Genomic DNA, 288,358 nt, shown 5'->3' with positions numbered 1-288,358 from the left:
ACTTAAACATTGTGATCTCAGTGACAAAATTACATAGGATGTAGAGCTTACAGTTCAATTTTCAAATGTTAAAATTCAGATCTTTAAGGCAACTCAAATCAATGCAACATGACTAAAACACTTGAAATCACATCCTTTATTGGATAAAATGGTGTATGTGTGTACATACATAAATGGATAATCATACATCCAAATAGGTGTGTATTCTATGCACCCACATCAACCAAAATGCATGCACTATAATCAGCTAAAAGATAAATAACATGCAAAGTTTCTTGCTTTCTCAATAGAAATTATTTATTTTCACAAACACACTTCCCATTGGCTGCTAACAAGTAGAGAACAATTTTTTTGTTTATAAAAATTGCATATTGATTTCATTGACCTATTCTCTAGTCACACACTAGTAATTAATAAAGCTGAAGTCACTTTTCTAAATAGTGCTATTCAGGCTGGTCTTGGTGTAACTGCAAAGATCCACTCAGTTCCTTTGTTGTAGTCCATCTTGGCCATAGTTTGTCCTTAACTAGCTCTCTGTTTCAAGTAATTAAATTTTTACTTTATTTTCTGTACCATATATCCCACTATCCCATTGTCCCTGAGTCAACTTGACTCTCTGCCTAGTATCTCAGTACTCTGGATTTGTTATCCCACTTCACTTTGCTCTTATTTTTTTGCAGAAACAAAGATATAGTCCTTGGTCTTCAAATCTAAGCCTGAATCCCTAGTATTAGCTGCTTGAGCCACATAATCTTTATTGTCATTCTACCTGACCTCACTCATTAATTTATGGATCCATTCAATCATTCATTCATTTGACAAACATTTACAGATCACATATAGACCAGGCTCTATGTGAGGTTTTGAGGATATAACAATAAAGAGACCAACCTTGCTTTTCTACAGTAGCAATAGCCATGAAATATGTAATTATAAAACTTTAAAGTACTGTAATAAAATATATTCCATTATTCTTGTAGATCAAGAAGACAGTGACAAACTCTGATTAAAATGATTGGGAAAGACTTTATGATAGAGCTGACAATGCATCTGGGACTTGAAGAATGATTTGAATTTCACCTCAGGGTCATGAAAGGAAAGAGCATTCTGTGGAGTAGAAATAATAATATTTAAATATGTGGAAATATAAAAGCTCTTATGCATCAAGATCCTACTGTAGACTGAGACGGAGAGAGAGAAATTTTTAAAAAGGGAAAAACAAAATCTATGGGACCAAATGATAAGATAAGGTCTGAACTTTTTAAAAAGTGAGAAAGGTGATTATTTTTAATTAAACTGGTTTACTTGACTTTTTCATTTTCTTTTGGCAAACTATGAAAAATAATTAATAATAAGTTCAGATTTGTGTGTTATTTCAGGAGACTTAGATTTTTTTTAAAGAAAAATATGAAATTCACTGAAGGAGTTTACAAAGGGAGTAACATAATGATTGATAAAGGTTACTTAAGATCACTTTAACAGTCATTCAATGGATTAGTTAAAAGCAAAACTAAGCAGAGAGACCAATTAGAAGAATATTACAATAGTTCTGGAAAAAAATAATTAGATCCTGCATGAAGCTGAGACAGTGGCAATAGATAAGAGAAGTGGTTGGGGACAAATGTAGAAAGTAAAAAGGTAATTGTTCTAATGGGTGGAGCTAACGGGCTATGTAAGAGAGGATGAGCAAGGGAGACAGCAGGCTTCATGACCCCCCTTAAGGTCCTAGATTTGATAACAAAATGGAATTTTGGTGCAATAATTATGAGAGAAAATGTAGAAGGGGGCAGAGGTCATCGAGGTATAAGGTTTGAGCAGAGCTAATGAAGAATTCTGCACAGGAAATAGCGGCTAATGTATCTGTAGGTCATTGTTTTAGGTGATTTCAAAGAAATCGTTACTAATCCATTCACACAGAGCAAAGGAAAAAAAAAATGAGCCATATTAACTTCTGGACTATTTGAGAGGAGGAAGATAAAGAAAGAAGGAAAAAGAAAAGAAAATACCAATTGCTGATTATCTCTCTAATCTCCCAGTTTTTGCCTCAAGTTGACATAAGTTATCTAGCTTCTCTTTGGGGTCAATATGGCCAGGGTAGACTAGGCTTGAGAAACAAACAGGTCGTTAGCAGAACTGAGAGTGTAGGCGGAAGGAAAGCAGGTAACCTCACTTCAATGAAGTTCCATCGTCTTTTAATCTTTTGTCTAAATGACTGTTAAGTCCAATTAAGTAGCCCAGACCTTCCTTCTCAGTACCAGAACAATCTGTCCCACCATTTAATTACCATTTACTAGAATGCTATTCATTTATGATGATATGTCCTTGAGACATGATAAAAGATCAGCTGTGTCCCTTTGCATGAAAAATTTTCTAAGAAATATTGTTGTTATTATGTCACCTTGGGGAAAAGAGAACTTAGGGTCACATAAAACATATTTTGGTTTTAATATACTGCTTTGAGAGAATGGCATAATTCTGTGCTAATCCACATAAAAAATTAAGTATCTAATATTAGTCAGAGTCTCCATAAGCAAGGCAAATAAATCTCACTGGTAAAAATTTCTACAACTTAGAGTAGGTCTTAAAAGAAAATAAATAAATGAAAAGTAAACATTTGTTTCTGTGTTGTGGTATGTGGAAGTAAAAAAAATCCACTGCTTGAAAGGTCTACATGGGAAAGAGTGTCCTCAAGGAAAAACTTCACTTCAGTTAATGTTACACGATGAAAGAAAGATTCACAGAAGTGTTTAAGAACAGATGGTCCCAAATCAGATGATGGGGATAGGGTTGTGAATATTGCAACAGAGAGAGTTGGATGATCTCCAAGGAGCACATACAAATTTCTAGGAGTCCCACCTGACTCCTCCTAGATAATTATTACTCCAAGTGAGTCTTTGAACACTCTTTTCATGCTGGTAGTTGGGTGGTCTTATTCCAGGTGCAGGGATTTCCTTTGATTTAAGAAAATGTGTGGGTGAATAACCTAGTATCTCAAAATCTACTTAGCAAATTTCATGAAGCTGACTTTCAATGATAGCTTGTTGTTCACTATAACCACAACTATGTTAAATAATTGTTTTAAAAATATTTTATTGAGATATAATACACATACTTTTAAAATTATACAATTCAATGATTTTTGGTGTAATCACAGAATTATGCAACTATCACAACTTTAGAACATTTTCATCACCTCAAAAAAATTGTGTACTCATTAGTAGTCACTCTACATTTCACCCCAGCCCTTGACATGTGCTAATCTGCTTATCTCTATAGATTTTTCTGTTTTAGACGTCTCATATAAGTGGAACCACATAATAAATAGTCTTGTGTGTCTGGTTTCTTGAACTTAACATTATGTTTTCTTAAGGTCTGTCTATGTTGTAGCATGCATCAGCACTTAATTCATTTTTTATGGCTAAATAATGTTCCATTATACAGTGCATTGGTTTCCTTGGGCTACTATAACAGAGTACTACACACTGGGTGGCTTAAGACAACAGAAATTTAACAATTCTATTCTTTGAAACATTTTCTACTTTGTACAGCATACCTCTCTAACTTATCTGACTAGACACAACACCATCCCTTGTCAGTTATAACAATCTACTGTTTATATGGTTTATTTAAGAGTAATCAGACCCACATAAATGTATCTAAGATCCCCCAGTTTACACATGTAATGATATGGCTTTGTTAACTCAACAAAATTGATTTCAGATTCCAGGATGTAAAGAGTGTTGACAGTCCACTGGGAACCAGGTGCCACAAAATATAATGACTGAGAATCAGCAACAGTAGTGATCAGGACCTATTCCAAGACTACAAGATTGTAATTATTCCATTGTCACTGAAAATTGTGTTTTATATCACACTTGATGCAACTGTCAATACTGAGTGAATAATAGCATCCTACATACATATTTATGGAGTAATTTTCCTAAGAATCTCAACTAAGGGAAGCCTTATTTTCATCACCTGTCAAAACAAAGTAGAACAATTAACAATAAGAACAATAACAAAAGAAGTGTTTTACAATTGTTTTACAGTGATAGGCCTAAAACATATTCAAGATTCTTGGTTTTTTCATCTAACAAATATTTAGTGAGTACTTGCTGTGTACTGCACACTTTTTAGGCTTTGTTAGGGAGCAATACTGTCCTCCAAGAACTAACAACTTAGAACCTATAAAAGCGTTCAGCTTGAATACATCTCAAAATTCTCCTGCTACCTTGCCAATCTTGGGCTTATTATACTGGTTGTTTAGCTTAGTTCAGCCTTGCATAATCAGGCCACATCTGCGCAGATGCAGTAATTAATTCCTATCTGTGGCCTGCCACAAGGAGACATAAATATTAATAGAGCCTCTTATCCATAATTTTAGAAGGTAGCACTTTGGGATTTCTGAGCCCAGGAAAGCCATACCAGAAAAAGAGAGCACAAGGTCAGGGGTACAACTGGCTGGACTAGAAAATCCATCAGGTCAGAATAAAAGACTTAAGAAATATGTGTGTTTTAGAAGCAATCTTCTAAATGCCCTTCAGAAAATCCTCCTCAGGACACTACTCTTTTTAAGCACTGAATTGATTTCCTCCTTATCTTTGGTTTAGTTCCAAATTATTTCATGCAACTCTGGAGACCCTGCTTATTTCATGGGCAGGGCCTGACTTTGCCTCTGAGCCAGTTTTTTTTGCTGTTCACCCTCCCTGAAATAGTCTTCTCTGTTTCCTCAGTTGGATAACTTATCCTATCTTTCAGGTATGAATGTCATCAACTTCCTCTAATAAACATTCCGTGAACCCCTCTCCACCAGGGAGTAGATTAGACAACTTTTTATTTTTTTGCAAAAGAATCCTGTATTTTCCCCACTCTAAAATCATGCTGTAGTATGATTGTCTGCTTATTTTTCTGTAATAAAAGGGTTCATATACGTTATTGGCCAAACAAGATAATTTTGAGATTAAAAACAGCATTACAATAACTATAATCTTATACATGTTTAAAATAAGTATTTACTAACAAGTGGGGTTTGGGCCTATGGAAGTGTTATAAAATATTTTTGAAGTAAAATGTTTCTTTAAAAAAGCAATATCTATTTCATCACACACCGGGGCCTATCATGGGGAGGGGGGCGAGGGGAGGGATTGCATTGGGAGTTATACCTGATGTAAATGACGAGTTGATGGGTGCAGCACACCAACATGGCACAAGTATACATATGTAACAAACCTGCACGTTATGCACATGTACCCTACAACTTAAAGTATAATAATAATAAATAAATTAAAAAAAATATTTAAAATGGGGCAAATATTTAATTTTCTGTAAATAAACAAAATGTAAATTCCATAAATTGAATGATTGGTAGTGTTTATGGAACATTAAAACTTTACCTTAATGTAAAAAAAAAAAAAAAGCAATATCTATTTCTGTTCATAAAAGCAAAATAATATTTGTTTTGATTATCAACACATTAAAAATAAGTAGTATGATTATTTATATTATATATTCATATAATTTAAACACCATCTTAGTTGTACAAGTAATATTGGTCATTTTACTTGTGGACAATGTATTTTTGAAATACAGTTCTATTGTTTTCCATTTTTTCATAAAATTGCCTGCAATTGTTTTCGAAGTTGTACTTTATACTAATAAACTTGAAATTGTTGAAACCTTTAATTGACTGGTCTCTGTAGAATGCATTACTTTTAACTGAGAAAATACCCTCTCTACATGCACTGAAGTACCTAGTAATCACAAAATATTTTTTGCTAAATACAGCATATTCTCAGTTAGTGGAAGTATACTGCATATTTCAAAAAAAGCTAGAGGAAAAGAATTTGAATATCCTCATCACAAAAAAACTGGTAAATATTTGAGAGGATGAAATTCTAATGACTCTGATTTGATCATTATACAATCTCTCTATGTATTGAAACAACGCAATATACCCCATACCTATGTATAGTTAGTATGTATCACAGCTTTGTATACATATTTTAGTCCTAGTTTTTAATATATTTTATTGTATGTATTTGAGGTTTACAACATAATGTTGTGGAGTATATATAGATACATTGTAGGATATATAATGGTTCTAGAGAGGAGCAGATTAATATATTTGTCATCTCACATAGCTTTTTTTTGCTGTGACAAGAACAGAAAAAAATCTACTTAATTAACAAAAATACTTAACACAATTCAGTTTTATTTAGTCTTCATGTTTGTTGTACATTAAATCTTTAGATTTGTCTGTCCTACCTATCTGCTATTTTGCATCTTTTGACTTACGTCTCCTTATTTCCTCTCTCCCTCTCCCACCAATGGTAACCACTGTTTCCCTCTTTATCTCTGTGTATTTAAGCTCTTTTATTATTTTATATTTCACATATAATTGAGATCATGCAATGTTTTTTCTGTGTGTTTCTTATTTCACTTAGCATAGTGTCCTCCTGGTTAATCCATGTTTTGACAAATGGTAGGATCTCCTTTTTAAGGCTATATAATATTTCATTGTGTATAATATACCACATTTTCTTTATCGATACCTCCATCAATGGGCATTTAGGTTCTTTCCATATCTTGACTACTGTGAATAATGCAATGAACACGGGAATGCCAATTTTAACAAGGTGGTGATATTTCCTTTTGGTATATACTCGGAAGAAGGATTTCTGAGTCATATGGCAGTTATATTTTTAATATCTCTAAGAACCTTCATATTTCTTCCCATAATGGCTAGATCAGTCTATGTTCTCACCAATATAGTACACTGCAGTTACCTTTTCTTCACACCCTGGCCAACATTTAGATCTTATCCATTTGATAATAGCCTTGCTTACTGGTATAAGGTGATATCTCATAGTGGTTTTAATTTGCATTTCCATTATGATTAGTGATGTTGAGCTCCTTTTCATATACCTATTGTCCATTTTTATGTTTTCTCTGACGGTCTACTTATACCCTTTGTCCATGTTTTAATTTTTTTTTCTGCTATTGAATTATGTGAGTTTTTAAAATAAATTTTGGATATTAGCCATTATCAGATGTATGATTTGCAAAAATTTTCTTCCAGTCTGTAGCCTGCATTTTCTTTCTTTCTTCTTTTTTTTTTTTTTTTATTGTTTTCTTTGCTGTGTAGAAGCTTTTTAGTGTGATGTAGTCCCATTGATTTATTTTTTCTTTTGTAGCCTGAGCTTTTGGTATGACATCCCAAAAAAATCATTACCAAGACCAATGTTGAGGAGTTTTTCCCTGGTGTTCTATGAGTTCTATGGCTTTAGGTCTTACATTTAGGTATTTTATCTATTTTTAGTTGATTTTTATCTATAGTGCAAGATAAGGGTCCAATTTAGTTCAAATATCTTAAGAGGGCCCTTGTTTTTGCTTCCATTCAGAGTACTTTTCTTTGGTAGATTTTTTTTATCAAACAAAAGTCATCACAGATGTCTCAATTTATGACTATTGAGATCATGCAAACTTTTTTGTAAATTCTATCTTTTTTGGTATATATTGCAAGTTTATCCAATTAAAAATAGGAAATTTATCAGACCACATCTCACGAGTTTAAATATTCTGGAGTCCAATACTATAATTTAAAAATTAAATATTTTACGTAGTTTTGCCTTTATTATTTAATTGGTTCCGTTTCTACAAGGATCAGTTTCAATGTCCTCCTCTTTACAACCTTTGTTTTTAAGAATTGGAAATTGATAAAGCTTCACAAGCTAAAGCTTTTTGACATCACAATTGTTAAATACTTTTATTTAAGCTGAGTTTCATAGTACTACTTCAAGTGCTCATACACATCTAAATCTAATTGTTGATGGCCAGCACAGAGAAAAACTACATAGCCACTAGCACAATTTAGAATACGTTTGTACTGAAAACGAGCTTCATCACAAAAATACTCTAGTTTAGCTACCCTGACAACTAGCATCTCTATTTTAATTAGTAATTATGAATAATTAGTAATATTATATGTAATGTATATAATAGAATAATTAGTAATATTAGCAATTAGTAATTATGAACAATTATGTGCACAACGAATTCCAAGAACATTTCTACTCAGAAATGTTCAAAAAACTTTTTTAACTTAGTAAGATTATTGTTTCCATTCTGCATGCTTGGTTTCATCAAACTTTGTTATTCATACTATAACAGCAAAAATAATAATTTTCAGTGTTGAACTTTAAACTACTTTACAATATAATTCACAATAATGCAAGGTACTTAACAAAATGAACTTTGAAAGGTGTTATTTCACGTTTACGACTTTGAGGAAAACTCAATCTATTAGTGTAATTGACTTATTTTCTATTTGAAGCATCATTTAACTGCTAGTTCATCTGTTAATGGAAGTAACATACAAAGAGTTGTTGTTTTATACCTTATACATGCAAAAGATTTCTTAAAACCAACAAAGAGTAAATTACTTTAGAAGAGCAATCATATAATCTAAATGAAAAGTCAGGCCTTAAGAAGAAAGATGTAGGCCAGGCACTGTGGCTCATGCCTGTAATCCCAGCACTTTGGGAGGCCGAGGTGGGAGGATCGCTTGAGATCAGGAGTTGAAGACCAGTCTGGCCAACATGGCGAAACCTAGTCTCTACTAAAAATACAAAAATTAGCCAGGCATGGTGGCGGGTGCCCGTAATTCCAGCTGCTTGGGAGGCTGAGGTGGGAGAATCACTTGAACCTAGGAGGTGGAGGTTGCAGTGAGCCAAGGTCACCCCACTGCACTCCAGCCTGGGTTACAGAGCAAGACTTCATCTCAAAAAAAAAAAAAAAATGTAAATACACCATCTGAAGTTGCACTGTTAAATTATCAACTTGTGCATAACTAAATAACTGTAGGTGCTAGTGATTTGGGGGATGATATACATCACGTAGTTTCCACGGGGTCAATGATATCACTACAGACTCAATTGTTATAGTAAAATGTCAACAAATAGTTTGTGTAATTTACACATTTATCATCAACTTTCTTGAGAAATTGAAGTATTATCTTTAAATTTTCATTAAATGTGCATTTTTCAAAGAAAGAAACATTGTTTTGGAAAGGATAGTTGCTGAATTAAATATAGTAAATAATAAACTACTTTGTATATATTCCATGGTAAGACTATTCAGCCTCTATTTCTCACATATCTCATACACAACCATGATACAATTAGCTGGTTCACCAAATGACCAAGAAGCAATAGCTTCCAATATTTCTCCCACCACCACCACCAGGATCCACAAGAAGTTGGTCATCTCCAAGTCACAAACATCAAACAATTAGTTATTATAATGGCATTATTGAGATAGAATTTCCATATCATAAAAGTAACCCATTTAAAGTGTATAATTCAATGGTTTGTAGCATACTCAGAGTTATGCAACCATCACATCATTATTGTAATTTTATAATGTTGTTATCATTCCAAAAAACCCATATTCATTACAAGTTACTCTCCATCCCTTCCCCCAGCCCAGCTCTAGGAAATCTCTGATCTATTTCTACTTATAGTTTCCTATTATGGACATTGCATATAAATCTAATTACATAATATGTTACCTTTGTGACTGGCTTATTTTATTTTGCATAATATTTTCAAGGTTCATACATTTCATAGCATGTAACAGTACTTTATTTGTTTATATTGTTAAATAATATTTCACTGCATCGGTATGCCATATTAAGTTGGTTTATTAGAGAGTATGATGAACACTGTTCTTTTCAATGCATCAGAAAAGGGTGGGAGAAAGGGAAACAATTTACTGCTGATTATTTCTGAGATTCAACCACATGTTAATCTGAAAACTGTTCATTGCATGCATCTCACACATTACTAATTAAGATGGTGATGAAAGTAAAAAATGAAATTCTATCAAAACCATTCCAGTTGAAAGAAAACATTAGTAAAAATATTTCTTTAAAATATGAAAACTCAAGAAAAAATCCTATACCATATGGGATACTGAGACCACGCATGTAAGTCAGGCATACAGCAGGATTATGGTTACCCTATCTGTTTCTCATACTGGAAAATTATATGTTTTATGAGAACAGTAGATTAGCATAATGCCTGGCATATAATAGACTCTCAATATGAATTTTTGAATGAGTTATTGAAGATGTTTTCCCAATAAGTATGTTTATTTTAGTTCTGTGAATTTTTAAATGTTTTTAAATTTGTAAGTATTATGGATACATAATAGCTGTACATATTTATAGTGAACATGTGATGTTTTGATAAAAGCATACAATGAGTGTAATGACCAAATCAGGGTCATTGGGTTTTCTATTACCTCTTACCATTTCTGTGTATTAGGAACATTCCAATTCCACTTTTTAAGTTATTTTGAAATACACAATAAAGTATTGTTAATTATAGTCTCCTTATTTTGCTACTGAACACTAGATATTATTTATTCTATCTAAGTATAGTTTTGTATCCACTAACCCTCCCTCTTTATCGCCCCCACCGCACTACACTTCTCAACCTCTGGTAACCACCATTCTACTCTCTACCTCCATGAGATCAATTTTTCTCTTTCTTGCCTCCCACAGATGAGTGAGAACATGTGATTTTTGTCTTTCTGAGTCTGGCTTATTTCACTTAACATAATGTCTTCCAGTTTCATCCACGTTGCTGCAAATGACAGAATTTCATTCTTTTATGGTTGAATAATATTCCCTTGTGTATATATCACATTTTCTTTATCCGTTCATCCATTCATGGATAACTAAGTTGATTCTATGTCTTAGCTATTGTGAATAATGCTGCAATAAACATGGGAGAGCAGATGTCTTTTCACATGGTAATGTTCTTTCTATTAGATGTATACCAAGCAGTGGTATTGCTGGATCATATAATAGTGCTACCTTTGTGGGTTTTTTGTTTTGTTTTGTTTTGTTTTGTTTTTTGAGGAACTGCCATTGTTCTTCATAGTGGCTATACTAATTTACGTTTTCACCAACAGTATATGAGGGCTCCCCTTTTTCCCACATCCTTGCCACTATCCATTATTGTCTGTCTTTTTAATACAAAGCCATTTTAACTGGGATGAGATGATATCTTACTGTAGTTTTGATTTTCATTTCTCTGATGATTAATGATGTTGAGTATTTTTTCATATACCTGTTGTCCATCTGCATGTCTTCTTTTAGAAATGATCATACAAATTTTTTCTCATTTTTAAATTGGATTATTTATTTATTTTTCCAATTGAGTTGTTTGAACTACTTGTATATTCTGGTTATTAATCCCTTGTCAGATGGATAGTTTGAAAATATTTTTTCTCCCATTCTGTGGATTGTCTCTTCACTTTGTTGATTGCTTTATTTGCTATGGAGATGCTTTTTAACTTGTTGTGACCCCATTTGTTCATTTTTCCTTGGGTTGTCTGTACTTTTAAGGTCTTAACTGAAGAAATCTTTGCCCAGACTAGTGTCCTGGAGTGTTTCCTCAATGTTTTCTTCTAGTAGTTTTATAGTTTCAGGTCTTAGATTTAAACCATTTTGATTTGATTTTTACATATGGTGAGAGATGGAGTCTAGTTTTAGTCTTCTGTGTATGAATATCCAATTTTCCCAGATTGAAGAGACTGACATTTCCCAATATATGTTATTAGTACATCTGTTGAAATTTAGTTGCTTGTAAGTGTGTGAATATATTTCTGGGTTCTGTATTCTGTTCCATTGGTCTATGTATCTGTTTTTTATGCCAGTGCCAAGCTGTTTTGGTTACTATAGCTTTGTAATATAATTTGAAGTCAGGCAATGTGGTACCTCCAGCTTTGTTCATTTTGCTTGGGATAGATTTGGCTATTCTGAGTATTTTGTGGTTCTAAACAAATTTTAGAATTTCTTTTTATATCTGTGAAAAATATAATTGGTATTTTGATAGGAATTTCATTGAACCTGTAGATTGTTTGGAGTGTTATGGATATTTTAATAATGCTGGTTCTTTCAATTCATGAATATGGAATATCTTTCTAGTTTTTAGGTCCTCTTCAATTGCTTTTTAAATTATTATTATACTTTAAGTTTTGGGATACATGTGCAGAACGTTCAGGTTTGTCACATAGGTATACACATGCCATGGTGGTTGACTGTACCCATCAACCCATCATCTACATTACACATTTCCCTTATGCTATCCCTCCCCTAGCCCCCTACCTTCTTGACAGGCCACAGTGAGTGATGTTTCTCTCCCTGGGTCCATCTGTTCTCATTGTTCAACTCCCACTTATGAGTGAGAATATGCAGTGTTTGTTTTTCTGTTCCTGTGTTAGTTTGCTGAAAATGATGGTTTCAAGATCATCCATGTCCTTGCAAAGGACATGAACTCACCCTTTTTATGGCTCCATTGTATTATATGGTGCATATGTGCCATATTTTCTTTATCCAGTTTAGCATTTATTGGCATTTGGGATGGTTCTAAGTTTTTGCTATTGTGAAGAGTGCTGCAATAAACATACTTGTGCATGTGTCTTTATAGTAGTATATATAGTATATATATAGTATAGTGTCTTTATAGATTTATAATCCTTTGGGTATATACCCAGTAATGGGATTGCTGGGTCAAATGCTATTTCTGGTTCTAGATCCTTGAGGAATTGCCACACTGTCTTCCACAATGGTTGAACTAATTTACAATCCCACCAATGGTGTAAAAGTGTCCTATTTCTCCACATCCTCTCCAGCATCTGTTGTTTCCTGACTTTTTATGATCGCCATTCTAACTGGCATGAGATGTATCTCATTGTGGGTTTGATTTGCATTTCTCTAATGACCAGCAATTATGAGCTTTTTTGCATATGTTTGTTGGCTGCATAAATGTCTTCTTTTGAGAAGTGTCTGTTCATATCTTTCACCCACTTTTTGATGAGGTTGTTTGTTTTTTTCTTGTAAATTTGTTTAAGTTCCTTGTACATTCTGGCAATTAGCCCTTTGTCATATGCATAGCTTGCAAAAATGTTCTACCATTCTGTAGGTTGCCTGTTCACTCTGATGATAGTTCCTTTTGCTGTGCAGAAACTCTTTAGCTTAATTAGATACCATTTGTCAATTTTGGCTTTTATTGCCATTGCTTTTGGTGTTTTAGTCAGTCTTTGCCCATGCCTATGTCCTGAATGGCATTGCCTAAGTTCTGGCCAGGGCAATCAGGCAAGAGAAAGAAATAAAGGGTATTCAAATAGGAAGAGAGGAAGTCAAATTGTCTGTTTGCAGATGACATGATTGTATATTTAGAAAACCCCAACGTCTCAGCTCCAAATCTGCTTAAGCTGATAACCAACTTCAGCAAAGTCTCAGGATACAAAAATCAATATGCAAAAATTGCAAGCATTCCTATACACCAACAATAGGCAAACAGAGAGCCAAATCATGAGTGAACTCCCATTCAGAATTGCTACAAAGAGAATAAAATACCTAGGAATACAACTTACAAGGGATGTGAAGGACTTCTTCAAGGAGAACTACAAATCACTGCTCAAGGACATAAGAGAGGACACAAACAAATGAAAAAACATTCATGCTTATAGATAGGAAAAATCAATATCATGAAAATGGACATACTGCACAAAGTAATTTATAGATTCAATGCTGTTCCCATCAAGCTACCAATGACTTTCTTTACAGAATTAGAAAAAAATTACTTTAAATTTCATATGGAACCAAAAAAGAGTCCGTATAGCTAAGACAATCCTAAGCAAAAATAACAAAGCTGGAGGTATCATGCTACCTGACTTCAAACTAAGGCTACAGTAACCAAAACGGCATGGTACTGGTACCAAAACAGATATATAGACCAATAGAACCGAACAGAGGCCTCAGAAAAATGCCACATATCTACAACTATCTGATCTTTGACAAACCTGACAAAAACAAGCAATGGGGAAAGGATTCCCTATTTAATAAATGGTTTTAGGAAAAATGGCTAGCCATATGCAGAAAACTGATACTGTATCCTTTCCTTACATCTTATACAAAAATTAACTCAAGATGGATTAAAGACTTAAACGTAAGACCTAAAACCATAAAAACCCTAGAAAGAGAACCTAGGCAATTTCTTTAATTAATGTTTTATATCTTTCTTTGTAGTGATCTTTCACTTTCTTTAGTCAAGTTTATTTTTAGGCATTTTATTTTATTTGTAACTATTGTAAACAGGAATAATTTCTTAGTTTCACTGCTGGCATATAGAAATGCTAGTTTTTTTAATGTTGATTTTATATTCTGCAACTTTAGTGAATTTATCAGTTCTAGTCACCTTTTGTTGGATTCTTTCAGTTTTTCTAAAGATAAGATCATATCATCTGAAAATAAGGATAATTTGTCCTTTTCCTTTCCAATACTCTTTACTTCTTTCTCTTGTTCAACTGCTTCAGCTAAAACTTCCAGCTGTATGCTGAATAACAGTGAGGAAAGTGGACATTATTGTAGGGTTCAAGATATTAGAGAAAAGGTTTTCAGTTTTTTCCTGTTTAGTATGATACTAGCTGTGGGTTTACTGAATATGTTTTTTATCGTGTTGAGGTATGTTCCTTTTATACCCATTTTTAAGAGTTTTTATTATAAAGTGATGTTGAATTTTATTATCAAATGCTTAATTGACATTGATTGAAATGATCATATGGTTTTGGTCTTTCATTCTGTTGATGTGATGTGTCACGTTTTTGATTTCTATATGTTGAACCATCCTTGTGTCATTTTGATAAATGCCACTTTATCATGATGAATGATCTTTTTAATGTGTTGCTGACTTCAGCTTGCTAATATTTTGTTGAGGATTTTTACAATTATGTTCATCCGAGATATTGACCTATAGTTTTCCTTTTTCTTGTGTATCTGCCTGGTTTCAGTATCAGGATAATACTGGTCTCAGAGAATTAGTTTGGAAGAATTCTTTTTCCATTGTTTTTTTGGAATGGCTGGAATGGAAATGGTATTAGATATTTAAATGTTTGGTAGAATTCAGCAGTGAAGCCATCAGGTCCTGGGTTTTTCTTTGATGGAAGACTTTTTATTCCTACTTCTGTCTTACTTGTTATTAGTCTATTCGGGTTTTGAATTTCATTCTTGGTAGGGTGTATGGGACTTGTAAATTATTAATTTATTCTAGGTTTTCCAATTTATTGACGTATAATTGCTCATAACAGTCTCTAATGATCCTTTGAATAATTGTGGTAACAGCTGTAATGTCTCTATTTTCATCTCTGATTTTATATTTAGGTCTTCTCTCCTAAGATAACTTTGCCATAATAAGATGATGGCGCTTTATCTGAAAGCCACTAGTACAAATAATGACTCCACCCCATAATTTATGCCTTATACAAATGTTAACTCCATATTTATTTCTTTGAATTATAATTTATAAGGATATAATATTATACATAAATTAAGATAACAACACCTACTTTTGTACATTATATTTTTTGAAAGTAAATGATTTAAAAGTATTATTTCATTTAATTCTCACATTATTGGTTTTACAGAGAGGTGGTTACCTCTTCCCTGTCACAGGTTGGCTTCCCTAGGAAGCTGACTCTGAAACAGAGATTAGAATACAGGATGTTGATCAGGGAGTATTATGGGTATAAACACATGGAAAAAGAGGAAGCAAAAACGGACAACGAGAGAGTTGTAGTCTTGATGCAAGATACAGGTGGTCTTATGGGAAGTTCTAAAATTGACATGACCCTTTAGAATTGTCTCAAGTTGTAGGAGAAAGGCAGACTTCATTATATTTCCATGATGAGTCATTGGGTATGGGCTGCCTAAGGAAGGGGGCAAAACATTGGGCAAGGGGCATGTCTCCAACAAAGACATTTTCTGTAGCGGGCTGATAGCGGTGGCCTGCCTTAGGGAAGTGCTTATGGAAGTTGGGAAAACAAGCCCTTTATTTCTATAAGGGATCTGGGCAGCACGCTCTCTATGACAAACACTTGCCATTAATTCCTTTTATTAGCTCAGAGTTCAGTAGGTCAGAAGTCCAGCCACATTTCAACTGGGTTCTCTGGTCAAAGTCTCACAAGGCTGAAATCAAGGTGTCAGCCAGACTGGAGTCTCATTTGCAATGAGAGTTCTTTTTGCAAACTCATTTAAGTTGTTGGCATAATTTAGTTCCTTGTAGTTTTAGGATTGAGACACTCATATCCTAACGATGATTCACCTTCACAGAAATTCAAAAAATAGCTATATGCTTTCTTGTTTTGAGGCATAGGGAGAAAGTCTCTCTGATTCTTTACATTTTAAAACTCTAGATCCCCATTTTATCCTCACCTGAGTAGGACAGATTCTCATTAGATAATTTCCAATCTGATTAACTTAACTGAATGTGGTACTTTAATTATATCTGCTAAAATCACTATTGCATGTAATAAAACAAAATGATGAGGTTGATAATGCATCATATTTACAGGCTTCACCCATACTCAAAAGCAATGCATTATACACAATGGGTTAAAAATCTCAAGGATTGTCTTGGAATTCTGCTTGCCATGGGCACACAGAAAACCTCAGTGACAAAGAGGCTGTTGGAGGTAGAGAGGTTGGTCTACTGTGTTCTGTCATGTAATAACTCTTAGATACAGGAAGGACCTTGTAATTAAACATGTGGCATCTGAGATTAACACAGAAATCCCTAACCAGTAATTCAACTTGACAAGAACAGATTAGATATTTTTCCTGTGCTAAGTATAGATTAGAGTTGTGAAATGGAAGACAAGGGAAATTTAGAAAAATTTGGAGATTCAAAGTGTTCAACCTTATTGCATATGCCACAGTATTTCCATCCTATTTCCTGGGATTATATTATTTCCCCAGCAATGGTTTCTTATTACTTTGAGACATAACTGAATTAAGTATCTAGTTGGCATTGCAACTGCAATTTTGAGAGTCCATTCCTGATATTGGTCCTCAGTTTATCTGCTCTGTCACTTTAGGAGGTAAGGGATTTGTTCAAAGTTACCACCAAGGCTTTCTCATTTTCGATTTATATTCTGAGTTGGAATTTCACAGTCTTTGCTTCCTCTTTTTCTTGTGTAAGCTCTGTAGGACATTTAGTAAAAGGTAATGTGTATACAATATTAATAATCACTATTGTTTTTCAACCCCTTATTATCCATGAAGTTTGTGGTTGCTTATTATGTTCCCGGTTACAGGCTGTTGCAGAACCAGCCACTGCCAGGGTCACTTCGGTTCTTGTGTTCAGCTCCAGTCACCCACACCAGTGACCCCCTTCTCTGAAGGTGAGCACCTTTTTGGAGTCATTGATATTATTTCTTACCAAGGGACCTGATCCAGCCCACTTCAATTCAACAGAAATATTTGTATAAGGGGAAAGATCAAGGTTGGTGTTCTGCTCCTCCCAAGAGAAATCCTAGTCCCTGTGTAAATTGCTCACTTCTTGCCACAGGGACAACTCCTTATATCAAGTGGTATTGCCATCTTTTCAGGCCACAGAAGATGCTTTTTCAACCTGCTGTGGAGTAATGACTTTCATAATGGCTTATAATATTTTGAACAAAGAAAATCACTTAAGTGATTAAATAAAAGTTACAAAAATTAGTCCTAAGGTGATTTGCAACTCTCTCTTCACACACAGAAGATATTGGTACAATGTTCTAAATGTTCCTTCTTCAGGCATCTATCTTACACACAAATGTGATCATATTCTATCTATTTTGCATCCTGCTTTACTTCACTTAATATTCAATTATAATATTTTTCAATGACTTTGTAAAATATAATAATAAATTTAAATGGCTGAATAATATATAAAATCCTTTCAAATTATACTTAACAATTTCACATCTAACTGATATCATTGAATTGTTGGTATAGTAATTTTACTGTTGATATTTAACTTGATCATGTTGTGGCCTCTTAAAATAAACACACTGATATATGGAGATTTGGAGGATTTTTTTAAGTACTAAAAAAGGAAAATTTATATAATAGAGGAGAAGCTACACACTCATGGTACACTTATAGCCCATTTTCTGATAAAGTAGGAGTTTTTATGTAACATTGCGATGGACTTATTGACATAGGTAAGCTACAGTCACAAGTTATTCAATCAAATACTAATTTAGGTGTTACTGTGATGGTAATTTATAGACTTAAATAAAGTCAATACTCAGTTGACTTTATGAGACATTATCCTAGATAATTTAGCAGAGCCTCATTTCACCAGTTGGAAAGCCTTAAAAGCAATACTGAAGCTTCTCTGAGGCAGAAGAAATTTAACTTGTGGCCAGAAGCTGCAGCCCATAACCAAGAGTTCCACCCGGCCTTATGGATTTTAGACTAGCCTGATCAGTCCTCACAATCATATAAACCAATTTCTTGAAAAAAATAACCTTACAATATATCTCCTACTGGTCTGTTTCTCTGGATAAATGGTGATGGATACAGACATTGCTTTCCTGACATTGTTCTAGAGCAACATAATCATATGGATGAGTTTTCTGAATTGTTTCTGGGGTTTGAGAATTTGGTTCCCTCATGTGATTTTACATATATATATATACACACACACACACACACACACACACACACACATACACATACACATACACACATACATGTACATATATATACTTTTTGGTTTTTTTGTTCTAGAGCAACATAATCATATGGATGGATTTTCTGAATTGTTTCTGGGGTTTGAGAATTTGGTTCCCTCATGTGATTTTACATATATATATATACACACACACACACACACACACACACACACACACATACACATACACATACACACATACATGTACATATATATACTTTTTGGTTTTTTTGTTCTAGAGCAACATAATCATATGGATGGATTTTCTGAATTGTTTCTGGGGTTTGAGAATTTGGTTCCCTCATGTGATTTTATACACACACACACACACACACACACACACACACACACACACATACACATACACACATACATACACATATATATATTTTTGGTTTTTTTGAGACAGAGTCTTGCTCTGTCACCCAGGCTGGGGTGCAGTGGTGCGATCTCGGCTCACTGAAAGCTCCGCCTCCCAGGTTCACGCCATTCTCCTGACTCAGCCTTCCCAGTAGCTGGGACTACAGGCGCCGCCACCACGCCCAGCTAATTTTTGTATTTTTAGTAGAGACAGGGTTTCACCGTGTTAGCCAGGATGGTCTTGATCTCCTGACCTCGGGATCCGCCTGCCTCAGCCTCCCAAAGTGCTGGGATTACAGGCGTGAGCCATGGCACCTGGCCCTCATGTGATTATATTTAAAAGCACTAATGACTATTTCCAGTGATAAAGAGAACACCAGAAATCCATGGCATAATATGACAAAAGAGGTATGGAAAATATAACTATTGAATACTTGTGATCAAATACCTGTAGAAGTTGAAGTTATAGGTCACCATTTATTTGCTACCCTAGAATATTTTTATCAAACTTTAAGAGTATAGTGGAGCTGGTCAGTTGCTCCTAGCTGTTCCAGAAATAAAAGAAGAAGTGTGAGACTTCAAATTCCAGCTCAAGTTCCACCTAAATAATGTAATAGTCTCTTTTTTATGCCCTAAAAGTCACCCTTATCTTTTCTACCTACAGGTCTGAGATTTCTGAAAATTAAACCCCGAATCTCCCTGTGATTGACTGAATTACAAAACAAATTGAATTTCTAACCTCACAATGTGTTTTCTGTTAAAATGATTGGGAAGGAATGGGATCCTGAAAATTGGAATGAGGGCATATTGACACACCCCAGTGAAGCTGGGGACATTGAACCCTTGAATTTGGGCAATTTTCTTGCTAGGAGAAGCAGCCATCCACTCCTGTCTAAGGAGGTTATCTGTTCTTCCTAAAGAATCCGTAATTGCCCTGCAAGGTACTGCTGATTTTTCTTAGGACCTATCTCTACCACCCTTCTCTGCATCTAGACCTGCAAATAGACTTAAGTCTCAGCTGAGCCCAAACTGTAAGGTACAGTAAAAGAACTGCAAGAACAACAGAATGATTTTTCCAATTGATACACACAGAAATCTGGGGAAATAGGTGAGGGAATGGGTCTTAAGAGTGTGGCATTATGGTGGAAGGAATATAAAGTTGGATTAATCTGATGTATTACTATGGCTCACCAAGATTAGTGGTCTAGGAAGGGCTCTAACAGTGTGTTTTGTCCATAGTTTCATGTTTCTCATGAAACATGAAACTAAAGGTGGCCTACAATAAATGAAGTTGAAATGTCAGAATTGCCTTGGTATACTATGGAGGAATGCATCTAAAGTCTTAGGGAGGTCGAAATGTTTGAATAGATTTATCATGTAAGAACTGCTTATCCAATTGGAGAGTCCAGAAGACATACCTTTTACCACAATTGTGAGACATAAATTTATAAGGGGAGTCCTAGCATCCTTGAGACCGCTGTCTTTATTCTTTTCTGTAAGTCAGAAATTACAGTGGAAACTGCCGCTATTTAACTGGGATCATCAAAAACCAGGTAGTCACCGCAATAAACTGCAGAGTCAAAGCAGTAACCAGAATATTGTAACTCACAAAGACGTATGGCATTAGCTAGTTGATAATTATGTCACTAGAAAAGAATTAGATGGACAGTCTAATGAATGATGTGTATAGGTGGAAAAGTTCCAGGTCTAGTAAGCAGAAGTCTAATTCAAATCACCAAAACAGAGAGACATAGCACCTCAGTCAATTTCCAGGCTTAGACAATTTACCATCCCAGCACCCCTTAAATGAAAGGGAGGCTAAGTCCTTTTGAGGTCCAGTGCACTGCCAAAAAATGTGTTTATACTATTAATCTTTCTTCTGGTCTTTCCTAAAGAGATCTAGTTATTTTACCAGTGAGCTTGTGCTTTGGAAAACAGAAATAATTAGACCTTTGGAAGATTACTGAACACTGACTAAAATGACACTAATTTCTGGACACCCAAAATGTCACTGTGGAGGCATAAGAGAGGCTTATGAAGGTCAGGTGATTAATTGATCAATGGAATTTTAGTTCGTAGCTGTCTCACAGTGGGTTCAGCATGTGCCTGAACAAGTCCTGTGATTATTTATCCAGTTCCAGAAGCATTATTGGAATAGACACATTCAGAATGCAACAGAATCTCTACATTGGTTTCCTGACTTGTGAAATAAGGGCTATTATAGAAATTAATATATAATAATCATTTAAGAAAATTAATTGAAAGTCATTATAACTGCCTCTACCTAGGAAAATAGTAAGCTAAAAGTAATGCTGCAATCCTGGAGGACATAAAACATGTGAGCATAGTGACATCCCACCACAACCACACTCAATTTATCTATTTGGCCTGTGCACAAAACAGATGGATCTTGGAGAATGACAGTGGATTATTGTCAGCTTAATCAGGTGGTGATTCCAATTAGAGCTGCTGTTCCAGAGGTGGTTTCATTGCTTGGACAAATTAACACATCCTCAGGTATTTGGTATACAGCTCTTCACCTGAAAAAATGATCTTTTTGCTATATATGTTAGTAAACATCATTAGAAGCAGTTTTATCTCAGTTGGAAAAGCCAGCAATACACCTTTACTGTTCTACTTACAGGATGTGTCCATTATTCAGACTTATATCATCATTTAGTCCACTGGGACCTTGATTGATTTTCCTTTCTGCAGAAAATCAGTCCGTTCCATTGCATTGATGACATTATGCTGATTGGACCTGGTAACCAGAAAGTAGCAACTGTTCTGGACACTTGTGTTTCAGAGGGTGGGAAATATAGTTCACAAAATTTGAGAGGCCTTCCATATCAACTAAGTTCCCAGGGTCTAATGGTGACAGGAAGGTCAAAGTATTCCTTCCCAGGTGAAAAATAAGATTTTGTATCTCGTTGGTCCTCCTATAGCCAAAAAAGAAGCACAATGAATAGAGGGCCTCTTTAGATTTTCAAGGCAGCACATAGTTCTTTTTGTGTGTACTGCTCCAGCCCATTTACTGAAGGACCTGAAAAGCTGCTAGTTTTGAGTAGAAGCAAGATCAAGAAAGAGCTCTGCATCAGGTTTAGCCTGCTGTGCAAGCTGCTCTGACATTTGGGCCATGTGTCACCAACAAGCCATGATCCGGAAGATCTGATGACATTTAAAATATCAGTGTCAGAGAGAGATGCTTTTTGGAGTCTTTGGCAGCCTCTTATAAGTGAATCATGACACAGACTCAGGATTTTAGAGTAAAATTCTACTATTTTCTGCAGATATATAAAGTAAGTCCTCACTTGACCTAATCTACAGGTTCTCAAAAACTGCAACTTCAAGCAATATGCATATTTCTGGTAACAGAAACATCACCCAACTTTTAAATAAAGATGAAAACACCTCTAATATTAAAAATTTAAATAAATGTGGGCTACACACATATTTAAGAAAGATTAATGAAAACAAGTGAGATAACTGTTTACCCAATTATTCCAGTTCAGGGTCACAAGTGGCTGGAGCCTATCTCAGCAGCTCAGGGTGCAACCCGGGCAGGACCCCATCCATCACAGGGTGCACTCATGCACACTCACACTCACTCCAATGGGGATGCTTTAAACACTCCAGTGCACCTAACATGCACAACTTTGGGATGTGGGAGAAGACAGGAGTCCCTGAAGAAAACCCACATAGACACGGGGAGAATGTGCAAACTCCACACAGTCGGTGGCCTGAAAGGGAATCGATTTTTTTTTTCTTATCAACATTATAACAAAATGACATTATTTGAGGAGAGGTGTATTCTATTTTTAAGAAACAGTTTTTGGCTTTGTCCCAGGTCTTAATAGGGACCGAAAATATTATAATGGACTACCAAGTTATAATGTGATCTGAGCTGTCCATCAGGAACTGGGTGCTGTCTAATCTACTAAGCCTGGAAGTTAGGCATGCACAGCAGCACTGTGCCAGTCAATGGAAGTGGTATATGTGAGGCTTGAGGAGGCTTTCAGGGCAATAGTAAGTTACATAAGGAAGTGACTCAAATGCCCACGGCCCTACTCCTGCTACATTATCAGCCCACACCAATGACCTCATTGGGAGTTTTTATCAGTTAACTGAGAAAGTGAAAACTCAGACCTGGTTTACAGATAGTTCTGCACAACATGCAGCACCAGCCAAAAGCAGAAAACTCCATCACTCTAGCTCTTTTCTGGGACATTTTTGAAGGACAGTGGTGAGGAAAAGTTCTTTCAGTGGGCACAACTTAGAGCAGTTCACCTCATTGTTCACTTTCCTTTGAAGGAGAAATGGTCAGATATATGACTCTGTATTATTCAGTGGGGTGAGGCTGATGGTTAGGAACTTGGAAGAAACATAGTTGGAAAGATTGGTGACAAAGAAGTCTTGGAAAGAGGTGTGTATATAGATCTCGCAGAATGAATAAAGCGGGTGAACATGTTGGCATCTCTTATGAATCTTCAACAAAGGATTACATCAACAGATAATGATTTTAATAATCAAGCAGATACGAAAAAATGTGTGGATACCAGTCATCTCTTTCTTCAGACACTCCAGCCACTAACTGATGAGCTCTGAACGAATTGGCTATGATGTCAGGAATGGAGATGATTCATGGGCTCAGAAACACGGAATTATACTCACTGGGGCTTTCCTGACCTAAGTCTATACTCTGCCAGCAGCAAAGACCAACACTGAGTCCTCATAATAGAACCACGCCCCAAGATAACAGCCAACTACCTGATGGTTGCTTGATTACAGAGAACTGCTCCCATCATAGAAGATACATTGTTCTTACTAGAACAGACACTTCTTCTGAACATGGACTCTCTTTCCTCGCACACAATATTTCTGCCAAAATGAGCACCTGTCCACTTAAAGAATATCTTATCCACCATCACAGTATTATACACAGCTCTGGTCAAGGAACTTACTTTGTAGTGATTAAATGTGGCAATGATCTCATGCTCATGGAATCCACTAGCCTACCTTCCAAATTGTCTTGAAGCAGCTGACTTTCTAGAATGTTGGATGGTCTTTTGAAGACTCAGTTACACTTTCAGCCAAATGGAAATGTCTAGAAGGAGTCAGGAGAGGGGCAATTTCCTCTAGGATGTGTTAATGCTCTACATCACCATCCATTACATGGTGCTGCTTTCTCTATGGGCAGGGTTTATTTGACCAGGAATTAAGGAGTGGAAATGGGAGTAACTCTATGCACTATTACCCTTAATGATCTATCAGATATATTTTTGCATTATGTCTCCTCAGCTGTAGCCTATGATGGTGTAGAGGTCTTTGTTCCAAAAGGAGAAATACTTCCACCAGGAGACAGAACAATGATTACAGCAAAATGGATGTTGAGGCTACTACCTGCCCACTTTGGGTTCCTTGTCATTCTTAATCAATATGCAAAGAGGAAGTTAATCTATTGTCTGGGATAATAGATCCTGATTATTAAAGGGACACTGGGTCTCTACTACACACGACTGGAAAGATTTTTTAAATGTAAGAGATTATTTGTGATGTCTCCCACATCCTATAACTAAAACCTGTATTAGTCCATTCTCATGTTGCTAATAAACACATATCCAAGTCTGAGTAATTTATAAAGGAAAGAAGTTTAATTGACTCACAGTTCAGCATGACTGGGGAGGCCTCAGGAAACTTGCCATTATGGCAGAAGCAGAAGCAAACACATCCTTCTTTACATTGTGGCAGCAAGAAGAACTGCAGAGCAAAGTTAGAGAAAAGCCCCTTATAAAACCATCAGATCTCGTGAGAACTCACTCACTATTATGAGAACAGCGCGGAGGTAACTGCCCCCATGATCTACTTACCTTCCACCAGGTCCCTCCTGTGACACATGAGGATTAGGGGAACTACTATTCAAGATGAGATTTGGCTGGCAACGTAGCCAAACCATATCATTCCACCCTGGCCCCTCCCAAAACTCAGGTCCTCAAAATTCAAAACATAATCATTTCCTTCCAACAGTCCCCCAAGATATTAACTCACTCTAGCATTAACTCAAAAGTCCAAGTCCAAAGTGACATCTGAGACAAGACAAGTCCCTTGTCTTACTAGGGGCCTGTAAAATCAAAAGCAAGTTAGCTATATAATGGGGACAGACACTGGGTAAATACATCCATTCCAAATGGGAGAAACTAACCAAAACAAAGGGGGTTCAGAACCTATGCAAGTCTGAAATTCAACGGGGCAGTCATTAAACAGCAAAGTTCCAAAATGATCTCCTTTGACTCCCTGACTCACATCCAGGTTAGACTGATGCGAGAGATGTGCTCCCACAACCTTGGGCAGCTCTGCCCCTGTGGCTTTGCAGGGTACAGCTCCACTCTTGGGTTTTTTCATGGCTGGCGTTGAGTGTCTGTGGCTTTTCCAGGTGCACAGTGTAAGCTGTCGGTGGATCTACCATTCTGGGTTCTGGACAATGGTGACCCTCTTCTCACAGCCACACTAGGCAGTGCCCAAGTGGGGACTCTGTGTGGGGGCTCTCACTTCACATTTCCCTTCTGCACTGACCTGGGAGAGGTTCTCCATGAGGACTCCACCCCTGCACCAAACTTCTCCCTGGACATCCAGACATTTCCATACATCCTCTGAAATCTAAGCGAAAGTTCCCAAACCTCAATTCTTGTCTTATGTGCCTCTGCAGGGCCAATACCAACACCAAGACCCAACCCAAGAGTTGGGTCTTGCACCCTCTGAAGCAATGACCTGAGCTGTAACTTGGCCTCTTTTTGTCACCACTGGAGCAGCTGGGACACAGGGCTCCGGAAACTTACAATCATGGCAGAAGGGAAAGCAAACACATCTTTTTTCACATGGCAGCAGCAAGGAGAAGTGCAGAGCAAAGTGAAGGAAAATTCCCTTATAAAACCATCAGATTGGGGCCGGGTGTGGTGGCTCATGCCTGTAATCCCAGCACTTTGGTAGGCCGAGGAGGGCGGATCATGAGGTGAGGAGATCGAGACCATCCTGGCTAATATGGTGAAACCCCGTCTCTACTAAAAATACAAAAAATTAGCCAGGTGTGGTGGCAGGCGCCTGTAGTCTCAGCTTCTCAGGAGGCTGAGACAGGAGAATGGCGTGAACCTGGGAGGCGGAGCTTGCAGGGAGCCGAGATTGTGCCACTGCACTCTAGCCTGGGCAACAGAGTGAGACTCTGCCTCAAAAACAAACAAACAAACAAACAACCATCAGATTTTGTGAGAACTCACTCACTATCACAAGAATAACATAGAGGTAACCACATCCATGATTCAATTACCTCCCACCAGGTACCTTCAATGAAATGTGAGGATTATGGAAACTACAGCACAAGATGAGATTTGGGTAGGAACACAGCCAAACCATATCAAATCAATGGATACCCACAACCCAATCCAGGCAGAACTGCTAGTGGCCCAATGCTTCAGGCATGAAAGTTTGGTTCAATTCACCAGGCAAAGAACCATGACTAGTTGCGCTGCTTGCTGAGGGCAAATGGAATATCAAAAGAGTAGATGAAGAAAGTAGTTATAAATACCAGTTACAAGAGCATGACCAGTTACAGAAACAAGGATTGTAAGAGTTACAGGTATTCCTTCCTTATTTTATTTTGAATATGTTTGCATATTTATATTAACCATTTTTTAAAAGTTTCTTCCCTGTCTTATTCCCTTAAATGGTAGTTAACTTTATTTTGCAGTAAGTTACAGGATATCAAAGAAGAGTGAACAACATCCAAGGATTTGTAAAAAAAAAAAAAAAAAAAAAAAAAAAGCAGACTGGGCACAGCGGCTCACACCTGTAATTCCAGCACTTTGGGAGGCCCACGCGGGCGGATCACCTGATGTCAGGAGTTTGAGACCAGCCTGGGCAACATGGTAAAACCCCGTCTCTACTAAAAATAAAAAAATTACCTGGGTGTAGTGGCAGGCACCTGTAATATCAGCTACTCAGGAGGCTAAGGCAGGAGAATCACTTGAACCTGGGAAGAGGAGGTTACAGTGAGCCAAGATTATGCCATTGCACTGTAGCCTGGGTGACAAGAGTGACACTTCATTTCAAAAAATAAAATAAAATAAAATAAAAACAAACAAAACCAAAACAGAACAGTTGCACTAATTTAGGTGGATCCATGACTTTGTTACTCACTTTATTTAGAGTTTGACTTTAGGAATGTGTATAGGTGCCAGATTGACAGGTGGGCTATGATGGTGATTTACTGTGTCAACCCGGCCAGGGCTCATCCTCTAGTTATTCAAATACTAATCTAGATGTTGCTATGAAGCTATTTTGTAGATGTTATTAAATCCTGAAATCAGTCGACTTTTAGCAAAGGGGATTTTTCTAGATAATCTGGTGGGTACTGATTTAATTAGTTGAAAGACTTTAAAAGCAGAGTTGAGGTATTCCTGAGAATAAACTTATGCTTGTAGACAACCACTTCCACTTCTGCCCAGTAGTCCCATTCTTCCCTTACTGATGACTCACCCTATGGATTTTGGAACTTTCTAGGCATCCCCCATAAGCTAATTTCTTGTCACAAATTTCTCAGTATATATCTCCTAATGGTTCTGCTTTTCTGGTGAACTAGACTGTATTAGTCCATTTTCACACTGCTGATAAAGATATACCTGAGACTGGGAAATTTACAAAAGAAAGAGGTTTAATAGACTTAGAGTTCCATGTGGCTAGGGATGCGTCACAACCATGGTGGAAGGTGAAAGGCTCTTCTTACATGGCAACAGCAAGAGAGATAACATGTGCAGGGAAACTCTCATTTTAAAACCATCGGATCTCATGAGACTCATTCACTATCATGAGCACAGTGCAAGAAAGACCTGCCCCCATAATTCAATCACGTCCCACTGAGTTCCTCTCACGACACGTGGAAATTGTGGGAGTTAAATTTAAGATGAGATTTGGATGGGGACACAGCCAAACCCTATTATAGACTAGTGTAGACAGATATCACCTGTCTGAGACTACTGAACTTGAAATGGTGATGAGAAAAACTCAAAAAAGGAGAAAAGATTTACTAACAACATATTCCTCTTTAAATGTTTGGTAGAATTCACCATTGAAGCCATCTGGTCTTGAGCTTTTTTTGTTGGGAGACGTTTGATTACAGAAAAAATATCCTTATTCATTATTGATCTGTTCAGATTCTCTATTTATTCATGGTTCAGTCTTAGTAGCTTGCATATTTCTAGAAATGTATGCATTTACTCTAGGTTGTCCAATTCATTTGTATTTGATTGCTCATAATAGTCTGTTATGATCATTTGTATTTCTATAGTATCATTTGCATTCTCTTTTATTTATAATTTTTCTTGAGTCTTCTTTTTTTCTTAGCCCAGCTAAGGATTTGTCAACTTTGTTTGTCTTCTCAAAAAACCAACCCTTCAGTCTTATTGATCTTTTCTATTGTTTTTCTGGAAATGCAAACCCAAACCACAATGAAATATCACCTCACATCTGTTAGAATAGCTATTACTAGTAAAAAAGAAACAACAACAAAAAATAACCAGTGTTGGAGAGAATGTGAAGACAAGGGAATGCTTGTATATTGTTGATGGGAATGGAAATTGGAGCAGCAATTATGGAAAACAGTATGGAGTTTCCTCAGCAAATTAAAAATAGAACTACTATACAATCCAGCAGCCCCTCTTCTGGGCATGTATCCAAATAAATGGAAATTAGGACCTTGAAAAGACATCTGCAAGCCCCTGCCCATTGCAACATTATTAACAATAGCCAAGATACAGCAACAACTTAAATGTTCATAGATAGATTAATGGATAAAGAAACTGTGGTATATACATACAATGAAATATTACTCTGCCTTTAAAAAAAGAAAATCCTGTCATTTGAAACAACATGGATGGACTTGGAGGGTATTCTGTTAAATGAAGTCATCTAGACACAAAATAAACAGATACTCTACAATTTCACTTATGTGTGGAATCTAAAACAAACTCATAGAAGGATAGAGTAGAATGGGAATTGCCAGGGTATAGGAAAGCGGGAGAATTGGGGAGGTGATAGTTAAAGGGTACAAAGTTCCAGCTATGTAAAATAAGTAATTTCTGGAAATCTGCTATATGGTATAGTGCCTATAGCTAGCAAAACTCCATTTTATACTTAAAATTTGTTGAGAGGGAAAGATCTACCTTATGTTAATTGTTCGTATCAAGAAACAGTGACGACAACAACAACAAAACCTCCAATAATGATAATAAAGGAGCTGGGAGGAAACTTTGGGAGGTGACAGATGTTCTATGGCCTTGGTAGTGGTGATGATTTCATGGGTTTATACTTATCTCGAAAGTCACTGAGAGATTGTATATAAAATAAGTACAGTTTTTAAATGTGTCAGTCATACCTGAACAAAGTGGTTAAAGACAAAAACAGTATATTCTTCATAAGCAGTTCCACTTAGTGTGGTTTTTTTTTTTTTTTTTTCTAATATGAGAGCAATTCTCCAGAAACTTCAGCTGTGGGAAAATAAGAAAATCCCTGCCAAAGATTTGGCCCATTGCCTTACAAATTACTGAATATATGGGTTATTAAATTTGTATCCTACAAAACCATTTCTAATATAACTTGGCCTGCCCAGCATAGAGTTAAGCTTAGAATAATATTCTAGCTAACAAATTTCAGGAAGGATTTGATTTTATTTGGTCAATTATGGAGAACAACCAGCTGTATTAGGATTTCATTAAAGTCCTCTGAATTTCATGAGATTTCCATAGTTAGAAATGAATTTTTAAAGTCTTACTGAGGTTTTTAAAAAATGATACTTTATTCTGGTGGTTTATCTGTTGTTGACCTTAAAGTGACCATAATATACTTTTTAATATTTTCTTCAAAATAATAATGATAAACACAATACAGTATTTTTAACTACAGGCACTTAGCTGTAGAGTTGATCTCTAGAATTCATTCATGTAGCATAATTGAAACTTTGTAACCATTGAACAACTCCTCACCTCTCCCTTAATTTGCCTCTGACAACCACTGCTATATTCTCTGCTTCTATGAGTTTGACCATTATAGATACCTCATGTAAGTGTAATCATAAACCATTTATCCTTCTGTGAATGGCTTCTTTCTCTTAGCATAATGTCCTTCAGGTTTATCCATGTTGTCTCAAATGGCAGGATTTCCTTCTTTTTAAGGATGAATAATTCCATTGTATACTACACTTTCTTTATGCATTTATATGTCAATGGAAACAGGTTGTTTCCATATCGTGGCTATTGTGACTAATTTTACAATGAACTCGGGAGTGAAGATGTCTTTTTAAGATCCTGATTTCAATCCCTTTGAATATATACCCAGAGGTGGTATTGCTGGATCATATGTTAAGAAGGTAGATTTCCATGTTAAGTGTTCTTCCCAAGAAAACAAAACAAAACAAAAACAAAGGGACACACAAAAAACTTGGAGAAGTTGCATACGTCTATTACCCTGAGTGGGGATGGTTGTATGGGTGTTTGCCTATGTACAAATTCATCAAATTATACACGTTGAATATGTGCAGTTCTTTGTATATCAATTATATCTCAATAAAGCTGTTAAAATATATATAATAAAATAAAAAAATAATGATGAAGCCAACACCTGTTAAGAATTTATAATATGCAAGGCATTCTGAGACTCTCATCACAAAGATTACCTCATTTAATACGTGGTCCTCTGAAGTAGTTGCTATCATTATTCCAGTTTACAGATGAAGAAATGCAGGCACAGAGAAGGAAAATATTTGGCCATGGGTCACATAGCTAACGGACTTAGTTCTGTATAACTGTAGAACTCATACTGTTAGCAACTGTGGTTGTCTGTAATTAATTTAAAGATAGAATAAATTAATTCTGGTATTTTCATTTCATAGTGGTTAATGTCCTAATGATTAATTTTTAAGTGTATAAATTAAATGTGTGTATTATTTTCTTCAAAAGCAAATAAAACAAAGCAAGCATTTTTTCTTGCTATGACTCCAATTTTTTCTCCTCTACAAAATTGATAAACAACAATACAGTGTTCTCATTCCTGATTTATAACATAATGCAAAATGTATTGTTTTCAAATTTCTAAGAGAAGAATAAAGTTATTTTCACAATTAAATATTTTAGTAGAAGAAGACTGGTATTCGGGTGTTCTAAACTAATAATTGGCATTTCCTTATTTTCCTTCTCTCCTTCATCTTTCCTTACCTTTGCCTCTTATTAGTCCACCTTTTACATGCACGTTTGGGTGCTTCTTTCTCAGGCTTATAATCGCATAAAGCTTTCTGTAATTCAATATTACTCTAAATAGTCATCCTCATTTGAGTGAGACTGGCAAACAGGTGAGAAGAACAGCATTAGTCATTATTTCCATCTTCTTGACTATTCTTCTTCTCCAAGCATCTCTTGCTTACCTCTTTTAAGAAAGAAATTATGGATATAAGTGCACTTTAATATGTTTACCTAACTGGAGGTTTATGCCATAGCAGCATGGCTCAGTGTCTCTTCAGGAGGTATATTCCCTGTTCCTTCCTTCTTTATCTCCTCCCCTTCCTTTCATCCCTGTGCTTGTATTTGTATGCAACTCTTCCTCTCTCTGACCCCTTCTTGTTTAACGTTCATTCTTCTCTTCCATTCAAGAAAGGAAATGTAGAATGGGAACATAAAGTGGCATTGGAGCAAGACTAGAAGTGCTATGTTTCTCCAGGGAGATCATGCGGCCAATCGAAATACTTCAGTGCTGGTGCTTCTTTATTAGCCCAGGGAAGTATAAGGGTATTTCAACCTGCTCTTTGTAATAACTCCGGGGAATAGTAAACAGGGAAGATCAGGGAGAAGAGCCGCCATGTTTGATACGGTAAAGCATGCAACGGGATCCGTAAAATTTGCCATCTCAGTTTGGAATGTAAGCCAAATCTGGCAATTGGAGATGGCACCCTACCCCTCCGATTCGTAAGATATCCGCTGGTATTTAATCCAGTCTAATTCTGACCCTGAGTGATTCATGGGAGAGGAGCCCTTAGTTGCCAGGAGTTCCCTTTAGAACACTGTCTGATTAAATGCTCTGTTTTACTATGGTAGAAAAAAGGAATTTAAGTAACTGGCACCTTGAAATGCCCCGCAGCTAAAGATAGCTCTAAAATAAATGCATAATTGTGAGCTCCCATGAAATGTACAGCACAAGGTGTTCGAGTGAAGATTCGAAGTCAGGTGCCCTCACAAACATGTAAGAAGGAGTGTTATTTCCCAACCACACACACCCCATGCAATTTCATTCAGTGACTAAGAGCTTAGGAGCCAGACTACTTGGTTTCAAATCCTGGCTCAGAGGCCTCCAATTGTGTGATTGCAACCACCCCAAGCCTTGATTTTCTCTTCTGTATACTTGTAATAGCACTTCGCTTATAAAGGGGCAAAATTTGGTTCTTGATCACACTGCCCAGCACATACAAATGAGTCAGTAAATGTTAAGAAAGGAAGAAGATTTAGAGTAGCTGGCTTTCAACACTGGGGGATATGATTGTCTTTAACCTGGATTAGGGCAAGTTTGTGAGAGACTTTAAAACAACTATAGCAGTTGGTAGTTACCCTGGGGCTCTTAGCATTCTAGTTGCTTTTTCACTTCTCTGTATCACCTTCCTCAATTTCCCTTAGCGAAAACAAGGACTCTCATATTTTCCTTATCACCATTATGTATATCACATAGTAAACATTAAGAAATAAGGTGAACGGACTATTTTGGTATTAATTACTCATTTTATTCTCTAATCATAGTTCATGATTCCATCTCTTCCAACAAAACATCAAGGCCTCTCATTTCTTCTATCAGCCCACAGAGAACGCATTGGACCCACACACTGGTGGACACATAATGAGTCCCCGAGTGGAATAATCCTATCCTCTCTTTGTTATTCTTTCTACTATATGTGTTGTTCATCCTTGTGAATGAAAAGAGAATTGAACTCCAATTAGTCTGGAATTCAATGCTGCAAGAGTTGGCTTGGAAATCTGTGTGTCCAGCAATGGAAGACCTTGGAGTCCATGAGATCAGATTTTTCTCTCATTCTATAAAGAGATCAGTTCAGGTACAGCCTCTCCAGACAAGAGAAGGAGTGCCCTCTCTCTACTCCTTACTGGCCCCTGATAGCCTGTTGTCTAGGTAGCTCAGAGTGAAATAGAAACATCACCCCAAATTCAGGGGCTCACTGGATCACATTCACTTTAATATATATTGCATAATTAGTTCCTTTAACTCCTCCCCAGATTTAAAAAAAAATCATTTTTATTTCAAATTATTAGTCATAAAGGATGTACTTGAGTCAATATGTAAAATAATTAGAGGGACTTGATAAAGTAGATTTTCTTTAAATCTATCTTACAAATGAAAATTAAAACAGTTCTTTTTTAAAAAAATAGTAAAGTCACACAACCTTATGACAGAGCAGGGAGTGGGATACAGGCTTGAACTGCAATGCCAGGTCTTCCATTGAAATGCTATATACTGCCTCTACTGCAAGATGATAATTACATTTTTTGTGAGTTTCAAAAAAATGCTATTGTCTTGTGTCTTAATTATTATAGCAGACCATATAGATCTGATTATTTCTTTTTAAAATATTTTGTCTTTATCATGATGGTGAATTCTTTATTCAATGCTACTGCCCCAAATTAAATTCCTGCTAAAACTTACATCATTTAACCGTAACAAAACATGTACTCAAAATAGTACTTTAGTACTGTGTAAACAAACTAATTAACAGATAAAGATAAATTTCACTGTTCAACTGATTGTCATGAGGCTGTGCTGACTGAGTCAAAGGAAAAGATAAATAAATAAAGCAAAAGACTGACTTCAGTATAAATGAATATTGTCTAGAATCAACATGCAACACAACACTTATGCATTTACCAATAAATATTTACCACATTTTGTATGTTATTAGGAGGGCTGAAAGAAGACTCTTAGTGCACGATTGCTGATTAATTGGTGGTATACATGGAGTGAAAGAATCCCAAGGTAAAAAAAATGAGTTGGTGATATGGGAAAACATACACACACACACAAAGAAATATTCTATTAAATACCAAATCTCTCTTTGTTTCTGGCATAGATGTGGCAACAACCTATAGAAAATTTGGAAGTGAACTGGCAATATTTAGAAACAAAAACAATAGCCCTGCTAAGAAATATCCTGATCCAATTACTGAGTTTATTTCAGAATAAAATAAAGTTCTTAGAAAACAAAGATGTAACGTCTTGGGAATAAAATTGTATGTGTGAAGGTGTGTGTAAGCAGGGTAGAGAGAATACAAAAATCTCTTCGATTCTAAATGATTAGTTGCAATAAACTGTCTTTTGCTGGTGAATATAATAATGAAAAGGCATTAATGAAATTGATTTTTTAAAAATACTGATTGTCACAAAGGAAATCATTCCATTTCAAAAGTCAGCAATGCAGAAAAGAGAAAACCAACCCATAGTTAAACTGCAGAGGTCAGAGGCCAAGTCTTATCTTCTCTGTATGTGCCATAGCATGTAATTGGAAGAAAATACCTGACAAAGGCATATTTCCCAATGACCCTACTGAGAAGAAAATACCTATTGTGTCTAGAACTATTAAGATAAGGAGGCTTTATAGCAATATTTATTCACCACAGATTAAATTATGAAAAATCAATATATTTACTTATAAAGGTAACAGAAAAAGTATATTGTTTTATAAATCTCTATGAAGATTTTCAATAAAGGTGCAAGTTTTTACCCCACCCATTTCCAAACACACACACACACACAAACATACACACATCCATCTTGTTTTTAAGTGCATGATTGTCACCTACTTTAATCTATGCCAATATCCATGCTAGACCTAGGTGCTCTAATTGGATACAAAAGCAATAATTGTAATGGGATGTGGTTAGCCTCTCAAAGGCCTGTAAGTTCACTCAGCTGTGACAGCTGGGGGAAATTAAAGTAGTTCCAATAAATCACTCAAAAGCAGATAGAAACTGCTAATAAAGAACTTTAAAGAAAAAGAAATTTCTGATAAAAAATGCTAGCATTAGATCTATCAATCTATAATTTATTTAAACCTTACTCTGGCTTCTGTTCCTCTCTAGTATCTTCCATAAAGTATTCTAAAAGAGCAAGCTTGAATTGAATTTTCCTAAATTTGAGTTTCTCTTCTATGGGATTTCTGTGATGTTTTCTTGGCTCAATATTGACCTGATAGTAATTTTTATTAAGTTTCTGTGCTTAGTATCACATATCTCTCATGTGCCTTTATATGCATGTATGTGCACATACATGCACACACACAGACTAAAAATTAGTATCACATATCTCACATGTGCTTTTATATGCATGTAGGTACACATACATGCACACACAGAGACTGAACATTTAAAATAGACCAGTATTATAGTGTCGACTCTCGATATTCACCACTTTAGCATCCCAGACTTTCACTATTCAAAAAACAAAAGGCCAAAGGTCCATGAAATCTTGTGATTTTTGATTTAGTGGAAGCCAAAAACCTTTTTAAGACTGTTTTGCATTGCAAGAGTAAGTTATGTAGCTCCTGAGTGAACTTAGTTAACAATCCAATACCCTGTTTATATATTTTAGATGAGAAATATTAAGTTATATTGAGGTTAAATGATTTGTTCTGGGACTATCAGTGGTGGATAGATGTGTTGCATTTAGTCTAGATCTCCTGAACCATGCCTAGCAATAGCTGAAATTATAAATATTCCTTCAAAATTACTTTAAAGCTCAATGCCAAATCCTCTTTTTAAATAACTTTCCAGGTTTATTTTGCACACTGGGAAACAAAAATTTTACTTCAAGTTGAAGAGTTGAATTGTTTGAAGCACAGTTAAATGATAATTTTATGTATTTTATACATTTGTGAACTCTATATAACTTGGAGTTATCAACAAATGTTATAGTTAAGAATTCTTCCTGAACTTTGCAAGTTATCTTTATTCAAGACAGAATCTGCATATCAAAACATTTTCTGCAATTGGCATCTTTTCTTTCTCTAGAATTCCACTGTGACATGATGTCAGAGTTCTTCGGGGTCCCAAAACAGGACGTTCTTGACCACTTGCTGCCTACTGTCTTTGAGTAACCCAAAATCCACAGACAGCACTAAACTGGGGCGGTGGGGGCAGATTATATGCTGATGAGTGGAAGAGTTCCCGCACCAACAGTTGGGAGGGAAAAGACTGCAGCAAGCACACCCCACGAGGCTCAGGCAGTCCAATCCTAGTGTCAGCAAAGAGCAATCATTTCTGTTCCTGGAAGAAACAACCACATTTTCCCTACATGGAAAAAAGTCAGAAGCCTTACTCACAACACTAAAAGGAATAATGTCTATAAATCATCATCATCAACAACAACAATAGCAAAATATAACTTATTTAAGGTATTAATTCATATAAGGAAAGAGAATCAAGTTGTAAAAGCAAAAACAGATAGCTTCCATTGGAACAGAACGAATACCCAGCATTTTGGGCGGCTGAGGCGGGAGGATCGCTTGAGCCCAGGAGTTACAGATTATCCTGGGCAAAATGGTGAAACCCCATCTCTATTGAAAATACAAAAATTGGCTGGGCGTGGTGGCCAGCACCTGTATTCCCAGCTACTCAGGAGGCTGAGGTGGAAGGATCACCTGAGCCTGAAAGGCAGAGGTTGCAGTGAGCTGAGATCATACCAGCCTGGGTGACAGAGTCAATAAAAATGTCTCAATAACAGCGTCTCAATAATAATAATAGTAATAAATAAAACTAATGGAAGAGATGGACAAAATCTTTAAGCAAAAGATGAGGGCCTTCTAAGAGACAATTACAGTTCCAAAAAGACTTTCTAGAGTTAACAAATATGGTTTCTACTATTTAAGAAGTTAAATTTTTAAAATGAAAGGAAAGAGAGAACGATTTATGTTAATAAACAATTTAGGATTTTCAAAGATTAAGAGAAAAAAGTCACAACAAAAAGTGAAGTTCTACAGAGCTGGAATTTATGGGTAAAAGAACATTAGGCAGGTGAACAGATAATATAATAGGTGTCCTCAAAAGGGCTGCCAGAGTACAGATAGGAAATGAATCATTAGACAAAAGTTAAAATAAAAAAAGAGGAGGAAGCTACCATAATTTGTTGAGTGTTCAGATCAAAAGAGTAAATGTGCCCGGGGCGGTATTAATGGACACAAACGCGCGCGCACACACACACACACACACACCCCTTGACATTGCATGTTAACATTCCAGACTTGCAAAGAGAAAGAGAAAATGTTTATAATCTCCAGAAATAAAATTACAAAAGAAGGCTAGATAACATTTTCCAAATCATCTTTCATTAAGAGTAACTTAATATTTAAAAGGTATGAGTACTAGGCTTAATACATGGGTGATGAAATAATCTGTACAACAAACTCCCATGACAAAAGTTTGTCTATGTATCAAACCTGCACTTGTACCTCTGAACCTAAAATAAAAGTTTAAAAAATAATAATAAAAATGTATTTGACAAATCCATCTTGAGCCATGTAACATAGGTTAATTAGAAATTGTGGGGCAGAGGGTACTTGATAAAGTGCCTTATTAACTCTGATAATAATGAGAGAATAACTTGATGAGAATAACACATAGTAATACTTTATGAATATATAATCCATTTACTACAAAATGGGTTAATTCACTGAATTACTATATTTACCTGTAATATCAGCTGTGAGAAGGTAATGCGTGGTATAGACCATTTCCACCACAAAATGAAACTGGTTTGAAACAAAATACCAGCCTTGACCTAATGACTTCAGCTTTAAATATTTGTCTATAGCTTGCAAACTGAATTGCTTAGAAATTACTAACCCAGTTTACTTTGGAAAGACTATTCCCTGGTGTCATCACTGAGAAACTGTAGTGTATGTGGGCTAGAGCACAGACTCTGGCCCCAGACCTGCTGGATTTGCATCTTAGATCCACCTCTTATCTGTGTGGTCTCCATATCCCATCCCTTACTGTAAATCCAGTGTACTGAAAGCATTCACCTCACAGGGTGATGGGGAAGGTTAAATAAGTATATAATGCACTTAGAACGGTGTTTGTCACCTGCTTAGTGCCACACAAGCATTTACATTATTTTCATTGCTGCTGTAGTTAATGCGTAGTTGGCAGTCATTCAGTGTACCAGTATCCGGCACCAGAAGCAGAGTGGACCCAGCACCCTTCCCAGGAGATCATGGGCCACCTCTTGTCAGGACATTCAGAAACTGAGCTTTCTTGGCTTGAAACATTAGTCTAAGGCCAAGGTGAATGAAATAGGGTCAGGTGAAATTTAAAAAATCAAAACAAAAAACAAACAAAGAAATGAAACTTAAAATACTTAGATTGTCAGCCATTAGTCTTACAGCTACCTGCCTGTTTGCCTCCAGAAATTGTTTCCTGACCTTCTTGTCCATCCTAATCTGCTATGGATTAAAGTTAAAATTGTTTCTAAAATAAGAATAAATAATGTCTTGGCAAGAGACATAAATAATCTAAGATGGATAGAATATAAGAGCTTAATTTTTAAGATATGTTTGTTTTGGAACTACTCAACTGTTTGCCATAAAATTCCTATTTGTTTATTATTGTGGTTTATCTATTTTGGGGGATGAGGGAATGGGTTATATTTTAGATAGCTGCAGTAGTTGTACAGGTCTTCTGATAAATTAAATACAGCTAAAGAAAAATTTTTTTCCTGCTAACCAACAACCCTTTCCAATCTCCCTCACTCTGAACTTGGAATAATCTCTTTTCTCTCAACTCTTTTAGTCACCAAATCCCAGCCTTTTAATTGTGTCATTTATAGACTCTTCTCCATGTCTTTCGCCAATATTGTCCTTTTTGCTGATGTTTTTATCATAGCAGAATTACTATCAGTCTCCTATCTTGATTTCCTAATTCATCACCAATGCATCCAGTTTCAACAGGAACAAGGGACTTTCTTCTCTCAACATAATTTGTCTTTTCTTTTAACTTCTGAATTGCTCAAAAACAGGGACCTGGCCAAGTTGTGGTGGCTCAAGTCTGTAATCCCAACACTTTGGGAGGCCATGACAGGAGGATCACTTGAGTCCAGGAGTTTGAGACCACCCTGGACAACACAGCAAGACCCTGTTTCAAAAAACAAACAAATAAATAATGTTAAAAGGACCATATTATATTCATCTCTATACTTCCAGATTTTACCAGTTTTAATACCTGATATACAACAATTTTAGGGTATAGGAGAGTGGATATGGGAGTTTTTATTTTAAATTTTTCTTCCAGGGCTAAGAGTGTTGCTATTAAGCTAAGTGCTTTTACATTAGAAAGCTTAGTTTACAAAGCCCTTTCGGGTATCATGTGCTTGTTTAGGAATCATTGGCTTTTTTTATTTTTGTCTTTTCAACCTTTTCAAATGTCTATTGCATGTGCCAAAGGGAGAATCTAAATCTCTGGATATCATGTGTGACTACTTGAAAACCTGTCTCTCCAACTGTTAGAAACAAAAAGATTCTCTGTACTATATATGTATATATATAGCCTGAAGATAATCTGATTTTAATACTGGAAATAACAATTTCGATGAGTAATTTATGCTAAAGGAAAAAAATATTACAAGTGAGTCATTTCTTTGATGAAACAACAGGTGGCAGCAAAGGGGGTAATATTGGCATCCCTACTTTTCAGAATAATTGGAACTGAAAATTGCTTTTGGATGTCCATTTTGAATCCTGTCTTAAAACCAATAAAATTTTTAAAATATCAGTATACAGATTTTTAGTAATTATGTTATAAGATATTCTGCTTTTTAAAATAATTCTGTTTGTAGGACAAATGGGCAGAAATGTGGATCTTTTAAGAGTTACCTTGGAACTTTCATTTATAAAGAAGGGTCACTTTTTGGTAGATCTAAAAAGAAGAAAAATAAACCAACTAAACAGATGCTTGACTTCCACACAAATGCTCACAGAACCTCTCTCTTGAATTGGCCAAATTTTCTCTTCCTATAAAGCAATCTGTCCATCACAGCAACATTTCAATGTTTTCAAATCACCAAATTTAGTTATTATAAAGTTTGGTATAAGTTGTTTTTTAAATTCTGAACTAAAATATTTTGACAGGAAATATTAAACTTGAATAAAGATAATTAATGTAGTATAATAGGTATCAGGATTTATTTGGAAAATTAAAAGAGCAATAGCATTGATTCTAATAATTCCTGAGCTTAAAGTGCACTTTGTTGTGAATTATCTGCATAAACTAATATGTTTTTCCTATTTATGCAATTGTAGCAGTGACAACAGCTCTTTCTTTCAGTAAAATCCTCTTTCATGTGTAGTCTTGTTTGTAAAGGAAGCTAAGGTCTGAGCGGGGAAGAATTCTCTTTTTACCCAAAGGGGAGCAGAAAGAAAATAGTGAATAGTTATACCAAATCACTGAAGTAGCTCCAGATGTACCAAAAGTAATGATGGTTACAAGTCACACACTGAAGGCTACACTCAAGTTTAATTATCAGTACAGTTCTGAATACATTTAAGATTTCCTATCCACTTATACATGTAACTCTCTTCTTCTTTCTTTAAAATAAATAACCTGCACTTATAGAAATGAATTTTAGAGATGGCTTATAGCAACTTTATTTTTTACTTTTCTTTTATTTATTTTTTAAAGATTTTTATTTATTTGTTTATTTATTTTTATTATACTTTGTGTTCTAAGGTACATGTGCACAACGTGCAGGTTTGTTACATATGTATACTTGTGCCATGTTTCTGTGCTGCACCCATTAACTCGTCATTCACATTAGGTATATCTCCTAATGCTATCCCTCCCCCATACCCCCAACCCACTACAGGCCCCAGTGTGTGATGTTCCCCTTCCTGTGTCCAAGTGATCTTATTGTTCAATTCCCACCTATGAGTGAGAACATGTGGTGTTCGGTTTTCTGTTCTTGCAATAGTTTGCTGAGAATGACGGTTTCCAGCTGCATCCATGTCCCTACAAAGGACTCGAACTCATCTTTTTTATGGCTGCATAGTATTCCATGGTATATATTTGCCACATTTTCTTAATCCAGTCTGTCATTGATAGACATTTGGGTTGGTTCCAAGTCTTTGCTATTGGGAATAGTGCCACAATAAGCATACATATACATGTATCTTTATAGCAGCATGATTTATAATCCTTTGGGTATATACTCAATAGTGGGATGGCTGGGTCATTTTCTTTTATTTTTTAAACTGGAAGTGTGAAGAGAGAAATTTTGCCAGATAACAAAGATGATTTCAGGAGAGGTGAAGATCCATTCAATGCTACAAAATAAATTAATGCATTTATAGTCCCCAGATTTCCTTTTATCATCTCATCCTTTCCTCCTAGTAATGCCACCACTACCCACCTCAGGCCCACATGCCTTCTTAGTTCTTCTTTCTCCTACTCTTTAAAACTTACTTTGAGATCCCACATTCACACACAACATAAATACCTTGTAACAGAGGTCAGAGCTTTATGTTAAAGTTCTACTGAGCAGAATTTCACGCTCCCAACTATCAAATGGAGCAGGACTTCAAAGACATGAAGTCGCATGGGAGAGCTAAGGGTACTGAACTGAGACTAAATCATGTAGTTGCATCTTTCTCTGTTTCCACATACAACAGGCTGAAAACATTACAATTACACACAGTTAAACTCATTTCAGACATGGCCATGGTATTTTTCTGCAAGACACATGACCTCTACATTAAAATAATACACACACACAGAGCCAATACAAGCTGAAGCTTATAATAGACACACGCGGCCAATACAAGTGGGAGCTTTACAATTCATTTGAAATGATATGAAGAATACAGGTTTACAAATGGCAAAGTAGATCTTCTCTAATTTAGCAATCTTAAGGAACAAAGTCAACAGCAACATTTATGCTTTTGAAGACTTCTTCTCTAAAAAAAAAAAAAAATGATCTAAGGTGGCCTTGGCGTGTTTGCTTCTGTCACACAGCAATGTCTCTCTCCCAAATGGAGAAACCTTTAAAGTCAAAACATGACTTAACAACAGGGGAAAGATAATAAGACCAGTGAAAATAGTGGAAAGGCAATCGACACACGGGGAGAAAGAAATGAGAGTCACAATGAAGGAATTTTGTTTTCAGAGCAGGAAGAATCACATGCACCAGGATTGTCAGATTCAGTCGAAAACATGTGGAAAATATGTCCTCTAGTCAGCCCAGTCTTGGCAATGAACCATAACTGTGAGTGTTGGGTCAATATCAAGTTCTCCTGAATACCACGGCTTACAAACAGGAAAAAAAGGAAGCATCTGAGTCAGGTCCCAAAAAAAAAAGGACAACAGTGTGTATGTCCTCATTGTGTTTGGTTATCTCTAAATGAAAATAAATGTGGTGCCCCCTGGATCATCGCCAGAACAAGGTGATGATCTAGGGATGGATTGATTCCACTTTCTGTTCTCTTGTAACTGTTTTGGGAAAGAAAAGTTCTTAGTGCACAATTATATCATTAAAAACAAGAGCTGTAAAGCCCTCATGACAATGACGTGACGGATTCCTCCCAGATTGAGAACAATTATGCTTCAAAGCCCATTAAAATGTTGGAGAAACCACAGTTTGTGAGATAGAAATTAAGCCACACAAAATAGAAAAAACTATACTGAGCAAAAAGGACAAAATTGGAGGAACCAGACTACCTGACCTCAAATTATACTGCAGAGCTATGGTAATCGATACAGCATGATACTAGCATAAAAACAGACACATAGACCAATGGAACAGAACAGAGAACCCAGAAACAAGTCCATACATGTACAGTGAACTCATCTTTGACAAAAGGGCCAAAAACATCCATTGCAGAAAGAACAGTCTTTTTAATAAATGGTCCTGGGAAAATCGGAAATCCATATGCAGAAGAATGAAACTAGACCCCTATCTCTCACCATATATAAAAATCAAATGAAAATGGATTAAAGACTTAAATCTAAGACCTAAAACTATGAAACTACTACTATCCTCCACATTTTACCACATTTTACAGCAAGGCTCAATACAATTATACCTGAAAGAGCTGCAAGAGCTCTTTGTGGAAGACTTAGAGAATCCCAAAGTAAAGAAAGACACTTTCTAGCTCAAATTTTTTATCTGATACCCAAAACAGATAGAGACATTACAAGAAAAGAAAACTACAGACCAATGTCTTTCATGAATATAGTGCAAAAATACGTGACAAAATATTTTAAATCAAAACTACATATTAATATATTAAAATATATATATCATCACAAAGTGGCATTTATTCCAAGTAAAAAAAGACATCTGAAAACTAATCAATGTCATCCACCAAATCAGAAGCCTTAAATAATTAAATCACAACATTATATCAACTGACAAAGAAACAAACTCCAACACCCATTCATGATAAAATCTGTCAGCAAAGTCGGAATAGAAGGGGAAATTTCTCAACTTGATAAATTACTTTTATTTAAAATTGCAGCTAATATCATTCTTAATGGTGAGAGAAAATACATTTTCTCCCAAGATCAGGAACAGGGCAAGGACATAGTCTCTCACCAGTTCTATCTGACATTGTACTGCCAAGTTCTAGCTAATGCAATAAAACATAAACAGTAAATAAAATGTATATGTACTGGAAAGGAAGTAATAAAACTGTCTATATTCACAGATGGATTTATACGTACACACACACATACACACACTCTTGGAGCTAATAGTCAAGCACAACAAAGTTAGAGGATACAAAACCAATATGCAAAAGTTAATTGTTTTCTTACATATTAACAATGAACAATTGGAATTTGAAATTTTAAAAAATGTACAATACCACCAAGAAATACTTACATACAAATCAAACATATATGTATAGTTCCTGTATATAGAAAACTACAAGACATTGATGAAATGAGTAGACTAAATAACGGAGGGATTTTCTATGTTCATGGATTAGAAGATTCTATATTGTTAAGATGTCATTTTTTTCCAACTTGAAGAATACACTTAATTTAATTACAAAGTCCCAGCACAGTAATTTTTAGATATCATCAAACAGATTGTAAAATATATATGAAAAGTCAAGAGACCTAGAATGCCATACACAAGATAGAAGGAGAAAAAAAGCCATCGGAAAACTCAGACTAACTGATTTCAAGACTTATTTTAAAGTGACAGTAATTGGTGAGAGAATAGACACAAACATCAGTGTAAGAGAATAGGTAACCTAGAGATAGACCCACCCAAATACAATAAACTGGATTTTGACAATGAAAACTCAGGTAAGAGTAGGTAATATTTTCAATAAACGGTCCTGCAGCAATTGGAGATCCATATGCCAAAGGGGAAACAAACGACCTAAATGCAGACAATACACATTACACTAAAATTAACTCAAAATGAATTATTAACCCAAAGAAAAATGCAAAAACTATGTATCTTTTGGAAGAAAATACACAATCTTGGGTTGGATGATGAGTTTTTAGTTATACCACCAATATCACAATCCATGAAAATAATTGGTAGGTTGAACTTCATTACATTAAAAAATATTTGCACTGGGAATGGCATTGTTAAGAAAACAAAAAATACAGTGAGGACTCAGAAAATACTTGCAAAGTACATATTTTATAAAGTGTGAGTATCTAAAATAGAGGGGAAGACTCTTACAATTACATAAGAGAACAAATAAACTGATTGAAAAGTGGTAAAAAAAATTTGAATTAGGCACCTCATCAAAAAATTTATACAGGTATCAAAAAAAGCATATGAAAAGATGCTCAACATCATGCTGTTAGATAATTGCAAATTGAAACCCTATTAATGTATATTTATTAGAATAGCTAAAATCCTAAATAACTGACATAACAATTGCTGGCAATGATATAGGAAAAAGGAAAAGACTGTCATTGCTTGTGGGAAAGTAACATTCTGCAGTCACTTTGTAAGACAGTTTGGCAGTTTTTTTTTTTTCCAAAGCAAAATAGTCTTATTATATGACTCTGAAATCACACTTATAGGCATTTACCCAACTGATTTGAAGATTTATGTCCACAAAGAATACTGAATATAAGTGTTTATAGCAGCTTTATTCATAGTTACCAAAAACTGGAAGTAATCCTTTAATAGGTAAGTGGATAAATAGACTGGATGTATTCATATAATGGAATACAATTCAGGGAAAAAAAGGGAATTAACTATCAAGTCATGTAAAATCCTAGATACATCTTAAATAAATAAGACATTAAAAGGCCAGTCTGAAAGGGCTATACAATATATGATTCCATTTTTATGACATCCTAGAAAGGAAAAGTTATAGAGGCAATTTTTCTTAGGAGTTTGGGGAGGAAGTGTTGAATAGAAGAACTTACAACATTGTTTAGAGTTGTGAAACTATTTTGTGTTTTATTTTGATACTGTAGTGGTGGATTCATGGAACTCTACATTTATCAAAGCACACAGAAGATTACAGCACAAAGGATAAAACTTAACGTATGAAAAAATATCATTAGGATATTGGGGTTTTCCAAGGTAGAATGATAAATGTGACAAAAGAATAAAACTATATTACCCATTTATGACATATCCTCACTGAATGGAGTGAAGGAAAGTGTCTTGAGTCACTAAGTAACTGAAAATGAGTGGAGACTGTGACTAAAGTCAAAAGGAAATGTACATAAGCACTGTGTTTTAGCTGATAAAGTTATTTTCCATGAGGGTAGAGATTTAAAAATCTGAAAACACTATATACATACATATATCCTAAAATATGAATATATACATATTCATGTTTTATATATACATGAATTCATGTTTTATATATACATGAATACACACACACACACACACACACACACACACATACACACACACTCTCAAAGAGAACAGGCTAGAATGATCCAGGTGGTAATGGATTAGAGTTGGAGATATCAGTGGGAAAACTCATTTAGATTAATACAGACACAGGTAGTTACAGTCAGTGAGTTCAGGCTGGTATAACAAATTGTCACAAACCAAGTAGCTTATAAACAACAGAAATTTATTTCTCAGAGTTCTGGAGGATAGGAAGTCCAAGATCAAGGCCACAGTGGATTTTGTGTCTGCTGAGGCCCACTTCCTGGTTCATAGAAGATGTCTTCTTGCTGCATTCTCACCTGGCAGAAGGGACAAGGCAGGCCTCTGGGACCTTTTTAATAATGACACTAATCCCATGCATAAGGCCTCTTCCATTGTGATCTAATCACCTCACAAAGGTCTCCGCTTTCTAGTATCAGCACATTGATGATTAGATTAAAACATATGAATTTTTAGGAAGCATGAATGTTCAAATGATAGCAGTTAAATGTAGAAATATTTGTAGATGTGTGTATATATATATGGGTTAGTATAAATATATTTTTCTTTACTCTGTCATCTTGAAACCCTAGGAAAAAATTCCAATAACAGTGAACACACATTAGCACCCAGATTTTAGTTTCTCATTCTTCAATATAAGGATCCAGAGATCATTAGAGGAATGACTGATTCTAGGGTTGGGACAGGAGATATACATGATGAGACAAGTGACAGAACTCCCAATGACCACAGTTACAATCATTTGAACAAAATAAAGTGATATTAGATTATAACCCAAAGTGTAAAATAAATTTCCTTGATTCCATAAGCAAACAAAAAGAAAACATAAGGGAGAATAGAGACACCTCCTGTGCAGACATATTCCAAATAATTTATGTAGATACTCCACCCTTAATGAGATGTAATATAATTCCTCACTCCTAAAACATGAACTAGGTATAGTGACTTCCTTCCAAATATTATAAAATGAGGAATGGGGGCGTATCTCCCCACTACCTCAGGGGGTCCGTTGCTGTCACTCACTGTCCCTGAAATAGCATCTCCCCTCTCCCCAGTCCTTTGCATTGCTTACCCTAGGTTCAAACTACGGTGTTATAATATCTCATTGGCCACACCAATATCCTTCCAAGTGCCTTCTGAAAATGCCTGTTGAGGCTATGAATACCATCTGCCACTAACATCTGCCCTGTCTATGGTAGTTCACTTTTTTCCCAAGAGCCAGGCTCCGCTTACAGGTAACCGAGTAGAAGAAGCTGCCTAGGTAGTCACTGAAGACACCGAAGGAATTTAAATGAGGATTTGACATCCAATATCAAGGAAGCATTCCTAAACTATAAGCCACCTACTGTTTTGTGGTAAACGAAACCACTCATATATAATTGCCTGTAACTCAGGAGTACCTGGGCCCCCGCTGACCGTGTTTAATGAAGGACATAAAGCCTTACAATTCCCAGATGCATGAACTTGAATCAATATTGTTTCTTATTGAGTTCTCATTTCCTAAAGGAGGGACCATCTTATCTTCAAGACAGTGTTTCCCAGAATCCATAAGAAAGAAATACCAAACCTTCACGGCAGTTGATGAACACACATAAGATTCTTCACATTACCCACATGAAATGCTAGCACAGTCTCTCCTTGATATCTTGTTTTCCTTCATAAAACAAATATTAATACAGTAATTTCATGCTTTCTCAGAAGACAGACACAAAATTATGTATTTAATAAGCAGCTGCTATTAAGGAATAAGGCAGAAGAAGCCTATAACAATTGGAATAAGACAACACACAATAATGTGTCATAGGAGACCTAAAGTATTCACAACTTTTTTTGTGTGATAGAAAAAACAATGTTTTCTTGGTGGGAGGTGGGAAGGAAAACAGAATAGGCTTGGGAAGAACTTGTTGTTTTCTTTGCTGCAGAACTGAGTAGGAAATAGTTCCAATGACTTAGCATGTGACAGGCTCTTAGTTATTATTCAAATTAAAGTGAGTTTCTGGAGCATATCATGTCTGTAAGCCTGACATTTTTAGAAATGACAGTGTGTCTGAGAAAAAGCTTTTAGCATATTCTCAGCAGTAGCTAAATATGAAATGCCAGACTTCTCCCTGTTCTGCTGAATGAATTTTTATGGAGAACTGATGGATGATTATATTATTTTGAGGGTGAAGGAGAATTTAGGATGTCCTTAGTGTATTTTGCTTTAGTGTCCCCTTTGTCCCTATTCTGCAAAGAAGTGAAGTTTAAAACTTACAGAAATGCACAACAATTATAGTATTATATAAATTACAGTGTCGTAGAGTGCTAAAGTAATAATAATTCCACTGATGTAGAGAGGGGGAGATAACATTTAGGCAAAAGCAGGTCTAATATACAATATCTTAAGTACAACGTGAAAAACATGGTATGATCTGTAAAAATATATGTCACTTACCAATATTACAGTTACAAGTTTCTCATTCATGCTCACATGAAAACTTCTCAAGTGCTGTCCCATTACAGAAGAACACACAACATTATTAAAACTCTGTGCCTTGGGGCTGGGCACGGTGACTCATGCTTTTAATCTTAGCACTTTGGGAGGCCAAGGTGTGAGGATTGCTTGAGGCTAGCAGTTCGAGGCCAGCTTGGCCAACTTAGCATAACCCCATCTCTGAAAAATAAAAATAAATACTTTTTAAAAATCCTATAACTAGGACTCAAAGCACCAAATTCTACCTCTGTGCTGTCATGTAAGAGAAAGTCACTCCTTTGACAGACTCCAAGAGCCCTTACCAAAAAGCCTAATCTGACTCAGCACTATTGAGGTAATCGTAGTGGTGTTTGCACGGGTTGGGCTAGTCTTACAAATGTAAAAAAGTAAATTATAGCATTCTCAAATGGGAAGACACCATACCCATCAATCTTTCCAAGTTTAAATGGCCATATTGATGGCATTGGTAGAAGAGATTATCTGCTTACCAACCTGCTTTGCTGGAAGTTTACAGAAACAACTACCTTTTGTTCTGAATTAACAAAAGCTTTGATTTTATTTTAGGACTATTTCATATGTACTTTCAGAGTCATTATTCAGAGATCTGCCTACGTGCCCCCTCTTTCTACAGATATGAAATAAGGAAGAACGTAGATAGGAGGGATAAGTGTATGTTCTCTCCATTGCAATGCCTGTTGTGAAGCGGGGAGGAAAGAGATGTGAATTCTATCAAAATTAATGGAATGCTATTTTCATGTCAGCTGATAGAATTTCACGGGGGCTTTTACAAACAATTTAAAACACATCCGCTTTGAGTGTGCATGTTATTACAGGTTGTTGAGTCTGTATGGCTTGTCATTTGAGGCCAAAGCCCATTCCTTATTCATTCTTCCATGCCCACTGCCCTCCACAGTGCCTTGCTAATAGGCTCATACTTCACTTATTAACACTTAATCAAATCTGAATGGGTAAAAGAAGACATTGGGATCTAGATTGTCATAAGAACTACATTTTTTTTGGCTCAATTTTCCTTCTTCACAAATAATAACAATTAATGTATTAGCTGGTTTCACATGACAGGCAATATTCTCACTGCTTTGGATTCTAACTTATTGAATCCTTATAATGACATTGGGACATTCTACTATTACTGCCACACAAATGTGTAAACTGAGGCAGAAAGAGATTAAGTAACTTGCCCAAGATACTGCAGTTATTGTGTGTATGACCCATAACTTGAACTAAGGCAGCTTGGGTCTGGAGCTGGGTTCTTAAACATTTCTCTATGGCATTGAAGGCACAAGTGAGTTAAAAGAAGAATGGCAAAATTGGCATCTCTCAAAAATTTTTGGAAGTTTCAGTATCTAAACAGTTTATTATCTCTTATTACTTTAGCTTTTCACTGAGAGCACTTTACCGAAAATTAACTAGACTTCTCATCGTCTAATAAATTTAAAACAAATCTCTTTCCCATAGCACACAACTTTGCAAACTTTAAATACCTCTAATAATGAGAGATAGGCTCTACTTTTTTAAGATAATATTTTAAAGCAGGATTTCTATCAGTCCTTTTGGAAATCCTAGTATATGAGGGATATAATAGAGTGAAATATTTGAAGACATAGTTAAATATATCTTTTTATTTATTTATTTATTTATTTATTTATTTATTCTATGTGTCTAAAATACAACTCAATATTTTTCATTGCAATAGAAAGAACAACAACTGCTTCCATGATAAAGCCCAGCCTTTAACTGGCACCAGACCATGGTCAGCATGCTCTGGGTATTAAAGCACCATCCCTTAGTATATGTATGGATTGAAGTGGAGGATGGGGTGTCAGGGACTGGGTTCTGAAATCCTACTTACTCTTCTAATTTTCAGTTTCTACTGGTAATAATTACATTCATTTAAAACTCCTTGTAGCATTTAAATCTCATATCAGATTAAAGTGGTGGTCCTGGTGGTTGTGGTACTGTCTTTTATTGTTTGCTTTTTGTTTGACTTTATGTAGGGACTAATTTCTGTGCTGCCACCTTTCCAAAGTTCGCTTCGAAAACAATTGCCATTTCCCAGTCCAACTGGATAGAGCAGTGTTGTATTAATGTTTTAAAAGCATTGACTATAGTGTGTTAGCACATATGCTTTCAACTACCACATATTTTAGGCGTCACAACCAAATCACTTGACTTCATTTGCTTTGTGCTCCTTATTTGTGCTATGGATATCATGCTAGTCCATTTCTTACAGAGTTGTTTCTTCATTCATTAATTTATTTTGCAGGTCAACAAAGAGTTCTTGAGCATCTGCTGGGTCAAGCACAGTTCTAGACATCAAAGAACCTACAATGAATAAAGTTAGCCTCTTTCTTCAGGAAAATTACAGCATAATGTTGTTGCAATTAAGTTTTTTTTTCATGCATGTAAAACCCTCGTGCATACATTTTTCTGATACATACTGAACTCTAAAAACACATTACTACCCATTTTAGTAATTAACATTTGGCATTCACCTTGCCTGTGAGAGTTTAGAAGTATGAAAGAACTTATTTGCAGCTCTTAGGCCCTGATTATCTCTGGGGGATCACAAGGACTACTAACTAAAAAAAAATGAGGAGTGGGAGAGTGGAGGGAAATGCAGTGTGGGTGATTAATAACAATTTTGCTTAGAACTCTGTGAATAGCTGCATAGAAAAGGTATTTAATATCTGACATTTGAGCAGAATGTGAGGAACAAGATTTGACAACTAGATAAGAATGTAAGGAGTAACCTGGGCGGAAGGAACAATATGAGCACAAGCTGAGAGGTGTGAAGCTTCAGGGCATGCGTGGAAAACAGCCACAAAACAGTCTGACAGGAGTAGAGAGCACCAGAGATGGCACAGGCAAGGCAAATTATGGCAGTTTATAAACAGCTTCAAGTGCTATGCTAGGTCAGAAGCTGAAAATCATCCTAAATATAATGCAGAAAAATATGAAGGTTTTAAGTCAGGAAATGAGAGAATCAGGTATGCACCCTAGAAATTTAACAGTTAGCCATACAGATTGGATTGTGTAAGCCTGGAGATGAGCATGTATATTATGATTTTACGTAATAATTTAGGTAAAATATAAAGAAGTAGCACAGTGAGGTGAGAGGGTAGACAGATTACAGAATCATTTCGAAGGAGGAGAAAAAAGAGAATTTGGTGAAAATAAGTAGGTGAAGAGACTGAGGAAAGCAAATCTTTCCAAATCACCTTTTAATTTTCATTTTGGAGGTGATATTAAATATTGAAGGGGTCAAGAGTCCAGAAAGACAGTGAGAGAGAGAGAGAGAGAGGTAGGAAGAAAGAGAAAGAGCAGAGGTTGAGGGGAGGGAAGAGATGTCTGGAGATAGATGGATATGATGCCAGTAGTTTGGAAATTAATAAAATTATATATTTTATATATATATATATACACACACACACACACACATATTACTATACATACACATACCATTTGTCATCATTTTGAGAATGTCTGTTAAATGACTAAGTTGTTATAGTTTTTTAAACTTAGGAACTCAAATAAATCAAAGACGGCACATGCAGAAGGAGGGTACGATGAAGAAATATGGTTCAATTTCACTAAACACAAATAAAATAGATTCACAGACAGAGAGGGCACAAAGAGGGACTACAAGTGAGATTAACGTATGAGACCTGAGAACTGAAGACTTACAACTGAAAATGGCATCACAGAGAGAAATACATATTTTTCTCACACATTTTAGTACATTAAATAACAAATATAACCTAAAAACTAGGAATTAAAGAGGCTCAGTGAAACAGGCAATTATGATTCTGCTTTGCATATGAGAAAATTAGGGCTTAGAGAGGCATCATTGCCGATAAAGAGATCTGACACTCAAACTCCAATCTCTGTCTCTTTTGCTTTGAAATAATTTGAAAGACCTTTCCATTGTATCACTCTTTATCTTTTAGACATCAGTAAGATAACGTACTTAGTGATATCATAGAATACTGACTTACTGTCTTATAGAACGAAATGGACTTGGTAGGATACTAATGGAAAGCAATTGAGTTTTTACTTACCATTCCCGTTAACACTAGCTACTGCATAATAAAGAATTATTAATATGACCAGCAAAGTCCAACATTAAAACTCAACTTTCTGCCAATTAAAAACCTCTGCACTCCTCAGCCTGGCCCTGTCTTAGGTGGAAGGCACTGGCTTGTTGTTTCTTCCTTACCTGCTCTAGTTTCTGGCGCCTTCAGAATGAGTAAATTGGGGTGGCAGGGAGAGGGTAGGGGACAGCAAAGGTACTAAGAGACTGGAAGGATTTTAATTTGGTCTTCTGGCTCTTTCTCTCATAAGGTGCTTTTGTGGATTTCTCAGGAATATCTATCATCAATGGGGATCTCTCATTACAGTTTCCTGGAGGTGGAAATGCCTCCTTCAGGCTGGCTGACAGCTTATAACAGCCCACCACCTTTCAGTTCTGCATCTGGAAATCTGTTTCCAGGCTCCTTTTGAAGCATTCCCCTCACTCTGAGTGGGATCATCTCAAGACATCTCCCTCCGTCATCCATCATTGGTGCAGCTGTGACTGACTCCCAGTGTGGTCTCCTTACTCAGTTACCAAGAAACCAACCTGTCTAGAAGTTACCATCTGTCATGTGCTCCCCAAATCACAGGGACATACGTCCCAAATTCTGTGATAGCTTCTCACGAAGCATGGGTGTACCTTGAAACACCTTCTTTCCCATATCCAAGTAAGAACAGAGGCTGTTGAAGTCAGCTTGTAAAATGACCTCCATTAAACAACAGGTCAGTTTCCCTTCACCTCCATATTTCTCAGGGAAGCTTCCCATTTCTCAGCCACACACATACATACACATTTTACATCAGAAGCTAAAAAGTCTGTATTAATTCTCTGCTTGTATGTGTGTGTGTGTACTGATTGTCCTACAGCAAATGATGAACAGTTATGTTTGCTTTCTTTATGGGGCAAGGGGCATCACAGGAAAATGAAACAATGATGTTTGGTGTCTCAAGTTTTAATCTGCACCAAATTCACACTTTATATAACATCTGCCATAATAGGAAAACCAGAAACGAAATATGTAGTCTGTGTTTATTCAAATATGCACTCCTGAAGCCAGTTATAACAGAGGTTCTCATTCTGCAGCTCCTCTTGTCAGTACATTCTGTTCATCACTTCTCCCTTCTTCTTCTTGCCTAGCCTTTTCCTGACTCCCATTCATTCCACTTCTTCTTATGACATTAAAAATAACCTTTTCAACTGTCATCCCTGAAAAATGATTATTATGGTGGGTTCATAGATCCATTTTTGTTGTAATTTAGTCTGTTTCTCTGGTGCATGACAGTAAATTTGTTTTGGAAGTAATTATATTACATGAGCTGAGTCAAGATCCAAAGAGAAATCTGCTATTCCTTGAACCATCTCTATCAATAGCTTTGCATGGGAAACAATATTCAGTCAATGCCATCTTCATGCATGATAGACAGCTGTTATCAATTACAAAAAGAATAAAAATTATAAAACATTGACATATTAGCTTGAAAAAAAAGAAAATTTGCTAACAAAATAATCTCTGTATGGGATATGCATTCTGCATTCATCAATATGATGATTCAGCATATTTTCAAAGAGACAAACAGAAAGTGATATTAGTATTGCTAGCTGGTTTTTTTTTACTTTTTAATGTAAACATACAGCTTATAAATTTTAAGAAATAAAATGTAATACAAAACTACATTCTTATTCTCAGCTCTTGATTTTAGCTTTCTTGTCTTTTGTCAGTAATAACAATATGACCTACCAACCCCCCAACCCCCAAATACTCTAGGCCCATTGCACTTCACACAGTTTAATGAACAGGACTGCTGGGCTCTCCCTGGCCTTATAATGTTGGTCATCATGCCAGGCAAGCTTTCAGGTCAACTGTCTTCCCTACCACCCCTTTCCTCCTCCATTCCCCTGAATACATGCCAATACTTGTGCATGCATACAGTCTACATGAACAGTGCTTCCCAAGTGCTTAAAGTTTATTAAACAAACAAATGAATGAGTGACTGAATAAAGGTATATTATGGATACATTCTTGAATTGCTACATAATGAAATTGAAGTTCAGTAATAAGCACTGTGATTGACCACCTTTTATTTGTGGGCTAAATTTTTCCTTCAGCTGCTTTGTAAGAATGGTAGTTGCAAATGATCTCTCTGTTTCCTTCCTCCTCCACACTATTTCCAAATTCTGTTTGATAATCTGGCATTGACAGACGTTACTTCCTTTGTTCTGGAAACTACCTTCTTCAAACAAAAAATGTCATTCCCTCTTTGCATGACCTTTCATTCTCAGCCTCTTAAATGTGGCTACATTTACTATCAGACAACAAAAATTGTTCTCATTAAAACCAACAATAACCTTCCAATTGCTAAATTCAATCATCTATATTCATCTATATTCAGTCCTACAGCACTTGGCACTGTTCATTGTATCTCCCTCTTTCTAGAAACTCTATTTCTGATATCTATATATTCTACTCTCGACATCATCCAGCAATCATTTGGCCATTCCTGCTCTTTCATGTTCTTTGTACATCCCTTATATGTTGGGGATCCCAGAGCTATGACCTTCTAATTGTGGAAAAAATGCTCTCCCTTGGAGATATACTCCCATAGCTTTAATTATATGCAGATTTCAACTATGCCTTTAGCTTTCAACTGTTTTCCAATCTATAAGCCAACATTTCTAATTGTTTACTGGAACAGTAAACTTTGAGATTGTACAGCTCCAACTTAATATTGACAACAAAATTCATAACACACACACTATTCTACACATACTTCCATCACAGAGGAATTCTGTTTTGTGTTCACTGGCATGGACTCTGGAGTCATACTGCTTGGGCTTAAATATTGGCTCTTGCATTGCCAATTGTATGACTTTGGACAAATTACCTCACCTCCTTGTGCTTCAGTTTCTCACATGTGTAGTAAGAATCATAACAGCTTCTCCTTTTTAAAAGTGTTTTCAAGATTAAAAGTAGTTCATGTAAAATATTTAGAATAGTGTCAAGCACATAATAATCACTATAAAGGTTGGCCATTTTTAGCCATTATTGTAGTTACCACAACATAATTAACTTTCAAATCTATATAGCCCCACCAAACGGTGCGTTCTGTAATGGTAGGAAATATTTCTCTTTCGTAAGGTTCCTAAGTAGGTCCTGAAACATGAAGGATATTTAATGAAAAATGTGTTGGATAAATGAAAACCTTATCTGTATTTTATGTTCTCAAGTTAATTTAATGACTTCACACTACAAGAACCTCGGTTCTACTGTCAACTCCCCTCTCACTCAGTCACTGAAATCTGTTGAGTCTGCGTTAGGGACCTCTACTCCTTGTCTCCACTGCCTCTGAAAATCTTCATTTTACCTACAATGAACTGAATGTTTGTGTGCCCCCAAATTCGTATACTGAGCCCCTAATCCCACTGTGATAATATTTGGAGGTGGTGCATGTAGGAGGTAATTAGGTCACCAGGGTGGGTCCCTCACAAATGAGATTATTATGACCTTACAGGAAGAGGCCAGAGAGCTCTCTTGCACTCTTTCTGCCATGTGAGCACACAACAAAAGTCAGTAGTCATTAACGAGGATGGCAGCCCTCAACAGAATATGTCCATGCTGATGCCCTGATCACACATTTCTATGAAATGTGTGAACTATGAAAAATAAATTTCTGTTATTTATAAATGACTCAGTTTATGGTACATTGTGAGAGCAGGCTAAACTGAATAAGACATCTCACTTGAACTATCACAATTACTCCTTAACTGGTTTCTGTGATAAGACCCTTATAGCTATCATCCCTAGGTTTCTTTCTTAAAAAGAAAAAAAGCAAGCATGTAAGCATATAACTTTCCAGGTTTAAAGCCTCTTTTGGTTGCCTACTGCCCAGAAAATAAAATCCAACCTCCCCAGGTTGACATTCAAGACTTTAGAGACTCTGGTTCCAGCATATACCATCTCCTGCCACTTCCCTCAAGGCTTCTGCCATACCAAATTTCTAAAATTTCTAAGTGTTCATCAAACATGCTAGGTTTCTGTAGCCTCCAAGTCTTTGCATAAGCTTGAAAGATTCCTTTTTTCCACTTTTGTCCATTTTTATAATCCTAGGACAGTCTTAATCATCCTTTAAGGTCCAACTCAAATGCTAACATCTCTACAAGCCTTTCCTGACACCCCAAGAGAATTTCTCATTCTCTTCTCAAAGATTCCACAGTGCTTTGTTCCTATCTCTTAATGACATTTATCATGTTACACTGTTTTTATCGTTTACCTGTATGTCTCTTCCATTAAACTACAGCAAACTCTTATCACAGTAACTATCTGTCTCCCCCTCCTAAAAAGGCTGACCAGTGTAGGTAATAAAAAAATGATTACCAAACTCATCATCCAATCAATCCACTCACCCATCAGATAGTTTAGCACCTACTCTCTATTTGATATTGTATTATCGTTTTAGCTTAAAAAATAAAATGTTTTTCTATATAAACTAAATTATAAGCTGGCCAAATAAAAAGATTTCCTTCATTTTTTTTTTCAATTACAGGAAGTAGGTTGATTAAAGAGAACAAGATTCCTGGGAGGTTGGTTAGGAGTGTGGAGAGGAGGTGATAATGAGATTTTTTTTTTCCATGGAAAAAGTGAGATTACCAAACTTGGGGATATTTTTTAGTCCCCTGAAGAAGTGTGACTTCCAGAAAATGAAAAGCTAGTGCTATGAACTCAAGAGAATGAATTTATATCTAGCCTGAGATGCCAACTATTTCCAGACAGGCTTAAAAAATTGCTTCCCAGGGTCAATCTTTCCTTTCTCCTAACCATTTCCTATATTTTCCCTCCTGTTTTCCCCAACTCTCAGTGCTGAACATCTTCTGTAGAAAAGCAAGATTAGGCAAGGAAAAGAGGAGATATGGTAGGGAAATACTTCATGGATTACAATGAAGGAATAATTTGTGCTTGTTTATTTTGCATCAGTCAATGAGATTTTTATCCCCAGTTGCCTCAATGAAAGGCACTGGCTTAGTTTTGCTGTCACACAGTGGTGCCACACACAAGGACACAGAGAAGAGCTACAGAGGCAACCAGGTGCTTTCCACCTTCCCTATACTTAGCAATAGATACCAAAGGAGTCCTTGTCTTCATTCTGCATTGCCCTTTTAGGAAAGAGATGAGACAAATTCAAGGTAAAGTAAATTAACAGAAAGACTTATCTACACAAATTCATAATAAATGAAATGGACAAATGTAGTAGTGGAATGGAACCTAGATTAACTTCCAAGCACTGTTAACCAACTGTGAGATCTCAACCGAGGCCTTTGTTTTCTTCAGGTCTCAGTTTTCTTCTCTGAAAACAAGGAAAGTGGATCACATGGACATTCCTTTCTGCTTTAATCGGGGCTCAGGTCCGAGTAAAGTGCAGAATTCTACATTTCTTTAAAGGTAGCACATGCCAGAAAAAAATAACACAATAAAGTCCAAGCTTAGGCAAATGATAATTAAACACATAATTGCCATGTAAAAATGCAGGTAGAATTCTCATTCTTTCATTCTTAAATTACAGTTCATGCTCATGGTTATTTAAGCAATAATGTAGCTTTCAGGAGGAAATTGAATTATTTCCCACTGTAAAGACTTTTTCAGATGGCAAAATAAAATTAATCATGCCAAGATTCCTGTTTGTGCTTAAATATATGCATGACTCCATGTCATTTTGCAGTGCCTTCCTGTCCTTGACATAATTTTGTTTTATATAATTAACACAATAAACTCTTTCATAGAAAGGGGAAAATGGCTGCCCCTCTGGAGAAGCAATTATCTAAACTGAGCCCATTGTTATTTCCACAAACAAGTGGAGGAATTATTGCTACATTCCTTAACAATTACAGACAGATAATACAATGTTTCAGGTCTTTCACCTTTAATCCACCCCTTTCTTACCCCTTGGGAAAGCCAAGCATTAAAAAGAGCACCTACTGGTTACACTTTTCACTTTTGCCCCCAAGACCACCTTCCACCTTGGTTGTTGGGTTGTTGAGTTAGTCCTCAAGGTCTCTATCTGCAAAGTCGCACTTGATAACCAGCTGAATCTATAGCCCGCTAAATTTGCTTGTTCTTATTTTTAGACATTAGTTCCCTAAATGAAACAAATGAGCGTAATATTAGTTACATCAATGACACCACTAAAGCATTCATTGAGCTTCAATAATAAGAGTAACAATAACAATAAAATTTTATGGCTTCTTTTCTCAAAGGAAATTAGAACACTTTACCAACATTATTGTCTCATTAAACCTCATGTCTTTGAAAAATGGTGTAGCATTGTGTGGATGGAAGGGTATAAGCCAGGGAGTCAGACAGAACTGTTTTCCATTTACCTACCTGGAAATCATTTAGGTAATGAGCAAATGAGATAATGTACATAAAGTACATGCCTGCAGGGTAAGTATTCAACACATAATTCTCTTTCCTTCTCTATCTCTCTGCCCACCAGCCATTCTCTCCCTCCCACTGCTCCTGCAACCTCCTATTCCCCATTTTTTCATTATAGAGTAATGCAAGTTGAGACAAGTTTGTCAGATTTTGTGGGGGAGTTTTAGGTTGTTTTTTGGCCCAATAATATTCTGATCCCTTCTGAGGAAAAAAAATGCATAAAAGTGTACTATCCTTGTCCATCTGGTATGCATGGGCATGTTCCAGCTCCTAGCTTCAGTAAAGTCTCCAGAGGGTAGGACAAGTAACTCCTCTCTCAGCATTATTCTCACTAGGCAGGTTTAGAAGAGTCTTAAATTTGAGGCATCATAATATCTATACTTTGGGCCCTGGGTGGAAGAAAAAAATCTTTAAGTAGAGTTTATTAGTCTGTTCTCAAGCTGCTGATAAAGACATACCTGAGACTGGGTAATATACTATTTTTTTTTTTTTTTTAAAAGAGAGATTCAATGGGCTCAGAGTTCCATGTGACTGGGGAGACCTCACAATCATTGAAGAAGGCAAAAGTCGTGTCTTACACGGCAGCAGGCAAGAGGGATTGAAAGTCAAGTGAAAGAGGGAACCCCTTATAAAACCATGAGATTTTGTGAGACGTATTCACCACCATGAGAATAGTATGAGAGAAACTGGCCCCATGATTCAATTATCTCCCACCAGGTCCCTCCCACAACATGTGGGAATTATGGGAGCTACAATTCAAGATGACATTTGGGTGGGAACACAGCCAAACCATATCATAGAGACAGGCCAAAAACTAACATGGAATGTGATCTACCATTCCAATAATTCAAGTTGTAATCCGCATGCCTGATTCTCTGTGTGTATGTCCCTGTGGTTGTCCAACAGTCTTTATTAAAGTCTTATCAAAATGTTGCAGCCCTTCCCTGGGGCATTGTGAGACAGACTGCATGCCCATGCCTCAGCAGGAGGTTAAACACTGAGCAGTGCAACCACTTGCGGCCAGCAAAATGGCATTGTGGGTGCTAGTGGTGGGTGGAGAAGGAATAATTACAAGATCATCTCCACCTTCCAACACACAGCATCTTGGAATCAAAATCAGATCTTTAAGTTCAGTTGACTTTGGCTCACCCTAAAAACCTGAGTGGAGATTCTGTCTCCTTTCCCTGCCTAGGAGAAGTAGGGTTTTTGGATCTGCAAAATGTGAAGTTTTATCTTCCAGAAGATAGTGTAATACATGGCATTTTGAAATACACGTAAACAAAATTACTTATCCAGAAAGAGTCAGTCATATAGCTTTGCTCATGCTTTGCCCAAGAAGTATTAAACAGGGTTTCTTCAGACCTACAATTGTGTAACCTCCCAGTGAATTCTTCCTGCCTACTGCAAAAACAAAATCAGTTCATGGAAACCATAGCATTGCAGTAAAGAAAGAGTTTAATTGACATGAGGCCAGCCACTCCACATGGGAGATGGAGTTATTACTCAAATCAATCTCACCATAGGCGCAGAGTTTAGGGGTTTTTCAAAGATACTTTGGTAAGCAGAGGGCTAAGGCATGAGTGCTGATGATTGATCGGGGATGCAATAATAGGGAAGTAGAATACAGTCCTCTTGTGCTGGGTCTGCTTCTGAGTTGGGGCCACAGGACTGGTTGAGTGACAGATCTGGGTGGGGTCATTAGGTAGTCAGAAATGCAAAAGCCTGAAAAGACATCTCAAAAGCCCCGTCTTAGATTTTATGTATTTATTTATTTTGAGATAGTGTCTCACTATGTTGCCCAGGTTGCAGTGCAGTGGCACAACCATACCTCACTGTAGCCTTGACCTCCCAGGCTCAAGCAAGCAAACCTCCCACCTCAGCTTCCTGAGTAGCTGTGACTACAGGCTCTGGCCACCATGTCTGCTAGTTACTATACTACAACGGTGATGTTATTTACAGGAGTAATTGAGGAATTTGCAAATCTTGTGACCTCCTGAATAATGCCTGGTAATTATTTAGCTAAACCTACATCATAGAATTCAGGCCCTTCTCATCCTCCTAACTTGGAGGTCTTTCATTAGTTTTACAAGGACAGTTTAGTTTTGGGGAGGGGCTATTATCGTTTGAACTATAAACTAACTTTCTCCCAAAGTTAGCTTGGCCTATCCCCAGGAATGAGTGAAGACAGCCAGCCTGTGAGCCTAGAAGCAAGATGGAGTCAGCCATGTCAGATTTCTCTTTCCGTCACAGTTTTGCAAAGGTGGTTTAACTTGGGCAACCTGACATACCAGGAACTGGTTAGATTTGTGAGATACTGAACTTGATGGTGTCCTAGAAACTTGTGTAGGAAAATAAGTAATGGCTGTAGGAGTTATCTGAATCTTAATGGAATTGTGATATCCAGTCACTAGCTTGAGAACCACTTTCATTCTCTGTAAGAATTGAGCAAACTCCTTGATTCTACAAACACACATGAAAAAAAATGAAATTACAAGAAACACAGCTTCTGACCAGGGTAGATGGGAGTGTAATGAATAACCCTTTAGAAAATCACTACATGGTACAATGGTGACTGATTAACATAGTATTTTAAGATGCAAATTGCATAGCTTGGCTCAAATAATTACAAAGACAGACAATAATGTAATATTACAAGGTTGTAGGTTTTAAAGACGGGGGAGCAAAAGAATGTGTGGCTGCTTTTTTAAAAGATATAGCAAAGCAGAACAATGTGAAATTAGGCAAAAGAAAAGCTGGACTGTTCTCTATGACATTTTCTCAACAGGGAGATGTATTACTGAGGACTAGAGTCTCCCCAGGGCTCTGGTAAATGCTTCACTGCATGTCATTTCACACAAAATACATAAAGCTGCTATAGGAGGTGGACAAGGTGACCTGACAGGTCTCCTGTCTCTAATTTCTGTGATTTAAAGGTTCTGTGCTATTACCCAGCAAGATGCATGACTTTTTAGTGATTCCATTTGTAAAATAACCCTACAGTTTTTTTCTCTTAACTTCCACCTTTGCAGAAATCATTTTTTCTTTCACCTATACAGTAAAACTCAAAGATTATAGTATGCAGCATCACAGGACTGGAGAATGGTGCAGAAGGAGGGTTAAGCAGAATTAAATGTTTGCTTACAAGGGAAAAACATTAAGAGTGAAGGAGTTTGGAGGAAAGGTGAAATGATCATCACACATTATTTTAAAAAAGCACAGTTTCCCTGCATCTAAATGGAATTTTGATTTAGACACCATATTCCTTTTAAGAAAAGCTGTACTGGGTGCAGAAAAAATGCAATGCACATTAATCTTCCTTTCAACAAGACTGAGGAAAAACAAACAAAGGTACTAATTGAACACTGGCTTATTGAAGTTCTCTGATAGTAATTTAATTCTCTAAGGAGTCACAGGGTAGTGAAAACCTTTGGATGACACTGAACATGTCCAACTTGTTAAAAGCCTTTTAATGGCAATTCTGGAATGTAATCTATGTGTTTCATTTACATGATCTATGAAAAGCTTTATCTTTTGGTCCAGATGGACTTGGATTCACAGTATGTAAAACCTTCAGAAATCAACCCTTGCTGTGTTTCAACTGTAAGTGCAAGACTTAGTCTGCATCTTTTCTTTCCTTTTGTAAATGGGGCACAATGTGGATAGTGTGTATCAATGATAATTGTGGGTTGCCAGAATAGTAAATTTTTACCTGGATTTCAATGCTGTAAGCAAGACAAGAACAACATGCGGGCTTCTCCATTAATTACTTACTAAGACAATATTCTACTATAGAAGCATTAGGTTTCAGGGATCATAAAAGCATTCATGATAAATTCCCTGGTTCTGGGATGCAGAAGGAAGAAAGAAAACAACAATACAACATCACTTCTTCTTACCCAGCCCCCTATCCTCTTTCCTTTTCTGTCTGCTACACTCTCAGATATTGTCTTAGAAGCATCAACCAACTTGAAATCCTGATTGTAGCAAAGCAACCACAGGTAACCAAAAACAAGAAGAGGCAGAGCAATGGTTGTTGGACTTACTGGGACACATGAAAGCCTTCGTTTTCCACAGGACCTGGATGGAATAAGAAACCCTGAGGGTTCGATGAAGAACAAAAGTGTCATTTTTCACATCAATATCAGTTTGCAACCTTTGGCTCTGCTGCTATTCTTCACTGTACATTAGCTATAATGGGCTGGTTCACTGATTCGCATTCTCTGTTTCCTTACTCGTGGGTGTAGTTTTCCATATTTTTTCCCTGAAAACTTTGTATATAGCTCTTTGTAGCAGTTATGGTGCAATTCTGTAACTATTAATGTGTGTACATATTTATATCTCCACAAAGAATATATAATGAGTTGAAGTTCATCCCAGAGTTAGTGACTTCTTAAAATGTTTGCTTAATGAAGAAAATAAATAAATAAACCTGTCAACAGATGTATTGATGCTTCCCATTATTGTGAGTAAAAGGAATATCTATCTAATCCTGTGAGTACAAGCCAGGGATGGGATGGTTCTGTTTTTGAGGTAATCTTGAACTATTCTTACAATATTCTTACCAAGAAGTTGACAAGCAATTGCTTGGAAACTTCTTCCAGTAGAAATCCTAAGGCTTTACCAGATAGCCAATTTCTTCTGTGCATGACCATTATAAATTTTATATACATGGGTCTGATATACATCTCTTAGAAATGTCCACAGATTGAAATTAGTTCCAGTATATGAATCCATTCACGAAATAAAAGTTCCCATTAAAATCTGAAACAAGACAAACATGCTATAACTGCTATTACTTAACATCATATCAAAAGTCCTAGACAATATAATAAAACAAAGACAATAAATAATAAAAAGAAAAATACAAAATTGCCCTTCAGATATACAGTATTCATAAATGTTCTATACAAATATATTATGGTATTTGGTTGAAAAGGAAATTCAGGAGGCTTCCTTGTAAAAAGATCAACATATAATCATCAGTATCAGTATAAATCAGCAATAAATGCTTAGAAAATACAACTGACCAGGGATTTATTTACAGTAGGCACCAACGATAAACAAAATCCTAGTATCCAACGGCCTTGTCTACAAAGCAGACATCTTTTCCATCTTCCTTGCTAATAGAATTCTTGTGGTGTTCAGATTCTTATCTCTCAAAGCAGAGGACACCATTCTCAGCTCAGCAGAAAATCCTATAGAAGACTAAGTTAATCATTGACTTTTACCTTTCTTTTCACACACGATTGGTTTTTGGGTAGCCAGTGAGACTGAGAAAGGTAATGGTGTTCCTCAGAAAGATTTGTTGCTTTTAAAATGTTACACTAGCAGCTTTTCAACTAGTTCTTTCCATGTCGGTATGTGATGCCCATGTGGCAGCCACCCAATTGCAAAGAAGGGAACAAGCCGAAGGACAAAAGAGAAACACTGAGGCTGACTGAGCTGAAAGGTGGAAAGAACCCAGATCCTGGATGATTATGGAAATAATCAACAGAGTTGACTAAATCCGTAAGATATCTACTCTAGAATTCTTGCTGTAGACGAAAATTATATATTATACATGTTCAAGCCTTTTGAGGTTTTTACTTCCTTCTGGATCTTCATGAAAAAGACATCCAAAACAAATAAAGAAAGAATAGCCTCAGGATATTATTCGTGATACGTCTAACTATCAAGAATTATCATCCAGAAACAGAGTACTTATAAATTATTTAAAAACTATGAACAATCCAATAGAAAGATCAGCAGATGATATAAACAGGGAATTTACAGACAATGGCAATAGAATATTCATGAAAATAATGTAAAACAATGCCCAACTCAGTAGAAATAAGAGAAATGCAGAGTAAAATAAAGTGAGTATTTTTTCCAACTCATCTGACTGGCAAGAGTAAAAGAAGTCTGACAAAATTAAAATCACGTGGATGATGGTATGAATAATTATCAACTCTGGAGTCTAATGGGAGAATGAGTTTATGTAGCACATATAAAAACAGTTATGCCATGTCTGGCTGAAGATGTCCATATCCTTCAATTCAGCAGTTTATCATCCAGATATAATTCTTAGTGAAACTCTATCATAGGTGCACAGAAACACATATACAATAACACCTGTAGCACTTTGTGATATAAAGAGCAAACTGCTTAAATATCTGTTATAAAAAGAATGTAATAATAATATTTATTCAATGGCATAGTATACTGTAGTTGAAATAAATAAAAATGCATAAAAAACTCAGATAGATTTTATGCAATATAATAGTGAGAGACATAAAAATGCAATACTACCTATCCAGTGTAATATCCATTAATAAGGTTGAAAATATGTAATATATGCTCTGTTTTGGATACACAGTTACATGGAGAAGCAAAAAAGACACATTGGGATGATAGCACTACATTAAGGGGAGTAGTTTCTTCTGCATCATACAGAGAAGCTCCAAATTTTTGTAATCTTTTGAAGTCTTTTGAATTCTTTTGAAATTCCACATTCTAAAAGTTAACATTTCTAAAACTGATCACTTGATTTTCTGAAAAACAGCCCCCCAAAACGCCTTAAAATTTTAAAAATTAAAAACCTCTCCTTTACCAACATTCCTCAGAATTCATTATTAATAACAAATCCTTTTGTCCAGGTGCACAAATGAAAATCCTTGGTGACACCCCCAGCGTCTTGCCCAAGATCATTTACAGCCAGCTTCATGGCTGTGTAACCAATGCAGTTGCTTTGAAAAGAACCCATCTTTTAAATGGGTCCACACTAACTAATGCTGTACTGTTGCTGTCTCAACATTAATACATATTGAATAATGTGTCCTGCATTTTAATTTTGTATTAGGTTCTTCAAATTATGTAGCTAATCCTTCTTGGATCTGAAGCTGGGTTGTCATTCTCTGATAAATTCATTCTTAATCAGTGCACTCTTCTACTTCTCTTTCAAGATAGGCCGGGCACTATTATTCATTTCTTCAACAAATATCAGCTGCATCTCTGCTGTGTGTTAGACACTATACTAAACACTGAGAATACAATTGACATGAATAAGGCAATGTTCCCACAATCACGAAGTCTATTTTAGTAGAGACACATATAATAAATAAATTAATAATCAAAAACATAGGATAGTGATACATTCTATGAATAAAATTAAACCAAAGTAATAGGGTTGAAAGTAACTTGTAGCTGCTGTAGATTGGTCAATGAAGGATGACATTTAGAAACAAGATCCATTGCCCGGCACAGTGGCTGAGTCCTGTAATCTCAGCACTTTGGAAGGCTGAGGTGGGAGGATTGCTTGAGGCTAGGAGTTCAAGACAAGCCTGGGCAACATAGTAAGACCCTGTCTCCACAGAAAGTAAATTAAGTGAACTTAGTAGGGCATGGTGGCACATGCCTGTAGTCCTAACTACTCAGGAGGCTGAGGTGGGAGGATTGCTTGAGGTTGCAATGAGCTATGATTGACCACTGCACTCAAACAGAGACAACATAGCCAGATTCTGTCCGTAAAAAACCTTTTTTTACAGAAAATCTGAGGAGAAGGCGCCACTTATGGGAAAGTCTGAAGGAATAATGTTTCTCTAAGTTCTACTTTTGCTCTTTATCTTCAGATGAAAAAGAATTGACCAAACAAAAAAAGAAAATATTTATTAGTCTAGGAAATGAATTAATGTTATAACATTCTCTTCCTCACTATAGACGCTTTGAAAAAATTTTTGGTTTCTGGTTAATTTATTTTTCAAAATGGAAATTATATTTTAAAGATTATTGAGAGAGCTTAGTATCTCTCATACTGAAATGCCAAAGGAATTTGTCAGTGATTTATGTGTATGTAAATTGAACTCGGTATGCTTAGTAAAATCTGGCCGTTATGCTAATTAATTGCAATGAGAATAAGATATAATTGATTAAAATACTGACTTATCAAATCTGGGTTGCCATGTGCTCTACCTAAAAAGTGGCACCTGGACTCATGCAATGCAGCGTCATTGATCAGAAATTGACTTATAGCATGTGCTTTCCAAAATCAGTAGAAATATAAAATATTATAACTTAGAGGCTTTATTTTATAGACAAGGAAAGTAAGACCCAGTAGTTTCCTTAGACAGTCAAGGCAGTTCAGTTCTTGCCTGGAGATTTTTTTTTTTAATTCAAAAGCAAGAATAATCAATTAAAGATTAGATATCATGGAACATTTCTATTGAAAATGTGAACCATGGAGCAAGTCAGGAGTGCCTCAAGAAAATTAGATTTTTTGAAATGCTGATTATGTCCCACCTGATACACCCTTACCTTTACCACATGGAGACCCTAATTCTACCTCTGCACGGAACCCCTCATGCACACCTTATTAAGGATGAAGAACGTAAGATCCTTATTTAATACTAGTGTTTAAAATTTTATAATTAAAACAAGGACCCATTAATGAGATCATTTTATTCTTCCTTATATTCCCTGCATTTCTTAAGAGTTGCAGACAGGCTACACTAAATTTCTCTTCACAAAAATAAGGGAAAGATACTATCAGCATATCTTGCTCAATTAATAACAATTTCTTTCACATGATTTTTTAGGAAAAAAATGTTCTCTTATATTGATGATCAATTACTTGTAATTGGAATCTACTTTCCTTCATTTATCAAACTCTACAGTACTGAAAATAACAACCCCTCAAAATTTGAACAAACAACTAGCACAGTCAGAAATAGGAAAATCCTTGTTTTTTAAGTAATTTGGGAAAGTTATACTCTTGGATTTCTAGTTAGAAATCTCAAGGCGTGTTTTCACCTATTTGGAAACTCATTGGCTCCAGCTTCTTAGGAAGCCATATTTTTGACACTGGTTATTCATAGATAGAAAATAATTTCCTCAAACTCAGTTACTTTCTAAAAAATCAATGGATTTTTGATGACAAATAGAGGAAGATTTTTAAAGGCCCAAGAATTGGGAGCTGGGTGAGACACCATCATGGTTTTCAAGCCAAAGACCCAAGGTTCCAGAGAGATCCCTCAGCAACAGGATGCCTGTGGGGATGGAGATGGTGAGGAGTAAGGAAAAACTGGAAGGAGCACCTGGGAGGGTACACAGCTCCTCCTTTCATCATAGTAGACTCTGCTTATTTTTTTCTGTATATTGGGATTCAGAGAAAAGTATATATTTTAAAAATTTAAATGATGACAAATCTAGTAAGCCACCCCTTTCTTCATCAAGATTTTTGTTGTTGTAAGAAACATAAATAAATTTTAAACAAGTTCAAGATGAATACACTAAAAAATAATAAGAAAGAAAAAGGAAAGCAGGAAGGCAGGGAGGGAGGAAGGAAGGAAGGAAGGAAGGAAGGAAGGAAGGAAGGAAGGAAGGAAGGAAGGAAGGAAGGGAAGAAGGAAGGAAGGAAAAAAAGAGAAGAAAGAGAGTAAGGTAGGAAAAGAGAGAGGGAACTGGGGGGTGGGGTGAAGAACTTGTTGAAAGTATAATAGAGTTTCTCATAGAATCCCAAGAATACCAACAGTCATGGCGTGAGTAGGGCAAGGGCCATGGACTGGAGAGCTACCCCAGAGCTCCTGATTTTTTTGCCTACATTTCAATAATTCAGCCTGTACAGATCAATGGCTCTTGGTACCCCAGTTCCAAATTCCAAGGAGAATATGACCAACATGGCTGACTGCTGTGGAACAGTGAACTATGGACAAGGGGAGCACGTTCACAGGGCACAAAAGTGACTCCATAAAGGAGCAGGTCAACTGAAAGAAAAGTGGGACTGGAGATACCCCACCGTCCGTCCCAGCACTGAGGTTGCTAGCAATTCAGAGAACAGCCATATCACATTGTTGGGTATGCAGCCAAAGGTCATTGCTATGGGCTGAACTGTGCTCCACCAAAATTCTTATGTTGAAGTTCTAACCTTCAGTACCTTAGAATGTGACCTTAATTGAAAAACAGGATTTTTATAGAGGCAATCAAGTTAAAATGAGGTTGTTAGGTTAGGCCTTACTCCAATATGACTGTAGTCCTTATAAACAGGGAAAATTTGGATTGGACATGGATATGCACAGAGGGAAGATGTGAAGATACAGGGAGAATGCCATGTGAACATGAAGGCAACCGTCTACAAACCAAGAAGAGAGGCCCAGAACAGATCTTTCCTTCACAGCTCTTAGAAGGAACCCACCTTGCCAACACCTTGGTTTCTGACTTCTAGCCTCCAGAACTCAGAGAAAAATTTCTGTTGTTTAAGCCACTCAGTTTGTGGTACTTTGTTACAGCAATCTTAGCAAACTGGTATGGTCATTATAAGAGAGAGTGTCTCTGCAGGTTACAAAAATTCATCCCCCCAAAAAGAAACAATTTGAAGAGTCAAGTCACTTAAACTGCTGTGTTATTTCAGGAAAGCCACAAAAATGTTCAGAGTCCCAGTTTCTTTGCCTCATGGCTTCCCTGATGCTTCAACTATGTCTAGTTTGGTTATGAGATTTTTGAGGAAGAACTAACACATTGTATTTGAGAGTTCTCTAAAGAATGTGAAGCAACCTTAGAATATCTTTTTAGTTCTATGAAAAATCAACAAAATTGCATCTAGTGGTCCAATAAGATAATATTAATTTGTTAATGGGAAAATTTATAATAGAAATATTTTAAGCATTATTACTTTCACAATTATACATTAAAGAGGTGAAAATAAATAAGACATCTTCAATTCACAGTGGTAAAACAACCTAAGTTAATAGAATCACTTACTTTAAAGCTTAATTATGTTTTTCAGCTCAGTAATGATTGCTTTTCCCCTTATTTCTTAAAACCTTGTCATTTTGCCTAGTGAGAATTTAATAGCCAGTCCAGTGATTAATAAGAATCTTTTTAATATTCAAAAACTTGGAAATATATTGTTATATTACCTTATATTTAAGTATACTATAACATAGCCAAGATAGAAATATTATTCTTCATTAAGCCTAGTTTGGGGCTATTTATGATAACTATTATACCATAGTTTGGATTTCAGCTTCATAAAGCTAGTGTACATATAAACACATACACACACATGCAGCATGTGCTTGATCTAATTTAACAGCTCTTGCTGACCTATGACATGTTTTTACTGGTGTAATACTAGATCAGAAGCCATCCTATCTCCATGTTGGATAAATATGCAATTATTGAGTCTGTTGCACTTGGCATCATAGAACTTGGCTTAGAGATTTTTGTGGGAGATTGCTTTGTGGCAACTTCTTTGAAATCCGCTGTGAAACTTGGCTTTCTGCTATGTATTTGCAAACACTCACATAAATAAAATGCAGTTTCATTAGTTACTAAGTTGACTTTACCCAGATTTCACATAACATACTAACATAATTTTTTCTGAGGAGGTTTTTTTACTATACATTCACTGTATTTGTTAGGTTAAAGAGACAAGCTGGATTTTTTGAAAACTGATCTTATAAAAACTACAAATCTAGCATACATCTTTTGAATGGTCAAACGATTTCTAGTTCTTTGTAAATAATAAATTAGTTCAGTATTGACTAATTTCACTGATGTCATTTAACAAATGATCTATATCTACAATTTAAAAAAAATCTCTCCTTACGTGTTCTTCTCATTATTCTTTTATATTGAATAATTGAAGCAAATATCTAATAGAGATACTGACAGAAGGACTTGACAAAGCAGTTTCTTTGTTGTAACTTTCCTCATACTCATAGCTTCTCTACATAGCTGTTTAATCTGTGTCAGACAACGTGCTAAAAACACAATGCTACATGTGACCTGACATAAATAGGTAATTTGACTTATACCTTTCCCTAAATTTACTAATATTTTATATGTGGTGCTAAAACACAGATTGATTTGTAGTTTATACATCACATAAAATGTGTAGATTAACTTATACTCCATGTATCCTTACTAATAGACATTTAGCCAATGACCTTTTTACATTAGAGCTCCATGCTCAAATTCCAGACCGTTTCTGAAATTATGACAAACTTGCCTTCCATTATTTACATTAGGAGGCTCAGAGTCATTTTATTATATTACCCTTTCTTGATCGTCCCCAATTCAAATCCATTTATGAAATCTTTCTACTTTACTTTTGAACATTTTTAGTCCTTTTTGTTCTCAGCACCTCTCCATAATGAGGCAACCTTCTTTATTTCTCATCTGCATTAGTATAATGGCTGCCTAACTAGTTCTTGCGGCTTGTCTATCTTCTCATCCATCTCTACAGTCAATTTCAATCTGACTTCTATACATCCACCAGATTGTCTTTCTTAAAAGGAAGACATAATCTTGGCATTCTGTACTCAAAACGTTGCACGGATCGCTATGCCTAACAAACTGCAGATTCCTTGGTATTACATGCCTTTTAAGTTTTGTACCCTAACTTTTATTCCTATACCTTACAACTCTAACCTCCTACTCTCCTCCTACTTCAGCCTATTCAGTATTCTCTGGACATGATCTTTCATGTCTCCAAACCTTTGCTTATGCCATTTTTATATCATACATATACATATATACATATATATGATATATGTTAAACTTTTATAAAATTTTATAAAAATAGCAGAAAGCCATGTATGTTTATAGATGTATATACATAGATGTATATAAAAATATGTTTATATACATATACATATATGTGTATATAAATATGTTCATATACATATACATATATGTGTATATAAATATGTTCATATACATATACATATATGTGTATATAAATATACGCACACACATGCATACATGTGTAATATATTAATATATGCATATACATATATGATATACATGTATGCGTGATATGCATACATGTATAAATCATATATACATATATTAACATACATAATATATACATATATTGATATGCACGATATGTATATCACATATACATATATTAATGTATGTGGTATATGCATACATGTGTATATCACATGTACATATATTAATGTATGTATATATACATGCAAGTGTAAATCACATATACATGTACGAATATATGCATGTATACCTATATGAGTTTATGAATGTATACATAAACACATATGTATACATACATGTGTATGCATGTATATGTATACATATACATATATGTATGTATCACATATACATATATGTATGTATCACATATACATATATGTATATGTATACATATACATGTATTAATGTATGTATATATACACATGTATGTATATATCACATATACATATATTAATATATGTTTATATACATAAGTGGTTTTCTGGTATTTTTATAAAATTTTAACAAAATATATCAAGAGCATTCAGTAAATAAACCAACATTTTTCTAGTAGATTTTAATTCTACATTACAAATGAAGTTTCCCACATAGATACAAATTTAAATTTCGACTCTCTAATCTGAACCGTAAATCTATTTGTCATTTTTGTGTTAATAAAAAGCTGTTCAATTGCAATATATTTATCCTACTAAATTGGAAATTCTTTAATGAGTATACTATTGTCTGTATTATGTAATTTAACAAATGACATTTAACATGTATTTGTTATATGCTTGTATGATCATTTTATAGTTTTTCCCTCTAGATTGTAAGATCAATGAGAATAGGAAATGTTCTCTTTTGCTTGCTCTGTGTCCCCATCACATAGGGCACTGCCTGGAACATTGAAGATACTTAAAGACATATGTTAGATGAATAAACAACAATTGAATGCACATATAAATTTATAGATTTTAAAGAATATGATGCGGAACATTAAAATTATCATGCCATGGGCATTTCATTTCTTTATACAGAAACAAATAATTGGCAAAGTAATCTTATAGAGTCACTTTGTTGTATCATTTTAGGGCTTGTTTGTTGATATTGATAAAATACAGTTCCCCTATGCACATGACTAATATAAATGAAAGCAACTTAATAATCTACAGAGAAAATGATTCTGTGTCCAAGAAACTCTTCTCATTAAAACAGTCAAGATTCAGAGTTTTTAAGATATCCTTCCACTCGCTCTCAAAACGTTCACTATTTTATAGTGGCTGCTTTTGTCTGCAGGTCTTATGATAACCATTTTCTGTGAAAAGAAAGATTAGCTATTTTTAGATAACTGACATCCAACTGCGTTTTCTCTTTGATAACCAGAACTCAAATTGTTCTGAAAAATGAGGGTTCTGGATAGAAAGTCATTACCTGTTGAAAACATTTTATTTTGGAATAAATGTTAACACAATTTGTCTAGTCTAAACACCTCTAAAGTCCCACTGGCTAGGAAGAACAAACATTATCCCTGTATTTTTCAAACCAATTATCTCTGGTCATTTAAAGTCCCAGCCAAAGTGATTATTCAGCACTTTTCAGCACCCTTCCTGCATTTGTGGCATGGGCCTTAATGTATTCTTTATAACACTACATTATATAGAAACAAGAAATGAAATATTGAAATACATTTAACCTCTAAAGTCCAGGTAAGTATTTAACCTATGATATTCAATCCAATAGTGAGTATTTTTCAAAAATTTTAAATATATAATATTTGTCATTATAAAACAGTAATGTACTGAATTAATAAACGAGTCAATCAATTAATCATCTGATAATTAGCCGAGCAGTCAATGAAGTCAAAGCCTCCGTTATCTGGAGCCAAGTTTTCTAACTTGGCTTAGTACACTTCTTCCTTTGCTGACATTGATGTCTCTCATGGAATGTCTTCCATCATCATTTCTGTCAGTTGCAAGCCTCTCCATCCTTCAAGTTGCAGCTGAAAGTCAGTCTGGCACAATGACACAGGCTCAAGTTCTGACTTTAGACAAATTTAGTTTTATGTACTTGCTTAGTCACTTTCAAACTCTATGAGCTTGAATGAGATTTCTAAACAAACTTTCTAATCTATAAAATACAGATAATAATTGTGTTAACCTGATAGATTTATTTTGAAGATTAAAAGACATAACATGTGAAAAATGTTTCCAACATTGTAGGTTTTCAATATATATTAGCTTAAGAACATATTGGATAGTATTTACTTTATGACTCCTTCCTTGAGTACCAGATCCCTACAGCATAGTAAAGTAGTATTCTCCAAACTTGTTTGTATCTTAGAATCAAATGTAGGATTATAATATCCAGGATTGGGGGTGGGTGGGACAGAGCCATTTATAATTTTTAAAGTTCTTTCAGTATTCCAATGTACAGACAAATCTGGGAACTATGGCAAGAGTTCCCCAAACTGTTTGATCATAGGAATCAACTGGAATTTGTATTAAATAATGTTAAAAGCCTCTACCCCAGATCTAAGAATCTGAATCTACAAGACAGAGACACATGAATCAGTATTTTTGATTTATCATAAGTAAGTCTCATTATCAGGCAGGTCTGGAGACACGCTATTGGTAGACTGGATGTACAGCTATGTGCCCCATAATGACATTTCAGTCAACAATAGGCCTCATATAGGACAGATTTTAATACTGTATTTCTACTGTACCTTTTCTATGTTTAGATATGTTTAGATACACACACTTACCATTGTGTAACAATTGCCTGGAGTATTCAGTACAATAACATGCTGTACTGATTTGTAACCTAGAGGCAATAGGCTGGACCATATAACCTAGGTGTGTAGTGGGTTATACCATCTAGGTTTGTGTAAGTACACTGTATGTTCACTCGACAATGAGATTACCTAACGATGTTTCCCAGAACATATCCCTGTTGTTAAGCAACCGAGGACTATACTTCTATATTAGATTCTCTTACTAATTTATGAACTCTTTTCAGTGCAGGGGCAGTGTTTCTTTTAACTCTATATTTCCTAACATACTGGTTGCACATATTAGTCATGCAATAAATGTTTGGAGTTGAATTAAGGAACATGAAAGTAGAGTAAAGATTATAATTATATCTCCTAATTGAGACATTTATAATTTGTATCAAAGGGTGGAGACGGAAATTAGTATTCAAATGCAAACAGGTGCACATAATCTGACATCTCAAAAGTGTTGTCATTAGTCTAAACTTTGCCACCACTAAACTTCAGGACCTTGGAAAGCCACTTAGCTTCTCTGGGCCTCAGTTACCTTATATGCCTAATGCTGTCTGTATGCACACAGATTAGATTAGATGAGATCTCTAAGTTTATTCATACTGAATGCCAAGCTAAGTCCACATTTATTAAGTATGCATGAGGAGAAATTTAAGCTACATTTTCCTATTTTAAAGTGCCTCTCCATTATTCTTCCTGGAAATAATTCCATCACTTTTCTACAGCAAAACATTCATTCACGTTTTATGGGGCTTTTTAGTATCTGCAGATGAAATGTGCTCAGAGCCCTGATGCCATTGCCCATCCTACAGTGCCGGCAGCCTCTGCTGCCACACTCTGCCATCTACTCATAATGTCCAAGCTTATTTTTATTCAGGGGCTTCTCTCTCATTGTCTGGTTTGTGAGTTATGTGTCTGCTTTCTGCTTCCTGCCAGAATGTTCGCTCCTCACCACTTGATCATTTTTCATCAGTAGAGATACATAATCATCACATTCATTGATAATTCTCCCTCCACACCAAATGAAAAACATTTAATTTTGTTGTATTTAACTCTATTTCTTCTCACTTTTCAGTGAATCTAGCTTTAAGATTAAGATGATCAAATTAAGAGAACACATAAGTGATGTTAGTCTCTGGTCTTCCTACTCACATATTATAACAGAATCAACCTCTGAAAAAATGGAATTATTAACTTGATTTATTTTTCATAAGTTATATGGAAAAAGTATAGATACTGAAAAACATTTGATCACAATAAACTTATATGACTATAACAGCACACACATAAAGGACAATATATGTGATACATATATGTACAATTTTTATTTAGCATAACTAAAATTGCTATTGTCTTCATTATTTGGTTAATAATGATTTACTTGTTTTAATATTTAGGATAAAAGGGATATTAAGTGAAATTCTAGTGATTAAAATATAAGTAATCTCTGGTATCAAAATATTTTTAAAAGAAAAATATTATAGAAATAGAATCATGATATATGTTTTATATAAGAACCTACTTTTCTTCAGTGTTGCCTTTTGAGAAAATGTAATTGAAAACATTATCAAAAAAGGTACTAAAATTTTACAACTGAGTCTAACCTGGTCTTCATATCAACACCCATTTCATTTCATCACTTGGCAGACTGATTGTTAGGTGCAGGTTAAATGTCCATGGCAATTCTGCAGGAAACTCAAATACCCACAGTGACAATTAATCATATAATATAATACCAGGAATACAAATATTTTATGGTGGTTATATTTCTGTATCTGTGTGAAACTAGAGGAGAAATTTTTCAGTAACACATCTGTAACCTTATATTGGCCCTAAGTTTTAAAAAATTAATAAATCTCTGTTCAATATTGCTACACATGTTAGAAGATAAAGAGGAAGATGAAGAAGAGCAAAGAATAACTCTCATTTCAATTTTTAAAGTACATATTGAGGACTGACTCTGCAGTAATGGCAATTGAAGATACAATGGTTTTAATAAACTCAAGAATTATACATCTAATTGAGTTCTGTTCCTACATTCATGTGAGTGCCATCCCTCGGGGTAATCACTTTGAACAGATATACAATACTTTCTATAAGTGACATTGCTCAAAACAATTTTGAAATATCTCTTTTGTTAAAGATATGCATCTTCCATATGACAAATTTACCTGTTAGTGGTGAGCTCTAATATTTTATTGTTTTTGATAATATATGCTATTAGCATATATGTATCCATTGCAAAGTGGCTAAAAACAAAGACTGAGTCCAAAATACCTGTGTTTAAATCCCAACTCTACCAATTTTGACCTGTAACACCTTGAACGAGTAACTTATCTATACATAAATTTATTCCTCTCTAACTCTGTACATAATTTTCAGAGAAGTTGTGAGTAGTACATTTACATACATATAATCATTTACATATCAATATGTGTGTATACTATCATTGTATATATGTAACATGCTATATAAATGTTTACCATTATTATTATAATTAATTACAGAACATCCTTCTCTTAATGTTTTTTGATGAGAAACTTTCTCTGAACTTATTTTACTTTTCGCTTTGTAAATAATATCTTTAACCATAAGTATAGTTTTTTAAAACTTACAATTTTTTGTAAGCATAGTTAATATAATAATTTCAATAAAATTCTTGGTATGATAATCTCAGTATGGTGAATAATAATTATTGCCTGTTATTTCTTCCACATTGTTTTAGAATCATTTTGAAACGACTTTTAAGGTTTTATATAAATTTGAGAGGGGTGGAGCTAGACGGTGAAATGGAAACCTGTACCACTGATCCTCCCCACCGGAACAGCAGATTTTAACAACTATCTGCACACAGAAAAGCACCTTCACAAGAACAAAAAATCAGGTGAGTGATTACAGTACCTGGTTTTAACTTCATGTAGCCAAAAGAGACGTTGAGGAGAGCCGCAGAGACAGTCTTGAATCACCAACACCAACCGTCCCCCATTCCCAGCAGTGGCTGGGCAGCACAATGAGAGATTCTTTGCACTTTGGGGAGGGCGAGTGCAATGACCGGGGTCTTTATATTGAACTTAGTGCTACCCTGTCACAGCAGAGAATAAAGTCCTATGTTTCTCAGCAAGCCTCACCACTATGGGCTGAAGGGCTCTGGGGTCCTATGTAAACTTGAAAGGCAGTCTAGGACACAAAAACTGCAACTTGGAGGCAACTCTTAGTGCTAAGGTGTGCTTGGAGTCAGATAAATAGGGTAGCATGTGACCTCAGAGATATCGGCTGGCATGGCTAAGAGAGTGCTTACACCATCCCTCCCCCAATCTGAGGCACTGCAATTCACAGCAACAAAAGTGACGCCTTCCTTCTTCATAAGGAGAAGAGAGCAAAGGGTAAAGAGGACTTTGTCTTGCATCTTGGTACCAATTTAGCCACAGTAGGATAGGCCACCAGGAAGAGTCATAATGTCCCCATTCCAGGCCCTTCCTCCTGGACAATATATCTAGACACACCCTTGGCCAAAAATGAATTCATTGCCTTGAAGAGAAGGACCAAATCCTGGCAGGATTCATCACTTGCTGTCTAAAGAGCTCTTGGGCCCTGAACAACCAGCAGTGATACCCAGGGAGTATGCTGTGGCCCTTGAGCTCTGAGTTGTGCAACTTCCAGAGTGCCTTCCCTGCTGTAGTAACTACAAGACTCTTTCTTATTTGAGAAAAGGAGAGGAAAAAGAAAGGAGACATTTACTTGCATCTTAGGTACCAGCTCAGCCACAATGAGGTAAAGCAACAAGAAGGCTTTTAGGGTCCCCAAGTCCATGCTAAGGCTCTTGCACAGCATTTTTGGACATATCCTGGGACAGAAGGGAGGGATCTACCCTGAAGGGTGAGTCCCAGGCATGGCAGTATTCACCACAAACTGACAGGAGAGACCAGGGGTTTTAAATGAACATCAGCAGTGACCTGACAAAACCCCTGTGGATCAGTGGGGGTGGTGGCCACAGGAAGAGGCTCCTCTTCTCATGGAAAGGAGAAGAAAGAGCAGAAAGAACTCTGTATTGTGGTGTGAGTGCCAGTTTAGATGGAGTAGAATAGAATATAAGGTAAACTACTAAGATTTTTGACTCTAATCTCTGGCCCCCAGACAACATCCCTGGATGTGCCTGGGACCTGGGGGATCTTACCATATTAAAGGGTGGGGCCTTGAGCAAGACCTAGAGCTATGCTTAATTCAGGTTCCACCCAGTGCAGTCCAAGGGTTGGTGGACACATGGGTGCTTGCAGCATCACACTCCCAACTCTGGGTGGCTCAGCACCAGTGAGAGACTCCATTTAGTTGGGAGAAAGCAAGGGAAAAGAGCAACAGTCTCTGCCTGGAAAGGTCAGGTCACCTACAAAGCAAAGCCTATCAGACTAATAGCAGACCTCTCAGCAGAAACCCTATAAGTCAGAAGAGACTGGGGGCAAATATTCAACATTCTTAAAGAAAAAAATCCTCAACCCAGAATTTTATATCCAGCCAAACTAAGTTTCATAAGTGAAAGCCAAATAAAATCCTTTCCAAACAAGCAAATGCTGAGGGACTTCATCACCACCAGAGCTGCCTTGCAAGAGCTTCTTGCAATTTAGTAATGGAAGCACTAAATATGGAAAGGAAAAACTGCTACAAATCACAGCAAAAACACATCAAAATATAAAGACCAATGATGTTATGAAGAAACTGTGTAACTAAAGTGGAAAATAACCAGACAGCATTATGATGACAGGATCAAATTCACACATAAATGTAAGTGAGCTAAAAGATACACACTGGCAAATTGGATAAAGCATCAAGACCCATTGGTGAGCTGTATTCAGGAGACCCATCTCACGTGTAAAGACACACCTAGGCTCAAAATAAAGGGATGGAAAAAATTTACCAAGCAAATGGAAAGCAAAAAAAAAAAAAAAAAAAAAAAAAAAAAAAAAAGGCAGGCATTGCAATCCTAGCTTGTGACAAAACAGACTTTAAACCAACAAAGATCAAAAAAGACAAAGAAGGGCATAACATAATGGTAAAGGGAAAAATTCAACAAGAAGAGCTAACTATCCTAAATATATATGTACCCAATTCAGGAGTGCCCAGATTCATAAAACAAGGTCTTAGAGACCTACAAAGAGACTTAAACTCACACATAATAATAATGGGAAAATTTAACACCCCACTGTCAATATTAGACAGATCAATGAGACAGAAAATTAACAGGATATTTAGGACTCGAACTCAGCTCTGCCTCAAATGGACCTAAGAGACATGTACAGAAATCTCTGCCCCAAATCAACAGAGTGTAAATTCTTCTTAGTGCAAGATGGCACTTATTCTACAATTGACTACATAATTGGAAGTAAAATACTCCTCAGTAAATGAAAAAGAGCTGAAATCATAACAAACAATCACTCAGACCACAGTGTAATCAAACTAGAACTCAGGATTAAGAAACTCACTCAAAACAACACAATTACATGGAAATTGAACAACCTGCTCCTGAATGACTCCTGTGTAAATAATGAAATTAAGGCAGAAATCAAGAAGTTCTTTGAAATCAATGAGAAGAAGGAGACAACATCCCAGACTATCTGGGACAGAGCAAAAGCAGTGTTAAGAGGGAAATGTAATGCACTAAATGCCCACCTCAGAAAGCTAAAAAAATCTCAAATCAACACCTAACATCACAATTTTTTTTTTAAGTTCAGTTTTTCTTTTTTTTTTTTCTTTTTTTTTATTATTATTATACTTTAAGTTCTAGGGTACATGTGCATAACGTGCAGGTTTGTTACATATGTATACTTGTGCCATGTTGCTGTGCTGCACCCATCAACTTGTCACAATTTAAAGAGCTAGAGAGGCAAGAGCAAACCAATCCAACAGCTAGCAGAAGACAAGAAATAACTAAGACCAGAGCAGAATTGAAGGAGAAAGAGACACAAAAAAATCCTCCAAAAAGTCAATGATCCAGCAGCTGGGGTTTTTTGTTTTTGTGTGTGTGTGTGTTTTTTTTTTTTTTTTTTTGAAAAAATTTTAAAAGAAGATAAACCACTACCTAGACTAATAAAGAAGAAAAAGAGAAGAATAGACACAATAAACAATGATAAAGGGGATATCACCACTGACCCCACAGAAACACAAACTATCATCAGAGAATACTATAAATACTTCTGTGCAAATAGACTAGAAAATCTATAAGAAGCTGATAAATTCCCGAACACATACACCATGTCAAGACTAAGCCAAGAAGAAGTTGAATCCCTGAATAGACCAATAACAAGTTCTGAAATTGAGATAGTAATTAATAGCCTACCAACGGAAAAAAAGCTGAGGACCAGAGAGATTCACAGCCAAATTCTACCAGAGATACAAAGAGGAGCTGGTAGCATTTTTCTAAAACTATTCCAAACAGTTCAAAACCATGGACTCCTCCCTAACTCATTTTATAAAGCCAGCATTATCCTGGTATCAAAACCTGGCAGAGACCCAACAACAACAACAAAAGCTTCAGGCCAATATTCCTGATGAATATCTGTGAGAAAATCCACAATAAAATACTGGCAAACCGAATCCAGCAGAACATCAAAAAACTCATCCACCATGATCAAGTTGGCTTCATCCTTGGGATGCAAAGCTGGTTCAACATATGCAAATCAATAATACAATTAAACACATAAACAGAACCAAAGACAAAAACCACATGATTATCTGAATAGATGCAGAAAAGGCCTTTGGTAAAATTCAACATCCCTTCATGTTAAAAACTCTCAAGAAACTAGGTATTGATGGAACCTATCTTGAAATAATAAAATATATTTATGACAAACCGACAGCCAATATCATATTGAATGGGCAAAAGCTGGAAGCATTCCATTTGAAAACTGATACAAGACAAGGATGCCCTCTTTCACCACTCCTATTCACCACAATATTGGAAGTTGGGCCAGGGTAATCAGGCAAGAGAAAGAAATAAAGGTATTCAAATAAGAAGAGAGGAAGTCAAATTGTCTCTGTTTGTAGACAACATAATTCTATATTTAGAAAACTCATCATCTAAGCCCCAAAACTCCTTAAGCTGATAAGCAACTTCAGCAAGTTCTCAGGATACAAAATCAATGTGCAAAAATCACAAGCATTCTTTTACATCAACAATAGACAAGCAGAGACCCAAATCATGAATGAACTCCCATTCATATTTGCTACAAAGAGGGTAAAATACCTAGGAATACACTTACAAGGGATATGAAGGACTTCTGCAAGAAGAACTACAGACCACTGCTCAAGTAAATCAGAGAAGACACAAACAAATGGAAAAACATTCCATGCTCATGGATAGGAAGAATCAATATCATGAAAATGGCCATACTGCATAAAGTAATTTGTAGATTCAATGCTATTTTCATCAAATTGCCATTGACATAGTTGGCAGAATTATAAAAATAACTACTTTAAATTTCATATAGAATCAAAGAAGACCCTGTATAGCCAAGAGAAACCTAAGCAAAAAGAACAAAGCTGGAGGCATCACACCACCTGTCTTCAAACTATACTACAAGGCTACAGTAACCAAAACAGTATGGTACTGGTACAAACACAGACAAATAGACCAATGGAACAGAACAGCTACCTCAGAAATAGCACCACACATCTACAACCATCTGATTTTCAACAAACCTGGCAAAAACAAGCAATGGCGAAAGAATCTTCTATTCAATAAATGGTCCTGAGAAAACTAGCTAGCCATATGCAGAAAACATAAACTGGACCCCTTCCTTACAATTTATATGAAAATTAACTCAAGATGGATTAAAGACTTAAATGTAAACCCCAAACCATAAAATCCCTAGAAGAAAACGTAGGCAATACCATACAGGTCATAGGCATGAGCAAAGACTTCATGACGAAAATGCCTGCCACCAAAGCAAAATTGACAAATGGGTTTTAAATAACTAAAGAGCTTCTGCACAGCAAAAGACACTATCATCAGAGTTAACAGGCAACCTACAGAATGGGAGAAATTTTTTGCAATCGTCCCATCTGACAAAGGTCTAATATTTTGAATTTACAAGGAACTTCAACAAACTTACAAGAAAAAACAAACAACCTTATCAAAAAGTGTGCAAAGGAAATAAATAGACACTTCTGAAGAGAAGACATTTTTGCAGCAAACAAACATATAAAAAAGCTCAACATCACTGAACATTAGAGAAATGCAAATCAAAACCACAATGAGATACCACCTCATTCCAGTCAGAATGGCAATTATTCAAAAGTCAAGAAACAATAGATGCTGGTGAGGCTGTGGAGAAATAGGAACACTTTTACACTGCTGGTGGGAATGTAAATTAGTTCAACCATTGTGAAAGACAGTATGGTGAGTCCTCAAGGATCTAGAACCAGAAATACTGTTTGACCCAGCAAACCCATGACTGAGTGTATACCCAAAAGAATATAAATCATTCTACCATAAAGTCACATGGATGCATATGTTTATTGCAGCACTATTTACAATAGCAAAGTCATAGAACAAACCCAAATTCCCATCAACGATAGACTGAATCAAGAAAATGTGGTACATATACACCATGTAATATTATACAGCCACAAAAAGAATGAAATCATGTCCTTTGCAGGGACATAGATAAAGCTGGAAGTTATCATCCTCAGCAAACTAACACAGAAACAGAAAACCAAACACCACGTGTTTTGGTTTGAATATAGTGGGAGCTGAACAATGAGAACACATGGACACAGGGAGGAGAATAACACACAACAGGGCCTTTGGGAGGATGGGAAGGTGAAGAGAGGGAACTTAGAGGACCAGTCAATAGGTGCAGCCAACCACCATGGCACATGTATATCAATGTAACAAACGTGCATATTCTGCACATGTATCCTGGAACTTAAAAAAAAAAAAAAAGAAAAGATAAGAAAAGTTGGCCAGGTGCTGTGGCTCACGCCTGTAATCCCAGCACTTTGGGATGCCAAGGTGGGTGGATCACAAGGTCAGGAGATTGAGACCATCCTGGCTAACACTGTGAAACCTCATCTTTACTAAAAATAAAAAATAAAATAGAATTAGCCGGGCATGGTGGTGGGTCCCTGTAGTCCCAGCTACTCAGGAGGCTGAGGCAGGAGAATGGCATGAACCTGGGAAGTGGAGCTTGCAGTGAGCCGAGATTGTGCCACCGCACTCCAGCCTGGGCGACAGAGTGAGACTCCATCTCAAAAAAAAAAAGAAAACACTGCCTAGTATTCCAGAGGATTCTTCCATATATTATCCAAGACTACCAAAGTGGTATCTCTACAACTATGCAAAAACCACAGTGTTATACAGTGTTATGGGCCTTGGAGCCCAAGTCCCTTTAGTTACCTGTAAAACCTTCTCAAGAAAGACAGGCACAAAGAAGCTCAGGCTGTGAAGACTACAATAAATATCTAACTCTGCAATGCACAGACACTGACAAACATCTACAAGCATCAACAACATCCAGGAAAACATTACCCCAACAAATGAACAAGTAAGGCACCAGGGACTAATCTTGGAGAAACAGATACATGATTTTTCAGACAGATAATTCAGAATAGCTCTTTTGAGGAAACTCAAAGAAATTCAAGATAACACAGAGAATTAATTCAAAATTCTATCAGATAAATTTAACAAAGAAATTGAAACAATTAAAAAGAACCAAGTAGAAATTCTAGAGTTGAAAAATGCAATTGACATACTGAATAATGCTTCAGAATCTCTTAATAGTAGAATTAATCAAACAGAAGAGTTAGGAAACTTGAAGACAGACTACTTGAAAATACACAGTCACAGGAGACAAAAGAAAATAGAGTAAAAAATAGTGTGAAGCACACCTACGAGATCTATAAAATGGCCTCAGCAAGGCAAATCTAAAAGTTATTGTCCTTAAAATGGAGGTAGAGAAAGACAGGGGTAGAATGTTGATTCAAAGGGATAATAACAGAGAATGTCCCAAACCTAGAGAAAGATACCAATATCTAAGTACAAAAAGATTATAGAATACTAAGCAGATTTAACCAAAAGAAGACTACACCAAGGCATTTAATAATGAGACCCCCAAAGGTCAAGGACAAAGAAAAGGTCCTAAAAGCAGCAAGAAAAGAAACAAATAGCATACAAGGGAGCTCCAACATGTTTGACAACAGACTTTTTAGTGGAAACCTTACAGGCTAGGAGAGAGTGAAAGGACACATTTAAAGTGCTAAAGACGAAAACCCTTTACTCTAGAATAGTACATCCATTCAAAATATTATTTAAGCATGAAGGAGAAATAAAGAGCTTCCCAAACAAACAAAAGCTGAGGGATTTCATCAATACCAGATATGTCCTACAAGAAATGCTAAAAGGAGTTCTTCAATCAGAAAGAAAAATATGCTAATGAGCAAGAAGAAATCATCTGAAGGTACAAAACTTACTGGTAACAGTGAGCACATAGAAAACCACAGAATGCCATAACACTGTAATAGTAATGTATAAACTACACTTGTCTTAGGTAAAAAGACTAAAGGATGAACAAATCACAGTAATAACTACAACTTTTCAAGACATTGACAGTACAATAAGATATTTAAGGAGAAACAACAAAAAATTAAAAAGGGTAAGTATAGAGTTTTTATTAATTTTGTTTTTACATTTTTTTAGTTGGTAAATGCAATCAGTGTTCACCCATCATCAGTTTAAAATAATGGGTTATAAAATAGTATCTGCAAGCCTCATGGTAACCTCAAATCAAAAAACATACAATGGATACACAAAAAAATTAAAAGCAAGAAATTAAAGCATACCACCAGAGAAATATCACCTTCACTAAAAGGAAGACAGTAAGGAAGAAAAGAAGGAAGAAAAGACTGCAAAACAACCAGAAAGTAAAAAATAAAATGGCAGGAGTAAGTCCCTATTTATCAACAATAGTATTTAATGTAAATGGACTAAGCTCTCCAATCAAAAAACAAAGTGGCTGAATGAATTAAAAAATAGGACCCAACGATCTGTTGCCTACAAGAAACACACTTCAGCGATAAAGATGCATATAGACTAAAAATAAAGGGATGAAAAAATATTTTATGCCAATGGAAATCAAAAAGGAGTAAAAGTAGCTTACTTATATCAGACAAAATAGATTTCAAGACAAAAATGTAAGAAGAGACAAAGAAAGTCACTATATAATAATAAAAGGGTCAATTAAGTAAGAGGACATAACAATTGTAAATACATATGTACACTATAGTGGAGCACCCAGATATATTAAGAAAATATTATTAAAGCTAAAGAGAGAGCTAGGCCAAATACAATAATAGCTGGAGACTTACCATTCCAACTTTCAGCATTGGACAGATCTCCCAAATGGAAAATCAACAAAGAAATGTTAGATTTAATCTGCACTATAAAACTCATGGATCTAGTAAATAGTTACAGAACACTTCTTCTACAGGCTGCAGAATACACAGTTTTCTTCTCAACACATGGATCCTTCTTTAATACTAAGGATAGACCATAGTGTGGGACCCTCCCGGCCAGGTGTGGGATATGATCTCCTGGTGTGCCTGTTTGCTTAAAGCGCAGTATTGGGGTGGGAGTTACCCGATTTTCCAGGTGTTGTGTGTCTCAGTTCCCCTGGCTAGGAAAAGGGATTCCCTTCCCCCTTGCGCTTCCCAGGTGAGGCAATGCCTCGCCCTGCTTCAGCTCTCGCTGGTCGGGCTGCAGCAGCTGACCAGCACCGATCGTCCGGCACTCCCCAGTGAGATGAACCCAGTACCTCAGTTGAAAATGCAGAAATCACCGGTCTTCTGTGTCGCTCGCGCTGGGAGTTGGAGACTGGAGCTGTTCCTATTCGGCCATCTTGCTCCGCCCCCCCGGGTACTAAAGGAAGTCTTAAAACATTTGAAAAAACTGAAATAATATTAAGCATCATCTCTGAACACAATGGAATGAAACCAAAAGTCTACAACTAAAGGTATTTTGAAAAGCATACAGATGCATGGAAATTAAACAATACGCTACTGAATGACCAGTGAATCAATGAAGAAGTGAAGAAGAAAATTGAACAATTTCTTGAAACAAATGATAATGGAAACACAACATACCCAAACCGATAGAATATAGCAAAAGCAATAGTAATTGGGAAATTTACAGTTATAAGTGCCTACATAAAAAAGAAGAAAAGTTTCAAGTAAATAATCTAATATGCATCCTAAAGAACTAGAAAAGCAAGAGCAAATCAAACACAAAATTTGCACAAGAGAAGAAATAATAAGGATCAGAGCAGAAATAAATGAATTTAAAATGACAAAAACAATACAAAAAATCAATGAAGCTGAGATCTGGCCATTGCACTCCAGCCTGGGTGACAGAGCGAGACTCCGTCTCAAAAAAAAAAAAAAATCAATGAAACAAAAATTTGGTTTTTTGAAAAGATAAACAAACCTTTAGCCAGACTAAGAAAGAAAGAGAGAATATTCAAGTAAGTTAACTCAGAGATAAAAAAAAAAAAAGGGGAATATTACAACTAATACCCCAGGAATTTAAATGGTCATTCGTGGCTATTATGAGCTACCATGTATCAATAAATTGGAAAACCTAGAAGAAATGGATACATTCCTAGAAACATACAACCTATCAAGACTAAACCATGAAGAAATCCAAAACCTAAACAGACCAACAAGAAGTGAAAAAAATCAAAGCTGTAGTAAAAAGTATCAAAAGAAAAAAAACCTGGAACCTAATGTTTTCACTGCTGAATTCCATCAAACATTTAAAGAATAACTAATATCAATTCTACTTAAACTTTTCCCAAAAAAAAGAGGAGTAGGAAATACTTCCAAACTCATTGTATGAGGACAGTATTACCCTGATGCCAAAACAAACAAACAAAAATATCCAAAAAGGGAACTATAAGCCAATATCTCTGATGAATACTGATGAAAAATCTGCAAAAATGTACTAGCGAACTGAATTTAACAATACATTAAAAAGATCATTCATCATAGCCAAGTGGGATTAATCCCAGGGATGCAAGGCTGGTTTAACATATGCAAATTAATCAATGTGATACATCATCTCAACAGAATGAAGGACAAGATCCGTATGTTCATTTCAACTGATGCCGCAAAAGCATTGATACAGTTCAACACCTCTTCATGGTAAAAACTCTCAAAAAACTGGATATAGAAGTAACATAACTCAACATAATAAAAGTTATATATGATAGACCTACAGCTAGAATCCTCCTGACTGGGGAAAATCTATGTCTTTCCTCTAAGATCTGGAAGCAGATAAGGAGGCCCACTGTCACCACTGTTATTCAATATATTGGAAATCCTAGCTAGAGCAATCAGACAAGGGAAAAAAAATCAAGGACACCCAAACTGGAAAGAAAGAAGTCAAATTATCCTTGTTTGCAGATAATATAACCTTCTATTTGAAAAACATAAATTTGATGGAGACTTAAAGTTTTTCCTAAACACTCCACCAAACAACTGTTAGAACTTATGAATTCAGTAAAAGTTGCAGAATACAAAAGCAACATACAAAAATCAGTAGCATTTCTATATACCAACAGTGAACAATCTGGAAAAGAAATTTAAAAAGTAATTCAATTTAGAGTAGCAACAAATGAAGTTAAATACCTAGAAATTAACTTAAATAAAGAAGTGAAATTTCTCTACAATGAAAACTATTAAACACTAATGAAAATAATTGAAGAGGACACTAAAAAATGAAAAGATATTCCATGTTAATGGATTGAAAGAATCAGTATTATTAAAATGTCCACATTACCCAAAGCAATCTACAGATTCAAGACAAACCATATCAGAATAATAATGGCATTCTTCACAGAAATAGAAAAAAATTCTAAAATTTACATGAAATCACAAAAGACTCAGAATAAGCAAAGCTATCTTAAACAAAAAGAGCAAAAGTGGAGGAATCATATTACCTTATTTCAAATTATACTACAGAGATATAGTAATCAAAACAGCAGAGTATGGCATAAAAACAGACACATAGACCAATAGAACAGAATAGAGAACCCAACAGTAAATCTGGACAACTACAGTGAACTCATTTTCAACAAAAGTGCCAAGAACATACACTGGGGAAAAAATAGCCTCTTCAATAAATAGTGATGAGAAAACTGAATATCCACGTGCAGAAGAATGAAACTAGACCTCTATCTCTCATCATCATTTTTTTAATACAAAAGTCAAATCCAAATGGATTAAAGACTTAAATCTGAGACCTCAAACTATGAAGCTACTATAAGAAAACATTGGGGAAATTCTCCGGGAAATGGTCTGGGCAAAAATTTCTAGAGTAATACCCCACAAGCAAAGGTAGCCAAAGCAAAAAAAAAAAAAAAAAAAAAAAAAAAAAAAAAATGGACAAATAGCATCACAACAAATTAAAAAGCTTCTGCACAGCAAAGGAAACAGCCAAGAAACTGAAAAGACAACCTACAGAATGGGAAAAATTGTTTGCAAACTACCCAACTGACAAAGGATTAATAACCACAATATATAAAGGAGCTCAAACAACTCTATCAGGAAAAAAACCTAATAATCCAGTCAAAAAATGGGCAAAAGATTTGAATAGACATTTCTTGAAAGAAGACATATAAATGACAAACAGGCATATGAAAAGCTTCTCAACATCATTGATCATGAAATAAATGAAAATCAAAACTACATGAGATATCATTTCACCCCAGTTAAAATGGCTTTCATCCAAAAGACAGGCAATTACAAATGCTGGCAAGGAAGTGGGGAAAAAGGAACCCTTGTACATTGTTGGTGGAAAGATAAATTAGTACAACCACTGTGGATAACAATTTGGAGGTGCCTCAAAAAACTAAAAATAGAGCTTCCAACAGCAATTCCACTGCTGGATATATACCCAAAAGAAAGGAAGTCAGTATATCAAGGTGATATCTGCACTCCCATGTTTGTTACAGCAGTATTCATAGTTGCTAATATTTGGAAGCAACCTAAGTGTCCATGAACAGATGAATGGCTAAAGAAAATGTGGTACATATACACAGTGGAGCACTATTCATCCATAAAAAATAATGAGATCCGTTTTTTGTTTTGTTTTGTTTTGTTTTGCAACAACATGAATGGAACTGGAGGTGATTATATTAAGTAAAAAAAGCCAGGCACAGAAAGACAAACATCATATTTTCTCACTTATTTGTGGGATCTAAAAATCAAAACAATTGTACTCATGGAGATACAGAGTAAAAGAATGATTACCAGAGACTGGGAAAGGTAGTGGAGAGATGGGTGGGAAGAGGTGGAGATGGTTAAGGGATACAAAAAAATAGAAAGAGTGAGTAAGACCTACTAATTGATAACACAACAGTGGGGCTATAGTTAATAATAATTTAATTGTACATTTTAAAATAACTAAAAAAGTATAATTGGATTGTTTATAGGACAAAGAATAAATGATTTAGTGGATGGATATTGAATTTTCCATGATACAATTATCACTTGTACCAAAACATCTCATGTACCCCATAAATATATAAACCTATAATGTGCACATAAAAATTAAAAATTGGAAAAATATAAATATACATTTAGGAGAAAATAGTTATGTGATAGTTAATCATTCTACATAAGTACCTAGCTTGTCCATTTTCAACCTTTCTTTTAATGTTGCTCATTAATATTTTGTAGATTACTTTCTATTATTCACAAGTATTTTACATTTTTGCTGCAATTTATTATTAATAAAATAAATTTCCATCACATTTTCTAACAGGCCATTGCTTATGTCTTAGGCTCTTTCCCCCAAAAGCAGATGCTGAGCAAGGATTCATGTGCAAGTAATTTATTAAGAAATTGTTCCTGGGTAAAACCAGTAAAGGAGTGGGGAAAAGGAAGGAAGGGAATGGGTCAAAGACAAGCAAGGATAGAATCTCAGACCTGCAAAAGATAACTTCCTCTTGATCCTGCAGGGAACTGTGGAGTGTCAGCTGAGAGTCATGGCAAGGAAGCTAGAACTGTCCTACCTCAATATGTGTCAATCAATGATAAATGGATGTACCCACAAAGTACACATCCCCAACCAATTCTGGATGTCCATTCAAGCAAAGTAGGCATCAGTAACCTGAAGGCTGTTACACAAAAACAAGTGCTACAAATGCTAACTTTTAGAGGCAAAAGCACACTAAAGCCACGGCATATAAAAATAGTAAATAAAAAATATTAAAGGGGTCTTTGCAGAATACCCAAATTGTCCACTTCAGTCCAAGCCTTGAACTTCTTAGATCCACTCCCATAATATATTAAGTCCACTCCATCCAAAACAGATTCTTCAAAATCGTGGCTGATCAGAATTTCTAAGGAAAAGCTTAGAAAAAAAAATCTGCATTTGGAAAAGGAGCGCAATTGTGATTATCTCCTGATGTGGTTTAAAATAATGTAGTCCTTTTCAAAGAACCATCACATTTTATATAGGCCAATAGGAAGATATCAAAGAGGATGTGAACAGCATCACTGCCCTGCATCTTTGAGGTCTTTCATGGGCTACAGTTATTTCTGCAATTTCCAAGAGTACAATGTTATTTGGGGGTTCAATATTCTGCCTGTGAGAGCTGGCAGGGAGGGGGAGTTCTGGCAGCTTTCATTTATCCTTTCTGTACTAATAACCCTCACTCCCTGGCTTAGAGAGCCAGTCTGAGGATACTGCCAATGTCAGTGCCAAGTAGGTCCATTTTAATTATACATTTAGGGTATAGAGACCAACGCAGAGTGGGTCCATGGACTTACTGGACACTGGGTGATTCATACTTGGTACACACCTTCATTTCTTATCTATTATAACTGCACATTGGTATTGTGAGTACCCCAAAACTTATGTCAGTCCCCAAAAGTGTGGCTATGCCATCTTCTCCAATGCAAAATCACCCTAATAATTGTCCTCATGTCACTTTTGACAAGGTCAGAGGAAGAGAAATGGCAGATTCCTATGGCAGTAGAGCAAAACTCTCCTTCAGTCAAGAGGCTTGAGTTCTGTAAACTGACTTAAGTCTAGAATTAGGGGAAAGGATGTGGTTCTTCATTGCAGTGACTCAAATCATGGATTTGACCTTTATCCTGAAAGTTTTCTTATTATGTATATCAAATAATGTTTTACTGGGTTGAACATTTACTTTATTTTAGGCACATGTGATTGACCTGATAGAGATCTCTGTGGATAAAAACTTCAACCCCAGAGCACATTATACTTAATGTGCCCACCTAGCCTCTGGCGGTTAAATGTTGCATTATCTTTATGGAAAGCTCAACTGAATGATGGCATCTCCCAACATTATACCTGACCTATAGAGGGCATCCCCATATTTCAAGAAGATGGACATTCCCCTAACTAATGAAGTTTCTCAATAACTTAATGAAGGGGGCGCCCTTTGGGCCCCTTCAGGAAAAAACAAACTGTGGGAAGAACTAGTTGCATGTGATAAAGCCATTTCAGTTTGCCTATTTTTCTAAACCTTTGGATTAATTCCTCTATATTACATGAAGGAAGTTCTTGTGTCTCAACATCACACTCAGGTAAAATGTTAGAGCCTCTTTCAACTGACAAACTAGTGCATGAAATTCAGACTCTGTTAGATGTACCTGTGTCAATATATTTGGCCTTACCCATTTGTATACATTTTGCAATTCATTTTGGAGTACAATTTACTTCCTTCCAAGTCACTTTGTACATAACCTCCTGGGGCATGCTGAAAATTGACACTAATCATAAGATGCTAAACACAGGAAAAAGGGCTGCTTCCACTAGCAAAGAAAATTCAGAATGATCCAATTCAATGCTTAATATCATCCAAGTCTTCCCAAATATCTCTATTCCAAGTCTCAGGGTCCTACTCCTTCTCAATCAATGCCCTAACTTCACGAGTCACTTTAATGAAGGTGCAAACTCACCCTCGGCAATCCATATGATTAATTTTAGTTTCTTTTTTTTTTTTTCAGAGATATTATCATAGCACGTAAAGAAACAAGAGATAAATTTAGATTTTCCATAGGAATTATCTGTTTCTACTAATGGGACCTGTCTGAGAGTCCCATCACCTGAAAGTTTAAGGATGTGAGATATTTTATTTCTAAAAGTGCTTCCTTGCACTGAGGAGCAACCATCTCATGCCACAATATTTTTAGTAATTATTGCAGTCACAAGAGTTAAACACAGCAGGCTTCAAGTGCGCCACACACTTGCTTCACTGAGCACTTCACCACCATCAACTGAATATGAAAAGTTTGACAATAATATGTCCTGCATATCATGACTTATTTGGATACCATTTCCTTTCAGTAAGGATCTGAGCACCTCATTCAAGCTTAGTTGAAAAGAAAACTGAACCAATCCCAAACACAATACAAATGTTTGAAAAGACAAACACATACTAAGAGAAAACATTTGCAATGCATTTAACTATAAATGGTTAATGTCTAGATTAGAAAAATGAATTTCAACAATTTATAAAAGAAGGACAAACAACAAGAGAAAATAAGCAAGGCACGTTAACTGCCAGTTGTACACAGGGAACTGGCCAAAATACATGGTAACATGATTTACTCAGCATTTAATATTTAAGTGGTAGTTCTCTTTATTTCTACTTTTTGGCTTAAATGTAATTTGTTGATATTAATATGTCAATATTAAGTTCTTTTGGTTAATCTCTTCTGGGTACTTTTACCTTTTATCATCTTTTTTGGAACCTTAAGTTATTGGGTTTAACTTGCATATAGCTGATAATTTTTAGCATAATCTGTAAATCTTTTTTCAGTGGTGAGAATCATCCATTTATATTTATTGTGATTATTGATATATTTGGAATCTTTCTACCGTTTTATTTTGTGTTTGCTGTTTGTCCTGCTTTTATAGCATATTTTATTTCCATATACATTTGTCTACGGTTAATTTCTCTTCTTTTCTCTCTTCTTTCATAATTTATGCACCCTATTTCTATTTTTCTAATGGTTTTCCTCGAAAATTTTAATATGAAAATGAAATTAGTATTTTCTTTTTCTACTCTTTCGAACAACAAAAGAGACCTTACAACACTTTAACTCCGATCACCTCCAACTCATCTTTCATGATACTGTTGTGCAGCATTTTATATCTGACTTATTTAACACAAAATTAGACATTATTGTTTTATATGTTCAATATATGTCCTATACGTTTATTTATACTTGTTATATTTTATATTCTTTAGCATGTGAGGTTCTTTTTTCTCCATTTGATATTGCATCTCATAGTCTTCCTAGGATAATATTCTTTCTTTTTGAAGTACATCCTTTTCAAGGTATTTTAGTGAGTGTCTATTAGAGATAAATTGAGTCTTTATTTGCTCTAATGTTTTTCACCATCATTCTTGAAAAAATAGGGGATAAAAGTGCCAGATTATTTTCTCTCAACACTTAGAAAGATTCCTCTATTGTCTTCTGGCTTCTATTGTTAAGAAATTTGCTGTCAATTTTATACATGTGTAGGCTCATTTTTTCTGTGGCTTTTTAGACATCTCTCTACTTTTGGTGATCTGTTAGAAAACAATGATGAATTTCTGTATAGATTTCATCTTTGTTATATCTGTTTAAGACTTATTTAGGTTTCGTCTATGGATGGAACTAGGGGCCATTATCCTTAGCAAATTAACACAGGAACAGAAAATCAAATACTGCATGTTCTCACTTATAAGTGGGAACTAAATGATGAGAACACATGTACACATAGCAGACAGCAACACACACTGAGGCTTTTCAAAGAGATGAGGGTAGGAGAAGGGAGAGGATCAGGTAAAGTAACTAATGGGTATGAGGCTAAATTTCTGGGTCATGAAATAATCCGTACAACAAACTCCCATAACACAAGTTTAACTACGTAACAAATCTGTACTTGTACCTCTGAACTTAAAAGTTAAAAAAGAGTCATTTATGCTTCTTTAATACAAAGATTAATGCCTTTGATTGATTAGGAAAAATCTCAGGCTTTATCTATTTAAAAAGATCCTCTCTCCCCTTGTCTCAATTTTTTTTTTCTAAATGTCCTATTAGATAAATGTTCAATTATATTTTTCATTACAAGTTGTTTTTGGTTTCTTTATAAAATGTTTTTATTGCATATTCTTATTTTTCATATTTTCCATTGCAGTTGTTCTCATTCAGTGGGCTAATTTTGTGTATGTGTTTTAATTTTGATTGTGAATTTATATCCAGTATAACTTTTCTGTGGAATTTCCACCAGGCCTAGAAAAGGCTACAACTCTTTTCAGAAGATTTACATTTTCCTTCTAATGTAATTCAGCATCTTATTTCATGATGTTTATTTTGTTCTTTCTTTCTGTTTTTCTTTTGCTATGCATGCTATAATTCTATTTGCTTTTGGAAGAACTTAAGTTCATTTCTCAACTTGCGTTTCCCTAATCCACAGAAATAGTTCAAATTGGAACACCAAACCAATGTGGTTACACACTCCCAGAATCTTTTTATTGTTCGCCCACTGAAAGTAGTAATCAAAACAAATAAGTATTTTTGTATTCTACCTTTCTTCCTAAAAGGTTTTTCTTTTGTTGTTTTTGTTTGTTTTGCTTGGCTTTTTTCCATCTACTCTTTTATTAATATTTTAGCCCTTTTAATTTTCAACTTTCTTCAACAGCTTCATTTTCAACCTCTCTTTTTGCCTAGGTCCAAGGCCTGTTCCCCTGGGAAAGCTTCCTGTGTTTCTGAAACTATTCTGCTGGGTAGTTATAGATTTCAGTTCTATTTCCCAATCAGTTTGCTAACTCTGTTTTTTTGTTTTGTTATGTTTTTTGTGTTTTTTTTTTTTAACTCACAAAGATCCCCTTACATTATAGTGAACACACTGAAAAAATAATGGTTTTACTTTATCCACATAGAAATGTGCATTGTAGTGAGGCTTTTCCAGACGTGTATTCTGCATTATCGCCAGAAAAAGCAACCCTGCAATTTTAATTTTAAGTTCATCTTTGATTCAAGAGTTCCTTAGAGGATAACTTTTAATTTCTAAGAAGTTGTGAGTATTATTGTTTGATTTTGAGTTTTATTCAAGCGTTATTCTAAACTATGACCTGCACATTTCCCAAATTGGGGAATTTATTGGGATTTCTTGTGTGGCCTACTGATACAGGAGTGCTGGGAAGGGAAGAGGGTGGTGCGTTTAAATGATACAGAAGGGGAGAAGGGAAGTGCTGGCTAGAGGAGAGCGTGGTCGGCAGCTAGGACCTAGGTGAGGACAGGCACTCCTGCCTTCAAACCCGACGCTGAATTTTCCAAGACCAGCCTGGCCCGCCACACCCCATCCTGGGCCTATAAATATAACCCGAGATCCCAGTGGGCAGACACACAAGCAGCTGGACGTCGTGGGGCAGATCCATAGGCAGAAGAAGACACAGGCGGCTGGACGTTGGAGGGGCGCACACCAGCAGAAGAGCACACTACAGACACTGGAAGGCAAGCAGGCCATCAACAGGGGGAACTATGCGGAGTTTGGCTGGTGTAGTCAAAGGAGAGTCCAGCCCTCAGAGAGGCCTCCAGGGGAAAATCATCTCCCAATGGCTCCCCCATCTGCTGAGAGCTACTTCCGCTCACTAAAACCTTACACTTAATTCTCCTAGCCCAGGTATGATCCGATTCTTCTAGTACACCAAAGCAAGAACCCAGCATATAGAAAGCCCTCTGTCCTTGCGACGAGGTAAAGGGTGTAATTGAGCTGGTTAACACAAGCCTATAGACAGCAAAACTAAAAGAGCACCCTGTAACACACGCCCAATGGGGCTTGAGGAGCTATAAACATTCACCCTTGCACACTGCCATGAGGTCGGAGCCCCACAGCCTGCCCGTCTGTACACTCCCCTAGAGGTTTGAGCAGTGGGGCACTGAGGAAGTGAGCCAGTTCCCCTGTCGCACACCCTGAGAAGGGCACAAGGGAACTTTTTCCGTTTCCTTACTACTGTATCATCAATTTGATAAACATTTTAAGAAAAATGAAAAGGATGAAACCTTTTTAAAGAAAGAAATGTCAATTGTCATTCTAATAATTAAATCTATTATATTATGTATGCTTACTTATTTTATGTCTAATCACCTGTCAAAAATTCAAAGTGGTGATAACATGTCCTGAAATGATTGCATTGTTTTACTTTTTTTCCTTCTTCTCTAGCAGTTTCTGTTCTGTATATGTCAAAACCATGTTATTTGCTCCTTGGAGTTTGATTCTATTATACCTTCAGTGTGGATAGTAACTTTTATCTTTCTTCCCTTTTCTGGTTTTGTTTTGGAATTATGTTTAATGAATATTAATAGTCTCACTCCTTTATTTAGTTCTTGTTTGCTGAATATACCTTTGTCCATCCTTTTATTGTTTACTTTTTGGTTATTTTTGTTTTGGGGTAACTCTTGTATATAATGCATATTTAGATACATTGGAGTTGCCACATTTTAACTTTTGTAATTTAATAGTGAGTTTAATCTTTAAATTTATGGTTGTATCTGAAATATTTAATCACATGAATATCACTGTATTTCATACACGGTTTATTTTGTGGTTTCTCTCTGTTTCCTTTGACTGGTTTTTCCCTATATGGATATTTTGTTTGCTTAATTTCTATAGCAGTTTAGAAGCTATCGTGTTTTATGTTTCTACTGATTACTTAAAAATTTAATATTTAAAAAGTATACTGTAATGTATACATTTAAAAATTTCTACATCAGTACAGAAGTGTTATCTATTGACTTCCTCCTGTGATAGATGAGAAATGAAGCATGCTTTACTTCCTCTACCCAAGCCACCAACCCAAACCCACTTGTTAGTTTTAATAAACAATATTCTGGATTATTAGGTTCAATTCAATATTAATGTATACAATGTATCTTTTTGTTTATACTTGTTTTTATATTTACATGAATTTTTATAGCTGTTGATTAAATACAACAATGTTCAAATAGCTTCAATGCTTACCAGCTGTATACTATAGCTTCCTCATTTTTGTGATACCTATTTTAATCTCGTGTTTGGTGAAATATTTTTTTCAAAAGTGAATGTGGACAGTGTATTTTCTGAGAATCGTCATGTGATAAAAGAACTTTCTGTTGCCAAAGCACAAGACCAATAATTTGGCTGGGTATAGGGTTTTTCAGTGGTAACATTTTCTCTCGAAAAACACTATTCTATTTTTTTCCGTGGTACATTTAGTAATGAAAGGACAATTCTGATGTCAGCGTTTAAATAATTTTGTATTTTAATGTGATTTTAAAACTATCAGATCAGAGATCCAATTGTCTTGAGGGAAACAGTGAAGGTATCAGAACCCTGCATACCAGCCTTTGCCTCTCTTCCATTTCTTCTGTTGTCTTCTCTTGCAAAACAAACAAGCCTTCACAGGATGAGGCTTTTACTATACGCATAGCTGCCCACACCAGAGAGAAGGCGTGGTGCCACTGGGGCGGGCCCACCTATGTCATCCTTTATGCTCTTAACTCTGTGCTTAATTTGAAAACTGTCTATGCTAGAAGGAATTTCATCAGCCCTCTAATTCTACTGGTGACACCCAGAATAATACGTTCAACAAAGAGAAAAGCAATCCAAGTTGTCTGCCGCCTGAAAACTACAAGTCTACTTTGCCTCCATCTTTCACTTCCTAGTTTAGGTAATGAAAACTATTTTATTCCCCATCCCCAGTCTTCCATATTCATGTATACTTATGAATCCAACTTTTGCTCTTCATAAAAGGAGATGCATAGCCCAGGCTCTAGTCTTGCACTAGTAGCACAAAGCAAAAACTCCTTAGCATAAAAGCAGATCACACAGATCCATGGAATACCTTCCGAATGGGTCTGTTTTGACTTTTGCTGAACTACACTTTGGTTTTCTATGCCATCTGCCTTTCTGAAGGACATTAAAGGAAGCCATTCTATGAAACTCACACATTTATTTGTGATAAGATATTGGTGACGGTAGTGTTAATTATGCTGCACAGTAAGGCTATCACCTGCGGGTCCGGCTTTAACCTAGATTTTAAAACCTATCTTTTCCTTAAGCAGATACATTTTAAATCCTGTTCTTGTGTTATGTCTTAACCTTCAATTTTACACTATTGTCTTGTAACTCAATTTTAGTAACTGAATCATGCTCTAGTAAGGCTATATCTTTCCTAGCAGGTCTTTGTTCTGTCTTGTCCTTACAGTCTTCCTGGGTGTTAGGGTACTTTCCATAAACTCAAAATTCTGTGATAGTATGGTTTCTATCTGCTGCTAGAGGGACTGCCCTGAGATTAGCCCTTCCTGGCCGGTATTTCTCAGCTTCTCGTTCTCCATGCACTTCTTGCTCATTGGCTATAGCTTTCATCAGAGCCTGCTCATTTCCTACCAAGTGCCCACTGCAGGGGATTTCCCACCCAGTGCCCACTGCAGGGGATTTCCCAGACACTTTGTCATAACTCAGTGGACTTAATATGTTCCTAAGAACTTACATTATTAAGTCCAACCTGTTCCGCCATCCACCAAGCCCTCAGTTCTAATATCACACTTTTTTTTTTTTTTTTTTTTTTTTTTTTACCAGAACTAAGGCAATTTTCAATTATCTGGATTTGCCTATGGGTATCTAAAATTTTATGCAGCAGCAATAAGTATTTGCAAAGGCATTAACTGAATGTATGAGGGGAGGTTTTTCAGGCTCATTTCCAGTCATCTGATACTAAAATCCAGTTATCTGATACTAAAATCCAGTTTACTAAAATTGAGATGGTGCCTACTCCACACCAAATGCTTTTACCTGCTTTTAGCAATTGACTTGTGCTTAGACAAATGTTTTTCATTTTCCTTAATCATTCTCACAAAGGAAACGATAAGTGCTATTCTTCACCACTGAGTAACACAAATAAGCAAGAAACAAAAAAGTAGCTCAATCTCTTTTGTTTACCTCTAAGTAAACCTTAACAATATTTCAACAAGACTTTCCCAGTAAGTAGAAATTTATTGTTATTTTTATTGTATTTAAGTCAAGAAATGTCTATAAAACCCTGGAGGGATGAAATTTTTCAGAAATTCTCTGAATAGTCCCTTTAGAAAGTATGAATTGAAAATATTTGAATCTGATAATAAAAGGATAAAACAATCTGACCCTTTCAATAAACAATTGTTTTGTTTCCATGTTAGTCATTTTATCTTCTTGAATCTTGAGCTTATATGATGACTTTGCATATAGTTACTTCTATTTATCAGTGAGCATTCATTGAGTGCCTTGTACCAGTAAGATCCTTTGTTAAGGACTTCATTTATGCAATCTCACTCCATTTCACATTAGACCTCCAAGACAAGATCATCATCACCATTTTCTAGATGAGAAAATCAACCCAGATAGCTTCCTAATGCCTTTCACTGTCAAATGGAACTCTAACACAAGCATTCTGGATAGGTAAGGAAAAGAGACCCGATCACTAATATGGAAATATTGACCTGGAGCATAGTAATGCTGTAAAAAATATATATGTTTTATTTTATTTAAAATAAAACCTTCAGGCACTGTTCTAGTTTTTAATTAGTGGGCATAATTTATAAATAGTAACTCATTTGGTCTTCATGACAACAGAAGTAGTATTATTATCTCCATTTTAGACAAGAGAAAACTGAGGTACAGAAAAATTGAGTAACATGCTTAAGACAGGAAGTGGTGAAGCAGAATTTCAGATCCCAGCAGGTAGGCTTCATGGTTTATCCTTGTCTTCACCATGCTAAAAACAATGTTAGGATAACATAGGCAAGTCTGTGCAGATTGATAACCGGTCATAATATTTCTTCATAATCTTTCCCACAGATTTGAGAATTTTGAATTTTGCCTGTAGCTCTACTGATAAAGAATAACAATGTTTTATGAACGTTTGTCAGGTCTTTTAAAATGTATAGTGAAGGATAAAAATCATTGACTGATAAAGGAAGTTAAAATGAATGTTCATAGTGCTTTTTCCTTTGGAAAAGATACTTTCTAAGACATGCATTATTCATTTCGGGGATCATAACAAAGCTGGGACATTTGAATGGAACATATTCATAGAATTATTGAATTTGAAATACAAAATGTAAAAAAGAGAACACTAACCATAAGTTGTTTTCTGCAGAAAAATTTTAAATCACCCTAGCTTTAAATCTTATATTCATACATCTTCAGCAATAATGAAGAGTTGTTTATTTGTAAATAAGTGAAATAAACCCCATCTCATGATATGCAGTATTAAAGGCGGCACCAGAATACATGTTTTAAATTTTATTTGATTCATTTATATTTTGCATTTTTGTATCTCCCTGCTTTTCCTTAGGAATTTATTTCTTGGACCTCTTTTCAGTCAGTGTCTGCCCCCTGTGGTAAGCTGAGGAGGCAGCAGTCAAATGCCTATGTTCCTGCAGGTTACAGTGTGTGTGAGAGCCCCTGCAGTTCAGCACTGAGCCAACCCTCTGGTTTTCTTAGAAGGTGTGGCAGGTTCAGTGCAGGACTAGGGGAGGGGAAAACAGCAGTTGAGATGCTCCCTGAAGGGAGCTACAGCATGGCAGGGGCTGACACTGGCATCGTTTTGGGGCATCTGTGATTGCAGCTGGGAAACACACTTGCCCAGGAAACAATCACGATGGAGTAGAGCGGCTTGCTGTTTCCTCTTTGTGTCTGGGAGACCACATTATTGCTTAGGCTTTTAAGGTTTGAAGGGAAGTGAGCTCATTTGACCTGGCAGAGACCATAATTTATCAATCTGCCAGATACATATTTGTTAGAGAGTGGTTGTGCTCTGTAGAAAAACATAAGTCAGAATGGTGACTTCATATATTTAATATTTTACTTTATTTACAAATAGCATGTTAATTATCCACAGAGAGATATACATCTAGTTAAAATGCACAGTTATGCTAACACCAAATAGAAAGTATTTTTCTTTGTTCCCGATGCTGATATTCTGGCAATGTGTTTACTACGTTTTTTTGTTAACACATTGAATACGTTTGTAAGCAGCCTGGAGAAAATAAGAGGTTAAAGGAAGTGAAGAAAGATGGAATGTGTTAACACTGACTCTGAATGAATATATTTCACCTCTATTCATTGCTTATAATTCATTTTTTCTGTTGTGACAACATCCTAGTTATGGAAATACTGCTGACTTCAGCTTAGAAATGGAAATTTAAATACCTGACTTTAGTCAAGTGTGTTGGGAAGAAGCAGGACAGCTTGCAGCCTTGTCAAGCAATGGAAAGCAATATATCAACTGAGCAGTTATGAGTCCTGGATCCACTCCCAGGTCTCTCACTCATCTGCTCCATGGCCTTGGGTAATTTGCTTAACCTTTGTGCCTGACAATTTCCATAGCCACAAAATGGGGTTGATTACATTACTGTGTGAGAAAACTTTCAGATGCTTTAAAGTGGGGTACAGAGACAACAGATAAACACAGTGATCCCAGGGACTGCTCCTCCCCAGATCATTCTGCTAAGTGCTTTTACCACACAAAAAAGGAAGTGGTTGAGGGGACACACGGAAACTTTTGGAGATAATGGATATATTTATTATCTTGATTGTGGTGATAGTATTGCCAATGTATACATACGTCCAAATACATCAAACTGCACACATCAAACGTGCAGTTTTTTATTTATCAATTATATCTCAACAAAGCCATTTAAAAGAGGAGAGACAGAACTCAGTAAGCTATGAAGAAACATGAATGGGAAGGATACTTACAAGATGCTAGACATTTAAGAGGTGGGATGTTCTGGGAGATACAAAACTCATCATCACTGAGGGCAGCCTGCTCTGTAGGGACTTGCTCTGCCTGCAGGAAACAGTTGGATAATTTCCTTCCTTCCCCTTCCACACGCACATAATATTAGTGAAAAAAAAAATTGGAAGACTTGATTTTCCTAGGGGGAGTATTAAATCATAGATGAGAGAAAGAAAATATGACCTCACAATATTATACCCACTCTATATGTCATACATGTGTAAAGCAACAAGCAGTCATTCTCAAACATGAAAGATATCAAGGATTCTAGAACCCAAAGACCCTTCTCAATAAACTATTTGACAATAAAATTTAGCAAGTCAAGCAATACATCAAAACAAACATGAAAAGGAGATGTGTCAGTATTGAATTTGTGGTTACAAAGAAGAATATAAGTTTTATAAATTGGACAATATAAAAACACAACTTAAGAAAAATTGGGGCCTAAGAGAGGAGGTCGTGAAGTATAATTATATTTGCAAAGCATGTTGTCAATCAATATTGTCCAAAATTAAAACATAAAGTTAAAATAACACAATTACTCAAACTTTAAAAAAACATAAAAACAAGATTATTATTTCATAGCTATTAATTAAAATGATGTGGCGTCTATAGTAGGATAAAATTTTAAGCATTTGATATACGAAGACCCAACATGTGATCCCACAAAACCATGACACACAGCTGACTAAATCTTTGATTTTCAACCATAAAACATACAAAGCTGCCTACTTAATTACTTTACTCCTTCCCTTTTAGAATCCATATATTTGGGAGCTCCCTCTGGTGGTTGAATAAAATATAATTTTCATATTAGTAATGCTAAAAACGTTTAAATAAAATAAAAAGCTACGATCTACATTGAAATTACTTCCTGTAGAATATGAAAGTCTTCTTATTTTTAAGATATGATACCTTGTGGTATGGTGATGACAGTGATTGAGGATGATGGTGATGATGATGATAAAAAGAATTCTTTTTATTCAACTCTTGACTCGTGTTTATTGCCACAATAGTAGATAATACGGTTGGAAACAACCTGGCAAAACAAGCAGATAAGGCAAAACTCGTTAGAAACAAATCATGTATTTTAAAAAGTGCAAAATTTAAAATTAAACTCTAGAAAGTAAAACGGAAATTGAGAAAACATCCTAGGACTCACAAACAGTACAAAGTATAACATATATTCCAAAGTATAACAAACGACAAACAAACAGGGCATCAAAACAATGAAGGTACTACATAATAACATTTTCATTATTACAACAAATGTGTATCAACAACTTATTGTTTTCCCTAATTCTTCTGTCTATTCTTCTGCAGAGTAGCAAACAGAATGAAGTATTTCAGTGATACACTTCTTAACCCTAAAATCTCTTGGGGGAATCCTAAAGAGACTCTGTCTGTTTTAAGACAGAGTTAAAAGCCTCTGTCTTTTAACTGGATCAGGTCTTGTCATTGCCTATAGGCCTCTACCATTACTACCTAGGACTGAATACTCACAGAATGATGTCAGGAAGTACTTTGCCATCGCCAAGCCCTGGTGATTGATCATCTAAGCACAGGATCTGATTTTCTCCTGAAATGCTGACTCCCACTCCATTGTCTGCCTAACACTTCATTTCCCGCTAAGGTTTGAAGACTTTTCTGAACTCTGGGTCATGTGCCTGAGTCCAGAGACCATATGTAGGTCAGTCCCTTTCTTTTTGCGTCGGTGCCATAGGACGAGGGTCCTGCTATCAAGGTTTAGCTCTCTAGGAAAGACTGACAGCCTGGCACCACCTTTCCAACCATGCTGCGAATCTCACTTTTTGTGACTCCACTTGTAGGATGGTATCACTTGGTGTGCATACCTCCAGAGTTAGGAATGAGAGGGATTCAGTATTCCAGTTACTCCGGTCACAACTGAACACCCTCCAGTGGGGCAGTTTTGACAGTGAGGTCAGTGTTCTCAATCAGACTCTGGCAGAATCCCCAGATTCCAACATGACCTCAGCCAGCCTAATGCCAAAGAGTCAGTTGGGATACCTGCATCCAACCATGTAACTCCAAATTATTTCTACCACAACAACATTGAGAGTTAGTATGAGAAAAACATTCTACAAACTGTAAAGCCCATGTACATTACATATTAACAGCAATTAGCTTTGCATATCCATGAATACAGTCCTATCAATTCTATTTAACATTGTGTGTTAAATAGAATCTGTGGGTCTTCCTGAGATTCTGAATATCATGACTGAATGTTGTTTTTCAATCAAAATGTGCTAAATCCTGAAGCAGCCATTGGCAGAGCTCACTCCCAAATAGCCAGTCAAACTGACTATCAAAGCAGTAGCATTTGGTAGAGCTCATTCCCAAATAGCCAGTCAAACTGACTATCAAAGCAGTAGCATTTGGTAGATGTAGGTAAAAGGTGCTTTGTTGCAACATGTTTTCCAAAGAGAAAGTGTGAAACAATAAGATTCTGCCATCATTTTGACATTTTTACTGTATCAGAGAATATCTGCCAATCAAAATAAATAAGGGGCAATGGAGAATTAGCATACAATGGGGAATTAGCATACAAAGTTCTACTTGGCTTTGTATTTCTGATGTCTGCAAGAGACTATGCCCTAATGAAATCTGTACAAAGGGGTTGTGCCATGTCACAGTTTAATGTAACGGGCTGCTAATATGTATGCACAATGCCCTTCTTTTTCTGTCTAGAGGCACTTAGGTTAGTCAAAGTATGGAACAAGTCTGCCCTTAATCACAAAGTTTGCTAAAATGCAATTAAGTAGAAAAGTCAGTGTGCCTTTATGCCTTTAAAAACTGAGATTGGCATCTCTGCAGTAGATGTGTGTATACGTGTGTTCACATCTATTTTTCAGTATTGTCTGATTTCATCCTCACAGGCCATTCACTTCAGCTACCTTATAAATTTTCCCATATACAAAATTCTTTAGCCCCCTGAAAACAAAAAACAAACAAACAAAAAAACCTTCTGTGGAAAATGTGGCCTAATGGTTTCTGTTAACATGAACTTATGCAAACAGAAATTGTCTTCTAAAAATTTTCACATTCTATTCACAGAAAAATATAGTAGCCAAATGAGTGCCTTCATCGGGACTACTGGTATAAGGGTCAGATTTTCTCCTAAATCATATTCTCCACCAAGAGCCAAGTGACACATCCTACTATGCAGCCTCACAACATATGTGACTCAAAGGCATGTCTCAGCAATATTACCAGTCACCACATTGGGCAATTAGGGGGCTGCTCTTGATTTATCAAAACTATGACTGTTTGCTGCTTCAAGGTGGAGGGTTCTGCTGCTTTAATTCACAACCTTTATGGGCTACAGCTCATATGGTGTCTTAGTTCATTCTGTGCTTCTATAACAGACTATCTGAGACTGAAAAATTTTTAATAAACAGAAATACATTTTCTTAAAGTTCTGGAGGTTGAGAAGTCCAAGATGAAGAGGCTGGCACCTGGTGAGAGCCCTCTTGCTGCATCATCCTATGGCAGGAGAGCAAAAGAGCACTCAGGTGAGAGAGAGGAAAGGAGGCCAACCACATCCTATGATCAGGAATACACTCCTGAAATAACGGTATTAAACTACACATGAAGGCAGATTCCTCATGGCCTAGTTTCATCTTAAAGGTCCTACCTCTCAACACCATTGCATTGGGATTGTTTCTAAGAAATGAACTTTGAGGGACACGTTCAAATCACAGCACATGCTAAACAGCAACAACAAAGACATTCCATTCCCAGGTCAATTTCCAACAGAGTAGTTAAAACTTTTTCCCTTTTCCTCCCACTTGAGAGATTATATCAGAAATCAGTGACAATGACATCATAATAAGCATAACCTAGAACACGTTACATTTTGTATTTTATAAAATCATATAATATCACAAACTTAGAAATATTAGTAACTTGCAACATATCTCACAATGATTCACAATACATCCGTATATTACAACAGCATGTTTTAAAACTGTTGGTCTATAGGTTTCATTGTAAAGCAATGGGATTTTTATAGCACTTTACATGCATTCTTCATTCAATTCTCACAATATCCTTATAAAGTAACAGGTGAACATACCATTTCCCTCGTATTAAAATTTCCTTTCACACATTTATGGGATCATGAATTAAGCATGGGCCAAATATTTGCTGCATGGATACAGGAAAAGGGAGGCAGTGATTACTTTTATAATGAAATTTGCAAGGCTAACATTTAGAAGACTTTTTATTTCTTCTTAACTGCTTCACCTATAATTAGGAAATGATGCTGTTATACCAGTAATTTTTGGTGTTTGTTATACTAACTTATTTTTCCTTTCTTATAATTTATAGAAAAAATAAAGGCACTAAATTAAATAAGTTATAGGAAATACTGCATAGTATGTCTGTCTTATAAGTTCACAATGTTCTTTTGCATACTCATGGTGTTGAAAAGTCCTTCAGTAAGAAACAACAGACCTGGGGTCTACTTGAGGGTGGAGGGTGGGAGGAGGGAGAGGAGCAGAAAAGATGACTACTGGGTCCTGGATTAACAGCTGGGTGATGAAATAATGTGTAAAACAAACTCCCGTGACACCTGTTTACCTATGTAACAAATCTTCATATGTAACTCCAAACCTAAAATAAAGGTTAAAAAATTTAAAAAAAAAATAACAACCAAGCTCCATATCTGAAAAAAAAGTCCTTCAGTAAAGAATTACGTTGAATTTTGTTTCACTTCCGTTATTAACATTTTTTTGACCATGGAAATTTTGCTCCTATAAATGCTGTTAACATGATTTGGAACTGACTTCTGTAGAACATACTTTGAGAACTGCTACATGAGATGTTAACTGTCTCAGGGTTCAAATAATCAAGCGTCCTATAGATGTTTTACTCACTTGTTTTTACATAAAATAAAAAAATAAGTTACTTCTTATGAGAATTTCTTATAAAGGATTCCTCCAAGAAACTGAGAGATAACCAAACGTAAATACAAATGAGAAAGAACATGTTCATCAATTCTAAAACCAGTAAATACTGCCAATGATACACAAGTTGAGCATCCCTAATCCAAAAATTCAAAATCCGTAATGCTCCAAAATCTGAAAATTTTGAGCACTGACATGACACCACGAGTGGAAAATTTCACACCTGAACTCATGTGATGGGTCACAGTCAAAGCACAGATGCACAGCATACAGTTTACCAAGCATCCTCAAGAGAAAAAAGACACCCCCCCAGCCTGCTTCTGCTGCAATGTATCTTTTCTGAGCACATCATGACAGTTACACCAAACAACCACAGATTGTCTATATGAATGGCTGAGATAGTGACACCTTTGCTTGCTGATTTAATGTACACAAATTTGTTTCATGTACAAAATTACTAGGAATAATGTATAAAATTACCTTCAGTCCACGGTCATGGGGTGTATATGGAAATATCAATGAATTTTGTGTTTAGATTCAGGTCCCATCCCCAAGATATCTCATTATGTATATTCAAATATTTCAAAATCCAAAAGAAAACCTGAACTCTGAAACGCTGAGGTTCCAAGCATTTCAGATAAGGGACACTTACTCTGTATCACAACTTTCTGGCAGGAATCTCTGCTAGATACACTAAATTTGAATCAGCATGAAGAAAAACACCAGATTGATATGCAACTTCCCTTCCTGAAAATGTGCAGTTTTCAGGGAAGTAATTAGAGCAAATTCTGACACTTCTCACTAACAGTAAGTAATTGCAGAACAGGCTGGAAGCACAGGCAGCTTTGGGGGAAATGGGTTTCTGCCATAGACTGTTGTTGTCCCAAGCTAATCAAACTCAGGAAAATGGACAACCACTCCTCAGTACATTGTTATTGTTTGTTTCTTCGCTGATGCCGCTCTTCTTAAAAGTAACATATTTTCTCCAACATGGCAATGGGAAAGGGATCCTCAGAATCTAGAGACTTTTAAAGCAAGGTTGAACAATTTTCACAGAGGTAAAAGTTATTATGCAAGAAACACGATAAAAAAATGTAGCCTCAGCACACTGAAAGCCGATAGGACCCAAGACTTTTATCCAACCTGACTTCTAATCTAGTTAACATACCTGAATAATCCAAAATCAAAGGCATACTCCTTAGTACCTTCAACCCAGGCTACACACAACCCACTCCCCTCTTCTCCTCCTAGCTCCCTCCACCAACCCACACACACTAGAACTCACACAACACACTAGAACTGAAATTTGGTGCATTCTTTCCCAGAAAATATATAGAGAGAAAAATGCAGAAATAAAGCTTTTCATGGCCACAAATCTTTTCCTACCTGCCCAGGTGCAGCGTAACTGAATTTATATTTAAATTTGAAGGACGAATTAAAATGGCAGCCAGGTAAACAGGAGAAACCATGAATGATCTATCCATGCTATTTTTGGAACAAAAGTTGTCTTGTACAGTCTTTGTTCAAAGATGAGTACAAGCAAAAAAACAAAGAAAATGTTTTAAAAACACAGAAGAAAGTGCAGCATGGGAAAGAGATTAAGCATATTCTTTGCAAATAGATTTATTTCAGGAAAAAGGAGAAAATTTTAAGGAGGAACTGTAGTGTCAAGGCAATTACAAAGCTATACAATAATACAAACTGTCATACAATTATCATACAATTCCCCATTTTTCAAGTTCTCAGGAAAGCTATTAACTCTGTGTAAAGTATTCAACCCTGTGCATATAAGTTTAAAAATCTGTTTGAAAGACATTTTTCTTAGAAAAATATAAGTGAACCAAAATAAATCAATAATAAAGCCGACAAAGCTATTATAGAACAACAAAGTGTTATAGAAGAATTCTTTCAGATTTCAAGGAATTTACTTCTATGAGCTCAGAGGAAGAAGGAAGGCATCACATAATTTTATACAAAATCCATGTAACCCTGAAGCAAAACTCAACCAAAACAACCTACAAGTGATAAAACCCCAGACCCATTTCAACATAAATTTAACAGCAAAATTTAGTAATAAGATGTTAATATTTGTAATCCATTGCTGTACTGAAATTCTATTAATGACCAACTGATGTTCATTGCAGAATATAAAAATGGTTTAATGCTAGAAGGTTTGTTAATATAATTTCTCCCATAAATAGACAGAGGAAAAGAATCTGTAGTCACCATATATTCTAAAAAGTCATCAAACGCCTATTCAATTTTTTTTAAACTTCTTAATAAAGACCTTTAGCATATTTTTTAAAGAAAAAAAAACTTAACAGCCAGAAATTTTCTCTCTCACCATTACTATTAATATTCTTCTAGGAAAGCTAGCCAAAGGAATCACTAAAAAATGTTTTCTAAGAATATTAAGTATAAACAATCAAAAGGACTCAAATTTTGTTAAATTTTAACAAAATTTTAATAAAGACTCAATATTTGTTGTTTTATTTGTAGACAAAATAGTTTGCTACATAAAGAAAACAAGAATATTGACTAAAAGTAACTTAAGATAGTGTGTTCAGCAAAGACAATCAGTTAAGAAATTAGTATTTTTAAATGGAGCTTTTCTATAATAAGTAAACAATTATTTAAAACAAAACAAAGATATTTCATTCACAATAGCAACTGTTATATGGTAGCCTTACAGACATGAAATGTTACTAGGGAGAGATAGGACTGGATGTGCTTTCTTCCTTCACTTTCTTATTGTTTAGATTTCTATATTTTTTTTAAAAAGTGTTAATTTTATTAACAAAAACAAAACATATTATCAAAAACTAAATACCTATTTTCCTTAAAAATTAAAAAAACTAGATACATTAAGATAAACATCAAGATATTTTATCATATTTTAATAGATCAAACAATTTAATAAAGATTAACTTGATAGAATTACTTTTTTATGCTAAAAGAGTCTTTAGAAGACATCTAACTCAAGCCTGCATTTTCAAATAAGAAGTTCAGGGCTTTACTGGTTACAGGATTTGTTTAAGGTTTCTAGGCAATGGCAAAACCAGGATTAAAACTCAGGACTTCTGACTTTGAGTCCATAGTTTCTTTATTTTTTCCTGACTTCTCTTACCCATTCTACTCCTCATTATATTTACAAGAGTAATTCTTAGCTATTCATGATCTTTCTTCAATCTGACTTGGATTTTAGAGTATTAATGAAACACTCATTTAACTCACACTAATATGTTGAACTTGGAATCAAGATCTGTCAGTGACTATTTAGGGATTCCGTGGAGCTTGGCACTGCAGATTCTTGCATTTAGCTTTGCTCATCTGGCACTGACTATTCCGCCATAGCCATAAGGCGTTTATTTTCTGCTAAGTTGATAAAAGTAAGAATGGGAAAATGCTCCTCTTTCCAGGGGCTCCTCTAGCCCTCACTTTCTTTCCTGTTCAAATAAGAACAGAATAGGTACATTTCCTACACATTCACAAAAGTATATATCCTTCTTGCCCATTCATTAAATATCCAGAATAAAAGGTTTTTATGGCCAGATGCTATCTATTGCTTATTTTAAAATGTTTACATTAACTTATAATCAAGTCTCCATAATTCCAATCCGCAAACTTGATTCAGAGACAACAGTTCCTTATTTTAAATCTAGTTATATATCCAAGCTTAGCCAATCATAACCTCCATGGACAACATCAATTCTTAATATAATAACTAATAACAGTAAGATACAAAGTATGGACAACTGGAGACAAGGATGGTATATAAATCACAGGAGTGCAAGCAGCTCAGTTTAGGTAGAAAAAGAGACACAAGTTCTGGCTGGACTTCTTGGGAAGCAGAGGCAGAAGAGGATAGAGACTAAGAGTAGAACTCTACTAATTTTTGACCAGCCTAGAAGTACTGAACTACCCTGAGCAACAATGGTCAGAAGGACACCCCTCATGCAGCCCCACCTCTACATTATTTGTACGTGCTGATTATCTAATCCATTCTCTGGATGACTATTTTCATAAATGTCTTTCGCCCTCCTCATGCTCAACACCTCTCCTATTGTCACTCTAACCCAATGGCTCTGCTTTCTACTTTGCTCCAAAAAAAAAAAAAAAAAAAGAATAATAAAAATAAACTGAAGCAATCAGAAGACACTCTAACAAGCTCTCATCATTATATTTGCACCTAATAACTACCTTCACTCTGTTTTCCTTTGTTATAGATAAACTGCCTGCATTCTTACCCAAGGGCAAACTCCTCAATCATTCACTATATTGCCTTAGGTTATGGTTAACCTATTCAAGGAACCAGCTCCCCAAATCTCTCTTCTTTCTCTTGCAACATCAGTTTCCCCACCTCTATATTTTATCACTTCCATCAGCATACAAGTGTACTGTTACGTCTACCATATGAAACTTTCTCGGCTAACTGCAACCTCTGTCTCCCAAGTTCAAGTGATTATCTTGCCTCAGGCTCCTGAGTAGCGGGGATTACAGGTGTGCACCACCAGGGTCGGCTAATTTTGTATTTTTAGTAGAGACAGGGTTTTACCACGTTGGCCAAGCGCATCTCAAACTCCTGACCTCTGGTGATCCACCCTCCTTGGCCTCCCAAAGTTCTAGGATCACAGGCGTGCGTCACCTTGCCCAGCTGAAACTAATTTTTTAAATGAAACATAATCATTTATCTGTTCCTTGTACCTTCATATCCTCCCTTTCTCCTACTCTTGTCACTCTACTGAACCATGGCTAGATCAAAGTCTTCAGTGATGTAGATATTGCTAAACCACTGGCAAATTCTTAGTTTTCACCTTATTTGACTACCTAGAAACATTTTAAAAGGTTCATTACTTGGCTTTCAAGACAGACTCCTTATTTTCTTCTTCCCCTACTGGTTACTCTTATTCAGTTTCCTGTGTAAGCCCTTCCTCTTCTCCTAGACATTTTAATGCCCAAGTGCCCCACAGCTCGGTCCTTTAGCCACTCCTCTAACTACCTTCACTGCATTGGTCATTTTATCCTGACTCCCAATTTTCAACATCACCCAGTCATGGACAATCTTCAAATTTCTATCTGCAGCTCACAATTCTCCCGTGAATGCCACATCCATATATCTGAAGGCCTAAAATGACACCTACATGTTGGATGAACATATCCAAACAAACATTTTCTTCTCTCCCAAATGCTGCTCCCCTTTCTCATCTCTGTTAATAAAATTACCATCACTCCACTGCTCACATATAAAACCGTAGACTTATCCTTGACTCCTCTCTGTTCTTCACACCCTACATCCAATCTGATAACAAATTCTGGTTACTCTACCTTCAAATAATCATAGGATCTGGCCTCTTCCTAATATTCTCACTATTACTACCCTGGAATAAGCACTAACTTCTATTAACTGGATTAGCACACCATTTTCCAAACTGGTTTTCCTGCTTTTCACCATTTACCCACTCCAGCCTGTTCTCAGCAACACAACCAGAGTGATCAGTTTAAAGTGTAATATCGTGTCATTCTTCTGGTTAAACCAGTGCAATAAATACCTCCCCCCTCAAATTCTTACAATTGCCTAGAAAGTCCTATATTTCCGGCCCCACCATTACCCCTCTGATCTCCTCTACTAATTCTCTTCCCTTTGATCTTTCTTCTTCAATCACAATGGATTTCCTGGTGTTCTTGAAATAAATGAGGATGTTTTTTATCTCAGAGCCTTTGCACTTGCTGTTTTATATCCTACGACCAATCTGTTAACAAATCCTTATGACTCTACCTTCAGTTAACTCCAGAATCCTCATTGCAGCCCTTAACCCTCTGGTTATTCCCTAGCCACCTTAGGTTGCTTTATTTTTCTTCATAGTACTTATAACCTTCTTAAATACCATGCAGCTTAATCATTTATTAAGTTTCATTGTCTATCTCCCCATACCAGAATAGAAGCTCCATAAAGGCACAAATATTTGCTGATTTGTTCACTGATTTATCCCCACTGCTTAGGGCTATACCTGAAACATAGTAGATAATTAATAATCTTCAAAAAGATAAAATTGGAAAAATAAAACCTTTAAACAATGGTTTGTGCATTAAGAAATTTAGAAATATAACTCTTTCAATATTTGGAAAACTTGTATTTAATGCACAAAATATCATTTTCTCATGTAAGTGTTTTTGTCACCTTCCTCTAGATGTTAAAACACAAGGAAATTCACAAATCAATGACTGATAGAGTTAATGCCCATCATTTTTACTTCTCTCTAATATTAAACCAACAGACCAATTCCATGTAGAGTTTCATTTGCAACTTCCTGGGAAATCAAAATAAAGATTAGAGCTTTGAGCTAGCATCATAGGACCTGTTTGTAGAAAACAAATGCAAAAAAACACTGGTAATGTGGTTGCTATTATCAGCTCTCTGTATTGGTGGTACTAAGAACATCCATCTTCCTTCTTTCCAGAACTATCACAGCCCAGCGCCATGAAAAATTCTTTGTAAGGTGAGTCAGGCTAAGGTAAGATGGTGGGATGGTCCATTTCATCAATGAGGAATACCTGCTTTTAAAGCAGAAGGCTATTGACTTGGTAAGTAAACCTGCCTCTGACCAAGCTGCATCTCGTTGGGTCCCCTGTGTGTATACGTGTGTCACTAGCTCTCTCAACGTCTCTCTCTCTCCCCGCTCTCTGTTTCTTTGTGTGTGTGTGTGTGTGTGTGTGTGTGTGTGTCTGACTCTTTCTCTTGCTGCCTATCTCTGTCTGTCTCTAGCTTTTTCTCTCAGTCTCTCTCTAATTCCCCCTCTGTGTCCCCTCTGTTTCTGTCTCTCAGTCTCTCTCTATCATCTCTATTTATATCTCTCTCTTCCTTTCACTCTACCTCCTTTTTTTCTCTCTCTCTCTCGCTCCCTTTCTCATGAAAGCGTACACATACAAACCCAAACTCCACCACCATAACTCAGACATACTTCTAATTACACATATCTGAATGAAATTTGTAGAATCTCAGTTTTATAGGCTTTTATAGATCTTGTGGTTCTCATTAGACCTTTGTGTTAAAGGAGGAACATCTACATGTACTTAGTGAGAGAACCAAGTATTATATCCTAATATAAATTTTAGAACACATGTAATGTAATGAAAAACATGGTGAGGTAAGTTTTTACTACCTATGGTGTGTTTGTCTCTAAGCATAGTGGAAGTCTCAATGACTGTAAATTACTTATTGTTTCACTTATACAACTGAAAAAAAATTCAAGGGTGTTTCTCATTTGCCTGGCAAAATGCTTCTCAATTTTCAATTTATTTTACTACCACAGGAAAGTCTGAATGACTCAGTGAATAAATAAATTGCTAACTAAAGAGGTACTGAGGAAGAGAACTGTTTCCTGTTCTACTCACAACCTGCTTGCATTGCTGAGTCAGGCATTTCCCCTTTTGACTTCCACAGAGGTCCCTGCTTCCCGCCTATACACCTTTGGTGAGCTCTGCATCTCTGGAGTGGACAGATCTCCAGGGGGAGGCCAAGTGGCCAAGGTGTTCTGAATCCTCTGAATGGATATTTAACATCAAGAGAAGGTAGCTTAAGGAATAACTCAAAAGCAGATCATCAGAGTTGTCTTTTTAATTTAGGAGAAAGAGTCAAGTCAGTTTTAAGATGAATGTACTAATTACAAAGCTATATTCCTACCAGATAGCATGCAACAACATAAATCATAATGGAATATATAATTTCATCTTTTAAAAATAGAAAATAGTAAATCCAGAGAAAAACCAATCTATCAGATTTTAGAAGGCCTTTCTCGTAAAATAAGAACAAAAGTTTTAAATAATTATAGATTACTCAGTATATAATTTTTAAACCTTTAGACATAAAATATATCATAAAATGATAATAAAAGGCAGTTAATAAATTGGAAATGGTATTTCAGTACCAATGACATGAAAGGGTTACTGTAGCCTAATATATAAACATGTTTTATAAATCAACATAAACAGTCTAGTAGAAAAATAGGCAAAGGACACAAATAGCATTTTACCAAAGAACTAAGTATAATAAATATATAAATGACACACAAATGTTCAATAATTATCTGAAACTTCAAATTCACTGATAATGACAAAAATGAATATTAAAAGTAATTTGCAATAATATATTTCTAACAAGCTAGGTTATAACACAGCACACATTAATTTCCAAATCTCAGTATTTTAGCACAAGAAAATTGAGTTCTCCTTTGTAGTACAAGTTTATCACAGGTTGGAGAGGGGCTCTGTTTCACAAAGTTACTTAGGGATCCAGATGGAGGAAGGCCCCACTAACTTATAGCTGTTCCATCTGGGACCTGTGCCCTTCTTAGCCAATGAGGATGAGAAGAAGTCTGAGAATCACATATAGTCTTTCCTCTGCCTTGGCTCAGAAGGCATATCGCTTCTGCTCACAATTATTTCGGCTGGTATTAGTTACATGTGTTTCCAATTCCAGCATTACTCTCCTTGCCAATCTCTCAAATAGGCAAAGAAAATAAAGAAGAAAAAGGAAGGAAAAGCAAGCAAGCAAGAAAGAAAGGAGGGAGGGAGGAAAGGAAGGAAGGGCTGATGAAGATTTTTCTTGTCAAGAAAGCAGGTGAGTAAAGAGAAAGAGACATGAAGGTGGATGATACTGTTTGGCCCTGTGTCCCCACCCAAATCTCACCTAGAATTATAATAATCCCCATGTGTCAAGGCCAGATAATGGAGATAATGGCATCATAGGGGTGGTTTCCCTCATACTATTCTCATGGTATTGAACACGTCTCACAAGATCTGATGGTTTTATAAATGGGAGTTCCCCCAGCATAAGCTCTCTTGCCTGCCGCCATGTAAGACCTCCCTTTGCTCTTCCTTTGTCTTCCACCATGATTGTGAAGCCTCCCCAGCCATGTGGAACTGTGAGTCCATTAAACTTCTTTCCTTTATAAATTCCCCAGTCTTGGGTATGCCTTTGTTAGCAACTTGAGAACAGAGTAATACAGTGGATGACACACTTGGAATTCTCCAAGGTATTTAGCTGGGGGATAAACAATGGTAAGACATAGGTTGTGGAACTAAAGGTCCTTAAAGAGTGACCTTTGTCAGTATGAAGATAATGGTGATTACTGAAGAATGCTGTAATCAAATGTGCATTTTGATAGATTTATCTGGCTACTGCAAACAAAATGGAAAAACTGGGGACTAGGAAATGAAAGAAGATGCTATTGCAGGGAGCAATAAAACTATAAATTAAAACTTAAGAATGTCAACTTCACAACACATTTGGTAATATCTGTTACGGTAACTTAGGAGAGGGAAGTCATATTCCTATGTACACATCTTATAAAAATTTAGTCTTATAAAGCAACTTAATTAACCACATGACAAAATTCAAAGTTAATATCGCAGCTGGGACAAGAAGATTCAAACTATTTTTTCCTGGCTATTCATACTATCAAGAACTTATCCCAGCACATGACTTTTGTTGTTTTTGTTTTTGGATACTGTGGCCTCTTTCCAGTTACTCTGATGAGATGGATTCCTGCAAGCTGCAGCCTTAAGTAAGCTGGTGACCATCAACAGTATGCCTTCTCTCTTTCAAAGGCCCACAGGGTTCATGCAAACATTTTCTGATTTCATGAAGGGAGTAGGATTCTTAGCGTTGAATTCCTGAAGTAAGATATTTTTTCCTTCTTTTATGTGGTCTTTTAATTATCTCTGTAGAGTTACTTCAAAGCCCATTTGTTGCCTTTTGCCTTTCCCCCTCTATCATTCCTTCAACTGAGAGACAGCACCATGTAGAAGTTAACAGTGCAGAATGAACCCTGACTGTCAGTATTTAAATACTAGTGCCATCGTCTCATTAGTCCATGACCTTGAGCAAGTTGCTTAACCCCACTATATATTAGTTTCTTTTAAAAGAAGGATTAATAATAATACCCTAATAAGTGGCAAAACTAGTCCTGTTCTTTACCCCTTCCTGGATGCATACACTTGGCACTTTGTGTATTTTTTCCATCTAGAAGCAAAGTCTATACCCTACCTCTTGACCTAGGTGTTTTCACTTGATCTGTCCAATAGTATATGTGGGAAGTAACAGTGTGCAGTCCAAGCCTAGGCTTTAAGAAGCATTGTCTGCTTCCGCTCTCTCTCTCTCTGTTAGAACATTCCTATGGCAATGGAAATAAGTCTAGGCTAGCATTTTGAAAATGAGAGACCATCTAGAGAACAGCCAAGCAGTCCTAACTGAGGCCATCTTATACTCCCAGCACCCATCCAACAAGGCAGCTGACTGTACACAGGTGAGTGGGCCAAGTCAGTGTCTTCTGAACTTGGCCAAGATCAGCAGAAACAGCGGCTTGTGAGAAAGAATACAAAGATTCATTGTTGTAATTATGTCTTTACAGTTTTATGTTTTGGGCTAGTTTGCTATGTAGCATTATTGTGGCAATACATAACTGATACACTATTTCACAGGGTTGAGGCTTAAATGAGTTTGCACATGTCAAGTTCTTAGAAGATAGTTGGTATTTATTAGATTGTATTTAAATGTTTGTTTTTATTACTATTTTTTGTACTACTAATAATAATAGAATAGAAATGGGATTTAGATTGGAAATACAGATCTGAGAACAAGCCTTAATGTGGCCACAGAAAACATGACAATGGATAGGAGCTAGGAGAAAACATTTAAAGAGCCAATTTCATCTAATTTTTCTTTATTGATCAATAGGATTTACAAATATGTATACACACACACATATAGATACATATATACATATATATACACACATGTGTGTGTGTATATATATGTGTGTGTATACATATTTACACACAAGTGTACACACTTTAAGTTCTGGGATGCATGTGCAGAACGTGCAGGTTTGTTACATAGGTATATAACAATACCTCTGGTGCCATGGTGGTTTGCTGCACCCATCAACCCATCACATACATTAGATATTTCTCTTAACACTATCCCTCCCCTATCCCTCCACTCCCTCACAGGCCCTGGTGTGTGATGTTTCCCTCTCTGTGTCCATGTGTTTTCATTGTTCAACTCCCACTTATGAGTGAGAACATGCGGTGTTTGGTTTTCTGTTCCTGTGTTAGTTTGCTGAGAATGATGGTTTCCAGCTTCATCCATGTCCTTTCAAAGGACATGAACTTATCCATTTTTTATGGCTGTATAGTATTCAATGGTGTATATGTGCCACATTTTCTTTATCCAGTCTATCATTGATGGGCATTTGGGTTGGTTCCAAGTCATTGCTATTGTGAATAGTGCTGTAATAAACATACATGTGCATCCATCTTTAAAGTAGAATGATTTATACTGCTTTCGGTATATACCCAGTAATGGTATTGCTGGGTCAAATGATATCTCTGGTTCTAGATCCTTGAGGAATTATCACATTGTCTTCCACAATGGTTGAACTAATTTACACTCCCACCCACAGTGTAAAAGTGTTCCTATTTCTCCATGTCCTCTCCAGCATCTGTTGTTTCCTGACTTTTTAATGATTGCCATTCTAACTGGTGTGATATGGTATCTCTTTGTGGTTTTGATTTTCATTTCTCTAATGACCAGTGATAATGAGCTTTTATTTCATGTTTGTTGGCCACATAAATGTCTTCTTTTGAGAAGTGTCTGTTCATACCCTTCACCCACTTTTTGATAGGGTTGTTTGCTTTTTCTTGTAAATTTGTTTAAGTTCCTTGTCGATTCTGGATATTAGCCCTTTGTCAGATGTATAGATTGCAAAAATTTTCCCCCATTCTGTAGGTTGCCTGTTCACGCTGATGATAGATTTTTTTTTATTTTTATTTTTTTGCTGTGCAGAAGCTCTTTTGTTTAATTAGGTCCCATTTGTCAATTTTGGCTTTTGTTGCCATTGCTTTTGGTGTTTTAGTCATGGAGTCTTTGCCCATGCCTGTGTCCTAAATGGCATTGCCTAGATTTTCTTCTAGGGATTTTATGGTTTTATGTCTTACATTTAAGTCTTTAATCCATCTTGAGTTAATTTTTGTATAAGGTATAATGAAGGCATCCACTTTTGGTTTTCTTCTTATGGCTAGCCAGTTTTCCCAATATTATTTATTAAATAGGGAATCCTTTCCCCATTGCTTGTTATCATCAGGTTTGTCAAAGATCAGATGGTTGTAATGTGTGGTGTTATTTCTGAGGTCTCTGTTCTGTTCCATTGATATATATTCTGTTTTGGTACCGGTACCATGCTGTTTTGGTTAGTATAGCCTTGTAGTATAGTTTGAAGTCAGGTAGTGTGATGCCTCCAGCTTTGTTCTTTTTGGTTAGGATTGTCTTGGCTATATGGACTCTTTTTTGGTTCTATATGAAATTTAAAGTAGCTTTTTTTCTAATTCTGTGATGAAAGTCAATGGTAGCTTGATCAGGATAGCATTGAATCTATAAACTACTTTGGGCAGTATGGCCATTTTAAGGATATTGATTCTTCCTATCCCTGAGCATGAAATGTTTTTCCATTTATTTGTGTCCTCTTTTATTTCCTTGAGCAGTGGTTTGTAGTTCTCCTTAAAGAGGTCCTTTATATCCCTTGATAGAAAATTGAAATATACCTTTATTTCTGCTATGTCTAGAAACCACCCCAAATTTAAAGAAATAAAAATTGTAAAATTCCACTGAGGCAATGAGAACAGAAGCGGGGAGAATGGATGTCAACAAAGTTTTGAAAGATGAGAGTGGTAACTGACTTAGTAAAAGAAGTGACTTTTATAAAGTGCCTTCAGAGGTGGTCTAATTGAAGACAATGGGTTTCTCTTAGCAAAAAGCCATTTTTCAGGTTGTACGGAAGGTGGGAGTGAGGATTGTGGCTAAAAATCGAGATTCTTAACACAGGTATCGATGCAACTTAGTTTTGATTCCATTCTCACAACTCTGCCATACAAAAATAAGCTATGACTGTTTCCATTCATCTTCCCAACTGCCTCACAGGAGTCTGAAATTTAGGGGAAAATAGAACCTGAGAGACTCAACTTCGGAATAGCAAGAAGAGTGCAAGAGGACAATTGTGGAGAGAAGAAATCAAGGGGGTTAAGGAAAGTCTGCATGCTGAAGAGTAGGCCTTCAGACTCCTCTCTCCCACCATTGATAGCTAGGCTTATCCCAACTACCCCCTTCTAAGAGACAGGAAGAATCTTCTCTGCTTTTAACCACAGAAACAGAAAAAGTAAAGGAAGAGGAAAAAAAGACAAATATAAGGAGATAATACAAACACAAAATTGGCATTTAAATCTCTCTCTCTCTCTCTCTCTCTCTCTCTCTCAACAAAGGAAAATACCACAGCCATAAAACAAAAGCAGATTGGCTGGGCATGGTGGCTCATACCCGTAATCCTAGCTTTTTGGAGGCCAAGGTGGTCAGATGGCTTGAGAACAGGAGTTCGAGACAAGCCTGGCCAACTGGCCAACATGCGAAACCCTATCTCTACAAAAAAAGTACAAAAAAAATTTGGGGAGCGTGGTGGCACATACCTGTAGTCTCAGCTATACAGGTTACTGAGGTGGGAGGATCAACTGATCCCAGGAGGTCAAGGCTGTAGTGAGCCATGATTGTGCCACTGAATTCCAGCCTGGGCAACAGAATTTTTTTTTTCAAAAAAAAAAAAAACAAACAAAAACAAACAAAAAAAACCCAAAAAACAAAGCAGATTGATATACAAAAATAGGAATAGAGAAGAAGAGCTCTTGGAAATTAAAATATACATCAGAAATTTAAATCCAGTAGAAGAATTAGAAAATAAAATCAGGGAACCCTCTCACACATTAAAACAAAAAGAGAAGTGTGGGTAATAGAAGAGAAAGTATAAAAAATTAGAAAATCATCCTAGGAAGCCTCTTTATCTGATTAATGGAGGATTCAGGGGAGGAGAGGAAGAAAATGGAGAGTAAAAATTTAACAAAGAAAGCTTGCCATAATTGTAGGACATAAATCTCCACACTTAGAGAGATTAAAGCACAATAAATGAAATCCATAGAATGGCCCATTATCATGAGTGCTTACAAAATATTAAGGACAAAGGTATAATCCTGATAGCTTACACTAAGAAGAAATAAAGCCGAAGTATTGGAACTAAGACTAGAGTTAGAATTCTCAATACCAATACTGGAATCTAGAAAACTATGGAGAATGCCTTCAAAAAATCAAAGAAAAATTATTTTAGCACAGTAGTTTATAACCAACCAAACTATTCATTAAGTATAAAAGTGAAATAAGGATAAGAGTATTTTAAGACATACAAATTCTCAAAATATTAATCACTGTTCAATTTAGAGTGATGGAGAACTCAGAATTCAGAAAAACTTTTTAAATGAGGAAAACAACAAATTATGTGAGATAAAAATAAAATCTTAAAAGCAGCTATGAGTTAACAAGAAGGTGGAGAATTAACAGCACAGAGCCAGTGGGAAGACAAGAACCCCAAAATAAGCAAATTCTAACATTGCAGAGAAAAGGCTCTGAAGTTGAGCTAAGCTTTCTGCAATGTCATGGGGCTATAAGGCAAGAGTCAAAGCCTGGGTTCCACTTAAAATGGAGACTCTAATTAATCATTTATTTCATTAAACTGAGACATAAAAATGTTGTACTTCCATCATAAATAGTAACTGAAAATAAATGAATGATTCCATAGAATTTTAGCCTGGTTGTTTGTCATTTGGATAATCCAGAAAATCTTAAAGCTTGAACTGAGATTAAAATGGTCCCAGACTATTATTTCCAGTTACTTGGAAAAAGTTAAAAAAAAAAAAAAGTCTTCTTTGAAGGAATATGCTTGTCATCATAGATTTCCAATTATTCTTACATATTATGCTCAAAAACAATGTCCAGCACACTTAAACAGGCATACAAGAAATAAGAATCCAGTAATGAAACCAAACTGATACAACAGCAAATAGAAACATACCCACAAATGCCTGATATATACTACTCTTGATATACTAGCCTTGTTATAAATGAAGTATAAGGCTATAAAAACATACATGCTTATATTATTCACAAAAAATAAAATATCAAGTATAAATATTTCAGTATGGTGCTATAAACTATAAAAGTTGACATAGCAAATTTGGAAAACAACCAAATAGAAAATAAATAACAGAAAAAAGTAATAACTTTGCAAAAAAATTCTATGGGATTTATAATTTGATTAGACACAGTTGAAGAAAGAATTAATAAACTAGAAGAAAGATTAGAAGAAACTAAAAGGTAGAAAAAGGGATGGAAAACATAAAGGAAGGGGAAGGGACTTTGAGAGTACAATGAGAAAGTATAACATCTCAGAAATAGAACAAAGTGAATGTGGCAGAGAAAATATTTAAAGAAATAATAACCGAGATTTTCTAAAACTGATAAAAGATACCAAACCACAAATTCAAGAAGCTCCAAGAATCTAAAGTAAATGAATAAAATATTATTAAAAATTATAAACATAATTCCAAAACTGGACATACCTTATTAAAACATTAGAAAAACCAATGAGGATTAGAAAAATCTTAAAAGCAGCCATAGGAAAAATGACACTATATTCAAAGGAGCAAAATATCTTACGGTCCCAGCGATTCTACAAGCTCAAATAAGTTTATGATGTATACCAAGGGTCCCCAACCCCAAGACCGCGGAAGGATATGGGTCCCTGGTCTCTTAGGAACCAGGCTGCACAGCAGGAGCCGAGCAGCTGGCAGGAGAGCACTACCACCTGAACTCCGCCTACTGTCAGATCAGCATTAGATTCTCATAGAAGCAGTACGCTATTGTGAACTGCGCATGTGAGGAATCTAGTTGCACGTTCCGTATGAGAATGTAACTAATGCCTGATGATCTGAGGTGGAACAGTTTTATCCCAAACCCATCAGCTTCCCTTATCTGTAGAAAAATCGTCTTCCACGAAACCAGGCCCTGGTGCCAGAAAGATTGGGGACCGCTGATGTATAGTTTCAATAAGTGAAACTTTAATGCAGGACCAAATACTCACTGTGAGATAGGCCATTCTGTTGTTAGATAGCTCTAAATGTTAGAAAGTGCTTCTTTTGACTAAGTCAATATATCATAACTCTTGTATCCAATAGTATGCTGGTAAATGAGACAGTATTTGTATCATTTGCTGATTTCTGAGGTGCAGTTAATCTCACCATGCCTTACTTCAACCAACCAACGGGGCGCCACTGTATGCAGAGCTGAGAAGAGATGCACACCGTCACCTCTTGCAGGCCAGTATGAGCCAGCTCCAACATACAATCGGATGTATTCCTGATTGTGTATTTTCTTGTCGAAGTTAAATATCCGTAATTCCCCGGTCACTTCTTCTATATAGTTGCCTATCTGTGTAATAGTCATTCATTCATTCAATGAGTATTTATTAAGAGTCTATTATTTGCCAATAAATATTCTAATATATAAGGATAAATCAGTCAACAACAACAACAACAATCTTCATAAAGCTTAGGTTGTAGTAGTGAAAAAGACAAATAAGTAAATACACAATCTGTCAAATGCTGATAATGTGATGGCGAAAATATGTGAGGGTAAAGTAGAAGGAAAATGCTATTTTATATGGGGGAAGACCATGTTATATCTTTCCATTCTGCCTCTCACTCTTTGTCATATGCTATTGATAAATTAATGAGAAAAAAATGGTGTGAAGACATTTATATTTATGAAAAGTTTAAGTAAAATCTGCATAGAATATAATCACTATGAAAATGTACTATTGTAAAGCAGAGATTGCAAATCAAGTGTTGAAAGAACTGAGGCAACATTTAAAACACTGAGATGGTCCAGAGAGTATGCAAATTTTCAGCTTAGTCTGCAAGACTGGAAAACCAGGCTATGCTGATCCTGCATTCCAGCATCCTTTAGACGTAGCCCGAGCTCTCCAGCTACTACACTGTCCAGCAGGCTGTCTGAACTCACTTTACATTACCTATCCAGCACATGCAGGCACTTGAATTTATAATTCTACCAAAATTAATTCATAATTTTTTCAGAATTCCATTATTTCGTTTTGTTTCTGAATTTTTTCCAACTGTTTTCAAAAATCAAACTCATGATCCATGTGCAAGAATTTTAAAAATAACATGCTGGAGGCTCTAAAACCTACTCTAAGAGAGGTTTCCAAGAAACATTTTGAGGGATGGTAGCATGAGTACAAAAGTATAAATTCACAAGGTAAGCAGTGTGAATGGAAGAAACTGTTAGCAAGTGAATTTTCCAGTGTGTTAAAATACTCATAATAACTTATAATGATAATTTGAGATACATATTATGCAGATACTTATATTATTGTTTAATGTGTGTCTATCCTGACATATATTGTTCATTTGCTCATTTTAGAGCACGGTTTCTTCTTGTGGTCATTTCTACACTATCAGCATACAGAAATAAAATATGAATGACATTGTATATTTTGAAAATTTTTAACATATATTGGACAATGTGGGGAAATATGACCAGATTAATTACAAATCAATGCAAATATTTATTCATCAATGTGTAATGTGAAAATTATCAAATCATCATTCATCCAATTCTGGTAGAATATTTATCTTTCAATAACATATAACAATTGTACATGTTTATGGAGCAGAAGGTGTTGTTTTGATACATGTATACATTGCATAATAATCAAGTCAAGGTGATTAACATATACATCACTTCAAACAGTTATCAATTCTTTAGGGACATTCAAAATCTTCCCTTCTGGCTATTTTGAGATATATAATACCATATTGTTGACTGTAGTCCTTCACACTACTGTGCCATTGATCCCAGAACTTTTTCTTCCTTTCTAATTTTAACTTTATACCCACTGGACAAACTCTCTGTATGCCCCCTCTCCTGTACCCTTGTTAATCTCTAGTAATCACTGTTCTATTCAATACCTTTACGAGGCCAACTTTTTAAGATTCTGCAGATGAGTAAGAACATGTGGTATTTGTCTTTCTGTGTCTGGCTTATTTCACTTATAATGTCATCCAGGCTCATCCATGTTGTCTCAAATAACATGACTTCATTTTTTATGGCTGAATGGTATTCCATTTTGTGTAAAGATTTTATTATCTTTTTTATTTACCCATTGTTGGACACATAGTTTGATTTTGTATCTTGGCTATTGTGAATAGTGTTGCAATGCACATGGAAGTGCAGATATTCCTTTGACATACTGATTTCATTTCTTTTGGATATATAGACTGTAGTGAGATTGCTGGATTGTATAATTTTTCTATGTTTAATATTTTAAGGAAACTCCATACTGCTTTCCATTATGACTGTAGTAATTTACGCTCCCATCAAAACTGTAAAAGGGTTTCCTTTTCTCCACATCCTTACCAACACTCATTGTCACCTTTTTGATAATAGCCATTCTAATCAGAGTGAAGTGATATCTCATTGTGGTTATAGATTTTCATTTTCCTGATGATCAGTGATGTTGATTATTTTCCAGATACCTTTTGGCCATCTTTATCTCTTCTTTTGAGAAATTTCTGTTAGGGTCTTTCCCTCCATTTTTATATCAGGTTTTTGTTTTGTTTTGCTGTTGAGTTGTTTGAGTTCTTCATATATTCTGGATATTAACCAGATGTATAGTTTGCAAATATTTTCTTCCAAAGTATAGGTTATCTCTTCACTCTATTACCTTTGTTGCACAACAGATTTTTAGTTTAAGACAATCCCATTTGTCTATGTTTTGCTTTTGTTACCTGTGCTTTTGAGGGCTTAGTCAAAAAATATTTGCCCAGTGCATTGTTGAGAAGCATTTTCCCTATATTTTCTTTAGTAGTTTCATAGTTATTGGTCTTACATTTAAGTCTTTAATTCATTTTGAGTTGATTTTTAGATATGGTGAGAGATCCAATTTCCTCAACACTATTTATTGAGGAAGATGTCCTTACCCTATTGTATGTTCTTGGAAATTTGTTGAAAATAAATTTGTTGTAGGTATATGAATTTATTTCTGGGCTCTTTATTCTGTTCCATTGGTCTATATGTCTGTTTTTTGTGTGTCTCAGTATGCTGTTTTGGTTACTATATTTTCGTAATATATTTTGAAGTCAGATAGTGTGATTTGCTTCATTCTTTTTGCTCAGGACTGCTTGGATATTTCAGGTCTTTTGTGGTTTCATATGAATTTTAGGATTTTTTTTCATACTTCTGTGAAAAATGTTATCAGCATTTTGATAGGGGTTACACTGAATCTGTGGGTGGCTTTGGATAGTATGGGCACTTTAAAAATATTAACTCTTCTAATCAATAAACACAGGATATCTTTCCATTTATGTGTGTCTTCCTCAATTTATTTCATTATTTATAGTTTGCATTGTAGAAATCTTTCATCTCTTTAGTGAAATATATTCCTAGGGGGCTGAGCACAGTGGCTCACACCTGTAATCTCAGCGCTTTGGGAGGTTGAGACAGGAGGAGTGCTTGAGATCAGGAGTTTGAGACCAGTTTGAACAAAATAATGAGACCTCATTTCTACTAAAATAATAATAATAATAACTTTAAAAAAATAGGCATGGTGGTGGCTGCCTGTAGTCCCAGGTATTCAGGAGTCTGAGGTAGGAGGACCATTTGAACCAGGGAGGTTGAGGCTGCAGTGAGCTGGAATTATACCACTGCAGTCCAGCCTGGGCAACAGAGTGAAACTCTGCCTCAAAAAACAAACAAACAAAAATCTTAGGTATTTTATTTTATTTTATTTTTGTAGCTATTGTAAATGGGGTTGATTTTTCTTCATTTCTTTTTCAGATAGTTCAGTGCTAATGTATTAAAAACCTACTGATTTTTATATGTTGATTTTTTACCCTGCAACTTTACTGAATTTCTGTATTAGTTTTAACAGACTCTATCTATCTATCTATCTATCTATCTATCTATCTATCTATCTATCTATCTGGGTTTTCTATATATATGGTATGTTGTATGCAAACAAAGACAATTGGACTTCATCTTTTCCAATTTAGATGACTTTTATTTCTTTATCTTGCCAAATTGCTCTGACAGGGAATTCTAGTACATGTTGAATAGAAGCAGTAAAAGTGGAAATTATTGTTTTTATCCTGATCTTAGAGGAAAAGCTTTAACCTTTTCTCCACTGAGTACAATGTTAGCTATGGGTCTGTCACATATGGCCATCATTATGTCTACACAATTCGTTGAGAGTTTTATGAAGGGGTTTTGAATTTTGTTGAATACTTCTTCTGTATCTGTTAGAATGATCATGTGATTTTGTCCTTTTTTTCTATTAATGTGGTGTATCACATATATTGACTACTTCCATTCAATCATTCCTGCATTGTGGGATGAATTCCACTTGATTATGGTGGATGACATTTTTAATGTACTGTTGAACTTGGTTTGCTAGTATTTTGTTTAGGACATTTGCTTCTACGTTTGTCAGGTATATTGACCTACAGTATTTCTTGTTGTGTCTTTAGTTTTGGTATCAGAATAATGCTGGCCTTGTCAAATGAGTTTGGAAGTTTTCCCTCCACTTCAATTTTCTGGAATAGCTTGAGAAGAATTGGTATTAGTTCTTTAAATATTTGGTAGTATTCAGCAGTGATACCATTAGGTTCTGGATTTATCTCTGATGGAGACTTTTAATTACTGAACTAATTTTCTTACTTATTACAAGTCTATTCTACTTCATAATTTAACTTTGTTAAGTTATATGTGTCCAGGGATTTATCTATTTCTCCTGGGTTATTAAATTTGTTGGAATATAATTGTTCATAACAGTCTCTTACAATCCTTTGTATTTCTGTTGTTTCAGTTGCAATGTCTTTTTCTTTCATTTATCATTTTATTTATTTAAGTATGCTGTTTTTTTAAAAAAAATATTCTAACTAAGGGTTTATTGATCTTATCGTTAGCCCTGAGTTATGAAAGCCAACTCTTTGTTTTGTTGATCTTTTGTACGTGTTTAGTCTCTACTTCATTTATTATTGCACTTATCTTTATTATTTCTGTCCTTTGACCAATTTTGGGTTTACTTTTTCTAGTTTCTTGAGGTGTAATGTTAGTTTGTTTTTGGAATCTTTCTTATTTTTTGCTGTAGGCATTTATTGCTATAAAATTTCCTCTTAGAACTGCTTTGCTGTATCCCATAGCTTTTGGTTTGCTGTGTTTTCATTGTCGTTTGTCTCAATAATTTTTAAAATATCTCTTTTAATTTCTTCATTTACTCTGTGGTTATTCAAAAGCATGTTCTTTAATTTCCATGTATTTATAAAATTTATGAGTTTCCTGTTGTCATTAATTTCTAATCTTATACCATTGTGGTCAGAAAAGATTCTTGACAGGATCTCTATCTTCTTAAGTTTGTTAAAATTTATTTTATGGCCTAATATATGATCTGCTGTGAAGAATGCTTCATGTACTACCGAGAAGATTGTGTATTTTGCAGTTGTTGGATGACATGTTCTATAAATGTCAGCTCGGTCCATTTGGTCTATAGTGCAGTTTAAGTCCAATGCTTCTTTGTTGATTTTCAGTCTAGATGATCTATCCATTGTTGAAAGTGGGGTTATGAAGTCCCCTTTAAATATTCTACCAAATATTTAAAGAACTAATACCAATTCTTCTCAAACTATTCCAGAAAATTGAAGTGGAGGGAAAACTTCCAAACTCATTTGTCAAGGCCAGCAAATGTAATACAATACTATTGTTGTATTACATTTAGAATATTTTAAATTCACAATTCTAAAATATAAATAAACTTCAAAACCAACACCTTCACTAATTTATAGAACATATTTTTTGGACTCAATTCATGCAACATAACCTTCCATCTGCCTAGACACAAAATTCTATTTATAATGCTGCCTAGAAACCACCATTAGTCATCATAAATATTGTTATAACAAATAATTCCCACAACCTGAACATGGCAAATAAAAACAAGTGATTCTGGAATACTTTCTAGGGCCAGTATCCTCAATTTAAAATGATTTGTTTGTTTGTTTTTGAGAAGAAATAGGAAGAAAATAAAATCTAAAGCTGATCTAATAATTAAAATCTTTTTCAATTTAATCATACAATTTAAAGGAAAACGTTTAAATAAATGTTTAACATAAGAAGCTAGTTTATATTTAGCTAAATTTTGTTCCTCCTCACAGTCCTATGTTATTATATCTTTTTCTCACTCTGGAACAAAACACACAGACACACACACACACACACACACACACACACACACACACACATTTAGCTAACATTAAATCCATCTGGAGACCATTTTTAAAAATAAAGTCTTATTTTACCTTGATAGTGTTGCCCTACCTAGATTGTATGATATTTCTGAGTATTAAATACCCCAAGATAGGAACTATTTCTTATACTTAGAGCTGCCTTTTGAACATAGCCATATATGCTAGATACCACTGTTGATATTAGATATGCATGATGGAATCATAATAGTGGATTTGTTGTTTAAAGTATGACTAAATTGAATATGTCTAAAAGGGGGAGTCAGTTTACATCTAGAATTTCTTAGTAGTGAGTTACTCTAATCTATATCCCAGTTGTCAGCCGATGATACAGAATGAAATAATACATTTAAATGTGATATTGATTATACCATCACTGAATAACCATGATATCCAGAGACTCTACTAAATTGAGAATAGAACCACAAATAAGATATGTATCTGCCCTCTGGAGACTGTGAAAGTATAACAATTTGACATGTAACAGTAGAAGTAGCCACTCATTCATTCAACAAACTTACCTTAAACACTTAAGGCAAGACAGGTACTGTGCTAGATTCAAAAGATACCACAAACAAAAGGGAAGTCTGTGCTTTCAAAGATCCCACATTGTGGGGATAAAATTGTCAAAACAACTGCACTATATCCAATAAGCACTTGAGAGAATAAAGACCTAATTGTTTCTGTTACTTATGCAGATTTCTGCAGCTGTTTTGAATTTCTCCCCAGAAAATGGGTTTTTCTTTTCTGTTGCCTTGTCAGGCAAATTTTCCAAAGTTTTATGCTCTGCTTCCTCTTGAATGCTTTGCCACTCAGAAATTTCTTCTGCTAGATACCCTAAATCGTCTCTCTCAAGTTCAAAGTTCCACAGATCTCTAGGGCAGGGGCAAAATGTCCCCAGTCTCTTTGCTAAAGCATAACAAGAGTCAGCTTTGCTTCATTTCCCAACAAGTTCCTCATCTTCATCTGAGACCACCTCACCTGGACTTCACTGTCGATATCACTATTAGCATTTTGTCAAAGTCATTCAACAAGTCTTTAGGAAGTTCCAAACTTTCCCATATCTTTGTCTTCTTATGAGCCCTCCAAACTGTTCCAACCTCTGTCTGCTACCCAGTTTAAAAGTCAATTCCATATTTGTGGGTATCTTTACAGCAGCACCCCACTCTGCCAGTACCAATTTATTGTATTATTTCATTCTCATACTGCTAGTAAAGACATACACAAGACAGGGTAATTTATAAAGCAAAGAGGTTTAATTGACTCAAAGTTCAGCATGGCTGAAGTGACCTCAGGACAGCTACAATCATGGCAGAAGGGGAACCAAACAAATCCTTCTTCACATGGCAGCAGGAAGGAGAAGAATCAGTGCCCAGCGAAGGTGGAAGCCCCTTATAAACCTATCAAATCTTTTTTTTTTTTTTTTTTTTTTTTTTTTGAGACGGAGTCTCGCTCTGTCACCCAGGCTGGAGTGCAGTGGCCGGATCTCAGCTCACTGCAAGCTCCGCCTCCCGGGTTTACGCCATTCTCCGGCCTCAGCCTCCCGAGTAGCTGGGACTACAGGCGCCCGCCACCTCGCCCGGCTAGTTTTTTGTATTTCTTAATAGAGACGGGGTTTCACCGTGTTAGCCAGGATGGTCTCGATCTCCTGACCTCGTGATCCGCCCGTCTCGGCCTCCCAAAGTGCTGGGATTACAGGCTTGAGCCACCGCGCCCGGCCAAACCTATCAAATCTTGTGAGAACTCACTATCACAAGAACAGAATGAGGGAAACTGCCCCCATGATTCAATTATCTCCACCTGGTCCCTCCCACAACATGTGGTGATTATGGAAATTCAAGATAAGATTTTGGTGGGGACACAGCCAAACCATATCAGATGCATTCAAAGAACAGAAATAACTATGAAGACAATTTAAACTTCCCTTATAAGTTATATCGTTTGGTGTAATATCAGTATTGATATTTCATAAGAACTTTATTTCTAAGAATCTATTATTAATAAGTAATTAAGTCAATATTTTCAATGAAAGTGAAAAGAGCAAAGTTATTTATTTAAATAAAGTAAAAAAGCTAAACTATTTATTAAAATACAATTGGAAACATGAATACAAGCTCATAACTTTTCTAGCTATAACCACAGAAATGGCCCAGAAACAGATCTCCAATGCAATTAACATTTTGGGAGCAATTTTGGAAATTTAACCATTGACTATTAGATAAAGAACTTATTGAAATATAAATTGGAGATCATTGACAGAAAACAAACCATGTTGCAGAACAATATATACAGTATTATCTCATTAGGGTTGAAAATACGTATATACAGTCATACATCACTAAATGACAGCTATTTGTTCTAAGAAATGCTTCATTAGACAATTTTGTAATTGTGCAATCACAGAGTGTCCTTACACAAACCTAGACTGTAGAACCTACTACACACCTAGGATATAAAGCATATCCTATTGCTCCTAGGCTACAAACTTGTTCAACATGTTACTGTACTAAATACTGTAAGAACTTGTAACACAATGGTAAGTATTTGTGTATCTAAACATAAAAAAGGTACAGTAAAAATACAGTGTTATAATCTCATGGGACAGACTGTCATATATGTGGTTTGTCATTCACCGAAATACTGTTATGTGGTACCATACTGCACATAAACATTTATGTGTGCAGAGAGCAATTATGTAGTAGGGTATTAACAGCATGATTGTCACAAATTATATGAAGTTTTGCTTTAAAATTTTAATTCCATTTATTAAGCATTTACATTTTGCATGTTTCTGTTTTATAATTTTTAAATGGCTAAGTAGTAACATCAAAAACAACTAGCCAACTAGTTCATTGGTGATTTCAGACACAGCAGACAGAAGTCAAAGTGCAGTGGAGTGGAGAATAATAGGAGCAGAAACAGTAAGTGTAAAACTATGCAGAATGAGCCCAGTATGTAAGAACAGAAAGAGAAAGGAAAGTAACTGAGAGCGGACAGCTCGAAGTTTCCAGGCAGGCACTTGCCTTAGGACTCTAGTGCTGCCTTTGCTCTCTCCAGAAGGCACTTTTTATTTGCATCCACATGGCTCACTCACTCATGTTTTTCACATCTTCACTCAAAAGTTACTTTCCCACTAAGGCCTATTTAAAATCATAACACTTCCACCACACCTCACACGCAAATTCTCTACCCCGATTCTACTTTTTTTCCCCATAGAACTTAATAACTATCTAGCATTTTATACAATTGATATTCTTTACTATATATTGTGTAGCTGTTTCACTAATAGGTGAACTCAGTTTCAAAGAAATTATTTTTTGATATTGGACACTGATATATCTTGAGTACCTAGAACACTGTATGGCACATAAGATTACTTGATAACTGTGTGTTGAATTAAAAGAAAAGTTATTTAGGATTGGAGAGACTTGAGCACATTTATAAGCTAATCTTTACTATTTCCAGAAAGAAGAATGAGTCTCATCAATGAAGTGCAGGACAACAGAGCAATCCTTATGAGATTTCCTTTGATTCTTCAGACAGTATATATAGTATATTTACAGTAGTAAACAGATAAAACCTGTTCAGGAAATCTTATAGGCCAGTAAAGAGTAAAACTGATTACCATTATGTGTCTTTGCCATTTGGCCTTTATTTCTTTTTCTTTCTTTCTCTTTCTTTCTTTCTTTCTTTCTTTCTTTCTTTCTTTCTTTCTTTCTTTCTTTCTTTCTTTCTTTCTTTCTTTCTTTCTTTCTTTCTTTCTTTCTTTTCAAGAAGGAGTCTTGCTTTGTTGCCCAGGCTAGAGTGCAGTGGTACAATCTCGACTCATTGCAACCTCCACCTCATAGGTTCAAGCAATTCTCCTGCCTCAGCCTCCTGAGTAGCTGGGATTACAGGTGCGTGCCACCACACCGGCTAATGTTTTGTATTTTTAGTAGAGATGGAGTTTCACCATGTTGGCCAGGGTGGTCTCGAACTCCCAACCTTGTGATCCACCCATCTCAGCCTCCCAAAGTGCTGGGATTACAGGCATGAGCCACTGCACCCAGCCTGGTCTTTATTTCTAGTAATGAAAGATGCACACTGCTAGAACAAATAGCTATGCAAAAATTGTGGTGGTGCTTTTTCAGAGAAAGAAACTCATTGTCTTGGCAATAATGTTTGGGAAACACACAATGTTTGAACCACTACTTATTATCATGATAATCAAAATTCCAGTTAATTCCATTTTCTGATATAGTATATTGAAATAGCTGCACCAAAACAGTGGGAAAGTACTGAAAGAGAACTTCCAAAGAAGTGTACTTGCAAGAACAGTTTTGTGATAGAATTCAATTATTTTCTTTTGCAGTTTAATATTCAATAAAGATGTTACAGGATGAAGAAAAGAAGAAGTTGTATTAATTCAAATTCGGGCCAAGAAAACAAATATTTATTGAGGGTATTAAGGGCCTATAAAGACTCATAAAAAATTTAAAGTCATAAAGAAGACAGTCGTTGTAGTCAAGATTAAAACAACAACAAACAGGAAATTGCCCTGCTTGGTATCTCCTGATCTTTTCTAGATTTAACCCTTGGGGTTTTCCTTGAATTTTTCTTTTCTTTTCTTTTCTTTTTTTTTTTTTTTTTTTTTTTTTTGCCTTTTAATACTGATCCATGTGGCTGTTGAAAGTCTTCCATTCTATTGTTTTATGTTTTGGGGGTTTGGTTGGTTTTGGATTTTATTTTTAAATCACTTATTTAAATCTGGTAATTATTGGAGAATGACTGCAAAAACCTCTAGTCTCAACCATTGGCTTATTCTTAAATGATCGATACACCAGAACACACAATATTTTGCTCTTGTTTTGCTTTTCAGTTAGATCTCATTGTAGGTTATAAGACCACTCAAATAAAGGGAAGACTATATGTACTGAAAAGCTTAAAAATAAAACTCAAATAGCTTAATATAGACAGATATATTTGTTTGGTAAATAGCCCTAATTTCGGCCGAGTGCAATGGCTCATGCCTGTAATCTCAACTCTTTGGGAGGCCGAGGCAGGCAGATTACCTGAGGCCAGGAGTTTGAGACCAGCCTGGCCAACATGGTGAAACCTCATCTCTACCAAAAATACAAAAAAAAAAAAAAAAAAAAAAAGCCCAGTGTGGTGGCAGATGCCTATAATCCCAGCTACTTGGGAGGCTGAGGCAGGAGAATCGCTTGAACCCAGGAGGGAGAGGCTGCAGTGAACCTAGATCGTGCCACCATACTCCAGCCTGGCCAAAAAGAGTGAAACTCTGCCAAAAAAAAAAAAAAAAAAGCCCTAATTTCATGAAATGTATTTTAGAATAGGAAAGTTATCAAAGTTTCTATTAGTTTAGAGATAGAATCAAAACGATCTCCTTTTCCTAATTTAGATAAAAACTTAAAGGTCTCAGAGAATGAAAATAATTCAGAATATCATTTTGAAATGATGAAAATAACAGAAAATATAAAATTTTACATTATGCTGATTAAAGCAATGTATTACCAAGGAAGATCAGAAAAAAAAAACAACAAACAAAAAACTATGTGGTTACAAAAAATAGAGAGAAGACAAATTATCTCTTTCTCTCTTCTGTAACTAGGACAGACTTATTTTCTTGCCCTTGGAAATGAGAACTCCAGGTTCATCAGACTTTGGACTCCGAGACTGAGAGTCCAGGACCAGTGGCCCCAAGGTTCTCAAGTTTTTGGCCTTGTACTGATAGGTATACACCATTAGTTTCCCTGGTTGTGAGGCTTTCAGACTTGGACTAAGCCGTAGTACTGGTTTTCCTAGTTCTGCAGCTTGCAAACAGATGGCCTATTGTGGAACTTCTTAGCCTCCACAATCGCATTCTTCTGCTGATTTTTCATTTAAAGGATGGCTTTATAATTATTCATAATGTATCCAGATAGGGAACAAAATGGCAGAGTAGAACTCTCCAGTGATAATCCCTCTGCAGAAACATCAATTTGAATAACTCTTCACATACGAACATACTTTCATAAGAGCCAGGGAAGCAAGGTGAGAGATCATAGTTCCTGATTGTGGCACAACAATAAGAAAAGATGCATTGAAGAGGGTTAGAAGAACAGTTTTGGATTGTTTACATCACCGCTCCCCCAAAACCAGGCAGCACAGCATGTAGGGAGATACTATACACTTGGAGGAAACAGAGGGAAGTGAGCACAGGACTCTACCTTGAACCCCAACACTGGGCCCACCACAGCAAATCCAGCACTTGGGAGAGCCCCAGGGTCCCATATTCCAGACTTGTACCCCTGAAATTAACTTATAGGCCTGCCTTCCCTCATAACCAGTGGGACCACACAGGCTAAGGCTTCAGTCTTAAGTGGCATATTTAATGTCTGTCCCACACCACTGGGCTGATGTCAGGAGATCCAGGCTCCACACAGCCCTCTGTAGCAGTCAGGCCTCAATGGCCCTGGGCTTCCAGCTCATTCCAGCATTGTGCCTGTCATAACAGGTTCCAGTTTTCTGGCAGTGCCATGTCAGCCATAGCTGCATTGGAATTCTGCTCTACTACAGCACTGCACTGGCCTCATCTGCCCCTGGGTTCTAGTCCATGCCAGTGCTGCACCCACCACAGTGGACTCCAAACTTCTGGAAACAGCAAGCTAGTCGCAATTTCCCCAACTTCTGGCATACATCAGTGCTATGCTTATCACAGGGCTTTGCAAGAAAAACAAACAAACAAACCAAAAAAACCAGTCTATAAAGAATAAGATGAGTACCTACTTTAAATACACAGACTTCAAAACACAACCACAAAGATCACAAACAATCAACGAAATATATCACTAAAGAGACAAAATAAGGTGCCAGTAATAGATGCTAAATAAATGGACATGTATTAACCACCTGACAAAGAATTCAAAATAACTATTTTAAGGAAGCTTGGAGTACTTTAGGAAAATTCAGAAACACAAGTCAATGAAATGAGGAAAACCATGTGACCAAAATGAAAAACTTGGTAGAAAAATTGAACTAATAAAAAAACCAAATAGAAATTTTGGAGCTGAAAATACAATAAAAGAAATAACAAGTGCACTTGAGAGCATGAACAGCAGAATTATTCAGGTAGAGAAAAGAATCTTTGAACTCAAAATTAGGTTATTTGAAAATATACCGTCAGAGAATAAATAAACAAATAAATAAATAAAGCTTACAGCATTTATGGAATAGTCTCGAAAGAACATTAAATGTTCAAGGCATTAGACTTCAAGAAGGAAAAGAGAAAAATTAAAGAAGCAGAAACCTTACTTAAAGAAATAGTAGCAGGAAATTTTCCAAACCTGAACATAGCTGTAAATATCTAGACACTGAAGATCAAAGGTCTCCAATCAGATTCAATGTGAATAAGACTACCCCAACATAAATGGCAAAACTATGAAAAATCAGTGACAAAGAGAGGATTTTGGAAGCAGCAAAAGAAAATAAACAAATAATATATAGGAAGTTTCAATAGAGTTAACAGCAGACTTCTCAATTAAAACTTTACAAAAGCCAGTAGAGAGTAGGATTATTTATACAAAGGAAAAAATAATAATAATAAAGAAGAAGCCTGCTAGCCAACCAAAAACACTGCACCTATCAAAGTTGTCCAGAAATACAGGCGTTATAAAGACCTTCCCAGAAGAACAAAAGCTGAAGGTGTTATAAGACCAGAATGGTCTTATAAGAAATGCTAAAGAGAGTTTTTCAGTCTGAAAGAAAAGAATGCTGATATGTAACACAAAAACATCTGAAAGTATAAAACTCACGGGAAAAAGTAGACAAATTGAGAATACTCTAATATTGTAAAAATGGTGTGGAAATTATTTGTATCTTTAGGATGAAGGTAAAAAGATAACACTATTAAAAATAATAGCTAAAAGAATTTGTTAAGGGATGTGCAATACGAAAAGATGTAAATTGCAACACAAAAATTTAAAATGTGGAGGGAGAAATGGAGTAAAATCATAGAAGTCTTTTGGTTTTCTTGTTCTTTTTTTTATTTTAATCAGTTTAAAATAACCTGTTATAAATACAAGAAGTTTTTTGTAACCCTCATGGCAATCACAAAGCAAAAACCTGTAAGTAGAAACAGACACACACACACACACACACACACAAACACACATACACACATGCTCAAGCAAGGAGTCAAAACATGTTGCTAGAGAAAATCACTTAGCCACAAAAGAAGACAGCAAGAAAGGAAGAAAGAACAAAAGATCTACAAAACAACTAGAAAATGGCAATATCTTTACCTATTAATAATTATGTTGATTAAATCATCCAATAAAAAGATATGGAGTGACTGAATGCATAAAAAAAGACTCAACTATTTTGTGTCTACAAGAAGATCACTTCACCTAAAAGCAAACTGATGCAAAAAGATATTCCATGGAAATGGAAGCCAAAAGAGAGCAGGAGTAGCTATACTTCTATCAAATAAAATAAGCCTTAAGTAAAATACTGTAAAAAGAGACAAAGAAGGTCATTATATTAATGACTCTTCTTTACAGAGGTCATTATGTAAATGACCTCTTTAGTAAAAAGAGGCAAAAAAGCATTATATAATGGCATTTTCAGTAAGAAGATATAACAACTGTAAATACATATGCACACAATATCAGAGCACCTAAATATATAAAGCAAGTATTAGTAGATCTTAAGGTAGATATAGACTGCAATACAATAATAATAGGGACATCCCACTTTCAGCAATAGAGATCATTCACATAGAAAATTAATTAGGAATAATAAGACTTAACCTACTATACTGTAGATCAAACGGACCTATCAAACATATACATAACATTCCAATCAACAACTGCAAAATACACATTCTTCTCAACTACACATAGAATATTATTCAGGATAGATGATGTGTTAGGCCAGAAAACAAGTCTTAACACATTTTAAAATACTAAAATTGTATCAAGTTTATTTTCTCACTACAATGGCATAAAACTAGAAATCAGTAACAAAATGAGTTTTGGAAAATTCACAAATACATGGAAATTAAGCAGCACGCTCCTGGACAACCAATGGGTCAATGAAAAAATTAAAAGAGATATTAAAAATGTCTTGATACAAATGTAAGTGAAAACACAACATACCAAAACCTATGGAATAAAGCAAAAACAGTTTTAAGAAAGAAGTTTATAGCAATAAAACCTTCATCAAAAGAAGAAAGATCTCAAATACATACCCTAACATTGTCTCTCAAGGAGCTAGAAAAGAAGAACAAACTAAGTCCAAAGTTAGGAGAAGGAAGAAAACGACAAAGACTAGAACAAAAGTAAATTAAATATAGACTAGAAAAAATAAAGAGTTTTTTTGAATAGGCAAAACTGTAAGAGAGTAAGAAAAAAAAGAAGACTCAAATAAAATCCAAAATAAAAAAGAAGAGACATTACAACCAATAAAACAAGAATACAAAGGATCATACAAGGTTATTATGAAGAATTACACATTAACAAATTGGATAACCTAGAAAAAATGAATGAATTCCGTGATGCATACCTCCTTCCAAGATTATCAATTATCAAGAAGTAGAAAATCTTAACAGATCAAAAACAGGTAAGGAGATTGAATCGGCAATAAAGAAGAGCCTCCCACCAAATAAAAACCCAGGACCAGTGGCATTATTGCTGAATTCTATCAAACATGCAAAGAAGAACTAATACCAATTATTTTCAAACTGTTCCAAAAAACGAGGAGGATGGAATACTTACAAATTCATTTTATGAGGCCAGAATTACCCTGATACCAAAACCAGACAAAGACACTACAAAAAAAGAAAACTACAGACAAATATCCCTGATGAACATAGATGCAAAAAATCCTCAACAAAGTACTAGCAAACCAAATTCAATAGTACATTTTAAAACATCATTTGCCAAGATCTCCTAGGATTCATCCCAGGGATGCAAGGATGGTTTGACATTCATAAATCAGTAATTGTGGTACATCACATTAATAGAATTAAAGGCAAGAACCATATGATCATTTCAATAGAGGCAGAAAAAGTGACAAAATGCAACATACATTAAAAAATAGGTATAAAATGAATGTATCTCAATACAGTGAAGGCCACATACGGCAAAACCACAGCTAGCATTATACTTAATGGAGAAAAGTTGAAAGGTTTTTCTCCAAATCTAGAACATGACAAGGATACTTATTCTTGTCACATCCATTTAATATAGGACTGGAGGTCCTAGTCAGAACAATTAGGCAAAAGAAAGAAATGAAAGGATCCAAATTGGAAAGAAAGGAGTCAAATTTTCCCTTTGCAAATGACATGGTCTTATATATAGAAACTATACACATATAATATATTGGAATTAATAAAGAAACTCAGTAAAGTTGCAGGATACGAAATCAACATACAAAAATCATTTTTTATACACTAACAGCAAACAGTCTAAAAAATCAAGAAAACAATCCCATTTACAATAGCTACAAAAGGAATTAAATACTCAGGATTAAATTTAATCCAGGGAGTGTAAGGTATCTACACTGAAAACTATGAAACACTGATGAAATAAATTGAGGAAGACACAAATAAATGGGAATACATTGAATGTTTATGGGTTGAAAGAATTAACATTGTTAAAATATCAACACTACTAAAAACAATCAACAGATACAACACAATCTCTGTCAAGTCACTAATGACACTCTTTACAGAAATACAAAACGAAATCCTAAAATTTGTATGAAACCGCAAAGGACCCCAAAGAGCAAAGGCCATCTTGAGCAAAGAGAGCAAAGCAAGAGGCATCACACTCTCTGACTTCGAAATACACTACAAAGCTCTATTAACTAAAACCCATCATGGTATTGGCATAAAAATAGAACATATGCCAATGGAACAAAATAGAAACCCCAGGCAAAACTCCACACATTTATAACCAACTAATTTTTGACAAAGGAGCCAATAACATGCAACAGGGAAAAGACAATCTCTTCAATAAATGATTTCAGGAAAACTAGATATCCAAATGCAGAAGAATGAAATTAGATTCTTATCTCAGATCATATATCAAAATTAACTCAAAATGGATTAAAGATTTAAATGTAAGACCTAAAACGGTGCAACTATTAAAAGAAAACATAGGAGAAAAACTCCATGACATGGACCAGGTCAATGACTTTTTGGATATGACTCCAAAAACACAGGCTACAAAAGCAAAAATCAAAAAATAGGACTACATCAAACTAAAAACCTTCTGCACAGACAACAAAACAATCAACAGAGAGAGGAGACACCTACAAAATGGAAGAAAATATTTGTAAATGATAGACCTGTTAAGAGGTTAATATCCAAAATATATAAGGAATGCAAACAACACAATAGCAAGTAAATAACTTGATTTAAAAATGGGCAAAGGATCTGAATAGACATTCGTCAAAGAAGACATACAAATAATCAAAAGATATATGAAAAAAACGTTCAACATCACTAATCATTAGGGTAATTCAAACTAAAACCACAATGGGGCATTACCTAACTCCTGTTAGAATGTTCATTATGAAAAAGTCATATGATAATAACTTTAGCGAGGATGTGAATTAAAGGCAACACTTGAACACTGTTGGTAGGAATGTAAATTAATACAGCCATTATGGAAAATGGTGTGGAAGTTTCTCAACAAAATAAAAATAGAACTACCATATGACCCTGTAATCCTGTATACATCCAAAGGAAATGAAATCAGTATTTCAAATAGATATCTGCACTCCTGTGTTTATAGCATCATTATTTACAATGGCCAATATGTAGAATCAATCTAAATGTCCATCAGTGGATGAATGAATAAAGAAAATGTGGTGTATATACATAATGGAATACTATCCAGCCATAAAAAGAATACAGTTTTGTGGTATGCAATAAAATTGATGATCCTGGAGGACATTATGTTAAATGACATAAGCCAGGTACAAAGGACAAATACTGCCTGATCTTATTCATTCATATGTAGAATCTAAAAAAGCTGATCTAGAATTAAGGAGAAGAATTATGGTTACCAGGGGCTGGAGTGGTTGTTGGGGAAGTAGAGGAGATGTTGGTCAAAGTATATAGAATTTCAGTTAGACAGAATAAATAAGTTCAAGAGATCTACTGTACAATACGGTGATATAGTTAATAACAATATATTATATTCTTGAAAAATGCTGAGAGTGAAGGTAAGTATTCTTATCATAAAAATGATAACTATGTGAGGTAATGCATATGGTAACTAGATTATTCATTTCACAATTTATATATACTTGAAATCAGACAATTTTATCAGTCAATATAAAAAAAATTGAAAACATTAAATGAGAAAGACATAATTGAAAAACATTTTAGTAAAGCATAGGGGAGACTTGTTAGAAAAAGAAACAAGGAAATGAAAGCATACAGCCGACATTTAATAAATCGTTACTCAAGACATAGATGACACACTGCTCCGTGGTTTGAAGAAGAAATCACCGGCACATGAAACTCCATGACTTAGTGTTTTCGTCTCTTAAAAATTTCAATTTTTGTGCTATTTTCGTTGAAATATATATGTCACTGCCAGATAATATATTAAATTATTTGGAGAAAACATTAATGGTAGTTCCAGGCTTGTAGGATGACAGTTAATTGACACATTATTGGCATAGAACAATGACTGATACCCCAGAAACTCAGGGACATACAATATCTTTCTAGATTATGATTTCATCACTGTTGCAATAAACCTAATGATTTTACATCGTATATGAGTTAATGGATGTACTAAGAGTCCAATCATAGTCTAAGGCAATGAGAAACCTGACTTGCACCAAACCTGGCTTGCCTGAAGGAAAGGTAGTTTGGATTAATTTCTAATCTAACAATAAAAGGATTTCAACAAGACAGACTTCCATATTAGTAAGTCTTCCATATCAGGAAAAGAAGTCTAAATCTATATTAAATATTAGAATTTTAACAAGCTTATCAGAACTTTAAATATATCAATATCAATCAGTAGTTGGTTTTGTAACATTCTTGGATGTTATCACAAGTTCCCTCAGATACTGGTTTTGTGTAATAACAGCAAGTCAAGACTTGTGCGGTCTGATGCCTCCCTTTTCCACAAGTCATACTTGCATAGAATTTGTAAATTGAAAGGTATTCTGTTGACTACAGAGAATTCCAGGTTACTTGTGCAGTCTGATGCCTCCCTTTTCCACAAGTCATACTTGCGTAGAATTTGTAAATTGAAAGGTATTCTGTTGACTACAGAGAATTCCAGGTTGAATAAGATAGTAACTGCTCTCCAAGAGCTCATAAGAACAGTTTGACATCTTCATATAGTAACTGGATCATATAAAGGGAATCTATCCAGTGATTTAAACAAAATATGTTTACATTTTTTTCAGTTTGCATGAAGAAATTTGTTGTAGGTGTATACTTTTCTAATTAATCTTCTATAAAGGCAATGGTTAAAAGCATAGTCCCTCCAAAATCTAGCACAATCATGCATTGTATAAAAAAGAACTGCGGCCGGGCGCGGTGGCTCACGCCTGTAATCCCAGCACTTTGGGAGGCCGAGGCGGGCGGATCACAAGGTCAGGAGATCGAGACCACGGTGAAACCCCGTCTCTACTAAAAATACAAAAAATTAGCCGGGCGCGGTTGTGGGCGCCTGTAGTCCCAGCTACTCGGGAGGCTGAGGCAGGAGAATGGCGTGAACCCGGGAGGCGGAGCTTGCAGTGAGCCGAGATCGCGCCACTGCACTCCAGCCTGGGCGACAGAGCGTGACTCCGTCTCAAAAAAAAAAAAAAAAAAAAGAACTGCATATAGGACAGTGGTCTAAGATTATAATGGAGCTGAACAATGCCTATCACCTAGTGACATTGTAGCTATTTTAACAACTTTAGCACAACCCATTACTCATGTGTTTGTGGTGATGCTGTCATAAACAAACCTACTGCACTGCCAGTCCTATAAAAGTATAGCACATGCAGTACTGTACAATACCCAATACTTGATAATAAACAATTATGTTATTGGTTTATGTTTTTACTATACTTTTATCACTATTTTAGAGTGTACTCCTTCCACTTATTAAAAAAAAAAAGTTAACTGTAAAACAGCCTGGGGTAGCTCCTTCAGGAGGTACTCCAGGAGAAGGCATTGTTATCATAAGAAATGACAGCTCATGCATGTTATTGTCCCTGAAGAATTTTCCAGTGGGACAAGATGTGGAAATGGAAGACAGTGATGATGATCCTGACACCATGTAGGCCTAAGCTAATATGTGTGTTTGTGTCTTAGTTTCTAACAAAAAAGTTTAAAAAGTAAGAAAAAAGTGTATAGAATAAGGATAGAAAGAAAGAAAATATTTTGAACAGCTGTACAATGTGTTCGTGTTTTAAGTCAAATGTTATGACAAGAGTCAAAAAGTTGAAAAAAAATTAAAAGTTTATAAAGTAAAAAAGTTACAGTAAGCAAAGGTTAATTTATTATATTTCTCAGAATATATTGTTAAGCAATGCCAGACTGTATATAAAAGAAAGCCCTGATTGCCAACAATGCAACATTAGCATATAAAGGGATTGGATAATGCAATCTATGTAAAAGCTACAGTTGCCCTCTCTGAAAGGCGATTTGGGAAATATTAGACTTCTTTCTTAGACAAGCCAATACTCAATCCAGAATTAGACGAGTGCCAATGGGAACATTTCAGTAAGAAACATAAATTTAGGTCCCAGATAGAGAGTGGATTCTGATTGTTCAGAATTATAGAATTTTGGGTCAGAAATCAAAGAGGAGGGAGAAATGAAGAGAAAATAAGAAAAAAAAATCAACGGAGTCTCTTGGGTTTCTAGGTTCCATGCTTTCTCCGTTCTGCAGAACCTAATTTTATCAATTAATATATAAATATGCTCAAGTGTTTCTTATAATTGAAAATAAAAAATTCCATGCCTCTCAAATCATTACCCTATCCCTTTTATTATTACCAAACATTTTGTAAAAGTTGTACTCTGTTACTTTATTTCTTTCTTCTCTCAACCCCTGCAAACTAGAATATTGTTTGCATCTACACTGCTCTTCTCAAACTGTTGCCATGAAGATCATGGATAATCTCTGCTCTGCCAAATTTAATAGACACACTTTTCAGTCTCCATCTTATTCAACCTCTTTGTGACATTTGGAAATACCGGCTACTTACTCTATCTTGAAATTCTATTTTCCGTTGCCTTCTGGGACACTGACTTCTGACTTTTCCACTTTGCTACCTACTATGTATTTGTCTGTTTTGTTGATGGGCACCCCTTTCTCCACCCCTTTCTCAACTTTTTAGGTTTGCTCATGCCCCAAGGTTCCTGCTAGCATTAGTTCTCTCTTCTGTCTTCTAACACGCAGGTTGAGTATCTGCATTCATTTCCATGGCTCTGGCCATCACTGATATGCTAACACACCCATCTCCAGCAAAGTTCTGACAGTCTGACATGGCCATTTTGATTCAGCCTTCAAAATAAACCCTTTTTCGTTTTCATACTTGTAATGCTCAAAACTGACAGTCTCATCCTATCCCTGGGCTTCATCCATGGAATCAAGTAAGTTTTATTGTTGAACTCCAGTAAGTCTGTCAGAAACAAATATGTTTAAACACATATTTCACACGTTTAAACAGTTGACAGTTTTAGAAAACAATACAATTCCCAGTTTATTTTATGAAACTAGCATAACCTGACAAAACTAGCCCAATATCAGTTGAATATAAAATGAAAAATAAACATAACCCAATTATGACTACAACTGTAAAATTCTAGGTTAAATATTACCAGTTTGAATGTTGCATTATGTTAAATTTATGGTTTATTTAGGAATGTAGCAAAAAAACCCATGATCATGTAAATAGATGTTCATTAGTCATTCGGTAAGATTTAAATTTTATCAAATTACAGGTCATCCTCTCATAGCTGCTTGTTTGTTGGGCAGGTAAATTAGTCTTTATGGATCTGCATTTAAATATAAAAACGGGCCCATACTACTTTAAACTTCTGATTCACACAATATATCATGTTTCTCTTTTAATAATATTTTTCATCTTTGAAATTAGATATTTAATATCTGTTTTTCCCACCAAACTGAAATCACCTCAAAGACATGCACTGCTATCCACAATGTGTAACTTAACATGTATGAGTGTGCATGACTGTTATAGAATTTGTGAAACCCAGTGAAAAATGAAAATAAGAGTCCCTTTATCTAAAAATGAGGAATTTCAATACAGTGACAGCAGAACATCAAATGAAGTACAAGGCCCTGTGCAATTACACAGATCATATATCCATAATGTTGGCTCTGGCTGTGTATGTGTTTTAAATATGTTGAATATTATTACTGGAAAGTTAAGTAAAAAGAACTTCATCCTACCCATAGATAGAATGATAGATAGAATTCAGATCACAGACTATAAAAAGTGGTCATATTAAGTTGGGTAAAAATAGTTCAGATATTAATCAAAAAATATTTTCTGGTTTATAATTATTGACTATTCTGACTGAAGACTGTAGAACATTAAAAAGATATTGGTTAATGTTCAATAATTTTCTCTTTATATTGACATCATATAATGTTATTTGAACTTCTATTACATTATATTGATCATTCTGAGAATGTTGTCTTCTCTTTTAACATTTATTTACCATAATTCATAAAATGTATTTACTATTTTGTCCCCTTAAAGGCTTTTCTGTCCGGTTCATTGAGTCGATGAGCAAATAAAATAGTAACCACTCCATTTCTTTAATCATAAAACATTAGCATTTTAAAAATTTATAAAACATTTTATCCTTGTTCATCTATCTTATAAAAAATAATATTCAGTTTATCAAAATATCAAAAGCTAATTTAACACTTCATTTTGGATTTTTTTCTAAATGGCACTAATTATCTCATAGACAGAAAAATAAATCATTACTTGATGTTGTTAGAATGTGCCCATTTCATATAACCATAACAATTCCCAAAGCTTTATGAATATTCTCTTCAGACAGATTCTTTATAGTTGGGGGCAGAATCCAGTGTAACGTTTACATTGCCTCTCCTGCAGCTCTGAATAACTTCCTTTCAGGCTTCCCAAAAGTTCAGGTATGTACAACCCTTATTCTGCCTGGATTTATGGTGATTGTGATAAAAAGGAAGACGGATTTCCTTTTGTGTAAATTATTGATGGATGCTCTTTTACTTTGTTCCTGGAAAGTTAAAAAAAAAAAAACAAAAAAGGTGCAGGCTATGAACAGTGAACAGTTACATACTTCAATGCTGCTGCTCTCAGGGATTTAAAATAAATAAATAAATCCCCAAGCTAGGCATGTTTCATTATAGAAATCATTTTTAAAGCTCATTCCAGTGTCATGTCTGTCCTCCTCCCCACCTCCCACTCTAGGTTCCAGTCAAATGGAAATATGTGGCTTTTCTCACTCCATTCTGTCTCTCTTTTCCATTTACTTACCCCCTTCTCTTCCTCTTTCATTCTATTTCCTTCTGCTTTCACGCACTTTCTCTTTCACACATATTCACTCATGCATTCCCACTCACCTGTTCTCTCTTACTCTTTCCCTCTGTGCCAGCCATGGGCTAGAGACCATACTAAGTGGACACTGGGTGGCAAGAGATACGCCAGTGTGGCTGGAGGATAGTGACATGGTGCCAGGAAACGTCAGAGAGGGCAGCAGGGCCCAGATCGCCAGGGCACTGAGGGCCTGGTACCCAGTGGGAAGTGACCAGAGGGCGGGGCACAAAGTGGAATCAGATATCCTGCTGCTCTGAGAAGAATGAAGGGTTGTGGGCAAAAGTGAAAGCCGGAAGATCCCTTAGACAGTCTATAGTCACCTTAGGGTTAATTTTGGAGATGGAGCAGACAGCACTTGTCTATGGATTTGATGTGGGAAGTGAGACGAAAAAAGGAAATCAGAGACCCAAGTTTCAGGCTTGAGCAACTCTGTTTTCACTAGTTCATTGCCATTCTTTTTTTTTTTTTTTTCCTTTCTCTTTCCCTCCTCTTTTCCTCTTCCTTGTTCACACTATGACAGAATGTGACATACTCCTTACAGCCCCAAGTTCATTCCTCTTCAAGTGTCAATTTAGAAGTCACAAACTCCAGGAACTGTTCCTGAAGTCCCCACACTGGGGCAAAGCCACACACGTCCTGTTGTCTTCCCTCCCGGCATCAGTGTGCACATTATTACTTTATTCACAGGAGTTCCAAGCAGGAGTTTCTACAGCCCAAATGCAGCAAGTCTGTGTCTAAGCTCAGTTAGCTAAGTGAACTTTCGAAAGTTACTTAAGGAAGTCTCAGTCCCCACATCTGTAAAGTGCAGATAAGAAAATGGTCTACCTCACACAAAGTTTTGCCAGAGATGATATACATAAAATACTTAGCACAACACTGGCAGAGAGCAAATGCTAGATAAATGATAGTCGTTATTATTATCGCTGTCTTTACTGGTTTACATTATCCACCTTCATCTAAGCAGGGTTTCTGCAGAATAGCAGAAACCAAACTAATGTAGCAAATAAGCTACATAATTCAAGCCCAGGAAAAAGTTAACATTTCAGTGGCACGCATTCAAGATGGATAGTTTGATTTATTAACCAATTCAGATAAATGTGCACGTGGAAGTCATAGTCAAATATTACTGTCAGTTTCCACGTCCTCCATTTAATTCGGGGTTTGATTTTCTAAATGTAGCACTTACCAGATTAGGTGGACCCACAGGATTATTTTTCCTTGAGGTCTCACCTGAGCAGGTGCATGTACAGTAGACAGAACAGAAAGAGACTGATTAGAGAGGTTGGAGTGGTAGAGGGCGTGACCCTCTTAATCATTCTTCACTTCCTTTTTTTAAGAGACGACTTGGCAACGTCCACCACATCCGCGTCAACGCCTCCTTGGTGTCGTCCGCTTCCAATAACCCAGCTTGCGTCTTGCACACTTGTGGCTTCCGTGCACATATTAACAACTCATGGTTTTAGCTCCCAGCCGCCAAGCGTTGCCAAGGCGTTGAGAGGTCATCTGGAAAGTCTTTTACCCAGAATCGCTTTGATTCAGGCCAGTTGGTTTCTCCTGCGGTGATTTGGAAATTCGCGCCCTCCTCTGGTCCTTGTCCAGGTGCGCGGGAAGCAGGTGCCCAGGAGAGAGGGGATAATGAAGGTTCCATTCTGATTACCCCAAAACTTGAACCTGCAGACCAAGCGCAAAGTAGAAACTGAAAGTACATTGCTGGCGGATCCTACGGAAGTTATGGAAAAGGCAAAGCGCAGAACCAGGCCGTGGTGTGTGCCGCCCCCCCTGGGATGGATGAAACAGCAGGCGCGGCGTGGGTAAGAGGAACCAGTTTCAGAGATCATCCTGCCCAACGCAGACTCGGCAACTCCGCGGAAGACCAGGGTCCTGGGAGTGACTATGGGCGGTGAGAGTTTGCTCCTGCTCCAGTTGCGGTCATCATGACTACGCCCACCTCCCGCAGACCATGTTCCATGGTAAGCACTCTTCTCCCTTGCGCACAAGTTCGCGCGCCAGGCGCGCCGGGGCAATCCGGGACACGTTGGGGGCCCCTGCGCCTAGGCAAGTCCGGGAATAGCCCGGCCTTGCACTTTGGACTTGCGGAGAGCACTGGCTCTCCCACGGGCGGCCGCCAGCTGCGCTTGAGTATCCTGGCCCATAGTCACTTGAACCTGGCGCTGCTGCTGCCCCTGGCAGGCTGCGAGTAGCAGTCCCCGACGCCTGCTTTCTGTCCGGAGACGGAACGCTGCAGCCTCCGCGCCGCTCAGCGGTGGCAGCCTACAGCCGGTCTCAGAGGCAGCCAAAGGCTCTCTGTCTGTCTGGAGCCCTTCCCGTGCTCCTGGACGCCCCAAGTTACTCACGCAGACGACCCGGGTTCGGCGAGTAGCTGGGCTCTTGCAGCTCAGAACTCCCTAGAGAAGTGAAAGCGAAGCTCCCACGCGACGCGCTTTTAAACCCTAGGGAAACAGGTCTCCGGAAAACCCCATTTTTCCCCGAGTGAGACTGGGAGTTTCCGACAAGGGCTGTACCGTGCGCCTATTGCTGGGAAACCAGTCCTGGGGCTGGCGCTGAGACAAGGCCAGCTTCTGTTTTATTGTTGTTGTTATTTATTTTTTTTTTTTTCCTACGGGCGCTTCTCGATGGAGGCAGAATGAAATAGGCATGACTCTGACTTCTAGACCAGTGTTGAGACCTAATATGTCTTATTTGTGCAGAATACGGATTTAGAATGGACAGGGACAGAATTCAGGAGGGTTGGATTCGGATGGCAGTCATGTATGACCAATGAAAGAGCAAAAATGTTACTGGAATAAAAAAAGAGGAAAAAGGGATGTGAGGGGAAAAGATCTGCTTAGGAAAATTGGAATGCTTTACAGTAACTACTTCCTCAAGCAAGAAGACAGCTGGGGAGAGCGTGCAGGAATAGGAAACTGACTGTTCTTTCTTTTGATGGCTACTCCGTTAGATCAAGACTTCTTTCCACTCCCGTGGGTAAAGAATCAAGAACTGACACAACCAAGGAGTACCAGCTCAGTAACAAAACACAGATAGGGAGAGCGGAAAGAATAGCCGACATAATTATGGAAGACTTCTAAGGAGTGTCCTCCCGGAGCTTAATGTAAAACTAAAAATTGAGCACAACCCTATTTTCCTTGCAATGCCCATAGTTCTCCTGCAGTTTCTTCTTTCTGGATCACCTTTGATTCTAATCCTTGCAACACCTCTGCCCTAAAGTAGAAAGGTAAACCAAGAAAAGGAAGCAAGCGTGTGCATTTTTCAGAAAGAGCCTTTACTTCCTGAAGTACAGCTATATGAATCATGGGTTATAAGTTTTCATTAGCAGACAAAATATTAAAATTCTAATAATAATGATTATAATGCATGGCTTCCTGCAGTTTGTTTCAAGAGATTTCACTAGAAGTTTGTTCCATCAAGAGTGCACATAAGGTTACTCTTTACCCTTTGTCTTTGCCATTTCTTTTGAGAGTTGAAGTAGTTGAGGATCTATTATGTGGTTATCTGGTTAGGGTAATTTCATCATATTTGAGGACCAAAAAGTTGAATAGCAATAAAAAACAGACTCTACTCGGGAGGCTGAGGCAGGAGGATTGCTTGAACCTGGAAGTCAAGGCTGCCATGAGCCATGATCTTACAACTATACTCCAGCCTAGGCAACAGAGTGATGCCCTGTCTCAAAAACTAATAATAGAGAACTAACATTAGAAACCCTGAACAGGTATAAAGTAGAATTACAAACTGCATCACATTAGTGTTTGAATATTTTTTTAAAACATGGAAAAGGCCATTTCATAGAACGAACTTACATGTCATATTCACACTCATGTATGTGACTTTTTTTTCTGCTTTTAACCCTGACACATAACCTACTGTAATAAGAACAAATATTTAGTCTTTTTCTGAAATAAGATCATATGATGCAGTATCCCAGTTTGGCCAGGAAGTACCCTAGTGAGGTTCATGCACAGGGAGATAGGTTTTTGTACAATCCCCTTGACTACACATATATGGTTATTTTTTAAGAAAGCAATGTAGTTCAGTGCCTAAAAGCTGAGGTTCTAGACTCTTCAACGTGACAGACTTGGATTTGAATTCCATATCTATATTATATACAGGAATTTTCCAGCCAGGCGTGGTGGCTCAAACCTGTGATCCCAGCAGTTGGGGAGGCTGAGGTGGGCAGATCGCCTTAGGTCAGGAGTTCAAGACCAGCCTGGCCAACATGGAGAAACCTTGTCTCTACTAAAACTACAAAAAAAAATTAGCCAGGCATTGTGGCTAGCGCCTGTAATCCCAGCTACTCAGGAGGCTGAGGCAGGAGAATCACTTGAACCTGGGAAGCTGAGGTTGCAGTGAGCCGAGATCGCACCATTACACTCCAGCCTAGGTGACAGAATGAGACTCCATCTCAAAAAAAAAAAAAAAAAAAGAGAGAAAAAGAAAGAAAGAAAGATACAAAAGGAGTTTTCTTTCTTTTTTTTTTTTTGAGACGGGGTCTGGCTCTGTCACCCAGGCTGGAGTGCAGTGGCGCAATCTCCGCTCACTGCAAGCTCCGCCTCCCGGGTTCACGCCATTCTCCTGCTCAGCCCTCAGCCTTCCCAGTAGCTGGGACTATAGGCGCCCGCCACCACGCCCGGCTAATTTTTTGTGTTTTTAGTAGAGACGGGGTTTCACCGTGTTAGCCAGGATGGTCTCCATCTCCTGACCTCGTGATCCGCCCGCCTCGGCCTCCCAAAGTGCTGGGATTACAGGCGTGAGCCACCGTGCCCGGCCTGGAGTTTTCCTACATAACTCTTTCTGTGCCCCAGATTCTCCATCTATAAATGTGAATAACTTGTAGTACTTACCTACTTCCTCATGAAGTGGTTATGGAATCAAATTATCCGTGAAAATAGGTCTATGCAATGGACATTCAGTAAAAACTGGTTTTAAAGACTGATAAAGACTGTAGTTGATGGATTGTAGAAAACTATTTATGTTCACTTTTACCCCCATAACTTAAGCATCTGAGGATTGAATGTATTATTTGGCTTACATTAAAAACCAACAAGAATTTTTAGACAGACCTCATTCTGGTTTAACCAAATTCCCTACTGAAAACAAATTCTCCAATTTCAGCCTCTTCAGGGGAAGTAAGGGCAATCCCACAAGCCCACGCTTGCCTTGCATTGTTCTTATGATTTATCTTTTTGGTAACCTAATTAAAAGTTCAGGATGGTGGGGAGTGGGTGTGACAACAATCTCCAAAGCACTCTCAAACCAGCCAATCTTAATATGTTACTCTCTATGTGATGTAGGAGAAAGGTCTTCAATTACAGACCAAACTACCAAGCTACATCATTAATGGGAGAGCTGGGGACCTATGAGATGTGGGTCCAAGGCCCTAGGTATGTTTGCAGCATTGTCCCTGAGGCAATTTCAGATCTAAAGAGTTTCTGCATTTGGATGGCCAGGTAGATTCTTAGAATAAGGTGTCTGCGAGATGAAAAAGATCATTTAGGCTAAAGTTTTCATTTTAGAAATCAGGTAAGTGATCTTAAGAGATGCTGTTCATTTACACAGTCACACAAACCATTGTCTTACAAGTCAAAAGTCTCAAGTGTCTATATTCCAAAACCTCTGTGCTTTTTACATTGCCACAGTCTGTCTGGGACTAATTATTCAATGACAACAATGGCAACAGAAAACACTCTTAACAGGCAAGACAAATTATGTTTCAAAATTGAGAAAGTATGTGTAATACACAAAAAGACTGAATTTTCCAACAACTATCATTGGAAAGAATGGACAAAATGCTATCCAGTGAATAAATAGGTTGATTTAAATTTGGGGAGCACTTAACTACGGAAAATTGGGGTGAAGAAGACAGCTAGTACTCACAGAAAGTAAAACAACCTCACGTATTAAAACAAAAGGTGGACCTTTGAAATAATATTTATGATAATGGTAAAAGTATCCCTTTCACTCTAGCATTTAATCATTTTATTATATTCTCCTTTAAGCTCATTTCAAGTGATATGTTATATAATTTTTCCTCTGTCATCTACTCCTCCTGAAGTATATCTTTTGGACACCTGTAAGATGACAGAAAAAATAAAAGTATGATTCCATACAATCTATACAGATCTGATTACAAGGTCAGAATCTGATGAATAACTAGCAATTGATCATCCAAATGTCCATCAACAGAGGATTGGATAAAGAAAATGCGGTACGGCCAGGCATGGTGGCTTATGCTTGTAATTCTGACACTCAAGAAGGCCAAGGCAGGAAGATTGCTTGAGCCCAGGAGTTCAAGACCGGCCTGGGTAAAAGAGTAAGAGCTGTCCTCTAAAAACAAATTTTAAAAAACTAGCTGGGCATGGTGGGGCACACTTGTTGTCCTAGTTACTCAAAACACTGAGGTAGGAGGATATCTTGAACCCAGGAATTTGAGACTTTGGTGAACTATGATCGTGCCACTGCACTCCAGCCTGGGCAGCAGAGTGAGACCCTATCTCAAAAAGAGAGGGGGAAAAAAAAAAGAAAATGTGGTACATGTATACCATGGAATAGTACTCAGCCATAAGAAAGGGTTAAATCGTGTCTTTTGCATCAAAATGGATGAAACTCGGGGCCATTATCTAAGTGAAATGACTCAGAAAGCCAAATACTGCGTGTTCTTACTTATAACTGAGAGCTAAACAGTGGTACAAATTGACATACAGAGTGGAATAATAGGCATTGGAGACTCGGAAAGGTGGGAGAGCAGGAGGAGGATAAGGATTACAAAATTACCCATTGGGTACAATGTTCACTATTCAAGTGATAGATACACAGACTTCACCACTGTACAGTATATTAAATATGTATTATTAAGAAATCTGCTCTGGTCCCCCTTAAATCTGAGTGTACATTTTTAATTGCCAAAATATTTTTTTAAATTAGCAATCAATCACTGAGGATCTTTAGGATGAAGGGACAGGAGTAGAAGAGAGAGGCAAAACTTCATTCAGAAGACAAATGTGATTACATGTTATCAATAGATTATGGCCATTGCTAATCAAATCCTGGTAAAGCAACAAATTCAAGTTAGCATCCATACCTGGCACCTACTATGTATGTGTTACAGAAAGACTAATTTGCAGATCTTTTTGGATATTTACAAATTATATATATATATAATTATATATATATATATCACACACACACGCACACACACACATACACACTCCCATATATATATATATATATATATATATATATGTATTAGAGATTTTATATATAAAGTTCCTGACACATGGCAGGTACTCAATTAAAGGTAACTAGCATCATCATCATTATCTGTCTCCTGAGTTAATTCATGCTCATCATGCATATAGGCACTTAGTGCCAGAGTTATGAATAGATTTGTATAAATAAAATTATTGGATTTTTGTTTCTCTTATTTTCTTGTCACATATGCAGATGAGAAGTTAGATTTTTGTTTGTTTTAATAACTGCTACCCAGACAATGTTCTCTATTTGTAATAACATGGGTCATTTGATTTATTGGGAGGTGTTATTGATTGTTTAATATGACAGATCATGATATAATAGATGACAGTGTTACTGGAAACTTTGTGATATCCCTAACAGTCTTCAGGCTGTCACAATATTAGTTCCTTGGGTTTGAAGGAGTGCTGCTTGTACTCGTAATCAGAGAAGGCACACAAGTGAAATGTCTTGCATTCGAGTACAATTAAAGTTCATTTGGGAAATTCACAGGAAATATATCATCAACATGCCTCAGAGTTTACAAAAAGATAATAAATAAAACACTATGGCAGTTTTATGAAGAAATAGGTCCCTGTATGATCAGATTTTAATGTTTGTGGGAACCACTGGCTTTCCATTTTTCTGCCTGAAATAATACCATTTATTTCAGTCCTTTTGATTAGACAATTGCTCCTAATTGGGAAGAGTTATCAAAAACAGGTAGAGGGGGCCGGGCGCGGTGGCTCAAGCCTGTAATCCCAGCGCTTTGGGAGGCCGAGACGGGCGAATCACGAGGTCAGGAGATCGAGACCATCCTGGCTAACACAGTGAAACTCCGTCTCTACTACAAAATACAAAACACTAGCCGGGCATGGTGGCGGGCGCCTGTAGTCCCAGCTACTCGGGAGGCTGAGGCAGGAGAACGGCGTAAACCCGGGAGGCGGAGCTTGCAGTGAGCTGAGATCCGGCCACTGCACTCCAGCCTGGGCGACAGAGCGAGACTCCGTCTCAAAAAACAAACAAACAAAAAAAACAAAAACAAAACAACAACAACAAAAAAAACAAAAACAAACAAACAAACAAAACAAAAAAATCAGATAGAAATCATTGGTTTCTATCTGAGGATGTGAATTTATTTATTGAGTTTTTCTAACATGACAAGAAGCTGGACAGCGCTGTGTTTGAAAGGATTCTGAGTCTCTGGGGATTCAGAGACAGAAGATAGTGAAAGGATAGGAGAGGAGTCCCAAAATACAAACATAAACTTTGTAAGACTTTTGGGAATGTAAACCCTTCAGGGTTCATTATTAAAAAGAAAGCGTGCAGTTACAGTAGTTACAGTGCAATCCCTCCCACAGTGTTGCCTCCAATAATCAAATAGACATACAAACTACCATCAAGTTTTACAAAAATATACAATTACGTGCAGTACATCATAAAATTTCAACAATATGTAACTCTTTGAAATGTAGTGCATCTCTTAACCTGTGGATGCCTTTTCTTATGGGGATGTTCAACATAAATTCAAATTGATTAACACCCTTGAGTGTTTTTCAGAAGCAGTCTCTGATTTCATCACCCTTGTTTTACACTTTCCTAAAGAGTAATTGCAAAATAAAAAAGTGAAAGGATGCTACACTCCAAAATACTGTTCCATTTTGGTTGTTACATAAGTTCAACTTTTGGGGTTCTTCCTGTAGTATCTCCAAATCAAGATGTATTTTTAAAATTATTAGAAATAACTGGTCCAGTCCATTGAAACCCCACAATCAAATGCAATATGATATAACATTTAGCACATTCTTATTTACTGTTGAATTCAGTTTCTTTTAGGTATATCTTTGGACTTCCTCCCCTGATCCTTGTTCTGTTGCCAGTAGCATCATCTGATTGTGATATTGAAGGTAAAGATGGCAAACAATATGAGAGTGTTCTAATGGTCAGCATCGATCAATTATTGGTATGTGCTTATTTTGTTTTACTCACATTTTCATGCATTGGGAAAATTTGAACTTTTTTTTGGTATGTAGTTTTATAATCAAGTATTCATATTTCTTGACAGGAAAGTGAAATAACTACAGAATAAAATTTAATGAGCTACTAACTGTATATTTTTATAGCTGACATAATTATGTAGCTTAAAAATAATTCTTTCCTAGACTCTAAGATGCTCACGACTATTCATTTCAGTCCTATTCACTAGTAAATTTCTTGTAAGCATAATTCATTATCACCGCCTAAATTTCCTCACCTCTCCTTTACCATGTTAGTCCCTGTAGAAGCATTACATTAAGAGAGGGAAAATAACAGAGTAAATATTTAAAACGTATGGTGAATAGATGTGTTTTATTTGGATGTGTGTATGTAGATGCATAGTTATTTATGTGTGTATTTTATATCTGTGTGTAATCAATAATTTGTTGTGAGTTAAATTTTCTATTTTTGATGGGTAAAGCTTTTCTAATTAATATATTTTATACCTTAGAGCCAGCTTAGGTTTCTAGAAAATTTGAACAGAAAATGGAAAATTTCCATATGCTCTCTCTCCCTCTGCACTCTTTCCCTTATCTTACATCAGTATGGTACATTTATTACAATTGATGAGCCAGCATTAATACATTACATAAGTGCATATTTAACGTTAGGATTCATTCCTTATGTTTTATAGTTTTATGGGTTTTGATAAATGTATAACATCACATATTCGTGATTACATATCATACAAATCATATGGTAAAAATCTATCCACCAACTCATCCTTCCCTTTTTACCCCTGAACTCCTAGTAACCACTGATTTGTTTATATCTCTGTAGTTTTGCCTTCTTTAGAATGTCATGTAGTTAGAATCATGCGGTCTGTATGTGGCCTCTTTAGACTGGATTCTTTCACTTAGCAATGTGAATCAAAGCATCTCCCATACTTTTTTGTGGCTTGATATTTCATTTTTTCTTATTGCTGGATAACAGTCTATTGAGTGAATATACCACAACTTGTTTATTTTTTCACTGATTTAAAAATGTGTCTCAGTTGCTTCCAATATTTGGAAATTATGAATAAACTTCTATAAACATATACATGCAGGGTTTTTTGTGGACATAAGTTTCCAACTCAGGTAAATACCTACAAGCATGACTGCTGGATCATATAGTAAGACTGTGTTTAGCTTTGTACAAAACTGCCAAACCTTCTTCCAAAGTGGCTGTACCATTTTGCCTCCTTACCAGCAATGAATGAGATCCTAATGACGTCCATCTTTGCCAGCGTTTGGTATTGTCAGTGTTTCAGATTTTAACCATTGTAATAGGCTTGCCATAGTATTTCAGTGTTGTTTCAATTTTCCATTCCATAATGACATACAATGTTGACCATCTTTTCAGATACTTATTGCGATTTGTATATCTGCTTTGCTGAGGTGTCTGAACTCACATCTTTACTGAAATCTTAACAATATTGAGTCTTCTTAGCCATTATCATGTACTATCTCTTTTTTAATTTTTTTCATCATTTAAATTTATTATCTGGACAGAGAACAAATGAGTATTAGTTTGGCAACATTTGTAAATAATTATATGCGTGTAAAACTCTGCAAAAGAAGATGTGGTTGAAAATGCAAACTTTCATCAGAGCTTTGTTCTTTTCATCATATGAATCCTGTAAATATTTTATTAGACTTATACCTAAGTATTTCATATTTTAGTGCTATTGTAAATGGTGTGTTTCTAATTTCAAATTTTAGTTGTTTATTGCTGATATATAGGAAAGCAATTGACTTTTGTATATTAACCTATGTCCTGCAACCTTACTATAATCACTTGTTTGTTCTAGAAGTCTGTTATTATTAGGAATTTTCTACATAGACAAACATGTCATCTGCAAGAGTTAATTTTTTCCAAGGTTTCAGAGCTGTATCAATACAATGTGATTGATGTATTGTTTTAACAGATAATTAGTCTTTTTTCAATTGGATTGAAACTCTGAATAGCAATGGAAAACTCTCTCAAATGTTCATAAGATGGGAGAAATTGTCTAATCTGTCCCCCCTTTTACTCCACTGTCTCTTCCACGTACTCATATTGAAGTGGCATGATGCCTTGAGGAATTTAGTGTTATACCTCTTGTAGGAATATGGAAACTAAAAAGAGATACTGTGCTACACTGTACCTTGTAATCCAGAGGTCCCTGATTTTGCCCATTGACAAGAAAAAAAATAGGGCATAGTAAATGTTAATTTAGATTTCTTGCTAATTTGGACATTGCATTAGATGATGCTACTAAATTAATCTTTTGAGTCAAGATAATATTTCTCATTTAATTTTATTATCTGGGCAGAGAACAAACTAGTGCTAGTTCAACATTTATAGATAACTATATGTGTATAAAACTTCAAAAGAATATGCCATTAAAATTCCATAAAAGGAGAGTTTTATCCAACAGACTCATGACACATTTTTTTGGTGGGAGAATATAGAGGAGCTTATCTCATTAACACACAAAACAAGAACAAGTACGTCAGCAGCAATAATAATACTATTTTCAAAAAACAAAACATAGCTACTCTTCTTAAGGAGGTTAATTCACAAGACATGGAAAAGAATGCAGCTAGTCAGTCCAACTTAGTAGTTCCATAGTAACTGTAAGAATGTTTTCTATACATAGAAGGGGATAAATTTAAGGTAAGGAGAAAGTCTGAATGAATTATTAATATCAACATGACTGGTAGAGCAGATTTAGTTACTCATTCACTCAGTGTGGACTAGATGCTTTGCAGACATTACTGTGTTTAAGTTTTGGGGAGACCACAATACTAATAGTTATGAAGTGCTTGTTATGTTCTTAGTGCTTTCCACGTGTTAACTAATTTAATCCTTACAACATCCCTTGAGAAAGGCATTCTTACTACCTCTGTTTCAAAACAGAAGAATCTGAGGCCCAGGGTTACCCAGTTTATAAGTGACTGAGCCAGAATCTTTCTCTATGCTCTCTACCCGACTCTCCTACCTCCCAAGGACAATCTCTGTGATAGTTTATTCATTCAGCGAACATTTATTTAGGGCCTGATATGTACAAGTTACTATGAAAAACCCATTTATGTGGGTGATGTTGGGTTTGGGTGTGAATACAATGATGGACCAAGTACAGATCCTTCTTTTAAGAAGCTTACATTTTGGTGAGGGTTAAAGGTTGGTGGTGTATAATGCAAGTTACAGTTTTAAAAGTAGGAAGAGTGACTGCCTGTTTGTTAGATGTCTGCTTATCATCTAACAAATAGACTGGTTGTAAACCAAACTCAGAAACAAAAAGATGTAAATGGTGTTCTGGAAGTAGTAAAGAAGCAATTTTGGCCTGTGTAGAAGTTTCAGCAAGTTATCCAGAAGGTCTAGCTAAGATAATTGGTAAAAGTGGCTACACTAAACAACAGACTTCAATGTAGATGAAACATCCTTCTACTGGAAATAGGTGACATCTAGAACTTTCATAGCTAAAGAAGAGAAGTCAATGTCTGGCTTCAAAGCTTTAGAGGACAAACTGAGTCTCTTGTTAGGGAGAAATGCAGCTGGTGACTTTAAGTTTCAGCAAAATATTATTGCTCATTGACAGTGCAAAATTGGTCACCCAAGAATACTGATGGATATTAATGTTTTCATAACTGCTAATATAACATCTGTTTTCAGCCTGTAAATCAAAGAGTAATTTCAACTTTCAAGTCTTATTATTTAAGATATATATTTTGTAAGGCTATGGCTGCCAGAGATAATGATTCATCTAATGGATCTGGGCAAAGAATTGAAACCTTGTGAACAGGATTCACTGTTCTGTAATAGATGCCCTTAAAAACATTTGTGATTCATGGGAGGAGGTCAAAATATCCACATTAACAGGAGTTTGGAAGAAGTTGATTCCAACTCTCATAGATGACTTTGAGGGGTTCAAGACTTCAATAGAGAGAGCAAATGCAGATATGGTGGAAATAGCAAGAGAATTAGAATTAGAAGTGGAGCCTGAAGATGTGACTGAAATGCTGAATTCTCAGGATAAAACTGGAATGGATGAGGAGCTGCTTCTCAAGTATGAGCAAAGAAAGTGGTTTCTTGAAATAATTTTACTTTGAGTAAAGATGCTGTGAACATTGCTGCAATGACAAGAAAACATTTAGAATATTACACAAAATTAGTTAAAGCAATGGAAGGATTTGAGAGGATTGTCTCTAATTTTAAAAGAAGTTCTACTGTGGATAAAATGCTTTCTAACAGTATCACATGCTACAGAGGAATCTTTTGTGAAAGAAAGAGTTAATCTATGTGGCAAACTGCATTGTGGCCTTATTTTAAATATTACTCCAGCCACCCAACCTTCAGCAACCACCACTCTCATCAGTCAGCATCCACTAATGTTGAAGCAAGACCCTCCACCAGCAAAAAAGTTTACAGTATCCTGAAGTCTCAGATGATTGTCAGCATTTTTCAGCAAAAAAAGTCCTTTTAAATTAAGATATATACATTGTTATTTTAAACATAAGGCTATTGTACACATAATAGGCTATAGTATAGTGTAAACATAACTTTTATATGCTGGGAAACCAAACAACATTGTGTGACTCACTTTATTGTGATATTTGCTTTACTGCAGTGGAACCAAACCCACAGTATCTCTGAGGTATGCCTGCAATAAATTATGCAATCATTATCACTATCTAATTCTAGAATATTTTCATCATTGCCAAAAGAAATATTCTACCTGTTAGCAGTAACTCTTTATTCCCCATCACCAGCCTCTGGCAGCCACTATTCTGCATTCTGCTTTCTGTCTCTAGGAATTTACCTATTCTGGACATTTCATATAAGTCTTGTATATAATTCATATGGATGATATGCAACTTTTTGTATTGATCTTGTTTGCCTTCGCATAATGTTTTTAAGATTAATCCATATGATAACAGGAGTTGGTATTTCATTTCTCTTCACGGATCAATACAATTCTGTTGTGTGGATATGCCACATTTTGTTTATTCATTCATCAAGTTTTGGACATTTGGGTTTCCCATTCTTTGACTATGCAAGTTTTTATGCAATTCTCTTGGAATGTTCCTAGTAGTCAAGTTGTTGGATTATATGGTCACTCTGTTAAACTTTTTGAGGAACTGCAAACTGTTTCTAAAGAGGCTGCACCATTTGCATTTCTACCAGCAGTTTGTTAAGGCTCTGATTTCTCTACATTCTCACCAAAACTTGTTGTCATCTAACTTTTTTATTCTAGCTATCTCTGTGGGTGTGAAATAGTATCTCATAGTGATACTGATTTTCATTTCCTTGATGACTAATGATGTCAAGCATCTTTTCATTATTGGCTGTTATTATCAGCCATTTTGCATATCTTCTTTTGGAGAATTGTTTATTCAAAATTTTCACCCACTTTTAAATTGGGTTATTTGTTTTTTCAGTTTTATATTTGTAAGAGTTCTTTATATGCTCTGTATCCTAGACCTTTATCAGATATTATAATTTTTCCTCCCATCATTTGTATTATGTTTTATTTTCTTGATAGTGTCCTTTGAAGGACATTTTTAATTTTTATGAAGTTCAATTCATTTACTCTTTGTGCTCATGTTTTTGTTTTCATATCAAAGAAACGATTGCTTAATCCAAGACAACAAAGATTTACAGGTATGTTTTATTCTAAGAGCTTTATAGTTTCAGTCTCACATGTTGGTCTTTGATTCATATTGAGTTAATTTATGTATATGGTGTGAGGTAGGGGTCCAACTTCATTCTTTTTCATGTGGTTATCCAATAGATCCTGCATCTGATATTGAAAATTATATTTTCCCTCATTGAATGTCTTGATACCCTTGTTGAAAATAAACTGAACTCAAATGTATGGGTTTATTTCTGACCTCTCAATGGTAATCCATTGATATATAATCCCTATGCCAGGACCAGACAGTCTCAATTACTGTAGCTTGGTATTTAGTTTTGAAATCAGTTTTGTCTTTCACTTGTGTTTTTATTTCCTTAAAATCTTTTATACTGATGAAATTACTGATTTTTTTTTATGGATTGACTACCTTTTTTTTAGGGATTAGTAAATTAAATAGCTTTATAATTTAAATGCAATCTAAATCTCTCTGGTGATGTCGTATCTCTGAGCAATTACTAAACCATGTGACTCTATATACTAGTAAGTATGGTCAAGTGAGTGGTATGGACAGAAGCAATGACAGACTGTAGAGAAGTGGTGGGGAGCTTCAAGATCCATTTTCATTCTCCCATTAGATTTTGATGATATTCTCATCATTTGGTAAGAGTACATTATAATATATTAAGTATAACTTAATTTATTAATTTAGAGACAGAGTTTCACTCCATCACCCAGGCTGGAGTGCAGTGGTGTGTTCTCAGCTCATTGCAATCTCCACCTTCCAGCTTCAAGCAATTATTGTGCTTCTGCCTAACAAGTAGCTAGGATTACAGGCATGCGCCACCACACCCAGCTAATTTTTGTAGTTTTAGTAGAGATAGGTTTTTGCCATGTTGATCAGGTTGTTCCCAAACTCCTGATCTCAAGTGATCTGCCTGCTTCAGCCTCTCAAAGTGCTGGTATTACAGGCATGAGTCACTGTGCTTGGCCTAAGTATAACTCTATAATTGTCCTATCTGTTTAAAACATCTTTCCATTCATAATTCCCTTAGTTTCTTACTTTTGATAGATAATTTTATTTTTATGTAGTGACATCTATATAATAAAATTTCAGAGGGTTCAATTTGGGCACCAAGGTGGGAGAGATCAGGGGCTGGTGTGAAATTTATACAGAAATAGTTTTCCTATAAAGCCACAAATAAGTGACACTTGGAGAAGAAAGAACCTCTTTTTCCCCTTGAATAATATTGGCATCCTCATCAAACATCACTTCACCAGAGATGTATGGGTTTATTTCTGGACTCTGCAATTCCATTTTGTTTATCTATATATCTGTCCTGGGTCAGTACCAGACTGTCTTTGTTACTCTTTCTTTGGATAAGCTTTGAAATCAGGAAATATGAATCCTTCTACTTGTGTGTGTGTGTGTGTTTTTTTTTTTTCTTGAGATTGTTTTGGTTATTTCAGGTCCCCTGGAATTCCACGTGAAGATTTTAGAATCAGCTTGTCAAATTTCTACAAAGAAGTCAACTGGGATTCTGATAGGGATTTTGTTTCATGCATTAATTAATTTAGGAATATCATCTTCTTAATAATGCTCAAAAATGCTTGTGGCCCATGAACATGGAATCCTTTATCCATTTATTTGTATCTTTTAAAATTTAACAATATTTTATAGTTTTCAGAATATAGGTTTTACCTTTCTTTTGTTAAAGTTATTCTTAAGTATCTTGTGTCTCTTTAATGCTATTGCAAATGGAATTTTTTCTTTATTTTATTTTAAAATTATCTATGATTTCTAACTCTCCACTCCTTGTATACTTACCTAAGTATGCATCTTATTTCCCCATACTAGTCTATATATATATAGTAAGGACAGATTTTATGTTTGAGTCATCTTTGTATCTCACAGACTATTAGCCCAGCATCTTAAATGTAGTGGTTTTTCAAATGTTTAATAAATAGTTTACGGATTGTTAACACCATAAATTAATGAGAACCCAGAGCTAATTTTGAATAATCTAGGAAGCCTGTTTTTTTGAACATATGTTTCTTTGGAAATTTGTTATGAGTCAAATGTCAGGTACTTTTTGATATCAATATGAACTAGTTTTGGATGTTGTACAATATTTTTGTCCATAAAAAATTATTTTACCTAAATATAACTCATGTGGTTGAACTACATAACTCTTAGTCACCAGAGCAAAGGCTGTTTCAAAATATAAAGGCTGCTGGAAATGACCAAACCCTTTCTAGAAATAACTCAGTCTAATTGTAGGCAAATACAGGGCTATCCCTTTATTTTAAATTATAAACCTATAAATCTAATGATTAATCAGTTATAATATGCTTTCACAACTTCCAATATTTTTAACTGTGACTCTATTCTAGAGGCTTTCACAGATTCAACTTTTGTCTTTGCACTGACAGCTCTCATATAGCCTGAAGTCTACATTTCTCCATGAACTCTAGGACCATTTAATTCGAATATCAAGTAGATATTTCTACCCAGATGTACTATGGCACCTCATGCCTAATAGTGAACTAATTTATCATCACATTTAGCCTGTTCCTGCTTCTGTATTCTCTATCTTAGGTAATCTTAGCATTTTCCCAGTCTTTGAATTCTGAAAGCCTTCATCTCATCCATCACCAAATTCTATAGTTTAGTATATCATCTTAACACCTGTATTCTCCATTTATTCTATAGACTTCTACTACTAGTCTTAGTTCAAGTAGTTGCCAGATCTCACTGGGACCACTTCTGCAGCCGTCAGTGGGCCCTGACTAACCTTCCTGCCTCCCCTGTGTGTCTGAACTTTTTAATGACACTTGAGTTATTTGTCCCATTTCAAATCTGGTACCATTTTTCTTCTTTTTAAACTCTTTAATAAAGTATCTCTCCCCCAGCACCTATCAGGATTTGGTCTTGCATTTTATTGGTTTGCTAACAGAAGTAGCCAAAGAAGGATCAAATTCTTTTCAAATATTACTTCAAAAATATGTGTAAATAAATGGACAATGTTTAAATAATTGTAGTTAACAAATAAAAGCAAATGTAAATTGATTACAATAAAAATTAGTTTTTTAACATCATGTTATGCTAAAATATAAATTTCCTGTTTATATGACTCAGTAGCATGACTAATCAGTTGCAATTTAACAAGAGACATTGCTTTTTAAGAGGCAAGGCATTTTGTTTTATGAATCACTTTTTTCTAGTTATAAAAATTAAATAAAAATAGTAGATTTTAAAAACCTATGTTGTCTAAAAGAAACCTACTTCAAATATAAAGATACACATAGATTGAAAGTATTATGATGGGGAATGATACACGATGTTAACACTAATCAAAATGGTAGTAGCTATATTCATTTCAGTCAAAGTCAACTTCAGAGCAAGGCAGACTGTTATGGATATACAGAGGGTGCATTATATAATAATAAAGGGCTAATTATCCAAGAAGACATAAGAATCTTTGCTCTGTATGTACCTAACAACAGCATCAAACTCTGTGAAGCAAAAACTGATAAACTGCAAGAAATACATATATCTATTATGATAGTTGGAAACTTCACAGCCTTCTGTCAGTAACTGACAGATTGTGCAGGGAGGAAATCAATAAGGTTACAGATGAACTTGAAATCACCATAAATCAACTGGATCTAATTGACAGTTATAAAATGCTTCATCAAACAACAGCATAATGCACATTTTTCTCAAGCTCACATGGAACATTCCCCAAGATTGAACATGTACTGAGCCATAAAACACACCTTAACAAATTTTTGTAAGTACAAGTCATGCACAGCATTCTCTCAACCAAAATGTAATTGAAATAGAAATCAATAAAATAAGAAAAATAGATGGAAAATTCCCAAATATTTGGAAATTAAAAACATAATTTTTGATAACATATGGGTCAAACAAAATGTCTCAAAAGAAATTTTAAAATATTTTGAATTAAATGAAAAGAAAATAGATATTTGTGTGATACAGTGAGAACAGTGCTTAGGGTATTAAATGCATAGAAAGAAAAGAAAAAGATATAAAATCAATAGTCTAATTTTCTACCTTAGGAAAACAGAAATGAGAGAGAAAATTAAAACTAAATTAATCAGAAGTAAACAAATGATGAAATTAGAGATGAAATTGAGAACAAGAAATTAATAGAGGAAAATCAATGAAAGCAAAACTAGTTCTTTGAAAAGATCAATAAAATTAATAAGCCTCCAGCCAGGCTGACCCTGAAAATAAGAAAAAGACACAAATTACTACTATCAGAAGTGAAAAGAGAGTCATCACTACTGATTCCATGGGTGTTAGAAAGACAATGAGGTAATAGTATTTTGATGGTTAATTTTATGCATCAACTTAGCTTGGCCAAGGAACACCAAGGATTGCCAGCAGCCACCAAAATCTACGAGAAAGTCATGAAATGATTTTGCCACAGAGCCTCCAAAAGGACAACCCTCCCAACACTTTGATGTCAGACTTATGGCTTCCAGAACTGTGAGAGAGTAAATTTCTGTTGTTTTAAGCCACTCTGTTCTTGGACATTTGTTATAGAAGCCCTAGGAAACTCAAATAAGTGGTGACAAAAGTGGACAACATCCTGAAAAAAAATTCACTAACACTACACTTTGAAGAGAGGTTGTGGAAATGTCTACTGGAGAAAAGCAAGTGAATTGGGAAAATGACCCCTAAATATGGTAGTCTCTATGAAAAGCAAAACACCTCTTTCTCAATTGGGAGGAAACTTGAAGACCAAATGAGAACACTTTCTTCATGCAGGCCAGCTCACCATACACCATGATGCACTTTAACAAAAGGTAAATTGTTAAAAAGAGCACAGTGCTGATAACAGGGAAAGCTATGCATGTGTGGGGACAGAGAGTATCTGTAGAAAAAAAAGTTTTCTTATTCTCTCCTTCAACAACAATCAACACAGAAGACTTCTGTGACCAAATGTGTGGGAGATTTTTTCCCCCATATTCTAAGTAAGGAATCAATTCTGCAAAGGACACAAGCTGGTTGTCAATTCAATTATGACACTATCTACCTGGAGACAACATCATATAACACAGGTTGAGGCTGTCTTCATGACTCCTCTTTCCCCCTCCACCCACATTTCAGATGCCAATCACAAACCCTAGGTTGTCTAACCTGTGCTTCTGACCAACTGGCTGTACAATGGGGATCCTACAACCTGCTCCTTGGGTTTAACTAATTTGCTAGAGCAGCTCTCAGAATACGAGGAAATACTAATATTTATCATTTATTATAAAGAATATTACAAAGGTATAGATGAAGAGATTCATGGGCAAGGTATGGGAGAGCAGGTCTGGAGCTTTCATGCCCTCTCCGGGTGTGCCACCCTCCAAATACCTCCACATGTTCAGCTATTTGTAAGCTCTCTGGAGAGTTAGGCATGACTGATTAAATCATTGGCCATTGGTGATCAACATAAGCTTCATCCCCTCTCCCCTCCCCAGAAGTTGGGGGATGGGGGTGGGGCTGAAAGTCCCAACCCTCTATTTACGCTTTGTTATCCTAGGGGCTGGGACTGGGGCTGGAGCTGGGGGCTACCTACGGGCTGCCAGTCACCAGTCATCTCATTAACACTGAAAAAGACATCCCTTTGGAGGTTTCAAGGATTTTATCGGTTGTGTGTCAGGAATCTGGGAAAAGACCAAACATGCACAGTCATATGACATAATGTTTCAGTCAATGAGGGACTGCATATACCATGGTGGCCCCAAAGATTATAATGGAGTTGCAACATTCATATTGCCTAGTGACATGATAGCTGTGGTAATGTCTTAGAATGCATTACTCACATGTTTGTGATGATACTGATGTAAACAAACCCATTGCACTGCCAGCCATATAAAGGTATAGCACAGTAGTGTACACAGTAGTGTCCTAGGCCTTCACATTCACTCATCACTCACTCACTGACTCATCCAGAGCAACTTGCAGTTCTGCAAGCTCCATCCATGGAAGGTCCCCTATACAAGTGTACTATTTTTAATATTTTATGCCATATTTTTACTGTACCTCTTCTATATTTAGATACATTTAGACACACAAATACTTACCATTGTGTTATTATTGTCTATAGTATTTAGTGCATGCTATACAGGTTTGTAGCCTGAGAGCAATAGGCTATACCTTATAACCTAGGTATGTAGTAGGCTATACCATTTAGGTTTGGGTTCTATGATGTTTGTGCAACGATGAAATCATCTAATGGCACCATTACTTAATGACACATTTCTCAGAACATATCCCCCATCATTAAGTGACACATAACTGTATTTCACAGTGTCATCAAGTATATGAGGAATCTCTATACCTTCTTCTCATTTTTTTGTGAACCTAAAACCACTCTGTAAAATAGTCTTTAATAAAAAGAAAGTGGACAGTCCCTGTTCACCAATAAAATTGACCACAGATTTTCCCACTTCTCAGTGCACTACCATTGCCACATACCCCTTCCCATATAGCTGTGTTCCCAGGCTTTCTAAGAGCACATAGAGCAGATAATACCGTGGCTTAACTTAAAATTCAACAGAGAAGAGACTATAATAAGTGAGAAGAGGATCATGAGATGTAGAGTCAAATAAATATCAGCACAGAGTGGTCCACTTTAAATTTAAGATGTAAATAAATTTAAGATGAAAATAAATTTAAGATGAATTTCTGTGATAACCGCACAGAAATTCCACAGCAAAATAAAAAGACTAAAAGAAACCTAGAATATGAGAGTCCATTCTGGAAGAGGACAGACACCAAGAAATAGAATAAAAACCTTCATTTGTACTTCACACCATAGTTTTAAAGTATACATGAATTTTACGAAAGAATATCAAAGAATAGTTGATAAAAGAATGCAATGAGATGAAAAAGTATATTATACAACCAAGGAAATACATTGAAATACAAAATTATGCACTCCCTCCATTTTGGACCTGACAAAAATGTTAGCAATAACAAGAAGAATAAACAAAAAATATGAAATAGATTTGTTATAATAATCATGAATGCAAAGTAAAAATACAAATTACAAACAGTTGCTGAAACAATAAGATATAAGAAGAGATGATAGTGAGCCATTTTATGAATAATTGTTCCTACCAAAGGAAATTCATCGAAATGGAAGAGTGAAACAACCTATGATGGAGGAAAATTTTTACACAAATTAAAGCAAAAATGGAATGAACCGTGCGTGCTAAGTAGTATATCATGTACTATAAAAATTGATTCAACATGATTGTTACTAAGTTACATCTTGGAAAAGTGACTGAATTTCAAGAGCAAGGAAGAATAATTCTAAAGGTGGAAATGGCAAGTCATTTGGAGGAGAATCAGAGTAGCTTCAGATTTTTCACATCTAAATGCAAAAGATAATGGAATAATGTCTACAAAATTCTGAGAGATTAAAAATGTGACTCAGATTTTTATACATAGACAAATTATTGTTCAAATATAAAGTGCACAGGCAGAAACTTATATATGTCAGAATTTAGGCAATAGAGCACTCATGAGCCTTTTCAAGGAGAAGGTAGGGGGTGGGGGGAGCTACTGAATATAAAATCCAACCAACCAAGAGAAAAATGCAGACACTGTAGTAAAAGGTCAATTGATGGCACAGAACTCACTTCCTTGTAAAATTGGAGTGGCCTCTTCAAAATATATTTATTTTTAAATTTTCCTCATGGTTCTTGCTACTGTCTGAAATTATCATATTTTTAGGACAGAGACTCTCTGTCTTGATAACCCTTGTATCCCCAGCATCTAGAATGTTACCTGTTACAGACAAGACCCTTCATAAATATTTATTGACTGATTGAGTGAATGAACATAGTTTACATTTTAAAAACTTAAATGTTATTTTAAAGTTATAAAATTACAGTGTAGCATAAAATTATATGTTATGTCATGTATATTGTATAATTCAAAATTATGTTGTAAAGATGTTGATATACATAAGTGACTGTGTTAGACACTTCTGGCTGCCATATCAAAGAACCATGGACTTTGGTACTTTGGTGGCTTATAAACAACAGAAATTTATTCCTCACAGTTCTGGAGGCTGGAAGTCCAAGATTGGGGTGGCAGTACGGTTGGGTTCTGGTGAAGGACCTCTTCCAGGTTATGGACTGCCAGCTTCTCATATCTTCTTGTGGCAGAATGTGAAATTTTCAAATGGCTAGAGAACTCTCTGGTGTTTCTTTATAAGGCACTACTACCATTCATTAGAGGTTCACCTTCATGACTTAATTACCTCCCAAAGGCCTCATTTTCTAATGCCAGCACATTGGGGGTTAGGGTTTCAACACATGAATTTCGAGGAGACACAAATATTCAGTTCATAACAGTGATATTGTAAAATCATTATATGACTTACAGTCTTCACCATGTTGGCTCTATCAGTGACTTCTCACTATTGGTTTATGTGCTACTCATATATTTACTTGCAGTTTACCTAATGGCTTCCTTATTTTTGCTTAACCAGGTGGTGTTTAAAGTTATGCTCTCGAAACAAAACACTCTCTTCTGACAGTTTGGTTTATCATATTTGGCTGCTTTGCTTTCCATATTTCTTTAGTAAATCTTTATCTTTGATCTGCCTATTACCACCCCACTTCAGCTCACCAGAATGTTCGAATATATCCATCTTATACTTCGTCTCTCAAATTGTCTCATTAATTATAGGTTCTATAGTTGAAATTGATATTTAAAGTTCAAGTAAATAGTAAGACAGTTATAAAGTACAGCATATAAGCACTTGTGATTATAAATTTACAGTTGCAACCAAAATAGCATGGTACTAGTACAAAAACAGACACGCAGACCAATGGAACACGTAGACCAATGGTTGCTGTAGCCTTGTAGTATATAGTTTGAAGTCGGGTAGCATGGTGCCTCTAGCTTTGTTCTTTTTGCTTAGGATTTTCTTGGCAATCCTGGCTCTTTTTTGGGTCCATATGAGTTTTATGGTAGTTTCTTCTAATTCTGTGAAGAATGTTAATGGGAATTAGATTGCTGCTTGTAGGATAGTATATAACCATTACTGTATATTAACCTTAAGACTAATGAGTGAGAGCTGGGCCATGATGGCTGACTAGAAACAGCTGCAGTTGGAGGCACCCACCGAAATAACAAAAATAGCAAGAGAATCCTGCACTGGCAACTAAGGTATCCAGGTTCTCTTATTTGGACTGACTAGGTGGTTGGCGCAACTGACAGAAAGCAAAGAAATCAGAGTGGAATAATGGCCCACCTGGGGGCTGCAGGGGTAAGTGGGACTCCCATCCCCAGCCAAGGGAGGCAGTGAGTGATTGTGCTACCCTGCCCAGGAAACCACACTTTTTCCATGGATGGGTGCAACCTGCAAATCAGGAGATTCCCATCATAAGGGAGATTCCCATAAAGGAGATTCCCATGCAAAAGGGCCTTGGGTTCCAAACACAGAGCGGTGCATATTCTCTCAGTGGCCACTGGACTGGGGGCTGCCTAAGACTACAGAGTTCCTAGAGGGAAGGGCAGCCACCATCACTATGGCTACCTGCTGCCTAAGATGACTGAACTTAGAACAGGGTCAGCAACCATCACTGCAGCCTCCAGTCTGCCTTTTCCCCTCTTGGTGCCAGAGATATTGGGTAGTTCAGATTCAGGAGAAATTCTCCACAGTACAACACAGCAGCTGTGGCAGATATCACCAGACTGCCTCTTTAGGCTGCACCTGAACCCATCCCTCTTTACTGCATGTGGCCTCCCTCTGGGAATTTCATCATCTCCAGCCAGGGGTTTACAGACAAAGCTCTGATACACCTGGGATGAAGCTTCTGTGGGGAGGAGCGGCTATTGTCTCCATGGATCAGCAGACTTAGTCTTTTCCCCTGCTGGCTCTGAGGAATCCAGGCAGTTCAGACGAGTGGGATTCCAGCCAGAGTGCTTCATTAAGTGGGTCCTTGATCCTGTTCTCCTGACTGGGTGAGACCAACCCCAACAGGGGTCACCAGATACCTTATATAAAAACATTCCCACTAACATGAGGTCAGTAACCCTCTGGGATGGAGCTCCCAGAGGAAGGAGCAGTCAGCCATCTTTGCTGTTCTGCAGCCTCCACTAGTGACACTCCCAGGGGTGGGAGAGACCCAGGCAAATAGGGTCTGGAGTGGACCCCCAGCAAACGACAGCAGCCTTATGGAAGAGGGGCCTGACTGTTGAAAGAAAAGAAAACAGAAAGCAACAACAACAGGATCAACAAAAAAGTACCCACAAAAACTCCATCAAAGGTAGATAACCTCAGCAAGATGAGAAATAATCAATGAAAAAACACTGAAAACTCAAAAAGCCAGAGTACCTCTTCTTGAAATGATTGCAACACCTTTCCAACAAGGGCACGGAACTGAGCTGAGGTTGAGATGGATAAACTGGCAGAAGTAGGCTTCAGAAGGTGGGTAATAATGAACTTCACTGAGCCAAAGGAGCATGTTCTAACCCAGTGCGAAGAAGTTAAGAACTATGATAAAACATTATAGGAGCTGTTAACCAGAATAATGTTTGGTGAGATACATAAATGACCTGATGGAGCTGAAAAATACAACACAAGAACTTTCCAATGCAACCACAGGTATCAATAGCTGAAAAGATCAAGTGGAGGAAAGCATTTCATAACTTGAGGACTATCTTGCTGAAATAAAACACAAAATTAGAGAAAAAAGGGCATGGAAAGAAATGAACAGGACCTGTGAGAACTATGGGATTATGTACACACACAGAACCTATGCCTGATTGGGGTACCTGAAAGATATGGTGAGAATTGAACTAAGTTGGAAAACATGCTTTAGGATGTCATCCAGGAGAACTTCCTCAACCTAGCAAGACAGGCCAACAGTCAAAATCAGGAAGTACAGAGAGCCCCAGTAAGATAAGCCATGAGAAGAACCACTCCAAGACACATGATCATCAGATTCTCCAAGGTTGAAATGAAGGAAAAAAATATTAAGGGCAGCCAGAGAGAAAGGCCAGGTCACCTACAAAGGGAAGCCCATCAGAATAACAGCAGACCTCTCAGCAGAAACCCTGCAAGCCAGAAGAGATTGGGGGCCAATATTCAACACTCTTAAAAAAAAAAAAAAAAGTTTCTAACCAAAATTTCATATCCAGTGAAACTAAGCTTTATAAGCAAAGGAGAAATAAAATCCTTTCCAGACAGGCAAATGCTGAGGAAATTTGTCACCACCAGGCCTTCTATGCAAGAGTTCCTGAAGGAAGCACTAAATATGGAAAGGAAAAATCATTACCAGCCACTACAAAAACACACTGAAGTACATAGACCAATGATAGTATGAAGCAACTACATCAACAAGTCTGTAAAATAACCAGCTAGCATCATGATGACAGGATCAACTTCACACATACGAATATTAACCTTAAATGTAAATGGGCTAAATGCCCCAATTAAAAAGCACACAGTGGCAAGCTGGATAAAGAGTCAAGGCCCACTGGTGTGCTGTATTTAAGAGTCCATCTCATGTACAAAGACATACATAGGCTCAAAATAGGAAAATCTACCAAGCAAATGGAAAACAGAAAAAAATCAGGGGTTGCAATCCTAGTTTCTGACCAAACAGATTTTAAACCAATAAAGATAAAAAAAAGAAAAGATAAAGAAAGGCATTACATAATTGTAAAGGGTCCAATTCAACAAGAAGAGCTAACTGTCCTACATATATATGCATCCAATACAGGAGCACCCAGATTCATAAAACACATTCTTAGAGACATACAAAGAGACCTGGACTCCCACAGAATAATGGTGAGAGAATTTAACACTGCACTGTCAATATTAGACAGATCATTGAGGCAGAAAATGTACAAGGACATTCAGGACTTGAACTCAGTTCTGGATCAAGTGGACCTGATAGATATCTACAGAACTCTCCACCCCAAAATAACAGAATGTACATTCTTCTTGGCACTACATGGCACTTACTGTAAAATCAATCACATAATTGGGAGTAAAACACTCCTCAGCAAATGCCAAAGAACTGAAATCACAAGAAACAGTCTCTTAGACCACAGCGCAATCAAATTAGAACTCAATTTTAAGAAACTCACTCAAAACCATACAATTACATGGAAATTGAACAACCTGCTCCTGAATGACTCCTGGGTAAATAATGAACTTAAGGCAGAAATCAAGAAGTTCTTTGAAATCAATGAAAATAAAGAGGCAATGTACCAGAATCTCTGGAATGCAGTGACAGCAGTGTTACGAGGGAAATTTATAAAACTAAATGTCCACATTAAAAAGCCAGAAAGATCTCTAATTGACATCCTAACATCACAACTAAAAGAACTAGAGAACCAAGTGCAAGCAAACCCCAAAGCTAGCAGAAGACAAGAAATAACCAAGATCAGAGAAGAATCGAAGCAGATATAGACATAAAAAACCCTTCAAAATATTAATGAATCCAGGAGCTGGTTTTTGAAAAAATTAATAAAATAGACTGCTAGTTAGACTAGTAAAGAAGAAAAGGGAGAAGAATCAAATATACACAATAAAATGATAAGATAAATATCATCACTGACCCCACAGAAATACAAACAACCATCAGAGAATACCATAAACACCTCTATGCAAATAAACCAGAAAATCTAGAAGAAATGGATAAATTCCTGGACACATATATCCTCCCAAGACTGAACCAGGAATAAGTTGAATCCTTGAATAGGCCAATAACAAGTTCAGAAATTGAGGCAGTAATAAATAGCCTACCAAACAAAAAAAACACTGGGACCAGACAGATTTAGAGCTGAATTCTACCAGAGGTACAAAGAGGAGCTGGTATCATTTATTCCAAAACTATTCCAAACAACTGAAAAGGAGGGACTCCTTCCTAACTCATTTTATGAAGGCAGTATCATCCTTATACCAAAACCCGGCAGAGATACTACAAAAAAAAGAAAACTTCAGGTCACTATCTCTGACAAACGTCAATACAAAAATCCTCGGTAAAATACTGCCAAACCAAATCCAGGAGCACGTCAAAAAGCTTATCCACCATGATCAAGTTGACTTCATCTCTGGGATGTAAGGCTGGTGCAACTTACAAAAATCATTAAATGTAATTCATCACGTAAACTGAACTAAAGACAAAAACCACATGATTATCTCAATAGATGTAGAAAAGGCCTTTCATAAAATTCAACATCCCACCCCCCATGTTAAAAACTCTGAATAAACTAGATACTGATGGAACATACCTCAAAATAACAAGAGCCATTTATGACAAACCCACAGCCAATATCATACTGAATGGATAAAAGCTGGAAGCATTCCCCTTGAAAACTAGCACAAGACAAGGATGCCACTCTCACCACTACTATTCAACATAGTATTGGAAGTTCTGGCCAGTGCAATCAGGCAAGAGAAAGAAATAAAGGGTATTCAAATAGGAAGAGAGGAAGTCAGACTGCTTGCCAATGACATGATTTTATATCTAGAAAACCCCATTGTCTCAGCCCAAAAGCTTCTTAAGCTGATAAGCAACTTCAGCAAAGTCTCAGAATACAAAATCAATGTGCAAAAATAATAAGCGTTCCTATACACCAACAATACACAAGGAGAAAACCAAATCATGAATGAACTCCCATTCACAATTGCTACAAAGAGGATAAAATACTTAGGAATACAGCTAACAAGGGGAATGAAGATCTCTTCAAGGAGAACTACAAACCACTGCTCAAGTATACCAGAGAGGACACAAACAAATGAAAAAACATTTTGTGCTCATGGGTAGGAAGAAACAACATTGTGAAAATGGCCATACTGCCCAAAGTAATTTATAGATCCAATGCTACTCCCATTAAATTACTATTAATATTCTTCACAGAATTAGAAGAAACTACCATAAAATTCATATGGACCCAAAAAAGAGCCAGTATTGCCAAGACAATCCTAAGCAAAAAGAACAAAGCTGGAGGCACCATGCTATCCAACTTCAAACTATATACTACAAGGCTACAGCAACCAAAATAGCATGGAGTGTAATGGTAGTGATAGTTGTTAGATATTGCTTGCACTGTCCGTTATTCTAGGAAGAAGGGTTCCTGGGATAGGAAATACGACTGATTGTTTTCCCACAGGAGAAGAAGGAACTTCCTCCTCTCTTTGGGACTAGAAATGACTTACTTTAAAAATCTCAGTTAAGAGAGGACTAGAGCTGTTCCAGTGCTATGATTGTATTCCCCTAACCATGTGAAGGTACAGCAGGAGCAAGCCTTTCATTTGTAGCAGTGGCTGCAACAGAAAGGGGGGCAGGTTTTAGAGCAGCCGGACACAAGGTATTCGTTTTTGAACCCTCCAGGCTCAAGAAAGTGTGCTTCCTCAGCATGTATATTTGTGTCAGTATGCTTTCATGTATAATTAGTAGAAAACTGAACATAAATGAACTTAAACATTAAAGAGTTATTTAATGGCCTGTGTAACTGAAAAGACCCCAGTTGAACGCTTTCAATTGTGGCTTAGAATTTCAACTCTATTTCTTTGCAAGTTTTTGACTCTGCATTTCTCCATGTGGCATTAATCTTCATGTTGTGGCTTACCGGTAGCCACCAGGGTTTTTCTTCTTTCATATCTAGGAGAATGATAATTCCCTTGCTTATAGTTAACTAAGGTCTTAGATGTACTCTGATTGGATTATCTATGAAAAAATCCCTATGTCAGTGGAAGTCTGAGGTCTCAACTGCCTTAGACCTTGTTTAATTGAGCAAGTTGCTTTGGACAGAGAGCTGGGATAACCTTTATTAGCTTAGTATCTAAGTCTTAGACCAATCAAAGCTCAGGTCAGAGATGGAAGTAGTATTAACTTTCATTAAAAAATGACTACTAAATAATGGAGAGAGAGAAACAGGAAAGATATTGAATGAAAACCAGAATGTCTATTGCACTGGGAGGTTTTGGAGCTCCAACAGCCAGGAAACAGCTAGGAAAACACTTTCTGACACAATAAGATCTGTCCCCTCTCCACAACTGGAGTGGGAACATTAGTGATTCCCACTAGGGAAGTAGCTTTACCTAGGAAAGTGGTGGCTTCATGAAGTTCATCATTTCTATGACAGCAAGTTGTGGAGACCAAGGAGAAGAACCTGAAGAGTTTATTAAAGAACACACATTAGACAACACTATGGGAATTTTCAGAAATTACGTGGTGCTTTCAGAGGAGTTTATCTCCATCAGATAGGAAGTTAAAGGCTTAAATTATAATAATGTGTGTATAAAAAAAGAAGAGTGATTTTATGATATAATCACTTGATAGACAAAAGTGTAAAGATCTCCTATAAAGCAAAAGGAAATAATTTGTGTATCTGTCTACATACAATCTTCTGACCTGTCTCACTTGTGTGTGTGTGTGTGTGTGTGTGTGTGTGTCTTTGCATATTGGTCTGTGTATGCATATGTATATATAATTAAGAGAAGATGATTGATACCATAGACAGAGCAGAGAGCTAATCTATAAATAATAAGTGTTTCTGAAGAGAAAATAGCCCAGCAAACTAGAAGCAAAAGTTCAGAATAGGAGATCTATTTCTGTATTAAAATCTTAAACTTGTTGATTATGACTCAACAGTAAGAGACAAACACTAGGATATATCAAGGTGAATTTTTTCAAGGAAGCATCCTTCCTGCAAGAGAGGGGAAACATGTTGACAAAAGGATACAATTAGGTTAACCTCTATTTTTTTTTTTTTTTTTTTTTTTTACCAATGTTTAGCTCCAATTGACCAAGCTCTACTGAATTTTGTGATAACTACTAAGTTTTGTGACTGTGGGTTCACAGTCTTAGATCCAGGCAAATTTTATTGAATGTACCAAGAATAATAAAGACACACATAAGCCAGCAAGGGTACTGCTTCTTTATTCATAAAAACCTGACTTTAAGATTACTCCATTTGAACAAGATATTAATAAATATCAATAATAGAGAAAAAGTGATATAAAACAATCACTATTAAATGCTGCAGTATTTGGTGATTTCTATATAACTGTTGTAAATATTGAAACACAAACATAACATGTTTCGCCTAAGATCTAAGAATATAAAAAGTATGTGGTTATAGAAGGACTGAGAAAGTTAAAAAGATGATAAATCCCTCCCTTATATTAGAATGATTAGTGGTTATGTATACTAATTAGGTTGGTAGAGAATATAATTTTAATAATTATTGGAAAACACTCTTAAAAGAATTAGAGTCTTTCAAATTACAAAGGAAAAGGAAAATACAATGTAGTCACTTAAATATTAAAATTATACTAAAATTATAAAATAAAGGAAAAGGAACAAAAAGAAATAGAATGACTGACAATAAATATAAACTATGTTAAGCCCCAAAATTAACCTGATTATTCACACACACACACATACACACACTCACTCACTCTCACACTGTATGCAGTATATAAGAGATAAACCTAAAGTAAAATAGTGAAAGTTTTTTAATTGCTTATATAAAATTATCAACTGATCATTAAAAGACAAAAAACATATAAGAAAGTGGGTAAGAACACACTATTCATAGAAAAGAAGATGCAAATTGTTAATTAACATGAAATGATGTTCATCTTCAAGTAGTTACAAAAATGCAAATCTAAGCTATAATGAGGCATAATTTTTCACTTCTCAGGATTGGTAAAAATGGTAAAGACTGATGACATCTGATCCAAGTAAGAATGTTACAGAATGGCCTCCTTTATATGCTGGTAGAAGCACAAATTATTTTAAAAATACATATACTATTTTATTCAGCAAATCTCACTTTTGGGAACTAAGTCTACAGAAATGCAAGCATTAATATAAAATAAGATAACAAACACATGCAGATATACATACAAAGATGTATGTTATAGAATTGTTGGTAGGAGCAAATATTTGACTATTAATCAATAAGAGAAGTATTGAATAATTTGTGGAATACACTTAATGTGGAACATTATGCAGTTACAAAAAAATTGTTTTAGTATGTTTGACCTAGAATGATGGTCATGATATAAAGTGAGAATGATACAAAAATCGAAGTGTGATGTATACACCGTGATCCTATTTTTTAACAAAATGAAAAAGGAAAATACCCTCATAAAACCCTATATATGCATCTATATGTGTATATTTTCTATGCCTGCACACCTAACACGCACAGGCATAGGATGCTGAGCTGAAAGTACAGAGGTCCCATATACTCCTTGTCCCCACAGACACATTTCCCCACTATCAACAGTCGCTCTCACAGTGGTACATTTATTATGATCAATGACTGTACACATCATTGTCTCCCAAAGTCCATAGTTTCAATTAAGATTCATTCTTGGTGTTGTACATTCTATGGGTTTTGCCAAATGTCTTCAATCCAAATTATATTACAGAATAGTTTCACTGCCCTAACAACTTCACTGTTCATTCTTTGTGCCTCTCCTATTCATCCACTTGCTCCCTCTTAAATCTTGACAAACCACAAATCTTTTTACCGTCTCTAGTTTTACCTTTTCCAGAATGTTACATAGTTGCACTCAAACTGTATATAGCCTTTTTCAGATGGCTTCTTTCACTTAGTATTATGCGTTTAAGGTCGTTCCATGTTTTCTCATTGTTTGATAGCTCATTTCATTTTAGAACTGAAAAAAATATTCCATTGTCTGGAAGCACTACAGTTTACTTACTCATTCACCTACTGAAGGACATATCCATTCCTTCCAAGTTTTGGTCATTATGAACAAAGTCGCTATAATTATTCACATGGGGGTTTTGTGTGGCCACAAATTTTCAAATCCTTTGGGTAAATAGCAAGGATTGCTGCATTAAATGATAAGAGATTGTTTATTTTTGTAGAAGACCACCAAATTGTCTTTCAAAGTGGCTGTAACATTTTACCTTCCCATTAGCAATGAATGAAAATTCTTTTTGTTCTACATCTTTGTTAGCATTTAGTGTGGTCAGTGTTTTGGGTTTTGGCCATTCTAATAGGGTGTCATAGTATCTCATTGTTCTTTAATTTGCATTTCTCTGATGGCATATGCTGTTGAATAATATTTCATATGCTTATTAGATATCTGTGTATCTTCTTTGCTGAGGTACTTATTCAGGGTTTTTGCCCATTTTTATTGGGCTGTAAATTTTCTTATTTTAGATTTTTAAGAGTTCTGTATAAAATTTGGGTAATATTCTTTTATCAGATATGTCCTTTGTAAATATTTTTTTCCAGTCTGTCGCTTGTCTTCTCATTCTCCTGATGCTGCTTTTTGCAAAGCAGTTCTGAATTTTAATGGAGTTCAGCTTATCAATCACCTCTTTCATGGATCACGCCTTTGGTATTTTATTTAAAATGCCATCTCAATGCCCAGGTTCACCAAGAATTTCTCGTATGTCATTCTCCAGGATTTTTGTAATCTTGCATTTTACATTGAAGTCTGTGATCCATTTTGAACTAATTTTTGTGAAAGGTTCAAGGTCTGTGTCTAGATTAATGTTAGGGGTGAGGATGTGAACGTCCAGTTGTCTCAACACCATTTGTTGAAAAGAGACTGCTCCATTTTATTAATAGCCTTTGCCCCTTTGTCAAACATCAATGGATTATACTTAGGTGAGTTTATTTCTGAGCTAATATTCTGGTCCATTGATTTATTTGTCTGTTTTTTCACTAATACTATAATGTCTTGGTTACTGTATGTTTATAGTAGGTTTTGAAATTGAGTGCTGTCAGTCCTCTAACTTTGCTCTTTTCTTTCAATATTGAATTTACTCTCCTGGGTCTTTTTCCTCTTCACATAAACTTTAGAACCAATTTGTCAATTTCTACAAAATAACTTCCTGGGATTCTGATTGGAGTTGCATTGAGTCTGTACATTCATTTGGAAAGAACTGACATCATGACAATATTGAGTTTTTCTACCCATGACCTGGAATATCTCTCCATTTATTTTTTTCTTTTTTGATATTATTTATCAGAGTTTTGTAGTTTTCCTCATATGTATCTTGGACTTTTTTTTTAGATTTACACTTAAGTATTTTATTTTTAGGGCTGCTAATGTAAGTGGCAATGAGTTTTAAATTTCAAATTTCACTTGTTCATTGATGGTACATAGAAAAGTGATTGACTTATTTCTCTTGTATCTTGCAACTTGTATAAAATAACTTATTAGTTATCAGATTGTTTCACAGATTTAAAAAATTTTTCTACATAAACAACTATATCATCTGCAAACAAAGACTGTATTATTTTGTTCTTACCAATCTGTATACATTTTATTTCCTTTTTTTGTCTTATTGCAGTAGCTAAGTGTTGCAGTAAGATGTTGAAAGCAGAAGTGAAGGGGGATAGCTTTGCTTTGTTTGAAATTTGCCTTCAAATTTCTTATTATTAAGTATGATATTTGCTTTGTCTGAAATTTGAAGCCTTCAAATTTCTTATTATTAAGTATGATATTAGCTATAGGACTTTTGTAGATGTCCTCTATCAAGTTGAGGAAGTCCCTTTCTATTCCTAGTGTGTTAAATTTTTTTATCATGAATGAGTGTTGAATGCTGTCAAATGCTTTTTCTGCATCTATTGATATGATTGTGTGATTTTTCTTCATTGGCCTATTGATGTGACGGATTAAATGATATTCCAATGTTAAAACAGCTTTCCATACCTGAAATAAAATCCACTTGATTGTGGTGTAGATGATAAGTGCTATCTCCAATAGCAAATTGAATCCAATAATGTATAAAAGTATACACTTTTATGTTGAGGATTTTTTTATCTATGTTCATGAGAGGTACTCGTCTATAGTTTTATTTTCTTGTAATGTCTTTGAATTTTTATATTAAGGTAATGCTGACCTTATAGAATGAGTTGGGGAGTATTCCTCCTGCTTCTGTCTTCTGTAAGATACTATGGAGCATTGATATAATATTGTCCTTAAATATTTGATAGAATTCACCAATAAACTCATCTGGGATTAGTATTTTTTGTTTTTTAACATCACTTTTTATTTAATTTCTTTAATAGATATAGTCCTATGCAGATTTTCTATTTCTTTTTGTGTGAGTTTTGGCAGATTGTGTCTTTTGAGTAATTGATGCATTTCATATAGGTTATCAAATTTGTGGACTTAGAGTTGCTCATAATATTTGTTTATTATCTGTTTAATGTCTATTGGATCTAGAGTGATATCTCTGCATCATTTTTATATGAACAATTTGCATTTAATATCAACCTAAATCTACTTCCAAATAACATTATACCACTTCATAGGAGGTACAAGTAATTTATGGTAACAAAATATTACTAATTTCTCCCTCCTAACCTTTTATCATTGCTATCATTCATTTCACTTATAAATAAACATATAAGCATAATTGAATACATGGTTGCTATTATTATTTGAAAGTATTCACTTTTATATCAATTAAGAATAAGAAAAATAGGCTGGGGGCATGAGAATTAGCCCACCCCATGTGCCATAATTGCCACCAACAAATGCTGTCCAGGGGGCTGCATATTGGCCAGTTCTACTCACCACTGACAGTACTCGTGTACACTATCTAGTGGCATGAGGACAGGCCCACCTCACCATAATTTTCACTAACAACCAGAGCTTAAGCCAATGAAGAACTCTTAGACAATGCTGACATTGATTGCATCCAAATAGAACATACAGAGACGATACTACTGTGCCAGGCCAGGATTAAAGCCAAAACATCATCCCCAAACAATACCCTAAATACAGCTACAAGAAAAGTCTTTCTCTATGAAAGAAGCCAATCCATGAAATTAAAAGAGAATCCGTTAAAATAAATACACAGATAAGGTAAGGACATGAGAAATATGAAAATTCAAGAAAAAAATGACACCTCTGAAGGAATACAATAATTCTCCAGTAAAATATCCCAAAGAAATGTAAATATGTTTAAAAGCCTGAAAAAGAATTCAAAATAATGTTCTTAAGAAAATGCAGTGAGATACAAGAGGACACAGATACAAATACAAGAGACACAATTAAAAAAAAAAAAGCCATTGGGAAGGCAATTCATGTCTTCCATGAGAATTTCATGAAAGAGAGACAGATGTAAAAAAGGAACCCAATAGAAATCCTGGAAATAAATAATTCAATGGATGAAATTAAAAATTATATATACAATCAAGAGTTTAACAATAGACTAAATCAAGCAGAAGAATTTTTGAACTTGGTTTTTTAAAATAACAGAGCCAGATTTTTTAAAAAGGTGAGCGGGAATAAAAGAATAAAAGAGAATGAAGAAAGCCTACTGACATATAGGACACCATAAAGCAAACAAATATTTGAATTTTATAAGTTCCATAAGAATAAGAACAGGGAAATGTCATAGACAACCTATTTATTGAAATAATATCTGAAAACTTCTTCCTTCTTGTGAAAGATACAGACATCTAGATATAGAAAGCTAAAATATCTACTAGTAGATTGAATAAAAATATAAATGTTCTCCAAGGCACATTAAATTTACACTGTCAAAGGTTGAAGACAGAGAGAGCATTTTAAAAATAGCAAGAGAAAAACATTAAGTCACATGTGGGGGTAAATCCTATCAGACTAGCAGCCTATTACTCAGTAAAACTCTTGTAGGCCAGGAGAGCATGAGATCCTATATTCAAAGTGCTGAGAGAAAAATGCCAATGAAGAATACTACTCCCAGGAAAGCTATCCTTTAAAAAGGATGGAGAAATAACATCTTTTTCAGACAAGTAAAAACTGAAGGAAATTCACCACTACTAGATCAATCATATGAGGAATACTTCAGGGAGTACAACATCTATAAGTAAAAGGATGATGTCTACTATTTAGAAAGTAAAAGAAAGAATTAAACTCACAGGTAGAGCAGATACATTAATGAAAACAAGAAAGAAATCAAAGCTTGTCACTATAGAAAATGACCAAATTGTAAAGATAAATATTAAAAGAAGAAAGAGGAACAAAGGATATACAGAACATTCAGAGAACAGCTATCAAAATGACAGTAGTAAGTTCTCACCTATTTTTAACAACATTGAATGTAAATGGTTTAAATTCTACAATTATAAGACATAGACTAGCTGAATGGGTAGAAAATAAAACACAAAAGACTCAATTATATGCTGCCAATAAGAAATTCACATCATGTGTAAAGACACTGTATTAAGTCTGTCCTCATGCTGCTAATAAAGACATACCTGAGACTGGGTAGTTCACAAAGGAAAGAGGTTTAATGGACTCACAGTTCCACATGTCTGGGAAGGCCTCACAATCATGGTGGAAAATGAAGGAAGAACAAAGGGATATCTTACTTGACGGCTGGCAATAGAGCTTGCATAAGGAAATTCTAATTTATAAAACCATGAGATCTCGTGAGAGTTATTCACTATCACAAGAACAGCATGGGAAAGACTCACAATCATGAGTCACTTACCTCCCACTGGGTCCCTCCCACAACACATGGGAATTATGGGAGCTACAATTCAAGATGAGATTCGGGTGAGGACACAGCCAAACCATATCAGACACAAATAGACTGAAAGTGAAATGACAGAAAACAATATCCCATGTATATGAATGCCAAAACCTTGCAGGAGTAGCTATACTTACATCAGACAAAGTAGATTTTAAGTCAAAGAACATAACAAGGGATAAAGAGGGCCAGTATGTAATGACGAAGGGATCAATTCATTGACAGGATATAACAATTGTAAATATATATGGGCTCAACACTGGAGCACTAAGATATATAAAGCAAATATTATTAGAGCTAAAGAGAGAGACTCCAATACAGTAAGATGGAAATTTCAACACCCCACTTTCAGCATTGGGTAGATCATCTATAGAGAAAATCAACAAAGAAATATTGGACTTAATCTGTGCTATAGACCAAGTGGACCTAGCAGGTATTTACGTAATATTTTATCCAACAGCTACAGAATACATATTCTTTTCACCAGCACATGGAATATTCTTCAGGATAAACCATATGCTAGTCCACAAAACAAGTCTCAAAAAATTTTTAAAGATCAAAATTATATTTAGTACCTTCCCAAAGTACAATGGAATAAAATTATAGATCAATAATAAGAGACATTTTGGAAACTATACAAATACATTAAAATAAAGCAACAGGCTTCAAAGTGACCATTAGATTAATGAAAAAATTAAGATCAAAATGAAAAAATTTCTGAAAAAAATGAAAACATGAACACAACATACCCAAACCTATGGAATAGAGTAAAAGTAGTGCTAAGAGGGAATTTTATAGCAATAGCCATCTACATCAAAAAAGTGGAAAGATTTCAAATAAACATCCTAACAGTGCACCACGAGGAACTAGAAAAGCAAGAGGGATCCAAGCCCAAAGTTAATACAAAGAAGGAAAAAATAAAGCGCAGAAATAAAGGAAATAGAAACTAAAAGCTAAATTAAACTAATTAATAAAATGATTAACAAAACAGAATTTTATTTCTTGAAAAGATAAACATGAACAAAATAAATAAACCACTAGCTGGACTAACTAATAAAAAAAGAGAGAAGTCCCAAATAAGTAAATCAGAAATAAAAAAAGCACACATTACAGCTGATACCACGGAAATATAAAGGATTATCAGAGATTATTTTGGGCAACTGTACACTAACAAATTGGAAAACCCAGAGGAAATGAATCAATTCCTAAATACATCTACCCTTGTCAAGACAGAACCAGGAATAAATAGGAAACAGGAACAGACCAATAACGAGTAACAAGATTGAATCAATAATAAAAAGTCTCCCAAAAAAGAAAAGCCCAGGACCAGATAGCTTTATATCTGAGTTCTACCAAAATTTTAAAGCAGAACAAATGCCAGTTCTTCTCAAGCTATTCTTAAAAAAAAAAAAAAAATGAAAAAGAGAGAATTCTTCTTAATTCATTCTACAAAGCCAACATTACCCTGATAGCAAAACCAGACAAAGAGACAACAAAAAGGAAAATTACAAGCCAATATGCAAAGTTTCTCAATAAAATACTAACAAACTGAATCTAATAACACATCTAAAAAATAGTAGAACATAATAAAGAGGGATTTATCCCAAGGATGCAAAGAAGGTTCAACATACACAAATCAATAAATGTGATACATTGCTTCAAAAGAGTGAAGAACAAAAACCATATGATTATCTCAATTGGCACAGAAAAAAAGCATTTGATACAATTCAAGAACTCTTTAAGATGAAAACTCTTAACAAATTGGCATAGAAACAAAGTATTTCAACTCAATAAAGGCCATATCTGATTAACACACAGCTATCATCTTACAGAATGAGGAAAAACGGAAAGTCTTTCTTATAAGAACTGGAATAAGACAAGGATGCCCACTTTTACCACACCTATTCAACATCTCACTGGAAGCCCTAGCCAGAGAAATTAGGCAAGAGAAAGAAAGAAAGGGCATCCAAATTGGAAAAGAAGAAGTCAATTGTCCCTCTTTGCTGATGACATGATTATACATAGAAAAATCTACTCCACCAGAAAACTCTTGGAACTGATAAATGAATTCAGTAAAGTTGCCAGATACAAAATTAACATATAAGAATCAGTAACATTTCTGAAAGAGAAATCAAGAAAGCAATCTGATTTACAATTTTTACGAGGAAAATAAAATAAAAATAAAAACCTAGAAATAAATCTAACCAAGGAGGTGAAGACCTCTACAATGATAACTACAGAACACTAATGAAAGACTGAAGAGAATACAAACAACTATAAAGACATAATACGCCTATAGATTGGAAAAATTGTTAAAATGACCATACTACACAAAGCAATCTACAAATTTAATGCAATCCCTATCATAATACCAATGACATTTTTCACAGAAAGAGAAAAAAAAATCCTAAAATTTGTATGGAAATACAAAAGACTTGAATAGCAAAAGCAATACTGAGCAAAAAGAACAAAGCTGAAGGTCTCACACTATACAATTTCAAAATATACTACAAAGCTCTAACCAAAACAACATAGCACTGGTATAAAAACAGACACATAGACCAAGGGAACAGAATAGAGAAGCTAGAAATAAATCAATGTATTTACAGCCAACTTATTTTTGGCAAATATGCAAGAACATACCTGGGAAAATGATGGTCTCTTTAATAAATAGTGTTAGGAAATCTGGATGTTCACAGGCAGAAGAATGAAACTAAACCCCTATTTCTCACCATATATATGAGTCAACTCAAAATGGATAAAAGACTTAAACATAAAACCCAGAAATATAAAACCACTAGAAGAGAATATAGGAGAAATGCTTCAGAACATTTTTAGGGAGGGATATTGTGACCAAGATTTCCAAAGCACAAGTAACAAAAACAAAAAGAAACAAATGTGACTGTATTAAACTAAAAACTTCCACACAGCAATGGAAATAATTAACAGAGTGGAGAGACAACCTGTAGAATGGGACAAAATATGTGCAAGTTATTAATACAACAAGGGATTAATTTTCAGAATATATAAGGAATTCATACAGCTCAACAGCAAAACAAAACAACAACAAAAATCTGATTAAAAAGTGAGCAAAGCCTTGTAGTATAGTTTGAAGTCAGGTAGTGTGACACCTTCACTTTGTTCTTTTTGCTTAGGATTGTCTTGGCTATACGGGCTCTTTTTTGGTTCCATGTGAAATTTAAAGTAGCTTTTTGTAACACTGTGAAGAAATGTCAAATGGTAGCTTGATGGGAATAGCAGTGAATCTATAAATTACTTTGGGCAGTATGGCCATTTTCACATTGATTCTCCTTATCCATGAGCATCGAATGTTTTTCCATTTGCTTGTGTCCTCTCTTATTTCCTTGAGCAGTGGTTTGTAGTTCTCCTTGAAGAGGTCCTTCACATCCCTTCTAAGTTGTATTCCTACTTATTTTATTCTCTTTGTAGCAATTGTGAATTGGAGTTCTCTCATGATTTGGCGTTTTCTCATGATTTGGCTCTCTGTCTATTATTGGTTTATAGGGATGCTTGTGATTTTTGCACATTGATTTTGTATCCTGAGACTTTGCTGAAGTTGCTTATCAGCTTAAGGAGTTTTTGGGCTGAGACGATGAGGTTTTCTAAATATACAATCATGCCATCTGCAAACAGAGATAATTTCACTTCCTCTCTTCCTATTTGAATACCCTTTATTTCTTTCTCTTGCCTGATTGCCCTGGCCAGAACTTCCAGTACTATGTTGAATAGGAGTGGTGAGAGACGGCATCGTTGTTTTGTGCTAGTTTTCAAAGGGAATGTAACTGAACAGCATGGCAATGGTACCAAAACAGATATATAGACCAATTGAACAGAACTGAGGCCTCAAAATAACACCACACATCTACAACCATCTTTGACAAACCTGACAAAACCAAGAAATGGGGGAAAGTTTCCCTATTTAATAAATGGTGCTAGGAAAACTGACTAGCCATATGCAGAAAACTGAAACTGGACCCCTTCCTTACACCTTATACAAGAATTAACTCAAGATGGATTAAAGACTTACATGTAAGACTTAAAACCATAAAACCTTAGAAGAAAACTTAGGCAATACCATTCAGGACATAGGCATGGGCAAAGACTTCATGACTAAAACACCAAAAGCAATGGCAACAAAAGCCAAAACTGACAAATGGTATATATCTAAACTAAAGAGCTTCTGCACAGCAAAAGAAACTATAATCAGAGTGAACAGGCTACCTACAGAATGGGAGAAAATGTTTGCAATTTATCCACCTGACAAAGACCTAATATCCAGAATCTACAAGGAACTTAAACAAATTTACAAGAAAAAAACAAATAACCCCATCAAAAAGTAGGCAAAGAATATGAACAGACACTTTTCAAAAGAAGACATTTATGCAGCCAACAAACATATGAAAAAAAGTTCATCATCACTGGTGATTAGAGAAATGCAAATGAAAACCACAAAGAGTACCATCTTCACACCTGTTAGAATGGTGATCATTAAAAAGTCAGGAAACAACAGATGCTGGAGAGGATGTGGAGAAATAGGAACGTTTTTGCACTGTTTGTAGGAGTGTAAATTAGTTCAACCATTGTGGAAGGCAGCGTGGTGATTCCTCAAGGATCTAGAACTATAAATACCATGTGACCCACCAATCCCATTACTTGGTATATACCCAGAGGATTTTAAATCATTCTACTATAAAGACACATGCACATATATGTTTATTGCAGCACTTTTCACAATAGCAAAGACTTAGAACCAACCCAAATGCCCATCAATGTTAGACTGGATAAAGAAAATGTGGCACATATACACCATGGAATACTATGGAGCCATAAAAAAGAATGAGTTCATGTCCTTTGCAGGGACATGGATGAAGCTGGAAACCATCATTCTCAGCAAACTAACACAGGAACAGAAAACCAAAGACCGCAAGTTCTCACTGCTAAATGGGAGTTGAACAAAGAGAATATATGAGCACAGGGAGGGGAACATCACACATCGCGGCCTGTCGGGGAGTGGGGGACAATGGGAGAGATAGCATTAAGAGAGATACCTAATGTAGACGACGGGTTGACGGGTGCAGCAAAACACCATGGCACATGTATACCTATGTAACAAACCTGCACGTTCTGTATCCCGGAACGTCAAGTATAATAATAATAATAATAATAATAATAATAATAAACAATGAGCAAAGGATCTGAAGAGACATTTATGAAAATAAAACATACAAATGGCCAATAAGTACGTGAAAAAATGCTCAAGATCACTAATCACCGGAAAAAATGCAAATCAATACCACAATGAGATATCACCTCACACCTGTCAGAATGGCTACTATCAAAAAGACAGAAGATAAGTGTTGATGAGGACGTGGAGAAAAGGAAACCATTGGAACTGTTGGTGGGAATGTGAATTAGTACTGCCATTATTGAAAACAGTATGAAGTTTCCTCAAAAAATTAAAAATGGAACTAGCATGGGCTCCTGCAGTCTCACTACCAAGCATTTATTCAAAGGAAAATAAATCAGTCTATCAAACAGATACTTGTACCTTAATGTTTATTGCAGCAGTATTCACAATGGCTAAGACATGGAATTAATTTAAGTGTCCATCAATAAACAAATGGATGAAGAAAATTAGTGTATATACTCAATGAAATAACCTTCAGGTATAAATATGTATGAAATCCTGTCACTCACGGCAACATAGATGAGGCTGGAGGACATTATATTAAGCCAAATCAGTCAGTCACAGAAAGATAAATACCACATGCTGTCATTCATATGTGGGAGCTAAAACATAATTGAGTTCATGGAAGTAGAGAATAGAATTGTGGGTATGAAAGGCAGAAAAGGGTAAGAGGGAGGGGACAATAGGGAGAGGCTGGTTAACAGATACCAAATTATAACTAGATAGGAAGAATAAGCCCTGGCATTCTGTAGCACTATGGGGTGAACATGGTTTATCATAATTTATTGTATATTCTCAGAATGCTAGAATAGAGGATTTTGAATGTTCATAACACAAAGAAATGATGAATGTTTGAAGGGATGGATATGCTAATTACCCTGATTTGATCATTACACATTGTATATCACATATGGAAATATCACTGTGTCATACATAAATATGTACAATTATTGCATCAACTAAAAATGAAAGAAAATAAAAGTAAAAATAAGGGAAAGTATTTATTTTACCTTCACTTATTCTCTGATGCTGTTCCTTCCTTTATTTAGATCCACATTTCTGACTTATGTCATTTTCCTTCTTCCTGAATAGCTTCTGCTAAGATTTCTTGCAAGGCAGATTTACTTGTTTTTTTTTTTGTTTTTTTTTTTTTCCTTTATTAGTAATTAGGACTTTTTTGCTTGAAGAACCAGAGGATTTTGTCTTCTTTATTATTATTTTTTCTTTTTTATTATTATTTTTTATTATTATTATACTTTAAGTTCTAGGGTACATGTGCATAACGTGCAGGTTTGTTACATATGTATACTTGTGCCATGTTGCTGTGCTGCACCCATCAACTCGTCAGCACCCATCAGCTCGTCATTTACATCAGGTATAACTCCCAATGCAATCCCTCCCCCCTCCCCCCTCCCCATGATAGGCCCCGGTGTGTGATGTTCCCCTTCCCGAGTCCAAGTGATCTCATTGTTCAGTTCCCACCTATGAGTGAGAACATGCGGTGTTTGGTTTTCTGTTCTTGTGATAGTTTGCTAAGAATGATGGTTTCCAGCTGCATCCATGTCCCTACAAAGGACACAAACTCATCCTTTTTTATGCACACGTATGTTTATTGCGGCACTATTCACAATAGCAAAGACTTGGAATAAACCCAAATGTCCATCAGTGACAGACTGGATTAAGAAAATGTGGCACATATACACCATGGAATACTATGCAGCCATAAAAAAGGCAGATTTACTTGTAACAAATTCTCTCAATTTTTGTTTGTCTGAGAAAGTCTTTATTCCTCCTTCGTTTTTGAAGGATAAATTCACAGAGTACAGAATTTAAACAGTGTTTTTTTGCTCTCAACATTTTGAATATTTCATTCCACTCTCTTTTTGCTTGCATGATTTCTGTGGTGAAGTTGGATGTAATTCTTATCTTTGCTCTTCTATAGGTAAGTTGTTTCTTTTCTCCAATTTCATTCCTTTCTAGATATTTTCTTCATCCCTTGATTTTTCTTTTTCTCTCTCTTCTCCTTTTTAATATTCCCATTACATGTATGCTACTCCTTTTGTAGTTGTCCCAAAGTTCTTAGATATTCTGTTCTTTTTTATCAGTTTTGTATTATTATTATTTTTGCTTCTCAGGTTTGGAAGTTTCTGTTGTCCTATCATTAGACTCCAAGATTCTTTCCTCAGCTATGTGAAGTCTACTAATGAGCCCATCAAAGGCATATTTTATTTCTGTTTTTGATCTTTATCATTTAAAAAATATTTCCTAGAATTTTAATCTGTCTGCTTACATTTTCTATCTGTTCTTGTCTGTTGTCTATTTTTTTCATTATGGGTCTGACAGCTCTGAGCATATTAATCATAGACTTTTTTTTTTTTTTGAGATGGAGTCTTGCTCTGTTGCCCAGGCTGGAGTGCAGTGGCGCAATCTTGGCTCACTGCAACCTCCACCTTTCAGGTTCACGCCATTCTCCTGCCTCAGCCTCCTGGGTAGCTGGGACTACAGGTGCCCACCACCATGCCCGGCTAATTTTTTTTGTATTTTTAGTAGAGAAGGGGTTTCACTGTGTTAGCCAGGATGGTCTTGATCTCCTGACTTTGTCATCTGCTTGCCTCGACCTCCCAAAGTGCTGAGATTACAGGCGTGAACCACCGCTCCTGGCCTCAATCATAGACTTTTAAAAAGATTTCTGTTCTGATAATTCCAACCTCATGGCCATATATAAGTCTGGTCCTTATGCTTGCTCTGCCTCTTCAAACTGTGTTTTTTGCCTTCTAGTATGCCTTGTAATTTTTTTTCATAGCTGATTATAATGTTCTGAGTAAAAGAAACTGCGATAAATAGGCCTTTAGTGATGTCATGATATGGTGTGGAAAAAGGGGATGTGTTCTATAAGCCTGTGGTTAGGTCTTAGTCTTTTGGTGAGCCTGTGCCCTGGACTGTGAACTTTACCAGTGCTGCTCTTTTTTTCCCCCTCCTTAGGGGGTACAGGGCAGCCTTCCAACATGTGAAAAACTAGAGGACCCTGGAGTTGGGTATTTTTTTCCCCCAGGCAGATCAGACTCTGATAAAACCTCAGAAGGTTAGGTGCTGGTAAAATAGTCTCCCTTGAGGTTAGGCCCTTTAAAGGAGAACAGACTATTCAGCTTTTTAGAAATTATTATTATTTTTTTTGAGACAGGGTCTTACTGTCACCCAGGCTGGAATGCAGTGATATAAATCATGGCTCACTGCAGCCTTTACCTCCTGGGTTCAAGTGATGCTCCTACCTCAACCTGAGTAGCTGGGACCATCGGCATGTGCCACCATGCCTGTCTGATTTTTTGTAATTATTTGTAAAGATAGGATCTCACTGTGTTCTCCAGGCTGGTCTCAAACTCCTGGGCTCAAGTGATCCTCCCACCTCTGGCTGATTTTATAGTAGTTTTTTCCACTCCTCCTACCAAAAGCACAAGAGGACTTTCTCATCTGATATTTACCATGAGGACCTAGTAGATAGAGCTCCTAAAGGTCAAACTCATAAAAGTATGTAGCCCCCCACTATGACTGGGTACCTTTGGAGTTTTTAATTCTCAAAGTTGTTTCACACTGAGACTTCAGCAATTTGCCAACTACAGTTTAATTTTTTCTACCCCCACAATGGTTGCTATGCAGATTTCTGCTCATGGATCTCTGCTTCAGTAAGTTGTGGTTCTGTTTCTCTAATTTGGGGGTCCTCTCTGTCTCTCCAACTTCAGGGCAGTGGTTTACCCTGTGACTTCACTTCTCTGATCTAAGAAGAGTTTTTTTTTTTTTTAATGGGTTTAGCTTTTTTACTTGTAAGTATGGATTGGCAATTTCTAAGCTTCCTACATACCAAACTGAAAAGTAGAAGTTCTCAAAAGAACTATTTTTATACTAATATTTTATTGATTTATATAGTATTAAGTATTATAATTAAATGCTAAGTATAACTTAGTGTTAAGGAATTGAGTTAGTAAAAAGCAGCTGAAATGATGGAAAAAAATATACACGAGCACATAAGAAACTAAACTACTAGTCTGGAGTCTTCATTGTTCTCTGAGCATTAGTCAATATGTTTTGACAGAAGGAATAGAAACTATTGATCATCCAGAAAGTCAGTTAAATGAAAGTTAAAAAGCTTCTGCTAGATAAGTGTGTTCAAGTGTCTACATATGCATTCACATTTAAATATAGGCTTCTACATAGTACCTTTTCCTCTTAATGTTTTATTATAGATTCATCACTTGTTTATAAACGTTACCTGAAAACAAATATATCTGCTTAATATTTTATTTTATTTTCCATCATCTATTTTACCATTCCATTATTAGCTTTCTTTTCTACTTTAGCTTGTTTTCTTTATGTAGATAAATTTTGAACAAGACTCAAGTTACCTGACCGTTTAATTGGCATTTACTGTGGACCACCACTTCCTCAAAACGATCTATTCTCTTGGCTTTCTGTCTAACTCTCTGGCTTCACTATTTGTCTATTACCTGTTCCTGAATCTTTGAAAGTCAGCTCAAACATCATCTGTTTAAAACCTAACACGTGATCTATACACTCCACCTCTTCTTCTATTTCCTGTCTCAATGGCAACACAATACTAATGATAACCAGCTTACCATAGTTAGACTTATAATCTTTGAATTTCCAATGGGCTTATTGGAATGTAAACCCATTTAAGTCAAGGAGCATCTGACTCTTTTGTTGTAAACACCAGACAAGTCAGGAATGATCCTTGATATGTCCATCCTGCTTAATTTTTATTTTCAAATCACATTAAATTTGCTTCCTATTTCTCAAATATATTCACATATTTCAAGATTCTCTGTTACCATCAAGTGCAATAAACCATTATCTTAAGCACTGACTATGTAATAGCCTCATAAAGATTCACCCATATACTTTCTTGAACCTCTCTCCAAACCATCTGGCATGTGGTTGTTAATATGATCGTTGAAAAAAGTAAACCAGGAAAGCTATTCCCACATTTGTAAGAAGAAATACATTAATTATTGCTTTTAGGATTGACACAAAACTTCTTAAAATATCCTTAAGGCCACACATAATTTGATCTCTTCTAGCCCTTGCTTTATGTTGAACCAGTTCTGTCTCTTCCTCTCTCAGCTATATTCCTACTTTCCCTTGCTCTCTTCTTTCTAGCCACATACAGGCCATGTTCCCGCCCTCTTCAAAGTAGTCACCTATATTGTTTGCTATTGAATCCCCCTTTTCCCTAGGGTACTTATGGTTGAGATCTCCTGTGAAGTATCCTCCTCTGGGAAGTATTCATTGAGGTTTTTAAGTAAAATCTTCTTGTATAGGCTTCATGGCAGCATATATCTTGTATTTATAACAGTTATCAAGTTGAGAATTGATTGCTGTTATTGGATTAATGTTTTTGCCACCAAATAGTAAACTTCTTGAGGGAAGGAGCCATGTATGATTTTGATCCCTGTTGTATTCCTAATACTAAATGGCACATGGTAAGTGCTAAAGTATTTGATCAAAGAATAAATGACTTTAATTTAAACTAAGAATTAACTATTAAGTCATACTATAATCTGCTAAGCTACTTGACAAATGGCAAAAATTGTAGCAAATGAAATAGAATTCCAGGAACAACATATGCCTTTTTCAAATTTCATACAGAGTAGATTTTCTAAAAAATAAGCAGCACATTTTAAAAGTCCCCCTAAACAAGGCTTCAGATGGCACAAGGCCATGGATAGGTTGTCATAGTGATGATCAGAAATGAAAATTATTTCTACTATACTTGAGGTTAGGAGTTTGAGACCAGCCTGGCCAACATGGTGAAACCCAGTCTCTATTAAAAATACAAAAATTATGGGCTGTGGTGGTGCATGCCTGGAATCCAGTTACTCAGGAAGCTGAGGCAGGAGAATCGCTTGAACCCAGGAGGCAGAGGTTGCAGCGAGCTGAGACTGTGCCACTGCATTTCAGCCTGAGCGACAGACCCCATCTCAAAAAAAAAAAAAAAAAAAAAAAAAAAGGCAATGAGGTATATTTCTATAGGGACCAAGTTCATTTATAACAAGAGACATGAGACTGAATATAGTCTATGCCAAAACTTTCCAATCCTTAGAACCAGCCCTACAAAAAGAAGGAAAAAAGAACATAAAGGAAGCAGCAATCAGCTATGAGCAATAATTAGACATTAGTTTGCTAGCTCTAACACATGTGACCATGAAGAGTAACTGTGAACCATATTGACTTTCTGTCCTGAAAAGATAAATATGAAAAAATTAAGAAGAAAACTGTCCTGTGACAGAGAATACAGAAATAGGATAAGAATGAACAGCTGTTTCATTTCATTACTTTTGCCCTTTTCCACCTTTATTTTTGGAAAATTAGTTGATCTAAAAAGCAATAGTTCTCTATCAGTCAGTTTTTGCTACAAACACATACACACACAGAAAGAGAGAAAGGCATACAGTAATATGCATTTACCTTAGGTTCACAGGTATACAGTTTATCTGAGTTTGATTACCTCCACATGTTTCATTCTAAGTCATAAGATGAAAGGAGCAGCTGTGTGGGAGTTTTAACATATGCCCACAAATTATCTGATACTCCACCTTACAAGAGGTACAGCTTAAATTCCCTCCTCTTGAGTGTGGATTGGAATTAGTGACTCACTGCAAGGCAATTGAATAATGTGGAAATGGCAGTGTGTGACTTCCATGTAATAAAAGACATGGCTTCCTCCTTGCTTTCTCTTACATTGATACTTGGGGGAAAGTCAGCAACTATCTTGGAAGGATATTGAAGAAAGCCTGTGGAGAAGCTCATGTGGTGAGAAATTGAGGCATTCTGCCAATAACTACATGAATGGGTCATCTTGGGAATAGATCCTCTAGTTCTGATGAAGTCCAGGTTACTACAGACATGACCAACATCTTGACTACCTCCTCATGGAAGATGCAGAACCAGAAGCTCCCAGTTAAGCAGCTTCCAAATTCTTGTCTCACAGAAACTATACAGAAAGCATCAATTTCTTACCACATGTCTTTTGGACAAATGCAACATTAATGGACAGAGGAACATACTTCTCTGTAGCAGATTAAATAATGGCCACTCAGATAAAAAAAACTCTAATCTCTGGAAATGTATAAGGTAAAGAAGTCTACAGATGTGACTGAATTAAGAATATTGGTGTGATAAGTTTATTTTGGATTATCTTGGTGGACCCTAAATGCTATCACGAGTTCCTTCTAAGAGAAAAGCAGGAGGAGACTTGACACCCACACAAAGAAGGTGATGTGAAGATGGAGGCAGAGACTGGAGCCATGAGGTGACAAGCCAAGAAACACTAAGGAATGCTGGCAGACAACAGAAGACGGAAGAGGCGAACAATGCGTGCTCTACCAGAACCTCTAGAAATGTGAGATAATAAGTTTTTATTGTTCTAAGTCTCCAAGGTTTTGGTAATTTGTTATGTCAGCCATATGGAATGAATACATCCTCTTATTTGGTGAGGTTAGATGTTAAATATTGGCTGAACAATAATCTACTCTACTTTAGCATCCCTTCAAAAATAATCAGAAAATTTAAAAGGAACATTATGCACTGATACTAGCAAAATAAATGAACAAATGAATTAACACAAAAATAGGCAAAAGGAAAATGAAGTATTAAGACCACAGTTTAATAATCCATGAAAGCAATGGAAAATGTGAAGTCTCTAAGAAACCAAAGTAAAAACAGCTAAAAACAATATAGTATGAAAGAAACCAGAAAGAAACTAATGTTCTTTGGAATTAGGGGAAATATAGAGACTAAAATAAAAACCGGAAATGAATACTCCATTAAAACAGGCGTATGAAAGACAGGATGAGTAAAACCATGCAAAATGAAATTGTGTGTGTGTGTGTATATATGTGAGTACATACACACACGAAAAGAAAAAGTTCAATAGAAGATTCATTTTTTATGTAATTAGTGTTTCTAAAGAACAGACTTAAAACGTAATTTAAAATTTCAAAGATAGAAGAAAACTATGCTGAAATTGAAGATCTAATTCTATAAATGTAAAGAATATTATGTATTTGAAGAACTTGAAAGAAAAAGAGTTGGGAAGTGGCCAAGATGGCCAACTAGAAGTAGCTAGTGTGAGTGGTTCTCACAAAGAGGAACAAAAGGGCAAGTAAATACAGCACCTTCAGTTGAAACGTACAAGTTCTCGCATTGGGATTAATCAAGGAAACAACTTGACCCATGGTGAACGTAGAAAAGAAAGTCAGGACGACAGCCCACCTGGGCACAACACCCAGCCAGGTGAACCTCCCCTGCCCAGAGAAGTGGTGAGTGAATATGTGACCCGGAAACTACACTCTTCCCACGGATCTTTGCAACCTCGAGTTGGGAGATCCCCTCTTGAACCCACTCCACCAGGGCTTTCAGTCTAACGCACAGAGATATGGGAGTCTTGGCAGAGCAGCTGCTCAGGCACATGTTGGAGAACAGGAACTGTAGATATTCCAGCTCCAGGCTTCCCGGCAAAAGTAACTGCATCTCCAGAAAAGCAGGATATTAGATCTGTGTGCATACCCTTAGGAAAGAGGCGGAATCCAGGGTCTAAGAAGCAATGGTCTGTGAGCCCCACTTCCATGGTGCCTCAAAGGATAAGACACATTGGCTTGGAATTCCAGCCAGCCACCAGCAGCAGTGTTGTGCCTACCTGGGACAGAGTTCCCAGGGAGGGGGCAGGCCACCATCTTCACTGTTTGGGTGAGTGATCTTTTTCAGCCTGCAGGCTTTGAAGAGTCCAAACCGATCAGGGGCAGAAGGGATCCCCCAACACAGCACAACTGCTCTGACCAACACGTGGTCAGACTCAGGTCCCTGAGTCATCCCTCCTTATTGGGCAAGACCTCCCAAGCAGGGCCTCCAGCCATCCCCGCCGGTGTTCTCTGGCCTACAGAGATCTGAAAACTGCCTGGGACAGAGGTCCCAGAGGGAGGGGTGGGCTGCCATCTCTGCTATTTGGGTACTGAGCCTGTCCAGCCTGCAGGCTTTGGAGAGCCCAAGCCAACAGGAGTGAAGCGTTACCCCAGCACTGCACAGCTCCTCTACAAAAGCATGGCCAGACTTCTTCTATAAGTGGGTCCTGATCCTCTTCCTCCTGACTGGGCAAGACCTCCCAACCAGGATCTCCAGCCACCTCCTGCAGGTGCATTCCACCAGGCAACAGGTTCGTACCTCCCTGGGCCAGAGCTCCTAGAAGAAGTGGCAGGCTGCCATCTTTACTGTTCTGCAGCCTTCATTGGTGATACCTTCAGCTACTGAAAAATCCAAGGCAACTAGGGACTGGAGTACACCCCCCGCAAACCACAACATCCCTATGGTAAAGTGGCTGAATTGTGCCAGGAAAAAAAAGAAAAAAAAAAAATCCAAAGGTAAGCAACATCGAACATTGAAGGTAGATTAGATAAGCCCAGAGAAATGAGAAAGAATCAGAGCAAGAATGCTGAAACCTCAAAAAGCCTAAGTGCCCTCTTTCCTCCAACTGACCTCATTACCTCTCCAGTAAGGGTTCAGAATAGCCAGTATAGAGAAGAACTTAATCCTCCTGATAGGGCTGAAAAACACACTACAAGAATTTCATAATAAAATCACAAGTATTAATAGTAGAATAGACCAAACAGAGGAAAGAATTTCAGAGCTTGAAGACTGACTTTATGAAATATGGCGGGCAGACAGGAGTAGAGAAAAAGGAATGAGAAGGAATGAACACAACCTCCAAGAAATATGGAATACCATATCACACCAGCCAGAATGGCTATAATTAAAAAGTCAAAAAATAACATGCTGCAAGGTCGTGAAGAAAAGGGAATGCTTATACACTGTTGGTGGGAATGTAAATCAGTTCAGCCATTGTGGAAGATGGTACGGCAATTTCTCAAAGACCTAAAGACAGATATACCATTCGACTCAGCAGTCCCATTACTGGGCATATACCCAAAGGAATATAAATCATTCCGTTTTAAAGACACATGCACGTGTATGTTCATTGCAGCACTATTCACAATGGCAAAGACATGGAATCAACCTAAATGACCATCAATAACAGACTGGATAAAGAAAATGTGGTACATATACACCATGGAACACTATGCAACCATATAAAAGAATGAGATCAATGAGATCATGTCCTTTGCAGGGACATGGATGGAGCTGGAGGCCATTATCCTTAGCAAACTAATACAGGAACAGAAAACCAAATACCACATGTTCTCACTTATAAGTGGCAGCTAAATGATGAGAACACATGGACACACACAGGGGAACAATACACACAGGGACCTTTTAGAGGATGGATGGTAGGAAGAGGGAGAGGATCAAAAAACAACTAATGGATACTAGGTTTCGGCCGGGCGCGGTGGCTCAAGCCTGTAATCCCAGCGCTTTGGGAGGCCGAGACGGGCGGATCACGAGGTCAGGAGATCGAGGCCATCCTGGGTAACACGATGAAACCCCGTCTCTACTAAAAAACACAAAAAACTAGCCGGGCGAGGTGGCCGGCGCCTGTAGTTCCAGCTACTCGAGAGGCTGAGGCAGGAGAATGGCGTAAACCCGGGAGGCGGAGCTTGCAGTGAGCTGAGATCCGGCCACTGCACTCTAGCCTGGGCAGCAGAGCGAGACTCCGTCTCAAATAAATAAATAAATAAATAACTTCACCTAAAAAAAGAACTTAGGCAATGTCATGTTTTGTACTAGAAAATACTGCAGTTCAGTCTTATAATCCTGGCTTTTCTCTTTTGATTTTCCACAGTCATAAAATATTTGAAGAAATTTGTTTATGTGCATCTTGACATATGTGATATATGATTTGTTTCTTTTTTTTATTCTGAGACAGAGTCTTGCTCTGTTGCCCAGGCTGGAGTGCAGTGGTGTGATCTTGGCTCACTGCAAGTTCCGCCTCCTGGGTTCAAGCGATTCTCCTGCTTCAGCCTCCCAAGTAGCTGAGATTACAGGCATGTGCCAACAAACCCAGCTAATTTTTTTTTTTATTTTTTTTTTTTATTTTTAGTAGGGATGGGGTTTCACAATGTTGGCCAGGCTGGTCTCGGACTACTGACCTCGCGAACTACCCGCCTTGGCCTCCCGAAGTGCTAGGATTACAAGCGTGAGCCACCGTGCCCAGCTGTGATTTCTTATTTGCATCTGGACATATGTGACATGTGAATAATAAACAATTATTGTGACTTTGGTCAAGTAATTCTATTCTTTGTTAAATCAAAAGATGGCCATTTAAGTTTCTTTCCAACACCATGTATCTGTAATTCTTACTCTGAGCCATTCTTCTGACTGGGCATGAATGAAGAGTATTTTAGAAAGCAACAGTAATTGGCAGTCATATAGATCTATACCGGATGCATTAATAAAATGTACTAAGGTCGATGAATAACTGTGACCTCTATAGGAGTCAACTTTTTAAGGCTATAGTAACACATTTACATTCTGTATCAAGCATTAGGTAAAAAAAAAAAATCAACTGGTATAACATTATCTTTCTGTGGATCTGCCAAAAATAAGTTTTATTAATAACCTAGAACAGCCACCTAACCAATATGGCTTTTTAAATATTCGTGTGTCATGCAATTTGCTAAAATGTTTCAAGAAATTGGCATTCATTATGTGACATATTGTCTCTCATGATATTTTTGGTGAATTGGAAGATATCATATAGAGTAGCTGCACATATTTCAACTTCTTTTTTGAAGGATGACATGGTAAAAATTAAAAACTCTATGTTTTATCAAAGAAAAAAATATGTATGAGTTATTGTCCTTTGGGTAAGGGGAAGTCAACATGAAAATAACTCAATAGGCAAATATTAATTATCCACTACATTTTCAGGAATATGTACAATGGCAATGTGAAGATAGTTATTGAAAATGTATCTTTTACACTTGAGATGTATGTATTCAGACACTTCTTCTAGATAAAACTGATAGTATATACATTTTAAAATCAGGGTAAACCCAGACATCATCATGCTTTTCACAGGAGATAAGAGTAATGAACACTTTTCTGAGAGGCAGATGAGGATTCAAAGCCCATGACTAAATCCTGCCATTGCTCCACTTCTTATCCTGTTTCTCTGGAGACATTATGTAGGCTAAGATTGCTTTTAGTCCTAGAAGCCCTGATAGCATGGAATTGCTAGTTTGCTGGACAGAGTTAGTCCAATCCGGTGCATACGAAAATCTGAAACCTTAGGAAGTTTTTCCTAATATCAACTAAATTATTGATTTAGGTAATCTCTACCTTCTTCTACTACATTCCTTATAAATGAAAAAAAAAAAAAAAGAGCACATACCAGTCTGCTTTCCCACTCCTATGTTTATAATACACACACATGCAATTACACCGTGTCTCAGGAAAATTCTACCTTAACCATTCCAGAAAATTGCATTGCTAAAAATGTTGTGAATAAATTTCAACCTTAATTCTCACTGTCAATTTCAAAGTACTGTCTAATGCAGATAGGTTTTATATTCCTTGCACATCCTATTAATTAGTTGACTGTTGAAAATACTATGTTGATTATAAGCCTGCAGTCTCAGCTCAACTGAAAAGAGTGTAAAACATACAACTGAAATCTTCTTGGCTAGGAAGGAGTAAAGGTCTTAGGTATGTCATATATTTGTGATTCTTTCTCTTATGTGTTGAGCTTTGTATGGATCCCTTAATTCTAATATAAATTCCTTTTCTTGTTGTTTGTTGATGGGAGGAAATTTGACTGAATAACCTATTAAATTCATCTCAACTTAATGACTTCACATTTTATAATACTTTGTCTATATAGCATAACTTTTAAAATAGATACTTTTATTTCCCTAGATGAGCCAGATTCTCTTAGTGAATTCTGGAATTCAATTATGGGATCTGGGAGGGGCTCTAAATATGGAAGAATTTTTGTATACACTTATTTATCCTTCAACTATAGGAAACTATTCCTCATGCTTAGTCAGCTGAGCCAGGCAAGTTATTTTCCTTAAAATGCACATATAAATACCAGATATTATAAGATTATTATTTTTATAATTATAAGATATTAGAAAAGTACTCAGTTTTAACCTCATTATTTTATGTTATTTATTACAGGACAGCATGAAAGAAATTGGTAGCAATTGCCTGAATAATGAATTTAACTTTTTTAAAAGACATCTATGTGATGATAATAAGGTAATGATAATTATTTGGAGTTTGTCATTCAAGCTTGATTTTATAGAAGCTTATATTATTTGTGCCTCTGTTAGAGAATTATATGAATACTATTAATATTTGCAGTCTGACCACATAATTCCCATTGATTAGATCATACTATGGTCCAATTTTACAAATAGCCCTGTGCTTATTAGATAACAAGTTTTCTTTCTGTTTAATCATTCTAATTTTTTTACCTTGAAAATACTAGAGTTGTCAAATTCAAAGACACACCTATCTCTTATTTCTAAATTTCTTTGTTTCTTTTTTTTTTTTTTTTTGGAGGCGGAGTCTCGCTCTGTTGCCAGACTGGAGTGTAGTGGGCAATCTCGGCTCACTGTAACCTCCGCCTCCTGGGTTCAAGCGATTCTCTCGAGTAACTGGGTCTACAGGCATGCACCACCACACCCAGCTAATTTTGTATTTTTAGTGGAGACAGGGTTTCTTGATCTCCTGACCTAGTGATTAGCCTGCGTCGGCCTCCCAAAGCGCTGGGATTATAGGCGTGAGCCACCGTGCCTGGCCTCTAAAAGTTCTTATACAGAAAAATACTTGTTAATGTGATTGCTTGCACACATACAAATATAAGTCATTGGTATAATTTAGTCGGAAGCATCTTGAAAATTTTTCTGTCAGTATTTGCTTATCTCTAAATGATTACGACATCTAGTTGGTATAATATTACACTTGACAAAACCTAAAGAGTTTATGTCATTTCTCCTTACAGAAACGGGTGTGCTATTTCATAGTCTTTTAAAAACTCACAGTAGCTAAGTTAGCCTCATGGCATCTCAAAACCATAAATTCTTTTTAAAAAATATCTTAATTTAAATAACTGCAAAACTTACGTTTTAGGTGACTACAGTCCTTTATTTTCTTATTATCAGCTATACATCCATAGCTCAAAAGATGCAAGAAATAATAAGAAAAAACCACACATACCTCTTATAATATATTGTTGCTTCCGGAAGCCTTCTCCTTCAGCTATCATGTTTAAAATTGAATAATCTTGTAATATATTCACATATAAGCGATAAGATCACATAAGCATAATAGAGAAAACAAACTTTAAAAGTCAAGATAATCATTAAACCAAGTTCCAAGAACTTCTTGCTGTCACCTAGGAGTCAAACAGTTTTAGTTCTGTTACTTGTCAGTCACATGATTAACTGGAATAGAAAGCTGGGGTGGAGGTGGGGCATTATCTACCAATACAGCTCAAGCTCTAGGCTCCTTAAGAAAGCTTATCATTTATTAATACTTTATTTGAACCATGGCCCTTCTGACTTTTTCTTATAATAGGAAGGTATGTTTTTATTCCGTGCTGCTCGCAAGTTGAGGCAATTTCTTAAAATGAATAGCACTGGTGATTTTGATCTCCACTTATTAAAAGTTTCAGAAGGCACAACAATACTGTTGAACTGCACCGGCAAGGTAAGCTAAGGACTATTTACTTTGAATGAAAATATTAACTACTCCTGTGCCAAGATACCACTATTCTCTGGTGATTATATCCATTATCATAGAATCCTAAGTGTTTATTATCATCTAAAGTTGAAGTATATTTACTCAATCCTAGAAGAGGAAAGGCTCGGTTTGGAAATACTTGTTTATATCTTGGCTAGAGTGAATTGTTTGTGAAAGGGGAGTAAAAAATAAATAAATAAATGCTTCATTGCCATAATAACTTCCAAGGATACTAGGGTGATATATTGGGTGGAGAATGGTAAATTTCTATATCTAAAACTCATTAATAGCTTTAATCCATATATGTACACATTTATAAGAACTCCTAGTGAATAAAAAAGGAAATCAAATGTATTTAACAAATATCTTTTTATGCTTAAACTAGACATATATATGTCCAACAATTTCCCCTTCTTTAAATAATTTTGATACAAATAGGGCTAATATTTTCCTACATTTCTACTAGTGGTTATGAACTAAAACAACAAAACCAAATATGAAAGACATCATCTAGAGACTGGACAGCAGTTTCCTTATCTACGAAATGCAGAAAAACATAATATCTATATTGTAGGATTTGAAAGGATTAAATGGCATAACACATGTAAAGTGCTTAGTACTAAAAAGTTTTCAATATTTAATACAATGTTTTATTTTATTTGTATTATTTACCTCTTTATGGATTTTTACCAGCTGCCACACAAAATCAAAAGGTTATTTTATGGTTTTAAATGTTTTCTTAAATAACATTTTTATGACTTAAAAAATAATTTTGTTTTGTTTGAGCACTAGTAGTTTCCCATGGAAGGTAAAATGGTAAGATTATCTTTGAACCCTATTGATGTGATAAAAATGTAGATTGTCTATTATATAACTTGGACAGCCTCATTTATCATTGCTTTATGTACTCGATGGAAGCCAGTCTCCTCTTAGTGTGCTGGATTTGCCAAGCTTATTTCCAAACCTGGGTCCTTACGTTTGTCCCCTAGAGAGCATTTCTACTTTTCTTTTTCTATAAATTGGATCTATTTTGTTCTATGCCTTCAATGTTAAGCTCAAGATTCATGAAGACTTCCTACTCTAGTCTACCATTTCTTCATTCCTACTTATAGTTATTTCAAAGTACTGTCTAATGCAAATAGGTTGTATGTTGCTTGTTCATCCAATTAATTAGTTGTGACTGTTGAAAATACTATGTTGATTATAAGCCTCCACTCTTGGTTCAACTGAAAAAAGTGTAAAACAGACAACTGATATCACCTCTTGGTCTAGGAAGGGGTAAAGGTCTTAGGTATGTTATATATTTGTGATTCTTTCTCTTATGTGTTGAGCTTTGTATGGATCATCATGTTCCAAAATTAACTAACTGTAGAGAAAGAAAATATGCAAATAATTTAAAATTAAATTATTTTACAACATTGATTAACTTGATACCAGTTACCCTTTTCTTGTAATAACAAGGCAAGATGTTAAAGCAATCAGCTACACTGAATTTTCTTCATGAGCCAGGCATGCTACACGCTTTTTACTATTGTTTTATTTCATTTTGTTTCTGATAAGTGAAGCTTAATAAAATGTATGGCCAGGATTTAACAATTTATTGTTAACTTTATTTTTATATTGATTAAAATTCAAGTTTTATCTCTGCTAGTATACCCTACTATGTTAATTTTTCACAGTGCTAGGCATACCTACAAAATTATGGATTCTGGGTGTTCAGAAGATTGAACTCTCTTGCTTCTTCCTTTACCCTGACATTCCATTTCTAAATCATATTAGTGTTTTACTTTCTTAACAATAAGAAATTTAAAGTAGAGTCTCAAATAGATTAGATGAGCTGAAGGCAATATGAAAATTAGCAATTACAAACAATTGGAGGAGCAATGAAGAAATATTCAATATCATAAATGTGACTTTGTTTTTAAGGTTAAAGGAAGAAAACCAGCTGCCCTGGGTGAAGCCCAACCAACAAAGAGTTTGGTGAGAATAATTGTATAATTTTCCTTATGGTTCATCAACTTTTCACTCAACTTAATTCCTAATTTTTCATCTTGAATTGTTTCCTTCTTATAGCTGGTTTTGAAATAATTTATCATAACATTGATAAAAGGAGAAGTGAGGTGCCCCTCAAAAATTCGAGTCCTTTATATTGCATTTTTAAACCCACTATTTTAAAAGAGAAGCTGTTAGGGCAAATGCCAAAGCATGATTTTTTTTAGAAGCAGCAACATTAAAATATTGTAGCTAGTAGGTAAAAGAAATAAATAATTTATATAGGAGAAAATAAACTAGATGAAAAATACATGAAGAAAAAAAGCCATCCCTGTTAGTTTGTAAAGAAATAAAAATTAAACAATAAGGACTTATCTTATACCTCTTTTATTATTGTAGATTGTACAGTATAATATGTAATAGTATATAAACATATATTTATACATATACTACTAGATATTATTAGATAAGTTATACAATAATACGGAAAATATTTATGAATGACTTAATAAGGCAGAATACTTAACTGGATTTGACTAAACTTTGAAATGATATAGATATTAATTAGGTTGAGGCATGGAAAAATGAGCACACCTGGTTCATAAAAGTGATGGATTCTTCTTTTACATTTCCATTATTTGACCAATAGCTATGTGGCAACATGGAAATTCCTTATTCTTTTCAGAAAAGCAAAGTGAGCCTGTATACTTAGATTTAGGAAACTCTACGGATTCCATGCAAAGTGGAACATCTGAAATTAATACAGGAGCTAAAAACAATATAAACACCTTGAAGGCTTTCGACTAAGATAATTTGGAAAGGAAATTTAGAAAAGAAAGTTTGGGTGCGGTGGCTCACACCTGTAATCCCAGCACTTTGGGAGTCCGAGGTGGGCGAGTCACGAGGTGGAAAGATCAAGACCATCCTGGCCAACATGGTGAAACCCCGTCTCTACTAAAAATACAAAAGTTAGCTGGGCATGGTGCACGCATGTAGTCCCAGCTACTCAGGAGGCTGAGGCGGGAGAAATGCTTGAACCCAGGAGGCGGAGTTTGTAGTGAGCCAAGATCGTGCCACTGCACTCTAGCCTGGGCAATTGAGTGGGACTCCATCTCAAAACAAAAACCAAAAAACAAAACAAAAAAAAAAAAAAAAAGACAAGAAAAGAAAACAACTATTTTCCCAGGATGCAGTGGTAAAACCAAGATTCCCTGTTTTTTACTTTTTAGTGAATGCTTATTCTCCGTGTCCGAGGAAAAGTATGAAATTTTCACATCTATATATTTCAAATCTGCTTAGGCAAGTCAACTTCAACTTGTACTTAAAAAAATTGTCCAGGACCCCTTATTGAAAATAATATGAAAAGTTTGCCTTTATATTTCCCTTTGAGATCTGTTGTTTAATCTTTGAAATGTATTCTTTAAAAAGTATGTGCTAGTGTTACTAATACATGACAAAAAGAGATCTGAATTTGTGGCCAAATTAAATATAGGACAGAGGAGCTCAAGATTCAGTTATTATATTTACTTGACATATACGGTAGTAGCTTATTTATCTTCCTGCAGATCAGTTTTTGCATCTGTAAAATGAGTTCAAATCATCAAGTTCATAAGATGATTAAGCAAATAAAATGAAGTAAATTATGTAAAACACTGAGCACAATACATGACTAAGAGAATACCCAATAACCTGTTATCTAAATTATCTAGTTACCGAATAACTAGTTGTAATAACTAGTTATAATAGTTTTTATATTGTTTGCACATCCATTTACTTAGCAGTGATTGTTGAAAACACTATGTTGATTTTAACCCTCAAGTCTGGGCTCAACTGTAAAGAGTGTAAAACAAACAACTGATATTACCTCCTGGTCTAGGAAGGAGTAAAAGTCACTAGTATGCTTTATATTTGTGATTAACTAGTAGTTGTCTAAGTGAAGAATTACTCTACCCTGCAGTATTCCCATTCTCACAGGTCAGAGAACTCAGAGAAATATAACTGAGTCTATACGGAGTTACTCCTTTATATGTCTGTTCATGCCAAGTATCTCTTTCTTCCTATAGGTTGTACACGTAGCCCTTTTTAAGATTCTTGTCAGGTGCTAAAACCTAGCTTATGAGGCAGGCATCTGACATATTCCAGTGAAGTTAATTGTTGGAGTAGACCTTAGGGTACAAGCTCCATCAGCTATATCCTTATTAATTATCTTTGGCAAAATAATCTGAGTATTTTCGATGTTGATTATTCTTCCCATTAAAAATACATTTTTCTACATTAAAGAAACTCAACTGAGTAATCTACAATTACCTTTCTCATGAAATTCTAAACAGTATATTATGTCCACTGTTAAACTGTGAAACTGGCGGTCAGCTGATATAGCTCTTTGGAGAATCCTACATCTTTAATCACACCAACTTTGAATTTTCTACGTGTCATTTATCACAAGGGTAGTTAGAAACCATCATCTTTAAAATGTCACACAAAATTCTACCTTTTCATTACACCAGTTTTTCAGCATAAAGTAATATGATGAAAAATTGAGTATTTAAAAATATATATTTTTGTAAAAATGTGAAGTTTAAACTTTTAAAACTCTATTCTCTAGGAAGAAAATAAATCTTTAAAGGAACAGAAAAAACTGAATGACTCATGTTTCCTAAAGAGACTACTACAAAAGATAAAAACTTGTTGGAATAAAATTTTGATGGGCACTAAAGAACACTGAAAAATATGGAGTGGCAATATAGAAACATGAACTTTAGTTGCAGCCTCCAAGAATCTATTTACTTATGCAGTTTTTCAGAGTGGAATGCTTCCTAGAAGTTACTGAATGCACCATGGTCAAAACGGATTAGAGCAATTGAGAAATGCATACTGTATTACTAGAAGATGGATACAAACAATGGAAACTGAATGCTCCAGTCAACAAACTATTTCTTACATATGTGAACATATATCAATCAGTATAATTCTGTACTGATTTTTGTAAGACAATCCATGTAAGGTATCAGTTGCAATAATACTTTTTAAGCCTGTTTAAATATTTCCAGACATTAAATCTATGAAGTATATAATGGTTTCAAAGATTCAAAATTGACATTGCTTTGCTGTCAAAATAATTTTATGGTTCACTATGAATCTATTATACTGTATTTAGAGTGAAAATTGTCATCTTCTGTGCTGGAGATGTTTTAGGGTTAACAATGATATATGGATAATGCCCATGAGAATAAGAGAGTCATATACCTAAGTAAGCAACAGCATAATAAGGTCCAAGATACCTGAAAGAGATTTCAAGAGATTGAATTAATCATGAATGTGTAACACAGTACCTTCAATAAATGGTATAGCAAATGTTTTGACATGAAAAAAGGATAATTTCAAAAAATAAAATAAAAAAAATAAATTCACCTAGTCTAAGGATGTTAAACCTTAGTAATGAGTTACTTTGTCATTTATATAGATTATAACTTATCTAAGTAACTTTGTAATTTGGGAGGTATATTTTTAAGATAATAATATATGTTTACCTTTTAATTAATGAAATATGTGTATTTAATTTTGACACTATATCTGTATATAAAATATTTTCATACAGTATTACAAATTGCTTACTTTGGATAACATTTCTCCTTTGATAAAATAAATGAGCTATGTATTAACACTGCCAGATTCAGTTAATAAATCTCAACAGAATTTTTAAGATGAGATTTTTTTTTAATTTATTTATTATTATTATTATACTTTAAGTTCTAGGGTACATGTGCATAATGTGCAGGTTTGTTACATATGTATACTTGTGCCATGTTGGTGTGCTGCGATTTTTAATACTACACTGCTCTTTGATTTTCTGCTTTCATTGAATGTATGACCTTTAATAGCCTATTATCAACAATCAACATGAGACAGTACCTTCTATGTTAAATTTTAGTCTTTTAAAAGAAACCTGTTTGGAAATGTCTGCAGTCTTCATTCACTGATAAAGGGAAATGGAAATACTATTCTAAGCAGGCCAAACTCCACAAATAGCTGTCAGTTTGCATTGCACTGAACTCACATCCTTCACGCTCTTTCTCAGCCTCATCACCATCTAGTTACGTGCTGATGGGCCTTATTTGATCTACAGAGGATGCTCTGGTGACACCCTCAGTGTGTGTTGGTAACACCTTCCTGCCTTCTCTCACTTTCCTTGACCCATATGACATTTCACCTTCACTGGTGCGAAAGCTGTATAGAATTGTATACACTTCCGTACAATTTACTGAACTGCCTCATTAACAGGACTTTGAGTCAAGTATTTTTTTCTGTTTGGTTATCACTGTTAACTCCAGAAAGATGAGTTGACTAACTCTTTTTAGAAGCAAATGACTCTTCACCAAGCTTTCTTTCTTCAGATGGACTTTTCTAAGTAGGCTATGCTCCCTCCATCATAAAACATGGTCAACCATGTGGTGTATCTCTACCCTGATTACTGGAGCTATTGGTAAACCATTAGTTAGATAAATGAGGAAATTTACATTTCTAAAGGTAAACTCTTCAAACTATCCTTGAAAATGTTTCCTTCAAGGCTATCTATAATGTTCCCTAACAGTGTTAAAAAAAATATATTCTCCCTGAGATTGTGGCAAAATAAGGGTCAATATTTTTTAAATGCTTGTTTAAAAACATTATTAAAATTTTCTTCCTTGGTTTCTGTCACTTGTTATAGATTTGAATTTTTGAGAAAATTGGACTCAAACAGTGTATTCAGCTTGTACTGTGTGCCAAACGTTTGGAAAAATTACCCATACATTTATTGTTGCATTTCCTTTCTTTGTTTCCTATCCACTAGCAAGATAGGTTGGCTAATAATGATTTGGGAGAGTATAAGTATATCTACTCCAAAATTAGAGACTTATCTCAATAAATATTTTCTTTTAAATATATATGTAGATGTTTTAAGTCAGAATTTTCTAAAGTTTGTCCCAAGAAATGCTAATCCTTGTCATTGCTACAAAAAGAAAAAAAAATAAGGAGGGAAGATACTTATTTTTTATGTGAGTTAAATTTTCTCTTGGAGGTTCACAATTCATGTAAGTATATTAAAGGCTCTGAAAACTCATTCATGTAGCTGTGAAAAAAAATTAATAGTGATATAGCATTTCTAAAACTTATTTGATTATATAACATATTTTTACATTAAAAAACCCTAATCTAAGACAAGGTTAATATAATTCATAGAATTAAAGCTAATATAACAGCAAGGAGAATCCTGCTTTATACAAAGGGTTTTGGTTAAAAGTATTTTAAAACAGGGTTTCATGTAATATGCTGAAGGAAATACTCTTTTCAGGATTAAGATAATTTTCTTAAAATTGATCCATGGGAAACCTGAACTAGAAAAGTTTATTTGCTTTAGGCCATACTTTCACTGACAGTCAACTTAAGAAGGACATTTTGTCAACCCTACCATGCCATATAAATATTTCTCTAGAAACACGTATCTTGTATTGTAGGTCAGATAATCTTTATGGTGTTCTGTATGTGCAATCTTCATTCATCATGTTCTTACTGCTTAGAATGATGTTGCGAATTCTACGCCAGTCTTGCTTAAGGTCCAAGGGGCATCTCAATTCCTTTTCCTCAATTGCTATGACTTCCATGATAATTCTAGATAATATTAATATATGTTCCCTTAGTTGTTGATAGCATTTAAGCCTGCATCATTCATTATTGTTTGACCAGATTCATCTTAGTACTTTATCTTAAATACAATTTAAATAATCTGTTCATTTGAAATGTTTTATCTACCCTAAAATAATTATGATCTTTGTCTTCCCTTCAGTTCCTAAGGGGAAAAGCTAGACATACGATAGTTAGCAAGTCTACGGGAACTGCATTGTGCCATTCTGTTATTAATACCCATTTAAATCATCAAGAAAACACATTTCTACAATAAAATATAATTTACTTAAAGATGGGTATGATAGGACCACAAAACATAACTAATTTAGGACAATATGGCCCAACAACTTTATGTACTCAAAAGCACCATGCATTCTGGGTGCATTCAGGATTATATGGCAGAATTTTCCTTGATTTCTAAATTTCATTTGTTGCGAAACATCTTTTAGCTTTCATTCTGACCAAATAATAGAATCTATGGAAATATCATAGGACAAGACAATGAAATAAGTAAGTGTATTGATAATTACAAATTCTAAAAGTTTTTTATGTCTAAATATAAAAATACTTGCAGTCATAGACCCATAAAGTTAATATTTAAGAAAGGTGCTAAATCATCATTTTGTCTTGGGAATAATCTGGGGTTTGCTTTGCATCCTTCACATAAAAAGTGGTAAGAATGAAGTGCATTTTTCTATATAAGGCAGCAATTTTCTAAGTGGGGGAGAGGTCATTGTTACTTCAGCTACTGTTCTAAAAGTGAGCTAATTTCATATTCATATTTTACATGAAGAAAATTAAGGTAAGTGGCAACATTAAAATTTAGTTGTTTATTGTTGATTACTGATTTATTCTTTTTCTTCAATCTAAGTGTCTCATTCTTTCTGAAGCCATCCCAGGCAAAACTGATCATTCCTTCATGTGTGCCTCCACTGCTCAGCTCAACAAGTAACTCTTAATAACCTACCACCTGTTACCTCTGGGAGGGGGACATATGTTTGCCAATTTCTATCTTCAAGGCTTATAACAAATTTTCTTATATTTCTGATTCAAATGAGAACTTTAACCTAAAAATTTAATTGGAAAGAAAACCTTATAACATATTCTGCAAACGGTCCAAATACTATCACAAATGGAAGGAGTTCAGCTTGAAGAGCATCCAATCAAGTAGGTAAAAGTCTTCTAGTAGAACCAGCATGATCTTCCAGAAAATTACAAAGTAACCATTATCTACCCCATCATCTCCTTCTTGCCTGGCATCCCCAGAGCTAAAGAAAGGGAAGAAAAAGAATGGATTTGTTTTTGTTTTTGTTTTTGTTTTGCCATGAAAAATCTTACTGTAAAGACTAATGCATCTTGCTGCTTAAGAGAAAGGTGTTACTTTCACTCGGGGTAAATTAAATACTAGGATTGAGACTAATCTGTTCACAGCCAAATAGGGGTTTACTGAAGCTGCAACGTTTGAATAAAGACCACTTACTGGGAAGATGCAACAAAAAACATATAATTCATTCACTCAACAAATAGCATCCATCTCTGGTGTGCCAGTTCTGTCCCTGGAGGTACAACAAAGTCCCTGCCTTCATGGAGCATACACCTTAGAAAAGGAAAAACAGTCAGAAAAAAGTTCCATGGGGAGAACATCAGAAAGATTGGTGGAGAAAGGTAGTATTTTAGGTTAGATGAAACAGGAAAGCTTCTTCAAAGAGGAGACATTTGAAAATATTTTATTGGTCTCAAATTTTTAACATATAATACATGACTGGCAATATTTACACATTTAATAAATTTAATTGAAGAATCAAAGTGATTTTGCAAGACATCAAAGCAGAATACATCTGTTACAGTACATGATGCCTTCACAGAAATAAATTAGGAAATTATTAAATGTTAGACTTTGAAGTATAGTCTATTGCCCTGAAGAGTTGCAAAGGGAGTACAAAGCATTCCCATATACCCTTTACCAAGTTTCTGCTCCTCTAAAAAGGGATACTTACATAACCATGGTATATTTATCCAGACTAGAAAGTGGCATTTGTGTGTGTGTGACAGTGACTGTGCTGTGCATTGTGGGATATTCCGTGGCATCCCTGGTCTGCACCCACTAGATGCCAGTGAACTCCTCCCCCAAGTACTGACAGTCAAAAATGTCTCTATACATTTTCTCTGGGAGACAAAAGTTACTCCCACTTGAAAGCATTGCTCTAGAAGTTGTAGTTTTATGTTTTACATTTAGGTTCATGACTTATTTTTGTATGAGACTTAAAATGTGTATCAAGTTTCATTTTATGCATATGGACATCCAATTGTATCATCACCATTTGTTGAAAAGACTACTTTCTCAAATGAATTGTCTTCGCACTATTGTAAATTTTGGTAGACTATATTTATGTGTGCATATTTATGGATGCTCTGCTCTGTTCTGATGATCTATGTATCCTTTCTCCAATACCATAGTTTTGATTACTATGGCTTTATAACATTTCTAGAAATTAGGTCATTTGAGTCCTCCAGTTTTTATTTTTCTAAGTTGTTTTGGCTATTCTAGTTGCTTTGCCTTTCTATATACATTTTAGAATCAGTCTATTAAATCAGTAAAAAAAAAAAAAGCTTGTAGGAATATCAGCAGAGATTGCATGGAGACTATAGATTAAATTGGGGGAGAAATGGCATTTGTACTCTGTTATTCCTTGGGATTAAGGAACATGGTATATTTCTCTATTTAGTTTTTCTTTGAATTCTTTCCTTAGTGTTTTATAGTTTTCAGCATACATATTCTACACCTATTTTGTTAGATATACGCATGACTATTTATTTGGGTTTGTATGCACATGTCTGCTTTTACAAATTGTATTGTAATATTCAAATTCAGAATTCATAGCTGATATATAATAGTGACTCACTTTTGTATATTGTTCTTATATCCTATGGATACAGGATTATTAAACTCACTTATTAGTTCTAGTTGTTTATGGAGTGATATTTTCTACAAAGACAGTAATGACATCTGCAAAATAGAAATCTTGCCTCTGTGAAAACAGAACTTTATGAAATCTCACTTTTAAAATTCTTAATTTATCTTCTGCATAGCCCCCCAGCCAAGATTGTGTCAACTTACTTTCTGATGTTTGTATTATAAAAATAATAGATATATTGAATTTGCCTTTTAAAATTACCCATTGCCCCCTCATCAGAAGGTTTGGATACATATTTCTCAGGGGTTTGTCACTCTACTGCTATTAAGAAGTTCAGCACTAAATTAATAGTCATAAAGAGTTATGATACATTTCTACATTTCCACTTCAAGCAAATTTCAAATTTTCTAGTTTGACTCTTAAAATGTAAACAAATACTTTTTATTGAAATATGTTAATCATTCCTTGGAATGTCGACATGACCTGAAAAGGATTCTGCACTATTATTTTTCTTTTAATTTTATTAATATTCTGCACATGCATTCTAAGTGGCCATGTTCTTTAATCATGTGAACTCATTCCTCTGTCCCAACTAAAGGGAAGAGAGAATAAGGCAACTCCCCTAAGTGCAACTCATTAACACGCTGGCTAATAACCTATTACATATGTCATGCAGCTTGAAAAGATGTGGTGATTTACATGCTCTATGCCAGGAATTACAACCACATTCACATGAATTTGCTCCAAATCACAATGAAAAGGAGAAGAAGTTGCAAGGTTTAATTAAGTTGGGCACTGGCAAGCTGAAAGAAAAGGAAAGCAAAAAAGATACACCACAGTGAAGAAGGCAACAGAGAATGGACAGATGAACTAAGAGAGGCATAGAGGTCCACAGATATACCAGTCCTTGGAGCTTTCTCAGGACCTAATGGTCTCAGGACCTTTCTCAGGACCAGTTCTTATCCATAAGCACCTTCTGTCAAACTCTTTTTCTCAAGGTAACTAAAAGGATCTCTGTCCCTTGTATATGAAATTTCTATTGAGATTATTTTACGTTGATGAATGAGGAAGTGACAATGAAAAGTAAATTTATGAACATTAGATACTATAATAAGAAACCAGAATTGATGACTAATCTTTGCATCCTAAGCAAGACAAAGTAGTTAAGTCAATAACAAATAGGGCTTTATTTCTAATGAGTGGGACTAAGGATGAGAGATTAGAGGACAGGAGGGCACTATAACGGAAATTGATCATTTTGTTTTACACTCAGGTGAGGGAGGAAAGTCTCAGTTTGCTTCAACTCTACAATATACCATGTAATACTTTTCTTAAAACTGAGTGCTAAGAATACTTAATTTGATCAATACCACTTTAGGGAGGAATGGGAGACAATTATTTTTTCTTGCTTTTATATCTCACTAATTTAGGGGCTAAAAAGTATATTCAGGTTATATGTTTAAGCCAGATCAGGTCACTCTCCTATTCCCATCTTACTCTGAGTAAGCCAAAGTCATACGAATGGCCTCTAAAGCATACATAATCCGGCTGGCTAGTTACATGACTAATTTTCTCCTCTTTTGCATGCACACACCATTCCAGAGGCACTGGGCTCCCACCACAGAGCCTGTGATCTTATTTAACCCTTTTCATGAAATACTCTTTCCTCTCTTGTACATTTGCACATATCAATCATATTGAATACCCTAACAGAAAGCACTAAATGTTAAAGGAAAATAATTCAAGAAACAAGTATAGTAAACAAAAAAAGATACACAATAATGGCTCACCCCTCTTTCAGGTCTGTGCTCAAATATCACTTTTTCAATGAAATCATCCCTGAATACCCTATCTAAAATTGTAACCCTCTTCCACCCTCTCTCATATTTCCCTTCTAACCCCCCGTCCCATGCTTTTTCTCCATGGTATTGTCAGAATTTAATATGAAGCATATTCACTTGCTTGACATATTTATTTTCAATCTTCATGTATTAGAATGTGAATTCAAAAAACAGAGATTTTTGACTGCATTGTTCACTGCACCTAAAATAGTGCCAAGTGGGAATTAAATAAAATAAATATTTGATCAACATCTAACATGCACATATATCTAACATTATGTAATAAATAATTCATAACATTTACTGAGGCCTATTAAATGTCACAGATTGTGGCAAAGATTTTATACATGTTACTGATAATCCTCAAATTCATCCTGCAAGATGCATATAATTATACTCAAAGCACACTTCTTAAATTCAGTTTGTGGTTATCTAACACTATGATTGGGTTAAGGAAGCTGTCTTGTTTCAGTATATTGAATATTCTTTCCAGTAAAATATGGTTTTGACATATCCCCCATTACTACAGCCACTGTAAAAGGAAAGTACAAGTTATACCAAATTTGGTTGTTGAAGAGTTTTTGAGTGCAAACAGCAGATCCCAGTCTAGTCAGTTTAAGCAAAAAAATAATAATAATAACTAAAAGCTATTGGGAAATGCACAGAATCTCTGGGAGAGCCAGATAGTCAAGTTTGGAGGCTGTTCAGGCAGAAACAATGCCCAAGTTATAATCACAAACTTGGCACTCTTTCTGGCTGAACAGCCTCCAAACTTGGAGGGGAGGGCAGTCAGTTATAACGCTACCATGGGGAACAGGCCACATGTTGCAATAAGGGTGTCACTTCTTGATGCTCTGCCACAGTTACCTTAGAAGCTCAGTGTCTCTCCATTAAACTCCACCATCTTCACTAGGAAATGGAGGCTGCAGTGACCATTTCATATTACTTGTTTCAGAATCCAAGCCTGTTCAGTAGTTCCCAAGTCACATGAATACTCCCTCACTGTAAGAAAGTATAGAAAACTATAAATTCTAGATACAATTTTGATGCAGTGAGATTTTCACCATGGAAAATTTGCCAAACATAGGATTTTCAAAAGGTGCTAGCCATAATGATGACAAATGCCCATTACAGATAAAAACATAATTTAGATTTGAAATAATCACAAATCAAAATAATTTTTCACTAGTAGACATGAGTTGGGCAGTGTTTTATATTGTCCAATGTTTTCTACTTAAATTGTGGTACCTGAGCCAATAAGTGGTAAGATCTCCTCCTCCTCGAAAATAGCTTTCTGACAGTCTTTCTCCTGATATGAGAGGGAGAAACATGACAGTGTTTACTAAAAGGGAAGGGCATGAGAATAGACTGCCTCAGAGAGGGTATAAAGCTGCTCTAGCATACCAGTTGCTTATTCAAATGCATTTTGATTTCACTGATAGTAAGACGTATGGAAAAACCTATTTTTGAATTTTCAAATTAATAGTTAATTGAATAGTATGTTTCCAAAGTGAATCACAGTTAAGGAATTAATGTTTAAAATAAAATTTAAAGTTCCTGATGTTTCTTGAAGAGTTTATATGAGTTTTCCCTCTAAGAATTATACATTTGAGAAGATAAGTAAAATATATATATTTTTAAAACTTTCTAGTTCTTAAAATGTTCCCCTTGACAATAATTAGAAGAAACATAATAAAACTTTTGTTAAAATTAAGCTTTAAATAGGCAAATATATGAAAACAAATCTAAATATTTCATACATATGTAGATATACAGAAATGTAAATATATATTCACCCCAGCTCAACAATAGCATGGCAAAATACCTCTTAAATATTTAGATCAACTGTTTTTATTCTATGCTCTATATAGTAAAACTTTACTTGTATTACCTGGACTCTTAAAATCATAGGTGATAAAAAGAGAAAGAAAGAAAAAACCTGTTTTAAAATGTTCTCTTGCTGGTCGGATTCTGAGCTCTCCTAGCTCTTCCCCATGGCCGACCTTGAGGAGTTATGGGTTTCTTCACCAGCCCCCAGAACCTCCCTTTTCTCCCTCATCTTCAGACGCCTTTCGGCATCTTCCCCACATGTCCAGTGAGTTTGGGCTGGCCAGGTCTGAGCACAAGCAACGGCCGAATGGTAGACCTGCTGGAGAAAGTGGAGATGCGGATCAGAGATGCAGTATTTTCATTAACCAATTTCTTGAGGTCACATCTACAGTATCAGCTCAAGTGGAAGAACTTGTCTTCAAATGTACAGAAAATGCATGTTTCCTTAAAACCTGGTGGGACCTCTTAAAAGAAGGCTATGATTCTTTGAAACCTGATGACTGATTTGGCATGCTTAGTTATTAATGATTGTGTCATAACTCATACTTCCTCATATATGATATTTGCATATGTACTACATGTATAGAATGATCTCTTTCCGGCAGTTCTGTATATACTCAATAATAATTTTTTTCTTGGTTTTCTTGGCTTTTGTGAAAGCAGAAGGCTGATGCTATTTTTATTGCTGACCAGTACTTGTTTACCCATTAGTATTTTCTGCCCTCTAAACTTTTTTATAATCCTTTATGAAAGTTAATTTCATCAGTAGATAGTTAATAGTGCCAAAGTGCTACCAGTGGCAAACTAGGTAGATTGTTATTTGTTTTCAACAAGATGCCAAGCATGTCAGAGTTTGAAGTTGAGCTTCAACTTAAGTACAAAGGGAGGTAATTTTAAGGTTGCCAGTGAAAGATCCAGTTCCATTAGGTTTAGTTCTCCAGAGCTAATGATTGTTTCTGATTTATTTCTATATCTCTAGCACCTAAAACAGTGTCGCACAATAGTCACTAAATGTTTATTGAATAAAGGAGTGGACAAACATAATTAAAAGCTATTTTTCTTCCTATATATAGCATGAAGATTGTAATTGCTTCTCTAGAAAATGTATGAATCCAAACTTTACTAACTTGAGGAGAAACATTCTCTTTATAGAGATTTGAACTTTGTTGACAGCTTTCATATATATATATATATTTGGAATTCTATATTTTTATAGAAAGCTTTCCTTTGGAAAATGAAAGACTATCGAGAAAGAATGCATACATTCCTCCCTATTTTTATGGTTACTACTTTTACAGTTTTTTTGGAGTTGGTATTTTTATGTTTGATTGCTATCTTTAAAGTACCTTATCAAATTTATGGCTCTGTGCTGTTACCTTTTGAGCTTTGCAAACTGTTCACATAATACTTATAAAGTTACTTTGTTTCCAATGCATCAAACGTAAATGATGTGATTGTTTTTCTATTATTTGACCTTAATGACAATGCTCTATTTTGCTTGTCCTGTACTTATATTGCTTTTGGTGTTTTGTATTATGTGTCAAGGATAAGCTAATTAATTCTCTACCATATATAACTTCTGAACATATATGGCATCTTAATTCTTTGTAGATATGGAGATATGTACAGAACCATATTCTAAAGTCCCACAATGGGGCTATGAAAGGGGACAGATGGATGGGCAAAGAATAGTTTTGTTTATCATATTAGATCATAGTTCTTGATTAGTTTTTTTAGTTAAAGATCACACATAGGCTGTGATTTCTATACCAGAGACATGCTTATTTCAATATTAGAAAAATATTTTTCTTACACATCCTGAAAATTGCAATTTTTAAAATGTGCAAAATGCTTACTGAAAGCAAAAAATAAAAGTTTAAAAATTAAAAAAATAGAATGTCCTCTTGAATGACATTAGGAACAATAATTTCATTAAAATTATACCTATAATTGATACACCATTTTCAGCAATAGTTATTATAAAAACAAACTAGCTTAACTAGATCACAAGACATTTGTGAACACTAGAAAACAATGTAAAAGGTGGCAGTTTCAGATTAAATATTGGCAGATGAACATGATTAACTTTGAAAAACAGTAACCTATTTGCTTTTTAAAAATTAGCAATAAAACAAACTTGTTATGCCATTAAAATTATTTAAAATTGCTATAATGGCCAATTTCTTCAACTTTACCACTATACAGTACTATTTATCATATTTTGCATAAATATTTTCCTATATTCAGATTATTTCCCTAAGTGTGTCTTAGAAATAAAATTACTAGGTTATGAAGCACAAATGTTTTAAAGGCTTTTAACGTAAATTTAGTTGACCTTTTCAAAAATTATCATCAATTTATGTTTCCACCATCACATAAGGGCATTCATCTTAACGCCTCAGGTTTTCAGTTTTATGATAATTTAAGATTGCTTATTTGATGAGTAAAAACCAGCATTTCACTGTTAACTGTACTTGACAGTACTCAGCACTACTGGCTGTCTCCTATCCCCAGCCTCACTGTTGCAAATTTAAAGTAGGCACAGAAGTAGAGGTATTTGGGCAGAGAAAGAAAGAGAGGAAAAAGTGAGGTAAGACTGAACAGCTGGAATTATCAGTAACTTTTACTCAACATCTCTTTTCCTCAGTCCTCAGGACTACAGAAGCAGTTCACATTTTACAGATCAAACGGACCACGTACACGTTCTTTCCACTGCAAACTGTCCTTTCTCCACTAGAAGGTAAAATAGTTCTTGTTCATACTCTGGTTTCCTCCCAAGCATTGGCACAAGGAAGAAAAGAAAAATGGGACATGGTCAGCTGTATAATTTATGGTTCTAAGAAGCTCCCTCTTTAATATTTCTGCCGCGCTTTGTTGGTACCTTCATGATAAACAAAAGTTCCGTTAAAATAAATCACTTATTTTTGTCCCACGTTGTAATTGTCTGTTTAGGTATCGGTTTCTCCAAATGAATTGTATCAACTTGAGGGCAGACACTTAATCACATCTTATTCTCTCGATCCGCATCATTGCATAACCAGAAAGAGCACATAAAAGCGTTATTCAATGGTAAGTACAAAGCGTTAGCTTTGTGCACCTTACAGTAGTTGGTCTAACCACTTATTAGCTTCCTACTTAAATAGATGATACCCTCATGTGTTAGATAATGTTAAATTAGACCAGAGGATTGGGGAAAAAAAGATCCTTATCTTAAATGAGACTATAACCTACTAAACTGTGGTAGAACTAAGATGAAATATTAAAGTAATATTTGAAGGAGTATTTACTAACCCATGTAATGTCCATAAGTGATATGCTTGAGACGCATAATTTTGCTAACAAAATATCGTGAATTGTAATTATTAAATATCTCTAACAATTACTGCAATCCTCGTGCCCCAGTAGAGCTGGGCAAAATTTCTAAGATATAAACACATTATTAAAATCACAACAAAACAAATAAAACTACCCTTATAAATCTCTGTAATTTCGTGTTGTCAAAAAATCGTATGTATATTGCTGAGAAGCTTTAAAAATAATAGGCCAGTAATATTATGAAATAATTATCCAAATGCACCCTCTAGTGGCTAAAAAGCAATTCACATACAGGCTAAGTAAAACTGTTTAAAATAAGGAGCATTGAGTAACATTTAACTGAAATTTTTCTAAATGAAAATAAAAATTATTGTGGCTTTAATTTCTCCACAGTTCTATTTAATAAAACAGTCATTTGAAAAAAATCAACCTATCTCAATACTAAAAAATACTTACCATGTAAAATACATACACATTCAATTAAAATAAATACCCAAGCATTGTGATGATTCTTTGTTATCTGTCTGTTCTAATATTTTTTCATCTCCAGAGTTTCTACTCATGGTTAAGTGTTCACCTTTAACCTAAGAAAAAAATTAAACATGTCTAATCTGAAATTTTCACTGAATTCCTTTTTAATTTTCAATATGATGGTCTAAAATACTAAATATTCATCACAGATAACTTTTGCCATTAAACTGTATAGTTCTTACCTAGAAACGTCGATGTTTCCTATTAACCTTGACATCACAAACGTTTGTGACTGTTAAATATATTGTCTATGAAAATAATGCCTTAAAATACTTGTAACAAAAACATTTCTAATACTTTGATGTCAGAAAACACTTCAATAAAAAGGTAACACATTTTAAAAAGCTGATGGCATAAGAATACAGCCAATGAAGAGCTACTTTTTATTTGTAAAAATCTGTATTTTTGATTTCAAATATTTATATTTCGTTGGGTTCCTATCTTTCTATGTATGACTAAAAGACATCAGTGAATACGAACTAGCATTTTTACGCTTCATGTCTTTATTGAATAGGTTTAAATATGAAGACATTATTGGTGAGAAAACAAAAAAAACAAACATATAGTGGACAAGAAATAAGTCACCACGATCATCTTACTTTTTCAACCTAACACATTTCAGAATACACAAGCAATTTTTACACTTTTAATCTTACAATCATCTTTTATTCTACCATAGTGTCAAATACTTGTAAAAATAAATAAAAATAAAATACATGATGCACAGGAAGTTTTTTTTTTTTAAACTGAACTATTGCACAAATCAATGTGAGAATATGCAAGTAATGTAAAAATTCATTTAAATATATTGTCACAACATATTTCATAAGTCATAAATCTATTTCACCTACTGTTTATAATCTCTGGGCTCTGGAACTAGATGATTTCTTACTAACTCATCTCCATATGGTACATTATAACATTTATTTACTACTGTAAAATTCAGTGAGAAACAAATGTGTGCCAAGTATGTAACCTTTCTTTGAACAGACAAAAAATTGTGGTTTTAAAAAAATACTTTAAAAAAAAGTTGTAAGTTCTTCGTACGATTTGTAACACAAGTGATTTAAATGGAAATCTAATATGTGCATTCGTCTTCTAAATTCATTACAGCTTATTTTAGTTGATGGACTATTTGTTTGTTTTGACCAATATGACTGAATAAAGATAACTGAGGGGAAAAAAAAATAACTAATCAGGAAAGAAACTGTAAGTAAAATGACAATTCCTATTAAGTTTATAACTCCTGCCCAAACTAAACAAAGCTAATAAGTTTTAGAGAAATTATAAGCCAGAAATCTTTACATTGTGTCTTATAGTTGATCAGAATCATAAACAAAAAGCTAGGAATTATATAAAAAAATTGCTTGTACCTTTACAGTAAGATCAAAGCTCTCTTAGGTTTGATTGAATAGAAATTACTACAGAATTACTGCCATCAAGGAAATTTACTACTAACTACTATGCTATACTGAAAGTGACAATGGTTAAGAGCTGTGTCGTGATCAGGTTAAAGAGAAAAAATAATTAAATTTGTGTGTATGATTAATTAGATGTCAGTTATGCATTAAAACAATACATTTTCAGTGGGTCCTTATTGTGACGTGAATGGTGTTTCAACATTAAACACTAAAGATGAAAATATGAGTAGGAAAATTAGATATTCTCTTAACCTACTCATAACTACATTTACTTTCAAGAAAAAAAAAATTTCATATATTTTTTATCTGCATGCTCTGCACTAATGATTAGGTTACCATAACTATTATGATTAGGTGAGGTTATTTGTTTTAAGATGCATTAGCATAATTTATTCTAAATTCAGATACAATTACATGTTTTTAAACGTGAGATTTTGCAGGGAATTCAGTGCCTTCTATATTAAATAATTCATTTTCAAATACAGCAAAAAATGAACTAGCAAATTAAAACTATCTTCATGGGTTATGGAAAAGGAAGAAAAAAGTGAAATCTAGAAACAATTGGAAGTAAAAAAATATGTTCAACGCATACATACAGAAGTAAAAAAAATCTGTTATAAATAGAATAAGATAGATTTGTATTTTTAGTCCTGTGTTTTTGAAAAGGAAATTGCATAATTACATTTTTACAAAACAAGTAGGATGTTTAAATTACATAATAGAGGATTTTTTTTCTCTTAGTTTTTAATATTTATAAAATAATTTGTTGACATGCTCTACAGGAGTGACCTTACACACCTAATGGTAACTAAAACCGTTCTCTTCAATTACAAAATTCCCAGCATCTATCCTACTATGATACTATCTGAAGATAGGCACCAATAATACAAATGTTTACTCAAATTTTTTGCTGAAAGTTATAATTATCCTAAAGCCTGAAGGGCTAAGCACTAGAGTATGAGAGTTTGTGGAAATGTACTTAATGTGCTTGAACAACAGAAAAGTAACACCTAAATTAATTGTTCCATTTGAAATTATTTTCTGACAGATAAGTATTTCCTTGAATGACACAGTCTGGGGTATCAGATATTTATTATATACAGTATATATACACATATAAACACACACACATTATATAGCCAAAAGATGATGCTCCAAAATTACTGGAAATGGTATTTTGAGTATTTTTAGCACAAAGTAACTAAAGGATGTGCTCTAGCTGTCCAAGCAGCAATTATCATAAACTCTGAACTTGGCTTTTTTTTTTTTTTTGAGATTCTATTCATAGAATCATTCTTCGAATGCCACATTCACAGCAAAACTTCGCCCATTCTACAGGGTATTTAGTCCCACACTCATGGCAGAATTTTGGTAAGTTTCCAGGTGAATTTCCTTCAATGCCTTTAATATTTCCACCATTAACGGAAGATGCACAGTCTCCATCTGGCCTAAAAAAGTAATGAAAAAATGAAAAGATAAAGATCATATCAGTAGTTTTCAACCCATAACCCTGGATAAACAGGGCATAAATATAACAATTATCCTGCTTAATCTCATTTTTAATATTCCTCTAGTCCAAATTTAAAAAAAAATCCTTGTTAGTAAATACTATAATTCTAACATTTTTTTCTTTAACATTATATTTATCTGTGTTATGAGAATTTATCATAACTAAATGCAGCCATGCTTTCTGTATTAGTGTGTTCTCACATTGCTATAAAGAACTACCTGAGACTGGTTAATTTATAAAGAAAAGAGGTTTAACTGACTCATAGTTCTGCAGGCTGTACAGAAAGCTTAGTTGGGGAGGTCTCAGGAAAATTAAAGTCGCAACAGCAGAAGGTAAAGGGGAAGCAAGCATGTCTTATATGGTGAGAGCAGAAGAAGAAAAGAGAAGGGGCAGGTACTACACAGTTTTAAACAATCAGATATGGTGAGAACTCACTACCACAAGAACAGCAACGGGGAAGTCCAACCCCATGATCCAATCACCTACCACCAGGACCCTCCTCCAACGTTGAGGGTTACAATATGACATGAGATTTGAGCAGGGACACAAATCCAAATCACATCACTTTCCATCTGTTCTTTCTGCTAGGAATTTACTACACTGGGAGCAGAATGAACATTTATGATGTCCTTTCTGCAAACCCATCTCTAAAGAGAAAACTAGAACAGAACCCTGAAGAAAGATAAGAGATCCTTAGGTTTCAAGTCTCTCTCCTTGGTCACAAGGACTGTAGGGTGATACCTCTAGTATTTATTTTAATTTTATTACTTAATGATATTAAATTATTGTAATGCAATAAATAACAAACTCTTATGCGCATTGCCCTCACAGGGAGGTCTCTATTATCTACTAACAAAACAGTAATAAAGGTAAAATAGATGCTAGATGAACTATACACCGTAACAACATTTTATAGCAAAAAGCTTGAGATTATAAAGGTTTTATCACAAATGTCAGTCATTAAAGAAATCCAGATTCTACTGATGAAATAATTAATTGGAAGAACAGCTATTTGATTCCTATAGAAATATGTTTACATTCCCTCCTGGCATGTGTTCTTCTGAGAACATGATACTTAATTTAAAGTCCCCAGAAAAGGAACTCTTCATTGCTAGGACAATTATAAGCATGACACTACTGGAAAAAATAAATTTCTTTTTATATCCACAGAGGTAGTTATTGAAGAATTCTAGGTGCTCCCTAGTTTGAGTGCATCTTTCATACAAGCAATTTAGGAGTGACAAAAACAAACAAACAAATGAACACTGAATTTTCTAATAAAAGGCACTAGGGATCTAAAAGAGACAAAAATAAAGCTAAATGTCCTGCATCAAGAAATATACTCTTAGATATTGAGAGCAAATTTATAGCATAAGCATAATTTATTTAAACCACAAAGAAGACCCGCTAATGAATTAGAAGACATAACCCCAATCAAGAAAGAGTACCAAGGGGAAATAAGTCAGCTTTATTGCCAACAATATATGTAAGAACTATTTAAAAAAATAAAAGGTCATAAATTCAGTGTTAGCGTATACACACTCAAGGAACTCAACACACATACCAACATTAATAAATATCAAAACTTCAACCTAACTAGATATTGCCTAATTTCTTTACATAATGGCTGGCAAATCTATGTCTCAATGGTAGTATATGAGGTTTCTTGGTGTCTTACATTTTCTAACACAATTCGTACTGTGAAGAGTTTTTTGGTTTTGCTAACCTGATGAGAGTGAAATGGATGGTAGCCTACCACTGATATAATGTACATTTCCTGATTGCTTATAAGGCTGAATATCTTTTCATATGTTTGTGTTATTTTTGCCATTCGGATTTCTCCTACTGTGAATTGTGAACTGACTATTCCCTATCCCCTACTTCCACCAAAACCCAAAGCCATTTTCTACTGTATGGGTTTTTTAAAACTTTATTGGTAGAAACTCCCCACAATTCCTAGACAATAATTTGTTGGTTTATGTATATAGTAGGTATTCTCTCTCAAGCTATCATGCTATTTCATTCTATCCATGGAGCTTTCTACAGCACTAGTTTTCCTTTAAATAGGATTAAATATATCAATCTTTTGCCATACAATTTGCATTCACTAAATTATTCAAGAAATCCTTTCCTAACTCAGATGAAAATGAGACTTTCTTCTGTTTTATTCTAAAATCTGGATAGCCTTCCTTTCTGCATTTAGGCCTAATTTAGTTCACATGTAACTGATATTTTTTATACTTGATATGAAGAAGAAAGTTTTTCTCTACATATGGATGAATGTCCAATAGCCCCAGCACTCCCACTGCCCAAATCTGTACTGCTAGTTCTGAAATGTGGCAAATTTCCAGTTACTTATGAGGTTGGGGTCTCTTGCTTACCACCCCACTCTGATAGAGTTCTGTTTGTCTATTCTTGAATCAGTATCACATCTTAATTACTGTGGCTTCATACATCATTCACACATTTTTCTGTTTAACTTGTCCTGGCTAATATTAGGCTTTTGTGCTTCGTATACATTTTGAAAACAACTTGTCAAGATGCATGAATTTCATTTGAAAATTTCACTAAATTTATGCATTAATTTTGAGGAGAACAGATAGCTGTACAAGACAGCTGCATGATATTAAAGTTTTTATGTTATAAAGAAGGTATGTAGAGGCATACCTTGGAGACACTGCAGGTTTGGTTCCAGACCATTGCTAAAATGCAAATATTGCAATAAAGCAAATTACATGAATTTGTTTGATTTCTCAGTACATATACAATTTTGTATTATACTGTAGTCTTTAAAGTGTGCAACAGTATTATGTCTAAAACAACAATGTATACATGTACACAATTTAAAAATACTTTACTGCTAAAAGATTCTAACAATCATCTGAGTTTTCAGGGAGTTGTAAACTTTTTGCAAGTAGAGGGTCTTGCCTCAATGTTGATTCCTGCTGACTGATCAAGGATGGTGCCTGCTGAAGGTTGGGGTGACTGTGGTAATTTCTTAAAATAAAACAATGAAGTGTGTCACATCGATTGACTTCCTTTCATGAATCATTTCTCTGTAGCATGTGATGCTGCTATTTGATAACATTTTACCCACAGTAGAATTTCTTTTGAAATTGGAGTCAACTGTCTCAAACCTTGCTGTTGCCTTATCAACTAAGTTTATGAAATATTCTAAATCCTTTGTTATTTCAACGATGTTCACAGCATCTTCACCAGGAGTAGATTCCATATCAAGAAACCGTTTTTGTTTTTTTGTTTTTTTTTTTTGAGATGGAATCACGCTCTGTCACCGAGGCTGTAGTGCAGTGGCCCCATCTCAGCTCATTCCAACCTCCGCCTCCCAGGTTCAAGCAATTCTCCCGCTTTGGCCTCCCAAGTAGCTGGGATTACAGGCATGTACCACGCCCGACTAATTTTTGTACTTTTAGTAGAAACAGGGTTTCACCATGTTGGCCAGGCTAGTCTCACCTCAGACGATCCACCTGCCTCAGCCTCTCAAAGTGCTGGGATTACAGGCGTGAGCCATCACAACTCCTCATCCATTCCAGTTTTATCATGAGATTGCAGCAGTTCAATGATATCTGCAGGCTTCTCTTCTGATTCTAGTTCTTTTGCTATTTTGCCAGCACATCTGCAGTTACCTCCTCCACTGAAGTCTTAAGCCCCTCAAAGTCATCCATGAAGTTTGGAACTTCTTCCAAACTATTAATGTGTATATTCTGACCTCCTCCCATAAATCACATATGTTCTTAGTGGCATGTAGAATGGTTAATCCTTTACGGAAGGTTTTCAGTTTACTTTGCCCAAATCCATCAGAGCTGTACATCTTAAAAGCCATATTAAAAGAAAAAAAATCAGCTTTTCTACAAATAGCTTGTTACTTACTTTTGTATATTGTCCTTGGAAAACTATCATATACTCATTTTTATTTTAGTTATTAGAATAGCAGAGCTAAACATACCTGGCTATGTAGCTCTCATTATACGTTTTTCTTTTGTTTGTAAGCACACCTGGGGCAGGATTTCTTGCCAAACTAGGTGGTGTGGAATTTCGAGGTTTGACATTAGCTCTATGAAAAAAAGAAAAAATAATGGAAAAGTATTGAACAGTGAGCATGCATTTCTCAAATTACCTACTCACATGATTAGAAAGAATACTTAGAAGCTTCAGAGAAGTTCAAAAGATTAAAGTCCCAATAATTATTTTAAATCTGAAAGCAAATAGCAGTTAATATTAAAGATAAACCAAAGAATTTTGCACTTACTAACACTATTCTGATAGTAAATAAAATCAACTAAAATATGTATATATGCTTTACATGAAATTTATAAGGTAATTATTCTGAAAGACACATTTTTAAAAACAGTTTAAATTTATATTTCTCTCAAAACATATGTTCTGATAAATGGTTATGGATAACTGTTAAATAAACACACAAGTTTCATTATTATTCTAAGCATACACGATGTAGTTAAAAAAAGAATTTTTTGCTAGTCACATTAAAGAATAATACTCAATTTATGAAAGTTCTAAAAAGCAGCAACTAAAATAAATGAGTTAATATAATATTCCCTTTAAAGATTTAATTTACCAACTGCACAGCCTGGGCTATCCGAAATCAGAGGGACTTCTGGTTGGATCATCCATGAGTCTCCATTTTGAAACTTTAAGAATCAAAGAAGGTTTAGAAAGCTAAATGATGATGATATAACACTAAAAGTAGAGGCTTGGGAATGCAAATGAATTTAGATTCAAATGCCAATGCTACTTACAGTGTCGTGACAGTAAGTCTGAATCTCACTGTTTATAAAATGATCACTTATAGAAAGGTTATGAGATAAAAAGTACAATTCATATAAACATTTAGATAGTTGATGCTAATACTATTACTACTGTTATTGCCACTGCAAGTTAAAATTTATAATAATAGTGTTTACTCCATGTCAAGTACAATTCTATTTTGTCCATAGAAATTTATTTATCCTAATAATCCTATGAAATAGATAGCATTAATAACTCCATTTACAGATAAGACAAATGAGGCAAAGAACCCCTAAGTAACTTACCCAAGGTGACACTGCTAGTATGTTCCAAAGCTAGGATTTAGATGTTCATTAAAGCATAGTTCCCTCCCTCTCTATAAAGCTTTAACCAAATCTTTAAATTTCACAAGTGAGCAGTGTTGTGTTATATGAACAGTAGAATACTTTAAAAAAATACCTCCAGATTAGAGGTTCTTAAACTTTAGTGGAAATTCTTCTTACTCTACTCGCATGGCAAAGTAGGAGAGAGTACCCTAAAATTGTAAATAGCTGCTTCCAAAGTACATGCAGGTAATAACATCCACTATTTTTCAAACAGCCATTACAAGACAAATATGAAGCCAGGTACTACACATGCCTTACTTAATGTCCCCCAAATCTCAGAAGATATTATTCCCATTTTAAAGTGGAAGCATGTTCAAAGAGATTATATAAATTGTGAGGCTACTATGTGGCTACAGCAGTACTTGAACTTCAGTGGGCTGTATTACAGAACTTATATTCAATACACAATGCTGTCATTCAAAGTGATTGCTTTGCATGGTTACTTCTTTAAATTACTTTTAGCCGGGCGCGGTGGCTCACGCCTGTAATCCCAGCACTTTGGGAGGCCGAGGCGGGCGGATCACAAGGTCAGGAGATCGAGACCACGGTGAAACCCCGTCTCTACTAAAAATACAAAAAATTAGCCGGGCGCGGTTGTGGGCGCCTGTAGTCCCAGCTACTCGGGAGGCTGAGGCAGGAGAATGGCGTGAACCCGGGAGGCGGAGCTTGCAGTGAGCCAAGATCGCGCCATTGCACTCCAGCCTGGGCAACAGAGCGAGACTCCGTCTCAAAAAAAAAAAATAAAAAAAAATAAATAAATTACTTCTAAACTTCAACAAGCAAAGAATCACTTTGGTGCATGAATGGAATGCCCTGCACCTCTTCAAATGCACACTCCAAGTTCATTCATGAGGTTTACTCTACTCTTGTGTATAGCCTCTTTTGGGATGTTGTAGAACTACTAGAGTCTCTTTCTAGAAATTCAATCTCTAGGGAATCATTGTCAAAGAATGGCATTTAAATAGGAAGAACACTCTTTTTCGGGGGAGGGCGGCTATAGAATCATCTTAAGTGAATGAAATATACGAACAATACAAACACACCCATGAATATATACACATGTCACCATATCGGTAACTTGAGGTTGTTCAAAATATTTATATTTAGAGGAAAATATAAGAGATTATCATCATTAATAGCTACCAATATTAAATACCTGTCATTTATTTTTAGTAACTTACAGAACGGCCTTGATCACTTGAAACATCTTGCCCCATTCTTACACAGTCCACAAATTTTTTTTTCTGTTCAGAATCTGCAAAGCATTACTCTTAACTCTGTATCTAGAATCTACCTGTTACAACTCATATTAATAATTAAGAAGGTTTAATTTTGGAATTGTACTTAATCCATCTTACTGCTAGTCACTGTTACTGTGAGATCTGCATCAGAGGGTTCTGACAGTAGAATCAGCAAAATGAAAAATGGCTCACGGCACAAACTCTACCTGCTAAGATTTATCACTAACTACTTAAAAATAGCAAATGGCTGCTGCTAGTATCTTAAAGACTTCTCTTATTTTTATTTACCTAGTTAAATTTGTTATTACTTTTCATACATATATACTGAGCAGACTGCTGTAGTAGGTGTTGGCTGAAAAGTTAACTAAGTTACTCTGGCTAATATTTTCCACCATTAATAGGTAAATTAATTTTTAGGTCCTAAAATCATATTTAAAATGCGGGCTACAATTGAGACCCAAATTAGTAAACCTTGAAAGCTCATGCTCTAGAGTTTCAAAGTAACTGCCATTGCCACACACTCTTTTCAGCCAGCCAAGTCAAAACTGGCTGTGTCATACTCTTTCCCAAGTTTGACTCTTTGGCAGTGTCATACTCTCCCAGTTGTGGGTGGAATTTACAACCATCTAACAAAAAGACTAAGGACCCTTGGATTGAAAGTTTCCTAAAATCTTTTCTTTTTCCAGGCTTTTTATAATAGTTCACAATATGCTTATCTAAAAGATAATCTAACAATATTATAAACTGCATGAGACATTATTTTTCCCAAACTCTACTTTTTAAAACTACTATTATAAAAAAAATCCTAATTACTACTAAAAAGACTTCAAAAAAAACAATTAAATGAGACTGCAATTTAAAATCTCCAAAAATTAATATTTAATGGAATAAATGTATAATCTAAAAACAGTTTTATTTAGTACAACAGAAATGCTTACTAAAAATCAAAATGTTTTAAATCCTAGATTATTCAACACATTTTGGCTTAGAAATTATTAAACAGATTTTTTTTTAAGTATAGGACAGTAAAACTTACATTATTCCATTACATAAAGCTTTTAAGGAAATATCTGAAAAATATTAACCAAACTGAGTTACAAATACTTACTTGTAAATAGGTAATAACTCATGTCTTTTGATGGCACTGTCTGATTTTGTATCACTGTCATACAACCTTTGCACAAGTCTTCCCGTTCGAAGTGGAGGGCCTAACTTGTCCATATTACTATTAAAATATATAAAGGTGTACCCATAAGGCGATTGCTACTGTTTCTTTATATAAAGTTTTTTTTTTTTTTAAGACATTATTCTGGTTTAACAGAAATCTACTCCCCGAGTCCTTAATTTTATCTGACTGTCAAGGTAAGAACTAATGTCCAGAAGAATCCTCAGAGAGAGTTCATACAATGTCCATTATTAGGTCTGAAAATTCTGACTACACAGGCTACCCTACACATCCAAACAAATGTTAAATTATACACAGCAGGGCAATGGAATCAATGAAGAAACTTAGGAAGGACAACTATTTCAAAAAAAAAATCATGAAGCTAGAAGTGAACTGAATGCTGTTATTCACAAATAATTTTTCTTCCTCCCTGAATTCAGAGAAACTTTCTCTATTCTTCATATTATTTATTTCTGTGCTTTTTAAAATTCCAAAAATAAGGAATTAAATAAATAACATTTACCCCATCTGACTTTCTAACTCCACTAACTTCTAACAAAAAAAGTGACTTTATTTCTGAAATGTATCCAAAGTAAAACAGGACTCGGCATGGAAAAAAAACCTTGGATGACAATTCTAAAAACCACATGTAATAATGGTAAGGGGCCATTCCATCTAAATATATATATATACACACACACACATTTTGACCAAAATTATAAAGGATCTCCATCTAGAGGATAGCAGGACAAACTGCAGGTTTGTAGGATATTTCACTGTTTTAAATCAACCAACCAAATAACTGAATCATATAAACTATCACCAACCAACATCTAGTCATAGTAGGAAGCAGGGAAAATTGAATTACGAAATTAGGAAAGAAACGTATTTGCCTACTGAATAACACATCACTGCTTGTTAACTTTAAAAGTACATTCTTTTTAAGAGATATTTGCTCACTCATTTCTTCACTTATTCACTGACTATAAACCCCTGAGCATCTATTATGTGTCAGGCACTGTGCTACATTCTGAGGATGTGGTGGTAAATAAGATAGATCTGATGCTTTTTCTTATGGAGTTTAGTATCTGAAAAGAATGTGTTCATTTTCCTAGATTACAGATATCTAAGAGGAGGGATACATTTTATTAATTTTTGTCTTCTTTCAGTAGCTTATACATAGCAGGCATTTTGTTGAAAAAGTTTATATTAATACTTTGCAGGTGGTGGTGTTTATGTGAGGATTTAAAGTTCTTAAAAGCAGCCTTCATTAAATAGATGTATTAAGTAAAATTTCTAAAATATTTTAAGTTAAAATTTGTTTTTAATTTGTTAAAGTACTAAGAAAGCCATCTATTGGAATTTTAATTAAACATTCAGATTTTATTCTAAATCCTTAATTATCAAAACATTTTTGTTCCAAACAGTGGTTATCTAAGAAAAGGCATCTGTGATTCTGGAAATAATGAGCAAAATTTTTCTTTCTCAGAAAAAAATTACTGAAAGTAAAATTTAGAAAATCTTTTATTATATTCCTCTTATATGATAAGAAATGGTCAAATTCTACATGTGATACAATAAAGTTCAGTTCAAGAAAGATGTGTAAAATATAATAAAAATCTAAAGGTAATTATCTAATTGAAAGCTAATTATCTAATGGAAATATTACATATATAAAAAGATTGCCAATATTTTCAGATTTTGAAAACCTAATTGAAGGACGGGTTCCAATAATGATTTGAACCATACCTGTAACATTCAATTTGATTTATATGTGTGCATATATATACACACATGTACATTCACAACTCAAATGATACTTAGGCTGAAAGTTAATGAATGCTATTTTTAGGCTAAAATGACTTAATAACGTATTCTAAGTTGCCATTAGGCTATCAAAAACAAAACCTATAAATCTCAATAACAATCAAGATTTTATATATATAATACTTTTGCAGGCCTTCAAAATACTCACAGCTGAATGAGTATGGTGATGACATCAACCTATCCCTGATTTGAAATAAACTTTAACATAGGAAACGTCGTTTACTGTTGATACCAGGAGAGTGAATTCACTTAGGAAATAAGTAATGTTAGTGTGGCTTACTAGGTACCTTGTAGGAGTGTAGTAAGTACTGTAGATTGAGATATAACAAAAAGATGATTTCTGAAATAATATTGGGAAAAGAATTTACCAGATGGTATTTTGTATCTTTGTACACTACTGTAGTTATGATGCTATAAGGCAATCTTGTCCAACCTGCAGCTCGCAGGCCACATGCCACCCAAGATGGCTTTGAATGGGGGCCTATACAAATTCATAAACTTTCTTAAAACATTATGAGATTTTTGGTTTTGTTTGTTTGTTTGTTTTTTTAGTTCATCAGCTATTAGTGCTCGTGTATTTTATATGTGGTCCAAGACAATTCTTCTTTCAGTGTGGCTCAGGGAAGCCAAAAGATTGAACACCCCCCTGCTCTAAGGCAGTTTTGAAATGTGTCATACCTCTACTTTTGATCCTAAATTCATCAATCCTACACAAATAATTAGTACCTCAATTCCATGGCAAAGTTAGCTCCCTATCCAAAATCTTCAATCATTGTTATTCACATAAGAAGTCAAGCTCTGGAATTCTAGGTTATCACAAGCATTTCTAGATCAACAATAAAAAACAAGCTCAAAAAAATTTACATAACATTCCACACAAATTCAATTCACACACATCAAAAGACTGGATTATGAAAACAGCATGTTTCCTATTCATATAAAAATGTATTCAAAAACTAAAGACATTTACTTCTTAATGTTTTTAATAAGGTATGAGAAACAAAATACAATTTTTTAAATTAAAAAATGCTCCATACATGCCTTTGGTTGCTCTAATTTTATGTGTATTTACAGTTGATCTCCAAAGTAAACGTGTTTTTCATAGTAACTAATCTTTGATATTTGATAGTTTCGGCTACTGAAAATTATTAGCTGAGCTATCCATTTAAACTGGTAATAAGGTACAACTGTGTAAACTCTAGGAAACAATTCAAATAGGGAAATATTTATTTAAAAGATCTGTGATTCATTATACTTCTAAAACTTCCTGGAATTAAAGATAATCATCTTTTGGCCGGGTGCAGTGGCTCACACCTATAATCCCAGCACTTTGGAAAACCGAGTTGGGTGGATCACTTGAGGTTGGGAGTTTGAGACCAGTATAACATGGTGAAAACCCAGCTGTATTAAAAATACAAAATTAGCCAGACATGGTGGCACACACCTGTCCCCGCTAATGGGGAGGCTGAGGCAGGAGACTCACTTGAACCCAGGAGGCGGGGGTTACAGTGAGTCAAGATCACTCATTGCACTACATCCTGGGCAACAACAGCAAAACTCCATCTCAAAAAAAAAAAAAAAAAAAGATAATCATCTTTCAGAAGAAGGGAAAAACTTTCCACTTGGGTGTGTTTTGTTGTTTTTTAAACAAATCTGTTAAAATTTACCTAGAAATTGATTTGATTGCTTTTTTATATTTAAAAAAGGTTTTTTGTTTTTGTTTTTTTAATGGATATGAGGTCTTGCTATGTTGCCCAGGCAAGTCTCAAACTCCTGGGCTCAAGCAACTCTCCCACCTCACTCTCCCAAAGTGTTGGGATTACAGGTGTGAGCCACTGCACCTGGCCTAATCCACAAACTGTCTAGAAGCAAACAACCAAACATATGAGAATTTTTCCGAGTGCAAAAACAAATTTCTTTGTGGCATGATTCTATTACAGATCACTGGTATGCCTGATTAAAGTGGACCACAATAAAGATTACATACACCAGACTTTAAACAATTGCAATCCACTGAAATAACAGCATTTACTAATCTCAGTGAATGCTCAATTTATTGAGCATTACACCTGACCAAATGTCTTAATTCAACCTTTATCCAATCTGAATCATCTGTATAAATCAAAATAACAGTTGTCATACAAACTTCAAGTAATTCTTTCACTTGTACCAGATGATAATTCTATGACGTGCCTATAGATTAACAGATGAGGGAATTAATTTATCTTTTTTCACTTATTAACCAAAATTTTTTTGTTAGCCTAGGCATTCTGCTAGATTTTAGTTACAAATGGAAGCAAGGCAGACATAGTCTTTGCCATCATGGAGTTTACAATCTAGCAAGAGAAACAAATCATTACTTCACTAATTCTTAAAAAAAAAAAAAGGAACTCTGTCACTAAATAGACAGCTATGAACGGTTCTAATTTAATATAGTAACATTATAATGTTCCAGTTAATATAGTAATATATTGGTAGAAATCAGCTCCACCACTCTCTTTCCAGTAGTTGGAAATCTTCCTTTAATCTGTAAGAATCTTATACAGAATGGACAATCAGAATTTGAACAGATGATTGACAGTTAAATATGATGTGGGACAGCCAAAAAATATGTACTCTTCATGGCATTATTAGCAATGCATAACTGACAAAATTATTGTACTCAAAATCTCTGCTTGCTGGCAAAAGCGTATTTTCCATTAGTAACCAGGTATGTTGGTCAGATTTTCTTGGATCAATTGTCAAGGTCTAAGCAGAGTCACAGATGTTGTCACAGTCAGACAACATGTCACAGCATGACAAAGAGATACATGCCCAAAGCTATTTAGTGGCAGAGTATGATGTAGAAACCTAGTCTTCTAACTCCAAGGTCAGCGCCTCTCTTCATTATACCAGCCAGCTTTACACGCCCTATCTAGGAATACTGTGTCAGTACAATTTAATATTGCCAACTGACAAAATTGCCAGTACTATAGAAATACTGAAAAATATCAGCTTTTAATCTATGATCAACTGTAAGTGAAACTATAAACAACACTATGAACAAACATTATTACCTAACATGGAGGCCAATTCTCTGTGATACGGTAAAATGACTTTGTAAAATTAAAGCACATACTGCTATGTCTATACTTCACTTAACCATCCAATGAGTCAACTCATTGGAGAAGAAAATAAATCAGATCAGTTTCTTACCATTAAAAGGTAAAAATGTTTTACTTTTCAACTACCTGATTTACTGATAATCTGTCTCTTTCTTATGGATAGCCTGTCTCTTCTTTTTGGAAGCACAACAATAAGAAAAATCACTTAACTCATAAGACATTGTTGATTTATTTATTTTTCCTTTTCTATAATGATAATTACATTATATTCCTTTAGGTCTTCCATTTTCTATGTAGTCTGAGTTGAGAAGCAAAAGGTAGTTACTGTCATTTGACAGATATCTTTGTATATATTTCCCACATAAAAAACAAAATGAATGTGAGCCACATATAACTTATACTTGAAAATAACATGAAAAGAGGTGAGTAAATACAGTACCTTCATCTGTAACATCCATGTACTTGCACTGGGACTAATCAAGGAAACAACTTGACCCATGGAGAACAAAGAAAAGACAGGCAGGATGACAGCCCACCTTGGAGTGACACAGAGCAAGGGGAACCTCCCTGGCCCAGGAAGCGGTGAGTGAATGTGTGATCCTGGGAAACCACACTTCCGTGAAGTCACTCCATTAGGGCCTTCAATCTGACATACAGATATGAGGAATCTTGGCAAAGCAGCTGCTCAGGCACATGCGAAGACCCAGGAACTCCAAACTTCCCAGCAAAAGTAACTGCAACTCCAGCAAAGCAGGATGTTAGACCTCCGTACATATCCTTAAGAAAAAGGCTGAATCAAGGGGACCAAGTAGGGATGGTCTGCAGGTCTCACTTTCATAACACCTCACAGGATAAGACCCACTGGCTTGGAATTCCAGCCAGCCACTAGTAGCAGTTTTGAGTCTACCTGGAATGGAACTCCCAGGGGACGGAACGGGCTGCCATCTTTGCTGTTTGGGTAACTCAGCTGTTCTGCAGGCTTTGCAGAGTACAAACCAACTAGGGGAACAGAGGATCCCCCAGCACAGCACAACTGCTTTACCAAAATGTGGTCAGACTGCTGGTTAAGCCAGTTCCCAATCCGTTCCTCCTCACTGGGCAGGACCTCACAACCTCCAGCCATCCCTGCTGGTACTTTCCAGCCCACAGAGATTTGAAAATTCCCTGGGACAGAGCTCCCAGAGGGAGGGGTAGGCTGCCATCTACTGCTGTTTGGGTGACTTAGCCATTCCAACCAGCAGGCTTTGGAGAGCCAAAGTCAACCAGGATGAAAGTGGTACCCCTGCACAGCACAGCTGCTCTAGCAAATTGTGGCCACACTGCTTCTTTAAGTAGGTCCCCAATACTGCCCCTCCTCACTGGAAAGAACCTCCCAACTGGGACCTCCGGCAGCCCTGCTGGTGTTCTCTGGCCTACAGAGATTTGCAGAGTCCCTGGGATAGAACTCCCATAGGGTGTGCAGGCCACCATCTTTGCTGTTTGGGCAACTCAGCAGTTCCAGTCTTTGGAGTTTGGAGAGCCCATGCTGACCCATGGGTGGAAGTGGTACCCCAGCACACCACAGTGGTCCCATGAAAATGTGGTCAGACTGCTTTTTTAAGCAGGCTCCCAATCCCATTCCTCATCACCAGGTGGAGCCTCCCAACTGGAGTCTCCAACCACACCCACAGGTGTTCTATGGCTGACAGAGGTTTGAGGCCTCCCTAAAACGAAGCTCCCAGGAGGAGGGGCAGGGCACTACCTTGGCTGATTTACAGCTTTCACTGGTGATACCTCCAGCTACTGAAAAATCCAGGGTGACTAGTGACTGGAGTGGACATCTAGTATATACAAGCAGCCCTATGGAAAAGTGGCCAGACTTGTTCAAAAAAACAAACCCATCCGAAGGTAAGCGACCTCAAAGACTCAAGTTAGGTAAGCTCACAAAGATGAGAAAGAATCAGCACAAGAATGCTGAAAACTCAAAGAGCCAGAGTGCCCTCTTTTCCTGCAAGTGACCACATCACCTCTCCAACAGGGGTTCAGAATCAGGCTGAGGCTGAGACAGCTGAAATGAAACAAGCAGAATTCAGGATATGGACAGGAACGAAGTTCATTGAGCTAAAGCAATACATTGTAATCCAATGAAAGGAAGCTAAAAATCATGATAAAACAATGCAGGGGTAGACAGATGAAACAGCCAATATAGAGAAGAACATAACAAACCCGATAGAGATGAAAAACACACTACAAGAATTTCATAATAGAATCACAAGTATTAATAGCAGAAGAGACCAAGCAAAGAAGGAATCTCAGAGCTTGAAGACAGGCTTTCTGAAATAAGACACGCTGACAAGAATAGAGAAAAAAAGAATGAAAAGGAATGAACAAAAGCTCCAAGAAGTATGACATTATATAAAGAGACCAAATCTATGACTGACTGATACATCCGAAAGAGATGAGGAGAATGGTACCAATTTGAAAAACATATTTCAGGATGTCATCCATGAGAACTTTCCTAACCTAGCTAGACAGGCCAACATTCAAATTCAGGAAATGTAGAGAACCCCAGTAAGATACTCATGAGATGATCATCCACAAGACACATAATCATCAGATTCTCCAAGACTGAAATGAAAGAAGAAGTGTTAAAGGCAGCTAGAGAGAAAGGCCAGGTCACCTACACAGGAAAGCCCATCAGACTAACAGCAGACCTCTCAGTGGAAACCCTACAAGCCAGAAGATATTGGGAACCAATATTTAACATTCCTTTTTTTTTTTTTTTTTTTTTTTTGTGATGGAGTCTCACTCTGTCGCCCAGACTGGAGTGCAATGGCACGATCTCAGCTCACTACAACCTCTGTCCCCTGGGTTTGAGCAATTCTCTTGCCTCAGCCTCCCAAGTAGCTGGGACTACAGGCATGCAAAACCACACCTGGCTAAGTTTTGTTTTTTTTTTTTAAATAAAGACAGGGTTTCACCACATTGGTCTGGCTGGTCTCGAACTCCTTACCTCAGGTGATCCACTCACCTCGGTCTCCCAAAGTGCTGGGATTACAGGGATGAGCCACCACACCCAGCTAACATTCTTAAAGAAAAGAAGTTCCAACTCAAAATTTCATATCAGGCCACTCTAAGCTTCATAAGTGAAGGAGAAATAAAATCTTTTTCAGACCAGCAAATGCTGTGGGAATTTGTTACCATCAGACCTGCCTTACAAGAGCTCCTTAAGGAAGCACTAAATATGGAAATAAAAGACAATTACAAGCCACTACAAAAACACAACGAAGTACACAGACCAGTAATACTATAAAACTTAATTACATAAACAAGTCTGCAAAATAACCAGCTAGCATCATTATGACAGGATCAAATCCCACGCACATCAATACTAATCTTAAATGTAAATGGGCTAAATGACACAATTAAAAGACACAGAGTGGCAAGTCTGACCCATTGGTATGCTGTCTTCAAGAGACCCATCTCACATGCAGTGACACACATGGGATCAAAATAAAGGGATGGAGAAAAATTTACCAAGCAAATGGAAAACAGAAAAAAGCAGGGGTTGTAATCCTAATTTCTGACAAAACAGACTTTACACCAACAAAAAGAAGGGTATTACATATGGTAAAGGGTTCAATTTGTCAACCAAAGTTAACTATCCTAAATACAAATACACCCAACACAGGAGTACTCAGATTCATAAACCAAGTTCTTAGAGACCTTCAATGAGATTTAAGACTCTTACACAATGATAGTGAGAGACTTTAACACCTCACTGACAATATTAGATAGATTATCAAGACAGAAAATTAACAAATATATATTTAGGATGGGAACTCAGCACTGGATCAAACGGACCTGATAGATATTTACAGAACTCTATACCCCAAAATAACAGAATACAGTGTTCTCATCACCATCTGGCACATACTCTAAAATTGATCACATGGGCCTGGTGCAGTGGCTCACGCCAGTAATCCTAACACTTTGGGAGGCCGATACAGGCAGATAACCTGAGGTTAGGGCTTCAAGACTGGCCTGGCCAACATGGGGAAACCTCATCTCTACTAAAAATACAAAAATTAGCCAGGTGTGATGGCACATCCCTGTAATCCCAGCTGGTCAAGAGGCTGAGGCAGAAGAATAGCTTGAACCCAGGAGACAGAGGTTGCAGTGAGCCAAGACCATGCCATGGCACTATAGCCTGGGTGACATAGTGAAACTCCATCTCAAAAATAAAATAAAATAAAAGTGATCAAATAATTGGATGTAAAACATCCTCAGTAAAAGCAAAAGAGCTGAAATTATAACAAATATTCTCTCAAACCACAGAACAATTAAATTAGAAATCAAGATTAAGAAATTAACTCAAAACCATACAACTACATAGAAACTGAATAACCTCCTGAATGATTTTTGGATAAATAATGAAATTAAGGCAGAAATCGGGAAGTTCTTTGAAACTAGAGAGTACAAAGAAACAACATACCAGAATCTCTAGAATACAGCTAAGGCACTGTGAAGAGGGAAATTTATAGGACTAAATGTCCACATCAAAAGTTAGAAAGATCTCAAGTTAACAACCTAAGATCACAACTAAAAGTACTAGAAAACCAAAAACAAACAAATCCCAAAGCTAGCAGAAGACAAGGAACAGTTAAAATCAGAGCTAAATTGAAGAAGATACATGAAAAACCATTCAAAAAATCAACAAATCTAGGAGCTGTTTTTTTTAAAAATTCATAAAATATAGGCTGCTAGTTACACTAAAAAGAAGAAAATAGAGAGTATTCAAATAAACACAATCAGAAATGACAAGAGGGATATTACCACTTGACCCCATAGAAATACAAGTCATCAGAGAATATTATTAACAGCTCAATACACATAAACTAGAAAATCTAGAAGAAATGGATAAATTCCTGGACACATACACCCTCCCAAGACTGAGCCAGGAAGAAACTGAATCCCTGAACAGACAAATAATGAGTTCTGAAATTGAGGCAGTAATAAATAGCCTACCAACCAAAAAACGCCCAGGACCAGATGGATTCACAGCTGAATTCTACTAGATGTACAAAGAACTGGTACAATTCCTACTGATACTATTCCAAAAAATTGAGGAGGGACTCGACTCTAGCTCATTCTACGAGGCCAGCATCACCCTGATACCAAAACTGGCAGAGATACAACAAAAAAAGGAAACTTCAGGCCAATAACCTTGATAAACATCAATGCAAAAATCCTCAACAAAATACTAGCAAATCAAATCCAGCAGCACATCAAAAAGCTTATCCACCAGGATCAAGCAGTCTTCACCCCTGGGATGCAAAGCTGATTCTGCATATGCAAATCAATAAATGCTATTCATCACCACAGAACTAAAGACAAAAACCAAATGATTATCTTAATAGATAAAGAAAAGGTTTTCAATAAAATTCAACATCCCTTCATGTTAAAAACTCTCAATAAACTAGGTATTACAGGAACATACCTCAAAATAATAAGAGCCATTTATGATGAACCCACAGCCGACATCATACTGAATGGGCAAAAGCTGGAAGCATTCCCCCTCGAAAACTTGCACAAGACAAAGATGCCCTCTCTCATCACTCCTATTCAACATAGTATTGGAAATTCTGGCCAGTGCAATCAGGCAAGAGAAAGAAATAAAGGGGCTTCTAAATAGGAAGAGAGGAAGTCAAACTATCCCTGCTGGCAGATGACATGATCCTATATCTAGAAAACCCCATTGTATCAGCCCAAAAGCTTCTTAACCTGATAAGCAACTTTAGCAAAGTCTCAGGATTCAAAATCAATGTGCAACAATCACTAGCATTCCTATACACTAACAACAGTTAAGCAGCAAGCCAAATCAGCAACAATCTCCCATTCACAACTGCCACAAAAAGAATAAAATACCTAAGAATACAGGTAACTGGGGAGGTGAAAGATCTATACAAGGAGGACTACAAGCCAATGCTCAAAGAAATTAAAGATGACACAAAGAAATGAAAAAATATTCCATGCTCATGGACAGGGAGAATCAATATCATTAAAATGGCGATACTGCCTAAAGCAATTTCTAGATTCAATGCTATTCCCATTAAACTATCAGTGACATTCTTCACAGAACCAGAGAAAACTATTTCAACATTAATATAGAATAAAAAATGAGTCAAACTAACCAAGGCAATTCTAAGCAAAAAGAACAATGCTGGAGGCATCATGCTGCCTGACTTCAAGCTATACTACAGGGCTACAGTAACCAAAACAGCATGGTACTGGAACACAGACCAGTGGAACAGAATAGTGAGTCCAGAAGTAAGACCACACACCTACTACTATCTGATATTTGACAAATCTGACAAAAATAAGCAATGGAAAAAGAATTCCCTATTTAATAAAAGGTGCTGAGATAATTGGCTAGCAATATGCAGAAGACTGAAACTGGATCCCTTCCTTCCACCATATACAAAAATTAACACAAGATGGATTAAAGACTAATGTAAAACCCAAAACTATAAAAACCCTGCAAGACAACCTAGTCAATACCATTCAGGGCATAGGCAGCAGCAAAGATTTTATAATGAAGATGCCAAAAGCAATTGCAATAAAACACAAATGGACAAATAGGCTCTAATTAAACTAAAGAGTTTTTGCACAGCAAAAGAAACTATCAACAGAATAAACAGAAAACCTACAGAATGGGAGAAAATTTTTGCAAATTATGCCTCCAACAAAGGTCTAATATCCAGCATCTATAATTTAACAAACAAGCTTACAAAGTTAAACAAACTTACAAGAAAAAAAGCAAACTTACAAGAAAAAAAACAAACAATCCCATTAAAAAGTGGACAACGGACATAAACAGACACTTTTCAAAAGAAGACATACATGCAGTCAACAGTCATATGAAAAAAGCTCAACATCACTGATCACTAGAGAAATGCAAATCAAAACCACAATGAGGTATTATCTCACACTAGTCAGAATGGCTGCTGTTAAAAAGACAAAAAATAACAGATGCTGGTGAGGTTGTGGAGAAAAAGGAATGCTTATACATTGTTGATGGGAATGTAAATTACTTCAGCCACTGTGAAAGACAGTGTGGCAATTCCTCAAAGACCTAAAGACAGAACTACCATTTGCCCCAGTAATCCCATTACTGAGTATATGCCCAAAGGAACATATATAATTCTATTATAAAGACACACACATATGTTCACTGCAGCACTATTCATAACACTGAAGACAGGGAATTAACCTAAATGTCCATCAATGATATACTGGATAAAGAAAATGTGGTATATAAACACCATGGAATACTATGAAGCCATAAAAAGGAATTAGATCATGTCCTTTGAAGGGACATGAATGGAGCTGGAGGCCATTTTCCTTAGGAAACTAACACAGGAACAGAAAACCAAATACTGCATGTTCTCACTTATAAGTGGAAGCTAAATTATGAGACTACATGGACACATAGAGGGGAACAACAAATACTGGAGCCTTTTGGAGGGTGGAGGGTAAGAGGAGAGAGAGGATCAGGAAAAATAACTGATGGGTACTAGGCTTAATACCTGGATGATGAAATAATCCATACAACAAACCCCCTATGACACAAGTTTACCTATGTAACAAACCTGTACTTGTATCCCTGAACTTAAAAGTTAAAATTAAAAAAAGAAAATAATGTGTGCTGTATTTCATTAATCAACTGTACCAGTATATGTAAAGATATAGACATACACCTTCATTCTAATGGTCCAGTAGCAATCCCTTAATTTTCTGATATATCAAAATACAAAATAGGTAAATTTCTAAAAATATATGGCCTTATATTAATATCTCCACTGTTACAATTTTTCCCATAACTATTGAAAGTTTATATACTTCATTAAAAGCCATGTAAATATAACTGTAGAAAAATATAAAAAAGCATTAAATTAAGAGAATCACCCCACTGTTTCTATCACACTCTACATAGAGTTTAGTAGCTAACACTTTTCTCTTAACAGAATCACCTTATTAAAATGTATATACATACTATAGTTGCAAAATATCCCTTTATAGATTTTCATAATTTACTATTCAAACAAAGCTAGACATTTTGGTGATTTATTCTTAACATTATAATAAAAACGTGAAAAGAGTCTAATGTTTACAGTCAAAGAGATCCCAATTTATATATTGCTTCTAACTTTAACAGCTATGTGGCTTTGAGCAAACTGAGCTTCTCTGATCTTATCTCTTGATTATGAAGTGGTTTTAACAAAAATATATGCAAAATGTCTAGCACAGTGCCTGATACATAGTGCTTAGTAAATTATAGTTAGTATAAAAATCTTCAACATTTCAATTTATTTCCTTAGACTAAATTCCCAGAAGTAAAATTATTCAATTTAAGTTATGATTTCTAAGGCTTTTAATACCAGATTATTTTCTAAAATGGTTATACAAATTTAGATACTCAACAGCAGTGAGTGTGCTCCTGACCAGAAAAATGTTAAAAGACAAATGAACTTAGGAAATGAAGATTAATGAAAAAGCAATTATCAAAACATAATAAAACTTTAGTATCATTTAATTATATACCACTAATAATTATATCCAATGTAGACTTACCCTGCATGAGGGGCTGCTATCCCTTTATGAGAGGGAGATAAGGTCTGAAGTTTGTTTCCCAAAGAGCTGCTACTTGAAGACACTTTGCCTGAAGGCACACCTTATAATAAAAAAGCATTATTTTTAACAATACTCTAAAAAAAAGGTACATAAAACAGAGCATCTAACAAAGAAAACAATGATTTCGTAATAATCTTTGTAACTATAAATCAAATTTTCATTCAAGACATTTTTTAAATGGCATTTCCAGGGGACAATATATAGCATCCTTCAATTCTAATTTCTAAATTTCTTTCTTATAATTTATATATAAATAAAGGTACATATCAGTGGTCCATATCTTCTTCTAACTATTAAGTATTTGTCTACTAAGAACAATTGCCAAGTTCAGAAAGCTATGAAGAGCTAGTGTAAAATGAGAGGAAAATTCTGGATCAAAGAATCAAGAAAGTACTAGGCTGACTATTCTAAACAGATGATACATCAATAACAACATCTGGGGCAAACATTTAAGCTGAAAAAACAACAAAATAAATGGCCAGGCACCGCGGTGGCTCACGCCACTAATCTCAGCACTTTGGGAAGCTGAGGTTGGGGGATCACAAGTTCAGGAGATTGAGACTATCCTGGCTAACTTGGTGAAACCCCATCTCTATTAAAAATAGAAAAAATTAGGTGGGCATGGTGGAATCCACCTATAGTCCTAGCTACTCAGGAGGCTAAGGCAGGAGAATCACTCGAACCTGGGTGGCGGAGGTTGCAGTGAGCCGACATTGCACCACTGCACTCCAGCCTGGGCGACAGAGCAAGACCCCGTCTCAAAAAAAAAAAATAAAATAAAAATAAATAAATAAATAAAAAGGTTAAAAGTAGAAACTACTCAAAGTTATTTTATTTTCAGAAATAATTACTTATCCTCCACATCTCTTCTTAATTATAAATCTATCTTAATACTCCAGAATAGACCACTATCTTTATTTCCTGCTCTGCCAACATGGTTTTAAAAACAAATCAAGTTGCTTTACGGCTATCATTACCTACAACAGTTTTGCCAGTGCCACTTGGCTGCGGTAATCGTGAAGATCCTGATGATGCAGTTCCAGGAGAATTTGACTTTTTAAGTGTGGGTGGCTTATACTAAAATAATGAAAAAAAAATTTTTAATCAACATCACTTTTTGATTATGGATTGTAAACTAGTGGTTCAAAACTTAACATTCTTTGGGTTTAGGATTTCGGTCTTATAAGATGGAAAGAGTTATGGAGATGAATGGTGATGATGGTTGCACATCATTAATGTATTAATACACTTGTAAGTATACACTGAATTGTACTCTCAAAAATGATTAAGATGCTAAAGTTTCTGCTACATGTATTATACTACAGTAAAAAAAAAAATTGGAAAGAAATAGCTCACATTCCCTTAAATGAACAGTCTTTTTATTAGCTACTGAATTATACAAACTGAGGAAGTGTAGATTAAAATATGTCACCTCGAAAGTTTTCTAAAATAGACTCCCTCTCAGATGTTCCACTGCTAAAACAAACTAACAGCAACTTTTCCAGTTCACAGGAAAAAGAAAAAAAGGTCGAATGGAAAATACTTCCTCAAAGTTAAGATTGTAATCACCAAACAAACATCAGTAGAAAAACTTAGAAACAGCTGGTGATGCTCACCTGGTGGTGCAGCTCTAAACGTTAAGATTTTTACGTGTTCCTGGATGTGGTTTTATATTCCATACATATAATTCAGCCATATTTCCTACTGATAAAAATCATAAGATGACCTATTACCTAAACAAGTTTTACAACAGCTGTCTTATGGATTTCCCCGATATGAAGAGAAAGAGCTAATTCTGGCGTCACTATCCTCACCAGACCACCTTAAATTAATGGACTATGGATTGACATACGATATTTCAGCTTATCTTGGATTTTTATATTTCTCTACTTGTCTAAAGAGATATCTTTATTAATTTTATTTTACTTTCTCTTTTTGAGCCAAATTTTGCTCAGTTACCTGATTATAAATGTATTTTACTGGTCACCTGCTTCAATAGCAAGAAATGAACTTGCCCAGGGTTATGCCCCAACTTCACAACAGAGCAGGAATTTACACTCATGCTGGTTCTAGCCCAATGCTTCAACCATAAGGTGAAAATCATACTTGCATATGTGCTTGGAATTTAGCCCAATACGGTTCAAGATTTCATGTGAAAAATTGGTTTCAAACATCATTTTCAAAAATCAAATCATATTTTATAACCAATAATCAATATAAAATTTAAGATGCACTACTACCAAAAATAGCTAGCTAAAATCAATTTTGAAGTCAAACATTATATCCTTCTAACTCTGCATGTGAATTTTTAAAAAGTTACATCTTGATAAAGGATCACACAAAAAAAGTAGCATGCACATTTTGCACTACTAGGCTAGCATCTGAAAACTAGAAAACCGAAACCTTCAGTAAATGTCTTTCAAATTAACAAATGTCTATGAGACTTTGGGAGATGAACCATATAATGATAACTGATTTTTTAAAATCTTAAAGGTGCTTCTAGTTTAAAAGGGCTTCTGGGCCACTATATAAATAGGGAGAGAGAAAGACACATTAGAAAAAAACTTAAAATTATAGCAATAGGGGAAAAAAAAAAAAGATCTAACAAAGATTTGTCAAACTATGAGAGGTATGTCTATAAAAACAGAGTTTATAAAATCAGATTAGGAAACAGTACTGTTGACCCACTCAAATTGTGCAAACAATCAACAAAGAGCAAAATGATTAGCATAAACAAAGTGCGCTGATGTGGCCTATTACATATTGACGGGTCAAGTCTTTAGGCAGGACACAGGCAGAAAGGTTTCTGGTAGCATTACATATTGGAGACTGAAGATGTTTATGTTTATAATAGAAATTATTAACAACTTAATGGCTTACAAATACTTAGGCAGAACATGTCTCCAAAAAATGTTTTGCTTTTCTCCTCTCTATATAAGACTTCCCACTATTTTACTAAATTTTATTGTTGACTTTTCTGAGATACTCAGAAGCTAGAACAACCTTATCTATATCCTATAATATTTCCCATTACTTTCAACAAGAACTAGTCAGGTTAGTTTCCTTTCCGAATACCACTTGTATAAAACATTATTCACCTCTCCCTCGGTATCTTGCTGTTTCCCTGACCTAGATAATCTGACTCCTTCCTTTCTGAGCTATATTCTGTCTATTCTACAACATCAAGCTGAAAGTCTACTGGTATATAAAGACTTTCAGAATGACTCTATCAATCAACGGTTTTGTGTGTTATTATGAAGACTTTCAAAATGACTCTATCAACCAATAATTTTATATAAATCTATTTTAATGATGAGGAGAATGAAATCATTTTATATAATTATATTAAACATATTTCTTTCATTCATTATTATTTGGTAATTATTATTTGTGTTTTTATGTTGCTCACAAATCTCATACATTTCCTTACAAAAATATTTATACAAAGACTAATGACTAATGAAATTGGAAATAGTCTAAAGAACCTGCAGGACATCCATTTCTGACAAAATGGTAGAATTTACTATTTAGACCAACCTTTCAACTAACAACTAAAAATGTTCAGGAAAGAATAAGAAATCATTGTAAAAGCACTGAATGTCAAATGAGAGGAAAAGAAGAAATTTCCAGGCCAAACCATGTGGGATTGTAATAACTACCTGAACATCACATGGATTTGCTGTATAAATTTGCCTTATTAGGCTGGTCAAGCAAACTAAGTCAATAATTTGTTTTCAAATGTTTCCAGACTGATAATACTCATAGATACCTAAAAGGAATAAGCACACATCTTCTCTGGAGGAAGGCATGAACAATAATCACGAGTAATTTTTTACTTGTAACAAGCAGCAAAGGTCAATAATAATCAGGGAAATAAGGATATAAGGAACCTGAATGAGAAAAAAAAACAAGGACCATATCCATACAGGTCACCGGATACTACTATAATTATCAGACATACATTACAACAATTATGAGTACTACATATAAAGAAATAGGAGACAACTATGAATATATTAATAGAAAATTACAAAGTATAAAAAAATAGGAAATTAGAAAAATAGTCAGCCAACTGCAAGAAATTAAAAACACAATAACAAATTACAAGCTCCATGTTGGAGGAGTGAAGTGCCTATATAACCATCCTACAGATAGCAATTACAACAAAACAGATGACTGGAAACCACTGGAAAACCTACACTGCACACCCTGGATTTAACCACCTACACTTAGACCTCCTTACTGCTCCCCGCCTAAAAAAGGAAAGAAAGTAAAAACACTACAAAAAAACAAAACAGAAATTGATATATATTACCTATCATGTCATGTCTAGTTTTCAACCAAACATTACTAGCAAAGAAACAGAAAACATGATCCATATTAGCAAAAATGTCAAGTCAACAGAAACTAACTGCAAATGAACACAGGTGGCAGACTTAGTAGTTAAGGATTAAATAATAATAATAATAAATAAGACTGAACTACAGGGATTGGAATTGGAGAAATTAAGCCAGGCACAGGCATATGAATACCACATGTCCTCACTTACATGTAGAATCTAAAACAATGGAACTCTAAGCAGCAAAGAACTGATGGTAGTTACCAGAGGCTAGAATGAGGGGGAAAGGGGGGAAAGAATAAGGAGAAGATGATGGTCAAAGGCATAAGTTTTTGTTGTGGTCTTTATTTTGAGATATACTGCACAGCATGGTGAATACACTAAATGATAATATATCATACCTTTCAAAATTGCAAAGAGAAAACATTTTCAAATGTTCTTACCACAAAAAATGGTAAGTACTTGAGGTGACAGTATGTTAATTAGCTTGATTTCATCATTCCACATTGAATTCATGAATCATAATATCACTTTGTACCCCATAATATATACAACTATAATCTGCAAATTTATAATTTCAATAAATATATATAATAAAGCAGTAAGTATAACAATACAAATCAAGAGTACTGATAGGCTTATAATGTCTAGAGTTACATATGTGAAACAATAGCACTAACCGGTCAGAGGTAAATAAAAATATCCATAGATATGGGTAAGTCAAAGATGCATTTTTTATTCCTAGAGCAATCACTTTTAAACACTGCAAAGAGTTATAGCTAGAAAGCCAATAAAGAAAATGAAATCTTATGAATACAAAAGGGAAAATAAATGATGAATTTTTAAAAAAATTACAAAAAGAGAAAACAGATGGCAGACCTAAATATAACCAAATCAATAATTGCATCAAATGTAAGTGACAGGCAATTTGACCAAAAAGATGAAGTTACTAGATTTGATTTTTAAAAAAGAAATATAAAAACCATTTATAGCAAGGCAAAAACACACACATAAGTTAAGGAACAGAGAGAAAAGAAGTGAGCATAATTATGCTAAAATGGCTATATTCTTATCACATGAAACATACTGCAACACAATGAATATTGCCACAGACAAAAAGGAACACTTCATAATGATAAGAGGGTCAATAAATGGGGAAGACATCACAATTTATAAGTGCATATGCAAACAATAAGAGAAATTCAAAATTTTGAATCAAAAGCAGGCAAACCTAAAGAGAAATGTAAAAAACGTCATAATTTTAACATATTTCCCTCAGTAATTGATGGAACATCATACACAATGATGAAAAACAATGCTTTTCACCTAAGAATAGAAAAACAAGGCAAGGAGGTCCACTCTCATCACCTCTATTCAACATTAGTCTAGCCCATGTAGTAAATCACAAAAAAGAAATAAAAGCCAAAAGGTTGGAGGGAAGAAAATAAAACTGTCCTTATTTACAGGTGACATGACTGTATATACAGAAAAGTCCTAAGAAATCTACAAGAAGACTATTATTAGTAAATGAATTTAGCAAAATAGCAGGGTATAAGATTAATATACAAAAATCCAGTTTTTCTAAACAAGCAAAAAACAACTAAAAATGAAATAAAATAAAATTCTATTTATAAGATCATCCATATACATGATATACTTGGAAAAATCTAACAAAATATGTATATGACCTATATAACATAAACTACAAAACACTGCTAAAATGAAACCTAAATGATCAGAAAATATAACAGGTTCATGAACTGAACAATTCAATATTGTTAAAATGCCAATTCTCCACAAATTGATTTATGAATTTAATATAATCTCAGTCAAATGCTAGAAGTCATTTTTTGTAGATGTTGACTAGTCAATTCTAAATGTATATATAAGAATAAATCAAGAATAGCCAAAGATAATGTTTTTTTTTTTTTTTGAGACAGAATCTTGCTCTGTCGTCCAGGCTGGAGTGCAGTGGTGCAATCTAGGCTCACTGCAAGCTCATCCTCCTGGGTTCACGCCATTCTCCCACCTCAGCCTCCCTCAGCTGGGACTACAGGTGCCCGCCACCATGACCGGCTAATTTTTTGTATTTTCATTAGAGATGGGGTTTCACCATGTTAGCCAGGATGGTCTTGATCTCCTGATATCGTGGTCTGCCCACCTCGGCCTCCCAAAGTGCTGGGATTACAGGCGTGAGCCACTGCACCCGGCTTGCCAAAGAAAACTTTAAAAGGAATTCAAGTAGGAAAATTTAGACGACTTGATTTTAAGACTTATTAAGGTTCACTATTCAGTATAGTGAGAATGTGGTATTGACTAAAGGACAGGGATATAAATCAATGGAACAGAACAGCATGTCCTGAAATACACCCATACGTTTATATTCAACTGATTTCCAACCAAGGTGTCTCGGTAATTCATCAGGGAAAAGAAAGTCCTTTAAACAAACTGTGCTAAAACAATAGAATATCCACATAGAAAACAAAAGGAAAACCTGCCCCTTACTTCACACTATACACAAATACTAGCCTGAAATGATTTATAGATGTAAGAGCTAAAAACATAAAACTTATAGAAGACATGGGAGAAAAATCTTTGCAACCCTAGTATAGGCAAAGATTTCTTTGATACAACATAAGCAGCATAAATCGTAAAGAATTAATAAATTGGACTTAATCACATTTTAAAATTTTTGCTCTTCAAAAGACATCCTTAAGAAAATGAAAAGCCATGTCACAGGATGGGAGAAAATATTCTTAATACACATCTGAGAAAAGACCAAGAATATATAATAAGCTCTTTCACTCAATCTAAAAACATGTATACATATATAGCTTTTTATATATTTTATATATATATATATAAAACGTGCTAAGACAATAGAATATCCACACAGAAAAAAAGGAACAATTGCCCCTTACTTCACACTATACACAATTAGCTTGAAATGATTTACAGATATAAGAGCTAAAAGCATACAACTGTTATAGATATATAAAACTATATATATAACTATATATATATAAAAGCAGGTGAGAAAAATATAGTCTAATGTCATGAAAAGCATAAACAATAATCTATGAAAGTCAATGAGCTATTTTCTCATTTATAGCAATTATTAAAACTGAACTTATCACCTGTGTCCGAGAAGTTGGTTTTCCTTTGGTATCTGTAGAAAATTTGCCTTTATTACTAATACGTGCTGCCTGTTCTTTACAGAAATTTATATGTCTATCAGCTGCATTTTCATTGAATCTCCTCTGACAATATGGACACTGAATATAATCTATAACAGATAAAAACAGAAACAGATTAATAGCATAGTACTTGAAAAGGACATTAAAAAATCTTAAGTTTCTATGCAGAGTCATTCAAAAAATATAAGTAATAATGTCTGATAAGAAAATCTCCCATATCCTTATAACTACCCAGTTTGACTTGTCTAAACTCAGTAAAGACTTAAAAAAAAAGTCTGCTGGTACATGAATTCCAATTTTCTCCTAGCTTTGAATCAAATGTGTGAAGGAAAAAGAACAAAAGATAAATCCTTAGTACAAAAGAGTAAGCAGAGGAAAAACATTCTTTCTTTTTTGCCTTTATGTTTTCATTTATAATGGATATATATTTTATACAGCAGACTAGTTAGGAAGTAATAATATGTGACATTAAAATACATTTTAAAATATAGGCTCATCTATTAAAATTTTTTATTTCATCTAATGGAAAACTGTTAAGAAATAGTTTACTTATCTTTAAAGTGCTATTTTCTCTTAAAAGTCTCAACAGATGGAAGAAGTGATTAAAATATATCTCACTGACATAATTCAAATTTAAGAAACAGCAAATGTTTCCAAGATAAAATATCTTCCCAAAATGCAAAACATACTGTAAATCAGACTTCTTTTGAAATTATTCCAGAACCATATTTTGTAGCATTGTAAAATAACTAAATGAGACACTGGGAATAAATGTAAAAATTTAGTAGTGTCAAAAAAGAATCTTAACAGGTTTATAATTTATTTTAACAGGTTTACTTTTTGATAGAGAGTTTGCCCTTTACAATTTATATTCATCTGCAGCTCAAAAATTTGTCCTGCTTACTACTGGAGTAGGTCTTAAACCTCTCATAACAAAGAAATAAGTTGTTTTTGTCAGGCCCAAAAGATTAAAAAAACTTCTAAAGCCCAAATGATCCTGAAGAACTTGTACCCTCTCACTCTCTTATATTAGACATGAGAAATGTAGCTATGTAGAGTAAGACACAATATCTAAATATCTTCAAAGCACAGAGAAAACTCAAGTTCATGAAGAAAATAAAGGTAGTATTAAAAGAGACCCAGGATCAGTTGAAGCATACCAGAAACATTCATTCATATATGTTAATTATTAATACTCTAGAACAGGGTTTCACAAAGTATGGCCCACGGGCCAAATCCTGCCTGCCTGGAGCCTGTCTTTGTAAATGAAGTTTTACAGAAACACAGCCATGCTCATTCATTTATATATTTGTCTATAGTTTATTTGTTGCAACAGAAACCTATGGCATATAAAATCTAAGATATTTATTATATCTGTAAATATACTATATCTCTCCTCTATAGTAAAATGTCAAAAACGATCATATCTAGATTTGCTAAAGAACTTTCTCTTTGTTAGAAAATAAATCCCAATCTAGAGTACTAACATAATATTAATGTGGCTACCCCGTTACATTAACAATCTCTTTAGGCTGCTCTAATAACAAATGTCAAAGTGTCACCTTTGTCACTTTAAGTCTTTCGGTATCTCAGCATCTCAAAGCCCAAGCGTTAAGGAGGCCAATGCCTTATCCATTAGGCCACTGGGGGCTCTGGTATCTCAGTATCTCATACAGGGTTGCAAAAATCTTGCTTTGCTTTTAGTAACAACGAATCAAGCAACTTTTACGTGCTCAATGAAAAAAAATTAACAATATACAAATTTAAGGCATAAATGTAGTCGAGCCACATGAATTACACATTTTAGGAAAGTTACGATTTTTTTTTTATCAATCCCAGATGAGAAGATACCAAGGAACCAGGCAACAAAATTATATGACTCCTACTGAATGACTACATTTCAATTCGCAGTGAGCATGGTTAAAATATTTGCTGTAATGCTCACATGTAATAGTTACCATAATAATTTTTAAATGATATTATAATGCCTTATGCTTAAATAAAAGTATTAAAATAAAAACATAATACACTTCCGTGTTCCAAATTAATGTCTTTATAAGCCTACATGACTAGATTACCACCGTTTTACACCAAATCATTTAAAGATTATGCTTCATAAAACTCCATGATTATAAGTTAAGCTTAACAAGTTAAAATTCATAAAAACTCTATCATTATTTTCTTCCCACATGAACATTTCTGTCAACAATATTCCATATACCAGGATCATAAGAAGGTGGAGGAGGAGGAGGAAGTTTGCCACCCTCTTTGAGGGCCTGATCAAGGCCTTTAGCTGCTCTTATGGTAGCAATGAATTCTTCATGTTTTCTTCTCCAATTAGATGGTTTCTTTGGTGGTTCTGGCTATAAATAAATAAATACATAAACAAACAGTATCTTTTTAGTATATTGAAATAAAATATCAGATAATGCCATATCATTTTAAATGTTCTCTTATCAGGAGTCCTTAAATGATATCCTTCTCAAATTTATAATTTTAAAGAGAAACTTTATGCAACTACATTGCAATTTTATATTCAATTTCTTCATGCAGTTCTCATTGCAAAAGACACTGCTAAAATGCCTTCTGTAGGTGTTACATCCATTTATCCTGCCACTAAGACTGTTGCTGTGGTTGAATGTTCCCTCCAAAACTCATGTTAAAATGTAATTAATATTATAACAGTATTACAAAGTGGGGACATCTGAAAGGTGATTAAGTCATTATGATTCTGCCCTCATGATGGATTAATGACATTACCCCAGTAGCAGATTAGTTATTGAGGGTGTGGGTTCCTGATAAAAGATTGAGTTTGGCCCCCATTTTCTCTGTTTCACAGGCACACCTGCCCTTCCATCATGGGATTATGCAGCAAGAAGGCCCTTGCCAGATGCCAGCACTATGCTCCTGGACTTCCTAACCTCCAGAACTGTGAGAGATACACTTATTTTCTTTACAAATTACCCTGTTTGTGGTATTCTATTACAGCAACAGAAACGAGACTAAGACAGTGTATTTCCCTGTTTTCCCATAGATCCTCTAACAGAGTATATTATCTATCATTTGTCTTTTGAATCAATTAGAAATATGAAAAATAATCCTTACTTTCTGTATTTAATTGGATTTTCTCTTATAATGATTGAGACTGGGTACCTTTTTAAATTGTTAAGAATCATTTAATGTATTGCCTTTACTGTGGACTATTTATATTCCTCATCAACTTACTCACTGAGTTACTGGCCTTTAATGTAATAATTTCAAGTAATTTTTTATAGGAAACTATTCCCTCCTTCCCACCAACAATTTAAAAAGGTCTTTTGACCTTGTCTATGGATCATTTTTTACTATGTATACTTATTTTTTAATTACAGTTTAATTTACTAATCTTTTATGGCCTCTGGATCTGCATTAGCCAGGTGCAACCTCACACCAAGAAAAAATAAAATTTTCCCATGTTTACTGGAAGTCTACAACTTCCAGTATCAATTAAAATTTCTTAAATCTTTTATTCATGTGGAATTTATCCTGCTGTGTGTGGAGTGACAAATTGAATCACATTTTGCTTTTTTTTTTTTTTTAACATGGCTATGAACTTTTCCTGTCCTTTAGTGGCTCTCCCCTCCCTGCTTCCCTCTACCAACAGAATTGAAATAACACCTGTATAATACACTAAATTCCTTTCTGAATTTGGGTGTATTTCTGAACTTTCTCTTCTGTTCCACGGTTCTGATTATCCTGTGTTAGCACCAGTATTTTCTTCAATATTGAGACAATGTATTTTAATATCTGATAGGGTAATATTTTATTAAGCTTTTTTAATATTTTCCTAGTTATTCATGTATATAAATTTTTCCAGGTAAACTTTTGAATCAACTTGTATAATTTTTAAAAATTAAGAATCACATTTATAAACAAGTTGAGAAACTTAAAATCTTTATTAGGTTGAACCTACCGATACAAGAATATGGGATATATTTCCATTTGAAAAACAGTTCATTTTTATCTTTCAGTAGTATTTTTTTTTCTTTGTGGAAGTCTTGTATTTTTATTACAAAGTTTACTCCTAAGTATTTCATACCTTGTGTTGTTCTTTTGCAGAGGGTCCTTTCCCCATTGTTATGTCTCAAGAGACTGTTTGCTGAGTATATGAAGCTTAGTAATTTTTGCATAGTAACCTACCACATTACTTCCCTTTACTCCTATTGTTTGTAGTAATTTCTCACTTAATTATCTTGGGTTTTCCAGGTATATCATATCTTCTAATAATGATGGTTTTACCTAGTCTTTTCAAACATCTATTGATATAGTTTGGCTGTGCCCCACCCAAATCTCATCTTGAATTGTAGCTCTCATAATCCCCACGTGTTATGGGGGGTACTCGGTGGGAGGTAATTGAATCACGGGGGCATGTTTTCCCTGTGCCGTTCTCATGACAGTGAATAAGTCTCATGAGATCTGATGGTTTTACAAAGGGCAGATCCCCTGCACACACGCTCTTGCCTGCCATCATGTAAGATGTGCCTTTGATCCTTCTTCACCTTCCACCATGATTGTGAGGCCTCCCCAGACATGTGAAACTGTGAGTCCGTTAAACCTCTTTTTCTTTATAAATTGCCCAGTCTCAGGCATTTCTTCATAGCAGTACGAAAATGGACGAATACAGTAAGTTGGTACTGGTGGAGTGGGGTACTGCTATTAAGATAACCCAAAATGTGTAAGCAACTTTGGAACTGGGTAACAAGCAGAGGCTGAAACAGTTTGGAGGGATCAGAAGAAGAGAGAAAAATGTGGGAAAGTCTGGAACTTCCTAGAAACTTGTTGAATGGATCTGACCAAAATGCTAATAGTGATATGGACAACAAAGTCCAGGCTAAGGTGATCACAGATGGAGATGAAGAACTTGTTGGGAAATGGAGCAAAGGTGACTCCTGTTATGCTTTAGCAAAGAGACTGGCAGCGTTTTGCTCTTGCCATAGAGATCTGTGGCTTTAAACTTGGGAAAGATAATTTAGGGTTTCTGGTGGGAGAAATTTCTGGGGAGCAAAGCATTCAAGAGGAAGCAGAACATACAAGTTTGGAAAATTTACAGTCTAACAATGTAATAGAAAAGAAAACCATTTTCTGGGGAGAGATTCATGCCTGCTGCAGAAATTTGTATAAGTAATAAGGAATGGAATATTAATCACCAAGACAAAGGGGAAAATGTCTCCAGGGCACATCAGAGACCTTCATGGCAGCCCCTCCCATCACAGGTTCAGAGGCCTAGAAGGGAAAAATTATTTCCTAGGCCAGGTCAAGGGTCCTCCTACTGTGTGCAGCCTAGGGACTCGGTGCCCTGCGTCCCAGCTGCTCTAAGCATGGCTAAAAGGGACAAAGGTACAAGTAGAGCCATGGCTTCCAGAGGTACAAGCCACAAGCTTTGGCAGCTTCCACATGGTGTTGAGCCTGCAGGTGCATAGAAATCAAGAGTTGAGGTTTGGGAACCTCTGCCTAGATTTCAGAGAATGTATGGAAACACCTGGATGTCCAGGAAGAAGTTTGCTGCAGGGGTAGGGCTCTCATGGAGAACCTCTGCTAGGGCACTGCAGAAGGGAAATATGAGATTGGAGTCCCTGCCCAAGGCCATGGGAGCCCACCTTTAGAACCAGCATGACCTGGATGTGAGACACGGAGTCAAAGTTTCAGAGCTTTAAGGTTTAACGACCGCCCTAATGGATTTCAGACTTGCATGGAGTCTGTGACCCCTTTGTTTTGGCCAGTTTCTCTGATTTAGAATGGGTGTATTTACCCAATGCCTGTATCCCTGTTGTATCTAGGAAGTAACTAACTTGTTTTTGATTTTAGAGACTACAGGCAGAAGAAACTTGCCTTGTCTCAGATGAGACTTTGAATTGTGGACTTTAGACTTAATCCTGAAATGAGTTAAGCCAAACTTTGGGGACTGTTGGGAAGGCATGATTGGTTTTGAAATGTGAGGACGTGAAGTTTGGGAGTGGCCAGGGACGGAATTATATGGTTTGGTGGTGTCCCCATACAAATCTCATCTTGAATTGTAGTTCTCATAATCCCCCACAGGTTGTGGGAGGAACCCGTTAGGAAGTAACTGAATCACGGGGGCAGGTTTTTCCTGTGTTGTGCTTGTGATAGTGAATAATTCTTGCAAGATCTGATGGTTTTATTAAAAAGGGAAGTTTCCCTGCACACGTGCTTTTGTCTGCTGCCATGGAAGATATGACTGTTCCTTCTTCACCTTCCACCATGATGTAAGGCCTCCCCAGCCACATAGAACTGTGAGTCCATTAAACCTCTTTTTCTTTATAAATTACCCAGTCTCCAGTATTTCTTAATAGCAGTAGGAAAATGGACTAATACATCTAGGCGTCTAATTTCTTCTTCTTATCTAACTGTATCAGCTGGCACTTACTGGTTACAGTTTAACCTTCTCCTTGATTTAATGGGAACTGCCTCTAGTGTCCTCCACTAAACATGATGCTGGCTCACATGCTACAGAGATTTATTTTGTAATATTATTGAGATATCCAACTATTCCTATTATGTCTATATTTTTAAAATCAAGAATTATGTGTTGAATCCACAAAGTCAAAAGATGGTACTTTAAAAGATGGCTGGGTATGATGTCTCATGCCTGTAATCCCAACATTTTGTGAGGTAAAAGTGGGAGAAATCACCTGAGGCCAAGAGTTCAACACCAGCCTGGTCAACATAGTAAGATCTCTGTCTCAAAAAAAAAAAAAAAAGAAAAGAAACAAAAAGGAAAAAAGAGAACTCAAATTATTAAGGAATGAAAAATAATACACAAATATGAGAAAGACAAGAAGATACTATAAAGAAACTGTATGCCAATAAATTTGATAATTATGACAAAATGGGCAATGTCCTTGGAAAACACAACAAAACAGATACCAGAACAAATATAAAATCAAAATAGTCATATTTATCTTAGAAAATATTTTCCTTCCCACAAAGAAACCTCCTGGCTCAGCTGCCTTTAATTTTTACTTTTTGTAGACATATAATTCAGAGAATAGAAAACAACGAAACAACTTTCCAGATATTGTTCTGAGAGCAGCAAAACTCTGACAAAAAGAAGAATTACATATCTATTTCTCTAATTAATATAAATGCAAAAATCTTAAATGTCAGCAAATTTAGATGTTTGAGATTACTGACTTTTTAAAGTTTCTTATTTTATAGCAAAATATCTGATCATAACATTCATCTGCTCTATGATTATTACTCATCTACTGGCAAGTTTTGCTGTTTTTTTCTACCTTTTATCTCATAGCATCTTTTTTCAATGCTGAGCTAATATACTTTCTATTATTCATCACTTCTATTATTCATTTCTACTATTCAGCATAGATTTCCTGGTTCAGCTATTTGCAAGAAGTTTTTGGGAGGAGAGGCCCAGGGTAGCTATACAAACCAGCAGCTCTCCTCTCTATTGCAACAGATTCAGACTAGTTCCTGCAAATAAGGTGTCTGTGTAATTACACCCTGCTTCCCTCAGATCCTATGAGAACCACTTCAAAAAAAAAAAAAAAAGGTCACAGCCTTTTAGGTCAGGCCGTTCATCTTCAGGAAAGGCATTTTCACTAATGTTTTCTAAGGGCCTCTGATACTAGGCCTCCTCAACAATCTATTCCCACTCCCACCATTCTCTCCCTCTTGGCTTTTATACAATTTCAGCCCTGCTCATTCCAGCTGGTAGCTATCCAAATTCCTTCAGCTCCTCCCAGTTTCTGCCTTGGTTGTACTAAACAATAGATAAAGATACTATCTGATAAGATCTCTCACCTTTAAGGAATCACTTTTAAGATGAGGAAACCCCTCACCTTTAAGGTAGATTCTGGAAATCTTTCCAGAATCCAGCCACAGGCCCCCAAGCAATTTCCTATACCTCCTCTTATGGGTAATTTCTCCTGGATTTCAACTGCTTTGGGGCAGTCCTTATGTATATTTGGTAATCTATGAATTATGCCTACCTTTTGTTTTTCCAAAAACGAAATTTGTATTTGCTTTGCCCACTCTGCTTATGATTTTGTAGGATTTTCTTGATACAGGTAAATATATTAAGAACTACACTTACAACATACAAAGCTTCTAAGACACTGCTTCTCAAACTTTAATATGCATATGACTCACCCAAGGATGTTCTTAAAATGATTCTAATTCAGTATGTTTGGGAGGAGGCTGAGATTCTGCATGTCTAACAAGTTCCCAAATACTGCCGCTATTACTGCTCTGTGGGCCACAGTTTTAGGTAACAGGGCAATGAACACTTAATTCAAATCAATGGTTTTCACTTTGCTTTTTCCTATGATTCAGTTTTTAAGTTTACAACCCCAATTCCTTATAAAAGAAACAGGATGACTAATATTCATTGAAATCACCATGGATAATCTTATGTAATCCCTACAATAACCACACAAGATAAATACTACTACTATCACCATTTTACAGAGAACAGAAGCATAATTACAATAACTTGCTCAGAATAATACGGTATGTAGCAAAGTGAAGGTTAAATTCAGACAGTATGACTCTTGAACCAATTTAGCACGCACTATATTGTACTGCCTCCAAAGATTTGGCAATTTTATCTATCAAAGCAAGTTAAGGCTAATATAGGTAGCAGGTACCTAAGAAAAACGTCATATATTGATTTATGTAGTTTATTCAAACCTTACCATCCTTACTTTAAATGTTCACAGTAAAAATAAAAATGAACATCTAATTTTTCTATCATCAAATGATTTTTTATTAGTAAGATTAATTTCCCCATAGAAAAATGTTCTTATACCACTGGAAGAAGTTATTATCATTAACAGTAGGATTTTGTTTCAAAAACCTATTCAATCAGGTACTTAGCTTAGACCATTTCACTCAAACGATGCTTCACAACTATGCTGAATAAGTACATAAGTAATTTACTCCTAGCAATACGTAGTTGGCCCTTACTACTCATGGGTTCCACATTCATGGCTTGCGCATCCATGGATTCAACCAACCATGAATCAGAAACATTCAGGAAAAAAGTAAACAACCATGTAACAATAAAAAGTAACAAACATTAAAGACACAATTCAACAACTATTTACATTGCATTAAATTATAGGTAATCTAGACATAAAGTATATGGGAGGATGTGCATAAGTATTATGCCATAAGGAGTTTGAGTATCCACAGATACTGATATCAGAGGCGGGTCCTGGAACCAATCTCCCACAAATACCAAGGGATTACTATAATATATGACAGATAGTAAGGAGAGATTATCACAATAGGTTCATTGCTTTGGTTTCAAGAAAGAAAATAAACTGACAATAACTATATCTGGACACTGAACAACTGATAAAACTTTTCCTTAGAAACATTATACAGATTACAAATCCTGGCAATCAATATGTCAAAATAAGCAGTATCTGTTATGCTAAAATGTCTGTAAATAATTGCTTAACTTTCTGGATGTAGACATTATCATAATGGTAGAAGATGTAATAAATAAGAACTTAAGTTTTACTGAAAGCTTTTAATAATGACTTGAAAAGAATGTGGGACAGCAATTGGCTCTCCAATGCTATAAAAATCTCACTGTAATTGATGGAGTTTGAGACCACACCTTGGTCTCTCCTTTGAAGTTTAAAAGCTTATTGTTTAAAATAAAATTTGTTTTATAAGCTTCTGATAATTTCTAAAGATACAATTGTATTTATTCTTTAATTTTAATGTAGCAGATAATTGTGCTTATTCTTAATCTTAATGTAACAGATAATATAATATTTTTCAACATACATAACACCAAGGTTCATACTGTTCAAAAGGTTATATAGTTACCCTTGGTTTGAGAGGTTTCACTGTTGGAATATCAGTTCCTTCAGCTCTCTGTCTGCTTGAATCAAAAGTCTTCCGTTTTTTAGTAGCAGTTTTCTGGCAAATGGGTCCATGTTTTTTCTGTTAAGAAAAAGAAATGTAGCCTATCATTATCTTTTCTACAGAAGGTAAGACTAGAGAACTTTATTTACATTGAGACCAGTTTAAAAATCTGAGGCCAAATGAAAAATCTGAATACAAAATAATAAATAAATAAGATACACCTTGCCTTAACCAAAAGTTAAGTTGTAAAAGGTATGTATAATGCATGCTCTAAGTTATCTTTCTCGTTAAAAAAAAAAAAAAATTATAAACACTATTCTAACATTTCATTAAGTTATTTAATATTCTTCTCCTAGTTTGTACATTACTAATGTCAGAAGTGTGTGAACCAGAGCAATTCCATCTTAAACAGGAGCTGGGTAAAATGAGGCTGAAACCTACTGGGCTGCATTCCCAGATGGTTACGGCATTCTAAGTCACAGGATAAAATAGGAGATCAGCACAAAATACAGGTCATAAAGATCTTTCTAATAAAATAGGTTGCAGTAAAGGAACCAGACAAAACCCACCAAAAGCACAATGGTGACGAGAGTGACCTCTGGTCAGCCTCACTGCTACACTCCCACCAGTGCCATGACAGTTTACAAATGCCATGGTAACATCAGGAACTTACCCTATATGTTTTAAAAAGAGGAGGCATGAATAATCCACCCCTTGTTTAGCATATCATCAAGAAATAACCATTAAAATGGGCAACCAGCAGTCCTCAGGGCTGCTCTGTCTATGGAGTACCAGTTCTTTCATCACTTTCTTAAAAAACTTGCTTTCACTTTGCACTGCGAACTCGCCCTCAACTCGTGTGCAAAATCCAAAAACTCTCTTTTAGGGTCTCCATTGGGACCCTTTTCCTGTAACATATTTCTCTGTCCTGTAACACTAAGAAAAAGTAACAAAGTCAAAATTACTACACTGGGAAAAAAAAAAAAAAGTCTCCATTAAATACCTGAACATAGACACTAGAAAAAGAAAATACAAAGAATACATTAGTTTTAGGATTACAAAAGTTAACGTAAGAGTAGTAGTTTGGATTACTAAAGTTAACATAACAGTAGTATGCTAATATAAAGTTAACACAAACTAATAGGACAGGTGGTCTGATTTGTGTCCTTCCCTCATACTAATTCTTTTCCTCCCTTCTGGAACTCAAACTTAGCAGTTTTCTTCACCTAGGATTTTTCTTGAGCTATCTAGTGTTTAAAACTCCTACAGGTTTTTTGTTTGTTTGTTTGTTTTTATGGAGTTGTCCATTCATTCATTTATTCAGTTATTCAGTTTAGGGACATTAGAATGGAAGCTGTCTTAAATGACCTCCAGTAAACCAACTGGATAAACATTTTCTCTCCAATATATTAACCACGATGACTGATGACATCGGTACACTAAATACACTTTTTTCTTTTGTATTTTCATAAACACTAAAGAAGGTAGAACTGTCAAACTTTCTGTGGGAAAAACAAAACCTCAAAACTGGATTATTTGGTGTCTTGGAGTCTCTTAGGCTTTCAGTACACAATTAGCAATCAACTGCTTTACATACTTATTTTCAGTTTTCATTTCAACAAACAAGCACTATAATTACAGCTCTTAAGTATTTTTTTTTAAATGAGGATAGCAGATGACTACCTAGTGGACCCACGTATATATGTTCCTTATTAAGTTATATATGTCAAGTGTATGTGGTGTTTGTTTCCCAACATAACTCAAGTTTTAGTCGTTATAACATTATTAAGTTAAATACCACATAAAAGAAAGCAGAAAAAGGCTTTTTTTTTTTTTTTTTTTTTTTTTTGCTGTGAAATTCAGCTGAACACTCTGAAAAATAATAAATTGATAAGAAAAAAAATCATTGAATGTGTGGGCAAGATGTTTTTAAAAGATTACAAAAAAGCCATCATTATTTAAAAGGTTCTTACAGTCAGAAGGACATTTTGGATCATTAATTCCTCACTTTGCTTTAAACAAACAAACTAGAAAAAGTAAGAGGATGCACAGCGGAATAGGGCAGAACTTTAATCAGCAGATCCATATTCACAGAAAAATCCTGTCTTACATCAAAGTATTAATAAATGTGTATTTGTGTTTGAAATTAAAATATGTAAGGTACATAGGCATAATTTTTATTATTCCCTATTTAATTAGGTAATTTTTATTAAGATTAGTTAAAAGCGTTTTTATTTGTACTTACTAAGTAGCTAACATATCTAAAGAACGCATAAAAAATTTCAGGTGTACTTTTACATTGAAAAAATATTTTTCTTTGAAACATTTCAAACATAAGAGGTGACAAAAAAGGATAATTAATTCCCTTTTACTACTTACCACCCAGCTTCAACAGTTACCAATATTTGAACAATTTTGTTTCACCTATCCCTGATTTTTTCCTGAAGTCCTATAAAGCAAATTCCAGACATTATATTATTTTGTATCTGTAAATAATTACTTATTTCTAAGGTATCTGATTTCGTTTGTTGTGATTTTGTTTGTTTTTGGTAAGAGTCTCATAAAACTAGGAATAACTTTAAACTTTAATAGAAGAGTTCTGAAGACCAAATTCTGAAGGAAAGAAAGCATTCTGGAAGAATGGCATAGCTGAAATCAAGACCCTTGAACAAAGAATATTACCCATTAACTCTTGAAAAACTGTTCCACATAAGTTCTTCCCATGAGAATTGACCAGAATTATTGAACAATTACAGATCTGTAAAACCATAAAGGTACAAAATCAGTCTACTCACTAATGCTACTGGAAAGAATGTTCTTCCACAAATCTTGCAAGGTAACAATTCTCCAACTTGGACAACACCTCCATTCTCTAAAACAGGAAGGAATTTAATAAATAATTTCTATAACTTAAAATTGTGAAACTTCACATTTTAATCTTTTAGTTTTATAGGTAAATTATCAGTTTTTGTGAAAAATGTTTTACTGCATTTTGAAATAAGCAAAATTATCTATTAAAAGGAATATAATACTTAGTTATCAGTGGTGAAAAAGGTCAAGATAAATATGCAAGAGTCATGATTTAAAGATATCCAAACTAATACTGTTGGGAATATCTAATTTTCTTGTAATTATTTTAAGCAAATCAATTTGTCATATTCTCTTAACTTACAGGCTATCTCTATGGTAAATTACTACATTTTAAGAACAAAATTTATCTTATTAATTTCCAAGGCATGAAGAAATACCATTAGTGATCAGTTCAGCGACTTCCTCCAATGATTTGAAGTATATAGAATAAAAGGAATCTTATTCTGTTTATCACCAAACAGAAAGTGCAATGCTATCACCTAGTTATGCAATTACATGTATTATATGAATTATTATTTTTTACATATACAACTTATAAAGAGTCAGTGGACTAGTAAATGGAGATATTCTGACCTTACAAACAAAATTAAATAAAGAGGTAGCTACAACTTTCACTCAGTTATTAACAAAATTAATATAACTATCATGTACCTGAATACAACAAATGTTATTACTAAAAAGAAAAAAAAAAAAAGAACCTACATTCTTTGTGACTCTACATAATTCATTTTGTCATTTTATTTTATTTCCAAATATCAAACATAAACTTGTTTTCATACCTGTAATTTCCTAAAAATGATACTTAAACATGTAACATTTTCCCCTTAGTTTCTGCTGAATATTTTAGAGATGCTGAAATTCTTTTATCATATGAAAGACAAATAGAAAAACATTTTCCTTTGGAAGTAACAAACTAATTTTTAAAAGTACAATTATGACTCCATATAACCTGGTCCAAGACATTTAGTGAGTTCATGGAGAACTAAACAGGCAAACCAAAATAGATATTAGTAAGATTGCATTCAAATACAGTAACAGAAGAATTGTTTTGTTTTCTCATTTTCCTGTTACTCCACTGCCCTATTTGACTGGTGGATAGTGACTACTTGTCATCTCAGATGGAGGCAATGTTGTGTGGTGGCAGTTAAGCAGTCAACACCACAAAAGCAAAGCTAACATTTGCCTGATTTGTCCTTCTCCAACACCAGGAGCTAAGCTATTTAGGGACAGCATCTCATTTATCTGGATCACTTAAGTCCACTACAATCCAGAGTTACTAAACGGAAACCATTAGGTTCATTTAGGTAAGAATGTCTTTAAAATGATGGTCTAAGTAACATCACATGCTAACTAATCTACTAAATTTGCTTATAGTTTTCATGTATTCTTTTACATAAGGAATGATTTTAAAATTCATCAATAAAAAATATTAAAAAGCACCACATATTATACTTAAAAGTGTATTTGCTTATCTACTTGTTAAATAGATGACAAAGCAAAATCTTATAAAAATTAACTATTGAGAAAAATAAATTCAGCACATAGAAAAACTACATACTAAGCATGCATTAAGTAATATTAACACAAGGACAGAATAACACAATTATTGTTCTCATAAAGCTAACATAATCTCTATTACTTACTTATTAAATAGATCTAAGAACCAAATCATCTCTTATTTTTTATACAAAAAAATTAAAACATAACAGCAACCAGAATATTACCATATAATAAAATCCAGTTCTTGACATTAATTTCCACAAGCTATCAAACATGTTTAAACATTTTTTTAAAAAAGAAAATTATCATCACTATAAGGCATAAACACATACAATCCCATTTTAAAATAATGCTATTTGGGGATAATTTAAAAGCAATTATACCCCAAAGAAATCTTTTTTGGAAAAGAATGCAATTACTTCACCCAAAATAAAGATATATATATATATTACATATATATAAATTTATAATGTCTTCTAATATTAGCTGGTCATAGAGCATAGCACTGTAATTGACAAAATACAACATGTGCATGTGTGTTGATGTCAAGACCTATGGAGGGAACTTCTACCCAGTAGGAAGGTAACAATTCTCCAATTTTGACAACGCTTTCATTCTCTAAAACAGAATATCATTTTATGCCAGTTAGAATGGCGATCATTAAAAAGTCAGGAAACAACAGATGCTGGAGAAGATGTGGAGAAATAGGAACACTTTTACATTGTTGGTGGGAGTGTAAATTAATTCAACCATTGTGGAAGTCAGTGTGGTGATTCCTCAAGGATCTAGAACCAGAAATACCATTTGACCCAGCAATCCCATTACTGGATATATACCCAAAGAATTATAAATCATTCTACTACAAAGACACATGCACACGTATGCTTACTGCAGCACTATTTACAATAGCAAAGACTTAGAACCAACCCAAATGCCCATCAATGATAGACTGGATGAAGAAAATGTGGCACATATCCACCATGGAATACTATGCAGTCATAAAAAAGAATGAGTTCATGTCCTTTGCAGGGGCATGGATGAAGCTGGAAACCATCATTCTCAGCAAACTAACACAGGAACAGAAAATCAAACACCACATGTTCTCATTCATAAGTGGGAGGTGAACAATGAGAACACATGGACACAGGGAGGCGAACATCACACACCAGGGCCTGTCAGGGCGTAGGGGGCAAGAGGAGGGAGAGCATTAGGACAAATATCTAATGCATGTGGGGCTTAAAACCTAGATGACAGGTTGATGGGTGCAACAAACCACCATGGCACATGTATACCTATGTAACAAACCTGCACATTCTGCACATGTATCCCAGAACTTAAAGTAAAATTTTTTTAAAAATTTAAAATAATTTCTATAATTTAAATTGTGAAACTTCACATTGTCATGTTTTCTTTAGTTTCATTGGTAAGTTGTCAGTTGTTGTAAAAAATACTTCTTACTGTATTTTGAAGTAAGCAAAATTATCAATTAAAATGGGCTTAAGAGTTATCAGTGGGCAAAAAGACCAGAATTAACACAGAAAAGTCATAATTTAAGGATAACCAAGCTGATTAGTTGAAAATATGTAGTTTTCTGGTAATTATTTTAAACAAATCAATTTGTCATGTTCTTTTACCTTAAAGGTTATCTCTATGGTAAATTACTAAACCTTAAAAACAAACTTTATCTTATTAATCTCCAAGGCATGAAGAAATACTGCTGGTGATCAGTTAAGTGGCATACTGAGTTGATCTGAAGAGTCTAGGGTAAAAAAAAATCATGTTTTCTTTATCACCAGATAATAGAAAGTATACTGCTATAAGGTTAAGATTACCTAGTTATGCAAACTGTATGTATTATTTGAATTGTTATTTTATACATGTAATACTTATATTAAGATTAATTGGACCAAGGGGTTAAAATATTCTGACCTCACACACGCAACTAATTAAATAATAATGTGGCTGCACCTTTCACTCAATTAAAATTAAAATAATCATCACGTGCCTGGATATAAATTTTATTACTAAAATAATTTTTAAAAAACATATTAATGGAACCTTCTACCCAGATTATGATAAATTCCTTAGGCCTCAGAGTCAAAAGCCACATTTTGCTCTAATTAAATTCATTAAAAGACATGACAACTATAGTTGAAAAAGCACTGGAATTTGTCTTATATTATCTGACTTCAAGTCCCCAGCTCTGTCACTGAGAACTATGAGTCCCCAGGCAAGATATTTAAGCTTTCTAAGATTTAGATTTTCTTATATAAAATAAGGAATTTAAGTTAAATGATATATGGTCCCCTTTTATTTGTAACATACTGTAATTTAACAAAATCTACCTTAAGACCACGTTAGCAAGAATATTACATAGAAGACATCTTTCTTACTGATTTTTTAAATAAAGTTTATATATAAGAATGATTAAACCAATTGCAGATGGTAGAATGAATGCTTCAGGTAGTATATACCATGTTGAGGAAATAATTTCCACTTATCTACACAGAGAACTGAGAACCTGAAAGGACTTACAGCAAAGAACTCCTTATTAGAAAAGTCTTTAAGACATGAATTAGAAGAAAATGTATGACTAATCATATAGGCAGACTCAGTTTAACAACTGTTAAATGAGGCTAATATTTGCTCAATTTACTTTAAAATTTCAGAGGATCAACTATTACATATAAAATGCTTCATAACCTACAGAAATAAAAACTACTACTTTCCAAGACATGCAGGCAAATTCCACTAACCTTTCCTAAGTGGCAAAAACTAGCAAATTTTGCAGCTTACAAAAATACAAGAGAAAGATGATATTCAGAGGGGTGAATATTGTACCAGAGAGCAAATACTGTTGAAATAAGCACTCAAGGTGATGGATAGAACCAAGTCAAAAAAGTACTTTAATATTCCTGAACTCTTAAAAAGCCAATCTCTCCATGCAAAATTTATTTGGCACACACTGTTGATTCCGTTATGAGTTGCTTCTATTTTGCAATTATGAGTTGCTTATATTTTGCAACTTCAAAACCTGCATGATGATAAGACTTGAAATGGTATCTTTATCTAACACTGTAAGTGATGAGAAATAATTATTTTATTTAAAATAGTTGTGACATTTTAAAATGCATACATTTAAGAACTGTGAGAGAACATTTTCAAAGAAATTTTGGAAATTAAGAACATTTCTGGCCTCCCTTGTGGCATGTCTATCTCCTTACTGCTGGTAAGTCTTATATTTTATCATCGTTCATTTGATTCCTTTAATGCTCAACAAACCTTTCCTTTGAAGCACAAAATATGTTATACCACTTTCTTCCCAGTATCCTTTCTAAAATCGAATTACTTTCAAATCAATATTCTCCAGTGTCTCACAAGATTTACCCTTTTCAGCTCATCCTAGAAGAGTTTTTGTCTTAACCTAGTCAATGCCTACCCAACTCAACACACAACCTTCATCCTTCACAGCATTTTAGTCACCTGCACTCTAGTTTGGCAAAACTACTGCCTAAACAACCAACTCTGGACTTTAAAACACTCAAGTTTCCTCTTTAACCATAGAATTCTACTTCCTACCTTTCTCTAAGTTACTATCTTGATCTCAAAGTGACTTGCTTTTCTTAATAAGCTCATTCCTGGCTGCGTGTCCCTTCCTACCCAGTCTGAACATGACCCATGATTTATACTAGGAATTATCCTCAAATCCCTTGCTTCACGGCCAAATGTTTGGAAAATGGTAGATTAAACTAAGTTAAATGGGTTCTCTTAGAGCAGAACTCCCTTAGTCTTAAAGAGACAATATGTTGTTATTTCCCCAAATTTATTTTATCAGAAATCCTTTGTACTCCCAAGACCAATGTCCTCCACCAGTGTCCTGAGGAGCACATTTTTTGAAACACTAACTTACATTTTCTGCTTAGTCTTTCCCTACCTCTCATTCACTTGCTGTCTAAATTGCAGGGAGACATTATCAGACCAAGCACTGTATTGAAATACAACCATTGTGCCAGGCACGGTGGCTCACACCTGTAATCCCAGCCCTTTGGGAGGCCAAGGCGGGCGGATCACCTGAGGTCGGGAGTTCGAAACCAGCCTGACCAACATGGAGAAACCCCGTCTCTACTAAAAATACAAAATTAACTGGGTGTGGTGACACATGCCTGTAATCCCAGCTACTCCAGAGGCTGAGGCAGAAGAATCGCTTGAATCCGGGAGGCAGAGGTTGTGGTGAGCCAAGATCGTGCCATTGCACTCCAGCCTGGGCAACAAGAGCAAAACTCCATCTCAAAAAAAAAAAAAGAATGAAAGAAAGATACAAAGAAAGAAATACATCCATTCCTTGATTCAATAAGTATTTGTTGAGCACCTAGCATGAGGCAGAAACTGTTCTAGGAGGTAGGGGTATAAAGATGATTTAAAAAAAAAAAAAAAACAAAGACTCTGATCTTATAGAGCTTTCACTCATCTAATAGGGAAAAAACAAATAAAAACTCATATATAAAATGTTACATGGTGATAACCACAATGAAGGAAGAACGAAGTAAGGGGAGAAAAGATGGTCACAACGCTGTCTTGGAGAAGTATGGATAATCAGGGAAAGTTTGTTTAATAAGGAGATAATAATGACATTAAAAAGGAAGGTAACTGATTACTATTAATTTACTAATGGTCAAATCTGAAGCCCTCTTTTGAATCCCCATCCTACTGGGCCTTTCGATAGTCTGAGCCACTGCTGATGAATCCCTTTCACCTTTAAATTCCTTTCTCTCTTGGCTTCAGTATTTCCTTCTCTCCTCCCAAGCATGCTATGTTTTACCTATACTGGACCTGCTAACATGCTTTTTGTGATTTTCTCCATCTAACAAACACACACTGAGAGGGACTCCTATGCACTAGGCACTTAGCTAAATGTTTTACATATATTACATTATTTAATACTTAATATAATTTAGGTAGTTACATATTTAATAGCTTCATTTTTTTCATAGCAGGGAAAATAAGGGTTCAGATTAAGTAAACTGACCAAATTATAGAGCTAAAAAGAAACAAAGCAAGGACTCAAACACAGTCCTCTCCAATACACTGTCTATTAAAATATCTGGCATCCAACTCAGTACCAAAAAGCAATAAATGCTAGATAAATGAATAAAGATAAATTATTCAGTAAACTAGTATACATTTATACTACGAAAAAATAAAACAAAACAGAAATTTTGATGAGACATGACTGTCTTTAAACCAAGGGCTACACTGAAGAGCAGTCAGTCTTCTAATCAAGTTTTAGAGGGCAATACTAAGATCTAATAATTTCAACAATCTGAAAAAGGAACGGACAGCCTGGATCTCTGCCACAACTTTTATAACCATTTATTAGGGATATGAAGGGAATGACAATACTGTATACAAGGATAAAATCTGCTTAGATTTTACCATCTCTTCATTTGACGACCAAAAAAAAAAAAAAAAAAAAAAAAAAAAAGCTTGTAAGAGATTAGAACTCTCCCAAGTCTAGAACTACTTCTATTATCCTTAGATAGATTTTGTAGGGCACAAATTTTATTGAATGAAAAGGCTTTGCTATAATTACCCACAGAAAGTAGAAGTGCTCAGATATTGATTCTACAAAAACATAGATAACTTGTATTTGGTTTCAAAGTATAGGGCTTGAGCCTAATACCTCATCTATTGACTATTCAAGAAGCATAAAGACCCAGAAGACCAAAAGTAAAACAAATGGTATATGATTACATGCAAATAACATAAAAGTTATAAGAAAGAGTGAGATTATCTTTAATAGAAATTTTCAAGAGTCCATATATTTTCTGGTTTTATAGCCAAGATCAATGTCTGGTAACTGGTTTCAACTAGAAACATATGTCTAATGCCAGAGTACAATACTTACTCAATTACTCTGACACATTAAGCAAACTTTTGAATATTTCTTACTGGATACTGCAATGTAATATTTATTAGACACCTTCAAAGTACTAGACTTTAACTTCCAATAGAGGAAAGAAACTACTTTATCTATCACTGTATCAATGTTTCTAGAATGAAAGAATGGATGAATGAATTAATGAACGGTAAACTTAAGACTCAGAGTTTGATATTTGCAAAGTGTGATCTCTTAGGGGAGGGAGAGGGAGAAGGAGAAAGAGGAGAAAGGCACCATCCTAACTTCAACAGAAAATTCTCAGAACCTTTATTAAATTGAACCACTTGAAATTACCAGAATTCAACTGTTTTGCCCTACATAATTTAGGGCAACTTCACATATTTCAACCCGATTTATCACAATTAAACACATTATAGTTAATGATAGAATCTTATTTTCTTAAAAAAAAAAATGTAACAGTAAAGAGCAAGCACTATTAACATTATAAGCTGGGCCCTGTAACATCATAAGCTGGGTCCATAAAACATGCCTATAAATACAGAATCCTATTTGTCCACCTATCCAACTGAGTATCATAATAGGTTTCCATTACATTTTAAAAACATTCATAGTAAGGTTTCAATAGTAATATCTTAGCACTGTTAAAATGTAAGGTCCACTAAAATGTAGGTTCGATGAGAGTAAATCTTTATCATTTTTATTCTTTGCTGCATCCTAGAACCTAAAAAGATGCCCGTAATAGACATTTATTTAACAACAAATATTTATTGAGTACCCACTTTGTGTCAGGCATTGTTTTAGGTGCCTAGGATACGTAAGTGAAAAATCAGATGATGATCTTTGCCTTAATAACAAATGTTGAATAAAATAATAAAAATCTGCAAACTGTTAAAAAACACTTTATAGATAATATGTAATAAAACCTTATCATATTGTGTATGATAATCTCATGAGAATTCCAGAACCCATACTCCTACCCACTGTGCTTTAATCCCACCAAGATACAAAAGTATCTTGAAAGTAAAAAATATACTGCACTATCATTACAATTCCTTATTTCATGGACACTTGAATTATCTTCCAAAAACACCTAAGCAAAAAACAAGACCTTCATTTGGCCATAGCACACTGCAGCTGCCCACAAATGAAAAATTATCGGAATTATTTATTTATCAGAGCAAAAGCACGAAATAAACTGCTACTCACGTTATTACATCTGTTTTTTGGTGAACTTAGGTGACTGAAAAAGTTACCGGTTACCACTTTTCACTTCATCACACAATGTACAATATTTTACTCCCTAGCATGCAACAATACACAAGACTCAAAGCTTCTGCTAATTCTTAATTCCAGCTGAATCCGTGTAAACTAGGAGACAGGGGGAAAGGAGCTAAATCAAGACAAGAGGATCTTTCAATTCTGAAGGTTTGTTCTTCATCAAAACAAATAAAAAAATCTTGAAATTGTTGTTGCCAATGCTAGTTACCGTGTTTTTTTCCTTCCTTTGTTTTTAGGTGAATGCTTTCATTACACAGGATAAAATGAGTAAAAACAGAATAGAGAAAAAGTGAAAGAACTGGGAACAAAGCAAAATCTGGAGTCATGGTTACAGTACAAAGATAAACCCAAAGATAAGGAATCAATTACAGGCTCTTCCTCACTCAGCGGCCGTGAATAAGCCATCAAATCCTCCTGATAATCGATTGTACCGGCTCTAAAGCTGGCCAGTGACACTTCCTTAGGAGATGCTCTGACATCCCTCCGACAGAAGATGCTGTCGAAATGTAAAAAAGCGGTTACCTAGGGAAACTAGCCAAGGAATGTCAGGAGCTCGAGGCTGGAGACACACCCCGGGACTCCAGCACAAACTGGCCTGGTGGTGTTAAGGCCGTGGACAATAATGGAGAGAGGCCAGTGCAAGGAAAACAAAATCTGGCCAGAGACTGGGATCACTAAAAGGGCACTCAGGAGTCAAGCAAGATCAGAAAATAGTAGGAAGAGACGTGCAGGCATCTTGCCAGAGGCAGGATCTGGCTCCGGGCTGGCAAGCCCAGTTGAAGACCGTCTAAGGCGGGGCAGCCCGGGAGCGTTCGCTCCACCGCATCGGGGACTGTCCGGCTCCCTATGGCCCCGGCCCCCGGAGACGCGGCGGCGACGCGGTGAGGTCCGCCGCTCCGAACCTGCCCTCGCCTTCCTGCTACTGGTGCCCAGGGTCCCCAGCTGTTCCAGGCCCGCTCTAGCCGTCCTGCCCGCATCCCTTCATCGCCTCACCTTCCAGTCCCTCCATTGCGCCACCGCCCCGAGCTCAGCGAGACTCCTCCCGCAGCGCCCGCCGCCGCCCAGTTCTGGCTGTAGCAACCCAGCCGCACCTCCCACCCGCTAACATTCCGGGCTCCCATTGGTTCCGCAGCTGCGGGGGCGGGGATCCGTGGGGGCGGGGCCTCGGCGGAGGCTAGGCTCCTGCGGTCTCCGCCTGGCTGCCACCCGGCTGTGTCTCCCCCGGTTACCCTCCAGGGAGCCGCGAGCCGCTTCAGGTTGCATTCTGCGACGCAACGGCGCCTTTGTTTGACTCCAGCCTTGTTTTCCCTCATACCTTATCCTCCTATTTAGAGTACCTCAGCACCTCCTGGACTCTGCTTCACCAGTTCCTCAAATCAAGTCAATGCCTCTGACTTCTAGCCGCCATCCCTCCCAGCAGATACTTTAAGCAGGCAAGCAAACCAAACAAACGCCTAGCACGCTTGCATGCAGCACTCTCTGTTTTCTGCTCTTTGGTCGCATGACTTGACTTCAGCGTATCCCCTAGAATTGATCTTCACACACAGCTTCATAGGTTAAGACACTTTTTTTTTTCTAGAGAAATCATACTTTTTCTATCGGCGATTGTGGAACTGCGATTGTTCTAAGCCCTTGAAAACAATTTCCTCACCACGAAAGCTTGGTCCAAAAATTAGAAGTGAAACCCAGTTCTCCCTCCGTCTTCTACTCTTGGCCTACCCTGTCCCTGTACTTTATCATCCTTGAACCAAAACAGTCGCCTGGCCTGATAATGTTTGATCTGGGAAGTTTGAGTTGAGGAATTAAGTTACAACCTGACAGAATGAGGCTCGCCCGTCTCTAACAGAGTTCAAAAACCTCCTGAAGATTAAAGTAACTTAAAAACTGAGACAATTTTAATTGTTTTGCTTACAATTACCAGAACGACATTTCTTTGAAAATTAGATTTAGCAATCGTAAACAAGCTGTATTGTTTGTTGACTATACCGTATCTACTGGCAAGTTACCAGTATTAATGTGTTGTCCATAACAAACCTCGGATTAATTTTATTGTTAATCTGTTTAATTGAAGAGTTTAACTTCATATCTAACTTTACCTACTATGAAATCAGTTACCTTCAGGAAGCAGGATTCCTCCTACTCTCCACTCACATGAAGGTGTTGTTTAAACAAGGAAACAAACTGTTGAGGGGGCATCATCTCTTACTGAGAAGGTGCTCCAAGTGCATTTGAATGTGGTAGAGTCCATCTCTTGGGTGGAGCCATGTAAAGACCACTTCATCCATGCCTCAATGACTCCGTCTGCCCTTCCTCGGTTCCCCCGCTTCTTCTGTTCCTCTGAGATCCTGGGACTACTTGGCCAACCCATAGCCTTGCAGGCAATAAGCTACTCTAGACTGAGTGCTGCGCATAGGTCCCTTTTCCTCCTCAGTGCTACTAAGGCAAAGGTAGAATTTTTGGTGGGGAGGAAAGGCCTTTTAAAAGAGCATTAAGGAGAAAAAAAGCACACAGAAGAAAATACAAAAAGAAGCCATTGTTACAAATTACACGTTCTTTCACTGAAGGCAAGACGAATATTGAGTTGGCTGTTACCTTATTCGGCATAAAATCTATAGTAACAATAAAAATAATAAAAATAGCAATAAAGAATAAATCACTTGAGGCATGTTTTAGGCCCTTGTCATATGTTCACGAATCTTCAAAAGAAATCTACAAAGTAGATACTACAATCTTCATTTGTCAGAATTAAAATTTTCATTTTCTAGATGTCTCAGAACAATTAATATTTTGTCAATATTTGTATCATTAGTGAGTGGTGGAGCTTGGTTACACCCTTGTCTGTTAAATTCTAAAGCCTATGGTGATTTAATTGGGCTCCTCACTCCCCTTTCTTGCCTTGCCTTTTATTATAGCTGCCTCAAGTGTAAACCCAAGTGTTCAGACATGTTGTTTAACATATATTTGAGTAGGCATTTCTATAGCGAACCTTAATTCTCTAAAATATGATTGCTAGTCTTCCCTACAGGTATTGGTCTCTTCAGAACTTTTATGCTACAGCTACCCTGGCTCCTGCAGCTTTTCCCTGATTCTGACCCCTGAGTAAAGAGGACTTCTTCCTATCTGCCTTCAGTAAGTTCTTTCCTCTGCCGCCTACATACCTAGCCTGAGGGTCTCTTTTGTCTTAGCACTGTATCATGACATTACTTCTGCAGTCTAGTCCATTTTTCAGGATGCATTCATTCAACAAATGTTTGTTGAGTACCTTCTATGCTTCAAGTCCATTTTATCACTAGCCAGTTACTAAAATGAATGAAACTCAGCTTCTTCTCATGTTTTTAAGCTCTTATCTGTACATAATTTTTTTTTACCCGCCATGTGATCTTGTTAACTGAAAATAACATTCATAGATCAATAAGAATTTGAGATCTTCCAACCTCTTTATCATACAAAAAGGAAAACAAAGTTTCAGAGATGTTTCTGACTTGGTCAAGATCACAAAACTAGTACTTAATTGAAATAGATATTATATCGGTGTTTTATTACATCATATCCTCGATTCTTTCCACTTTGCATTATATTGCCTTCAACCACCATTCCCTTGAGCAGATCCACATCTATTCTGTATGTTCCAAAAAGCTGAGCAAGCTGCATATAGCTTCTTGTTTCAAAGCTCCAATCTCTTGAATCCCACACGAAGTTCAAGTCCCCTTTCAGAGAAAGCCATTGGTTCTCATTCAGATCATTTGCAGAGCACAACTAAATGAGATTCTGAGTCTCAGTGAGAACTCAGTTTATCACCTCCACTATGTAGGACATTTCTTCCTTCCATGACCAGCAGAGGAATGATCTACCACAGTTTAGCTTATAAAAATAATTCATACATTTTGTAACAATAAGAAAATTATAATTTGTGTCAAAAAAACATAAGAAAATGTTTCCCTTAAAAGTATTCTAGATTGAGGAAGCATACTCCTTGAGTTGGCTCTTGCTAGTTTTATTTGAAGTAAAAATAAAATTTTCTAAGTGTTCAGGGGGAAAATAGTGATAGTTTCTCATGGCCTGGAATAATCAGAAAGCATATAGGTAGGCTGTCACAGGTGAAGATTTATTGAAGGAAAAATGTCCTAGACAGGAAACATCAAGAAAAGAAAGGGGGGCTTTAAAAAATTGAGGAACTTAAAGCAAACTTTACCTACTATATTGATTGAAGGGCTATTCCATTCATAGTGTGATAGCAATTCTAGCTCTATGCTTCTCTACTTTCAAAACTAATTTTCAGCTGCAAAAAGATCAGTTTTTTTCAACTTTCAGCTATGATCTTGCCTATCCATCCCTTTGCATCACAATTTCAAATCTTAACTAAAAATCTATTAACCAAAATGTTTATTGAGGTCCTCTCTAGACTAGTCCATTTTTCTGATGCATTCTTTCAACAAATATTTGTTGAGTACCTTCTGTGCTTCAAGTCTATTGTATCACTAGCCAGTTACTAAAATTAATGAAGCCCAGCTTCTTCTCTTAGGTTTTTAAGTATTTGTCTGTACATATTTTTTTACCTGCCATGTGATCTTTTTAACTGAAAATAACATTCTGACCAATAAGAAATTGAGATCTTCCAACCTTGAGTCCAACACTGCTCTAGGCACAACAGAAAGCTTCAAAGAAATCTCTCTGATCTCTAGAAAGTTAACATCTAGTAAAGGAAACCCTGAGCAAGGCATAATACAGGGCAATAGAGTGGTGAAGAGTATTACGTTTTAGATGTTGTGGTACAGCTTATAAAAGCAATGGGTTTCACAAGTCATTTACATGAATGGAACAAGTTTAAAGGTTCTATAGATGTAGAACTTAAATTGTGTCGAAGAGTATCAGAGAGATCACTGAGGATGCGGGGACAATGGCATAATCCTCCTTAAGAAAATGATGCAAGCCTGGAATGTTTTGGGACAATCTAAAGAATCAAGGAGAATATTTGTATATATTTTGGTGCATGTGTAACATTTGTTCCTCTTTATAGAACACAAGCATTATGGCTATATAATTTATATCTTTTTAATCTTAGGGGCAGGGTGTTGAGTTAATGATACTTGCTAACACACAGCACATACTTCAACTATCCATGCCAAGGTATCTTTTATTTTCCTTTTATTAATTTGTCATTCATCCCCCATTTTCACTCAATTTACTAGCCTCCTCAATATAGGTACAATTCCATTATATACATATGTCTTTGGATATGGGTGATTCTTTGAAACACATATGGTGCTGTTTTATATATGCATCTGTTTTTAATTTACATAAATGGCATTATTCTATGGCTTTCATTCTGTTTGTCATTTTAAAATTTTAATTTTAATTATTTTATTTAATTTTTAAATTTAATGTTTTTTATCATTCATTCAGAGATTCACCCATGCCATTCTATGAAATACAAGTTTATTGCTTCTGGATGTCAGATAATAATATTTTACTGTATGCATATGCCACCACATTTTACTTACTCATTTCTGTAGTGATGGGCACTGAGCTGGTTCTAACCTGCTGCTACAATGAACATCTTTGTGCTTGTCCCCTTATGAACCTGGGCTCAAGTTTCTCTGGGATGCATCCCTGGAATAGATTACTGGATCATATTCACTTCCACTAAGTACACCTAGATTTCTCTCTACAATAGTTATACCAGTGTACACTCCCATCAGCAATGTACAGGGCCCATATTTCTATGGCTCAGTAATAGCTGTCTTAGCTCTAATTGTTGAATCAAGAGTTGGCCTTTTCTTCATATACTTGCTAATTCAGATTTGACTTTCAATGAATTGCCTGTTTTTATTCATTTGTACATTGAAATTCTCATCTTTTTCTTATGGATATGTAAATTCCTTGTGTATGCTAGATGTTGACCCCTGCTAATTTCTATTATTTAAAAAATCTTTTTCCAGTTTGCCAAATACTTGATAATTTTGCCTATGATACCTTTTCCTGAACAGAAGCCAATAACATTAATTCTATAAAATCTGTCAATATATTTCTTTATGAATTGTGCATTGTTTTATTAAAGTTTTCTTCACTTGTAGATTATTGAGGGTATTTGCTCACATGTTTTTGTATTAATGTTATCCTTTTTATCTTTCTTAATTAGGTTTTCAACCCATCAGGAATCACCTTTGTATATTATATGTGTTAGGAATCACATGAGTCCATTTTTCCAAAACTATCTCTAAACAGAAAAAGTGAATATAGACATCACAGAATTACAAATACAAGGATATTATGAGCAGCTTTGTTTCTATAAATGTAAAAACTCAGAGGAAATGGATATCATTCTGGATAAAATTTAAAATTGTGACAAGAAACTTGAGTAGAATGAAAATTGTTAATAAATCAAAATGGTAAAGACATCTCTTCACTTTAATGCCCCAGGTGGAGAAAGATTTACAGGTGAGTTTTAAAACTTTAAGACAAAGATAATTTCTATTGTGTCCAGGTTTTCAATAAAATTTAAAAAGAGGGAAAGCTTATAATTAATTTAACATTGGCATAATTTTGACTACAAGCAATATAAAAGCAATATATGAAAAATTATAGGATTGTCTCTTCTAACATTATACATACAAAAGTTATAAAAGAGATGTTAGCAAACCATATTCAACCAAATTATTATTAAATAAGGTCCATACCAAGAATGAAAGTATAGTTTAATATCAGAAAAAAAATATAAAATTTTAGCTTTTTTCTTCTATTTTCTGTTTAATCAATAAGAACCACTGACAAGCAATGAATTCTGCATTTGAAATATTTATGATACATTCCAGTGACAAGTTTTGTTATTCTTTGTATTGCTGAATCCACCAAAGATAGGTATATGTGATTAATGATGGTGGAAAAAAGAGGGTTGGTATTGACAAGGAAATGTGGTTGATGTCTAGATAATTTGTAGTAATGCTATTTTATTAATTGTACTCCCTCTAAAAAAACAACCAGTTTGGGTGGGGAATGGATAGACAAAAGATAAAAATGTATTTCTAGTTTTAAAGACGAAATTCCCTCTTGGATGATTCTACATATTTGGGCATTCGTATCTTAATTTGAAACACATTTACCTTATAACTAGCTTTGTGGTGTGTCTGACACTGCAGGAAAAGATTGGCATTAGGCCTGGAGAAAGGGATACAGATAGACTGATGTGGGAGAAGGGTTCTGATTTACATGACCGGAACACAGCATGAGTCCATTGGAGGCCTGAATGTTAGTGAACCCAGAATAGAGATGGGAGGACCTGCAGAGGCCACTAGCTGTTCTGTTGTTCTCAGAATAGTATTATTGATATAAAGCTGAGCATATGGCTGTGGAATAAAAACTATAGTTCCCAGCCTTTCTTGCAGCTAAGTAGTCCAGGTGACAAAGAATTCATAACTTCCATGTGCATAATTTTTAAGCGTCTTTAAAAAAAAGAGAAGATGAGCCATTCTCCTTCTTTTTGTTCTCCTCTGTTTTCTGGCGTTTGGGCACAACACCTGAGGCTGGAATAGCCATCTTGGACCATAAGGTGACTTTGGGAATAGAGTCCATTCATAGAAGAGGTAAAAGACTGAAGAAGCATGGATCTCTTGCATCTGGACCATCAATCTCTAAATTTATACAAGAAATAGAAATAATTTTATCTTAAGCAATTTTTTTGAGTGAAAAGAAAAGGTAAGGGGGATTGTTCTACATTTATAGCCAAACTTAACCCTTATAAATCAGAGATTTAGATACAGAGGTAAGAAGACAACAAAAACTGTTTTCCCTAGTTTCTTTTATGTTGCTGGGTAACTCTAAAAATTTGCATAGGTATCAATACCCAGAGTTGTTTTGAGAAATTGTGCACTTCAGCTTTGTCCAATTTTGCCTGTTGTCTCCAGGACAGCCAAGTGTTTTCAGATGCACCTTTCCTTTTGGAGGAAAATAAACAACAAAAAAAGAGAAAACTATCAAAAGTCGTTTCCCGCTTACTTCATTATTAATCATAGCAGCTTCCTAGGGCCTTGAAAACTTGCTTTAAAAATGCTATAAAATATCACAAATATTATATAATGATGGTGATGTCAGGGTATTTATACTAAAGACAAAGAAAAATTATCCTATTATCAATCACCTACATATTTTGACACTTATTCATGATTTTAAAATCCTTATGGTTCTTCTTAAAGAACCGTATTGATAAAACAACCAGATTCTTTGGTTTCTGCAGCTGCCTTTTAATGGAAAGAGTGATATGATAATTCACCCTATAAACATATGCTAATTTATAATATAATTGGTTACTTGGTTTTACTTTAAGAAAAAGCTCAAGTTTTTATGGTAGATACACATGTAATTAAAGTTATGCGTTATTAGCTATTTATACAAATGCCATGTTTGCAAACATAACATTCTAGAAAAGTTGCTTGCATACATTTTTTATATTGAAAATATACCATTTTATTCATTTATGTATTGATTTCTTACTTAGATTGTATATCAAAAGTATGCACCTGGCATGTTGTCTATCTAATTTTATCACATGAATCTAACAATTGTCTGCTTGATGTTTCTAAGAGGCAGAGCTTTTTAAGCCTATGTACACTTACGTTTCTTGGCAGCCAATAGATAATCAACAAAACAGAAATAAGAATCTCCTCTGACTCTGTTTTCAAAACAAAATGAAGTTTATGCTTTCATAAGAAAATAAATTCTAGGTACAAAATATTATCTAAAAACATTAGCATTCCTTAAGTTATATGCAAATTGTTTATATGAATTTATTTATATAAAATGAATTTAAATATAATTTACAGGAACACTAATTTTCAAACAATTTGAATGTTATAAAAGACGATAGTGGTTATCAGTCAGTTTTTCTTGGAAACTTCTTTGAAATTTCTTTAAAAGTGAGAGAGCTCTTAAACCTTTGCAGTGCCTTTGTTGTTATTATGAATATTAATGGCCATTCAGAAGTGAAGGTTGTTGTTGCCTTTCCAAACTCTCCTGTTCTGGAAGGGATGTTCACCCCTACTATTGAGAATGTTGGCTGATGATCTATAACTACTACTTCTCCATAGAATTGCCCTTCTCATAAAGGGTACTGCCATATCTGAGAGGTTAAGACCCTCCTCTCTGAGGGAAAACTCACAGCCAATTACTAACAGGCAGGCTCCATTGATTCAGGCTAGCCTGAAGTTGGTCTTCACGTAAGACTACATTCTTGCTTACCTTTCTTCTCCTGCCCTCAGGCCGTAACTTGCTTTCCTCATTCAAAGGGAGCTATTTTTCAATAAATAACTTCCACAAGAATCCCCTCAGCTTCTAAGGAAACTGACCTAAGACTCCTTTACAAATGGATAATAGTGCCAATTTAATGGCCTACTGCTAGTATTAAATGCTGTTCAATCCCATGCCCAGCTATAATTTTGATCTGAGATGAAAAAATTTACCCTGACTTTCACTGATCTCCTGAATTACATTCTTGAAACCAAAAATGTAAAATACTGATGGTGATATGTAAACAGACTGCATTTTACCCCTGGAGATTTCAAAGAACTGATAGTAAATAAACAGATTATCAATTATCTATTCAGTACCTTTGACAGTAAATCTCTGCATTTTCATAAAACATTAGTGTTTTTAAAAGCTTAGTTTTTAAGACTTCAGTCAATGATATTCAATAAATATTTGCTAAATGACTGGATAAATATGAGTGAATCGGTATGGTCTTCAAAACAGTTAATTTAGGAAAGCAGAGAGGATTTATTTAGCTCCTAAGGGTTATGGTTAATATGTTATTATGCACACCATTTCCCATATAGACTCATGTGATAACCTACTTGTGAAGTAGGTGTTATTCTTTCCATTTTTATGTTGCAGAAACTAAGATTTACAAATAAATATTATGTAAGATTAACGATGACATCAGAGGATTTATACTAAAGATGAAGAAGAAAAACTCTTCATTATCACTTAAATGAATATCTTGGCACTTCTTCATGGTTTTAAAAACCTTATGGCTCTTAAAACAATCAGATCAATCAGATCCTGTGGTTTCTGCAGCTGCCTTTTAATAGAAAAAACCATATGAGAATTCACCCTATAAATATATGCTAATTACAAATATAATTGATTACTTGGTTTTACCTTAAGAACAAGTGACTTTTTCAAAGCTACAGTTAGTAAGTGGCAGGGTTGGATAATGAAAATAAATATTCTGACTTGAGATCCCATTTGTCATAGCATAACTGCTTTTTCTAGTTGACACTGAGTCTGTGGAGAATGACAAAAGGGAAGACCGTGGATTTAAGCTCTCTTGAGTTTCAAATGATAGCTGATAAATTGTCCTTAAACTGAAGTAAAAGCAAGGCATTTGAGTTATACTTTGTTTCCCTCAATGACAAAATCAATACATGATGGATAATTTTATCTGTTGACATGGCATGGTCATGTAACCAGAGATTTGGTCAAACATTATTCAGGATGTTTCTGCGGAGGTGTTTTAGGATAAGATTGACATTTAAATTGGTAGACTTTGAATAAAGCAGATTACTCTCCATAATATAAATGGGCTTCATCCAATCAGTTCAAGGCCTTAATAAAATAAAGACTGACCTCCGTCTGGGCACAAAGAAGTTCTATCAGCAGATTGCCTTTAGGCTCAAACTGCAATGCTTCCCTGGTTCTCTAGCCTGATGTGTTACCCTATAGATTTTGGACTTGACAAGCCTCCACAGTCATATGAGCCAACCAATTCCTTAAAATAAATTTCCCATTCTTTCCTTCTATATATACCTGTCCTGTTGGCTCCATTTCTCTGAAGAGTTCTGAATGCTTACCCTGTGCTTGCAATGCTTACCAAGGTAGGTAGGCAACCAATTCCTGGAAACCACAAAGTACAAACAAGAATATTCTCTGAAAGAATGTGCAACCTTAATATGACCTGTGTCCTTATTCAAATACCCTACTGGCTGTTTCTAGTTGAATGTCTCCTTTGTTCCCATCCTATTTTCAGAAGTAGCTACTTTATCTCTTAGTATAATAAAAATTTGGACCCTGCAGGTAGAGACAAACTCATTGCTTAGTTTCCAAAAAACAATAAATACTTAAAAATTTTAACAATCTTCTCCTACAACAAATTTACTCTGGAAAGACTCAGAAAGGTTTATTAAAAGACTATTCAACAATGACTGGTTGGTTTGCTAAACCAAGGACTGGAACTCAAATCTTCTACCTTCTGACCCTTAGCCCTTCAAGCTGTATTTTTGTGCATTTTTATATACAAATTATTACAAAGTTCTGTTCAGGAATTGTAAGAATAAAATCTTTTCCTCCCAGGGAATTTAAAATGTAGTTAATTGAGCAAGAATGTATGAAGAATATGGTAAAAATATATAATAAATAAATAGCATATTGAATATAATTAAGGGCCAAATGAAGACTACAGAAAATGAGTACTAAATATACTAATTAAAGAGGTTATTATGGGCTGCTTTACCAGGGATGGATTAATGAGTAAAACCAGGCATTGAAGATGGAAGTCCTACAGTAGTTTATAATCTAAATGAGGTAATAAGATATAAAAGTGATTTAAAAATACATGTTCATGCAACCAACACATATAATGCCAGAATGAAAATTCAGGTCAAAAGAGGCAGAAGAGTTATATGCAAAATAGTCCACATGGCTTAGAATTAGGATAGTTTCCTGTAGGAGATGGAATTTGTATTTTGTTCTTGAAGGTTACATAGGATGATGACAGGCATTTTGAGCAAAGGACTGATCATAGGCTTAACAAAGGTAAAAAAGCAGGCATAGTAATGTTACTTTCAGAAAATAATAAAAATGTGTTTTAAGAATGGAAAACTAATTCCACAAGTTTGTACTGAGCACTTATGTGAGAAATCCAAATTGTTATCTTGTGATTACATACTTTCTGGCATTTCAGATTGTCTCAATTGAGAAGAACTAATGAGTTATAAGATCTGTTTATCACAGATTAGGAAGTGTTCTGATTCTTCAGGAAAATTTCCCCTAAAACTTATTTATAAAAAAGCATTTTATGGTGAGACTTGGGATTGAAGACAAATTAGAAAAGCAATATGACTTCATATTTTCCAGTTTGAATGATTAAAAGCAAGGCAATTATACTAGGAATAATAGCAAAATTGGCAAAGAAGTTTGTTTGAAACAAAAATGTATGTTTGTTAATGTGTAAGAATAAGAAACCTTACAAAATGAAAAATAAAGCCAACTATTTATGGTATTTTCAGTAATAGATGAAATGTATTTGACAAAGAAAAACTTATTTGTGTTACTTTTTTAGAAATGAATTGTTAAGGTCCTTTTTTGTAACAGATATTTCCACAAGCAAGATTATGAAGAACTAAGTGTTTTGGTGCTTTCTGATAATTAATTAACCACTTGTATATGGGAAATTATAGAATAAAGATAATTGTTGGGGAAACCAGCCCCACACCACCCAGCGTGTACCCTGAGTCCGGCAGAGACAGAGGAGTTAGAAAGAGACAGAATAAGCATTTAAAAAGTGGGTCCAGAGGACCGGAGCGTCAGAGGCTTGCTCACGGCCCAGAGCTCTCAGGCTCTGCCCAATTTATTGGTTTACAAGCTCTTTGTTCTCAGGGCAGATGGGAGAGGGAGGAAGGGATGAGGAAAAGGATTAATCAGTTAAGGAGAACTCATGCGTCATTCGGTAAGATGTATAGCAGTGGTGGTTTCTGTGAATTTCCTTGAGCAAAGGCGTGTGTCTAAACTACTTAAGATCTTTAACTTATCAGGACTGAAATGGGTAGGAGCAGGTTTCAGGAGGAGCCAAGATGTTTGATTATACCCCACTGCTTCAGGGGAGTGTTATCTCCCTGAGCAACCTGTGGAATGCCACTGAGCGGTTATGCTCTTGG

The 288,358-nt window shown here is 35.4% G+C and overlaps 2 protein-coding genes, 4 long non-coding RNA genes and 1 pseudogene across 18 annotated transcripts; 3 read left to right on the top strand and 4 right to left on the bottom strand.

The window, feature by feature from the left end:
* Window positions 1-21,557: 21,557 nt before the first annotated feature.
* On the bottom strand, window positions 21,558-30,808 carry LOC102134641 (uncharacterized). The gene is made up of 4 exons (XR_006700426.3): window positions 30,646-30,808; window positions 26,882-26,949; window positions 24,593-24,686; window positions 21,558-21,690 (listed from the first exon to the last, which is right to left on the bottom strand). It is a non-coding gene; the product is annotated as an uncharacterized lncRNA (long non-coding RNA).
* A 71,165-nt stretch (window positions 30,809-101,973) lies between these two features.
* LOC135964757 (uncharacterized) lies at window positions 101,974-203,956 on the bottom strand. Its single transcript, XR_012416471.1, has 3 exons — window positions 203,751-203,956; window positions 103,128-103,251; window positions 101,974-102,351 (listed from the first exon to the last, which is right to left on the bottom strand). It is a non-coding gene; the product is annotated as an uncharacterized lncRNA (long non-coding RNA).
* On the bottom strand, window positions 143,832-149,367 carry LOC141407424 (uncharacterized). 2 transcript variants are annotated; one of them, XR_012416470.1, is made up of 2 exons: window positions 148,139-149,367; window positions 143,832-146,632 (listed from the first exon to the last, which is right to left on the bottom strand). It is a non-coding gene; the product is annotated as an uncharacterized lncRNA (long non-coding RNA). The 2 variants fall into 2 exon arrangements; XR_012416469.1 differs by having other exon boundaries at window positions 145,985-146,632; window positions 146,979-149,367.
* IL7 (interleukin 7) lies at window positions 148,372-209,970 on the top strand. Of its 4 annotated transcripts, none has more exons than XM_073999037.1 (6): window positions 148,372-148,922; window positions 156,024-156,104; window positions 202,707-202,787; window positions 204,111-204,242; window positions 206,202-206,255; window positions 208,873-209,970. In XM_073999037.1, exons 3-6 carry the CDS (start codon window positions 202,713-202,715, stop codon window positions 208,990-208,992), a joined length of 381 nt encoding a protein of 126 aa, XP_073855138.1. In that variant the 5' UTR covers window positions 148,372-148,922; window positions 156,024-156,104; window positions 202,707-202,712; the 3' UTR covers window positions 208,993-209,970. The 4 variants fall into 4 exon arrangements, with proteins under 4 accessions (XP_073855138.1, XP_005563650.3, XP_045254354.1 ...); XM_005563593.4 differs by having other exon boundaries at window positions 156,024-156,160; XM_045398419.2 differs by lacking the exon at window positions 206,202-206,255 and having other exon boundaries at window positions 156,024-156,160.
* Window positions 209,971-218,681: 8,711 nt separating this feature from the next.
* LOC102133216 (renal cancer differentiation gene 1 protein pseudogene) lies at window positions 218,682-219,426 on the top strand (annotated as a pseudogene).
* A 3,422-nt stretch (window positions 219,427-222,848) lies between these two features.
* ZC2HC1A (zinc finger C2HC-type containing 1A) lies at window positions 222,849-276,557 on the bottom strand. Of its 9 annotated transcripts, none has more exons than XR_012416468.1 (11): window positions 276,429-276,504; window positions 266,683-266,759; window positions 263,849-263,965; window positions 256,212-256,353; window positions 253,931-254,079; window positions 247,432-247,531; window positions 246,395-246,494; window positions 232,794-232,910; window positions 229,889-229,961; window positions 229,259-229,366; window positions 222,849-225,232 (listed from the first exon to the last, which is right to left on the bottom strand). XR_012416468.1 is itself a non-coding variant. In XM_065519389.1 (11 exons), the coding sequence occupies exons 1-11, from the start codon at window positions 276,554-276,556 to the stop codon at window positions 225,067-225,069; spliced, it is 1,302 nt and encodes a 433-aa protein (XP_065375461.1). In that variant the 5' UTR covers window position 276,557; the 3' UTR covers window positions 222,849-225,066. The 9 variants fall into 9 exon arrangements, 8 of the variants coding, with proteins under 8 accessions (XP_065375461.1, XP_065375462.1, XP_073855136.1 ...); XM_065519389.1 differs by lacking the exon at window positions 229,889-229,961 and adding an exon at window positions 272,422-272,519 and having other exon boundaries at window positions 276,429-276,557; XM_065519390.1 differs by lacking the exon at window positions 229,889-229,961 and adding an exon at window positions 272,422-272,544.
* Window positions 276,558-281,574: 5,017 nt separating this feature from the next.
* LOC102132975 (uncharacterized) lies at window positions 281,575-283,402 on the top strand. Its single transcript, XR_001492989.4, has 2 exons — window positions 281,575-281,873; window positions 282,965-283,402. It is a non-coding gene; the product is annotated as an uncharacterized lncRNA (long non-coding RNA).
* Window positions 283,403-288,358: the final 4,956 nt, after the last annotated feature.

This window comes from Macaca fascicularis, chromosome 8 (genome assembly GCF_037993035.2).
Source record: "Macaca fascicularis isolate 582-1 chromosome 8, T2T-MFA8v1.1".
NCBI classification, from domain to species: domain Eukaryota; kingdom Metazoa; phylum Chordata; class Mammalia; order Primates; family Cercopithecidae; genus Macaca; species Macaca fascicularis.
This window is presented reverse-complemented; position numbering and strand designations above follow the sequence as displayed.

Coding starts and splice junctions, on each gene's coding strand:
- IL7 (XM_005563593.4), top strand. Junction 202,788..204,110: donor ATCTATGTGATGATAATAAG/GTAATGATAATT, acceptor TTCTTATAATAG/GAAGGTATGTTTTTATTCCG. Junction 204,243..206,201: donor TGTTGAACTGCACCGGCAAG/GTAAGCTAAGGA, acceptor TTTGTTTTTAAG/GTTAAAGGAAGAAAACCAGC.
- ZC2HC1A (XM_065519389.1), bottom strand. CDS start 276,556: ATGGGAGCCCGGAATGTTAGCGGGTGGGAGGTGCGGCTGGGTTGCTAC. Junction 266,760..272,421: donor TGGAGTAGCTGGGATTACAG/GCATGTGTCACC, acceptor TTCCTGTTTTAG/AGAATGGAGGTGTTGTCCAA. Junction 229,367..232,793: donor GAGTTATTACCTATTTACAA/GTAAGTATTTGT, acceptor TTTTTTTCATAG/AGCTAATGTCAAACCTCGAA.